General features: G+C 43.2%; 17 protein-coding genes and 2 long non-coding RNA genes across 38 annotated transcripts; 9 read left to right on the top strand and 10 right to left on the bottom strand.

Moving 5' to 3' along the window:
* The first annotated feature begins 3,063 nt into the window (after positions 1-3,063).
* LOC125708837 (peroxiredoxin-1) lies at positions 3,064-6,702 on the top strand. The gene is made up of 6 exons (XM_048976676.1): positions 3,064-3,196; positions 3,846-3,962; positions 4,329-4,482; positions 5,156-5,278; positions 5,482-5,612; positions 6,402-6,702. The coding sequence occupies exons 2-6, from the start codon at positions 3,857-3,859 to the stop codon at positions 6,485-6,487; spliced, it is 600 nt and encodes a 199-aa protein (XP_048832633.1). The 5' UTR covers positions 3,064-3,196; positions 3,846-3,856; the 3' UTR covers positions 6,488-6,702.
* Positions 6,703-9,787: 3,085 nt separating this feature from the next.
* Positions 9,788-13,208, bottom strand: LOC125708843 (uncharacterized). Its single transcript, XR_007382550.1, has 2 exons — positions 13,107-13,208; positions 9,788-10,245 (listed from the first exon to the last, which is right to left on the bottom strand). It is a non-coding gene; the product is annotated as an uncharacterized LOC125708843 (long non-coding RNA).
* A 28,778-nt stretch (positions 13,209-41,986) lies between these two features.
* On the top strand, positions 41,987-43,756 carry LOC125708842 (uncharacterized). The gene is made up of 3 exons (XR_007382549.1): positions 41,987-42,080; positions 42,636-42,734; positions 42,987-43,756. It is a non-coding gene; the product is annotated as an uncharacterized LOC125708842 (long non-coding RNA).
* A 1,552-nt stretch (positions 43,757-45,308) lies between these two features.
* Positions 45,309-56,391, bottom strand: aldh9a1a.1 (aldehyde dehydrogenase 9 family, member A1a, tandem duplicate 1). 4 transcript variants are annotated; one of them, XM_048976668.1, is made up of 12 exons: positions 56,118-56,391; positions 54,624-54,814; positions 53,342-53,487; positions 50,192-50,321; positions 48,707-48,841; positions 48,174-48,370; positions 47,934-48,074; positions 47,362-47,550; positions 47,084-47,171; positions 46,660-46,801; positions 45,900-46,012; positions 45,309-45,737 (listed from the first exon to the last, which is right to left on the bottom strand). In XM_048976668.1, the coding sequence occupies exons 2-12, from the start codon at positions 54,781-54,783 to the stop codon at positions 45,643-45,645; spliced, it is 1,536 nt and encodes a 511-aa protein (XP_048832625.1). In that variant the 5' UTR covers positions 54,784-54,814; positions 56,118-56,391; the 3' UTR covers positions 45,309-45,642. The 4 variants fall into 4 exon arrangements, with proteins under 4 accessions (XP_048832625.1, XP_048832624.1, XP_048832623.1 ...); XM_048976667.1 differs by lacking the exon at positions 56,118-56,391 and adding an exon at positions 55,444-55,578; XM_048976666.1 differs by lacking the exon at positions 56,118-56,391 and adding an exon at positions 55,379-55,494.
* A 2,937-nt stretch (positions 56,392-59,328) lies between these two features.
* tmco1 (transmembrane and coiled-coil domains 1) lies at positions 59,329-212,460 on the bottom strand. Of its 2 annotated transcripts, XM_048976679.1 has the most exons (8): positions 212,450-212,460; positions 64,657-64,809; positions 62,561-62,638; positions 62,416-62,475; positions 62,184-62,230; positions 60,724-60,791; positions 60,276-60,420; positions 59,329-59,889 (listed from the first exon to the last, which is right to left on the bottom strand). In XM_048976679.1, the coding sequence occupies exons 2-8, from the start codon at positions 64,724-64,726 to the stop codon at positions 59,791-59,793; spliced, it is 567 nt and encodes a 188-aa protein (XP_048832636.1). In that variant the 5' UTR covers positions 64,727-64,809; positions 212,450-212,460; the 3' UTR covers positions 59,329-59,790. The 2 variants fall into 2 exon arrangements, with proteins under 2 accessions (XP_048832636.1, XP_048832635.1); XM_048976678.1 differs by lacking the exon at positions 212,450-212,460 and having other exon boundaries at positions 64,657-64,882.
* LOC125708836 (uridine-cytidine kinase 2-A-like) lies at positions 64,937-72,024 on the top strand. 2 transcript variants are annotated; one of them, XR_007382548.1, is made up of 9 exons: positions 64,937-64,983; positions 65,370-65,550; positions 67,317-67,476; positions 67,910-68,006; positions 68,454-68,596; positions 68,737-68,834; positions 69,681-69,729; positions 70,449-70,662; positions 70,753-72,024. XR_007382548.1 is itself a non-coding variant. In XM_048976675.1 (7 exons), exons 1-7 carry the CDS (start codon positions 65,446-65,448, stop codon positions 70,803-70,805), a joined length of 705 nt encoding a protein of 234 aa, XP_048832632.1. In that variant the 5' UTR covers positions 65,370-65,445; the 3' UTR covers positions 70,806-72,024. The 2 variants fall into 2 exon arrangements, 1 of the variants encoding a protein (XP_048832632.1); XM_048976675.1 differs by lacking the exons at positions 64,937-64,983; positions 70,449-70,662.
* On the top strand, positions 72,791-74,186 carry magoh (mago homolog, exon junction complex subunit). The gene is made up of 5 exons (XM_048976680.1): positions 72,791-72,977; positions 73,265-73,323; positions 73,488-73,598; positions 73,801-73,883; positions 73,995-74,186. The coding sequence occupies exons 1-5, from the start codon at positions 72,887-72,889 to the stop codon at positions 74,092-74,094; spliced, it is 444 nt and encodes a 147-aa protein (XP_048832637.1). The 5' UTR covers positions 72,791-72,886; the 3' UTR covers positions 74,095-74,186.
* cpt2 (carnitine palmitoyltransferase 2) lies at positions 74,561-78,371 on the bottom strand. The gene is made up of 6 exons (XM_048976659.1): positions 78,196-78,371; positions 77,490-77,938; positions 77,019-77,099; positions 76,821-76,927; positions 75,383-76,687; positions 74,561-75,298 (listed from the first exon to the last, which is right to left on the bottom strand). The coding sequence occupies exons 2-6, from the start codon at positions 77,669-77,671 to the stop codon at positions 74,967-74,969; spliced, it is 2,007 nt and encodes a 668-aa protein (XP_048832616.1). The 5' UTR covers positions 77,672-77,938; positions 78,196-78,371; the 3' UTR covers positions 74,561-74,966.
* podn (podocan) lies at positions 103,621-112,971 on the top strand. Its single transcript, XM_048976661.1, has 10 exons — positions 103,621-103,776; positions 105,234-105,777; positions 105,866-105,959; positions 107,009-107,073; positions 107,704-107,813; positions 108,477-108,633; positions 109,209-109,324; positions 110,067-110,724; positions 111,065-111,213; positions 112,003-112,971. Exons 2-10 carry the CDS (start codon positions 105,490-105,492, stop codon positions 112,148-112,150), a joined length of 1,785 nt encoding a protein of 594 aa, XP_048832618.1. The 5' UTR covers positions 103,621-103,776; positions 105,234-105,489; the 3' UTR covers positions 112,151-112,971.
* slc1a7b (solute carrier family 1 member 7b) lies at positions 114,485-143,547 on the bottom strand. 3 transcript variants are annotated; one of them, XM_048976662.1, is made up of 11 exons: positions 143,483-143,547; positions 143,204-143,283; positions 134,187-134,402; positions 122,856-122,898; positions 121,955-122,189; positions 121,510-121,609; positions 120,850-121,083; positions 117,540-117,734; positions 116,028-116,162; positions 115,684-115,783; positions 114,485-114,752 (listed from the first exon to the last, which is right to left on the bottom strand). In XM_048976662.1, the coding sequence occupies exons 1-11, from the start codon at positions 143,531-143,533 to the stop codon at positions 114,507-114,509; spliced, it is 1,635 nt and encodes a 544-aa protein (XP_048832619.1). In that variant the 5' UTR covers positions 143,534-143,547; the 3' UTR covers positions 114,485-114,506. The 3 variants fall into 3 exon arrangements, with proteins under 3 accessions (XP_048832619.1, XP_048832621.1, XP_048832620.1); XM_048976664.1 differs by lacking the exons at positions 143,204-143,283; positions 143,483-143,547 and adding an exon at positions 136,010-136,074; XM_048976663.1 differs by lacking the exons at positions 143,204-143,283; positions 143,483-143,547 and adding an exon at positions 134,596-134,933.
* Positions 159,390-167,820, top strand: LOC125709358 (protein shisa-like-2A). Its single transcript, XM_048977682.1, has 3 exons — positions 159,390-159,571; positions 163,487-163,623; positions 167,630-167,820. The coding sequence occupies exons 1-3, from the start codon at positions 159,390-159,392 to the stop codon at positions 167,818-167,820; spliced, it is 510 nt and encodes a 169-aa protein (XP_048833639.1).
* gpx7 (glutathione peroxidase 7) lies at positions 178,607-182,910 on the bottom strand. Its single transcript, XM_048976677.1, has 3 exons — positions 182,513-182,910; positions 180,112-180,373; positions 178,607-179,766 (listed from the first exon to the last, which is right to left on the bottom strand). The coding sequence occupies exons 1-3, from the start codon at positions 182,684-182,686 to the stop codon at positions 179,603-179,605; spliced, it is 600 nt and encodes a 199-aa protein (XP_048832634.1). The 5' UTR covers positions 182,687-182,910; the 3' UTR covers positions 178,607-179,602.
* Positions 184,076-186,735, bottom strand: prpf38a (pre-mRNA processing factor 38A). Its single transcript, XM_048976674.1, has 10 exons — positions 186,537-186,735; positions 186,078-186,237; positions 185,843-185,964; positions 185,655-185,740; positions 185,452-185,562; positions 185,242-185,348; positions 185,119-185,145; positions 184,680-184,771; positions 184,542-184,590; positions 184,076-184,456 (listed from the first exon to the last, which is right to left on the bottom strand). Exons 1-10 carry the CDS (start codon positions 186,664-186,666, stop codon positions 184,414-184,416), a joined length of 927 nt encoding a protein of 308 aa, XP_048832631.1. The 5' UTR covers positions 186,667-186,735; the 3' UTR covers positions 184,076-184,413.
* On the top strand, positions 186,171-195,635 carry orc1 (origin recognition complex, subunit 1). 8 transcript variants are annotated; one of them, XR_007382547.1, is made up of 20 exons: positions 186,818-187,125; positions 187,390-187,497; positions 187,662-187,789; positions 187,897-188,069; positions 188,166-188,544; positions 189,093-189,339; positions 190,187-190,288; positions 190,470-190,538; positions 190,617-190,712; positions 190,850-191,078; positions 191,158-191,264; positions 191,902-192,003; positions 192,460-192,631; positions 193,139-193,246; positions 193,366-193,515; positions 193,652-193,771; positions 194,421-194,590; positions 194,693-194,780; positions 194,998-195,245; positions 195,487-195,635. XR_007382547.1 is itself a non-coding variant. In XM_048976655.1 (19 exons), the coding sequence occupies exons 2-19, from the start codon at positions 187,400-187,402 to the stop codon at positions 195,190-195,192; spliced, it is 2,733 nt and encodes a 910-aa protein (XP_048832612.1). In that variant the 5' UTR covers positions 186,171-186,305; positions 187,390-187,399; the 3' UTR covers positions 195,193-195,635. The 8 variants fall into 8 exon arrangements, 7 of the variants coding, with proteins under 7 accessions (XP_048832612.1, XP_048832615.1, XP_048832610.1 ...); XM_048976655.1 differs by lacking the exon at positions 186,818-187,125 and adding an exon at positions 186,171-186,305 and having other exon boundaries at positions 194,998-195,635; XM_048976658.1 differs by having other exon boundaries at positions 187,662-187,783; positions 190,620-190,712; positions 194,998-195,635.
* Positions 196,020-204,668, bottom strand: mpl (MPL proto-oncogene, thrombopoietin receptor). The gene is made up of 12 exons (XM_048976660.1): positions 204,471-204,668; positions 203,460-203,580; positions 202,374-202,546; positions 202,017-202,168; positions 201,256-201,406; positions 200,104-200,218; positions 199,850-200,001; positions 199,630-199,772; positions 198,959-199,118; positions 198,784-198,865; positions 198,060-198,147; positions 196,020-197,557 (listed from the first exon to the last, which is right to left on the bottom strand). The coding sequence occupies exons 1-12, from the start codon at positions 204,574-204,576 to the stop codon at positions 197,096-197,098; spliced, it is 1,905 nt and encodes a 634-aa protein (XP_048832617.1). The 5' UTR covers positions 204,577-204,668; the 3' UTR covers positions 196,020-197,095.
* Positions 205,906-226,833, bottom strand: tie1 (tyrosine kinase with immunoglobulin-like and EGF-like domains 1). Of its 2 annotated transcripts, none has more exons than XM_048976650.1 (23): positions 226,510-226,833; positions 224,210-224,506; positions 221,562-221,672; positions 220,818-220,973; positions 220,604-220,735; positions 219,220-219,360; positions 218,643-218,771; positions 218,398-218,564; positions 218,138-218,282; positions 217,555-217,713; positions 217,309-217,446; positions 216,831-217,115; positions 216,117-216,407; positions 215,298-215,491; positions 214,605-214,815; positions 214,023-214,133; positions 213,548-213,738; positions 210,927-211,040; positions 209,728-209,798; positions 209,024-209,064; positions 208,003-208,099; positions 206,821-206,920; positions 205,906-206,687 (listed from the first exon to the last, which is right to left on the bottom strand). In XM_048976650.1, the coding sequence occupies exons 1-23, from the start codon at positions 226,550-226,552 to the stop codon at positions 206,616-206,618; spliced, it is 3,396 nt and encodes a 1,131-aa protein (XP_048832607.1). In that variant the 5' UTR covers positions 226,553-226,833; the 3' UTR covers positions 205,906-206,615. The 2 variants fall into 2 exon arrangements, with proteins under 2 accessions (XP_048832607.1, XP_048832608.1); XM_048976651.1 differs by having other exon boundaries at positions 218,398-218,543; positions 226,510-226,832.
* Positions 226,834-236,395: 9,562 nt separating this feature from the next.
* On the top strand, positions 236,396-244,100 carry c15h1orf210 (chromosome 15 C1orf210 homolog). Its single transcript, XM_048976099.1, has 4 exons — positions 236,396-236,532; positions 238,919-239,033; positions 239,822-239,918; positions 240,635-244,100. Exons 2-4 carry the CDS (start codon positions 238,932-238,934, stop codon positions 241,018-241,020), a joined length of 585 nt encoding a protein of 194 aa, XP_048832056.1. The 5' UTR covers positions 236,396-236,532; positions 238,919-238,931; the 3' UTR covers positions 241,021-244,100.
* Positions 244,101-244,521: 421 nt separating this feature from the next.
* Positions 244,522-257,382, top strand: ap1m3 (adaptor related protein complex 1 subunit mu 3). 2 transcript variants are annotated; one of them, XM_048976090.1, is made up of 12 exons: positions 244,522-244,869; positions 248,397-248,553; positions 248,708-248,775; positions 248,877-249,007; positions 250,224-250,371; positions 251,490-251,616; positions 253,300-253,439; positions 253,793-253,864; positions 254,136-254,294; positions 254,871-254,996; positions 255,450-255,525; positions 256,340-257,382. In XM_048976090.1, the coding sequence occupies exons 1-12, from the start codon at positions 244,828-244,830 to the stop codon at positions 256,360-256,362; spliced, it is 1,269 nt and encodes a 422-aa protein (XP_048832047.1). In that variant the 5' UTR covers positions 244,522-244,827; the 3' UTR covers positions 256,363-257,382. The 2 variants fall into 2 exon arrangements, with proteins under 2 accessions (XP_048832047.1, XP_048832046.1); XM_048976089.1 differs by having other exon boundaries at positions 244,530-244,869; positions 253,297-253,439.
* A 1,746-nt stretch (positions 257,383-259,128) lies between these two features.
* On the bottom strand, positions 259,129-267,388 carry LOC125708517 (transmembrane protein 125). 4 transcript variants are annotated; one of them, XM_048976098.1, is made up of 2 exons: positions 266,991-267,388; positions 259,129-260,482 (listed from the first exon to the last, which is right to left on the bottom strand). In XM_048976098.1, the coding sequence occupies exon 2, from the start codon at positions 260,444-260,446 to the stop codon at positions 259,778-259,780; it is 669 nt and encodes a 222-aa protein (XP_048832055.1). In that variant the 5' UTR covers positions 260,447-260,482; positions 266,991-267,388; the 3' UTR covers positions 259,129-259,777. The 4 variants fall into 4 exon arrangements, with proteins under 4 accessions (XP_048832055.1, XP_048832053.1, XP_048832052.1 ...); XM_048976096.1 differs by having other exon boundaries at positions 259,129-260,500; positions 266,991-267,387; XM_048976095.1 differs by lacking the exon at positions 266,991-267,388 and adding an exon at positions 262,004-262,515 and having other exon boundaries at positions 259,129-260,500.
* Positions 267,389-270,534: the final 3,146 nt, after the last annotated feature.

Genomic DNA, 270,534 nt, shown 5'->3' with positions numbered 1-270,534 from the left:
TCAAAGGTATTCAGGCCCAGGTTAATAAGAGTGCTTGATGGTAAATAACATTCTCAAATTAATAAAATACGCCCTTAGGTGGAAGTAAATCAGTCCTTGACTATGACATGGCTGCGCGAATCATGCCCTTTGACTATTTTCAGCTGCGTTTGTGTGAATCATCTGCTCCTCCATGAGTTTATTAATAAGAAAGTGAATATCCATTGGTCACAAACTGAAAGGCTTCAAGCCCTGACTTGAGTTCTATTAACACAGTGACTAACAGTGCTTAAATATACAATTAAAATAATATATTGTGATAACAGATCTTGGCATCACCCCCAACAGGAACAAGAAGAACACCACCAGTTTTATAAGAACGTGCTTTTTAATGACAGCTCTTTAGAGAACCACTCCCAGGCTATAACCACAACAACATAGACTTCAAGCGCAAAGACGCTGTACAGTAAGGCACACACACGGTTTGTACAATAGCTAAGATCACGTGAGGGTCGGACAGGATTCGTATATGACACGGCAAGGGCACACGTGACAATCAGGAACACACAATTACTTACAATAACAAACCATGCTAAGGGCCTCCACTGCTGGATTTCAGCAAATTGGTATTTAGTACGCTCTCAAAGTTCATATAAATATTGATCTCTATATGTTCTGATAGAGAGGAGCAGCAGCCACCTACAGCATAGCTTATTTGATGTGCCATTCAGAAGCAAATTTATTTTACAAGTTTTAAATCCTACAACGACACATCAGAATATTAACCAAGTAGTTTTCTTACGCACATGCGCGCGCGCACACACACACACACACACACACGTGTCACCATGCTCACTTGTCATTTAAAGAACTGAACTGGATGAATGTGGTTACGGAGGTGCCACAACTAATCGCATGCTATTGCAAGTCACTCGAAGGACACATTTTGTTGTGGTGTGTCAACAATGACCACTGATCAGCTAATTCGAAATTCAATCACACATTACATACAGGAGACTTATTTTTATTTGCAAGAAACACATTTTTATTGGTGCTAGAAATCTGGAAAAACACTAATTACGAATAATACACCATACAGAGAGATTATCGGCTATCCTAAACCCACAAATAATTTGACAGATATATACATAAAATCCCAACGATAACACAGTTTCCGTGATGACTTTAACCGTTGAATTTTACCTCAGACTCCATCCATTCACTGAACTTAAAAGCGCGTCTGGCGCGCTGTAGTTTGCGGCGCGTCTGTTCGTTGCTGGTAAGATCGAGTCCCGCTGAACTGCGCTCCTTTACCATTGTAAAAAAAATCCATTAATATTTATCTAAATGAACCTCCTGCAGAATATGACTACCATGTTTAGCTTATAATTTTTCAGAGGAAGAGCGCCCTTCTAATTTTCAAATCCGAAAATTGCTCCTGCACCAGATGATATACCAGGTCGCTGTTTTGGGACATTTAATATTTATATTACAGATAACGATAATTGCTTCGTCTTACCGAATAATATGCTTCCTGCGCACCCTTCCTCACACAGCGAGACTGCTTTCAGTGAGGTGCATTTATGCGCTTCCCGAGTCACGCATCCCCTATCATACCGAATACTGCTGATACTGAATGCTCTCTCTCTCACACACACAGCAGATACTATTAATAGCATATTCGAATCAAATTAATGATCCACTTGGCCCGGAGACATTTTCAACTGCTATTTTTTTTCCAGGTCAATATTTAGATTTTATTTTTACCTTGAATTACCGAGGTTCGGACCTCGAGGTCGTCATACCTGGCTACCGCCCGGCGCATCTGATAAACTGATTGCACTGTGTGACGGTATTTGCTGTGTTTGCACTATCAAGGAGCACTGCGCGCTACATGCTGGTAATTTGTTCTTACATGCAACAAGCATTTGGAACTTCACATGGCTTGTTTGTGATATGAACTGAATATTTATTGCTCCCGAAGCTGGTGAATAACTGTGTGTAAGTGTGCATTCGGGCTGCATTGCCGACCCTCTCCTTTGTGCCACCCTCCAGCCCTCCAGTTACATGTGCGTCCAAAGTCCAAAGCTGGCGATCTTCTTTTGTTTGACTTACGGCCTTTTTCATTCAGCCTAGAAGGGCCAGTGCAGCAGTGGAGGAGGCATTTCATCAGACAGTGTATTTTCTCACCATGGGTTGGTCCCAAGATGAGAAAAATTGCTTTGTCCCAAGCCTTGTGCCAGTGCTAATTAGTCCAATTCCAAGGAGTCAGTTACAGGCGTATATCTTTCTCCTTGTACTGGATTTGAAATCCCAGTACAAGCTTCTCCCCAACCAGGGCTGCAGTCTCATGGCAAAGCACCAAAATTCCTTCCTGGTCCAGTAACAGCCACCCAGGTTCTGGAGACCTTGTTGTCTTCTGCAACAGGGGCGGATTAACTGGGGGCCCTTGGATGACGTCATTGTCTACACTCAGGTGCCACTTATTATTACTACCTGTTCCATGTTTCCCCAAGTTCCCTGATGTGTGCCAGGGTTCACCTTGCAGTTCTGCAGGGAATAAGCTGCATGTCCATGATGGGAAACAGTGAGAGGAATTTAGCACTTTCCCTCAGGGATCCCTGTGGTTTATCTGTATTTTTGGTTGCACTAAATAAAAGCTACTGTTATAATGTCTGCAAGTCTACATATTTTCAAACAAGACCTAAAACGGTATATTTTAGGAAAAATGACCAGTTTAACCATGTCATAATTGTGAAGCGGTGACAAATCCCATAAACATAACTTTGCTAGAATATGTACCTTTACTGTATCTCATGAATATACCTTTTTTAAAAAATAATTCCATTTTATTTAAATTGTAAAGTTGCCTCGACCCAATATGCAACAAAATAGGTCACCTCCGCCCATAAATATAGCTTTTTATTTAAATTAAGTTGTCCCCACCCCTCCCCTCAAATATCAAACTGTCCTACACTGTTGCATTCAGAGTTTAGAAAAATGCAAGTCATCCTGCCAGAGATACTCCCAGTAGATCAGTAACCATGTTCTAGCTGAATTCACGCAGAATGGGGGGGGGGGGGGGCGCGGTTAAATCTGGGCCAGTCCTGGGGGTAAAGTGGGCGGATATAGATTTTATCAGTCCGAATATGAACTTTCTACCCCGGTTTACTGTCGCAGTTCCATCTGCAGTTTATTTTCCCGCAAGGTCTCATAAGTAAGTAGCTTCTGACTATTTTTTCCTTTGGTATTGCTGTCGTTGCACTGTGCAAAGTACAGACGAACTAATTGTTTAAGCTGGGCTGACACATGAAGAGGTTGAGTAATAAATGTAATGATTTTTGTAAAGCACGTTGATCCTCAATGTCTCCTCTGGAATTCATACTGCAGCAGCCTTGTGTTGGGCACGGGATTTGTACGTGTTAGTTCACAGCACGTTCAAAGTGTGACCTTCACTCTGTTACTCAACCGATCGTGGCGATACGTGTGCAAGTAGGAGGAAGAAAAAATCTGATTATAGCTGTGCATTGCAAGTTTATACCAGCTACAATTGTTACAAAAGTTATATGTCGATCACGATCTATCGTGTATTGACACCCGATGATGAATTTTTGCAATAGGGTTTGTAATAACGCCAAATAATCTATTAACAGTATTAGAAATGCAAACTTTCTGTTTATATTCGACAATATAATAGCATTCATCTTAGCGGGACAACGTAAACTCTGACGTTTTGTGAAAACATTTACTTGCACAATTTGATGTGAAAATGTTCGGTTTATTAGCCGAGCAAGTTTACAGCGTATAAAAGTTTACTTTCCGTTTCTGTTTAATTGCTTGGCCTAACTGTTGCTTTTCCTCTGCAGGAAACACAAACATGTCTGCTGGCAAAGCTGAGATTGGCAAGCCTGCCCCAGACTTCACGGCTAAAGCTGTGATTCCTGGGGGCCAATTTAAAGATATCAAGCTGTCTGACTACAGAGGTACCCTTAATATCACAGATTTAGTTTGCATATTTACAACAAGTGAAAGCTTGCTTTTTTGAGCACAGATTCTCCTGAGATGAAGAGATATGAAAATTTCATTGCAAGCAAGCTCTGTTCATCAGAGGCAGAAAAAATAATAATTAAACCACTGGTTACTTTTTAATGAATTTTATTCTATTTATTGTGCACTGCCTTTCTATTCATATTAATGCTTATGAATAAACCATCCATCCTCCCTAACTGCTTATCCAGGATAGTGCAGTGCCGTCTATTGTTAATGTTATGGTTCTGTTAATAATAGTGACACATAGTCTGGAGCACTGCGTGAGACGGTGGTTGATATGGTTGCTTCTGTATCTGCAGGGAAATATGTGGTCTTCTTCTTCTACCCGCTTGACTTCACGTTTGTTTGCCCCACTGAGATCATCGCCTTCAGTGATGCGGCAGATCAGTTTAAGAAGATCAACTGTGAGGTCATTGGGGCGTCCGTGGACTCCCACTTCTGCCATCTTGCCTGGTATGTTGACTTAGTCTGCTGCATTCATGTAGATCAAAGAGCACTGCAAATTCAGGAGAATGTTAGTGCTGCTTGAATAATCATAATCATGATTATTTTGGTTAATATTGCAATTTGCACTTAATGAACTTAAAAAAATAACTTTTTACAAAGTAACTGTTTAACAGTGGATTTCCTTGAACCCGAAATGTAATTCAGCTGAGAAACAAACAAAAAGGGGCTGGAATGGGGGGGCTGCACTGGATTTATAACACAAGACAAAATGGGAGCATCACTGCAAAACAAAATGCGGCACAATGATCGTTTTACCTCAGTTATTTTGTTTTGACTATTGTTGGAAGCTAATTATTGTAACTGAAATGAAAATTTCACTAATTTGCCCAGTCCTAGTTAATACCCACTCGCTATATTACCATTCAGTTACAGATAATGCCTCACACTTCCTTGTGTTAAAACAGGTTCCCTCTCGAAGTCTGAAAACATGCGATTAGGTCAAACGGTGACTAAATTGCCCACAGTGTGTGTCAGTGTCCTGTTTTTGCTTAAATGCTGTAATCACTTTGCTGAATTGCATGTAGTTGTAAGGAGTAACATGAACAGGCACATAAACTGCAAAGTCACCTCCTCCGCAACTGCTGTGTATTTATATATGCTGGCATTTGTTGTACTGCAGGACAAACACACCACGCAAAGAGGGGGGTCTTGGCCAAATGAAAATCCCGCTGGTGGCCGACACCCAGCGCTCCATCTCTCAGGCCTATGGTGTGCTGAAGGAGGATGAAGGCATCGCCTACCGGTGAGGTTTGTGGTGCAGTAGCTGTGACGTAGAACCTGCTATCCCACGCTGGCCCAGATCTTGCCCAGAGCTTCTGCCACTGTGGTCCAAAACTTTTTATTGGAATTCCTTGTCAGGGTATCTAATTGATGGTGAAGATTTCCTGTGTAGTGAAAATGACTTTTTGTCATGAAATGTTTTGGTTTTATCTCATTTATCCTCAGTGGCCTGTTTATCATTGACAACAAGGGCATTCTGAGACAGATCACAATCAATGACCTCCCTGTGGGCCGGTCTGTGGACGAGACGCTTCGCCTGGTGCAGGCCTTCCAGTTCACGGATAAACATGGAGAAGGTACCGGAGACACGGAACACACCTTCGGCTCCAAGCCACGCCTCTTCTTTAAATACATTGGTCAAGAAAGATTTCGCCACAGAACAGCCAATGGGTGTCTTTTACGCACTTTTTAAAACGCTGATCTCAGAAATGCACTGAGAACTTTGCTATCACTTTTAGTTTTTGAGTGACATTATTTCTAGGCCAAATTGATAGTATATAATTCCTTATTAAGAATATATCGATAAATTAAAGTTTAGTTTAGGAAAAATGATTGTATTTCTATTAGCGAAGATTTTTAAGACTTATCTGGGCACAAAGTACTGTAAGGCAGTTCAGACGTTTTGAGATAAGGATCCTGCTCTCTATTTAACATGGAAACACAATATAATGACCAGTGGAGTGACCGTTAATATATATATAATGACCGTTTGCTGAACTCTGCTGGACCATTAAGAGGGATGTTCCGGAGGCCGAATAGAGCAGAAAATCATACATGTCTACCTTTTAGATGAGTCACCTCCACATACACATATACTGTAAATATACATACAGCATACAGTTTTATTGCATGTCAATCAAAATCCTTGTGCAGTAAGGAAACTCCAATTACATATTTGAATTCCGCACAAAAAAATACCCTTTTGATTTGTGTGACAAAAAGAAAGTAGAAATTTGTTGACCAGTGTTATTTTATGTCATGTTCCTTTGAGCCTGTGTCCATGTAATTAGAACAGTTTCTGCATAGCGGAAGGTTGTGAGGGGAACTGTAATGTAATGTAGTGACGCCCATTTATTGCCTGACAGTATGTCCTGCTGGCTGGAAGCCCGGAAGTGACACTATCAAGCCCGACGTCCAGAAAAGCAAGGAATATTTCTCCAAGCAAAAATAAATCTCTGCATCCCCCTACATTTCAGAATGTAGTTCTGCTGTTGGAAGTCCCCTGATTTACCAGCGTAAAAAGTTGAGTTGCCAAAGTGGTTCCTGGATATTGAAGATTGTTGCACTGACTAATTTCATTCTAGGAACTTCTGTGTCATGCTGTTTCATTACAATGTCTCTCACTGATGCTACATTTACCATTAAAATGGTTTTCCTCTGTAAGAATGTTCTCAGTTTGGCACCTTACTTGTGGTGAGGTGACCTTTCACCATGTATGATTTACACACGTGCTCTGTGGACCAGTGGAATTCTCATGCTCCTGTGACAGGGCAGGGGACAGGTGGAGTAGTGCAATAAAAGACAAGAGAGTAATGTAGGAATGAGTATCAAAGAAGTAATACATGTGTGCCACATAGAACACGGACCACAGTATAGAAAAACAAATAAGCCTATAGTGCAGATAAAGTGCAGGTAGAATCATAAGAACACCGACATGATGCTATGGGGGCACAGATGCTGGTCACTGGTTTAGCAGACTAATGGCCTGGTGAAGGAAACCATCTTTAAACCGGGTGGGTAGAACTTTCCAGAAGGCAGGAGTTATTTTAAGCTTAAGAGACAGGACTGATAGATCTTAATATTATTTTGAAATTTGTTGTAATGTTATTTAAAGATTATTTGCAGTTCATTTCTCCAGCATTGTGTATGTGAAGCTGGCTCCTCTGTTAGAGACAGCAGTCTAATTCCTTGAATAATACCGGACAAATTCAGGAGTGAGGCAACAGCAGACAAAGTGTAGGTTGTTTAGGCGAAAGCAACTGGATCTTTGATTGTAAAATAGTGGTTTAAACATCTCGTAGCTTACTGGTGATAGTCCAATCTGCAGCAATATCATTTTGGTGGAAAAATCTGAAACATTTCCAGAAGGCAGTATCACCTCTGGGTTTGGAAATCATTTCTGAGTCTGAGAAGAGGGTGAGGCAGGCAAGTTTCAAGTTGTATTTGTTACTTACAGATACACACTCTACATGCCTGCAGTGAAATTTCCCCACCTTGTCCTCAAAGGTAAAGACATTAGACACGTGTGTGTGTGTGTGTGTGTGTATCTATGTATATACAATAAAAGTGAAAATTACCAAAATATTTGACAGTAAAAACGAGGTAATAATATAAATATCTGTACATACATAAGGGAGCATACGTCAGACAGATGTGAAGTGAGGAATGACCGAAACAGTGTGGTGACACTACACAAGGATTAGCGGCATGATTAGTCGTTAGCCGGACAGCCTGAGGAACAAACTTGATCTTGTCCCTCCGCGTTGGTCTCCCGACCGCAGCACAGGCCGTTGGTGGGCTGGACAGGATGTTCAGCTCACATGCTCCTCATACTATAAATAACTCATTTTTTGTTTACTTTTATACTCAGGAATTTGTCCCGCTCCCAGCCGCTTGCCACTGTATATCATTTCTTTGATTCACGCGGAAATCCCTCCCTTCTCCAATCCCCGTGTGCCCTGATTCTTCTCGCAGTCCTGACGAGAGCGCGTCTAATAAGGTTTATATTAAAATTTATTTGAAAGCACTGTAAGAACTTCAGCAACTTCTAAGGCACGTAATTGCACCCTATACGTCAGAGTTATATCTCATAGTTGTTGTTTTTTTTTGCGCCTCTAGGTGGCGATATATACGCGAGGCGCGTGTATTTTGCGTGTCTTTGGACCTCGGGCTGCGGATCTGTTTCCTCCACTCGCCGTGATTACGCAAGCGCTTGGCTTTGCGAGTAACCGACTGTACGAGTAACGGAGCATGTGTCGTTGTGAAGCCGTTCTACTAATGTACACTGAACAGTATATGAGATGTCAAAGTCAGAGTTCACTTCATTGGTCAATTACACTTAAATGTACTAGGAATTTGTATTCATGATTAAAAATATACAAATAGTTTATTATTTGTTTGTTTATTACGTTTGACAATTTGGCCACATTGTGTGATTGTGCAGGTGAGTGTGTGCTCTGTGATGTATCCCACCCAGAGTGCCCTCTGCCTCTTGCTCTGAATTCTCTTAGATAGGCTCCAGGCTTACTGTGACCCTGTACTACACCAGTGATTATTTACATTTCGTCTTTATTTATTCAGCTTTACAGTATTTAGCTTTACACTTTTATCCAAAGCTACATGCTATTGACAAAGCAGAGTAACTTACTGTAACATTTTTTTTTTACAGTTTGTTTACGCGTTAAAGGAATTTCACTGTTTTCCCTGTTGCTTTCAATGTATGTGCACAGAAGAAACATACAAAAAACAACAACAAAAAACAGGTATATCGTACGTACAGATACAGATGCGTGGGTGTGTGTGTAACAAAAACAAACAATGCAGTGCGGTATTGTCACGCACGGAGCAGGGAATCGGGCGAACACAGAGTTTATTCAGGGAATCAGGAACTCAGAGGACTTGCACACGTATGACATTAATGACGCGGATTTAAATACACAACAGCAGTCAACATTACTCAAAACTGCGGGGAACGCGGGGATTCCACAAGAGGTAGAGAGAGGGGCGTGGCACACGTGAGGATCAAACGAGCGGGACATGACAAGTATGTATAATAAGACTGAAACGAGGGGACCGTAGTGCAAACGTGCGGAGTGCAAATATGCTGGAATAAATATGGATTAAATATGAAATTAATAACTGGTTACTATGTATATGTGAGGTAAGTGGCCTTGACAGTACATTCATATGCAGGACATACAGTATATATATATATGGCACACTTAGATTTCAGTTTGCAGGTATACAGTAGATGTTTAGTGTTAACGTGTTTATTGCTCAAGTATTGTCTGAGACACTGTGTCTGCTTTAAGTGTTCATCGGAGTGACAGTCTGTGGAAAGAGACCGATGATGTGTCTGGTTGTTTTGGCGTACAGTGCTTTGTAGCGCCTGCCGGAGGGGAGGAGTTGGAACAGGTTGTTCAAAGGGTTGTGGGGGTTATGGGACGAATGAATCAGCTAATTGTAATTGCTGCTGAGAAATACAAGTTCTGAATAAGCTGCAGTTTCATAACAATATTTGGGTATTTGTGTTTGTTGCTCATCACCGTTGCTATGCCCTCAGAGGGGAACGGTTTAGAGATCGGGAAAGACGGGCGTTGCTTCTGTCAAGTGTGTATGATCTTAGCGATAACCTTTCGAGGAATTTAGAGCTTTTTTACTCTAAACATGGTTTCCTTATTAATTTTTGTCTTGTTCCGCTATAGTGCAAAAACAAGTTCTAAATAGAATATAAATCTGTTAGACATGTAATTATTTACCAGACACTTTATCCAAAGCCATTTACAGGTAAGGGAAGGGGAGGATATCATGAATATACTCAGATGCAATACAGTACAATCTAAACATTGACAAAACAATGTTACCAGACAACTCGCCAAACCGCCTACAAAGGAGAATGATAGTACTAAAAGTAATTGTTTATTATGCCTTTTTACATTCGAACCTTAAGTTATCATTCACAACCTGTAATTCGTCACAAATGTGACGGCGACTTTTCCATTAAAACGCTACAGTAATGCTTTTCTTCTCGACAACGCTCGTCTGCGCAAATACAGTCGCTTTCAGTAGCAAGAAGGGACTGGTTTAGTTGAATGATATTTTTGATACTTTCTTGAATCCATTCTGCTGAAAATGTTCTTCTGTTCTGTCGTCGTATGATATAATGCGGCGTTTAACTTCATATTCAGCGCCGTCACGCCTGGAAATGATCTGACATCGACCCACAGACAAAACAAAATTTCACCACTCACTCTAAACCCCGCGTGTGCGATACAGCTAACAAGTCGTATTGCAAGTCGTCCAGCCATAAGGAAAAGACTCTGGGGGGGGGGCAATTTATAGCAAACCACCCTGCCACAGAATGCCCCCCCTGTCTAACTCTGGCTGGGAAAATGCTACATGCACCTAACTTGCACCAGATACTCATATTTACCCCTTATTTGGGCTGTATAAATTACTTTGAGCTGGGCCATTAGGAAAAGATTCTAGCTGGGGGGGCATTTTATAGCAGGCCACCTTGCCACAGAATGCCCCCCCCCCCCCTGTGTAACTCTGGCTGGGAAAACCCTACATGCACCAAACTTGCAGCAGATACGCATATTTACCCCTTATTTGTGCTGTATAAATTACTTTGGGCTGGGCCATTAGGAAAAGATTCCAGCTGGGGGGGGGGGGGGGGGGGGGGTGGGGGGGGTGGGGGTGGCTGGGGGTACACAGGTAAAGCTATTCTGCCAGGTGGAAGCACTGCTATTTTTTCTTTTACAAACAATCGTGAAATTATTTCAATAATCTTTTAAGTAATTACTTTTATTTTGAATTTTTTTATGTTGTATACGTTGTTAAAATTATGAACTTGTAGTGAGTGAAATAATATTTTAATTGCAGTATTTTGTTTTAATTAAAAAAATCAATTCATTAATAGGTCCATATTAAAGAACCCCACGTCAGTTTTACTTGGTTATGGCTGAGCTATAGTTGTGACTGTTGTTTAAATTTAGACACATGGACCTTTATTGAGCAGCTATTATTTAGAGCCATTGCTACTTTAATGTTTGATCAGCAGCTGAGGAAAAAGGAAAGACGATTTTGCTTTTTTTTTTCCAGAAAAAGCCTACAAATGAAGAGGCTATGCAAATCCTGTCAAATATTGATGCCACTGGATCGACCCTCTCGGGACCTCGTATTGTAAAGGCAGACTTCAAAGAGAAGGTGGATGCCCTGATTTTACAAGTTGACATCCTTCTGTAGTACTTATATCAATCATGGTGGGCATGGTGGTGCAGTGGTTAGCACCGTTGCCTCACACCTCTGGTTTGAGTCTCCGCCTGGGTTATATGTGTGTCGCGTTTGCATGTTCTCCCCAAAGGGGATTTACGGCCCAAAGACATGCTGAGGCTAATTGGAGTTACTAAATAGCCCGTTGCATGTGTGAGTGAATGGTGTGCGAGTGTGCCCTCTCCAAGAGAGTAAAATAGATGTGAGACTAGTATGGATGGTACCAGTGATCAAAACACTTGATACCAGTGTTTCGTACTGCATGCGCTGACCCCAGTTAAAATGCAGCCCAAAAGCTTCACTGAGAAAAAGGCTTGTTTGAACTCGAGCTCCCTGAGTGGCGAATGTCGGCAGAGGCGGAGCCACTTTCTCTTTTTTTTTTCCAAAGCGGATTCTTTCTAAAAATTCCCGTTCGGCTCCCACCGCAAGTTCTTAAACCTTCAGCGTTCACATTTAAAGAACTGCCTTTGTTCTACTTCTGTTAGCGTTAGGAATAAATGTCTTGAAGCTAATTTTCGTGATCGTTTTTTAACTGATGTTCGTTTTATAAGAAACTTCAAAATTCAAGAAGAACTTTTCGCGTATATTATTGCTCAAATAAACGCGTATTTAGTTTCGATTACTGATTAAAAATATTTTGTTAAATTCTGATGTTTATATATTAGGACTCACTTAATTTCGTTCCCCCTTGTATAAAGATTGAAGAAGAATCTACATTTTCAGTCTTGATGTTCTTTTTTGCCTGCATGTTTTGTCTTTTTTATTTTAGGAAGGGTTTAAACAATTGTGCGTTTTAAACCTGACATATGCAATAACTTTGAGTAGTTGTTTTAGTCATTGGGTATATTATGTATATTATGTGCTTATGTAATTGTAGGCTACGTCTAATCATGAACAAATGGGCAATGATTTTACTGATTTTAATTTCAAAACTGGAGCGTTACCTAACGTCTCGCGCCTCTACTAGATTTCCTATTAATATTGTAACATGTTTTACGTTAAAGTCTTTAAAATTTGCCTGTCTGCGGACCTATTAATAGATTAGTCGCTTGTTGGAGAGTTAGATTCCGTATTTTAATGTATGCATGTGAGAAACGTATACGATTTTAATGTGTTTTTTTTAAATATATAAATTGTAATAGTTCTAACATGGCGAAGAGAAGTATGTGGAAATACCGTGTTTCGTTATGACTCACGGGGGGGATTTTATCTTGAAATCCCCCGACGCTTGGAAACCCCCTCATCACGGAAGCGCTTCCTGCCACGTTCGCATTATCGCATTAGAGTTTTGTAGCCGTAAATGGTTAGTTAATATTAATGTACTTTTCTCACACTCTCAGAAAATGGGTAAAAATGCGTACCTTTGCTTGCTGCTCGGGCTGCACCCTCAAGGACCTGCCAATTATACCCTTAGATGTAGGTAAATGTACCTTGTAAGGTACAGAAATGGACTCTGGGGAACATTTCTGTACCATTAATGGTACACTAATACTGTTTGTACCTTTGGGATGTTCCTCGGAGTCCATTTCTATACCTTAAAACTTACGATTACAAGCTGGGTACAGCCCCGAAGACAAGCAAAGGTATACAATGTTTTACCCCTTTTCTGAGTGTAAGAGCTCAGGAAATACAGGCGTTGTTTCTACATAAGGTATACTTAAATGTTTTAGTAATATAGCCTACATATGAAATAATGCATTGATTTATGATGCGCAGTAACACAATACACCGAAAAATTGAGATAATAATTAGGTGAATCCATTTATATAGTAACTTCGGTTGCAAAAAATACGTACCCAAGCAGGGAGAGGTACACCCTGGAAGGATCTGGATGGGAACGAACATTCAGCGTTAATTTAGCCTACCTTGCCTGCATTAGCGTATCTGTAGGGGTGGATTTGCCATTCTGGCATGCAGAATTTTTCATGGGGGGGGGGGGCCGTGGGGAACCCCAAAGTCCACGGGATAGGGGTGTTCTGTCACTCTAGTATTATGAGTGCGGAGGAAGTGAAGGGAAGTGCCGTGTGCAGAGGACTGGCTGATTTGGTTACGAGGGCACTTGCGAGGGCGGGTTTTTTGGTTGCTTTACACTATATATAAAGGAACCGTCAGGCAATTTTACGTTGGATAAAATCATTGTAACCCAGCGGATTGGTAGGTATTTAGATCTTTTTTTGGCCAGATATGCATAGAATTACCGCAAAACATTCAAAATTACCATTGTCTTTGGTGCGCTTAGTTGTGTTATACTTTACTCTGGTCGTAGCCTAAAAACAACTACTTTTTTCTCGGTGGTTTATTTGTATTATTGTTTGTTGTAATATACATTTGTACTATTAACTAAAGTGTTAACCTATGTGCCAAGTTTAAGGTGAGCTCTCTAGACAGGGAGTTTGACTTGGTGTTTCGTGCTCAGACACACAATAATATGGACAAATGATGTTGAGAATTTAACGTACAAGAAAAAACGTCGCTGCTTTGAAATAGGCACGTTTTACCCATATAAGGTCAATTCTTCTCCTGAGGCAGATTGCTGCAAAGGACGTGAAAACAATGGAAACATAATTAAATCTTTCTTTTTAGAACTTGAATACGAAACTGAGGCTTATTGCTTTTAGGTATAATTGTCCAGGTTAAAATATGATCTAATAAGAATTCCAATGACCACATTTACATGGAACATTTTACCAATTTAATTTCATTTTCTTTTCACACAGAGGAATCTCTGTCAAGACGGCTTCAGAGTTTGGTTTTCATGTGGAGGTGAAATCGGTTTGAACCGGGATCAATAAAGTCACAAAAATTTTGAACAACAGGAATGTTTTATTATTTTACAAATTTGCAGTGTTTTTCTTATCTTTTATTGCACTTTCAGTTCAATTAGTGCTGAGATCAGATTGAGGCTCCTTTCACAGTTGCGATATATTTACCTAAACACACGACACGGTTAATGACACAAAAAATATGTAGAAAATTAAACAGGAAACAACACATTGCTATGCGAAAGCTTTTGGGAAACCCCCGATGTTACTGAGGTACAGCGCGGTCCTGGGAGTTTAGGTACTTCCCAAATCCAGCTTCTTAGCTTTTGCACGAAGGTTAAACATTCAGATGAGACTGTTCACAGTGGAGATAATGCTCATCACAAACTAACAAGATGCCGTCATTCTCTACTAAATCTCAGGTGAGTTATTCGGTTATACGTTAAATATTAAAAATTCATTGGCTGGTATGGTTTTGCTTCAAAACAATATATTTCGCAATTGATATGGTACGGGCTCTTATTTTGAGTTTGTTTTTTTAATTCATAGCGGTCAAAGCTGGGCGATAGAGCGGACAGGATGCCAGTCCTTTACCGGGCACCTGCTATCCACAATCAGACACTATGGGAAAATCAGAGACGTTAATTTACCGAACTACATGTCTTTCGGTAACAGAGGGAACCCGCGCAACAGGGGGAGAACAAATTCCACACACAGAGCTATAATGAGTCAAATGTACAACCCTGGAGGTCATGTCATCACTTACTATTTTTCCTGTCAAAGTAATCATATACTTAAAAATAAGTGATAATATATATACTACTTACATGGCAGCAATAAGAAGAGATTGATCCTGCTGTTATTTATGCATCTGATTCTAGCAAATTATATTTACAAATCTACATCGGGAACATGGGCGTCGTTAGGTCCGATCACTCGGGGCTATAGCTATATAGCCTATAGCTATAGCCCCGATATTTTATCCCCGATGCCTTGATCTTCATTCAAAAACAAAAGTCAAGCCCCAGGTAAACTTGACTTACCCCTGATCTTTTCAATAGCTATAAACCCACCTGCTCGGGAATAATATACTACAAAGTCACCGGTTAGCCAAAAAAGAAAAACTAAATGATTGACAGGGGAGAACGTGCAGGCTCAGAGCTGATGGTCCCTACATTGAAAATCGATAGAAAAAATTCTGTAGAACAACAAGAAAAACACACTACAGCTATATATTGGGAAGCTTCTGGAAAGTAACAAAATTGATGATTATAAGACAATATTCCCAAAACACATAATTAATTATATTATTAGTTTTATTTATTTCGTTTAGGTCCTGGAAGTTTAGGTACTTCCCAAACCCAGCCTCTTAGCCTTTGCACTACAGAGAAATCGTATGAGTCTGTTCACAGTGAAGATAATGATCACCACAAAGACGTAGTGATAGACCATTTTACTAATATGGCTAACATTTTATATAAACCCTGCTTTTTTGCAGTCTAGCCTTTTCTGTTATCGTTGTACGCATGCTGGAACTGAAGAAACCATGCGCTATTGATTCAGTAGATAAAATCCCCTGCACTACATTAAGGAAAATAAATGTCATTCCGTAAAACGTCAGATTCCTTAACGAATTCAAACACACCTGCACCTGGACTGCGAGATGAAAATATATGAGTGATGGGTTTAATAGTGTAACATCAGTATGCAGTTTCCTGTGGTCTAGAACAGATTAAGATACGTAAAGTCAGATACGGAAATACTATCAGGATTCCAGCGTATGTCTATAATCATCTCAACGAGGAGGCTATAAAAGCCTATAGATTCAGAATCCCGTTACTCCATCAGGGTTACATGAAATTCACGCAACTTGTTAGATAAACCACGAAATAGCTTCAAGCCTCCTGTCGGCGTTAGGCGACAATGGTATCCGGATTCGACAATTGATTTCTAATGTGATATATTTTAGAAGTAAAACGACAGATCGCCGATTCGATCGCTCTGAATGTTTTCCATGCTAGTTTTATTCTAACCCAAATAAAAATGCGTTGCCAACCGAAACATGCTTAGCTTTCCCTATTTATTATTGATTCTGTTTTGAGGCCACCAACCAGGAAACATAACACTAGAAGCAAAACTGATTGTATCTGTAACTTTACACTCTCAGAGGTATAGTATATATAAATATTATTCATATTCATCATATGGCTGACATGCCAAATGCTTTGCTGTTACTATACGAGTAAGATCTATTAATGAAATGCACGAATTCATTTATGAAATACGTATTTTTTGTTTAGGAATATGAAGTGACCGTCAACCATGAAATCGACGGTAATTCACAGATTGTTTTGTATTCACATTATTAATTTTATGATATAATTCCGTTTTAGTTCACAAGATTTTAATCGTGTCTGCTCTCGCCACAGCAGATGAGAGCCGAAAAGTCCACCTCTGTGTGCTACTGCTGCTGCTGGCTCTACTGCTTTTGCTGATCTTCAGGCTGCAGTCTAGAGTATCCTCACCTTCGGTGGCGCAAAGGACGGGTAACATCCGGATCAGAGCCAACATTTGCGTTCTTACTCCTCCTGGAAAGTTATAACTCGGCGTAGCTTCTGGCTTTTTAAAATAATAATTTCTGACGTATATGTGACTGACAGAGCAGGACTGGGCACAGGAAAGGGAACACGCTTGCTGGGATGTCAGACCACTTCAGAGCAGATGTTTACATACCACAGGGGCGTTTCTAACGAAATCAGTGGCCGACTCAAATTTACTTGGGCTGGACTTTAGGAACTTTGGCATCATGCCTAAAATACTCGCTGCAATCATGCCAAGCTTTAAGACCTAAGAACGCCCATGCATACTATTACAATTTGTTTTTTTTATTGATAACACGTACTCAGACACAGGAAGAGCACAGAAGCCCAGCAGAGAGAACTGAGGTTGGGAGGAAACCACTCGGCACTGGTGGTGTGAGGCTAGGATACTGCTCACTGAATCACTGTGAAACTGCAAAAATATTGTAACCCTCTGTCCTGGGGGGGGGGGGGGGGGTTCCCATGCCACACATCACAGAACATGTGGCTGAACACATTCTGAATGCGAAGCTAAACCATCACATACACACAGACACACATTCACACACAGTCATACTCCTTGGATAATTCAGAGACTCCACTTAACCTAACTACTTTCCTTTAAACTTCTTCAGATGGAAATAAGAATGATTTACAACTATATATTGCCATATAATATTAAGTAAGTATTATCCATGCAGCTGTAAGGTATTGCCACCGTGGCACAATATTAAAATATGACAAAATTTGTCAGGACCGTCGATCGGCGGTAGCGGCGATCGGGCAGGAAATAGGGTCGGCAAACAAGGTACGGGAAATAAAGGGGATTTATTAGGGTAACGAGGGTTGGGGAACATCTGACACGGACAAACAGAGAATCCACAATGACGGACACCGGGAACGGGTAAGACCAAGGCTTAAATAAGACAAGACTAATCAAAATAAGAGGACAAAAGCTGGAGACGATCAGGGAATCACACGTGGGTCAAGCCGGGCGTGACAATATTAAAAAGCACAAAAAGACAATTGCTATGAAGCATTGGGATTCATGTATTTTGATCTTCACTGCAGACTCCATGTAAGTGAAACAACATGCCAAGCACTTCCTGTTCCCCTCCTCCCCCCAGATGCGGCTGAGCCCCCGCTTGCGGTCCAGGAGACCCAGTGTGAACTTGGTCCTTACGAGCCCACATATGACTGAAGCCAGTCCCACCGACCTTCTCATACCATGAAAAAGCCACTTCAGAAGAAAACCAGGCCAGAGATCGAGAAGGAAGGGGAGACTGGAATGACTATGATTGGCTTAATATTCTCATAGTTTAATATCCTTGTGACCCAGACCAGGGTAAACAGTTTGAAGTGGATGGATGTTTCAGCATTACTTCTGTGAGCCAACAGGAGGCAGAATAATGGAAAAGCAAAGACTGTCCAGCAACATACAGACTGGACTGGGAAAACTCCTCTAAATTCCACTGTTATTGCAGTATTTACAAGTTATGCCTCAGTACTGCAGCATTTGCCAATGACAGAGTATTAAGACTGTGTAGTAATCAGTAATAGCAATAGTAAAACGTACTGTTATTAAGTAGTAATCGGCCATAGAGACCAAAACACAGACAGGGAAACCCTTACCTATTATTTACTGTTGAATATGAGGAATAGCATTAAACATGGAATAATTAGTCTCCCATCATGGATAAAATCAGAAAGGTGTTTGAAGATGGAGGGAAATGATAGTGGTCAGAGGATTAAAAATCGCCTTGGACTTCCGACCGGTGACTGTCCTGGTGACAGTAAACCAGTGTGGGGAGGGGGATGTGTAGTGACCATAAACGTTGTTTGTTTGACTGGGGAGGGGGTTATTTATAATGATATTATCACATTATTGTACACTAAGATGGAGTGTGCTGGCATCCTCAGCCACGTGACAAGCGTATCAGTACACTTCACCTCTGTCTTATTGCCAGTGGCATTAGGCTGAATTCAGGTTCTCTCAGCCACAGAAAACCCTCCAGGCCTTGATGTCTGTACGCAAGCGTAACTGTTTACATGATCTGATGTTCATTTTCATTTCATATTCACTTTTCTCATGTAGTCAATGAAAGTTCTTTAACTTTTTTCTTTTGCATTTATTGCTCAGGAATTATTTTTTTGTCAAAACCACATCCACTCCTGAACCCAGTTAAAACCCTGTTTCCTTCCACCTACCAGTGTGTCTCGTGCTTCTCTCTCTTGTCATGTCTTACACCCACATAGAGAGGAAGCTTATTGCTTACTTTGCAGACAGTACAATGCTAACAAAATAAGCATAAACCACTAAGCTGTCCAAGTAGTACAAGTTTATCCATAAGGTGATGAAGTGTGTTCAAGCAGTGTGCAATATCAGCAATATGAATTTGCTCCAGCCAGACTAAAAAGAAATCGGACTCCATCTGTGCTAGAAGCTTGATAATTGGCGACTGTAACTCTCACAGCAAACGTCTCCAATGTCTGCAAGCTTCATTCTTCCTTTTTGTTACATGAAACCTGCGATTCACACATTACCTGCTGTCACTGCAGTGTTACTGCATGTTCCCCCAAGAGGCGAATAATGTCAAAATGTGACACCACAGATTTACACTGACAGAAAATGAATACCAATTTGTACGGTTGCTCGTCACTGGGGCTGTGCCCTCAAGGGCCTGCGAATTGTACTCAAGCAGTAGGTAAATGTACAAATTGGTACTCTTCCTGACAGTGTAGATACTCTTAATGTTATGTTCAGTGTTACCTTTTAAAAAGGCTATTTCACCTACCCTAGATGCTTGGCTAAAACCTAAGCAGGCCCAGCTTTCTCAAAATATTTTAGTCCTGCCTGCTTATGAAACACGCACGCTTTAACTCACTAGTTATGATGTGCAATATGCTGGTCCACCTTTGCAGAAACGGAACACGGGAAGTTCGACAGACGTACGACGGCGGAGCCCACCGCAAGATTTTGCGGTGTTCCCCTTTTCAAAACAGACGACCACGGAAAAATCGCAACAATGGACCTAAGACATAAGGGTGTGCAGAGAAACCGCTGGAATGTGGCATTTCTGCGCTATTTGCCAGGTTCTGAGAAGTCAGGTGATTTATTCAGAGTGCACGAGGCGTGGTCGACACGGCGCACAGTAATTTCAGATGACACGCCTGTTTGCCGACAATATCTAAACATATCTCTCTTCACTCACTAGTTGCTCAATCCTATTTGCTAGTCTATGCACTTCCATATATGTACACATTCTCTCGTTCAATGACTGCTTCCGTTAGCAACCACCACAAATACAACGTTAATTAAAAAATAATAATTTCAGACCCATACGAGCATTAATGTCCAAATTTCGTATGCATAACAACAATGCATGCAGCTATTAGTGCTTTATCAGAATGAGACAACAGTAAGCAGTGATCTTAGCAGAGCGAAGCACAGACGCGGACACGCCTATAGGTTACCGTGATTTTCACTTAGCGACCATTACCCATAACCAAGGCCGTAACATTGAGTTTAATATTGGAGCGGGGAGGTCGAGGTCTCCACACATTTATGGGGGTCCGGGGGGGGGGTGTATTGGCCAGATTTAATTATTGGGGGAGGGGGTGACCACCCCCTCGTAATTTACGACCATGTCCTTAACTATAGTCACTGGAACGGAACTCGGTGGCTAAGCGAGGACAGGGTTGCCCCTTGTGCAGAAGCTATGCTTTGGTTCATTCCTTTCCCACAGTCTTGTCAAACCGGTTCCCTTTTTCATCCCTGCTTATTACGCTTGGCATTTCTTGTTGGAGGATGTCTTACATGTCTTGCAATATGTTATTATAATCATCACATTTATGTTGTTACAATACTGTTACAATACTGCCAAATTAGTGTATGGCACCTGTAATCATTGTTAAGGTAAGTCACTGAGAATGCATGTCAAGAACGTCAAACCTCCATATCGTAATGATTTTAACTGGCAAAAACATCATACAAAACCGCACAGCACGACCAGCGCTCGAAATGGGAAAAAACACCCCCCCCCCTTTATGTACTGTTTTCGCAAAAAAAGTCCCCAGTATCCTGAAGAGTAAAACAAACACTGTGTGAAACTTTAAATTAACTGAGCCCCAGTATATTGCAATGTCACCCAATATGTTAGGAGACATTCATGGATGTACAACTTTACTCTAACAGACATCAATTCACATTAGCTCTCGTTAGTGACATTAATTTGCATATCTGAGAAATGGGAAAACTATACTGACAATTGTATTCAACATACGCTTGGTATGTTGTATAGAATTTGTGTAATTACATTGCTTGTGATAGACGCTTGTTGAAAGAACTCTGTGATAAGCTTTTATTTTTTATTTATGCATTTTGTATTGCATACCGCTTTGGCCCGTATGACCCAGTAATACTTCACTTATAAGGCAGCTCAGTTCCCATCGTGTTTAGGACCAAACCCATTAATGGCAGAATACAAACAACGCAAAAAAATTACTAAGGCAGCATGTATAGAATTTCTGAATAAAATGTTTTAGGAAGTGACATCAGTATATGACTTAATTATCCTTCGTTAAACCGGTAGGGTAGTGGAACTGAAAAACATAGTAGCTCTGTGTAAACTAATTGGAATGCGTGAATTTTACATTTTGCTTGTTTACAAACGGACGGGAAGGGAGCTCGTCGGAACGTGCGCGTGTGTGAATTCCTACCTTCAGCAGTAGTTGGAGACGGTGGACACCGTCATTTAGATGTCCAGTCATATTTAGGGATGCTACTTGTCAAAGTTTTCCCCTAAAATGAATGGGGGGAGGGGGCAAAATAGCTGGGGGGAACCTGTCCTCCCCTCCTTCCACCCTGCGCTCCTGTGTGGGGAACACCAAGCGAGGCTCCCCCACCACCCGCCCCATTACAGGCAAACTTCACCGCACATTCAATGCTACGGTCGTGAAGCATGGACAGGTGAAGGGGGGGGGGAATAAGTCGGCGCCCCCTAGTACATGGCGCCCTATGCAGTTCGGTTGATCCGGCACTGACATTTAATAAGGCGCAGTGCACCACTACATGCCTAAAATGGGAAGGCGTGGTGTTTTGCCAATCAGACAGGTGTACAGAAAACAGAGAGGAAAAAGGCGGAACAGAGACGAAGTGACGGCATATTTGCGCTCAGAGCTCCGAGGCAGCGTGATCTTCTGTGCGCATCTTGTGGGAGCAGCTCAAGTTAAACTTTTACTGAGGAGGAACCAAATGAATCAACGCAACAGCGGTAAGAAAATATTAATGCCACCGTTTGATCTCATCGGCGCGTTAATTATGATGACATTAATAATAGCTTAAGATTCACTGAAAGTTATAATCTCGATCCACCAGTGTGACGTAGCCGTGCTACCCGGAGTCGTTGCTTTAGTAACCTCCCGACCCTGCACAGATCACCGTAACTCGGATCGGCCAAGTCAGAAAAATTAAACTTTTGTTGCTATGTTATTTCCGTGCCACTAATTTCATCATGGTGCACCCAAACAAAGTTATGCATTTTTTGCGATACTATTCAAGTTGAAATTTAGTTTCGGTTCATTGGTAAAAGTACCGTTTCTAATAAGTATCCTGCACTAAATGCTTTTTTCATGTAGAACGCGACGAACCTCCATCGCATTTTCTATAACTGTTTCATACCCATTCTTATAAAGCGCTTGCGCAGTGCACTCTTCTGGCAAACCTGTAGTCAGTCCCATGTACATGTACAAGCAGCTAGAGTAATCTACGCTTACCAGTTTACATATACTGCATGTGCTTAGATTTTAGAAGGAATATTAAAAACATAAATAACGGGCAATCAATATACACCGTGGAAAATACTTTTCTGCACATCTCCACGCAAATCATGGAAGCGGAGAGTCAATTTGCTGAACAACGGCGCCCCCAGGAGTAGTATATATATACTATAAATTATGTCACGCAAACACTGTCTGAATACATCAAACGCAGTTTTCAGTCGGTTAAAAGTTAACCTGCTCAGTATCCCCGAGTTAAGAGTTTTGTGATTATAATATTATAACGATTTGTTCTGCGTCCTTGTTATGGAACATCAAAAAACATCAGAGAATTTATGGTGTTAATTATGCTTATATATATATATATATATATATATATATATATATATATATATATATATATATATATATATATATATATATTTCCAGATTTCAACGTAAGCCGCGGCATACTTAACTTTGGGAAACCCTGATCTAGATATTCAATTCAATTCAGCTTTATTTGTATTGTGTATTTTCACAACATGACATTGTCTCAAAGTGCGTTACATTATCCCACCCGAAGCCCCCAGTGTGCAAGCCAGAGGCGACAGTGGCCAGGAAAGACTCCCTAGCAGGAAGTCACAGGTCTCCTGTAACTAACAGAGGAAGTCACATGAACAAAAGGACAAAATCCTAATTCATACAGTCTAAATTTTAAGATTTGAGTCCAGATGCGGAGGGCAGGCAGGTGATGAACGGTGGTACAGCAGCAGTGCAGGCAGAGGTGACGTCACAAAGGTTATAAGGGTTCCATTTATAAAATGGCAGCGCGTTAAGAGTCAGTGCCCAGTTCGGTTCTAGAAAACTGTTGGACGTTTGTTCTTTTTTTAAACTTCCTCGGAATTTTGCTTTCTCACAATTTGCCGCCATGCACACCAGACGCACCTGGACACATCCATGCAAGCACAAGACCCTTCTGCTCATCGCCCCGCGAGCATACAACGGCAATGGAGGAGTTGTGTCGCCATGGCCTGCTGGGCACACCAGGCCGAGAGACCCCGGACTCACCTGCCGCAGCTTGCCGCACAAGCAGGCGTCGCGAGTGGTGTGAGAGGGAACTAAGGAGCGGTAAGTGATCCGGTACCTCTGTCGGGCTACTGAACAACCCGACACAGCCGTACTGCTCTCCCGTATTGTGTTTCTGGACAGTAAAGCTGACCTTTGCAGGCCACGGCGCACTATGCAGTGTGACATGACTGTGTTCCGACGATTTGTCTTACCTGGTCCAATTGTCCTACCGTAGCGAACAGGCGGATATATCGATCGGTCCTACGCCATGGAAAAGTGAATGCTACCGTCATGTTTGTGAGTTGAAACTGAAATCAGTCCTAAAATAATAAGTAATTAAAAACGGGCCAATTTCAATACAGTAAAATATTTTATAAGGATGTGCTGTCATAAATTTGTGAGCAATACTAATACATTATGTACTGAACTCATGTCAGGTAATTCGATATACAGCATACAAATCATAGAAAACTAGCGTTATACTTTTATTAAAGTGTGATAAATGCATTTAATAAAATATTAAAAACACACATTACGCCAGACAGCTCTCGCTGGGCGGTTCTTCAATCACGAGAAAAGTGGCGTGATTTCGTTGTGCGCATGCGCAGTACCCGACGGTACAATTAGGGTGACACCTGGTGGTTGCGTTTATATTTTTACGGTAATTACGCTTAACGCTTTCCGACATGCCCATCCACCTAGTCGGCATGACTCGTTGAGGTGGTTTGTGCATTATCAGTAATGGGTTTACGTAATAATGATGCCTACGCACAGCGGTGACAGCCAAAAGTTGGTAATCTGTGTACATAGTGTAAATCTGTGCTTATCGCTTCCACGATTTACCAAAACAGTAGCACGTGGCGTGCTCAGCAAAACCGTCTTTAATAAACATAAGCATACGCCCAAGTTGTACGGATTACGAACAGTATTAATTTTAAGTAATTGCATTGATTTGTTCTTGGATGAAAAATTTAGGATGTGCACAAGTCTTAATGAGAAAAAGGTTGCTAGCCTTCAGGGATGTTTAACATCTGCAAAACAGTACAGAGTGATTCGGCAAACCACACGTTACCTTGGTACTATACTCGTGTTCGTAGTGATTATGTTAGTTAAATTAGGTTAGCGGAGTACACGACATAATACGGTTCTGGTAAATCATGGAAGTGGCGATGAAGAAAGGGACAACTTAACAGGCCCCGTACCCTTTGTCAAGCGAGAAACAAATTGGAGAAGAATATTTAAATATTTAATTCGACTTTTTTGATATTTGGAATACTTGTTTTCGTCCTGATACTTAATAATTTGCTTGCGGTTTTTAAAATTTTGATTAATACTTTTGGCACAAAATTAATTCCATGAATACGTGTTGAAAAACGTCACTGTCGGAAACGCGCCCTCTTGCAGATGTTAATGTCGGAGAGAATTTTGTTGTATGACATTCCCCTGTCGTCATTTCGACATGGCAGCTTGCACAGTCAACAGTAATACTAATTTATAAAACTTTTTAAAACTTATTTTATTAAATGTATCGGTATTTATAAATGTAATTGGATGTGGTCGATTTAGAGAATGTTATGGCATTAGCAGTATTCTAGCATGTGTAACAGACTGGGCCACAGCCTGCGTAGTAGGGGTCTAGGTTGCCCAATCCTCCGGACGGAAAAGGTTACAGCAGGATCTAGGTCCCTGTACCCTCACCAATCCCCTCCCTAGTCTGCTACATGCACTACGTGAGCAGATCGGCTAAGGCTTCAGGACTTCCCTATCAGCGTCACAGTGCCAACCTGGAGTGTAGTACTGTTGGGGATAGCGTGATGTTTAAGTACCCATACCGTACCCCCCCCCCCCCCCCCCCCCCCCCGACCGAAGTACCCAGCAGTAGCAGGTGAGACGCCCCTACTCCGGAGAGAGCCTAAATAATAGAAGCAGGGTAACCACTGTACACCAGGATAGGGTAAATTGAACACACAGGCAGTTTATTCTCTGTAAGATGGTTACCAATTTATTAGATGGAAAGAACCAAGGCTCACATACAACAAAGGACTGCAATTACCAAATTGAGTTTCACCAACCACCTGACTCCCCTCTATTAATGAAACCCCAGCCCCAGTCACCCTACTGAGCGCTCAGTGTCTAACGGTGGAGGCTTCAAGTAAGAACTCCCGTTTACCTCCGACGGGATATTTTTTACCCTTCATATAACACGTTCGTAGTAACCTTACAACAGGACACATTCATATTACACATGCATAACAACAACCTCATAACAGAAATGAACCTTATTCATTTAGCACTTCATACCACTGGCACATTGTAATAATCCGTCCGATAACATCAACACTCCCATGCGAAAGTCTGCTCAGTACATTTACTTCCAAAAATGGCCGCCAGAGAAATCAGGCATCCGGGCATGCAGTTAGAACATAGCGGGCCTGCCCTGCCAGGTGGTAGCGTGCGCAGAAAATGGGGTGTGCAGCAGCGATCCTTTAAAACTCCACTTACTGTCCGTCACGTTAGCAGAAGTCTTCTACTTCTTGGCCAAGTTGCTGATCACCCTGATGTACATTCGCCGAAATAAACTTTATTAAATATCACCTGCATCGTCCTTGGTGCTGGAGCTGATGAGTCGTCTCTGTATAGCAGGGAAGCTACCGCGATTCCTCCAAGCTCCGGTTCCCTCTGCGCGGCACCGGGAGCAGCTCTCGTCTGTCGTTCTGGTAACACACAGCAATTTCCCTTCTCCGGAGCACCAACGTGGCTCGAACCTGCCTTCAGACTAATCTGGTCCTGTGTACCGGTTGACTACATTAAGGAATTCTCCCTACTTACTCTACATCACCCGTTCTCACCCGAGCGAACAAAAAAACAAACTACTTCCCCCCCTCTCTCTCCCGCCAACTCCACTGCCCTGCTATATGCAGCAGCGTTACGTCGTGACGCACCGTCACACATGCAATATCAAATTTTTACCAGACTTGTTAGTGTCGTTTATGATTTGTTTGCTTTTTGAAAAAAGAATGTCGCTATAGATCTACTAAAATATTATAAGGCTTTTACTGTAGTTTGACTAATGTTTGTCTGTCAGGGAAAAAATGAATGTTGCTCTGAATCTGCTAAAATATTATGAAACGGCAACAACATGTTCGTGGAAGCAGCCATGTTTGTTGCGAGATGTGCAGCTCGAACAGGAGTTTGGTCAGATGCGATGTCATGCACCTCAGAATTTTATTTTGAGAGAGCTGCTTGGCTGAGATGATCGAACGTGTCACGGGAAGGGCACGGGCGGACAGGCGATTGTGTGGGCGGTGGGTCAGAGACCAGGCTGACGAGCAGGATCGGGTCAATCAGGGGTTTATTCGGGGAAAGGAAACACGGGAAACAAGCAATAGATAGGGACGACCAACACCACGCACATAGATCATGTAATGACGGACAACGGTCACAGGCAAGACTCGGACTTAGATACACAGGACTGATCAAAGTAATCGGACATAGGTGGAAACAATCAGGGAAACACACGTTGGTAAGCAGGGGGGCGTGGCACACATGAGGAGCCGAGGAGCAGGGCATGACAGAACGCACCATTGTCCCAGTTTCTGTCTGGTAGAAGGTACAGCCTCCTTCAAGGCGAATCTGCCACGTTTGACAAAACCTTCTTCTCTGAGGCTCTCGGGACCCTCGACGCCCTGCCGCCCCTTATCACTTACCTGAGCTTAATACCCCCCCACCCCCCAATTTAAATTTTTTGGTTGTCAGTCACCTGTTACTGTATCTGTTCCTTTTACGCTGTTATAACCATTGTCTACATACAGCACATGCTGGGGGACCCTTCTCACGCCACAGTATACTTGTATATGGATTGTATGTCAATGAAATTCACGACTCGAAAATGACCAGTATTTCAGCATTGAAACTTCTTCGTTGCACTTTTCATATGATTGTCTTCTGTTTCATTGGACACCAGGGAGCTTTTTAAAGCACAAAAAAATGCATTTTTCTAGGGACGTTCGTCAGATTAATGTAATTGGTAAGAGTGCTGCAATAGATCAGCCTTTTGTGGAGGAAGTATGACAGGGTGTCAATATCTGAGGCCTGTAGACACCCTCTGGTTTGCTGCAGCAGCCTATTAACGTGTGTTTTGCTCCTCATTCCACTCAAGGCTTTAGACTGTCTTTTTAAATATGAGTGTTTCTTTTATATCTTTCATTGACAGATGATCCGAAAGAGCTCATCTTGTCTTGCCTGGCAGCATTATGCAAGATCCTCTGTATATGCGGGCAGAATCCCGACAGTGGAGAACGTGACAATGACGGTAAAGAGAGTCTATTAATGTACTTATAAGAGGGGAACGTGTTTTAAATGTGTGCAGTGACCAGAGTGTAGTAACAGTGATGTAAGTCTATTTAGCAATTAAGAATGTGAGTATCTCACTAATAATTTTCTATTAAAGAAAACACCTAAAGGATTGACAGATATGTACACAACATGCCAAGCACTTCCTGTTCCCCTCCTCCCCCCAGATGCGGCTGAGCCCCCGCTTGCGGTCCAGGAGACCCAGTGTGAACTTGGTCCTTACGAGCCCACATATGACTGAAGCCAGTCCCACCGACCTTCTCATACCATGAAAAAGCCACTTCAGAAGAAAACCAGGCCAGAGATCGAGAAGAAAGGGGAGACTGGAATGACTATGATTGGCTTAATATTCTCATAGTTTAATATCCTTGTGACCCAGACCAGGGTAAACAGTTTGAAGTGGATGGATGTTTCAGCATTACTTCTGTGAGCCAACAGGAGGCAGAATAATGGAAAAGCAAAGACTGTCCAGCAACATACAGACTGGACTGGGAAAACTCCTCTAAATTCCACTGTTATTGCAGTATTTACAAGTTATGCCTCAGTACTGCAGCATTTGCCAATGACAGAGTATTAAGACTGTGTAGTAATAAGTAATAGCAATAGCAAAACGTACTGTTAAGTAGTAATAATAGGTAGTAATAAGATGGCCATAGAGACCAAAACACAGACTGGGAAACCCTTACCTATTATTTACTGTTGAATATGAGGAATAGCATTAAACATGGAATAATTAGTCTCCCATCATGGATAAAATCAGAAAGGTGTTTGAAGATGGAGGGAAATGATAGTGGTCAGAGGATTAAAAATCGCCTTGGACTTCCGACTGGTGACTGTCCTGGTGACAGTAAACCAGTGTGGGGAGGGGGATGTGCAGTGACCATAAAAGTTGTTTGTTTGACTGGGGAGGGGGTTATTTATAATGATATTATCACATTATTGTACACTAAGATGGAGTGTGCTGGCATCCTCAGCCATGTGACAAGCGTATTAGTTCACTTCACCTCTGTCTTATTGCCAGTGGCATTAGGCTGAATTCAGGTTCTCAGCCACAGAAAACCCTCCAGGCCTTGATGTCTGTACGCAAGCGTAACTGCATGATCTGATGTTCATTTTCATTTCGTATTCACTTTTCTCATTTCTCATTCTCACAGTTAATGGAAGTTCTTAAATTTTTTCTTTTGCATTTATTGCTCAGGAATTATTTTTTTGTCAAAACCACATCCAGTCCTGAACCAAGTTAAAACCCTGTTTCCTTCCACCTACCAGTGTGTCTCGTGCTTCTCTCTCTTGTCATGTCTTACACCCACATAGAGAGGAAGCTTATTGCTTACTTTTCAGACAGTACAATGCTAACACAATAAGCATAAACCACTAAGCTGTCCAAGTAGTACGAGTTTATCCATAAGTTGATGTAGTGTGTTCAAGCAGTGTACAATATCAGCAATATGAATTTGCTCCAGCCAGACTAAAAAGAAATCGGACTCCATCTGTGCTAGAAGCTTGATAATTAGCGACTGTAACTCTCACAGCAAATGTGAGCCCTCTCCGATGTCTGCAAGCTTCATTCAACCTTTTTTTTTTAAACATGAAACCTGTGATTCATACATTACTTCCTGTCACCCAAGGGGCAAATAATGTGAAAACTACACCATAGAATTGCTTCCTCTTAATGTTACGCGTGGTGTTTTACCAACTTTAGAGATTCTAGGCAAAAACCTAACAGGCCCAGCTTTCTCAAAATACCTTTGATGCTATAAATAGATTTGATGCACAGAAAATAGAACAAGATAAATTAGAATGAAATGAGTAAAAAAAAAGAACGTCAAAAAGCAGAAAATCAACAATAGTTTAAGATGTGCAAAGACAATAATAAAAGTACAGTAAAGGTTTAAAGTGACCTGTGAGTTGGGGAAAGTCCTGCAGAATGTGATGGCTCCGAGGGCAGAAGCTTTTCCTCGGTCTCAGTTTTGGTCTTGAAGCTACAATCAAAACAGATTTCCTTGTTAGTTTTGGATCAGTTTAAAGATGACATGCATTAATCTGCCAGTGTTGGGGAGCATAAATCCACTTGCTAGATATTTATTGCTTAGTGAGCTCCGGAGCACTGGGCTGGGAGCAAGCAGAGCGACAGTGATCACATCTTCCACTTCCTTCTACTGCTCTGCACCCGACTGCCAGCTGAACACTCCTGTCGTTCGGGGTGTGGCTACACGGGCATGCTGACGATGACTCACACTCCTTGAGATGTTTATCTGTTATAGCACAGAGCTTGATTCTTCCTTGCAGGTCAGTCACAGTATGTTAGGATTTAGAACAGTGATTTAGTAGAATCTTCATTTGAACATTGTCTGTTCAAATGAAGATTCTACTAAATCACTGTTTTCACTGCTTAACTCTACTTTCAAGCCACCAGATTCTCTACCTATTCACCTCTATTCATCCTCCTTTTGTGACTCTCTAATGTTATTTTTCATTAACAAAATTCACAAAATCCATCAAGACTTGGTTCCTGATGTTTTTTGTAGTACCTCTCCTGAAATTATGTTGCCATTACATTGTTTTTCTGCTTTTCAGCTTCCCTCTGTTTCTGATATTTCAGATCTTATCTGTAAGTCAAAATCCTCCACCTGTCAGTTAGACCCCATTCCTACACCTCTAGTCAAAGCCTGTCTACCCTCTCTGCTTCCCCTTATTTTTGCAATCATTCATTCTTCACTAACCACTGGAACCGTTCCTGTTTCTTTCAAAACTTCTGCTATCACCCCAGTATTGAAAAAAACAGGTCTTGATCCTAATCATTTTGATAATTTCCGCCCTATCTCAAATTTACCATTCCTTTCAAAAATTCTTGAAAAAATAGTTGCAACCCAGATTCATTCTCACTTAACTAATAACAATTTATATGAACAGTTTCAGTCCGGTTTTCGCCCTCTCCATAGCACTGAAACAGCACTCATAAAAATAACCAATGACCTTCTTATGGCAGCTGACTCTGGGTTTCTTACTATTCTTATTCTCCTTGATCTGAGCGCAGCCTTTGACACTATCTCTCACTCTGTTCTTCTTAGTAGGTTAATCTCCATTGGTCTCTCCCATACACCATTAGATTGGTTTAAATCATATTTGTCTGACCGCACTCAGTTTATCCAGCTTAAATCTTTCACTTCTCAGCCTTCCCCTGTTGCCACTGGTGTCCCCCAGGGATCTGTTCTGGGGCCCCTCCTCTTCATTATTTACCTTCTTCCTCTTGGTCATATCTTCCGTAAATATAATATTCATTTTCACTGCTATGCCGACGACACCCAGCTTTATTTGTCTACTAAACCTGATTCCACTCTTCCTCCACCTTCCCTTAGCCTCTGTTTAGCTGAACTTAAATCATGGTTTTCTTCAAACTTTCTTAAACTTAATAGTACTAAAACAGAGTTTCTTCTAGTAGGCTCCAAATCAACAATATCCAAAACTAATTGTTTTCCCATTGCCATAGATGACTCTTTGGTTTCCCCGTCCCCACATGTGAAAAGCCTTGGTGTCATACTAGATAGCACTTTATCTTTTAATTCACATATCAATAATATCACTCGGTCTGCATATTTTCATCTGCGCAACATTAATCGTCTCCGTTCTTCTCTCACCCCACACGCCACCGCCATTCTTGTCCATAGTCTTGTCACTTCCCGTATCGATTACTGTAATTCACTCTTATTTGGTCTTACTCAAAAATCCATCAATAAGCTCCAACTTGTCCAGAACTCTGCTGCTCGCATTATCACCAGGACCCCTTCTATCCACCGCATCACTCCTGTTCTGCAGCAGCTTCACTGGCTACCAGTTAAATATCGCATCAATTTCAAAATCCTCCTGTATACATTTAAGGCCATACACCACCTCTCCCCTCCATATTTGTCTGATTTGGTTCAGGTCGCCATTCCATCTCGCTGCCTCAGATCCTCTTCCTCTCTTCTTCTCTCTGTCCCTTCCCACCGTCTTGCCACTATGGGGAGCAGGGCTTTCTGCTGCTCTGCTCCCCGGCTCTGGAATTCGCTTCCTCCCGACATTACTAACATTACTTCTCTTCCTCTGTTTAAATCTAGACTCAAAACTCACTTGTTTAAAACTGCTTATTCCATATAACCATTTTTTGAATCTGTCTTCTTATTTTGGATTGTTTTTTAAGGATTATGTTAATTATCTCCTTTTATGTTTGTTTTATCATTTGTTGTGTACAGTGCCCTTGAGTGTCTTGAAAGGCGCTTTTAAATAAAATGTATTATTATTATTATTATTATTATTATGGCTCAGCAGCGAACGTGACCTGAGGCAAAACGGTTAAATGGTGCCTTAAAGAGAGGCAGGGAAATTGTCCATCTTAATTAAGGCGTTGTTCCTCCTGAACAGTGGGAATCTGTGCCAAGACGCAACCTATTACCAATGATATGATATATTACCTTTTTCCTATTGGTGGTGACATCCAGGGGTTGATTATCACACATTAACAAGCATTATTATATTGATTTTAAGAGAAAATTAAACATTCAGTGCACCAGTTATCATAGAATCAGCTAAATAATGTATAGTCAAGTACATTAGCTTAGGCACCTGAATACAATATGTGATACAGCTTACCGCCATTACATTATACTAATTAGCATATAAAAGCAATGTACCTCCATTAGAAATGCCGCATTTTTTTACGCCACACGCTAGTGGCTTGCCCGGGTTACAGTTCCGATTGTGCTAGCCCCATCCTGACATCTAAAGGGGGCGTGGCCAAAACTGAAAACTTAAAGGGTTGTAATAGATATGTGTTTTTATACATGTGTTTATTTATCAGCAAGGATAACAAAGGAAGTAAGCATTTAAACTTTATTGAGGCATCCTTGAGGACACTTGCCCAGCGTTAGTCTAAAGCGTCCATTAAAACGAAAGTGAGAAAAGACACGTCTTGCATATACGAACACCCTAAGGGTGCATTATTTGTTCTAATTTTCTCGCTCGCACAGGAAACTGCACTACCTCAGTGACACCGGCACTGACCTTGAGTAACACCCTATGCACGTTTTTTTTTTTACAGAACTTTACAGAACAATAAAAAAACAACACAAATGTACCGCCAGAGATATTACCCGGCATACGACACCAGCACATACAACAAGATGATAATAATATTCACAAAAGATAATTTTTCACACAATGTCATTATTACAAGGGAATTAATTGAATATCAAAGAAAGAGATAGCTCTTTCTATATAATTCGTGAGGTCTACTTTGAAAACTGAAAATATGAGTTGAGATTCATTATATATACATTTGTGAATATAGATCTTAGCTAAAATGAAAATTAAACACAAAAACTAAATCTGTATTTTCCCTTTTGCAGTCCGCAAGTCTTGCAGTTTAGTTCGGTGATAGCCAGCTGTGTGTCTTTTTAAGGGTTAAAGTGCTTTCTTTGGTGACATGTGGCAACGCTTTCTTCGTCATCCGCCGCTCTTGCGATTTGTCTGCACGGCGCTATATTTCCAACCAAGTACGATTGTACTAGGACATAATGAAGGAGCCCCTCCTACCCAGCGCTGGGCTACATGTTCCATATACGGGATCGAAGGCGGACCAGAGACACAGTGACGGTATTTATACCCTCAGAGCTCCGAGGCAGCGTAACCTTATGTGCGCATCTTGTGGGAGCAGCTCAACCTAAACTTTTACTGAGGAGGAGCCAAATGAATCAACGCAACAGCGGTAAGTGAGAAAATATCCATGCCACCATTTGATCTAATCGGCGCGTTAATTATGATGACATTAATAATAGATTAAGATTCACTGAAAGTTATAATCTCGATTGCTATTAAGTTGCTATTTTATTTACGTGCCTGTAATTTCATCATGGTGCACCCGAAGATATGAAAATGATTTAATCGCTAACTTTTGCGATAGACTTTAAGTACAGTGTTACTGCTCTTTATATTATATATAAAAGTTATAGATTATGGTACGTTAAATGTATATTGGTTACTGTCATTAAGTAATATTCATATAGATGACTTAGATAAAGGTTTACGTACGATTGATGGATTATGGATGCGTTTTTTATAGTAGGATTTATGTTGAACAAGGTCAGGGAGTTTTTACACCCGGCAGCCTGCAGGCTTGGAGTCGCGCAGTGTGTGGAAGATACTATGGAATAAACATTTGTTTTTATCTTTCTTTTACAAAGAGTACTGTGGAGGTTTTTCTTTTTACGAGCGCGTACACACGAGTAAAGAAGCCTCTCAAACTAATATAGAAGACTTAAGTAACAAACACTAAACCCCCACACACTGACGTTTAAATTTAATTTCGTTAACATAATAATAATAAAATAGTAGGTAGGCCTATTATACACTAAACGCTTTCTTCGTGTAGCAAGCGGGGAACTTCTGTCCCATTGTTTTTATAACCGAACATACATCCTCCAGAACCGCTCGTCCAAATAGGACACTGCCCTGGGAAGCCTGTAGTCCGTCCCAGGTAAACTGAGCACATAGCCTACTTATACAGGTTCAACTAGATAGGGCAATCAGCGCTTATGGGTTTACATTAACTGAATTTGCTTAGATTTTAGGAGGGGGTATTAAAACGTAAATAACCTGCAATCTCGATATACAATGCAGACGATGCTTTTGTGCACATCTCCACGCAAACCGTGGAAGCAGAGAATCCATATGCTGACCAACCATATTAAGCCTATAATGAAAACCGCGTTTGATGCGTTCTAGTGATCAGATGCGTCTTTGTTGTATGTAAATGCAACTTTTGTTTATGAGCGCCGCCAAGCGTACAAACCACAAATTACACCACCGAAGACAGGTTTTGGTTATTTTACTGTTTAATTGTTCTAAGTATGCCAACTCAGGGAAAGGCGCAATAATTCAAAAAATTTCTTTCGAGTCTGTACTTTCTCCAATGTTTTACGCTTACATTGTTGCTACCAACCATCAAATCCTTCAGTTTTCACAGTTAACTCGGGAAAAGGCAGAATAGTTCTATGAAGCTGAGTCGAGTCCATACTTCCACATTTGACCTAATATTACACCACCATAATCTGAGACTTGACCTGATAAAAAAAAATAGGCTGACAGTAATTACAGAAAATTGAGTAGGGAATTAATTACATTAAGAAGTGAACTTTTGGGTTGCTTTATTACATTGATGGATTAATGGAGAGCGAGATTTGCTATTAAAGGGGCGCCCTTTGTGGTCGTGTGTTAAACAGCGTTTGTGCACCGATAATCATGAGACAGCCTAACAGAGTAACACATTTTTTGCCAAAAAATGTAAGTTAACACATTATCGATTGTTTAGCGACGATGCGCAAAAGTAATAAATATAGCAAAAGTAAGTCCGAAAAAAACTTAAAAATAAATTCAATATTCAATAACTCGTTGAGCCCTGTGGCCGACAGGGAGCTGGAGAAACACAAAAACTGATAACAGGAGGTACAGGATGACCAGCGACACATGCTGGCCAAAACGAGGAAGGGACATGAAAGACTGGGACAACAGGAGCTGCCCCTGACAGTTTCTTTCATAAATATGTGTGTGTGTGTGTGTGTGTGTGTGTGTGTGTGTGTGTGTGTGTGTGTGTGTGTGTGTGTGTGTGTGTGTTCTTTCATTGACAGACAATCCGAAGGAGTTCATCTTGTCCTTCCTGTCAGCATTATGCAGGATCCTCTGTACATGCGGGCAGAATCCCGACAGTGGAGAATGTGACGGTAATTATACTTTTAATGCACTTCAAAAAAAATCTAATGTGTGCAAAAATCATTTCTAATGAATAAACAATTGACACCCATGTACACAGCAGCAGTTTGATCTGTATGTGGTTCACACTGATTGATTAATCACACCTCTGTTCCTCACCAGGGTTACTGCATCTCCCGGTTCAGGAGACTGATCCTGCGCCAAACCGCAGCTCTGTGAAGCCCTGGTTTGACCCTGGAAATGGATGCTGTTAACAAGGATCTCATAAGGGGGGGGGGGGGTTAAGATGATTCCACTAAGGGGCCCTAAAAATTTGGAAAATAACTGGATTGGTCTGGACTGGGGGGTGCAATATGATATGCTTTCATGGGGTCCAAAATCTCCAGTAGCACCCTTGGGTGTTAATATCACTTTTAAAAACTGCTTGTCATCATCTTGCACTCCGTGGGGTCGATTCCAGTCCACCTGTTGACCTGATCAGGATAGTTCTGAAAATTCTTGAAAATTATATACTATATTGATATAATTTATTAATAGTATGATATATTATGTAAACATAATTTAAATATGTATGGAACTATATATATGAAATCACAGTACTGTAATTTTTCACTGCAATTAGTTTTTTCATATGCATACAATATTAAAGTGTTAACAGTACTGTATATAACTGAGCGATCTTGAGTATTTGAGTGAATGGGCATGAGTGAGAAAGGGAGAGTGAAAGCTGGTTCATACACTGGGCGGTTTAGAGACACCAGTGAGCTTAGTGGCATGTCACTGGACCACGGGAGCAAGCCAGAGTGTCTGTGTGACGTACAGGAACCTGCCACACACGGGTGACGTGCTCCACACATGGGTGACGTACTCCACGCACGGGTGAATAATGATGGCAATAATGCAACAATAATAAAATATAGTGCAGACAAGAGAAGAGAACAGAAAAGCATGAAACATCTTAAACACAAGAATTAAATTACAATATTAAATAGTAAAGAGAGGTAATGCCGTTCAATCTGTCCTGAGACGTGACTGATCAGATAATTTGCCAAGAACCATGCAGACCTTATTCAGCTCCATGTGCACCAACTATTTTCGTGCTTGAGAAGCTCAAGATATGGCAGATGGATTTATTTTCAGGTCCTGCGCCTGAACTCTGATTACTCCACCTGGAAATATCTGATCCATTGTTACCCTGCCCCCTGGAACCTGCCAGCTGGATACATCTCTCTTATAACCCACTTCAGCTGACTCATATCTCTTAAGCTCAAACCTGGATCTGCCCCGCCAACTAGCTGAGAATTGAAAACTCGATCGTCTTCGCCTCGGCATGTTTTGTTTTTCTTAATTCTCGTTGGGTTTTTTTTTTTTCATTTAGACCACAATTTAGGCACAAACGATACATTTTCTGCCCAAATGGATGCTGTTAATCTTTCGCTATAGCAAGCATTATGCAAGATCCTGTTATAACAAGCTATAACAAGCTGCTGTTTCTCCACCTTCAGACGCAAACTTTTGCCGTGGACCATAATGCGAATTTGGCCATTTAAAAATGTTTTCACTATATGAGGCCTCCCTAAATTGCCCTTACTGTGGTGGCCGTACCTGTGAGTGTATGCCAGCCCACGTTGGCATACCGTCCAGGGTGCACCGTCCTATGGTACCGAAGAAACGTTTGAATATGTCACCGTGCTGTTTTGGCATCACCTGAACCGATCAGCTTCTAGTGCCGTATCAGCAATAGACTATGCTGTTTATTTCTGACCGCTACTATTTTATGGACGGATATTTATGACTATGCATCGTTTGAACTATAGTCAAGATTCAGTTTTTCTTAAGCTTTATCAAACTGTTGCTGCTTTGCTTTCTATATATGTTATATACAATAAATGATGTTTTAAGCTTTCGTCCAGTTTTGTCCCCATCTATGAATTTTTTCTTCTACTTTGGACTCACGTCAGTTACCGTCTATATCTCCTCATCACGAACAAGTTTGTCGGAGCTGGAGCGCCGTCTGCCTTATTTCGAACGCCTGTACGGAGATCGACGGAGATTTCTATTAAATAGTAAAAGGTTATTTCATTACTTTTAATAAAACTGAAGTCAACATGGTAGCATAAATTCAAATGGTGGATTATAGTTTAGAAATGTAAGAAAGTGTAATAATCATCATAAGACATTTACAAACGACAGGAGGGCATTCGGACCGTCAAGATCATTTGGGGAGAACTAAACTAATAGCTCAGAGTTGTTAAAATCTTATCTAGCTCTGATTTAAATGAACACAAGGTTTTAGCTTGTACTACATGAACAGGAAGGATATTCCATACTCTAACTACACGCTGTGTATAAATACTCATGCACCAGCGTTCGGTCTACCCCCGGTTCAAGGGACTGATCCCACACCGGATTATTATCATTCACGAAAAAGACATTTTTACAATCTGAAATAAAAAGATAGGCCCGCAAACATTCAATAAATTTAAACCAAACGAAAACCATAAATATTGCTTCGAAAACTATAACCAGCATAAAATAAAATGATAACAAACTTGAAAAACTTCCCGTCACATTTTTTAAGTAGGCCTACCTGACATAGGAAATATGATAAAAAACGTCAAATAATCTACTTTCCGTCACCGTTCTTAATTCAGCAATAGCAGTGATTTCTTTAGCCTAAATAACATATAAATAAATAACATTATTCTACCTGGTACATGTTTTACCCATTTTGAGGACATTCGTATACATGATGTAGGCCTATGGGCTACTGCGTATTCATGTAGGAATATCTAAGGATCAGACACATATAAAATGGCTAAAGGCTACAACATTCAATCTATTCCATAAAATTACCAAAACTTAAAACTGAACCATAATTTATATATTAGAAAACCAAATAGAAATAAACATTTAATATAAAAACTAATAAGACCACTCTGAAATGTAACTGGAACTAAACTGGATTGCTAATGGAAATTGAAAATAACATAAAAATAAATCTAAGAAAAATATGAAAACTAGAATAAGACGTTTCTGGGCTTGATCATATCTTGTCCTCCATTTCAGACGCTTATATAGTCAGAGATCAGTAATTTCTACAATTTATGGTGCTTCTACAATTTCTGAAAGCAATAACGTGCAATAACCCCCCCCAGCTACTTTAGTTAGACGGTGTCTCTGTCATTTCGTTTTGCTACGAACGTGTTGAGTTAAACCATTTATGCAGAAATATCACGCCGGTTCTATCTTTGTTTATTTTTCAAAGATAGTTTTAACGATTTAAATAACCGGAAATAGATGTTTCCGTCCCAAACATTTCTGAACTATTGAGAGAACAAATAATGAATAACAAAAAGTGAAATGTCGATCTCGTGTTCGTTAACGGATCATTACGTTTCCATCTTTAACGAATCATGAGAGATAATTTCAAGCAGTTACTATATTTGTTACTATATGTGTTAATTTTATAAAGTATTGTGAACTACTGAAGGAACAAATAATGAACAACACAATAAAGCGAAATATTGATTTCATGTTTGTGTATCATTAATGAATGACGCTGCTACGCCTAAGACGCGGCAAAGCCTATAAATTCACACATCTTTTTTCTCAAGTAGGTAATATAATTATTCATGACTTGTACTTGAGTAGCTATACATAAATAGCAATCAGCAAGTTGCTGCATAGCTATATGGGCTATGAATTATTTGGTCATGAGTTTAAGACCCACTTCATCTCTTCCCGTGTGCCACCTGCATACTTAACCACATGTGGAATCCCAGTGTCAGGGGCTGTTTCGAGTTGTTTTCATTAGTCCTGTGTATTTAAGCCTGCGTTAGGGTATGTTTGGCTTGATGGTTAGGGAAGCGCACTTGTAATCGAAAGATTGTAGGGTCGAATCCCTGAGGTACCCTGAGCAAGGTACCGCTCCCAAGCACTGCTTCCCCGGGTGCTGAATTAACTGCTATGTTCAATGCTGAGGACACATTTCAATGGTGTCAACAATTACCACCGATCTCTAAATTCTAATTCTAAGGAACCATATGTACTACTAGTAGGTACCCTAGTAGGTTATTTGTCTCTCACAATGACCTTAGCCACTCTTACTCGACATCGCCCCACCCCTCTGCTTTATATGACGCTGCTGAAGTCTATTCGCTTTTCCCACAAGTGGAGTGCAGGAGGCGAACGACTCGGCGCTGACAGCACGGTGAACTGCAACTGCAAATATGAATGAGCCCAATAACAGTAAGTTCGGACGTGTTAAAATGGTAACATTTTGGATTGCTTTTCATATAATTTGTTCGTCTTCAGACATCTTAGCCTGGTCAGAGTCGTGGGTATTTGATAAAATTTGATGGCTTAATCGCTGTCAGTCTTTCACTAGTGAGTCGTCTCCGGGGGACGTTATAAATCAATTAACGTGAAAAAGCTTAATGTGATTTAATGAACCAAAACAGCGACCAATAGTCATCAAATTTCTCGCAGACATATCTGGTTATAAATACTTTCATCTGGCAAAAAATCAAAACCGAAATATTAGGAACATGGACTTAGTCTCACATTAAGCGCGGTTTCTTCTCCATTGATGCCCATTATAAGGAAAAAGCTTAATATGGCTTAATGTAACAAATTTGTGACCTTGTGTCGGCATCGTGTGCCCTTTCGCATGTACGTGCACCGTGTGTGTGTGTGTTTTAACCGGATTTAATGCACAAGAAGGTTTTAAACGAACCGTTTTAACTTAACGGTCACCTAAGTATAACGCGAAACATTGGCAACATGTGTTACAACCATACCCGGTCTGCCCTATATATATAGGCAGTCTCTTGTTATTAGTATCACGGCTTGTTATCGTTTGGCAGGGGCGTAATCCTCTGTTCGCAAGCCCGAGCAGCGTCGGAGGCTCCCGGCTTCCCGCTCGAAGAGCGGGCTGCTAACTACCATCATGAGTGTGTTCAGAAAGTTGGAGCACGATAATACGGTATTCTTTGAGGAAGGTGTTTCATATAGTCTGTCTTCTGACCTGGTCAGAGTTGTCGAAGTTTGATAATTTGGTTCCTTAATCGCTGCCAAACTTTCTAGAGCGTATTCATCATCGTGGGTAACACGATCAGGTAAAATGTTTCTGTCTTTTTGGTCTTTGCATGATATAACAGGTAAATTTCTGAAAGTTTGATTTCGTTGAAATGAAAACCTCGACATTTTGACTGCACCGTTATGTCGGTGTCACCCATTCATATACCTAAGGACCGCCAAAGAGTGTTACACTTTATGGTGGAACGCAGTGTTCTGGCTTGATGTGACAGGATCTGAACCAGCGATTTTCCGATCCATGTCTGTAACGCAGCCGAAACGAGGGGGAAAACTAATTCTGCTTGCTGTCTGATTAAATTACAGCTATGATACTGTCGGTATTAATCTCCGTTGTATACGTTGTCTTTATTGCGGAGCATAGGCAAAAAGAACAGCGCTTCATACAAACAAATTTAAAGCTCTTACAAAACTACAGTATAACAAAACTTGGAAGTAAAAGTTTTTTCCCCCCTCCTGCTCCTTCCTCGAGCATGTTGTGTTTTCTTGTTGATACTGGACATTTGTAGCATTTTCTTGTAGTTACTTATGTTGTACCTGTATTGTTACTCATGTATATATTTCAATAAAAAATACAAAAAAGAAAGTCACTCCCAGCAAACAATCGCAGCTTCCTCAGCTCTGCCACGATAGCTCGGCTTCCGCTCTGCCTGTCACTTCCGCCACCTCCAAACCATACGTCACAGTTGGTTTCACTATCCCTTGCAGACACCCTTCTGTCACACATCACGGCCTGCCAGATTTCTTCCGCAGTCCATCTCACCTTTACGCTCTTTTTCGCTGCTCTGCCACACTCTCCATTACAGGGCAGTTAGAAGGGACATATAGAGGGTACATTATTTAATTTGGCTTTCATAATGGCACCCTTTCCATTTGGAAGGGTACCATTACGGACCAATTAGATTATTATAGTGCCCTGCATCACATTTTGTCCACTAGAAGGACAATCATTAAGACACACATTTTCTGTATTGTTGTTCTTGCTTTTATTATTATAAATGGTAAATAAAATCTGTGGGTTCATATGCACGTTTGCTATTCAGATTTTTAAAAATACAAAAATAAATAAATAATCAAAAAAATACATAAAAAAACAATTATTATTTTTTATTTTTGAACTACTTGTCAATAACCAGTTTATACCTTGTCCTTCCGAACAAACGATGCGAATCTGAACTAGGAATCTGGTCTTTCTTTCAACTTCCCGCCCCTACTGCTGACCAATCAGCAGTCAGTCTGTAGGAGGTGCCAATGCACGAGGCGCACACTATTGGCAAGACAAAACGTGGGAGGGACCTATAGCACCATTTGTCACTCGGCTTCCCGGCTGATGTTTTTATTCACGAGACCAGCCATTGACTTGGACGGAGTAGCCCGATAATCGCAGGCATGAGCGTATCTTACAGCAGTAAGTCCGGGCGTGTTAATGTGTTATCATTTGCGATCCTCCATCTATGTAGATTTTCAGTTTAAGAAAATCTTGTAAGAGTTTCATTACCTTGTAAGTAGTCTGTAGGGTTTGCAGACTACCGCATCGCTCTCGATGTAGTTACATTTAGGTTTGTAATGGAATAATATGGAATTGCCGTAAGATTTCTTGCATGAGCGTGACATACTGAAAACGCGATTGTCACGCCAGATGCGTGCGAGTTGGAAACCGTGGTTTGTCAATCAAATGTTTAGCCTGGTCAGAGTCGCCGGTATTTGAGATAACCTGGTCGCTTAATGACCGCTAAACTTTCGTGAGCGAATCTTCCTGGGCTGGATCCACGAAGAAAAACAGGTGAACCGTTTAATCACGGTGCCTGTTCGGGATCTTTTGATGTCACGTCGTAAGCCATAACGGGCAGCGCCATTTGGATTATAATACCGGATGTCCCACTCGATGACATTATATGTGATTTCTTATCGATAAATAAGTGTTTCTCGTGTATCTAATTTCTACGTGTTCTTTCATTGACAGACAATCCGAAAGAGCTCATCTTGTCATTCCTGGCAGCGTTACGCCGGATCCTCTGTACATGCGGGCAGAATCCCGACAGTGGAGAAGGTGACAATGACGGTAAACTTATACTTTTACAGCACTTTTAAAACACCTTGCTCTTCTGCGCGTGTCAGGCGAATAAAATGCAGTAACAGAAATAAGGTGTATTTATCCGAAGGGGATGAAGAATGAACCAGATAATATAGCTGAAAATTATTTTCTTTTAAGGGAAATACGTGAACAGTTGACAGGTGTGTACACTACACAGCAGTAGCTTGATCTGTATGTGGTTCACACTGATTGATTAATCACACCTCTGTTCCTCACCAGGGTTACTGCATCTCCCGATTCAGGAGACTGATCCTGCGCCAAACCGCAGCTCTGTGAAGCCCTGGTTTGACCCTGGAAATAGATGCCGTTAACTTCTTTTTAAAAGGCTGCTGCCTTAATGGGGGCTCAGTGGGTCAGACCTCTGTGTCCGTGATTGGAAGGTCGCTGGTCTGAATCCTGTGCTCAGCAGGAGTCACATCACTGTAGGACCCTTGAGCAAAGGCCCTTAGTAGCCTGGATAATGACCCCATGCTCTGCTCTTGCTGTATATATGTGTATTCATGTCATTCTGCGCAAAATTTTGATAAGCTTTTGCTACACATCCTAATGCATTTTTTTGTAAATCTTTTTAATGACTTCCCTATGAGGGCCATTATGTCTTGCTTCCTGTCCAAGCTACACTGTCCGTCGTGCCTTAAGCTACCTGGGTCACACTACTGGCTCTCAGTGACCCTGTACTGGGGAGGGGGCAGGGGTACGTATTTATTCAAGTTAAATATGACCATAATGTAATCAAAGGATGTAGATATAATTTATTGATTGCAAAGGGACACTTAGTTTCAAACAGTATCAAAGGGTAAAGTAAATTAAGTAAAGTGTACTTATGATGGGTATGGGGGTGGGGGGAGGAATTGTTTATTTTACTCCATCAATGCTTTATTGTACTTTTGTGTAAGATTTTCCTTTGTTTATATATGAAGTACTGTGTGATGCACTTTGTCAACTGCTGTTTAACTAAGATTTTTATAAAATTTGTAATTTTCCAACTACATCTCATCTACCAACTACAATTTTTTTTGAGGTGGGGTTATTATATTTGCTAGGTGACAACTGGAAACAAAATAGGCATGTCATACTTTCTGCTTTGAGGAGAGCTGGCTTGTTCACATCACAGTGGGACGTATGCTGCAATATGCAACTAAAGGTAGAGGATTTTTGGGTTGCTAGTTTGAAAAAAAAAAGTAAAGGGGTATACACTCACCGGCCACTTTATTAGGCACACCTGTTGTTGACGTAAATTACTGATCAGCCAATCACATGGTGGCATTTAGGCGTGTTGACTTGGTCAAGACGAACCGCTGCAGTTCAAACCGAGCTTCAGAACGAGGAAGAAAGGTGATTTAAGTGACTTTGAACATGGCGTGGTTGTTGGTGTCAGACGGGCTGGTCTGAGTATTGCAGAAACTGCTGATCTTCTGGGATTGTCACGCACAACCGTCCCGAAAAAGGGAAAACATCCAGTGAGCGGCAGTTCTGTGGGCGAAAATGCCTTGTTGATGCCAGAGGTCAGAGGAGAATGGCCAGAGTGGTTCGAGCTGATAGAAAGGCAACAGTAACTCAAATAACCACTCGTTACAACCAAGGTATGCAGAAGGGCATCTCCGAACGCACAACACGTCGAACCTTGAGGCAGATGGGCTACAGCAGCAGAAGACCACACCGGGTGCCACTCCTGTCAGCAAAGAACAGGAAACTGAGGCTACAATTCGCACAGGCTCACCGAAATTGGACAATAGAAGATTGGAAAAATGTTGCCTGGTCTGATGAGTCTCCATTTCTGCTGCGACATTCGGATGGTAGGGTCAGAATTTGGCATCAACAACATGAAAGCATGGATCCATCCTGCCTTGTATCAACGGATCAGACTGGTGGTGTAATGGTGTGGGGGACATTTTCTTGGCACACTTTGGGCCCCTTAGTACTAACTGATCATCGTTGCAACACCACAGCCTACCTGAATATTGTTGCTGACCATGTCCATCCCTTTATGACCAGTGTACCCATCTTCTGATGGCTACTTCCAGCAGGACAATACACCATGTCATAAAGCTTGAATCATCTCAGACTGGTTTCTTGAACATGACAATGAGTTCACTGTACTCAAATGGCCTCCACAGTCACCAGATCTCAATCCAATAGAGCACCTTTGGGATGTGGTGGTACGGGAGATTCGCATCATGGATGTGCAGCCGACAAATCTGCAGCAACTGCGTGATGTTATGTCAATATGGACCAATATCTCTGAGGAATGTTTCCAGTACCTTCTTGAATCTATGCCACAAAGGATTAAGGCAGTTCTGAAGGCAAAAGGGGGTCCAACCTGGTACTAGCAAGGTGTAGTGGTCAGTGAGTGTAGATTTTCTCTATGCGTTGTGTCATATTTATAAATGCAGGTATAAGCATTTCGCAACAATAGATGCAAGGAAACCTCACATCTTTTTCATTTGAAATGCAGCTGGTTAAAAAACTGTCCCGTTACGCTCATTTTCATTCAAAGGAGAGTTTCTCTAAATTGTTATTAAAAGTAACACCTAAAAAAAATACAATGAGTAGTAGAAATATTTATTATGTAATGGCATGCAAGAAAATTCACAGTGTAGATCTATGAGCTGTTAGCAATAGTGTTGAAAGATATACTTTCGTGATGCCGAGGTGAAATTCAGCAGATGACATTGTGCAGAGAAAAATTAGAGTTTCACATTGGAATAAGTTCCCTTCATATTAAACAGGACAAGCATCTGTATCGTTTATATATCTCCCAACCATTTGGTAAATACCGGTGGTACAGAAGCATACTCTTCTATTTTATGATTCTGCTGCTGCAACAGAGCCACCAAGGTAGAGAGACCTAGAAGAGGCTATCCACATCTCCCACCTAGAAGAGGCTATCCACATCTCCCATCTCGACCACCACAGTCTTCAATTGAGAGTAGTATTCAATGGTCACCTGGCCATTTTCACGGCCAAAACCTGCCAGGTGAGAAGCGAACAGAAGTGTCAGAATATCACCATGTTGTTTATCGTCTTCACTTCTCTTAAAGAAACTGGAAGAACTACACAGCTCCTCAAACCGTTTCCCCTCTTAGCGGACTGGCAGTGAAATAAAAGATTAACAAACGTGTCTGGCCGTACCTGACATCTTATAGCCACCGAAAGGAACCTCCACTGGACTTATGTTATAATTGTTAATGAAACAGGTTCCAGCCTGCAGGTTCTCCACGACACGATGGGCTCGTGCGACGTCCCTGTAAGCAAAAGGCACGCGAGTGCAAGTTACTGTTTAAAGACTCAGTGCATGATTTACTATATGATTTTTGTTTCTTTAACTGTGTGCTAATTTCCACTAGCACATCTGTGGGAATCTCCGTGTTATGCAAGTATCAAACTCTAGCAGGATTAGCATTCCCGTGCATAATTTAACATTACGATCCATTTCATTCAGCTGTGCTATAGTATGTTTTTAAGCAGGAGGATGGAATTTTTCAAGTTTTGAGTTTAAGTGAATGCATCGTTAATATGCAATACTACAAATAATTAATAATACACTTTTCCAGTTCAGATAATCCATGTGCAGAACATGGGGATCTCTGCATATTTTGATCAATCAGATGATGATGCAACCAGCTCGGTTTGGTCATGCATCAGCAGGGCTGTGTCAGAGCGGGTAGAGCTCGGGTACGGGTTGGTTCTTGGTGGCAGTGGAAAAGCGCCAACAGTGATTCCTATACCTGTAGTAGAACCTATAGTTCCTGGACATGTTTCTAAGCATTTTTGATTGGTTGAAATAATTCAAAGGCCCTACTAGGAAACCAAGAACTTAAAAAAACCCTTCTATTGCTTGAGGGAAACACAAGGGTTAACAGAACACTCGGGGGCACGGAGATGGAGGTACCGGGTGAAGACTCCAGCGGCCAGGCCGAAGGTGGTGTTGTTGGCTCGCTGCAGCACCTCCTCCTCCGTGTCAAAGGGCAGCACGGACATCACCGGCCCAAAGATCTCCTCCTTCACGCATGTCATGTCATCCCTGCAGTTATCTGGGATTCAGGACCAAAGGCAGAACACTGATCAAGTACAGAAAACCTATTCTTAGGGTGTGTGGATACCAGCACAAAAATCTTCAAAGCATCGACTGAAAGTGGGCGTTTTACAGAGTGTTATGATGATATCAAGTGTTGGTGCACTGATGTTTAAAACATACATAATATTGCCAAAAGTATTGGGACATCTGCCTTTACATACACATGAATTTTGACAAACAAGCATACAGGAAGTCCGTTAACTTTTCTGCCCTGTAGCCAGTTTAAGGGACGACTTACCCAACACGCATGGAGACATAAAGAAGCCTCCCTTGAGTTTGGGATCGGCAGGTACGTAGGGCCCCCCCCCACACAACACTCTGGCCCCCTGGAAGCAGAAGGATGAACAGTTTTTTCCTCCACACACACACACACACACACACACACACACACACACACACACACACACACACACACACTAGATGGTGGCTATCCAAACACACTGCTACAGGAAGGACGCATCTGCTTCTGAAGGTCATGGGGTCATCATGGTCTGGGAGCGAGAGCCTCTGCTGTACCTCTTTCTTGGCCTGGTTGATGAAGCCCAGCACCCTGTCCAGGTGAGGCCGGCTGATCAGGGCTCCCATACGCGTTCCGTCCAAAAGGGGATCTCCTAAGGGGATGGCTTTGGTCCTCTTCACCACCTCCTCCAGGAACTTCGGCAAAATGTCCTTATGGACAAAGACCCTGGTCCCATTACAGCAGACCTGGAGAAGGACAATTTTTCAGATCTTTCTTTCTAGTAAGTAAGCCTGCAGTGGGGCCAGAGGGCAGGCCTGCAGCGGGCATTGTTCCATTTTGTTCCCTATGACAGCATGAAAATGTTTTAGCGTAGTTTATTATTGTCTTAATAGCTGACTATCACGGTCCTCATGGAAAAAGAGAAGCACGTGCGATTTCTTTCTGCATCAAAGAGCAAAAAAAGTGACCCGTCTGATTTACCCTACTTGACATCGCACCTCCTGCAATGTGATTACTGTGCATCTGCACATCATAACGACGATGCTGCAATGATGTGTCGTGCTGGCCTAGCCCAGTGGAAGGCGTTGGACCTGTAAGACACCACGGAAGCACTGGGAAAATGACATACCTCTCCCTGGGTCAGGAAGTTAGCCATAAGGGCCCCTTTCACCGCGTTCTCCAGCTCGCTATCCTGGAAGATGATCAGTGGGGATTTCCCTCCCAGCTCGAGGGTTACCGGCTTCACTCCCTTTGCCGACATCTCCATGATCTGAAGAAATGAGGATTCTGCCGTTACAGCATGCTACCTACCATGGGCCTCTTCGGAACTTTGGCAGCTCAAGGTCACCAGACGCTTCGGTTTTCGTACCTTCTTGCCTGTGGGGACGCTACCAGTGAAGGAGACCTTGGCCACCATGGGGTGGTGGCAAAGCAGGGTGCCAGTCTCTGCCCCTCCCTGAACCACGTTAAAGAGCCCCTCCGGCACCCCCGCCTCAGCATAGATCTCCGCCAACATGACGGCCGTCACCGGGGTCATGGGCGAGGGCTTGAACACCATCGCATTACCTGATGGGGGGTACCAGGAAGATCACTGTTCACGGTTAACCGAGAACCCAAAACCAGAGGCGTTTACTGCTGATACCCGTAATAAATATGTGATTACAGACATAGAAATCCACCAGGGTGTCACTTCTGACACATCCGCCCATCAAGTGGGCCTCAAGACAGACATGCAGGTTAGGGTCCAGCAACGCTGCTCCCAAAAAGCCCCCATAACAGGCTGTTCTCTGCGTTGCCTGAATTAAAATGATTTTATCACTGATTCTTTCTTCGCTTTCGGTCTCAACGCTCAGAATAGCAACACACGCACACGCGTAACACGGGAACACAAACGGCCAGTACCGCAGGCGAGGGCAGGGGCAGACTTCCAGGCCGCGATCTGGAAGGGGTAGTTCCAGGCGCCGATACCGACGCAGACTCCCAGAGGCTCACGTCGGGTGTAAGCAAAGCAGCTCCCAGGAAGCTGGACATGCTGACCTGAGAAGATGATAATGAATAAAATTAATGAAAACTATCAGTCAATGAGATAATGATACCACCCCCCTTAGCTGCCATAATGACCTCCACTATTCTCTGAAGGTTCTCCACTAGAGTTTATAGCATGGTTGTAGGACTGAGCCCATTCAGCCAGAAGAACATTAGTGAGGTCAGGCACCGATGTCGGGTAAGAAGGCCTGGCTCACATCTCATCCCAACCGCATTCAATGACATTCAGTTCAGGCAGATGCAAACTAGGGAGGATGATCATGTGTGTGCCCAGCAGAGACACTGGAATTGTCATGGTGGGGGGGGGGGGGGGGGGATTACAATGCTGGTTCACCACCGTAACATCTTCCAGCCATCAGCGGAATGAGAGGCTTAGATCAAATTATGAATATCACAGGTGGCACCATATACCCAGAGGAGCAGGATTTTCCTGCCACACTCAACACCTGACAGATGATGACTCATCACTCCAGATGATGCATTTCCACTGGCAACATTCTCAACAGGAGTTGAGCAGACATTTGGTGCTGCGCATAGCAGTGCTGGGCGTGTACGCAGCTGCTCTGCCGAGAAAACCCAGCATTTCACCAGGCAGTTTGGAGCCCTGCAGTTAGTGACTCAACATACTTCTGCACTCTGCGGTCCGGCTCCGCTAGCTTAGCCCTACATGGCGGGGCTGCGCATGCCTTCACTTTTAAAAGAGCTCTTCTGAGTTTATTGTCAAGCAGGCTCATTGGATGTTTTTAATTTCTAACACCTTTGCAAGAACATAAAACGCCAATCATTTGTGTTTACGGTCCCTTCGGGAACTAATGGCTACAACAGGAATTAATAGCTAAGCGACAAGAATAGAACTGAATGTCTGTCAGAAGATACCTGCAGATATAAACTTTGCTTGTCAATGGACTTTTTATAACGAAACCAATACATCAGCAACATTTTTACAGAATTAACCAAGTGCCCCAAGCCTTTCTGTGAGCACCGTGCGCCTATGCGGCTTCCGCTGCTGAGTCCTTGACTTCATGTACCAGTTAGTAATGGGTGTGGCTATACTCAAGGAAGAGAGTTTCCTTTTGCACATTAGGCCAGGAAGTAACTTCTGTGGGCCTTTTGAGAACTTTCACACTGCAAGTAAACATCATGACAGCAGCGCCTGTCTGTTCAGTCTGTTCAGATTAAATCATCCATATCACAATTGTGCAAGAAAACACACACAAAGGTTATTTGGAGACACCGGTTCACCGCATCACATGTTTTTCCTTCAACACACACACCCTACAAAGGTAGTGTAGATATCAAGCCCAGATTGTTTCTCAAAAGCAGCCAGTTGTTTACACCCACCTGCCAGGGTCCCGGCTATGCCTGCATAGTACTCGATGCACGTCCAGGCAACATCGATGTCCACCTTTGCCTCTGTGATGGACTTGCCATTGTTGATCACCTCCACCTTGGCGATGTCATCCCTCCGTTCCTGTGAACATCGACGCCACAATGTCAGCGTGACAGAACTCCGTGTAGAGCAGGGGAGGGGAACGTGCGGCCTCACGTTTGATCCAGCCCGCAAGGCACTCCATGAAGATAAAAATAGTGAACTCTAGACGGCAATTAGTTTTTTCCCAAGCGATTAAAGAAAACAACATAAAATAGCACAGCAGTGTTTTGGGATGAATCTGTTGATAGAATATGTACATGATACAGGGGTCACGCTTAAAGCGGCAAAATATATTCAATCAAGGTGATATACAGATATTCCTCTACTTACGAACTTTCCGACATACGGACGAAGAGGACCGCAAGTCTATATTGTGTTCCCTGGGCTCCCGTTTCCTGTCCGCAACATCAAGTCTTTTTTCTGTGCGCCGATTCCGCCCAATACGACTTCTAGCCGCTACTCTCGCCGCACAGCAGCGTAGCGTGCGCACTCCCAGCATCCTAGTTATTTGTACTTGCGTATACCCGTAAAATGATGGTGAATAACGGCTTAAGAACATTTCAAGTTACGAACGCCCGTTCAGAACGTATCTAGTTTGCAAGTAGAGGACTTAGATCTAAGTATAGGAAGACTGTCACAGTATAAAGCACACAGCTCCACATGCATGGAATCCGAGGCTCACGGCCGCATGCTAACATGTCGTTGGCGTGGAAGTTCTTCACTGCGTGTGAAGGCGACACAAAGACTGCAATTTGTAATACATGTAAAGCCAAAGTATCACCACGAAAACGTGCTGAAACATCGGAGGTCGACTGGTTTAAACTGCTTATTAAACATACATTAGATAATCCTGAAAAGGAATAATCTTTAAAATCGCAAAGCTAACTACGTTTTTTTTCCCTATGACGGTAAAAATGTTTTAGTGAAACTTTAATCCCCTGCAATATGTCTGTACAGCATGAAAGTATGAAAACGTCTGCTCTTAATCTAGCTCACTAGCGATGTAAGTGTTTGTATGTGCATGACATGCGATGTTGCCATCAAAAATATTCCCACGCACTAGGGCTGTTCCATTCATACTTTGCTTGGAATTGAGAGATTTTTTTTCTCTAATTCAAACATTAAACTGCAAAAGGAAACCAAACGAAAAACATATGATACCATACGAAAAAGTCCAGCAACAAATGTGCCAGTGGGCCACGTTTTTGGTATTTCTGTATTTTGGGGGGGGGGGGGGGGGGGGCTTGAAACGCTATCTTGGTCGACTGGTTATGCAAATAGCCTGCCTGTGAAATGCAATTCAACAGCCGTTGTAGTTCCCAACTCAGATAACTGTAAATGAAGTAAATAACATTATTAATAATAATAATAATAATAATAATAATATAATAACGGATGCATGGACAAATGAAGTGAGCCAAGCTTTAACTGCGATCTGGTCAGAAGAACCAGAGAGCAGGACAGCATGGAAATAAATAAAGTATGTAGTATAATACACTAGGACAACATAATATCGGGAATTTTCTAAATATTGCAATGTGATTTAATTTTAATAAATATTGGGGTATTTATCAAACAAATTTTTTTTTAAATTTCTTACAAACCCGTCCAGGAGTAAACAGCAAAGATGAAAATGATTATAATGAAAGAAAAATTGTCTCGGGGATCACATGGAGCGCTCATGCAAAAGCAGAAGAGGTAAAAAATAACAAATATTTTTAAACATATACTAGATAATCGTGAAAAGGAATGATAAGTAAAATTGCAAAACTTGAGTTTTCTTCTTCTATGACAGAGTAATGTTTTTGCAAACCTGAACTCCCTGTGCTATATTGTCCACATGGAACTGAAGGTAAGAAAAAGCCTGATTGCAGTCTAGCTGACTAGCTATGCGAAAAATGCCTGTACATTACATATGATGTTAGTAATAACATCATGCATCGGCCAGCCCTATAATATACTACAGTCATTTTTCGAATTCAAAACAATTCAGAGTGATGTCATTCAGTGCCGGTGCCAGTTTGTATGCCAGTGGACAACCAACAAATTGAAGTACTGAACTTTTGATACTTCTTTGAAGTACCAAAAATAAGAACTTATGAAAAAGGTTCCCCAACCCCGATTTGGAGGATTTTTATGAACATCCATCAATAAAAACACACCAGCACCTTATCAAGTTAACAAGCTATAATCTTTATGGACTCACGTGTTGCAGAGGCAGGAAGAAGGGGAGTGGCTTTTAAACGGTGTCACCCAATAGGGTTAGTCTGAAACATTCTGCCAGTAGGTGGCAGTAAGATTGCTTTTAATATAAAATCCTGACTTTCGGACAAGTGATTCTGGTTCTCTAACAGCTGCCCATCCACACTATTGAACTTGACATTCAATAAACTACTGAACTTGACATTTTCAGAAAAACTGCTTTTAGCCACGTCAAGCTTTAAAACTGTCTAACAGGGATTACCTTATCTGTAAGAAATCTGTAAAACATTATGGGTGCCTTTCCACCACACCAGCTGCACTTCAAGTAGGTACCAAAAGTACAGTAGTTCATGGTGTTGGTTTCCACTGGTATAAAAACCTGGCACCTGCGCTGAATGACATCACAACGTGAGGCGGAGTAATTTGTAGTGAATTTAAAAAAATGACTGTAGTATATTACAGACCGTAGGTTCAACCAGTCCCTGGAGCAATTGGGGTTCAGGGCCCAATGGTGGGATCACTCAGCCAACCAAGGGATTTGAACTGGCAACCTTCCGAGTCCCAACTCACCGAGCTGCAACCCCAAACAAATGTATTTTTTTGCTTTAATACTTTTTTGGTCAGTGCATTCTTCCATACAGGACTTTTTTAAAATACTTTAGATGTCTTTGTATTTATTCTAAAATGTAAAGAATAGTACAAATCAACCTTTATTTCCATGGATAGGTGCATCCAAACATTTGATTGGGGCTGTATATCTCGCACATACCTGCACTGTTACATGGCAGGAAAGATAACTGCAACATGACTCGTTCCAGCTTGTACAAAGGTGCCCCTCTGCGGTCCAGGCCTCTTACCCTGATAATTCGAGCAGCCTCCAGCATCACGCGTGCCCTTTCCATACCAGCCATCTTACTCCACTTCAAGTAAGCTGAATGGGCACTTTTGATGGCCTGGTCAACTTCCTCATCATTACAAGGCACCATCTGGCACAGCACACGTCCTGTGGACAGAGACGAGTTACCTGTGTGCCTCTCCAATAAGTTAATTTAAAAAATAAAAAAAGGAATGTCTCAAATACGTCGGAGGTGAGGAGGGAAAACTCCTCCTGTTAGTCTTTAACTAAACAGATAAAAAGAATCTGTCATGCAGGGTGATAAAAGTGATAAGAGGTAAAATCACACGTCACTTTTCAGTGTGTGCTTTCAGTCGTGCACAGGGTGAGTTCACGTAAATTTTGGCATCGCCAGTCTCAAGCCTCACCACTTTTAGGACCCGGTTTGGCCAAGAGAGAATAAAACAATCAAATAATTATCATGATGAAATATGATATGATAAAATATGATAAATAACGATGATGAAAAATGTGAATTTCAGATCTGTATGGTGTAACCGTAGAGATCCCTAATACAGATTTTACAATTTTTTTTTTATCTTATAGTATTTTTATTAGACCACTCTTTTACTTTGTAGCACTTTGAGATTGCTAGAATATAAAGTGCAATACAAATGCAATTTTTTATTATTATTAAAAACTCAATTATGGAAATGTGGACCTACAATTCTTGCTAGTCAAAATGTAATTCCATATATATATATTAGGAGTTCTTACTCGTAAAAACTTAATTATATTTGCCTACAATATGACTTTTTAACTAGCAAAAACCAAACGTAGAATATGTACGCGAGGTAAAAATACAATCTAAGTCAAAGGAAACAGAGCTGTATAATATTTTTACTAGTAAAGATACAGTTCTTACTAGTGAAAATGATTATTCGTATTAGTCCCAATAGAACTATATGTATCTGAAATGAGCATTCTAGCTAGAAAAAAAAAATAATTAGCGAATCATCCAGGCGCGCGGATAATTCGCAATTTTAACTGAAAGATAACGCCACGGAAATGGCTTCGCCTCGCCGGTCTCAGGTGTCTGTGCCAATTTTACGTTTAGAGTAACGTCTTGAAAATTTGGTTGTCAAACTTGTATCGAAAACTTGACAATAATTCGACAGTGAGATCTGTTGCATGTAACTAGTTTGATGCAATGTTATTTATTAAGGAATCTCAACAAGACTCTCGGGACACAGACACTAATAAACCAGGGAATCGCGTTTTACTGGTGCAGGGGAAACACGCACCGGTCGCAGGCTCGTACACAGGCTCCGCGTTGCTGGAACTCAGCGGCTTCACACGGCTGCCTCTCCAGAAGTTCAGCGGCTCCTTCACCTCCAGCGTCCCAGTGGAGGCGCTGCGGATCGCGGCGGCGGAGAACAGAGGAGAGCGAGGCTGCTGGGCCATTTTCACAAGCGTCGGCTTCCGGATAAGGCACCTGGTCAGACCAATGCAACAACAGATGTCTAAAACACAATATTATATTCGCCACTGTTCTCCATAAAGTGAACCAGATACTTGCATAAATGTGTCAGCATGGAATAAGTCGGGTAAAGAATGCATTACCGTGCTCGACACAAAATATATTTTTTGTGTGATTTAAATTAAATTTCGCATATTCCAAATTTCCTAATGTCAAGCAAAAAGTGCTAAACAACCTGCTCCATTACTGCGTTAAAACACGACACTGCAGACGTGTAAATGTACGGTCTTTCATAAGGTCTAAGTCAATATTTTTTGCAGAAGTTACTATATGGTTCAAACGTTTTTTCTAAACTCAAAATGTCAAGCTTAACAACAGTTCGGACGACGCTGCGACTCACAATACACAAGCAGTTAACATTCTAGCTATTTAAAACAACTCAAATAAGATTTTAATTAGCTTTCAGTGCAAAAATAAGCAGCCCAGAAGCCATTTTTCTCTTATGCAACCAAGCAAACACGTTTCTTGAAACAATGCCAAGGAATCGGGAATCTAAGCACTACAGTCCGAAGTACTTACAGTTGTCCTCTGGAATAATAACGCGATCGCGTCCCAAGTTTGAATTTAACTACTTGGTAACTCACCCTTTGAGCCTAGTAAAACGCTGTCGGTAGGGCTCGTGTGAAAAACCATTTCCTCAAGTGAAGCGTCTCACGTATTGGCAATTTGTTGTTATTTTTATAACGGGTTTTTATTCCAAGCTGCATTGAAGGAGATACGTGTCTTGAGAATCAGTCCACATTTTTAAAGAGGTTTCGCTACTTTGCACAGTAACGTTAATGTACGAGGCGTTTACGTTTACCAAGAAACGCAATATTTTGTGCTAGTGCCTATTTCGCAAAGTTTTTGTCTAATGTTGCACAATTGACAGTGCAATTCACTGTTTTCGCTTATTCATCGTTTTACGTGCAGGTCTTGAATAATACAGTATCAGCGTGTGCTTTTTAAGTGTCACAAAATATTAAGATTTTTCTTAACAGACATGCTTGAGTCAGTTCGAAATTCCTGTCCCATCTCGTGTCCATATTTGGTATCACATTTTCCTTTAAATAACTCCATCAATGATTGAAGCACTTCATTTATTTATCCATCGATTGCCCGACGAATTAAATTACGAATTCAGATTAACAACAGGGTTACAAAGGTGCTTGGTATATTGCATGGTATATTGTATGGTATATTTCGCGAAGGATATGCAGAGACTTCTTGATAGGCGGATGCTCGGCTGGACAGGGTGTCCTTGATAGATTTTGCCTACCCGGGGCGGGGGGTCCCCGTTTCCCACTCGGCGAATCTTGTGTGATCATCGGGGATCGAAATATAGGCACTTGTGATGAGGATCAGGCTTCATGCGGCTTCATTCATTCTCCCAAGAAACAGACTTTTGAATTAAAATTATGTCGTGTCCACTGTTGGAGTCCGTTGATGAGGAAAGAGATGCACACGTGAAGCGAAGGATGGTTGTAAGTCAGCTCTCTTCCTTGCACAGATCGCGATCCGGGAGCCACTCAGATGCACAAACAGTACATACCTGAGGAAGCTCAAACTCTGTTGTCTGTGTCTGACTTATATAGCCCGTCTGGGGCGTCAGCAACCCCTTCCCTTGTTAGGCCCAGTAGGTCAGTGAGCTTAATGTCACAACAACCCTGCAACACAGACCTTCTACTTTTTCTGCTACACCACAGTCGAGGATGAGGCCCCCTCCCCTGCCTGCCTGCAAGTTGGTTCCCATTTTTTAGTGTGACAAAGTTTAGCACAAAGCTTGGCCCCCTTCACCACCCAATATAAAACTCTCCCGTACGCCGTTAACTCGGGACCACAGATGAGGGGCACTTTCAATCATTCGGGCAGAATGTCAGGAGCTCAGGCACACCCAGCCATACCCGTGCTGTCACTACATTGTAGAGCCCTTGCCTCTGACCGCAGGAGCAGTGGGGCGTGTCGTACATGCGGGCACCTCGGTGAGCATTTTATGTTAACTAATCGCTTGTGTTGTTCTAAACTGCAGACATTGGCGGGCACAGTGTGCAATCGTGCAGATACAGTCCTGAAAATGCTCGGCGAAAAGAAAACGAGAGATTACTTCAGAGTACGATAAGCGCAGTTCCCAAGCAGCGGAGATGCGTCGCCCCTGAAACCTGACACCACCGCTGCCCCCATTTCGAAAGCATGCATGAGGCCCATTACGAGGTAATATGCAAAAAGTGTAAAAAAAAAAAAAAATCTAATGTTAATATTTTATAGGTTGGCCGTTTCCATGTAATACTTAAAAAAATCTCTAGTTGGTTCGTTTACATGCCACTGTGTCCGCAAAATAAATCGTTTCATATATGAAGAATTACAAGAAGGTCTGCATTCTGTGTTGTACAATTTGATCAGTTCAGTTACACAAGCAGGGCTCTGAATCTTTACAACTTTGAAAGCAAGCAGACGACTTTTTCACATCCATCATATACTTAACTGGAAGTCAGTGGAGATGCATTAGGTAAATGGTTTGTGCTAGAGGGCATATCGGGCATATACCTGCCATATCGCTCCTTCTTGTTATACAGTGACTTTTCATTCCCTAAGATTTACTTACTTATATTTTCCCTAAAACGTGTCACATATAACAAATGTCGTAAATTATATATTTAGGTCTTCTTTATCACGTAAGCAGAGATAATAGAAATAAAAAAATACTATTTTGTATTTTACTCACCTTTTAATTGATATATGCATTGTTTTGTCACATCATTAGTGCAAAGTAATCAACTTCTACAACAGCTATCGACCTGCGTATGATAAAAAAAATCACGAATTATTCTTTGTTATAGACCAAGTAAAATTTCCTCTAATCGTACATACAAATCAGGTGAAACTGTATAGTAACTTTATTACCATTTTCATCGTTAACTGTGTGTCCCTGAAGTCATCTTACACCTTGTTAGTTTGTACCATCCGCCATCCAAAAAATGGCTGCAATACTTTAAGACCATTTTTCAACTTTTTCAACTGTACAAACTGAGATAAACTATCACTCCTGACTTTCTTTCTTTTAGTTTTTGAAATGTTATCCTGCTTGTCACATTCATACGGTTCCACCCTGTTAGGCGATGACGTAGCGTTAAGGCGGCTTTGGGAAACGCAGCCCTGAAGATCCACAAATTTAATGGGTTTTATAAACAATAGAATTATAGCAGGTCCATCTTTACAATCAACACTCCAGGTTCATATCTCACTACCTTTGCCAGACACTCTGATAAATGTATTATAAATGTAAACTTATTTTTGTTCTAAAATGTTGCATTTCTTAAAAAAGTTATAGTCATGCGATGAATAACAGGATCCTTATTTTTGATCAAATATAAAAAAACATAATTTCTTCTGTCTGTCCTCTCTAATTTGTAGTTCTTCGTCTAGCCATCTGAACAGAGAATGAACGTGCCACTTATCATCTTTGCGATAAGGAACCACACACACAAAAAGGAAATCTGGAAAAAAAACTGTTTTGAAACATTGTTGTATAGATCCAGGTCGCATATTAAAGATGGCAAAGCATGCAGGAGAATGAGGTAAACCTCATTCAGTGTTAGAACTGGTTAATATTGGTGTTCCATCCTGTCATGTTCCATTCCAACCTGCACATTTTTGTGATATTTTGGGAGATGGAGCATTAAGAACATATATGTATTTTTGTGCAAAACTTTGGTATTATCATCCTGTCAGTGAAGATGGGTGTGACAAAGTATCCGTTCTCAATGATTAAGGCATATTTTATTCATCAATACTTTTGTTTCAAGAATAAAAAATACTATCCAATGAAAAGCTCATCACATTAATAACTATGTGTATCTCCCTAAGAGGCTGTAATACTTTCACAGCCGGTGTCTGAATAATGTGCCCGTGAGCTTGACCAGTAAGTGTTCCAAATAGCTAAGCATGTGAGTATTCTGACAGAAGACTTAAAACATGTGATTTTCTCCCCCCAAAGATTGTTAAGTTTGTTAAATTACAGTCTGGGCCACACAGCCCCCTGTCAGTGTAAAGAGGCCCCCCTGACCTGCTCTACTAGTATCTGGTTGAATAATGCAAGATGAATATGACATTTGGGGAAAAACTGTCGACACTAAGTAAATATTCAGTTCATCGCCTATATTTCCAAGGATGTGATTTATTCCGATAGTCGTGCCCATGTTTCAAGCTACGTATCTTTAGCAAATGTGTTTCCCCTCCCGTGGTTGTATGGTCTCGTTTGCTGCAGTTGTCTTATCAGCATTTTACACTGAGAAACTTAAATAATGCTCCTTTTGTCTGACTAGAACTAAGCACAACAGAGCAGGAAATGCAGAAAGGATAAACGCTGAGGCTCTCCAGACTGCTCAATCACCAGCTGAAAAGCAGACGTCTCACCTGGGAGGAGTTGATAACCAGGTACGCGAACTCATGGTACCCATGTTACTTTCCGCTTTACAGTGACACCGAGAAAATGATCTGATTGTTTTTATTATTGCTCTCATTTCTTTCTGCGCTACCATGTGACTGAAGAATTCCAGAAGATTAAAAAACACACAACAAATACTTAGGCTTTTCTCCAGACAACGCAGATGAGACTCAGCCTGCAAAAATCTACCAGCAAATGACGTGCTTTTAACCTAATTACAGCACTGGTTTGTATAAGTAGATGTTGGCTCCAGAGAGCTGTCTATCCCAATCTCCATCCTCTGAGAAAGTATGTCCAATGATTACACAAAAATGAGTCCACCTTGATACGAGAGGCAAGAGCACTTGTAAATAAGTTACACAAATGAAAACTAGAAACGCCCACAGCTGGTGTGGCTTGTGATCGTAAATGCTGCACCTCCAGTAAGGACATTCCGGAAGGGTGAACGGGCATTCTGAGCTTCATCAGACGTCGTCATGCCGACGAGACCAAAAGCTGCCAAAGGCCTTTAGGAAAACTTAGCAGCTTGGGGCGGTGGGCCGAGGAAGCCGCCCGCCTGTTTGGTGGCTGCGCGAGATGGGGCCAGACCCAGCATCTTCTGGATATTCTGGAATGGGGAGGGGGAAGGAAAAACTATTTGTAGAGATGAATGATATATTAACATGATATAAGCACAGTGTTTCTCAAACCTGTCCTCAGAGACCCACAGACAATCCACATTTTTGCATCCTCCCAGGATCAGGTAGAGAGCAAAATTGTGGACTTGCACCCTTCCCACAGGCAAAGAGGCTTAGCCCACTGAGTCACACACCACCCCCCAAATATACATCAAAAGAACCAAAATAATGACCCTGACCCTGGTTTTGGCTTTCGGCTGAAAAAAAAAATTGGTTTCAGTTTTGAGGTAAAAAAAAAAAAAAAAGATTTCTGTGCATCACTAATCATTTCCAACTACCAAGAGACGAACTGGGGGGCTGTGTTTGCCGGCTGTACCTGTCTGATGGACATGGTGCACAGGATATACAGGAATATGAAAGAACAGTCTGTATAGTCCTCGCCTAGCAGGTTGCGGTGAGACAGGCCCTGGATGTATGACAAGGGGACGAATGGAAGCTTGGCCACAACCCTCCCATCAAAGCTGAAAGAAAATGGAAACAAACATACATTCACCCATCAGCGTCCCCTCAGGGAAACAGCAATATCCTCAGCGCTCCGGCACAGAGGCTCGGCAATTAATGTACAAAGAAGCCTCCAGTGTTTCTCATAGACTCACATAGATCTTACATAGTGTAGCTCTGTTTATAACACTTTATAACCCACTATGCAATGAAAACCTTATTCTACATGTCCTTCCGTCAAACACAAAATTAACACAGATCAGCAATACAGACTGAGGCACAAATGCAAATTACCAGACATGAGTGAGTAAAATGAGACTCACATGGAGTTGAACATCCCCATCAGGGCTGTAAAGCAGAAGCCGATGGCGAACATGGACTTCATACGTACCTTTGGTTCAAAGTGGATCAAGGTTAGTACCATGTATCTACAGGCCATGACAGATACAGGTCACACCATGCATCTAACAGTTGGGTATAAGTGATGTACTTATATATTAAAAATCAAGTGGTGAATTAGATAACACCTATATATATTATACACTGCTCAAAAAAATAATTATACATTTTTTATTATAACATCAAATCAAACTTCTGGAATATTAATAGCCGAGGGGGTTGTTAATCAGTTTCAGCTGCTTTGGTGTTAATGAAAGTAACAACAGGTGAACTAGAGGGGCAACAATGAGACGACCCCCAAAACAGGAATGGTTTAACAGGTGGAGGCCACTGGCATTTTCCCCCTCCTCACCTTCTCTAACCGTTTTTCACTAGTTTTGCATTTGGCGACGGTCAGTGTCACTACTGGTAGCATGAGGCGATACCTGGACCCTACAGAGGTTGCACAGGTAGTCCAACTCCTCCAGGGTGGCACATCAATACGTGCCAGAAGGTTTACTGTGTCTCCCAGCACAGTCTGAAGGGCATGGAGGAGATTCCAGGAGACAGACAGTTACTCTAAGGGAAGATGGACCGTAGAAGGTCCTTAACCAATCAGCAGGACCGGTGTCTTTGTGCAAGGAGGAATAGGATGAGCACTGCCAGAGCCTACAGAATGACCTCCAGCAGGCCACTGGTGTGAATGTTTCTGATTGTTTGGTCAGAGACAGACTTCATGATGGTACAGTGGGTCCTGGGTTCCTCCTGGTGCATGACAATGTCCAGCCTCATGTGGGGAGAACATGCAGGCAGCTTCTGGAGGATGAAGGAACTGACCCCATTCACTGGCCCCCACACTCGCCTAAATCCAGTAGAACATCTCTGGGAAATTATGGTTTGGTCCATCCAACGCTGCCAGGTTGCATCTCAGACTGTCCTGGAGCTCAGTGACGCCCTGGTCCAGATCTGGAAGGAGATCCTCCAGGAAACCATCCGTCGTCTCATTAGGAGCAGCCCCGCCGTCGTCAGGCACGCATAGGAGCACGTGGGGGCCATACAAACTACCGAGTACGATTTTGAGTTGCTGCGATTAAATTTTGGCAAAATGGACCAGCCTGCCTCATCATTATTCCACTTTGATTTTCGGGGTGTCTTTCAATTCAGTCCTTTGTAGGTCGATAAGTTTCATTTCCATCAAACGATGTGGCCTCCTCTCCTTCCTCACACATTACCCAGTTCATATCAGTATAGATATCCAGCATGATGTTTCGTCCCATTGAGATCTGATGCGTTTTCAAAAAGTGTTCCTTAAATTTTTTGGAGCAGTGTACATGTATTCCTTTATGTATATACACACAAACACACACATTATATACATATATATATAGGGGAAAACTGTCCTTACCATGGATAAATCCCTGTTGTTGTTCTTTAGCTTTTCCTCCTGTCTCTCTGTGAAAGAAAACAATGCAGAAAAGGACATCGACGTCTATTATACTCTGCGAACAGCACAGTCCGTCAGCCTCATCACTGTGGCCAGCTGCTGATTTACATGCAGTCTGTCTTACTGCAGGTCTGCCAATTTCAGCCACCTTTCACTCATCCCAGCAACCCTGGATAGGCAGAGGGAAACCTACCGATTTTCTTCTTCTGCTGACGTCCAGCAGACTCTGTGATCGTCTCCTTTTTTTTCTCCACTGAAAAGGTATTTGCAAGCCATCCGTTAACAGGACATACCATTCCTTCGAGTAGCACAGTGTAAAAATAAAAAGGTACACGCACACTTTTTACTCTGCTTCTCCACCTCTGCCTTTAGTCTTTTGTACTTATCCGTTCTGTAGACAAGCACCCATGTGATACCTAACGGAGAAAGAGGGGAAGGTAAAAGGCCAGTTAATAATAATAAAAAAAGCCGATTACAAGACTGTACTGCATTCAGGAGAGCCGCCATTATTTAATTTTTTGTTGGCCAGCTCATATGCGGCATATTCAATTTTCACGAGTAACATTATGCTATTTATAAAACAAAAAAAAATAGGTGAAATTACCCAAAATACACTAGAACGTTCACTATTGCTTATATCAATGATCGGTTAATATACCAATTAATTATTTTGGTAATACAACACAATACAATAAGCGTGAATCAAACAACCAATGCAGGGTGCACATTCAGTCACACATTTGGTTAATTTAGGCACGCCGATTCACCTAAGTTGCATGGTTTTGTACAATGGAATAAAACCGGAGGATCCGCAGGAAAACCACGTACGCCAGGGTGAACATTCAAACTAGACACACAGAAAGCAGCGGGTAGCGGTTTGCGCTATTACAGCATGTTACCACAAAACAAAAAGGTGGTTTTACGCTGAGCGAAGTGCAACGGTATATCATAGCAGCATTATCGCGCCTGAAAGCCCAGCCGCTGCTCTGGCCGATGGCCAGAGTAGGTAAAATGTTAAACATTTTTGGAGGGACAGCGCCAACTGTGGGCTGTATCTGCAGCTACATACCATCATCTTAACCTGGAACACCATTTTTAAGCGTGAAAAATTATATATACACACACAGACACACCCAGCATGTATGAATGAATGCTATATTTATATTTCACTTTTAAAGACACCCAAAGCGCTTTATAAAACTAATAGGTAGCCAATTCTAGGGATGGGTTACTGTTAAGATTACATCGGTATTAAAACTCTTACCGATACTGCTTATCGGTCTGGTACTTCAAACAGTTCTTTTTGTCAGAGAAAAAAAGGACAGAATTAAATTTTCTTTATTTTACTCATACATATTGTATCGAAATTTACATGCTTGAGTTGCAAACTGCAGCAACATTGTTTTCAAAATTACTATTATAGATTATAATTAGAGGTGCACTGATCTAGTCTGTGTTTAAACAATTATTCAAACGTATTCAGCAGTAAATAATTTGTATTTTTTTTTTTTGAAAGTTGCACTAATTGTGCTTATATTACCATGACGCGAAAGCACCAGTCGGTCATGGTTGCGCGTGCTGATCTACAGCTTACCACTGCCCTCTATTGGGCAAATGGAAATACGCGCAAGTGATTGGTTTAAAAAAAAAAAAAAAAGCATGTCTTTTGAAATATGTTTTTTAATTATTTTCATATCGGAGCAGATGTATCCCATAAGTATCTTTTTTTAAGTAACCATTCTAAATACTACCTTGTAAAACGTAAATGTGGACTGAATACAGATGCAGTGGAAGCTGCAAATAGTGATTATATCTATGTGGGTGACAGATGTTCTTTGTCTCAGGCAGATTTCCATTTAATTGACATTTGTATATCTATTACATAAATACAAGATAATAAAACGGACAGCATCGCTATTTACAGAATTTAATCGACAATTTCAAAACAGCACAGCTGTTTCAAACGCTTTTAAAGGTGCAGTACTGTACAAATTAAATTACTTAGTGTATAATTCAAAAATGCTAATACAGTAATGTACAGAAATATTCAATCAATTCACAGAACGCATTTTCACATCGTTACATTATTGCGTCAAAGCGCTAATTGTAGTTTCACTGTTGCATCTCGGTGGCTCGTTTTGGGGGTTTATCATAAGCTTTGATGAGTCTATTTGTCATTGAGAGAAAATTACTTATCTATAAGACACTTGCATGGAGGCGGATACCTACATACGTTACCCAATTGTTACGTTACCCAATACCCAGGTGTCCTAAACAGCAGCGATGGCTTAACACGGATTAAATGTTACATTTGACAGGATACGTTTAAAGGATAAGACACTACACAAATCTTGTATTCCATATTCAACCCCGCCGTGCCCCGCTGACCGACGCCGGTGCGGCTCTCTGCCAGATAACACACCCGTTAGCCTACCTTCGGCTAGCAGAGCCGTGCACACGGATATGAAGACGATCAGGATGGTGTCTGCGAACATAGTGCTCATTTTCTGGATCTTTATAGCTCCTGGGAGGGAGACAATAATATTAAAAATGAAATCAAACTAAATAAATAAAATAAAAAAACTACCGACCAGCACCTATCCTCACTGTCACCACAAACGGTTCAAAGGACACGAGTAAGTCTTGGTCACATGATCGAGCCGATGAGCCCGGTGGATTGTGGGATGCAAAGTCCTCCGACCGCAACCTAGGCCTCTGCCCCGGCTTGTCAGAAGGGGCAGTTTACAAGTTGAAAAAAAATGTAATCAAAGTTTATTTAACCATGGAATAGCCCGTCGGTACCCAAACATTACAGTTTAAGCATCCTAAATCGTTATGATTTGTCATTAATCACTCACTAATTCAGAACATGTTTTATGTTACGGATAATTGTAGTCGGATAATTATTGATGATAATTATTATTTTATGGACTTCATAAAAGTCGTATATAAAATAGGAGAAATATCGCGTTTCCTCATCACGTTTGTATGCACAATTGGGTAACGTTTCATTTGTAAGTATAGACATTGAGCACAAAAAGGGCTCAAATGAAGTGAGTCTTTCTGATTTTTGATTTGATTAGATGGTGAAGTTGCAGCTTCGTTTCAGTTATACCATATTTTTAAAATGGAACGTGCTGTACTTAGGTGACGACAGGAAGTTCATCCGCATGTCGAAAACGGCAGCAGTGAAGAGAGGTGGGGTAAAATCACAGCGATCGGCATGGCAGGCGATACGGAGGCGCGCCTGGAGGATCCGCCGTGCGGTCAGTGTGTGAACCGGCAGCCTTTTCTCATCGGGGTGGCCGGAGGCACAGCCAGCGGCAAGGTCGGCATCCTCTTTCGGACCTTGTTAGCGATTTATTGAATATAGACGGTGTTTGTTTGGGATTTTTCTTGGGAGAAAATCACCCCATTGAAGATGACTCTCCCTGACCGCGTGGCTCGTTTGCTGCTTCATTCTTCATGACCGGTGCTTTTAAGATATACCCATATCACAAGAAATATAAACGTAACATTATTTTCGAGTAGCGTTTTTAATAATTCTCTGAACGAGCTGAGAGCTATGTTTCCAACTACTATTTTAAGACTATAATGTCTTGCATCACCTCCATAAATTGAAATGTAAACAGGAACCAAATCAATGAAGTGTCTTAATTGTGTCTAATACTGCTGTACTATTGTTTTATGCTCGATTTAATTTTCATAGGGAGGCACGTCACAAAAAAAATCTGGCGTCGGCACTTTGCATCTGGGGATTGAACTGCATTAAAATTATGCTTTTGCCACGTCGTCTTTTGTAAAGATTAATTTCGGGAAACTGAACCGTGAATAAGTATTCGAGAACTTTCTGTGTCAAAGTGTGACGCCGGACATCTAATCCGAGCTTTCCGTTTAAGCTATTCATTAGTGGATATTTGTTTGATTCGACACTGGTTCAAAATCAGCAGGCTGGTGGGGAAAGCATATCGGTAAAAATAGCGGGCTGATAGAGATGTAAGAAGTGGCCGTACTGGCTTTGATGAGTGGTCAGATTTCCCTGGTCAGGGGCTGTTCTGGGCTTTTAGCGCATGGGAAAGAAACGCCAGACAGCCGGGCGCAGGATGCGGCGCACAGCCTCCGGAGTGGAGGCGGTACGATGTCTTTCATCCAGCAGAGGTGTGCTACTTAGTCATCCACGCCTGCTTAGAATGCGTTTAGTCATCTTTTTAAAAGAGTTTTAAAATATTTAATACCATAGTTCCGGTGTTCTGACGAGTTCAGCTACCTGTCTAGATGTGCTATCGAGCCTTTCTGCGCATGTGCAGTTCCACCGTTTTGAGATTGGGTTTAGGGTTAAGTTTTAGGGGTTTGGTTTAGGGTAAGGGTTTTAGGTTGCTATTGATTTGCACTACCTAACTAAAGTAGCTCAGCTCGACAGAATACTGGATTTTCCTTCAATATTTGCAGATAAGTCGTTTTGAGTATTTTTGAACGTCCTGGAATGTTTTCTGACGTTTTTAGACATGTAGCTGGATCTGTAAAAGCTCTAACAAGATTTTAATTTCGGAACACTATATAGGGTTCCGGATTTGGTGCTTGAGTGAAAACGGCTGACTTATTTCCTTCAACTCGGATGCGCAAAGCTGCCTTTGTATGTCTGGTCATGTTATTTATCCTGCCACTTACCTGGCATCAATGTCTAAATAATGTTGACTTCACTCTGGTACAGTGCACATGTTTTTGGAAGTAAGCTGGTCTGTGTGTTCCTGCTGTAAGAGTTTTGGACACAGCTATAGTGAGTTAGTGTGCAAGGCAGAACACACCATACCTGCTTATGTAGCCTCCAGCATAGGCTTCAGATCCCCGTGATCCTGGACTGGATAATCGGTTTCAGAAAATGGATGTTATTTCAGTATAGGCTCTATGCTCTGTTTCCCTGCTCAAACACACCTTTCAGCTAATTTCCAGGTTTAGTATGTGTGTTTGAGCAGGAAAATCTGCAAACTATGTCAGATTTTGGCCCTCCGGGATTGGAGTTGGGGAGCCCTGTTTTATCTCATGATTAGCTACTGAACCCCCCCCCTCTCCTCACACCCACAATCTTCTGGGCAGTCATCAGTCTGCGGCAAGATTATGGAGCTGCTGGGCCAGAACAAGATTGACCACGATCAGAGACAGGTGGCCATCCTCAGTCAGGACAGCTTCTACAGGGTGCTGACCCCAGAGCAGAAGGCCAGGGCACTGAAGGGTCAGTTCAACTTTGACCATCCAGGTAAGCCGGAAGTCCTGGGTTCAGCACCATCCATCCTTCGTTGGGTTCCCAGGAAGTGTATGATGCAAGGCTGGGGACATTCTGAAGAGACGTTGCTTCATCTCAAGATACACAAGAGATCCAAAATAGACCTCGACCACATGTCATTGGTCTGTGGGATGGTGTCTCGCACAAATAGAACATACAAAACATCTCGAAATACATTCAGCTCATGGGCAGATGTCAGCCACACAAACCTGGAGGTGTGAGTTCACAGGCCTGTTATGTATTTCTGACATTTTAAATAAGCAATGTAATTGAATGCAGGTTAATTAAGGGAACACATTCAAGACTGGAATGACCAATATTGGCTGATTGTCGATGGATCACATCATGTGTGCAGGTCGTTGGAGAAAAGCATTCATTGAACAGGTCTCGTGTTCTCCTCGTTTAGACGCATTTGACAATGAGCTTATCAAGGAGACCCTACAGGAAATCCTGCAAGGGAATGAAGTGCAGATCCCAGTGTATGACTTTGTCACCCATTCCAGGTCAGAACGATCGATGGGGTGTCCTTCAGTCACGCTTGTGTCCTTGCTGTTTGTGCAGAGTCAGGACTCTTGTGCCTCGTGTTTGTCTGTGTGTGTGAATCACATGGTTAAACAAACTTCCTTTAATTTCCCCACAAGGGTTTGTAACATCCATCTAGATGTAGTACTTTGCTTTCTGCAGCTGTTCTGTATACCTCCACTCCTGTAAATTGTTAGCCCAAACTGGTGTATAGGATAAATTGAAGTGCTTAAAATTTCCTCAATGTAGTCTTTATGATTTTAGTGAATGTCTGTGCATGCTTACATTGTCAAAAGTGAATTTAGAATTAATTTTAATAAAATGGATTTTAAGTAGGGCAATATAGATCAGTGTGTTAATTTGGAACAGTATGTGGTCTTAAGTTGTTTAGCTGATGCTTGAAAAGTGCCTGTGTGACTTGTCTTCAGGAAGGACGAGTGTGTGACGATTTACCCGGCGGATGTGGTGCTCTTCGAGGGGATCCTGACCTTCTACTCCAAGGACATTCGGGACTTATTTCAGATGAAGCTCTTTGTGGACACGGATGCTGACACTCGTCTCTCCCGTAGAGGTTCGTTGGCTCGGTTCCGGATGGGAGCCTGTGAGTCCAGCTTCCGTTGGAATCTGGCATCATCTTTTACTTTAAGCCTCTGTTAATGTGGATACCCGGTCACTGGGAGTTTAATGGTTGTGTCCTCCTGCGTCCCTCAGTGTTGCGGGACATCAGTGAGAGGGGTCGGGACCTGGAGCAGGTGTTAACGCAGTACATCACCTTCGTCAAGCCCGCCTTTGAAGAGTTTTGCCTCCCGGTAAGCGGGGCTGATTCTTTCCCCAGAGCAGGAATCCATGTATGGGGGTCACCTAGATTAAAAGATGGTGTACCCTGTGAGGCGAGAGATCTTTGTGCTGATAGTACTATTTTGTGTTCACCTCTGCCCAGCTGCATGTTAATATTTAGCCTGGAAACCTGAGATTTTTTACAGCTTTAATAGCTGAATTAGCTCTGCTGAAACTTTAGCCCGTGCAAAAGGAAGAAGTTAAGGATGGTAAAATTATCCCAAGAAGACAACATCAACAACCATTTGGCTGTTAGTGTCATACTAAGTAGGTATGGAGTCACATTGAAGGATGTGGATTTTAATGGAGTTTGAGTCACTTTTATGTGAATCCATCTTCCTCGTTCTAATATTTTGGTTTATTCTCATATGGGCATAGGTCATAGGGCACTTACCCTCACACAGACACCTTCACTCGGCAACTTCTGGGGTGCTGGTTTGCCAAAAACAGAAACCCGTAAGAACATGCCAATGTTTTAAATCTCGCAGCACTGGGGGATGTGGGACCACAGTGCCAGCCATCTTTTATTCATCTTAAATTGATCCCAAAAATACTCACTCCTTTAACTGGTCTGTTTTTTCATTTTAAGGAATCTCTTCTGCCTCCTTAGTTTCAGTGACCCAAATCTAGGCTTAGGGATAGCAGGTTATGACTGCAACTGCGATTAATCGCATCTCTTGAGACTTTATCTGAGAATAATATTAGCCAACTGGGAGGGAGCCCACTCTTTGGGCAGTGAGTCTAAGGCATGGTGGTTCTGGGATTGTAACTGAATCAGTGTCAAATTAAGAAGTTTAAATGGTTTTCCTTCCCTCCAGACAAAGAAGTTTGCAGATATTATCATCCCACGTGGAGCACATAACCTTGGTGAAGTGAATTTTTTTTTTCTCTAACATTTCTGTGTTATATAAGTTTGACCTTTACAAAACTGTCTGTAACTGGTATCCATTAACGCTGCTGGAGAAACCTTCTGAAGATTACTGTTGAAGTATAATTACCTGCATTTATATCGTGATATCGTGTGTCTGCTAGAATGATTCCTGCAAAAGGTATCTTTCCCGGTTATCATTCCAGCAAAGGAACAGAAATGTGAATTTCTCTGTCCTAGATCCATATCGGATCATCCTGAGAAGAACAGATGCTCCTGCTTTTGCGAGGGTTCGGCTTGTGATATTTTGGGGGTGGAAGCGATGCACATTCAGTAATCATCAAACTTTGAATTTTGCTCTCTTCCTGGGTTTAACGATACGCCGCACGATACTTTTTACTGATGCTGGGCAACGGCAGCATCCACGCTTCCAGTCTCTGGACTGGACCATTTTTTTTTGTACAGTACTGTACATTTAACAATAGGATTAACTTGTATTCATTTACACACTTTTCAGTTACTGGTAATTGGTAATTGTTTATTTAATTATTCAGTGACAGTGGTTTACTTGTCATATCAAGTCAAATAAGATATTTTCATGTTATGAGGGACCATCAGAATGTGATCCCATCGTAAGTGGAGGAGCATCTGTAGTCTGTACTACTATGGCCTCTCGTTTCTGAAATGTGGAAAATCCACTCTCGACTTTGTGGTTCAGGCAGGGTTTGGCTGGTGTTTTACGTGACCGTGCTCAGGTCCCCCGACATGGCTGCGGTGTGTGAGGGGAAAAGCTCTGACTGACCTTATTTAGTCAGAGGGCCATGGCAGTTGGGGAGGCATTGTGAGGCTGGGCGATGGCGACTGGTGATTGTGAAATGGAGGAGCTCATGTATGCTGAAGCAGTAACGTCACCTCAGTCCAGAAATACCTCGGTAATATTTTCTAGGATATGTCTAGATGCGGAGCCGTACTTGAACATGTCTGCGGGAGTCGCTAACCCTTTCGTCCACATCTCCTTGCAGTGGCCATCAACCTAATTGTGCAGCACATCCAGGACATCTTAAACGCTGACTGAGGAAGAAGCGCAGTGGCTACAGCTCATCCAAGAAGCCCGAGATCTCAGAGTCCGACAGTCGGCTGCATTGAACCCGGCGCTTGCCTCTTTCCGTCTGCTTTGTGTTATAAGACGATATCGATCAGGAGACGTGCAATCTCTGCCTGGCTTTTCTTGCTGTTTTTTTTTTAATTTTATTTTGTATATTTGCTTGCCTATATGATTCGTGCACTGGAGCAGTCAGAATTCAAGGCCGGACATTTAGTGTTTCACCTGCTGGTGTTTGCTGACGTGAGAAAAGTCAGGAGAATGTCCTGGATGGGTTTGGTGACCTTTCATGTGGACCCAGTTTCTTATTCCCTTTAGCCAATAATTGGTCATTTTTACTGTGGCATGAAGCAGGAATAAACATGATTGGAATGCAATAAATCTGATATCACAATTGCCAGTTTGCTGGAAAGAAATTGGAAGGATGTTTTCGTTGTTGCTGGTGGTAATGATGTTGTCCATGATCCAGTCCGACTGGTGCCAATACGGCTTCAATCTCCTAGATTTACCAAATACTTTACTTTTACTCTTCCATGTCGTTCTTGAAATTCAGCAGCGTCTGAGAAACACGGATTGCGTGCAACAGTATGAAGCAAATCCCTCCCTTTTATTCCACATGCTTGTTCATGTGGTGCTAGAAAAGGGAATTAGGGCCATGGAATGAAGAAAGACACCTTTTCATGAGTGGTTGTGTTACTCTAAATGGTATTCGGAAATGTGATGTCACCAAACCTTTGCCGCTTAAACTCACTTCTGGAACGATGTGACATTTTAGGAGTGGCAGCAGATAAAAATGACTCCTTTCACTGAGTGCCTAGGAAGCCTTATATCATGTGTGCCTGCGCTCATGTACACATCTGCAAGTGGCTTGGTTTTCTTATTTTTGTATCAGCTTGTACTATTTGGTATTGGGACATGATATCCATGATATTTGGAGAAATTTGCCAAAGTTGTATATATTAGTGAAAATTCAAAGACAATCTGTGGTCAGCATTTTTCATCATTTAATTGTATTTTATATTTTTTGTTTTTCAGCTTAAAAATCTGTATTGTATGTACTTATTGAGCAATAATTTATAATTATTTTTACATTTTACTTTAAGCATGATGTTGCTTGTTTCAAGAAATGGCATACTTCGTTTCTGAACCAGGAGTGGACTTGTGATATAATAAACCTTACTTGTCCAACCCATGGATTGTTTATGATATTTGGCAATTATCTGAAATCATGAATGTGCACATATTGTATGAGACACTATATAGACAAAAGTTTTGGGACACCTGGCCATTACACCTGCAGGAATTTGCCCATTCATCCAGAAGAGCATCTGTGAGATCAGGCTCACATATTCTGTTCTAGTTCATCTCAAAGGTGTTCGAAGGGGTTTATGTCAGGGCCAGTCAAGTTCATCCACACAGTCTCACACAACCATGTTTTTATAGACCTTGCTTTGTGCACTGGGGCACAGTCATGTTGGAACAGGAAAGGACCTTCCTTCCACAAACTGTTCCCACAGAGTTGGAAGCATGTAATTGACCAAAATGTCTTGGTGCGCTGAAGCAATAATAGTTCCCTTCACTCGAACTAAGGGGCCCAACCCCTGAAAAACAACCCCATACCGTCATCCCTCCTCCACCAAACTTTACAGTCGGTAGCTAAGCTTAGGTTTATAATGGAATAATATAGATTTACTGTAACATTTCTTGTGTGAGCGTGAGAGTGAAAGCATGTCACACCCGATGTGTGGGAGTTGGCAACCCTGGTGAACTTGCTGAATGTTCTGATACTAGATTTTTGTTTAGTTTTATAAGAATGTGTATGGCTCTGTCATGCCAAATATAGCGATACGTCACAAGGGGAAAGAATCTGGACGAGAGAAGAGATTTAGCATGACAGTCCCAAATGAACGCATTGAGATACAACTCGCTACCCACTGGATGACGCAATTGTTTTGCGACCATGTGTTACGTCAGCGCTGTGCGCCACAGGCTGGTCTCTTCGAGTCTGTCTGAACCGCGTCCTCCAAGCGCTTACCAAATCAGGGTTGGGGAAAATGTCCACAAGTGATTTTTACTTGCGGTATTATGTTGGCCACAAAGGCAAATTTGGACACGAGTTCCTGGAGTTTGAATTTCGTCCAGACGGTGAGTGATGTTATTAAGCCCTCATTAGTCAAGGATCGGCAACGCGGAAAGAAGATCTGCGACGCTCCGGGCCTAGTTTACGAGAGCAGGTCGTTTTTATACAGTCTAGCTAAATGTTTTTAGCATTATTGGTTTAGGATATTGATAGAAAAATAAATTTAGTTAGATAAATGTATATCAATTTCATCATTTATCGTACTATAAACTTCACCGTTTGGTGATTCACGTTCCATGTGTAGCTTTTTTTTATTCATCTGGGAAATATGTACTGTTTTTCGTATTCGTAGGAAAGCTGAGATATGCAAACAACAGCAACTACAAAAATGATGTTATGATCCGAAAAGAGGTAGGTTATGTACGAACATTTGGTGTCCCCACGACGGCTAAGCTTACTAAAAGTGTAAGGTTACGGTACGCAGTGTGGTTTACTATATAGTATATGGCGAAGGATCGACTTGTGTGCGGTCCGTTTGTAATGTACATTAAGGTTACATACTGCGCATGTCACAGGCCTACGTGCACAAGAGTGTAATGGAAGAACTGAAGCGAATCATCGACGACAGCGAGATCACCAAGGAGGATGATGCCCTCTGGCCGCCCCCTGACAGAGTGGGGAGACAGGTTTGTATTCCCATTGTTGGGTGAGGATGCCAGGCTTGTTATGCGTGGGCTAGATGTACCCACAAAGTAAGTTGACCGTGTTAAGAATAAGGTGCCGCCAAACGGCAGTATTTACGTTTGGCTATTGCTCACTCGTAATGTGTATCTTAGATGCCTATTTTTCAGATTCTATTAAAAAAAATCGATTTATCATATTTTGCAGGAACTGGAGATTGTCATAGGAGATGAACATATTTCATTCACCACCTCCAAGATCGGGTCTTTGATTGATGTTAACCAGTCCAAGTGAGTACATCCCTCCTGGGAGATGTTATACCGTTTGTCTTGTTCAGAGTAATTGAATGGTATGTAATTTATTAAGCTGAATGCTTTTGACACCCCCCCCTCATTTTTAAGGGACCCAGAAGGCCTCCGTGTTTTCTACTACCTGGTTCAAGATCTCAAATGTCTGGTCTTCAGCCTCATTGGATTACACTTCAAAATCAAGCCAATCTGAGCTTGTTTGTGGTGGATATTTTTGTATTAATGTGTTCTGCTTTTGTACATTGCTTTTAATTTTTTTGCCTTTTAATAAACTCTTGAAGATGTGCTGATTTTCCCCTTATTTTGACCCCTCAACTTCTTCATTCCCAGAATTCAGTGTATTGACATTATGTTCTAATGTGAATTTTAATTTGTAAAAGAATCTATGGGAGGGACAGCTGACCAGTTTCAGACGTCTTAGAGATTATGTAAGCATTACATGTAAAACAAATGTTGGATTTTGTTAATTCTTCATCTAACAATGATGACTAATGTTAAAATACCTTAATTGGAGAGGTATTTGATTTTAAAAAGGCACTATGTGAAATATCCTGGAATTAAAACTGTACTCTAAAATTAAGGATAAATATTATGGTTTTAGCCATGTTAAACTGGAGGTTTTGTATATATGAGCCAAAAAAGATTTCAGTATATCTGTATTTCAACCAGACATATTTGGTATATTTGGTAAATGTTTACATACAACATAAATGTGACGGCATGTCAATATTACTGGATCATCCAAAAGAGATTCATTTTTAATAAAACAAACTTAATTTGTTAATTGTTTAAATTAATATTTTACATCCATATCACCATCAGGAAGTTTACAGGAACTTATTCAAGTAGAGTGGATAATTATACAAAAGCTCTTAAAAACCCCAACAAAAACTGTAGTTCACACTGGGTAAGGAGGTGTTCAAAAAGTCTCCAGAGGATTCACCCTCCTTTGTCCTGAGATGTCAACACTTATCTACACAATAGCAGAATAATAGAATATCTTTAATTGAATATTTTGATTTCACATTAATTTTGCTTCCCAGAAACAGTGGGGATGCAGGTGACCTAGCTTTGGGGAAGCTTGCCATCTAACACTCCAAAGATGTCTTCCAAGGACTTATGGACACACTGCAGGAATTCTCCGACGTTCCGGGCTGGGTAGCTGGAGACGTTGGAGCCGATCCAGTCGTCGTGGACGCCGTAACCCACGCCAAAGCCGTCGGGCACCACAGGTGCGAAACCGCCCAGTGTGACAGCAGGGCTGGTGAGGGTGCTGGTGGAGAGGACGTTATGGTTGATGGCAGCGTAAGCTGGGTCCTGGAACAGGCTAGGCTGGGGTAGGCCCTTGGAGGTCACCAGATATCGCATGGCGAATAGGTGTCGGTCAAATCCCTGCCCTGGGGAGAGGAAAAGAATACGATCCTGTTGGTGAGATGTGTTCTTATGAGACTGTCACCAGCTACTTGCCTGCTCATACTTACCCATGGCTGCCTCCTTGGTCAGCTGTCCGTGGTACTTGGAGCACTCATCCAGCAAGCCACGTAGCTCGTCCAGAGAGTGTCGGCTGCCCTCCCGGACGAAGGCATGGGCACAGCGCTTTGTATGGACGGTGGCCGAACGGATGGTCTCGGTGCGGCCGTGCCGGAACGCGGCCGTGCTGCATGACTCGTAGGTGGCCACCGTCTGGCCATACTGCCGCAGGAAGCCCATCTGGAAGGCCAGCTGTGCTATGGCATCTGGGCTCAGTTTCTGCTTCTTCAGCGCCTCCTTGCCACCCTTCCGGAACTCCATGGTCTCGATCGTCACCTTGGAAACAGCCTCTTGGTATTTTTTCCAGGCTTTGCCGACAGCCCTCTCCAGCTCGCTGTCCAGCTTGAACTGGAGATGGGTCACTGCGGAGGCAGAGTCCACGGCGGCCGGCGGAGACCCTGGGCTCACCTGGGGCTTCTCGGTCGTGTCCTTGAAGACCTCGTTGAGGAAGCGGAGAACAGCTACGCCATCACCCCACGAGTGCTCGAAATTCACGGCAGCGTGTCCGTCTTTGGACAATATGATGCTGAATGACTTGTCGAACCAGCGGTTGCCCCCATCGCCGTACAGCATGTTGTGGGAGATGTGGACCGGGTCGCGCATGCTCTCCTCGTCCAGACAGACGCAGAAGACAGCGCTGTCTACCAGCCCGAGCACCTCCGCATTCCCAGCAGCCAACAGCTTCTCCCGCAGGTCTGCCCAGACATCCCTGTTCTCACTGGTCAGGAAGCCTAGCGGAAACACCGGTGGTGGCGTGGGGTCAGACAGGATGAAGCTGAGGTGGGCATGAATCTCCGCTGGCCTCACAAAGTTCCCATCTCTGTCGACGACGTCGAACACATACATGTTGCCTTTTCGAATCACCAGCAGGTGTCGCCCCTTCTGGTCAGTAAAGAGCTCGTCACGCCCGGGTCTGGGAATGCGTGTGGAGTTGAACAGACGGAAGTACTGGGACATGTCCAGGGGGTAAGCATTCACCATGTAGGCCCCATACCAGGAGAGCGTGGGGGGAACCCAGCGAATGAACTTCCTGAAGGTCTCTGTGTCACTCTTAGCAGGGTTCAGGTGGAACACCTCAGGCTCCAAGCACCCAGCGCGCAGGGTCTTCATGAAACGCAAGGACGAACACACCATGTTGGTCGCTCGTACCAGCTGGTCATTGTACTCTGGCTTTGGGTCCGCAGTGAAAGATATGAAAGGGTTGAAGTTCAACACTATGGAGTCCCGTGCTGAGAGGTACATATCGAACCAGGGAGCTACGGAATAGAAAACCAGCTTCAGTTTAGTGGGAGCATCACCAGAGGTGGAGATATCACATCCAGAGAATACAAATCCAGACCAAGACTTTGTTTCAACTGATGCATTTGATATTATGTGTAAATTCCTCACCCGAGATATAACTGGTGAGCTTGTTCTTCTTGTCCAGAGCCACTAACTCCTCATGGAGCTCCTTCCCCACGCTCTTCTGGAAGTCCAGAGCCACCTTCTCAGTGTTACTAAGAAACCAATAATTATTAACATTATGTACACAATACATAATAGGCAAGTCATGACAAATGGAACGCATCTGAACTTATACATTCTTACCGGTATTGTTCTTCGTTTAAAAGCGGCCTTTGGGCAGCCAAATAGCGCCTAATAGAGTCTTCGAGCTTTGGAATAGGCAACCTGTAAAAACATATAGTCATTTAAACGAAATTAAATCAAATTAGAATTCACCATGTACGCCATGTAATTTATTTTATCAGGATCGTTTCACACACGAAAACGACCAATTTCCTGCACCACCAGTAACATGTAAACGCCCCTGTGAACTTTGTCGTTATCTCTATTTGCCCCTTCCCCTACATTAACCACGGTCATGATGAACAGTGAATATATAGTGTATATATAGTTATTTGAACATGGCAACACTTAGTATTAGAAAACAGGAATACATTATATGTAAAAAGAATTTGGTCTTTACGAAAATAATTCATTTTAGCCGTCGCTATATGGTCAGAAACTGCAGTTTACCAGCAGGCCAGCATAAACGACCCATGCACAGCAGTGACTCACCGTGGCAAACTCTTCTGATAGTGCATCGTCGGCACTATGCTTTTGTGCAGGTACTCCGATTCATTTTTCGAGTAGTTCCGTCTGCTGCACAGCAAAGGGGACGCAAAAGTAGTGGTCAAAGGAGTAAAACATCCCGATCGTATAACAGCTCTAGGCAATTGCACGGAAAGGAGAGAGGCCATGGTGAATTTCAGCAATGACCAGCTGCCCCGTCAGCTAGAAGTGCATCAAAAGACCGGTGAGGCGAATGTATAACTGGAGCAACCTACTCCTTTACTGGCCTATTTAACTATTAAATGTATTAAACTGCGACGAGTACACTCGCTCCAATGTACAGCTTCCTTGACACCAGTTCATTCCTCTTCGCCAGAAATCACTCTCTACTTCCGGTAACCACATTTACATTTCAAAATAAAAGTCGTCGACGATAAAATAGTCTGTCGGAAGCACTGCAAATAATAAAAAAATATAACAATGATCACTTTCTGGAATCAGACTTAAGAAAACGCAAAATGTATAAAACGCATAATTATATATAGTTTTAAAAATATTATATTAACATTATATTTGTGATGAATTCGTTTCGCTGGAAGCACAACTGCCAATGAATGTATTAATACAGCTAGTTTTAAACCAGTTTCCCCACGTTTTTAAAAGAACTGAGTCCGGTCTGACTAGAACTACTTTTAAGACGTGGCATGCCTACCTGTCAGAAACTGTGAGAGTCGGACATCCAGTTGTAGTTATGTTCAGTAGCCTCTGGGTGCCAGTCACGGCATACGACTTTTGATTTGGCTGTGCTGCAAAACCAGTGGTATCTCATATGGCGTTAAATTAGTGCCAAAAGTCGTGCGCATAAAAACCATGCGCGCGTATGCGCTCGCGAGCAGAAAATCCATGCTCTCTACGCCCTCGCATCTGCACAGCACTTGCTCGCTCGACAGGAAGAATTTTGACACTTTGGAGGCGGGAACAGTGGCTAATGGCTCCGCTTCTTTGATTGATTTTTTTTTTAAATATTGACTACGATTGGCTTTTGTAGAAGATGAAGATAATTGACCAATGGATGTGGGATTCACACTGTCATGATGTCGGACACTGAGTTCATGAAGTCTTACACTGAGTTCACATCTTTTAGAGATTCTGTTTTCATATTCCACGTTAAGGATTAGAATCGTGTGTGTCTTAATTAATGCAGAGCTTGAAATTCAATGCGGTCTAGCTGGTATCTCGTGCAATATTATTTGTTCACAGTCTGCTATCATAATTTGGGAATTTCTCGCTTCGTATTACCGTATATAAAAGAATGGGCCAATGTACGGTAAATTGCATTGTGAATAACATTTCTTAATACAACATCTCAAAGCTAATTTAATAAGTTCAAATCCTGGGAAGAGCGCTCCTCAGATATTAGTTCTCGGGTTAGTGTTAGCAGACTATAGGCGAAACCACCTTAAGTGCTATCTGTTAATGTTTATTAAATTAGCATTAGAATGGAGAGGTTTTTAATATCTTTTGTCCTTGTAGCTGCTAAATACATAAAGTTGTCTGCCTGCTACATTGGAATCTCCACTGAGTAAGTGTTTTTGATGGATTTTATTTAATTTTATTTGACTCTGGTCCTTAGATCTAATGTCATACTTCTTCACTTGTATTGTTTGTGAAAAGGTTTACCACGATCAAACAGAGCAGCCACTACACTATCATACATGAACAAGCACCTCACAGAACAAAAACATTTCATTTTCATAATGAAAACTTTTGAATGGTAGGCCTAGTGTATGGATCAGAGACAAGATCTTGACACCTCATTAACTATAATTTGTTCTGTGAACAGCTCAGATACCACCTTCTCGAAAGTCTTCTGCATAAAATAGAAATGGGATTCAACGCGACTCCACTAAATTTGGATTACCTGGAGTTCCTTTGTCATCAGGAGCTGTATCTTCTGCAGGCCCTGTCTAATCACATTGAAGTACCTCCTGCTATCACCCTGGCTTTGCAAGAGCTCTTCGACCTTGTGAGGGCACATCTGGAATGTCCAGCCCCATGTGTCACAAAGGAAGTCACTGCCACCAATGGACGACCCAAGATTTTGATTGAAGAACAACGTTTGAAAGAAATGCTCCATACTCAACTTCCTGTGCCTTGCATAGCCACACTGATGGGTGTTTCAAGAAGAACAATCTTAAGAAGAAGGAAAGAGTATGAGCTCTGTGTTGGGGACACATATAATTCCATCAGTGATGAGGAACTTGACAATTTGGTTTCTTCTGTCAAGAATGATCTACCAAATGCAGGCTACAGGATGGTCAGAGGGAGGCTGCAGTCAATGGGCTACAGGGTTCGGTGGAGAAGTTGCAGCCTCCATGCATAGGGTTGATTCCATGGGCATCATATGCTCATTCACCAATTTTCTAATCTGGGGTCTAAAGTGGTCAGGCTTGCAAGTGTATTTGGTTGTTTGTCTAGCCTAGCCTGTTGCAGTGTATATTTCCTGTATATTTTGCATGTAAAAATGTTGTTTGTTATGTCAGTGCTTAATATTATCATGTAGTCTTCATGAACTTTGTTTTAACCCAACTTAATGGCTTTCTTCATTTTGGCCAGGGACTGCATTTGGAAAGTAGCCACTTGACTAAAATTGGCACATTCTCAGAAATGCCAGCAACAATACTGATAATGAACACCCCTCTAACTGACTCTCAGTTGGTTTAGAAAAAAGACTTTTAAGAGAAAAGAAAGCCTTCCTTTGGTTTTGCATTTTTCTCTTTTTTGTTAGCTGTGCACAACATATCAGAAGAATACATTACAATTAAATTAGTTAAGAAATAACAGATTGCGTATATACAATATTAAGGTGATAACAACAACCCTCACTGTCTCTAGGTGCTGGTTCGGACAGGGCATTCTGCAGCAGGGACACCACCCGTCGTGCAGCATCCTGCAAATCTCCCTATCACAACAGCCCACACAACAGAATAACATTAGTGTATGATTCAGTCGGGCTAGTCCAGGTCTGGAAAGTAGTTGGGCCAGATTTTCAAACCAAGAAATTTAGCTGGGCCAGACATTTTCAGCGGCCCAGTAAGCAGCAGGTAATGGCATTTTAAACAAACACAAATCAAGGTACATTATTTTAAAAAGCTACAACTGAACAGAATCTGAGAGCAATATTTTTTTTCCACTTCTGAAATAAGAAAAATATTTTGGTCGTATCTGACCTAGACACACCTCAAAGTGCATAAAAAGAAAAAAAATGTCTATTAGATGGTAAACTGCCAGACATAAAGAAAAAGGGAAAAATCGGCTATAATCATCATCCGCTTATCATCATCCGGGCTCACCTGGAGCTGCTCCCGGAGGTGCCGCTATGACTCATGGGTAACATGCCGGAATGGGACGGCACCTGTAGGCTGGACCAGTTGTCATGGCACGGCAACATGGACAGACAGGTAGACGAGCTGTCTGAATAAGCAGCTGCAAGTATAAAACAATAAATGAAGCAGGTATGTGGTGGGCAGTGTTACAGCGTCCTTAATATGGTCAATACAGAAAAGGCATGTCATTATCTTATGTATATACTACCTCCAGTTACTTAATGCCTAACTTTAATACATTGATTGATTTATTCACTGCTGTAGCCTGTGTCAACTTTCCTTTCAGACAGATGTAAAGTCCTTTCTGTTTTTGTTCTGTGGAGTTTTTTTTGAACAGCATATGGCTGAATTCTGTTAAACCTCAGATTGAAGAAAATTGTGTTAATTGAAAAGCAAATATCAAAAACTCAGTCCGCAGGAATGTTTTTCAGAAGATTTCTGTGGACTTTTGGAAATTTCACGAAATTCCATCGCTCGATTACATAAACACTGAGTGAGATTTCATTCTCATTACTGCAACGTATGAAGAGGATTATGACTTATTACTTTAGGTTATCGGAATGAGTGAGTTTTGGAAATTTGCTCTTCAATCGATAACTGAAACAGTGCTGTGAATGCAGAGGTTATATACGTCGCATATCAACAGAACTGTATGTTTATGTCTTGTCTTAATTATTTTGATTAAATGTCTGACTATTCCCAATATGTGTGAACATACTTGGCCAAATAAAGATGATTCTGATTCAGTCAGAGGGTAATCGTCGGTGTGCTGTACTATCGCGGTGACCCGCACAGAGAGCTTAGGACCATGATTTCAGTGTGCGCTTGTGTGAGGGGACAGGCAGGGCGGCTGCTCACTGGGTGATGCACTCCTGTGGGTATAGGGGCTGGGATAGGGTGCGGAGCGGTTACTCCTCAAGGAGGAGTAACGGTCACAGCCGTGGGGGGAGGAGAAGGAGAGGGTACTCCCAAACTGGGGGTGTGGGTTTGATGAAGAGCAGAGAGACCCTGAGCCTGGGATGAACCAGCTGCCTACTGAAATGAAAGCAGATAAAGACAGAAACTAGAACTTCAAACTAAACAACACAAACAACAATATCAAGTTATATTCAATCATTAAACAGTTATATATTTAATCTAAACAATAGTAATAAATATCGTTTCGATTCAAAATATCATTTACATTGGGAAACAGGAAACGGGCCAAGCTGCAGGGCCAGTTCAAAGGCATAGTGCGAGGCGCCCAGAAGGGGGCTCGGTCTGGGCGGAGTCAACTAAAGAAGAAAAAGGCCTGACCTTTTTCTGGATGCTGTGGACTGTGTTTGTGTGTGAGCTGCAGCTGCATGTTCCTTACATTTTTTTTATCAAAACCAGCACCGTGAGGTTTGGCCTGGACTGGGTCCTGTCCTGTACGGTTGCTGGCATGTTGACTGATGGCCAGCCCGTGTTCTGTTGAATCCCACAGAAAGGAAATGGGAATCTCATTTGGATCAGATGCTGACAGTTGAATAAAAAAACTCATGTCTGTGTGTTATGAAAGAATATCAATAAATGTTTCCGAAAGGGGATGATTCATTTGGTAATTATTTACGGCTTATGTTATGGCTGCCAATTTACAGTCTTTACTGAAGTCTGACTTCTTTCGAGTCACCTTTAATATAGATTGGACACTCTCTATGCAATGTGCAATACTTATCCATCCATCCATCCATACATCGTCCAAACCGCTTATCCTACTGGGTCGCAGGGGGTCCGGAGCCTATCCCGGAATCAATGGGTACGAGGCAGGGAACAACCCTGGATGGGGGGCCAGCTCATCGCAGCTCACACTCACACACCATTCACTCACATATGCACACCTACTGGAAACTTAGCGACTCCAATCAGCCTCAGCATGTTTTTGGACTGTAGGGGGAAACCGGAGTACCAGGAGGAAACCCCACGACGACATGGGAAGAACATGCAAACTCCACACACATGTGACCCAGGCGGAGATTCGAACCTGGGTCCCAGAGGTGTGAGGCAACAGTGCTAACCACCGCACCACCATGCCGCCCCTTGTATGCTATTTCATTCTATAAAAAGAAACTTACTGTACTGTACAATAAAGTATTTCACCACTGCTTCTTCCTCAGCTCCCACTGTTTGCTATCACATGCATCTTTGGATTTCTTAGTGCAATCTGTGCTTTATTTTTTTCGTGAAATGTAAGTGCAGTATCTATAATTAAGTGCCGTGGTTTAATATGTACATTATTATTTCAGTACTGTGTATACTGTCCTTAATGTCTTGCCTCTCGTATAACTTGAGATACGCCAAAATTGACATGCAACAAGTGGTCCTGGTTCCAAAGGCGGAAGTCGATGGATACCTGTATTTTATATGCTGTAGTGTGCTGGGTGTCAGACATTGCAATGCACCTTCCTTTGATTTTGACCCGTTAGATCAGAGGGAGGTAATCTTATCCAGAAAGAGCCGCTGTGTATCATGGTTTTCACTGCAACTCTCTGAACGGCGAACCTAACGGTTATCCCAATACCTTGATCTTGCTAGCATATTTAAATGTGTACCTATTCAGGAATAGAGTGGTGAAGGCATTCAGAGGAGGACTGATGATTATCAAAGGGAACAAAGGGCTGGGTACTTGTCAGTATCCAGTAGAACCACCAGACTCCTACACTGAATGGTTCTGGATGTGGCACAGACGTTAATCCCTCTGTATTAGGGGATCCGTCTCCAGTTTGTACTCTTCCAGTTAATAGATAGATTTTCAGACAGATTTTCGCCCTAGTCCAGTACTCATTGACAGCCTAATGCACCGTGTTTCAGTTTCTCTTGATAGCCAATACATGTCACAGGATGTACATTACTCTGATGGGCAGGCCCTCTTACATATGATGGAAACACTACAACAACTTAAGAATAAGGGTCAGAAGAGTGACATACATATAATGAGTGTGTAGCTCAGCAGACTAAGACTCTGTGGCTGTGATCAGAAGGTCGACGGTTCGTGCTCGGAATTGGCAGAATAGCCACATGTCCACAGGCTTTTGAACAAGACCTGAAAACCCTGGGGGCCTCAAGGTAGCAGTCTCTTCACTGTGACCCCCAAGCTTGTTCTTGCCTTTATGGAGAGTAAGATGGGGCAAATTATTAATCCCATGGGGTCTCAGCAGAATTACAAACCAGTACAAGGAAAATAGTTGTTAATTTTACATACTACCTTCTGCTGGCCTTATGAGAATATTCAGATTATTATTTTTCCCCATAATTGCAATTTTAACATTAAATTGATGATTTTCCCACGGTCCTGTGGCCGTTTTATATGGTAATTATTGATGAAAACTTTTTTGGAAAGTGAAACAATATTAAAATTGCTTTATTGCGTTAAAAAAACTGTTTTTGTTTAGTAAAATAATGTTTTTTCACTTTTTATACTGCCGTCTTGTGGCAAATTTAAGTACTGCAGTTTGAAAATAATTAAATGATTTCTTGCTGAAATTGCAATACCTACTTTTGGCCACGAGATGGCAGCAAGAAAATAGAAAAATAATTTTCCCACGGTCTACTAGCAGCTTTGTGTGGTAATTGTTTGTATTAAAAATACATTGGACCAAGCCAAATTATTTTAATGAAGAATTAACATCTAAAAGCTGCTAGTAGACCGTGGGAAAATTATTTTTAACTTTTCTTGCTGCCATCTCGTGGCCAAAAATAGGTACTGCAGTTTGAAAACAAATGATTTCTTGCCGAAATTGCAATACCTACTTTTGGCCACGAGATGGCAGCAAGAAAAGTAAAAAATAATTTTCCCACGGTCTACTAGCAGCTTTGTGTGGTAATTGTTTGTATTAAAAATACATTGGACCAAGCCTAATTATTTTAATGAAGAATTAACATTAAAAAGCTGCTAGTAGACCGTGGGAAAATAATTTTTTACTTTTCTTGCTGCCATCTCGTGGCCAAAAATAGGTACTGCAGTTTGAAAACAAATGATTTCTTACCGAAATTGCAATACCTACTTTAGGCCACGAGATGGCAGCAAGAAAATAGAAAAATAATTTTCCCACGGTTTACTAGCAGCTTTGTGTGGTAATTGTTTGTATTAAAAATACATTGGACCAAGCCTAATTATTTTAATGAAGAATTAACATTAAAAAGCTGCTAGTAGACCGTGGGAAAATAATTTTTTACTTTTCTTGCTGCCATCTCGTGGCCAAAAATAGGTACTGCAGTTTGAAAACAAATGATTTCTTACCGAAATTGCAATACCTACTTTTGGCCACGAGATGGCAGCAAGAAAATAGAAAAATAATTTTCCCACGGTCTACTAGCAGCTTTGTGTGGTAATTGTTTGTATTAAAAATACATTGGACCAAGCCTAATTATTTTAATGAAGAATTAACATCTAAAAGCTGCTAGTAGACCGTGGGAAAATAATTTTTTACTTTTCTTGCTGCCATCTCGTGGCGAAAAGTAGGTATTGCAATTTCGGCAAGAAATCATTTGTTTTCAAACTGCAGTACCTATTTTTGGCCACGAGATGGCAGCAAGAAAAGTAAAAAATTATTTTCCCACGGTCTACTAGCAGCTTTTTAATGTTAATTCTTCATTAAAATAATTAGGCTTGGTCCAATGTATTTTTAATACAAACAATTACCACACAAAGCTGCTAGTAGACCGTGGGAAAATTATTTTTCTATTTTCTTGCTGCCATCTCGTGGCGAAAAGTAGGTATTGCAATTTCGGCAAGAAATCATTTGTTTTCAAACTGCAGTACCTATTTTTGGCCACGAGATGGCAGCAAGAAAAGTTAAAAATAATTTTCCCACGGTCTACTAGCAGCTTTTAGATGTTAATTCTTCATTAAAATAATTTGGCTTGGTCCAATGTATTTTAAATACAAACAATTACCACACAAAGCTGCTAGTAGACCGTGGGAAAATTATTTTTCTATTTTCTTGCTGCCATCTCGTGGCCAAAAGTAGGTATTGCAATTTCGGCAAGAAATCATTTGTTTTCAAACTGCAGTACCTATTTTTGGCCACGAGATGGCAGCAAGAAAATAGAAAAATTATTTTCCCACGGTCTACTAGCAGCTTTTAGATATTAATTCTTCATTAAAATAATTTGGCTTGGTCCAATGTATTTTTAATACAAACAATTACCACACAAAGCTGCTAGTAGACCGTGGGAAAATTATTTTTCTATTTTCTTGCTGCCATCTCGTGGCCAAAAGTAGGTATTGCAATTTCGGCAAAAAATCATTTAATTATTTTCAAACTGCAGTACTTAAATTTGCCACAAGACGGCAGTATAAAAAGTGAAAAACATTATTTTGCTAAACAAAAACAGTTTTTTTAACACAATAAAGCTATTTTAATATTGTTTCACTTTCCAAAAAAGTTTTCATCAATAATTACCATATAAAACGGCCACAGGACCGTGGGAAAATCATCAATTTAATGTTAAAATTGCAATTATGGGGAAAAATGATAATCTGAATATTCTCATAAGGCCAGCAGAAGGTAGTATGTAAAATTAACAACTATTTTCCTTGTACTGCTTTGTAATTCTGCTGAGACCCCATGGGATTAATAATTTGCCCCATCTTACTCTCCATAAAGGCAAGAACAAGCTTGGGGGTCACAGTGAAGAGACTGCTACCTTGAGGCCCCCAGGGTGTTCAGGTCTTGTTCAAAAGCCTGTGGACATGTGGCTATTCTGCCAATTCCGAGCACGAACCGTCAACCTTCTGATCACAGCCACAGAGTCTTAGTCTGCTGAGCTACACACTCATTATATGTATGTCACTCTTCTGACCCTTATTCTTAAGTTGTTGTAGTGTTTCCATCATATGTAAGAGGGCCTGCCCATCAGAGTAATGTACATCCTGTGACATGTATTGGCTATCAAGAGAAACTGAAACACGGTGCATTAGGCTGTCAATGAGTACTGGACTAGGGCGAAAATCTGTCTGAAAATCTATCTATTAACTGGAAGAGTACAAACTGGAGACGGATCCCCTAATACAGAGGGATTAACGTCTGTGCCACATCCAGAACCATTCAGTGTAGGAGTCTGGTGGTTCTACTGGATACTGACAAGTACCCAGCCCCTTTGTTCCCTTTGATAATCATCAGTCCTCCTCTGAATGCCTTCACCACTCTATTCCTGAATAGGTACACATTTAAATATGCTAGCAAGATCAAGGTATTGGGATAACCGTTAGGTTCGCTGTTCAGAAAGTTGCAGTGAAAACCATGATACACAGCGGCCCTTTCTGGATAAGATTACCTCCCTCTGATCTAACGGGTCAAAATCAAAGGAAGGTGCATTGCAATGTCTGACACCCAGCACACTACAGCATATAAAATACAGGTATCCATCGACTTCCGCATTTGGAACCAGGACCACTTGTTGCATATCAATTTTGGCGTATCTCAAGTTATACGAGAGGCAAGACATTAAGGACAGTATACACAGTACTGAAATAATAATGTACATATTAAACCACGGCACTTAATTAACAGATACTGCACTTACATTTCACGAAAAAAATAAAGCACAGATTGCACTAAGAAATCAAAAGATGCATGTGATAGCAAACAGTGGGAGCTGAGGAAGAAGCAGTGGTGAAATACTTTATTGTACAGTACAGTAAGTTTCTTTTTATAGAATGAAATAGCATACAGGGGCCGGCATGGTGGAGCAGTGGTTAGCACTGTTGCCTCACACCTCTGGGACCCGGGTTCGAGTCTGCGGCTGGGTTACATGTGTGCGGAGTTTGCATGTTCTCCCCATGTCGTCGTGGGGTTTCCTCCGGGTACTCCGGTTTCCCCCCACAGTCCAAAAACATGCTGAGGCGGATTGGACTTGCTAAATTGCCCATAGGTGTGCATGTGTGAGTGAATGGTGTGTGAGTGTGAGCTGCGATGGGCTGGCCCCCCCATCCAGGGTTGTTCCCTGCCTCGTGCCCATTGATTCCGGGATAGGCTCCGGACCCCCCGCGACCCAGTAGGATAAGCGGTTTGGACGATGGATGGATGGAAATAGCATACAGATTAAGCACCTGTGCTGTGCTATCTGCTTATAGTAGCTGTCCATTGTAGATACATCACTGTATGCGTATTATATTAAGAGCTAGATGAGGACAGTGGGTCATTATATGGCTTGCAGTCCTGCTCATTTTCCTGCACCCGTTACACTAAGTGATACCCCCACTAATGTCCTCTTTCATCCACTTTCGGGCATCTCTTGATCAGTGTATATTTTTTACTATGGACCTTGGACATACATGCGATTGGACACACACACAACCACACACACATACTTACACTAATTACCTAATCAACCATCTGTGCAAGCAGGTAAACATTTACCATCTATATAAGTATTGCACATTGCATAGAGAGTGTCCAATCTATATTAAAGGTGACTCGAAAGAAGTCAGACTTCAGTAAAGACTGTAAATTGGCAGCCATAACATAAGCCGTAAATAATTACCAAATGAATCATCCCCTTTCGGAAACATTTATTGATATTCTTTCATAACACACAGACATGAGTTTTTTATTCAACTGTCAGCATCCGATCCAAATGAGATTCCCATTTCCTTTCTGTGGGATTCAACAGAACACGGGCTGACCATCATTCAACATGCCAGCAACCGTACAGGACAGGACCCAGTCCAGGCCAAACCTCACGGTGCTGGTTTTGATAAAAAAAATGTAAGGAACATGCAGCTGCAGCTCACACACAAACACAGTCCACAGCATCCAGAAAAAGGTCAGGCCTTTTTCTTCTTTAGCTGACTCCGCCCAGACCGCGCCCCCTTCTGGGCGCCTCGCACTATGCCTTTGAACTGGCCCTGCAGGCCCTGCCTGTCCCCTCACACAAGCGCACACTGAAATCATGGTCCTAAGCTCTCTGTGTGGGTCACCGCGATAGTACAGCACACCGACGATTACCCTCTGACTGAATCAGAATCAGCTTTATTTGGCCAAGTATGTTCACACATATTGGGAATAGTCAGACATTTAATCAAAATAATTAAGACAAGACATAAACATACAGTTCTGTTGATATGCGACGTATATAACCTCTGCATTCACAGCACTGCTTCAGTTATCGATTGAAGAGCAAATTTCCAAAACTCACTCATTCCGATAACCTAAAGTAATAAGTCATAATCCTCTTCATACGTTGCAGTAATGAGAATGAAATCTCACTCAGTGTTTATGTAATCGAGCGATGGAATTTCGTGAAATTTCCAAAAGTCCACAGAAATCTTCTGAAAAACATTCCTGCGGACTGAGTTTTTGATATTTGCTTTTCAATTAACACAATTTTCTTTAGTCTGAGGTTTAACAGAATTCAGCCATATGCTGTTCAAAAAAAACTCCACAGAACAAAAACAGAAAGGACTTTACATCTGTCTGAAAGGAAAGTTGACACAGGCTACAGCAGTGAATAAATCAATCAATGTATTAAAGTTAGGCATTAAGTAACTGGAGGTAGTATATACATAAGATAATGACATGCCTTTTCTGTACTGACCATATTAAGGACGCTGTAACACTGCCCACCACATACCTGCTTCATTTATTGTTTTATACTTGCAGCTGCTTATTCAGACAGCTCGTCTACCTGTCTGTCCATGTTGCCGATTTTTCCCTTTTTCTTTATGTCTGGCAGTTTACCATCTAATAGACATTTTTTTTCTTTTTATGCACTTTGAGGTGTGTCTAGGTCAGATACGACCAAAATATTTTTCTTATTTCAGAAGTGGAAAAAAAATATTGCTCTCAGATTCTGTTCAATTGTAGCTTTTTAAAATAATGTACCTTGATTTGTGTTTGTTTAAAATGCCATTACCTGCTGCTTACTGGGCCGCTGAAAATGTCTGGCCCAGCTAAATTTCTTGGTTTGAAAATCTGGCCCAACTACTTTCCAGACCTGGACTAGCCCTACTGAATCATACACTAATGTTATTCTGTTGTGTGAGCTGTTGTGATAGGGAGATTTGCAGGATGCTGCACGACGGGTGGTGTCCCTGCTGCAGAATGCCCTGTCTGAACCAGCACCTAGAGACAGTGAGGGTTGTTGTTATCACCTTAATATTGTATATACGCAATCTGTTATTTCTTAACTAATTTAATTGTAATGTATTCTTCTGATATGTTGTGCACAGCTAACAAAAAAATTGAAAAATGCAAAACCAGTGCGCGACTTTTGGCACTAATTTAACGCCATAATCTCAGCCATGGGTTTCCAAGGGGGCATGTAATTTTAGAATCACCTCTGCAATTGCATTTTGTGGTGTCCCCATCCATGCAATTCACTAATTGGGGAGAGGTGGTGGCTATGTCCCCCTCGGTAGGTTTGATACAGCGTTAGTAATCTTCTTTTAATTATTAATAGAGACAATATTGAGGTGCTTAATTATAAAAGCCTTTTCATGTTGGAAGTAGCAAGAGACTGTACCTGGAAATGTGAAATCAGCTTAATCATATTCATATTCAAGATCGCTCACACAGAACTATCAACACAGAACACAGAAAGATCACTCACATATAAGGATCGCTCACATATAAGGATCGCTCACATATAGCTCAGAAAACGGCCAATCGAAGTGAAGACATGGGTGGTTGCTCAGACATAAGCAAAGTGAAAAGTGAGAAATGACAGTCAGCAGACTTTAATTGGCTTTAATTAGCTTGTATTCTCTTTCTGTTGAACTCCATAAGAAATAGGCGGAGAGGAACAAAAACTGCTCATGTGTACTTTCATATGACCAATAGAGGGCAGCAGCAACTAGGTTGATATGGGGGAAGCAGGTCTTAATGTGTCTCACCTTTCAATTTAGACAGGGTGTTGCAGCACTGTGATATGGGCAAGCTTCCCAGGGTTCAACAGCCTTCGGGGGAATTAAATTGGCAGGCGGGTGGAATAATCCAGCCAGCCCAAGTGTGACGTTTTACCCATACCAAAATCCCCCACCCTCCCCGTGACCCAGCCACCGCTCAGCCATGAAAATACAGCACAAGCCTGGGGATAAGCAGGTGACAGCTCACGCCATCCATTAGGCGAATGAGGCTCTCAAAGGCATTAGAGCATTGTCCCAATGCAGATTTCAGAATAAAAGCACCTTCCGCCACTCTTTCCACCCCTGCTCCTCGCCCTCGGTATCCATTGCACAGCTTTTTACTTGCCCAGCACACGCCCGACAGAGCTGAAAGAATTGAAATGCTCCGAAATTAATCTCCTTCAGTCAGATTTACTACCTGCAGATCTCTTTTAATCATCCCTAATTCATAAAAGTACCCGACATAAATTCACAAAATTAATTCATAAGAATAAATTCATAAAACGTCCCACATACAATAATAAGGTTTATCACTTGTTAATTTGCATAGCTACCGCAAATTATGGGTGCATATAGAAAGCTTAGACCTAAGGTGAGAACTTACTCAAAATAACTTTATTCTCATTATGATTGTTATTTAAATATTTTTTTTTTTTACATATTCAGATATAAAGTTGCTGCTTCTGCTCCGGAGTAACATCAGATGAATTTAAACACCCCTTTTCTCTCCTATTCTGACTTTCCTACAATGGCTCCCGGTAAGGATAGATTTTAAGATTCTTTAATTTACTTAAGAATCTTGACAATCAGGCACCCCTTATATCTGGGATCTTTTGACCCCAAATGGGTCACTCCTGTCTTCTGATCAGAGTCTTCTTGATTTTGCTGTGGAACAGCCTGCCCAGGGACCACAGACCAGCCAGCAGCATCTGAACGGCATCTGAAAACCTTCATGTACAGACAGGCTTTTTACTGATGTTTGAATATCTTAGTTTTATTTCCTCTGAAGCATTTTATGATACTTGCTCATGAAAGGTGCTATATGAATAAACTACTTACTTACTAAACTACTTGCATAAGCTGCTAGTTTATCATACTTTATCCGCATTCGTTAATTCGTTGACACCACACTGCAGGCTAAAGTGTGTTAAGCAGCAGCACCAAGGGCCAGGAATCCAGGTCTTTTTTGAATAAATCACAGAAGGAGGTGAAGGGACAGAGGAAAGGTGTTGATCTTTAATAATCAGATGAAAATTTGTAAAACGACCTCCTCACAGGTTAACTACGGTGTCTGGCCTAATAGAAAAAGCAAAGGACTAATTTCACAGAAGCACTAGGGCCAAAACCTGCACATCATAAACATCTCAACGGGACGGGCAGCTGCTCCTCAGATGGTCGCACTGCCTTTGAGAATTACACTCCGCACATAAAATGCTCTGCTGTCTCGCATATATCCTCTCCGACCAAAACAATAAGTGCACTCAGTGGCCTCATGCTTGCTATTGTAAACGGTCTGACCCTCAAAACAGTCAATCACTTGGCTGCAGGTGAGTATATACAACCTACAAGATCAGTTCAAGTGGTGCACTTACTGAGTGGCAGGGGGAGATTCTAGGATTTGACCCATGGGGTGCTCAGCCCTCAGTAAGGTTGCCGCCACTTTCAATCTGAAGAATATAGGATGCCATTTTTTTCAGGGGGGGCTGAAACATAAAATTGGATGGCTGAAGCCCCCTAAAGAGGGTGCAGAATCTCCTATGCTGTGCATCTAAGAATGACAATGGCCAAGACAATGGATCTACACTATATGAACAAAAATATTGGGACACACTCCAGTCGTAGAATTCAGGTGTTTCTTTCATACCCATTGTCACAGGTGTATAAAATCAAGCACCTAGCCATGCAGTCAGGTTTGTTCTGAAGAGCTCAGTGAATTCAAGCGAGGTGCTCTCATAGGATGCCACCTTCGCAATAAGCCAGTTGGGTGAAATTTCTCCCCTGCTAGATATTCCATGGTCAACTGTAAGTGATATTTTTACAAAGTGGAAGTGTTTAGGAACAACAGAAACTCAGCCATGCCAGGAGAACGTTACCTGCCTGACTGGATTGTGCCAACTGTAAAGTTTGGTGGAGGAGGGATAATGGTATGGGGTTATTTTTTAGGGACTGGGTCTCTGAGTTCTGGTGAGGGGATCTCTTATTGCTTCAGCATATCAAGACATTTTGGACAATCCTCTGCTTCTACCTTTGTAGGGACAGTTTGGGGAAGGATCTTTTCTGTTCCTGCATGACTGTGCCCCAGTGCACAAAGCAAGGTCCATAAAGATATGGCTGGATTAATCTGTTGTGGATGAACTTGACTGGCCCACACAGAACCCTCACCTCAACTCCACCGAACACTTCTAGGATGAACTAGAACAGAGATTGCGAGCATCAGAGCTTAACCTCACAAATACACTTCTGGACGAATGGGGAAAAATTCCCACAGATAGTCTCCAAAATCTTGTGGAAAGCCTTCCCAGAAGAGTGGCAGCTGTTATAGCTGGAATTGGCGGACAAACTCCATATAGCTGCCTATGGATTTAGAATGGGATGTCATAAAGGTTCCTGTAGGTATAATGGCCAGGTGTCCCAATATTTTCGTCCATATAGCGTAAATGAATTTGAACATGGTATGAATGTTGGAGCCATATGTGTTGATTCATCTCCCAAACAGATATCATGCTGCGATTTGCATGCTGAGCTGTGTCTAGAATTTACAGAGAATGGGAAGATAAATAAAAAGCGCGCAGTCAGTGGTATTTCTGTAGCCAAAACAGCTTGTTAACGAGTGAAATCAGAGGAGATTCATTAGAGGTCGCAAGTGCAATAATAACAGCTGAGCAGATCAGAGGTGAACAGAATAATGTCGCCAAACGCAGAAGTTGTGTCCCCATAAAGCAATTCTGGGTGCAACGGTGGGTCCTTTCTGGTATAACCCAGGTGTATCTAATAAAGTTCCCAGTGAGAGTTTAACTATCCTTGGTTCAAGTATGAAAAAAAAATGGAAAAAATACTAAAATTCCAGAACAATGTGTTTGGCTGGTGTGTGCAGATACACGGACTAAACCTGCAATGTCTATCAGGGCCGTCCAGCAAACATTGCAGGAGTACAGAGCTGCGCACAGAGAGCATCAGGGACAGTCCCACGAAGATCTCGCAGGTCTTCAGAGACACAAATAGGCCACTGCGGTGTCAGAACATTCTTCAGTAACACTGCGCTCCACTGCCTCAGTGACAGTTGCTGATCTTGGAGTGACACAGGATTCTTGTGTGTGGCGAGGAAATGATGAAGAAGTCAGGTTTCATCTCGCATAGATCTTTCCAGGTTTTGTATTCAGATTCTGAGGCGTTTTTTAACAGCCTTCACATGATCCGGGTCCTAGAGGTTTGTCACATTTTCTAACGCTATTTGGTACAGACCTCTCTTCATGCAGTGCCTACTGTATGTCATTTATCCGTAAACGTGGCTGTGAATCGGCTTCTCTCTTCCTTATTCATCACTTTCTTTGAGTTGGTCCCATAGCCAGCTATGGCCATGTGGCCTCTTGCTTTGTTTTGACAAAGCGATGCAATTATTCTGACTCCTGTTTTTACAGTGAAGTATGGAGATCATTATATTTTTCCTTGAGTTTCATTCCAGCATTGTTTGAATTTACAATATGCATAGAACTCCAGTGATTATTTAATAATCTGTGCCGTGCCCGTTCTCCTTTTCTATTCTTGTGCTCTGGTACTGGAAGGGGGACAAATTGTATGTGACTATGGGCTGCTGTATTTATCTTTGAGGCACAAATTGGACTAGTGGTTCTGGGTGTAAACAATGGCTGGGTTCCCTGGATCATAATGAAAGGCTGCGTTGAGTAAATTTTGCAGACGACTGAGGATTTAACATTGGGAATTAAACATGGGAAGGCATCTCTCAATCCAGCGTGATGGAGCTTGAGAGGTGCTGCAGAGAGGAAAGAAGACAAAACTGCCCGATGATAGGTGTCCGAGCTCGTGGCATTATATTCAAAAAGACTTGAGGCTGTAACTGCGGCCAAAGGTGCATCAACAAAGTATTGAGCAAAGGCTGTGAATGTACATGCGATTTTGCAGTTTTTTATTTGTAATAAATTTGCGTAAATCTCAAGTACACTGTTTTTTCACGTTGTCATTATAGGGTGTTGTGTGTAGAATTTGGAGGAGAAAAATTAATTGAATCCATTTTGGAATAATGCTGTAACATAAAATGTGGAAAAAACTGATGTGCTGTAAATACCTTCTGCATGCGGCGTAGGTTCTGTACTGTTGTGAATTAAGTGTATGAAAAAAAGTCCATGATTATATTAGTTGATAATCATACTAGCTGTCATTTACGTTGTTATGCTTTCTCACTTTCCTGAGAAAAATCTCCTATTCTGAGATTGTATCTTCCTTTTGGCGAGTTTAAGTATGCAAATTTCTCGATGTGTTAAATTTGCATGTTGGCGTGTTTGCTAATTCATTCTGCGTCTCGTCTTTTTCGCTGACCGGTTTGCTCGGTCAGAATTTTACAGATTAATGTTAAACTCAAAACGTTTCAGTCTGGCAAATGATAATAGCTGTTTTATTCTGCCTGTGTTTAACAGATGTCACATCTAACGTGACGCCCTCTGCAGCACCGACAGATGGTGCCCTTATCTTAAGACCAGGATGAAAATCCCCAAATTAGATGTTCCACTGCCCTCGTGCTGTAGGTTTGTTTGGCCCGAGGGCTATAGGCTCATTCGCATTTTTCTTATGAACATTCCACCACTTTTAAAAACTATTCCTGGACCAAGATCTAAAGCATACTGGTAACACTGGAAGATCAAAACAATCTGGGAGATGGTGTGGGGCTCTCGCCGTAAGTCTCATTCCAGTGAAAGTTTTCATGACCCCAGACCTGGGCGCTTGTCAGTTCAATGACACGTACCTCCAAAAATTCAGTCCAAATTTTATGCAATCTTAAATATTGAACGATGGTTCCATCAGAATGAAATAAAATCCATGCCCATACTCATCTCCTGCGTTTTTTTGTTGTTGTTGTTGCATGTTTTGCATATTTTTCAAAGTATGTTTAGAAGTCTAGCAATGCTTCGCATGCACGGCCAATGTGCTTGACGCTAACTACCAGGTCGCCATCTGCTGGTAAAAATGACGAGGCCCGTATTTCACCAGACACGAGTCGTCACAGAATGAGTGACTTCCAAAAACAATTGGCATTCAGGAACGCATGCTAACAGAAGTGGAATCTGCCAAGTTACTCTTTTATTTAATGCTCTTGCTTTTTTTGTTGTGCCCTAAAGCAAAAACAGCTGACTGTGCAATTATAGTCGCAGACTTCTAAGATGGGTAATACAAAGCTCCCCACTGTCAGCTAAAGGCTTTGAGAGTCATCGCACAGTCTTTGATGTAAACTGTGCGACGAGTGAAGAGACTTTATTCAGTGTAATGTCTCCATGCTTAACTTCTGTCACGTTTAAGTTCTCCGGTACAGCCTGGTTCTTAATACCTGTGATATATTGTCATGCAGATCATTTTTCATCTTAATTATTCCCATCACCGTGCCTTGCTGGAAAGTCAGAATCTCCGCCAAAAAAAAAAAAAAAAAAATCAGTGAGTCACCAATGTGTTGACGTTCGTTGACTCAAAGGACCTGGGACCGTTTGCCATGGCGAGAGAGATAAGAGCGACATCGGTCACAACCCCATTAAGACAGGTTTTTGGCTCTGGGGTCTTTGTCCTTCATCCAAAAGTGCCTTTGCGCACCGTTTGTGCATTAAGCAGGAGTCCTGAGCAGGCAGATAGTGGGATCTTTTAAAACGTGACACTGGCAATGCTACGGTTTTTCCATTTAAAGCTTACTGCCGTTTCATAGTGTTTCCCTTTAATTTCCCCTATCGAAGCTTGTTAAATTGCATTTGCTTTATGTTCATCTCCTGAATAAGCCAGAGAGCCCGTTATGTATAGAGCTGGCCGTCTGGCACGTTTTGGAACACCGAAACGTTAAATAAATCCCGTGATGTTTCACGGATCATTTCCCTTTTGCTGTAAGCTGTAACACAAAGTTTACACAGCTCCAGCTTCTCCATACGCACAACAAGAAAAAAAGAAACAGCTTTCATACACTTATTTCGTGCTGATTAAAGAGTAGAGAAATTAACTTCTTTACGTTCTGTCCGACAATGAAGGCTGCAAAGTAACCACGCATTTGTGGATTTAAGAGATGCCCTCTTAGTGCCATTTGGCGTTTTCATCACTTTCGCTTGCCTCCTGACATTCTCGCAGTGCTGCTGCAGCTGCATGGTGTTGCTGAGCCGTAGCAGTGTCCTAGTTTCCAGTGGACAGCTTAATCTGTCAGCCGGGTAACGTTAACCCTTTCGACCAACTGGAGTCTGTGAAATAATGTTTCCCTTTTCAATTTTTCCACCTCGATTATTTTCTTTCCATTTCATTCTCTTTTGATCACAAAAAAGAAATAAGATTTTCCCTAGTAAAAAAAAAACTCAACAATGTATCAATTTATCAGAAAGTCATGACGTAATCGTTCGAGTCTAATTTGTTATGAACACAAGGTAAGTACTCAGGTTTGTGATTTGCTGTGATACTGCTGCAATTATTATTATTATTATACATTAGGCTTTAGAGGTAAGAGAACCGCTCAAGGAAAACAGAAAAAGATGTCATTCGGGGGTTATACAGTGTCCTGTCTCCCACAAAATATCATACCCTTTGGGGAGCATCTGTACACAGGTTGCGTTTTGATGTTTGGAACACGAAGGATCGTTTTCCCCTTTGTGGTTGTGTCATGTGGAGTTCTGAAGGTCTGAATCACCGCAGCCTGTTTGTCTGGCTGAAAGTTTTATGTTTTTGCGACATCGTCTTACTTTCCAGATAAAACCGTTACCCGCGGGAAGCCCTGTTCCATTCTCCAAATAAAACATGCGCCAATGTCAACGCTGACCTTCTGTGCCAAGCTGAAGACTTGCTTCTAGGTGAAGGCAAAGACCTTCTTCTACATCAAGCCAAGGACAGCCTTCAAAGTCGCCGTGAAGTTATGGCAAGGTGACTGCTCTCTTGCAGGTCAAAGTGAAGACATTTTTATACTTTAAGGTGAATATACTCTGAAGATGAAGGCAATTGGAAACATAAACATTGCCATAAAGACATCTAGATGAATATAAATATATTATATATGAATACTAGTTTTCATACATCATACAGCCCACTTTTCCAACCTGACTGTTTAATGGGGGAGGGATTTCTGCTTGCTACTGAAATACTGCAACCAGCAGAGAGATCATCTTCACCGCAAACGCTCCCCCAAATATTCTAGCATTCATTCGTTTGTTTAGATGTGTGCGATTTCAGCTTCCAACTTGGCAATTTGTGGTCTTGAAAAATTTTGCCGGTCTGTGGAAACTGTTGATGCTCGTCAGAATTCAGATTTCTTGTGTTTAATCCATGAGAGGTCCAACCTTTTACGTCCTGTGTATTTAAAATGAACGATTGTGGGAACGCTCTCGTCAAATTTTACATTTTTCCTAATTCGATTTATTTTGTATTAATTGCATTTTGCTGCTAGGTTGCATGGAATGCAGTTATTTTGCAACTAGGCTGTATGGAAAGCATTATGATTTCCAGTGTTAGAATTTACTAAATAAATCTTTCAGTGCCCCAGTAAATATGCAAACTGTCTGCGTTTTCCATTGCCTTGATGCTGAAGAGAGGTGGAAACTAGTATAGTTAAAAAAAAAATTAAGACATTGCATGTATCCCATTTGCAGATGGTTCTCCAACAAAAGGGGACATGGGATGAGTTTCACCACGTTCCCTTGGATTTCTAGTATGTATCAGATCACCTGGATGTCTTATTGCCTCTTCATGAGGTCCTACGACTCCTCAAGGCCCCGGGATTATTTTGAATCTGTGTTTGCGGCTGCAGGTGTCAGCCTGGAGACTCGGGGACACCAGATGGTATCACAGAGGACGTCCTGTGGGAGCCTTTTTCTTACAAGAAGGAAGAAACACGTGTTTTTCATAAACCCTCAGCTGTTTTGGGTTTTGTATTAGCGTCTGATTTAAAATAGACTCCGAAGCCTCTGATGTGCCGTAACAGTGCAATGCGCAGGAACTCTCTTTTTGAGTCCCTCAAGCAGGAACCGGAAGTTCCCCCTCCATCAGCATGCAGTCACAGTCTTGGCCCACGCTTTGCCACGTTGGAGCACTCGAGTCCTTTTAGTGGAGCCCTGTGAGCTGTTTCTTAGCTGCTATGAATGTCTTTTGAAAAATACGCCCAAACCAGGTCTGCCAATGAAAGACGGCCTGGATTATATTATAAGGTCAGTTGGACTGACAGTGTCTGTTGCTGTGCTGCTACCATGCAGGCTTATAATGGTGCTAAAATACTAGAACTATCTGAAAGCTTGAATGATGTCTCATCCAGACAGCAGGTAGGGTAGTGCAGGGATACTGGGCTTTTATGTTCCTGAAGATACCCAGCAAATTGGCCCTGTGGAGAGGTCTTTAAATTTGATGGCTTCAGGTAGATACAAAGCTAATGGCTAGAAATATGGCATTTTAAGGAGTGAAAGGCAGTACTAAGCAAGTGGATGATATAATAAAATGCCACAGTATCACCCTCGTAGGGCAGTTTCTGGGTGAGTTTTACTTTGCAGTGGTAAGTTCCATCCATCTGTAACCGCGGGGATCCAGAGCCGATCCCAGAGGCTACGGGAGCAGGGCAGGGAGCAACTCAGGATGGGGCGCCAACCCATCGCAGGGCACAGCCACACAGGCAGTTTGGTAACTCCAATTAACCTCAGCATGTCTTTTGACTGCGGGGGGAAAAACCCGAGGACTCAGAGGAAACCGCACAACAACACGCAAACTCCGCTTACATGGAACCACATCAAAGACTCAAATCCTGGTCCCAGAGGCAGGCGGCGACAGTGCTAACCACTGCATCACTGCTGCAGTGGTAAGTTGACTTTCAACATTGTAACTGTTAATAGGGACATTTTTATTACATGGAGGCTTTTCCTCCCTACAATAAACGTCTTGATATCTGAGTAACATGTTAAATTCCTTAATAAATGGATATAATATTAGCTTTTCTTTTGCTATGAAATCCCAAACAAAGGGACCTCAATTTCACGGCCAGTTGGGTTGCCGGGTTGCCATGTCCTCTGGGTGATAGCTGCTGATTTCCGCAACACAAAACTGGCAATTGATCATAAATTACCATAAAATAAACAAATTATAAGCTCAAGCCAAACCATAAACCATAAATGATAAAGGCAGCACCAGGTGCTATCTGAGAATGCTAGAAGCAACAGTTTCCAGTTTCCAGTTCTATTGCCACATGTGTACTGAGGAAGACAGTGGAATTCCTGTGCCACAGGTGCACTGGAGGACTTGACAAGAGAGTGCATCACAAAAGACACAGTAGTATAGGAACTGGAACAATAAATATGCAATAAACAGGGATGGGAACAAGTCACACCTTGGCGAGTCAAAGTCAAGTCTCGAGTCAAAACATTGCAAGTCCGAGTCAAGTCCCCAGTCACGTGCCATTGAGTCCAAGTCTTTCCATCATTTTTGCTGTTGAGTCATCAAATTTGGGACTCAAGTCCAAGTCAAGTTGTGAGTTATGTAACTTCGGTCCTTACCTATGTCCGTTTTTTTTTCAACCTTTAGTGATTAAAACCTGCTGCAGAGTAAGTTGTAGATGAACATCCTTGATAGGCACAAGTACGTTGAAAAAAGAGTCTCCACTCTGTCCTCACACAGTTTTTGCGTCCTACAGTTTTTACGTCTGTATATATGCAGGAAGTTGTCCATATTTCCAACAAACTGTCTCGGGGAGACCTTGCATTCAGCCAAATGAAAGCGCAAACAACGGAGATTATAGAATGAAATTATAAAATTTGCATTATGGTATCCAGAGGGGGGACTATAACCTCAAGTCTTATTGAGTCATAAGGTCCAAGTCATTTGCCAGGTCATTTGCCCTCAAATCCATTTGAGTCCAAGTCTTTCCATCAGTTTTGCAGAGTCGAGTCACTCGAGTTGCGAGTCAGTGACTCGAGTCTCCACCTCTGGCAATAAATAAGTGCCTCATCGGGGAAGGATGTACAGATACGCACTGAGGTAGACAGTTCAAATGAAGTGCAGAAAAGTGGAATATCCACAATAGCGCGTGATACAATGCGGCTGGGACCGACGCAGATCATTAGGTATTAAGCAGCCCGAATGGCTCGGGGAAAGAAGCTGCTAGTACTGCATGCTGATGGGGGCCATTTAATAACATCCCTTTGATATTTTATACTGCAATATTAATTTTCCTTTTTAGAAGTTCAAAGCAGTGGCACTAATTAAATGTTCTAACATCTTAGCGATTGAATGAAAATAAGCTAGAAACTACTGTGCAAAGGAACATTGGGTTTTATTTGTGTTTTGTTATTCATTTTGACTCATTTATCTGACACTTTCGTAGTCATAGGGATTTGAATCCACAACTTTTATGTCATTAGCACTCTGTTCTATTGACTGAGGGACCACATATAAATCTCAGTGAATCACATCGGTGGCACTACTGCAGTCATGTGACTCACTATCCTATTAAAGCTGTTTGCTGGTGCGTAGCTCTGTGAAGCTCCTGACGAAAATTCCCTATGAAAACTTTCTTGAAACAAAAAAAAAAAAAGTTAAATAATCTAGATATTCGCTTGGCAGACATTCTAGGGTGGGGCCAGGTCAGGTGGCAAGCTGACTCATTCACTTTGCCTGTGCTTGATTACGAATTGCACAGTCAACACCCCGGCCTTGCCCTTTCCAAGACACAAAGCCTCTCTTTCCTGCATGTTTTCCTTGCTCTAAAGCCGAAACAGCATCCCCTCCTTTACATATTTAGCAGATGTGCACTGTACATTTTTGAGAAGGAAGGGTCAGACAATCGCTAAAGCAATTGGGTGTTCAGGGTCTTGCTCAAGGGCCAAATAGCGCTATCAATCTGTCAACTCTTGGACTTGAACCAATAACCTTCCAATCACAGGCACAGCAACCTAGCTCACTGAGCCAGACACCAATCCTCAACTGCTTTGTGAAACCAATTTTGAGTCCGTACCTGAATAACAATCTCCATTCTATTCTCCCATGCCTGTGTCGCATGATTCTGGGCTGGTCTGCGGTCTGGGCTGATGAAGATCTTAAAACTGCACCCAGAAGGTCAGCTGACCTCTGGGTTTTGTGTTGTGTGAGTCTGTGCTGCGTGGAGCAAGTTGCCCATGAGGGAAGCCATGTTGTTTTATAAGGGCTGGAACATGTTTCATCGGTTGTTGAAAAATTTCTGGAAAGTAACATTTGGCAGTAAATCGAGCTGTGAAGTTTACAGACTTTTTTTTCCGCGGCACGTTAAAAGACAAAACTAAACTGATAAAGAAGTTTCCCAGTTGGGAAGCCGGGATTTCATTCAATCCATTAGCCTAAAAAAATGTATTTTCGGTCGAAGACAGCTCCTGGAATCACAAACTGACCTGGACTGATGTGAAGTTGATGTGTCTGATGGACTACTGCTGTTTGGGCTGGTAAGCATTCCCTAAACATGACACTTCAGGATATATTGACCCAGTTACCTTTATAGAAGCAGATGTCATGTCCTGGTCTGGCCTACATGGGACGTGTCTCTGCTCTCCTTACCGTGAAAAGCCTTATGGTCCCAAGCTGAAACCTGTGGAATCCTCCCTGTCCATTGGAGACTTTTACGGCTTGGAGGAATGACCTCAGGGTGATCTGGAACAGATGTAGGGGTTACGTCCGGCAGCACGCAGCGGCCTTCTGGACAGTAACCCAACGACCTCGGATGCAGTTTAACTGAGCTGCAGCGTCAGCTGTGCTCACTCTATGTCAGATTTTAAGCTGATGTTCGATGCTTGTGCCTTAACTACTGTGGGGTAGGTAGTAACATGGGCTTCAATGAGATGTGTCACATGATCTGAAAATCCATCCATCTTCTAACTACTTGCAGCGGTACACCCTGGGTGGGGTACCAGTCTTCACACGGCACACACACGATGAACATGTGCTTTCCTGTTGCGGTCCAAAGGCATGCAGCTAAGCTGTTAGGTGTATCTAAATTCGGTTGCAATAGCCAGGCATGCATGTGTCACTAATGTTAATGTGAAGCAGCTGGATGAATCTCTCAATCAAGGAAACAAACCAAGGAAACAGAGACAACATGGATGAGGTGGTCACCCTAGTCTGGGGGGGGGGTCCTGCACTTTGTAGGGGCCCTAACTTCTACTTTTTTAGGGACCCAAGATGACAGGAAGAATTTCTAGCTCGGATTCTGTGCTTCCTGGTTAGACCCCAAGCCTTCATGTTTGGTGCTGGGAAGACCACAGATATTATAAAATGTACCTAAAAGTAATCTTCTCTGACGTAGCACAGATATCAGCATTTTCATATTTGAGTTGCCTGTTATATTACTGTTTTCTGTTCTTTAAGAAATGACCCCAGATATACACGAACAATAGGGGAAAAGTTTGCTACTTGTCCAGATTATTTCCTGCTGCGGAACGATGCGATGGAAATGGGAGCGTATCCAGAATTAATGGTACCTTTTGCACATGCATTAATCTTTACTTTATGAATGCATTTCCATATGGAGATTTGAAAAGACCTGTTGCAGAGAGAGTGAGAGAGAGAGAGAGAGAGAGAGAGAAAAGGGAAAAGTGAAGCAGCTAGAGATTTGGCTGGGAAGACGGGCCTCTCTCTCTCTCTCTCTCTCCGTCTCTCCCTCCTCCCTCCTTCCGCCGCTCTCTGCCCTGCTCCAGTCCCTCTCCTCTGCTGTCCCAGGCGCTCACTCCCACTCACATCTGGAAGGCATCGGGGCAGACGGTGAAGCTTCAGCTCTCCTTCCATTTCTGTTAGGGGACCTTTTCTGGTGGGACCGCGAGTCGTCTCCCTCGGTCGCTGACCTCGCCTAGAGACGGTAAAGAAAAGTCGACGCGTGCCACCACATTTTAGGGTCGAATCCCACGGGCCACTCTGACGTCATGTGACGGTTCTTGAGCTCTGTTTGGAGGCAACAGCCTGAGAGAGACAGAGCTGTGGAGATGCCCCTGTCTGATTGCGCTCGCTGAGGCTTTTGGACGCCTGTATGGAGCTGGAATTTGAGAGCTTTATTTTGTAGAGTGCCGTGTGTAAACGACTAGTCACAGTTTTGTCATAAGAAATTACTGGCCATTGGGATGGTTGTTGGACACACAGCCTGAGGCTTTCGGATCCCTGAGAGAATGTTTTGGAGGCGTTAATAGCCATAAAAACTGTTGCCTCTTTGGAAACCGTCCATCACCGTCTGGAGGAGATGACAGGGTAGACATTTCATGGCTCTCCGGGAAAATGCTGCAATCTGCTGGTAACAAAATAAGAAGGACTGTTTTGGACGAAATTCAGAGGTGTATGTAGAATATTAGGCTCTGCGTGTAACTAAACATTGAGGACGATGTGCAAGAAGGTAGAAACCTAGTATGCAACAGGTTGTTGAGCTTAGCTTGGAAAAACGCAGAGCTCTGCATCTAACACTGAGCTCTTGAAACAAAAAACTTCCTACAGAATTTTCATGTTTTCACAAATAACACAAAAAATGATGTCTTCTTATTGCATCATACAAAAGGTTTTCAATAAACAAAGTAAACTTTTCTTTTCAATATAAGACTGAGAGTCAATCGACCTGCAAATATGAATATTGAATTGTTTGCATGTAATACCACTAATACATAAATGAAACACACATTGTAGAAGTGTGAACTGATATGTACTATTTTTGCAGCAGGGTATTGGTTAACTAGCAGTATTTAAAGTGACTTAATCATCATCCACCTGTTTTTCAGCCATCAGAAAGACATTATACTATTGCATAAAGAAATATTTCATTTCACTAAAATGCCAATTATTAAAGTGCATGTATGAATGTATAATGTATTAATTAAAATGACAGTAGCTAGACAGTTGTGATATATCTGTTAGTAGGCAACAGACTAGGTTCCATGTAGGCCAGGAGAAGAACTATTGAGACCACACTGTGTTCTAAGGGTGATACTACATGTTTTATATGGTAAAGTTTAGTTTAAAACACTGATGTGGACTGATTGGATGGTTTCATAGGAATATCTGATGTGGAAAAGAACTTTATAGTAGCATGATGTCTTTATGTATTTAGTCCAACCAGGCCAAACAGAAACTGAGATTTTAAAAAAACAAAATGTTCCTTGGTGAATGACCCAGTTGGTAAGTAATGAAAAGTAATGGAAAAAGAAATTATGCTACTCTTTTGCTGAAGAGAACGTCCAAGGTTTTCCTGAGCCCACAACAAATGATGTAGCTGTAAAACCTTTCTTGAGTCTTTACTGGATCCATTACCAGTGCCTTGCTCTCCTTCTCCTTCAGAGCTCTGTGTGGTGCAGTAAGCATCCCGCTCATCACTCCGGCCCATCAGACCTCTGTGGTGCAGTAAGCATCCCGCTCAGCACTCCGGCCCATCAGACCTCTGTGGTGCAGTAATAATCCCGCTCAGCGCTTTGGCCCTTCAGAGCTCTGTGTGGTGCAGTAATAATCCCGTTCAGCGCTGTCGGCCTGGATAGGGAGGTTAAAGGCACTGGGGATAGAGCCTCCTGTCATTTGGGCACCTGGACGGCCAGTGAGCATGGCGGGACACCAGGGGCTCCTGAGGGCTCTCTGCATTCTCATGCTGGGCCTGGCGTTAGTGTCCAGTGAAGTGGAGATGGAGGAGGAGGAGGAGGAGGAGGAGGAGGAGGATGAAGAGGAAGATGAAGTGGAAGTTACACAGCCCATTCGCGTCGCAAAGCCCCGGAGGGTTTACTGTCCGCAGGACTGCAGCTGCATGGTGGATGGCGTGGTGGACTGTGCAGGAGTGGACCTGAAGGAGTTCCCCACTCAGCTGTCTGAGGACACGCGTCAGCTCTCCCTACAGGTCAGCCGGCCACAAGAGGGCGCTCATGAGACCTCCCACTGGACACGCTTAGTGTGGCGCTTCTCATGGCTGTCCCCTTGCGTTCCAGAACAACCAAATCGAAGTGGTGACTGTGGAGGATCTTTCGGGGCTGCACCAGCTGGAGACGCTAAACCTGCAGAACAACCGGCTGACGTCACATGGTAAATATCAGACAGAGGTGTGCTGGGAGGAGCTGGTAAGGGGCACTGCCAAAGGAAACTGAAATACAGTCACATGACCTGGAAAGTAGCGTGAAACTCACTCAGACAGTAACATAAACAGATTATATCAGAAAATTTGTTTATAAGTGCTAACTGCTTAGACACTTAACAAGACTAAACATTTACTCCATCTTGTTATTTTACAGTTAAAAATCTAGTGCCATCATTTAATGAAATAACTGATTGCCCAATGTCTGGGGATTCTGTAGGTATGATATTTTGAATTCCCACACTGTAAGTAGACCACAGTTATCTCAGTTTCGAGTTTCTCTGGTTCATTTGGTTCACCATGAAAAAAACAATCATTCTGATCCCTTTTTTGTGCATTATAATAACAACTGAAAGTAATGATATTCTATCACACAGTAAGAACAATATTTATTACATTGCTGACAAGCAGTATCTTCTGTTTAATCAGATAGTCTTTTTTTCTAACAGTTTAAATAAATTCCTATATCTGATCTGTGAAGGTCTCTTACATCCAAACACCGTGAGCTGGTTCAGTAGTGCGAGTTTGTGGGGTTTGTGGGGAACAGAGAGCCTCATAGTTGATTTAGAACTGGGACCAGGTGCAGTGTCTGGTTCACATTTGTAAACTGGGATTTGGAGTCGAATTGGGACAGTAGTGGTTTTGTTGTGTGTGTATGTGTGTGTGTGCGTGCAAGTCGTAAATACTGTAGCACTGAGTTGTTAAATTTTTTTGTGAATTTTGCAAGTTATATTTTGAAAATATTTTCACCTTGTTGGCTGCCAAACCACTTTTGACCCAGTTTCACAAATCATTAGGCTGCAATGACTGGACCACAGGCAGAGTCTCTCGTGTTCATGTAAATATGTGAAGGCACTGACCTGTGTTGTGTATCTTGGATGATCCTTGAATTACTACATAACAGACTTCCTGTCTAGCTCCTATTTAGATGTCATTCCATGTGTGTTCTACATGAAAACCATTCAAGTGAAACAGACTTTTTATTTTGTGTCGGATACAGGTCTTGAAGATGAGGGATTTGAGGTGATGGAACATTTAAGTTACCTGTACCTGGCCAATAATAAGGTGAGCAATATCAGCCCCCAGTGACCATTGGGACCCTGAGCAGTGACTCTGAACAGTGACCAGCACACTCTGAGACACTCTGAACAGTGACCAGCACACTCTGACACACTCTGAGACACTCTGAACAGTGACCAGCAGACTATGACACACTGTGGCATTTGACCAGGACACTCTGAACTCTTATAAAAGAGTATACTTTTGTTCCATATAAAAGCCTAACTTTATCTTTAATTCTTGCAATTAAAAAAAATATTTATTTAAAAATACTGTAATCAGTAATTCTGCTGTTTTACACTTGAAAGCGATTTGTCGATTTCTTCTAGATACTGCATGTCCTACTAAAGATATAGCTTCATATACTCAGAGACACTGTTGTGTAAAGCCACAGATCCAATATGGAGTACACAGCAGCCAGTTCCTCAGACATTAATGCCTGTTATGTGTCAATGAACGCGTATAGCATAATGGGGGGGGGGGGGGGGGGGGTACCTCAGAGTCAGCTGGCTCTGTTGTTAGATTCATTCCTCCTGTTAACTTTGCCTTAACAGCAGCATGTCATGGCTTCCATTTGCACTGCAATGAATGACTGTACAGACTTCTACACCGTTTTGCCACACTTTGCGTCCACAGCTCACTACAGCGCCAAGGCACCTACCGCCCTCATTGGTCAGCGCAGACTTTGCTGCCAATCAGCTCACCACCATCTATCCCTACACGTTTGGCCACAAGATGGGATTGAAGTAAGGGCCCCCTGGCAAAAATGGGAGTTTTACTTACACAAAAATGTTTTGAGGGCAGAAGGAAAAATGAGCGGTTCAGAGCGATGACCAATCACTTTGTAGAGGAGGTGGGTTCAAGCAACTAGAGGAGGCGGGACCAACCAATAAGATGACTTGGTGCCACCTCTTTCTAGTTGCTTGGCCCCACCTCCTCTACAGTTTGATTGGTTATCACCAGGGATTGACATAACTCGTACGCAAGTACGCATTCACCTTTAAAAGGAACACGTGTGGCAATTGCTTAATGTATCAGCGGAAATACGTGTGTATTTTATGTGCATATGCGCCAATATGACAAGAAGTTACCGTGGATTTTAACCTCTCTACCACAAATGAAGTACGAATTAGCAGATAAAATGCACAATAATTTCTTGTCATATCGGCGCAAATGCACATAAAATACGTACGAATTCACGCTGTTACATTCACACTGCTACGCTGTTACTTGCCTGCCAATCCCTGGTTGTCACTCTGAACCAATCATTTTTCCTTCTGTTGTCAGAACATTTTTATGTAAGTAAAACTCCCAAAAGCTTAAAAGTCACCACCTTTCTGCCCCAGGGCCTGATCATGTTTAATACCCTGGCTCTTTAATGTCCTCACCCTTCGTCCTCACCTCCTCAGGTCAGTTTACCTTCACAACAACAAGCTGACAGATGCTGGCCTCCCGGAGTACATGTTCAATGGCTCTGACAACCTGGAGATCCTCATCATGTCCAGCAACTTCCTGCGATATGTGCCCAGGAACCTCCCAAAGGCTCTCTACCGCCTCCACTTGAAGGTATGGACATGTTCTCCAAGAACATCTGCATTCTGCTTGTGTAAAAGGCTACTGAAAGACTTATATGCAAAAGAAACAGAGCTAAACTATATTCATTGAGGGGAAATTCTTGGGAAGAAAAATGGAGTAATTTATTCATGCCCACCAGTGCAAATTCTTTTTACCAAGAGAACCTAAAGAATGCCCCAGTGTATGATGGGAGAACACAGGGATGTCCCATAGACAGGCTATTTTACCCAGGCCTAGGGTGACCTCTTAATCCATGTCAGGAGGGACACTATCAGCTACTTCAGGTTCTACAAACTACTTTAAACCTGAAAGGCTGCTATGTTTGGCTAAATTGTTTGGTTCATCTTGTACTTTCACTGGTTTGTTTCCTTGATTGAAAGGCTCATCAAGCAGTTTGAAATGGTAGTTTATAAACCCTGTCTTAGCTCATCGTTTTCCTTCTGACGTGGATTAGTTGGTCACCCTACCCATGGTCCTGCCGGAGTTCTGAGGCGTCTTATGAAAAACATGAATCCAGCAGCCCTAGGTTCCACTTTCCAATGATGTCTTCATCCTCTCTTGGGCAGAACAATAAACTGGAGAAAATCCCACCTGGTGCTTTTGACAGCCTGTTCCACTTGCGGGAACTGTACCTACAAAACAACCTCCTGAGCAACGATGGTATCGACGATGAGACCTTCAGGTGAGAAGGCTTCACCGGGATCAGACCTGAAGGTGATGAGAAGGTCATACCTGCTAGGTCGTCTAGCATTTTGCCATCTACAGCTGTCAAACAATTACCTAAATGTAGGTGTTCCGACGTGAACCAACCAATAACTAAGGACAAAAGAAAATGGATAATGTAAATTGGAACTTCAAAAGAAGTGGTAGGGGCACAGATGTACTGGAGAAAAGATCTTTGGATAATTGGCCTTATCAGAATCTTTTTATTTGTCAAGTAAGAGAAAAAATACAAGAAATTTGTTTTGGTTCAAGTGGCGGCCTGGAGTATATAATTAAATATATAAAGACAAAAATATAGAAAATATGAGTAAAATAAAAGTAAAATGGAGGTAGGTATAGGAATAAAGATGTATAAATAAAAAAATAAGCATGTCAACATATAAATAAAGGGGAGACAACCAGAGGGAGGGTACCAATAGGGTTAGCGTTAGGGTTAGGGTGTATGCAAATCAGCTTATGAAGTCAATAAGAGTGGAACTTGTACAGTGAGTGATTAAATATGAAACTGTGTGCAAGGATTTATTTAAATGAAAACGAATGGTGATTGTCGAGTCAGTGGATCTTGAAGATGTGTATTTTATTAATATTTTTATATATATACATTGTATAGGACATGTATTTGACATTTGAGAACATCATCCTTAGTCAGTGTCTTAGAATGGGTGTAGCCCTGAGGTGTAGCCTTCTCTGTCTCCTCTTAGCCATCTGAACAGGCTTGAGTACCTGGATCTGTCCAACAACAACCTCAGCATGGTCCCAAAGGGCCTCCCCCGCAACCTGGTGCTACTTCACCTGGAGAAGAACTCCCTCAGCAGCATCCCCGCTGATGCCCTGACTCCCATACGCAACCTCGAGTACCTGCTGCTGCATAACAACCAGCTGCGGGCACGCTCCATCCACCCTATGGCCTTCCATGGCCTGAAGAAGCTGCACACGCTCCACATGTACAACAACCAGCTAGAGCGTGTCCCTCGCGGGCTTCCCCGACGTGCCAAAACACTCATGTTGCTCCACAACTTCATCTCCGAGATCGAGCGCAACGACCTGGCCCTGCTCTACACCCTGATCGAGCTCAACCTGAGCTACAACAAGATCACTAGTCCCCGTCTGCACAGGGAGGCCTTCCGGAAACTTCGCTTGCTCGAGTCTCTGGACCTCTCCGGAAACAAGCTGCACGCCTTGCCCGTTGGACTCCCCAAGAGCCTGCAGGTTCTGAAGGTCAAGGACAACCAGATGATTACCATCCCTGAAGGAGCGCTCGCCGGCATGAGCAAGCTGCGTGAGCTGAACCTCGGCAACAACCAACTGAAACTCAGCTCCATCTACCAGGGTGCCTGGCAGGAGCTGATCTCTCTGACGGTGAGCGGGACGCCTCTGATCTGCCTCCTTGTTCTGAAAGGAAAACCATTCAGCTTGAAAATAAAGAACCATTAATCTTCATCCCTGCTTAGCTTCAGTCGACATCACATCACCATCACAGCAAGGCAGTAGAATCCTCAGCATATAGTCGTTTTTTCAACATAAATAGACTTGCTATTTTTGTTTTCATCCAAACTCAACCTAGAACACCTTGCCCTGTTTTCAGCTTTAAAGAGAGTCGAACTGATTAGTAATTGTTTAAATTGCTGTAGAATTTACCACTTGGAATTTCCACCTGGACGGGTGCGCTTGAGTCTACTGAGAACTGTTTGTATCACAGACCCTGGACCTGGCAGAAAACCAGCTGTCCCATGTTCCTCCTGACCTCCCGGAGTCCCTGGAGTACCTTTACCTGCAGAACAACCGCATCAGCAGCATCCACGCCAGTTCCTTTGAGAGCGTGCCCAACATCAAAAGCATCTTCCTCAGGTATGCTCACACACATGCTCTCTCTCTCTCTCTCTCTCCAGATGTTGACCATGCAGCTGTTTACATCTAAACCACACACAGCAGGGCGCTCAGAGCAGATGGTGCTGGATATTTTTTATTGCCTCGATGCAGTTAGTAGCGTCACCAAAAATGCTCTTCATTATGAGGTTTGTTTATAAGATGCTTTTATTCTGCAGGCCACAATGGATTTAGTTTGTTTTTATCCTGCAACCCATCTGTACCTGCTACCTTAGGGGGCATGTCTCGGTAGGGTGACTGTCCTCCTGGCAGCAGAACACAACCATCTAAAGTCTGTCTGTCTGTCTGTCTACTGGTCCGACCTGATCCAGCTTGCGGGGGAATTCATTCTTTCTCAGCTGCTGCATCAGACTTCGGCTTTTGCCTGTGACTAACTTGCAAGGACAACAGGTTTAAACTGTTACCTTTTTATTTATTTAGCAAGAGTTTTTATTTGAAGAGACATACATTTTCTTTTCGGGAAAGAAGGGCCAGACAGTCCACGGAGCAGTTGGGGGTTGAGGGCTTTGCTCAGGGTCCCAATGGTCACTCTTCCAGCTACAGGATTTGAACCGAAGACCTTCCGATCACATTTACAGCATCCCAACTTGCTGAGCCACACGGTCACTTATATGACTTGTAATACACTTTCTATGGAAATTGCCTTGGCGATGTGTTACTCCGATGTAAATGTGCCGTGTAATGTGGTGTAAAGAGTCTTCACAGCTGGCGTCTTCTGCGGTAAACTGACCTTTCGATTTCATGCCTCAGGTTCAACCGGCTGCCCGCTAATGTGGTGAAGGAGAGTGCCTTCTCCTACCTGAAGAATCTGCAGGTGCTGGACATCGGCCCAGGATCCAGTGGACCAGAAGATGATGGCGAGGAAGAGGAGATGGAGGAGGAAGAAGAAGATCAGTAAAAAAAAAGTGCAGTGGATTCTGGGAAAATGGACATGATGCAGATTCAAGGTGGAAAAAAGTGCATTATTTCTTCTAGTGAGATTGTATGAATGCAGAGCAGAATTATGGGATGAAACACAACCCCACAGAGATAGTGGGAGAAGAACATGTCAGATTTCTATTTGGTGCAGGTTACCAGATGTCTCTGGCTTTGTGTCTGCGCTTCAGCCTGTGCATTTCTCTTCTGCTTGCCTCGCTGTTCTTCCATGTTGCACGCCTAACATGGCATGAACCTATCTCAGGGGTCCTTGAACCTACAAGAGCGAGCTGAGGAGCATGGGTGGAAAGGATGTCCGGGATGTAGCTTATGGGGGAGGGTATGGATGATCACGAAGGGGAGCGTCTTCTCAGACTCTTGGACCGCCCGCTGAGTGCTTTTCCTATGGCAGATGTCAAAAGCTTTGTCTACGGTGGATTCAGAGCCTCGGGTGAGTCCAGACTGAACCCCTCAGTCCAGGAGTTCAGTTGCGGAGCTCTTTCTAATGTCACTTTTGGAATGATCCGCAAGAAAAGGACACACTCTCATTGATCTGTTTGCTTTGTCACTTTGCAGACCAGCAGCCTCTCGCTTTAGCGGGAAATGCCACAGATGCTACCAATGAACTTGCACACTTTATGTCCGGCCTGTTTTCTTTCCAGAGTAAAAGAGCCCATATGTATTTTTTGATACTCACACTACAACAGTAATGCAATGCTATGAAATAATGTATTTTGTGTATTGCACCTTTGCATTTATAAATCGAATGTAATACACAGCAATAAATTATTTGGAAAAACAAAACCTTTCTCTCTAGGTTTTGTTTGCTTATGAATTTCTGGAAGTCATTAGCTAAAGAAAATCAGATATTCCGACTACACTTGATGGGAATTTCGTTGAGGAAAACTGATCAAGACACTATGAATATAAAAGATGGATTTTATTTATAAACTGAAGATTTGAGAATTTATGAATATTACCCAAAACATTATCAAGAGACCAGATAATTCCAGCATAGAATCTGCGAAAGCATGTCGTCTGTTATTCATAAATGAATGAATCCTCTGTCAATGTACATTATGACATAATACATTCAGATTAATTAATGGTGGTCAGTTTTGCTCATCAGGTGTCGTAACGAATACTAAAACAAGCACTGTAAAAACGACCAAAGTCAACGCAGACCAAAAAGTATAAATACTGTAGGGTAAAAGCTCAAATATCACATTAACAAGCACATTTTAAGGACTTTTCTCATATACATTTAAACAAGGTTGACGCTGCACATTTTTGGAATTTCACAATTTTTTTTTCAGAAATTAACGGGGGAAAAAGTTTAAACACTGTGTAAGTTAAATTAAAAGATATTTTTTTTACAGTAGGCGTAGGCGGTGCTATGAGCAGCTGTGTGTAAATATATGTAGTCCAACCTGCCTGCCTTTGCTACTGGTTGGCGTTCCTGCCTCACTTCGGGGCCGCAGAGGTCATGTGATCCCCAACACATGAGGAAATGGCCAACTGCTCGACACAATAGCATGAACATGTGGTGTGGCACAATGGCTGCGATGCTCCCGTCTTCGCCCTTTCTAACATGCTTTATCCTCCAGGAGCCATAGAGGTTAGAGTGGAACCATGGCAACAGTGATCTTCCATGGAGCCTCATAACCACACCAGGTTTAGTCCATCTCCCATTGCAGGACCTGCTGATAGTCCATCAAGCATGACAGTCGGGTCCTTCAAGGGTGACACTTGCTTCTTCGACTCCCTAAATATTCGGCCCTTAAACTTCTGGGGGGCCCCAATTTTCCACATTGATACAGGACAACTGCCTCTATGCTGAATATCTACATCATGGTACAGCCTGCTTCCCAGCAACTCTATGCTGAATATCTACATCATCGTACAGCCTGCTTCCCAGCAACTCTATGCTGAATATCTACATCATGGTACAGCCCGCTTTCCAGCATCTCTATGCTGAATATCTACATCATCATACAGCCTGCTTCCCAGCAACTCTATGCTGAATATCTACATCATGGTACAGCCTGCTTCCCAGCATCTCTATGCTGAATATCTACATCATGGTACAGCCTGCATCCCAGCAACTCTGTGCTGAATATCTACATCATGGTATACAGTACACATACATACAGAAACAGAAACACCTGATATGGTTTTCATTTCAGAAAATTGTATAAAAAATGCAACAATAAAAAAATACAAGATTGAGGAACATTCATCCTCACCAATAATTATCCAAGGGACTGTGACCATTGTTAGGGGTGTGGCCACTGGTAGGTGTGGTCATTATGGGGGTGTGGCCAGAATGACAATCCACTCTATACGTTAGTCTCAAGGCCATTCATGTCGATGGTACAATGGTCCTTGTCCACATGCCTGGGCAGAGCTGGGAGCTTTTTCCTCTCTGTGGGACTCAATCCCTCTTCCAGCTGTATCAGCCGGCCGACGTCGGGTGGGATGCGCTCTGGCTTGATGCCCGGGGGGGGCTGGTAGCCACCATTCTTCTGATATGGCGTGGCCGGGAGGACATTGGCTGTAGGCTTGGTCTCACAGATGAGTGGCACCTGTGGTTAGGGGAGTAGTCGCTAGTCTGAGCTGTACAATGATTTTTACCTTTAATACACCACAGCTTTCAGTTCAGACATTTTGAAATACAAACATTTTTGTGGCTTTAAAATAAGGCTTTGATTAAAGAAACCTGGAGATATTTTTTAAACAGAAAACCCATTAGTAATTCACTATCAAGGATAAGGATTCGGATAGTTGTCCTTCAGATCTATTTCTCTATGACACTATAACTCCTTTGTGCCGGTTGCTCATGGCTTTTTCTCATGGCCGGGAATTAATGCCTGCAGCTGTGCGATACTAAAATGTCTAAATCATACATTAGAGGTAGTAAAAGCCTAGGATGTTTTCTATTGCCACTATTTATGCCTAGAATTCCCTTCAAGGTTTAATAAAGTATGAGGCGGCATGGTGTTGCAGTGGTTAGCACTGCTGCCTCACACCTCTGGGACCTGGGTTCGAGTCTCCGCCTGGGTCACATGTGTGTGGAGTTTGCATGTTCTCCCCATGTCGTCGTGGGATTTCCTCTGGGTACTCCGGTTTCCCCCCACAGTCCAAAAACATGCTGAGACTAATTGGAGTTGCTAAATTGCCCGTAGTAGTGAATGGTGTGTGTGAGTGAATGGTGTGTGAGTGTTCCCTGCGTCTGTCATACTTTCTGTCTATTTGCCTGCCTATCTATTGCTGTGCCTGCTTATCTGTCTCTCTGTTTGTCTCTCAGTCTGCCTGCCTGTTTGTCTGTCTAGGTCAGCCTGTCTGTCTGCCCGTCTCTCTACCTGCCGGCCTCTGTACCTGCCTGTATTTCTGTTGGTCTGTCTGTCTGTCTCTCTATCTGCCTGTCTGTCACCCTGTCTTTCTGTCTGTCTCTCTACCTGCCTGATTGTCTGTCTTTATGTCTGTCCTTTCAGACCAGTGCAGTGGGCTGGTTACCCCTTCCCCTTCCTTGATGAAGTCCTTCCTGCAGATGTGAGCCATGATTCCGGTAGCCAGTGCATCTCCCATCACATTGACCATGGTCCTGAAACGATCCCTGAAAGACACAAGCTTGTGTGGGTCCCAAGGACAGGTCAGACGTCGGATCAGTTCCGATACGGTCCCTACTATAATATTTAACATGCCTCAATGTAAACAATGCATTCATAATGTTCATCTGATCACCCAGCTAGTTGTTTGTAAGTTTTAAAAAACAAAAAATTCAAAAGATATTCAAAACTCGAATAATGAAAATGCTCACATCTTATGAGATTCATACAGTTTCTACAGGACTTACTTACAGCGCCCAATCAACTGCTATTATGAGGGTGATGTCATCAGTAGGCAATCCGACAGATGTTAGCACGATCACCATGGTAACTAGGCCTGCCTGGGGGATCCCTGCAGCACCAATGCTGGCTGCTGTGGCTGTTATACTGGGAGTAATGGAGAAACAAGCATGGGGTCTTGTCAACTCTCACCTGTGGCGACTGTCCCTGCTGTTAACCACAGTCAACAGATATTCTGGGCTTCATTCAAACACCCACGCGGCTCAAAGGGTCGGATCACACATTACAGCTCAGGATGGGGGAGCAGGACCCACATGTGGCAGTACGGCACTGATGTCTTGGACAAGAATAAAAACCGTAATTCAGCATGACTCTGAGGGATAATGCATCAAGGGCAAGGAGGCCAGTCAGCAGTGATTGTTAAACCCCTTCTTCTGGTTGGGTGGTGAGCTTTGTTGTGCAGTTTCGTAGAAAATACATTAGATATTCCGGAGTTTGGACAGCCATTATACCGTAAAGGTGGATGGATTTTCTTTTAGTTAGTAATAGTAATTTGAACTATCTGGGTCCTAGTATTGTGACATTCTGTACCGCAGAATGTAAAACAAAGCTTAATTCCTTAAAATGACTTGATTAGTGTCATCTTCAGGACCAGTTTTCATCCTGCCTGTGTGTGTGTGGTGTGTCGTGCCGAGTGGCCATAATATGGAGAAGTCAATCCTGGACCTCTTAAAGGTTTATGGACTCGCAGTGCATTGTGGGCTGGCAGAACATTCTGCTCTTTTTCTGCTCTCCTCTTAGTGGAAATCACCACGGTTTGGCCACAAATCTGACAAAAAAAAAAAAAAAAACCTATGTGAAATATCGCAGGTTTAACCATGCAGGCACAGAGAGTGAGGGCCAGGTATTCCACGGGGGCTGGGGGGAGCCTGTTTGAGGTCTGTTTGGTGCAGAGATACGATGAAAGACTGTCATTTCATCTACAGATAAGTCTAACATGACAGTAATAGAGTTCAACCAAGCAGTGGATGCCCTTTGCGAATGATTACTCACACGCTTTCAGCCATGAGTTATGCATGATGCAAACCATAAACCCTCTACATTCTGTTCAGAAGAATTTTCCAACCTTGTTTCTGCCAAGGCACACTTTTCATAAGGCAGCATTTTTCAACCAGCGTGCCGTAGCTGCAGTGTACAATAAAGTGTTTAATTACCTATACCTAATATGACTATATAGCCAGTCAACAGTGGCATATATTAGCATTATTCATATAAACAAAAACCCTCCAGAGCACATTTCTCTGGCCAATCAGAATTACTAGCCATTCCTTTCAAAAGTGATTACATCAATTTGTCAGCATAATCGTGCTTTTTGATTGGTCAAGTGGTTTAATTGTTCTTAATTTTTGTTTGCCCTAATTGGTCTTAAGTTTTGTCACTCAGTTTGAATCGTGAGCACTGACAAGCCAGCTCAGTCGAATTCGGGTGCCCCCTCATGGCCCCCCCACCCGGGCCTCCGTCTACCTGATGGTGATGATCTGCCCGAAGTCCAGCTCGTAGTTGTTGACCTGGGCGATGAAGATGGCCGCCACGGCCTCGTACAGCGCCGTACCGTCCATGTTGATGGTGGCGCCTACGGGCAGCACGAAGCGGATGATCCGCCGGTCGATGTGGTTGTTCTCCAGGAGGCACTTGAAGGTGATGGGCAGTGTGGCAGAGCTGCAGAGAGGAGATGGTGGGAGGACCAGTCAGAGCTCCCCCTAGGGTTGGAGGTGGGGAATGTGGTCACCCCGTGGAGGTACAGACTATGAACGTAACAACTGCAAACTCCCAGAAATTTTGCTGACATGTGTTTCTCAACCTGGACCCCCAGACAGTCCACGATTAGTTCACAGTAGGGAGTTCGGAGGGATCAAAAACTGTCTGGGGGGTCCCGAGGGCTGGTTTGCAATCGCAAACAACACTGCTCCCAGTCTCCAGACCTTCCTGCAGCCTCTGTGATCCACTAAATATTGAAATACTTCTGCACATGACAATAAGCTTTTGAATCAAGAATCGCCTATTTCTGGTCGCTGGAATTAAAACCAGGTTAAATATTTTGTTCTTCCCGGAATCTAAGTGTTTTGGAAAGTTAGCATAAGCAAACTTATTTTGTTTCAATTATATGGTTTGGTTCTAACATAACAATAACAAAATATTTATTGGATAGTATTGTTGTGTATGGAGAGACTGAAACTGGCTCTGCCTCGGACTCGGTACCGGAGGCTCACTGGATCGTTCAGACGAAAGGTCAGGTCCTGGGACATATGGATGGAGCATGGGCCAAGCCTGCCTGGATTTTCCCTCACCCTCATTTTTTCTCCAACTAAAACCAGATGCTGCCTGATCATCTCACCCCGTTTTGTGCGTTTAAGGGAGAGCCGCAGTGGAGGAAAGGCTTCCGAAATTTCACACGACTCAACGCGACGATTTGCAGCTGAAGCGCAAATAAAAGCGAAAGGAACAGAAGGCGGACGACGACGCCTCCTGGAGCTCGCTGTGACGGACCAGTCTAAGGTTCAGATGCAAAATAAATTATGGCCGACATGCCTCTCCCCCCACCCAGCGAGTCAAAGCAACCCTGCGAACGCCCCCACACACACGTGCATTGAGCCAGTGTGAACAAAACAGCCACATGACAGTGATGGTTATCACACTGTTTGGTCTATCGCTATTTCTCTGTTTAATGAATAACTCTGCATCAACAATGCTTATTTATAATAGTCTGGCTTTGTTTATATAGGCTTGAATCCCTGAATGTACAAACGGAGAATTCCCCGTTGGCCATTATTGCAGACCTCTCCTCGTTGGAAGACCTCTAGAACTTCTTGTTTTGTATACAGCGTATCCACCATCTCATTCCTGACCGTCCAGATGCACGTTTCCTAAGACTCCCTCTGGACCCACGTCCCGCATTAGAATGTCTTTTTAAATTTTTTTTTTTCAAAGAACTTTCCCTAAGGAGATCTGCATATTCATGCTGCGCGGATGTGAACGAGCACGTTCACCATCTGCCGTGTGTCTACAAGTCAAAAAACGTGGCAGAGGAGCCTGTTGGTGCCTTCCTTATCTGGCTATCTGTACAGTAGCTCTCAGATCTGAGATTTCCTTTAATGGATCTCAGATAACACCAAGCCGAGGACTGCGTCTGTGCTCTGTGATGGACTGGCACACCCTCCAGCGTGTTTTCTTACATTGCTCTCCTTTGAAACACATATAGAGACGCACATATAGAGGTGAGAGCAAAGCTTGGGGTCTGAGCGCAGGGTCAGCCAACAATCCAGTGGCACTGGTGCATTTTTCAAGGGGTTAAAGTCTTTGCTCTTAAAAGGGGGCCAGTAGAGATGTACAGTCATGTGAAAAAATTAGGGCCCCCATTAAATATTTTGCATTTTACTAAGAAATATCAACATATCAATATTAAATCTTATTTCAAATTATATTTGTAGGTATGTATGATGATAATTGCATCACCTATGCAAAAACAAGAAACAAATTCACTTATTTAACAAAAGATATGAACTAAGAAAATTAGGAGACTGTTTCGCTGGCAGAGAGTTTTCCCCACTCTCCGATGCAGAAGTCCTTAAGCTGTGTGATGTTTCAATGTGATGTTGGTGTGTTTCGTGTGCACAGTCCGTTTCAAATCACCCCGCAGCATCGCAGTAAGATTCAGATCCGGGCTTTGATTTGGCTATTCCAGAACTCTCCATTTCTTTTGTCTAAGCCTTTTCTTGGTGGATTTACTGGAATGTTTTGGGTTTCATTGTCACGCTGGACGGATGATCTCACATTGTCCTCACGCACCCTCTGATACAATGAAGAATTCATAGTGGATTCTGTGATGGTGAGCTGGCCAGGTTCTGCTGCAGCAAAGCAGCCCCAAACCATGACATTTCCTCCCCCAAGTTTCACAACTGGTATGAGGTTCTTTTGCTCAAAATCTGTCTCTGGTTTACACCAAACATGTCCTCCGTTACTGTGCCCAAATAATTCAATTCAACTATGGCAAGAGCTGTATGCCCCGTGATGAGGTTTTTGGAGTTTTGGAGACGTCTTTCAGCATCTTGCAGTCTGCTCTTGGGCTGAACTTGCTAGGACGACCTGACCTGGCAATTGTTTAAAATGTTTTCCGCTTGTAAATTATTCTCCAGACAGTGGAATGGCTGATTGCAAACTCTCTTGAGATTTTTTTTATATCCCTTCCCAGACTCATATGCATCTACGAGCTTCTTTCTGAAGACCTCAGAGAGCTCTTTGGATCTCACCATGGTGATACCGCTCACTTCAACAATCAAGAGCAAAGCGAGCTAAATGTCTGTGGTTAAATAAGACCGGCTACACCTAAAAGCCCTGTAACAATGTTCTAGTCATTTTCACCTGATGTGGTACCACCAGAGTCTAATTCTAGGCATGTTGAATAGTAATGGATGTGAGGGAGTCCTAACCTTTTCCTCAGTGGAAACTGACATCATATTTAATTTCTTCTGTTAAACAAATGAATTTGTTTCTTGTTTTTTCGTAGGTGATACAATTACATCACCTTTATCTACAGCTATGGTTTGAAAGAAGAATATTGATATGTTGCTATTTCTTAATAAAGAACTAAATATTACATTTTTTCACATGACTGTAGCTACTCTGCTGAATGCATGATTCGAAATGGGGGCCTTCTGATCACAGGTATGGAGGCGTAACGCACTGAACCTCACACCCAGGGAAAAGGGCCAGGCTCCGTGTCACCCTGAACTGTTGCCGGAAGCTGGATGGATGAAGGAATACGTGATTGGTGTACCTGGAGGATGTAGCCAGCGAGATGAGCAGGGCCTGCAGGATTCCTCGGATGTAAACAATGGGGCTCTTCTTGGTGATGAAGAAGTACATGCTGGGCAGGATGAAGAGGCCGTGCAGGATGAGACCCATCACCACAGTGACGGCGTAGAATCCCAACTTTTTGCCCATATCGGATGGGTCGCTCATCTCCAGGATCTTCCCGGCCACCAGGAACACAATGCCGAAGGGGAAATACCTGCAGAGAAAATGGGACCCGTAAGCTTGTGCCTTTCACATCCATCTCCCTTAAGCGCTGATCCAGCACAGGGTTGCAGTAAACCTGGGATGTGTCCAAGGAAACAGAAGGAACCGAAGGCAGGAGACATTCAGCACAAAATGTCAGTTAATAGCAGAGCACACTGTCCCAGCTCGGCAAATGATGGCCAATTCACTTAACCGCATGATTTTAGACTGTCATTGGAAACCAGAGACTCCTCACACACAGAGCTGTGGACAGCAAGACGTGTGATAAGGTAAGACACTTCACTGATACCAGGGAGAAAATTCTCCACAGTTTACCGACCCAGCGTGGTGTCCTTGCATTCAGAGCGATAATACTCTCACAGTAGAGCGACTGTCCGAATAACGTGATGAAATCTACAGGAAGGAGGCCCGTACTTACCAGATGACGATGGCGACTATCTTCAGGACTGCTTCGTTCAGACTCTGGCAGAAGTTGACCAGAGCACTGCCGTTAGGTCCCATTCTGCCAAGCATGATTCCTGAGGATGGAGATAGAGAGTGAGGCAGGCAGTAGCCTAGACAGGGGAAGTTCTAGGATTTTTCAAGGCAGGGGGGAAAGGAAGGGCCACAATTTGTACAGAGATATAAACCTTATCATTAGCCAAAGATACGACTTGATTTGGTGAGTGACAAAGAACGGGGCCAATCATCCTTCAGTTCCCCTGTGGCTCCGCCCCTGATATATATCCCTGAGCCCACAGGAACTGAGCACTGTTCAGATACAGCTGGGGCTTCAATTCAAGGCTGAACCACTGAATGTGTGAGGCGACAATGGTGCTCAGTGAGACACAGGGCCACCAGCACGGAATGAGAAGCCATTTTACCCATGGTGGCCGAGAAGATGACGATGCCAAGCACATTCATGCCCTCGCTGGTGCCGGGGAGGCTGCGGAGGATGATGTCGGGAGAGGGTGTCAGGTCCAGGGAAAAGTTCTGGACGTCTGTGCCGTTGTCGTCCTGGATGCCGTAGATGAGGGCCCGGCGGGTCGTGGACTCGGCCGGGCTCTGGCCAGCGGTGGGTTTCGGTGTCTTCATGATTGGGATGCTCCTCGTCCGATACTTTGACATACAGGAAGGAACAGAAGCTATGAAATGTAATAGTCAATATGGAAAAAAGCAGGTTTCACCTGACACATAGTTTCAGGGCTCAGTCTCAGTAAGAGAACTGACATTTCTTCCCTCTCACAGATGTGCTTTAAATTCATGCGACTCTGAGTGCAGATTGAGCACAGTTGCTTGAAATAGCCTCCTGTTCGCAATCCGATGGGAGGGATCATGTGCTCACATCTCTTTCTCCTGCCAGCTCTGCTGGTTTTTCACTCTCTGATTCACCTGAGGTCGGGAGACTAAGGAATCCATATAGGAGGTTAAGACCCGACATCAACCACCGCCCACCTGGGGCCCCCTCACTCTCAGCCAGGCCTGGCAGCATCACCATCCTAACAGCGGGCAATTAGGACCTCACAGGGGCTTGAGAGATGTGACAAAGCCCCGTGCTTTGAAGAAGAATCCTAGGAGATCTCCCGCCTCCCCTTTGGGCAACTGGCTCGGTTTAGTGTAACAATTTCAGCTTCTACAGCTTATAGCATGGTCCGGTATATTGGGAAAAAGTACTACTCCCAAAAAACTGAGATCACAGTATAAAATGTCACATAAAATCATGACTTTAATGTAGAAGCTGCAATGAAGTGCAGAATTTGACATTTTGATTTACAGTTTCCTTACCTGCTGAAAGGTGGCTTGAACCAGGTTTGCTGGAAACATGTTTCTGGAAGGAAGAGGAAGGGGAAGTGATTTGATGGGACACTGTAACCTCCAGAGGTCGTCTGAGTAGAAGGCACATTGGGATGACCCGTAAATTCTAAAGAGAAGGTTCCAATACAGTCAGCGATCACTGTGCGTTTATAGAAGGGCATTTTAATTTGACAGGTTTGAGGACAAATAAATTTGTTTCAAAGGCTAATGCTGCCATAGAAAAACTTTACAAGAAGCCAAAGCTAAGGAAAAGTTAGCATGACGCAAATGCTGGCACACGTACACATGGCAGAATTAATTCGTTTTACATGTGTCAGTGAAATTAGCTAATGGTGTCATGAGACATGGTGGTGTGGTGCACCGGTGTGCAGTACTGTGGTTTCACACCACTGGGATCGTGGGATGGAGTCGTGCCTTGGCTCAGTTTGTCAGCTGAGTCTCCAGTATCAAGGCTGGCATCCCACCCCAGCATGTGAGCTGCTTCCTCAAATGAAGTGCAAATTTCCAAAACTCACTGTCTCGATCCATGGGATACATTTTCCAGAAAAATTTCTGTTTATTTGTCAGTGAGTTTTGGAAATTTAATGAAAATGGATGAGAATTGAGTGCGTTTCGGGTCCCAATGAGGAAGCCTGACTTGCTCTTCAAACAGGCTTGGGGCTTTTCACATGGTGGATCTATGGAAAGTGATGGATGTGTTTGTGCATATAACACCTGTCAAGATCAAGAGTAAAAGAAGACGAGGTTCCACTGCAATATCTTGGACTAATTCCCATGACTTTTTTAAATGGAGCCTTCTCATAAATTAATCTTCCTACCATAGTTGGAGTGAAGATAATAGCATAGACTTATATGCTTGGCATCTCCTAGAGTAACGCCATTATCTCAGAGCACCTATATCAGTGCCCTGGGGAGGAGAGCTCTGCCTGAGGGTCGAAGAGGAGTAGGGGGGGTTCCTGCCTGGCCATAGAACAATGGAGAAACTATTTGTCTTTGCACGGTTGCATGATGGTGTGTGGGAAGACGCTAACATAGTCTACATCTGTTCTGTGGACTAGAGAAAGATATACGACCAAAATTCCTGGAATATACGGTGGGAGGTGGTTCAGGAGAATGGGCTACTGCTTGCTGCTTAGTCCTTGTATCAGGGCCGGCTTGCCCACTGTTTCTGGGGCCAAGTACTTGGGAGCTTCCACCAAGAAAGCTGAGGATCATTTCACTGCTTCCTCAACGCAAGTAATACGGGAGGCAATTCCCTAGGCAAATGTCTGCTCTGCCTATAGCTACACGTGACTCTGCCTGTATGAATATAAACTTGCGGTGCCAACACATCCTCCAAGTGTCTCCAAGTGGGTGTCAAGGGGGCGTCTCCCCAGCGCTCCGGACAGGACGTGAAGGAGCAGCCGTGGCTGGAAGGCCATTCAGGTCGCGGTCTACAGGTGACATCCATGCTATTTTGCAGATGTCATTCTTTTAGCAGAATCCACCCAGGGCCCCTGACTTCTGCTTGAGCAGTTAGATAATGGGAAGTCAGTGTGCGAAGAGGGTAGGTGCCGATATTGTCCTTCCTATTCGGTACTGGTAGATAATGAGAGGTGCCGGTACGCTGAAGAAAATCAAAGGGCACTTTTCTACTGCACCAGATACCATACATCTGGTACTTCAAGAAAGAATCAGAAGTATGGTACTTCAAGAAAGTATCAGAAGTATGGTACTTCAAGAAAGTATCAGAAGTATGGTACTTCAAGAAAGAATCAGAAGTATGGTACTTCAAGAAAGTATCAGAAGTATGGTACTTCAAGAAAGTATCAGAAGTATGGTACTTCAAGGTGTTGGTTTTCCACTAATGTAAAAACTGGTACCAGTAATGAATGACATCACAACGCAAGCCGGGGTATTTTGTACTGAATTCGAAAAATGCCTGCAATGTATTGTAGGGCTGGATAATGTGTGATATTAATACCAACATCGCATGTTATGCACATGCAATTCTTACATCACTAGTCAGCTAGATTAAGATCAAGCTTTTTCTTACTTTCAATTCTGTACAGATATTATAGCGCGGGCAGTTTAAAACATTTTTATGCTGTTTAAGGAAAAAAGCAACTTTTAGCACGTTTTACAATTAAAATGATTATTCCTTTTCAAGATTATCTAGTATATGTTTAAAATTCAGTTTATAGTTTACCTCTGCTTCTTGTGCATGAGCGTTGCAATATTTATTACAACAAAATAACACCATGCTGTCCTAGTATATTATACAAAATACTTCATTTCTTGTCATGACATCTTGATCTTGTTGAATCTGTTCTTCAGACCAGACATGTTTAGCTTGTATCTCTACATCTGTCCATTCATCCATTATTATAACATTTTTTTTTTTTACTTCATTAATGTTTTCTCAGCTGTTTCCACGGCGATGGTTGTATTGTGTTTCAGAGGTAGGCTATTTGCATAACCAATCAACAAACAAAGCGTTAGCACTTTAGGTACTGGAACTTTTAGTACTGGTACTAAATGGGAAGTCAATGGAAAAGGGAAAGCACCAAAGATACGGCACCTGGTGCAGTGGAAAAACACCCAATGTCATTGTTACTGGGGTGTTAAGGAACCCGAAAAGTAAGTGGTGTCACAGACTGATCATTTATAAAACCACAAAACTGGAAACTAGGAACGGGTTGATGTGTTGTCCTATGTCCTGTTCCTAAGTGTTTGTGTCGAATTACCCAGTCTAAAGGAAATATACAAGTAAGCATCTCACTGTACTCAGTACTTATGCTAGTACAAATGAAAATAAAACCCTTATCCCAAGTCCAGGTCCACATTCACCACCAAAGTCTCATCAAGCTCTTACAGAAGTCAGTGAAAAACTCAGACAAACTTGAACCAGGTTTGCTGGAACAAAACCAGCAGAAATGAATTCATTTTACAGTGAAATGGCAGTCAGATATTATGGAAAAAAGTATGTCATTAAAACACAAGTGGCCTCTTTTCACACAGCCATTAGAAATTTTCTCAGTGGCAGCCTTAACTGAATCGTTTGATAATGATCTATTTCACTGACACGCTATCTACTGAGCTAATTCTCACTCTCCTCGGAAATGGCTCACATTCAGACCTCATTCTGTGCCAGAAGAGCTTCCAGATGCACTGGCTGCAGAATAAAATGGCATTTGCACACGATATTTACAAATTGCTGCTGCAGTCCAGTGCCTCATTCAACCGACGTAAAACCTCGGAAATCACGTGGAAACATGAGCTCCGTTTGTGCCAAATCTCACTTCCCTCTGCGTTTGTAGCTGTGGATTCCGTAATCCTTCAAATATCATTGTTGTTTTTCAGCCTTTTGCTGTATATATTTTGTCACGATTAATGTATTTACATGATGATTATTTATGATTTTGCATGCCGGTATAACTGGATACCTCTAAAAGTGCCAAATGAGATACACATCACCACAAAAAATGACAGCTCCCTGTCCTAAAACCCAGATGTGACCATTCTTCCTTTGTCGTGATTACGTAGTAATAATTCAGTCACAGTGATCGCTAAGGAGGCAAGCGTCCTGTTTATGAACCGAAACCAGTCAGCGATCTTGGACGTTGTCCTGAACGGGCCTATTGTGAAGCGAAAAAGATCAAAAATTTCCAAGTATTATCATTTTTTGTTTACTGCTTTAATCCGCAAGAGTGGCAGACAAGGTGAAAAAAAGACAAACACGAAAAAGAACTTAAATAGGCTATAGTTTAAAGTGAGGAAAGGCAAGCTTTCAAAAGGAAGCCTCAGCAAATCAATTTCCGCAGATTGTCTTGTTAAACCGAAGTAAAGGGAAGTTAAATGTTAAGGTTCCTCGCTGGAAAGAATGCAGGCATGTTTGCATGTGCTGAGAAATTCACTAGCCTATCAAAACGTCTTTGAGCTATTCAAGGTGCGCTGCACTGCGGCGATCAGCTGTGATGAAAATCTCCTCCGGCTTTCTTTTAATCGCAGATCGAACCTTGATGACTTTTGTCTGTTTTGTGCCATTTTAAATTCCCTTCTACTTGCCTCCAAAAAGCTATTTGGACAAATCAGGGAACCAATAGTTATGTAACAGCTTTTATTTTATTGTGCATTGTAGCTGCCCTATTAAACTACTTGAAGGACTTCAAGTTGCGTAACTTACATTATTTCGTTTGCTTTGCCCTTTCTGTTTAATTATTGTATTTGTTTCATTGTGAAGGCTAATGGGGAAGGTAGAACACAGTAAAAATCTTGGCAACAACTCCAGAAGAATGGAGTTGGCAAATTTAGCGTTTTACCCAGTGCGCAGTTCCAGCCGTTCACACATCTGGATTTATATGACTCTCAAAGGGGTACAGTTCAGCAGATTATGGACCTCTGGCCATGGCAGGGGTTTAATCCCGGGGCTGGCAGAGTAATTATATCACGGTTGGGCCCTTGAGTTTGGCCCTTAACCCCAACTGCTCTGGGGACCCTGCTACCTGACCCTGGACTTTCCTCAGTCATATATTGCTTTGGACCAAAGCATCTGCTAAACAGATACATGGAAATGTTCTGCAGGGGTTTCACTGGGGAATTCCACTACCCTGCCATGCTACACTGTAGATGTAAAAGTGTTCTCAAAAAATTAACATTGGACTTTAATTTACCATTGTCACTGTCACTCTGTCACTGTTTTCCTTCAGTCCTCCCAGCCCTTCCTAGTATTGCTGATTTACTTTTTTTTTTTTTTTTTTGGGGGGGCTTCTGGATGATGCTGAAACTATAGCAAAGCATTGTCAGAGCAGATCAATGCAGCGCCAATTACAGAAGCAGGTGGTCCAGACTGTGGGGCTCCTTTAGCGGATGAGGGATCATCTGTAAGGTGTCAGTGATGCGACAGCTTCTCCCCTCGGTCAAACATGCCAAGTCAGAAATAGAGGAGCTCATCCTCACATCAACGGATATCTATGCAGGACCAAACAATACTTGGAAAAAAACAATCACATTACAGCATTTTTGGGTTTTGCAATTGCTGTTCACAACGGCGCCTTTTGCCATTTAACACATTTCTGTCATGATACAGAAAAGATTAACAGAGCGTTTCTTATCTTTCATTATAAACCTATGAGACCGGCTACTGAGACCAATTTGCCGCACATGCAGTACGCGGGCATGAAACATACCTAACAAACACAGTAGTCCTACATGAGACAAACTCATTTTACCATATGTATTAGTTATTTTTTAAGTGTGTTAGTAATATTTTACATGATGAAAATTTTTTAAAATCTGTCATATCTCATGCATTCAGGATGCGACTATTACATGGGTGCCCATTGTGATTTACATTGCATCCCCCCCCCCCCCCCCCTTGTTGCTGGAGCAAAATTTGGTCTCCCCCCCACCAAACTCCTTTCCATGCCACCGAACACACCACATGCTGATGTGATGATTCCAGGGATAGCAGTCGAACAATAATGGTCTTGAACTTCCTACCTCCTTAGTGACACACCTCCCTCCAGCCTGAAAATTGCTCTTAGTGTTCAGGTCTGGTGGAAGTGAAGGGAGTGATGACTTCATCAATACATCGCCACAAACTTAGTGGGGCACTTGGTCTAGCCGGCCATCTCATTCAGGAAGGCTCCTGCAGGATTCAGCTTCATCTTCTGACACATGGTCTCCATCGACAGGTGGCATGGAGCTTCAGAGGTCTGCAGTGTGACCTCACAGTTAGAGAGCTTTGGGTCTGATTCCTGCCCTGGTTCTGTGTGTGTTGGTTTTGCTGGATCCCCATCAGCCTGCATTGGTTTCCTACTGCTGTTCCGGCTTCGTCTAATGGTTAGAAGAGTTCAAGTTGAGCTGGTCTAGCTTTAAGAGTTTGAAAAAAGTTTAATACCTCACTGTTTTCGTAATTAGTTTCATAATTTCTATAACTGTAGTTTTGATAGAGGATGAGCAGCTAACTGCAGGTATTCTCCACAACTTCTCATTCAAAGGAAAACATTTTGTTTTCCAGATTGTTTAAACATAGGAGTTAAATGTTTGAAAACTGAAAATGGAATTGAATTTTCAAAAGCGTCAGCCTCTAACCAATGCTTTATGGCACTTGAAAAAGTTCAAATTCAAGTAGGTGCAGAAGGCTGTTCAACCACTAAATTTAATGGAAAACACTCACCATCGTGTTTAAAAAAAAAGGAGCAGAATTAAAATTACATGGTCAGTCCGGAGTGCTGTTCTCTCTCATTTATGGAATAATTAATATCGCTGATGATGCAGAGTAAACTCTACTGCTGTAAAGTTTATTCCATTAGTGCAAGAAAACAGCACTTACATAATGCCAAAATACAAAATAAAAACCCATTTACGCCCTCGGTCCTCTTCAAATTGCCTCTGATTTTTCACAAACATCATATTTAAACCTTCTTATATGCTACGGCTACCCTGTAAGCTGTCAGCCTTGATGTCCGCAGTATCGCCAGTGAACAGACACATCTGAATCTGGAGTTTAGCTATAAAAGAGCACGCCTTTATTGTCAGTGCAAGCAACACACGCAAAGAAATTAAATTTTCAGGAATCCCACGTTGCTCTCCGAAGAGACACACAGGTGAGAAGAGAGCTTGGGGGGTCATCTGGCTGAGCCATCTGTTCAGCAGTTTTTGGAGTTAAGGGCCTCGTTCAAAGTATGATCTCTCTGCCAGCCACTGGATTCAAGCATGTGACATTCAGGACACAAGCAGAGCCCTTGTCATCCAAGCGAAGAAGGGAATATAGGGGAGGGTATCCAGGTGGCCACATTTACATTTAATTTTTTTAGCAGACACTTACAAAGAGACATACGTTTCTGAGAAAGCAGGCTCATACTGTCCCTGGAGCAGTTAAGGGTTCAAGGCCTTGCTCAACAGCCCAACGCCGATATCACTCTGCCGACCGTGGGATTTGAACCGGCAACCTTCTGATGACAGGCACGGCAGCCTAACCATCTCCAACAATCAAAGCTGAAAGAAAAGCATTCATTTCATAATGCAGATGTTGGGGATCGAACCCAAGACTTTATACACAAAAAGCTTGCCCTCTACCACTACCCTCCATACCAAGAAAACAAGAAACTGGTAACTGTTGTTGAAAGTGCATGGCAGCATCAGCAGAAGGTTTAATACAGATCAGATGAACAGAGGAAATATGACCAGGGTTATAGGATCCAGTAGTAAAATGTGGGCATGGAAACAACGTTACTATGCAATACTAATGCTTCCCTTTTCACAAAGTCACAGTCAAAAGTCTGGACACAACTATTTTTAATTTCTCTCTATTTTGCTGTGTTATTCACCAGTTAAGCAGGTCCTACTCCCTACTGCTATACGATAATATCGCAAACAGATAAAGGCCTCAAGGTAATGAAGTGATATATATCAAATATTGCCACAACCAAGAGAAGTTTCAACATCTCAAAAACTTCCAAAATTTGACTGCTCAAAACAGCCCCCTTCTGCTTCGATGACAGCAGTGCAGACTCTTGCCGTTCCTTCAACCAGCTTCCAGATGTAGCCACCTGGAACGCTTCTCCAACAGTCCTGAAGGAGTTTCTACACGTTCTGGGCCCAAGGTAGCTACCTTCCTCTTACTCTTTGCTCCAAAACCCGCTCTATAGGGTTTAGGAGGTGGTGGGGGGTGGGGGACCAGGTCATCTGTCACAGCACTCCATCTCTTACCTTGTTCACAAAATACCATATAACATCGAAGTATGCTCAGGGTCATTAATCTGCTGAAAAACATGATTTTCAGTAGACGTGGCCTGACTTTGGACTGGCACTGTATGTATCAGGTCAGTGTTGACCTTCCACTGTGGAGTAACAGTAGTGATGTCATCAGTAAATTAATCCACGATTATCCCCAGCTGGTGGGGTGGCTTATTTAAGTCCCATGTCTCCATTTCCCAGTTTCTGAGTCTCTTCAGCTCAAACTACAGCTCAATGCTCTATATTCTTGTTTTTTTGGTTTCCTAGCTAATAAACCTTTGAAATGACCTTAGTCCTCATCCTGAATGCTTCATCCCCTTCTCTCTTGGGTCGGGACCTAGCGCCCACATGACCATAGCTAAGCTTGTATTCAGATCCACCAAAGCATGACTCATGTAATGAATTTTGGAGCCAATCGCTGTGTCCAACACGCCAGTTTAACAGTGAACATTTAGATTCAGCTATTTTCTCCGCTTCATATTAAGTTTTCCGTAATTGCCTGCTGGGCACGTCTGCTGAAGCAGCGGACTTTGAAAAACTACAAATTAAACTTTCTTAATGTTATCATAATCTATTTCATTGACGGCAGCTGACATCAGATGAGTATTAAATATCGCAATGATGAAAGGTATTAACTGGCATAAGACAAAACATGCTGGGTGTTGATCCTACTCCCTACTGCTATAAAACTTAACGATTCTGCGGTGACTGTTTCTTACAGGAGAGGGTACTGAAAAAATAACCTGCTTTTACAGAGACCAAATGTATCTGAACATCAGTGAATGGAAATGTTTTGACCTTTAAGCAAGATCTTTGCTCAACTGTGGATTGTTGCGTAGCAACAGCATACGGGAACGTGAACGAGGATTACGTAGACAATGTAATCTGTTATACAATCTTGTAATAAAAAAGGAAATAGCTGGATCTGAACCGGGGCGACTGCATCAGTCCCAAGGCCCTCATATTCTCTGTTTCTAGTGTTTTGCTGAAAGCAGTAAAATCGCTGTAGATAGCAGCGTTTAAAATTGTGCTTCATCAGAGCTGATGGCTGAGGCGCCGCTGCAATGTGCATTTTGCTCACCCTTGTCCCCGGGAGACCCCACAGTAACCACCAGCTGCCATTGCAGTCTGCATCTGCACTCCGCTGGAACCAACTACATCCCATACAAGTGAAAGTTTAAGTAGACCTACACTGGCAGTGTGAATGGCGCCCTCTGTAGGATCATACCGTCATTTATTATAGCTCAAACCTCAGGAGTAACCCGTGATGCTTTTGGAAATTAATTAGGTGTACCAATTAAAAACCGGGGCCAACTTAGAAACTACAAAATATTTGTGTCTTCCTGTGTACAGAGAAACAGCATATAGGACGATTGAACAACCGAGCATATTCAAAATGTGCTGGCTGAGTAGTTTTTGCTCATACAAATTAATCATTCATTGTGAATAATTCAACTATATCAGTAGAAACCACTTGTTATTTCGATTTTAAGTATTTACAACAAATATGCTATAGTCGCTCGAGTAATGCGTAAGTAGGTTTTCTTACACGGAACACTTATGTGTTACAGCGTTATGCGTTGCTATATATATGTGTAACCTACAAAATACCGCTAAACCCAATGAAAGTATAAACTTTACCTGTACTTACAACCTCTTAAAATGAATAATTTCCGGCAGTCATACGCCTGGCTACAGTACTCTGCCTAGAGCGTGCTGCGCTCCGAGCAATAGCAGCCGCAGGACAGTCCTGTACTGTACAGCAGCGCCCCCATCCCAGCCTCACTCACATCTCCAGGCTCATTCTCACACCCAAAATGCAATTATCCTATTCTGACTTCCGTCCATTTCCACTTACAACCGCTCTGTTGGAACGGAACCCAATCGTAAATCGGGGACAGTCTGTGTTAGTTCATATCACTGCTGTTAAACTATGACAAATACTTTGCACATTTTAGTAGTTTAGATGGTTTTTGGGATTAATTATTCCACTGATATCGGATCTTAAGTACGTCGCTGCTGTATGTACTGGCTTCGATAAAGTTCATCTTATGCTTTCCTGCCAATCGTCACACATAAGGTGTGGTTTGTATCAACACTGAAATCATTTGACACTGGACTCTGTCTGCAGTTAATATCCCATAATATCCTTTTTATATAAGCATCCAGTCATTAGCCTTGGTGACTAATGAAAACATTGCTTGCGTCTCATAGCAACTTCAAAAGCAATGATATACGGCAAAGAGTATCACACCCGTAAGAATGTGAGGACATTCCTCTGTAATAAGGACAATTCGCATGTAATTTCGACACTGCTCAGAGCCCCGTAACCACTGCAGCAGTGGTGTCGGCAGAGGAGTGCGTACTCTAGCCTTTACCCACGGTACATCTCTCCTCCAAGCAACTCAGTCATCATTCATCGATAAAATGGGAAAGAGCAGTGAAAACATTCCGGAATGTTTGGCGGGGAAAGGAAGCTGGTATGTCTGACCATGTGACAGGAAAGTAGATATGAACGTATCACTTATTTGAAACGGAAATGCATTACATGGGACATTTTACATAACATCCACCCATCTGTCTTCTAACTGCTTATTCTGGTCTGGGGGCCTGAAGCTCATCCAAAGTAAAAACATAAGAGATCTACAGACGAGAGGAGGCCATTCGACCCATCAAGCTCGTTTGGGGAGAACTTAACTAACAGCTCAGAGTTGTTAAAATCTTATCTAGCTCTGATTTAAAGGAACCCAGGGTTTTAGCTTGCGCTACACTAGCAGGAAGACTATTCCATACTCTAACTGCATACTGTGTAAAGAAGTGTTTTCTCAAATCCAGTTTAAAATGTTCTCCCGCTAATTTCCACTTATGATCACGAGTTCTAGTATTTAAACTAATACTGAAACAGCCATTTGGCTGAACAGCATCCAGACCCGTTAGAATCTTATATACCTGGATCATGTCCCCCCTTAATCTCCTTTGCTTGAGGCTAAACAGATTCAGCTCAGCTAACCTCATAAGACATTCCTCTAAGACCAGGAATCATTCTCGTAGCCCTACGATGCAACCTTTCTACGTAGCACAGAGCACAAGGCTGTGCTGCACACTGGATAGCACCACAGAGGCTGCATTGCTCCATCATATATTATCTGACTGCAGGAGGAAACTTGCATGAGATGGAAGACATGCAAGTTCTATAACCAAACAGGATGGAGGCGGGATTCAACTCACAACTAACTCATGCAGTTCTATAAGTAGATTGCTGTGTAACAATGCAAAGGTTGGGGGTTAAAATCCTAGGGAATGCACAAAACATTGTAACCCTTCTCTCTGGTGCAAATTACTCTGCATCAGACAAATGATGATCCCGGCGCTGAGCACGTTGTATAATAGTGTTTGTATATTTTGTCAGTGAACTAGATTTTCTAGGTATCTTTCAGTTTTACAAATCTGATTTTTATGACAAGCTTGGCTCGGTTTCCTGACCCCACCGCTGTGATACCGCATCATACGAAACAAGTTGCGCTAAGCTTGTTTTCGGACCTGTTGAGCTCCGGAGACGGGTTCTGCGGAGCGGCGTACCGGATGAGGTCGAGCAGCGCGTCCGCAGAGCTCATGATGGGCTTGCCGCTGTCCTCCGAGTCTTCCTTCTGCGCCGCACCGCCCGGGTGGATGACGGACACCATGACGATCCCCACCACCACCGCCACAAAGGTGGTCCACAGGTAGTACGAGATGGTGATGAGGCCCAAGCGACTGGAGCACTTAGCGTCCAGGGCCGCCAGTCCTGACATCAAGCTGGGGAGATAAAAACACCTTCAGTCAGTGAAACATCTTCTCCCAGCAAAACCTCACGCTTGAAATTGAAGAGCAGGTTCAGAATGAACGACTAGACAATTGCAAGATGCACCATTACGGTATGGCACCTCAACAGTAGGGCTTCTTTAATTAACACCAGATTTTGTTATGGACGGTATGGATGTGTCCGTACCAATATTGTGGGAGCACCATGTGTCTTCAAGGGGCAGGGGATTCAGGACGGGGCGGCATGGTGGTGCAGTGGTTAGCACTGTTGCCTCACACCTCTGGGACCTGGGTTCGAGTCTCCGCCTGGGTCACATGTGTGCGGAGTTTGCATGTTCTCCCCGTGTCGTCGTGGGATTTCCTCCGGGTACTCTGGTTTCCCCCCACAGTCCAAAAACATGCTGAGGCTAATTGGAGTTGCTAAATTGCCCATAGGTACGCATGTGAGAGTGAATGGTGTGTGAGTGTGCCCTGCGATGGGCTGGCCCCCCATCCTGGGTTGTTCCCTGCCTCATGCCCATTGCTTCTGGGATAGGCTTCGGACCCTCCGCGACCCAGTAGGATAAGCGGTTTGGATGGATGGACGGGATTCAGGGCTGATTTGGTAATCCCCTTCTCTGAGGTGATGTGATACACATCTCGATGGATTGTCAACAATCCCATACATTGAAGATACATATAAAGCAATTACTATTGCGATAAGACACGATTCACCCCTATCGCGATGCAGCACAGTTCGACAGGATACCATGCATCGCCGAACACACCTCGGGCAAGACTTGGGCTTTAAATCTTTTTAAAAAATAACTTTCGACTGTATTAAAGACTTCTCCCCTTTCCCAAAAACATAAGAACGATTCTTCTCCCTTCACAAACACAAAAGAAGAGCTTGTTCTCGCGCGCAAGTTACGATAATCCCAAGCTTTCTGTCAAAAACTTTCCAGTGCTGGTTTCATAAAATATGGACAAATAAAACCAGTTACTTAGTTATGCTTATTTGCGCTCGCTGCTAATCGATTTAACCATAACAGGCACTTGAGATATGTGCATAATTTTGAAAATCACTAAACACATTACATTTAATCGAAATCTTTTCAACGAACCAAATTAACTCCCCCCCGGCTCATTACCAAACATGGCTCAGCATATGAACATAGAGATCACTCAGTTTTATTATGCGTAAAAGTCGTTTGTTTGATCCCCCAAACAAAGACACAAAAGAAACCGTTATTTCGGCGCGACAATTTACAAACAGAAGCAAGTACGTGATAAATGCCAAAGCCCTCCTGCGGTCTGTAAGCATAATGACCCCCCAAAACATAAATAACACCAGCTGTGAGATAAATAAATAATATGAAATTAATAAAAATAAATGACTCTTCCGCATTAATAAATTGAATTTAACTGATGCAAAGGTTTTAAAAACGATGCATCCTGAGTTCATCCCAAATTGCATCCGGTGCGGCCTTTTTTAACTGGGGCAGTTGAATCGTTAACTTTTATGCCAGGGCACCGATGCGAATTGGTGAATATTACAATCCCTAGTCCGTACCGATGTTGAAACCAAACCTACGCCCTTGCATTATCAATATAACATTTACCTTCAGTAAGCATGCTAATCTTAAAAAACCGCCGCACAGTCTGATGCAACAAGAGAGTTCTCTCTATGTTCAGCCTGCTATAATTACTAATAAGCGGGGAATGGACGTAATACACAGACTAATGTAAGTGGCTGTCAGAAACAGTGTCTTCTCGCTTTTGCAGGGACAATTTATAGACTATATTTCAATCTCAGTCACTAAATATTAAACTTACTGAAATTCTGACTGTCTTAACTCTTAAAGCAACAGATTAGAATAATAATCCATCCATCCATCCATCCATTTTCCAAACTGCTTATCCTACTAGGTCGCGGGGGGTCCGGAGCCTATCCGGGAAGCAATGGGCACAAGGCAGGGAACAACCCAGGATGGGGGGCCAGCCCATAGCAGGACACATTCACACACCATTCACTATCACATGCATACCTACGGGCAATTTAGCAAGTCCAATTAGCTTCAGCATGTTTTTGGACTGTGGGGGGAAACTGGAGTACCCGGAGGAAACCCCACGACGACATGGGGAGAACATGCAAACTCCACATACATGTGACCCAGACGGAGACTCGAACCCAGGTCCCAGAGGTGTGAGGCAACAGTGCTAACTACTGCACCACCATGCCGGCCCCTAGAATAATAATAATAAAAAAAAAAAACTCAGAACACAATGCCCACTACATGTACTGTACTGGTAGCCCAACAAATTATTTAATAGGACCCATCCTTAAAAAGTAGCTTTAGGTAACTGGTCCTGGATCAGTGTAACGGGGCGTTAATCAGTCCAATGCTTAAGAAGTCAAACGTAGATGACTTGTCAGACAAGGACTCACAGTAAATACATTTGTTATATTTCACAATCAGAGTCCAGGCCAGACCAGAGCAGCCCAAACTGGGTCATCCATCCATAGCATCGGGTTTTGTGTCCTCTGGGTCCTGAGACCATCGGGTGGCACCTGCTGTAAGCAGGTACTGAACAGGCCTTGGGCTGGCTGACCTGGCTGTGTGGCTTCGGGACGAGGTGCACAAAGAGCAGAAGCGTGAAGGAGCACCGTGGAAATGGCGAGCAAGGCTGAAGCACAGCGGATCTGAAACAAGGCGCCTTCTGCTGGAGGCTGTTCACGTCCGTCTCATCGAGACCGGGGAGATGCTGCCGGCTAACCAGGACCAGAGGCTCCAGACAGGGCGCCGATCACCCAGAACCATGGACCCGGAACCAAGACACTGGCACCCAGAGGCATACCTGGAAATTGCGGACCCCCTGATAAAATGTCACCTCGCCCCCCTCCCCACCCCTGCCAAATTTAATAATAATAATAATAATAATTGATACTTTATTGATCCCTGTAGGGAAATTGTCTTTACACCTTCCTCAACTTGCTCTTTTTTCATAGAGGAAGTTGTCTGCCACTTGTAGTGGTGCCCAGGGAGCTGGGGGTTAAGGGCCTTGCTCAAGGACCCACAGGCTGAGGCTGGGTTTGAACCTGCAACCTTCTGATTACAAGCACACAGTCTTGGCCCACAGAGCCACACGCTGCCCCCATTTCATATATAATTTAATGTATTCAAGGACTCGTGTCAAGTACTGGGTCCCCTGAATTTTTTAGAGTATCCATGTCCCTCCGAGACCTCCCACCCAAAACTGGCACCCAAAACTGCGACGCTGGTTATGATGTCATCAAAACTCTGACCCAAACATTGGAGCAAGTCACACACAAACTAAACTCTAAGCAAACAATGCCGTAAACCCTACCTACCTACTGTAAAAGGGTAATGATGATGACTGTGTACTGAGCAAAAGTCATCGCTCTCTGTAAATAACATTCAGAGTCAACTAGGACTGACTAAAAGCAAGATCACACAGGCCAGTCTCAGTCACCCGATTAGCAATGCAGGGCTGGCTGTGCTGCTTAAAAAAGTGGCAAATGACCCTGCGCTTCAGGCAAACTTCTATAATCTACAATAATTAGAAATCAAACCCAGACTAAAGCTACTGGTGTGTGAATGAGTTAGTTTTTTAAATGCAATCAGCAAAAAGTGTGAAAAAATGTGAGTTTGGTGGTATTTTGCTGGTGTCACAGTGACTAAAAGTCCCCAAGAAATTTTTGAAAATGACTCAAGCATGAGATAAAATATAAAATAGGCTTCAGCCCTTTGATTACAACCCTACATGACCTGGGTACTTTAATCTTAAACTGTCTACCTTACAGCAGCAGCAGGAATTGGAACTTGATTGGGTAAATATGACCCTCTAGCACCTCTTTTAATGCCTCTGCAATGTCTTCAGGTTTAAGCTCCTGCCTATTTGAGTGCAGATGTTAGGAAAATTCCTCACATAACCAAAAATCCACAGGTTTCCTAGTGTGCAACAGCCTGTCAGCATATGTGAGGGACAGCACTCAGGTCTCAGGATTTTCGGCTAGTTTCAATGTTTTATCATCCTCATAAATATTCTGTAACGTTTCAAATCCCATGCGGTAAATGCTCAGCAATTCTGCCAATGGAGGGCAATAGCAGGGGGACACCTGTAAACCAGGGGGTGTAGGACAGCGAATCACATTGTATCAAAGGACAATGAAGAGTGACATCCTACAAAAACACGATTTGGGAGACCCCCCCCAGCAGTCCGGGCTGCCAGTTATCAAAATATCTAAGAAAGTTTCTGTTAGAATGTGCCAGATACTTCCTTCGCATTCAGGTTTGAAAATAACGAATCAAAAACCAAACCGCCGAATAATAAAAAGATTACAAAGCATCAGCACCTTGGACCTTAAAGTATCACGTCCAAGTCAAAGAATCTGAATTACCAGCTTCAGATACAGGATCCATAAGTTATACACCGAGATAAAATTTCCATCTTGGTCGTAATGCAAGAATCAGTAATAAACAGAATATAAATATGTAAATATAAATACGTCACTCAGCCCTGTTCCCAGATCAGAACCTCAGAAGCACCCAGATAATCCCTCTCTGCTCAGCATGATGCCAGAGCTCAGCTTCGTCACATATGGCTGGATTCATTTAGAAATTGCCGAACCCCAGCTTAATCTGGCTTTAACTCAATTGAAATGTTTCCAGGGCAACGCAGAGGAAAGGACATCATGTGAACTCTGATTGGAGTGTCCATCTGTCTCAGCCAATCACGACCCATGCTTACGTAGGTATGTGAAGGCCACGCCTCGCGCCTGGATTCTGCGGGCTGACCCTAAAAACTGTGTGGATGAAACTGTGCATGCTAGAAAAATAACCGGAGCGTTCCAATAGGCATCTTAAATATTTAATGCAAATTGATTTATGAGTATTAATTACCTGCAATGAAACTAAGTGTCTCTGGTTAAAAACAAACCATTTACCTTGTAAAGAATCAATGGCAGATTTAAACAAAATAGTTCTTCAGTAAAACAGTTTAAGTAAGAATCCAGTTATATAACTGCATCCGATTGTTTATTTGCTTAGGGAAATGTGACAGATTAGAAAATGTTAGGTGTCCTTTTTTAAGCTTCTGCCTGTCTTTGTTCTGCTCAGCGCAGCAAATGAAACTTTTATAAATGCAAACAGGTCATCTTCATACTTGGCAATAACTATACAGTACTGTGCAAAAGGGTTAGGCATAGAAAATGATGTTTAACTGTATTCTGTGTTGCTGTAAAACGATGATATTATGTCTGTCAAAGTGTGTCAGCTCAGGCAGCTTCTCGGAAAGTCACTACCAAACAACACACCAATATATCTTTTGACCCGATCTCTAGCACACCTTGTATAGCTGGTCAATATTCTTTTTAACTAATTAAGTTAATTAATTAAGGGAGCTGGAGGTGAAATGTAATAAATACACAGGATGGCGGGGGTGCCGCTGAGGAGAGGTTTGGGACCTGAAGCAGTGATCATCTCGCCGTCCAACAGGCTATCGGTGACTTTTGGGCGAACAGGACAGATTTTTATTCGTTTTTATTGTGTTACTTTTAATTTGCATATGCTCTAATGTTAAAAAGTGTTTTTGTTCTGAACCAATATATACTTACAGCCCAGATAAATAGCTCTAAACATTTCCTTCGACTACCAAAGACTTTTGCACAGTGTTGTATATCATGGCAATAGTCATGCCTGGGCATTGATAAGGACCCAGTTCTGAAATATCTGTCCTGCATTCATGGTGTCTTATTAACGAAGGAGAATGTAAGCCATGAGTGTATCCTTCACCACGCATTCAGTAACAATGAAATACACATAAAATGAAACTGAAAGACCCCAGAAATGATCCACTGTTGGCTAAATCATCCATCCCACTGTCGGTTAATAGATCCCTCTGTTGGCTAATAGATCCTCCTGCTGGCTAATAGATCCCATTGTTGGCTAATAGATCCCATTGTTGGCTGATTGATCCTTCTGTTGGATAATAGATCCATCTGTTAGCTAAAGGATCCCATGGTTGGCTTCCTTCCATGCCATGTTCTCTTCCTTGTCCACAAACATCCCTCAGGTTATGGTGAAAAGCCAGGCCTATATACAGTAGGTCCATATGCAGATTGCCATTTAATTCTACTGATGCCATTAGGTAGATTAAACGAGGCCTGGGTATCCCAGGCAGTGCAGGGCCCAAGACCCAGGTATCCCAGGGAGGATGGAAGACTAAATATTGTAACTAAATTTCTTATGTGGCTCTTGAGATTAGACTCTGTTGACACATCACCACTTGTACAGGCAATGCAGCTGTAAATCACGTACAATCAGTGCTTAAAAACATATCAGTGATTAGTGAGTAGACCTTTTAATATGTTTGTTTACATATGTTAATAAAATTCACGGCACTAACAGCTCACGACTTCAGCAATGTGAAGCAGGCTCAGATTCCAGGCAGACTTGTCTTGCACTGGATTCCGCTACTTCCTGTCAAGCTTCCTGAACTTGCGCTGCAGGATCTGGGTCAGACGCTTGGCGGCCGGCCCATGGTTTGGCTTAAAGGCCTCTGCAGTGGGTCATAGGTCCATACGCAGCTATTTAAGCAACAGCTGCTGTTCCTCTGCAGTTCTGACTGCTGTGGCCTAACTATCGCAGTGAACTCCCCGTCAGGACATCGGGCTGATCCTACAGGGCAGTTTACTGTAACCTTTGTGACTAGATTCTTTGGTGACTTTTGTCACTACATTGCAGGCTGGTTGAAACGTTTCGCCTTTACTTGCCTTTCACATTCTACATACAGTTGTCCTGACTAAATAGGACTTATTGTATTCATTCTTTTGAAGAAAAATAAAAATATTAGCCCTACAAACGTATCACAAAAACAAAAATAGTAAATCTGTAAAAGATCTTTGGTTAAAGATTCATATTGATTGACCCTGGTTTAGTAAGGAACACTGCAAATATTTTCTAATTTTAACTCTGGTTTGAACAGAGCTAACCAGTGACCTGTATACCGCTAACAAATATGCGCTGAGGTACATTTACATACAGTACTGTGCAAAAGTCTTAAGCAGTCACAGAAAATCATGTAAATGATCTTCAGGTTGGTGTAATGCTGTGTAATTTGCTCTGTCCACGTGAATCTGATGCTCCTAAAATCACCACGGTATTTGCAGCAGCCCTCCAATGCACCAATGCACTCATGTGTTTTATGACTGGACCACTAGCAGACCTTGTTTGGCTAATCAATATTCCACTGAATGTTTCACCAAATGAAGTTAATTAATTAAGAGAACTGCTGGAGAAATTTAATGAATACCTAGAATGGCTGAGGTGCCCCTGAGGAGAGTTTTAGGAACCGAAGCGGAGTTTGTCTAACTATCCAACAAGATGACAACTCTTTGGAGAGCAGACAAAATTCTTGTTAATTTTTAATCGTGTTACTGTTAATTTGTATTGGTTGTAATGTTCAATTGTTTTTTTTCCCTTTTTTTATACACACTTATACACATACTACCAAGATAAACAGCCAAAAGTATTTCTTTGGCTGCCTAAGACTCTTACACAGTACTGCACATGCATCTGCTGTTTTTAAATTGTAGGCATCACTATGTTTTACTGATTTAAAAAATCAGTAAAACACATGTGCAGATAAGAATAACATACATAAGTTATGTGTAATTCTGTATACTACAGATAATCCAAAGAAACCCATTACAGAAAGAGCTTTGGACACATCGTCATGGTTTAATTGGTTTGAGCAAAAGGTTCAGTGTGAGGGATCGATTATTTACTAGTTATTTCTTTGAGCTTTTTAAATGCATTGCCTCTCTTTTGGAAATTATTTAGCCTCTTAATTCACAGAAGACGAAGAATAGATAGCAGTAATTTTCATCTGGCTGCCCAGACATCACACTGGGTTTTGTATTACAACCAGAAAACGAGCTGATGTTTAAGGAACACCCTGCCGTAGCCCACAAATGAGATTGACGAGCCTCTTTTTCACACAGACATTCATTAGCTTCAGATACATTTGGAAGCTCTGTAGTGAAGGACATTAATGGCAACCCTAAGTGCAATTCCTGTTGTACTTTTTGTTGTTATTTCAAATAAAACGCACATGAATTAGCCGTTATCTTCTGCGCAAGCTATTATCTCCTTTGTGACAGTCCAGCGGTTTTTCAAAAGGTCCGGAATTCTGGAGGTGCTGGATATTTTGTACATTTCAGCCAGATAAGGCCGGACAAGCACATGTTGTTTACTTTGGGTGCTACAAGCTTGCACTGAGAAAGAGACTCTAGATCCAAATACGGGAATTATGTTATGATTAAGAATATTACTGGGGGAGGTCGACAAGAAAAGGGTCTAGGTGAGAGGGGCTCTGTTCAACAAAATATCTGTTTACTTGACCTAAGTGCTAGTGGTGGGGGGGGGGGGTGGAATGAATAATATAATGGAATAGATAAAGCAAACAAGAAACAAGAAAAGCTTTGCTTTAATCTGCTACAATTTCAGCCACAACAAGAAGTGAAATGTGTTAAATATCTGCTCTTCCATCCATCCATCCATCCATCCATCCATCCATCCATCCATCCATCCATCCATCCATCCATCCATCCATCCATCCATCCATCCATCCATTTATCCATAGTCTATCCCGGAACCTATGGGTGCAGGTGTAGGGAATAATGCCATCATAGGTTTCTGCTCTTATTAACCCTAATTTTACTGTAGTGGAGACACAAAGGACATTTTCCCCTGGTTGTGCGGACCGGAGCATATAATAAACAGTGAGCTCACCTAGAAACGACGAGTGGGAGAATGAGCATCTTCAACATCCTCATCAGCAATTCCCCAGGGAACTGGAAATACTTCACCTCCTGCAGAAAGCCGGAAATGAGAACCATTAGCCGAAACCTTCAAATGCTTCAAAATTACGATACTTGTGTACTATTGTCATCGATCCACTTTCTATATGCATCTTGTCCTTACAAGCACAAGACAGCGAATAACCCAGGATGGGGTGCCAACCTATCAGAGTGCACACACACACAGGACAATTTGGCAACTCCGATTCACCTTAACATGTTTTTGGACCGTGGGGTGAACTGGAGAATCTGGAGGAAACATCGATACACCACAGAGAGAAGATGCAAACTCCAAACAATGAGAAACGGGGGTAGAGACTCAAACCCTAACGCTTGTGTAAGACACTGAAGATGACCTAGAAATGAATGACACTGAGACACATTAGCATGGTTGTCTGAGGCCCCTGGACGTTAGCATGGGTAAACCTGTGCATCAAAGTGCTCCTGGAAATATACCAAATGTGCCCCACCCACCCAGACTCATAGTGAAAATTAAGTATATTTTTCTATATTCTACTTTAATTGCTTTCGTCCTGTTTGAGCAATAATGCGATACAAACAATTTCTCTCTATTTCCATCTCAGCCTGGCTTATCGCAAAAAATACCATCATGTGGATTTCGATTCCATAAATACTCTCATAATTCTTAAAGAAAAACTTCATTCTTAAATAAAATAAATGAGCGCATTATACAAAGTGAAATTTAAATATTGCTGTAATTAAACATATTAAGACAAAGTCCCTCATTATGCTGTCTTATCAAAGTGGCATATTATTAAAGTAATTACTCTTAGCAGCAGAGACTGAAATGAGCTGCCTGCACCTGTAATGAGCCTGTGCCTCCTGTCCTATCAGAACCCAGCAGGGGCGGGTTCTGTGTCCACATTCACAGAGGGAGAACTTGAAGGTGGTGTGACGGACATCGGCGCCCCAATCACTGGACACTATCATAGCTTGTGTGATGTCCATCGAGCCCGTGACTTCAGCTCATTGCTCACGGAAAGCTCCTTATAAAGCTAGATCGAGGCCTCAGATGACTATTGAACCTCTCAACCTTTTAAAACACAGGAAATAAAGAAACTACTGCACTGACATTTGGCTAATTATAATAGGCAAATATTCCATAAATTTTTAATCAGAGTTATGGGGGGGGGGGGGGGGGGGGTCTGGAGCGCAGTGTTTAGAGATTATTTAGAATGTAAGTTATCTTCGGAGCCCCATGTGACATAGATCATGCTATCTCCACACTTATAGAGCAGCAACACACTTATAACCAGTGAGCCACCATTAGGCAAATAATTCCTTTTTTTAATAATTCTGTGTCAGGATTTTTAAAGTATATATAGTGTCTGTAATGTTTTAAAAGTGATGGACCATCTTTATGTAGGTTTCCCTGCTAAGTCCCTGCCTGTGGTCCTCTGACCATGGCTGACTGAGCCGAATGTTAAACCCTGAAACACACTCCCCCCTCTCCCATTACGGGGGCCGTAATCCTGCAGTCTGCGCTCTTCGGTGCAGTAAACTCCAGTGACACATGCACGGACACACACGCTGACACACGCACACACACAACGCTCCCCCCCCCCCACTTTACTGCGGGCACTCTGCTCTCTCGCTAACTCCGCCTGCCCCGAGCCCCTGCAGTTACGAGTTAATAGCGACCCCCATGCTCCATTCACAGGAAGCTTCCTGTGACCCTCTTGAACAACTTGTCACCCCCCCACCCACCCACATACCCCGGTTGTCTTAGCAACCTCCATCTTCCGATGACAGGGCCAAACGTCAAAAAAATATTTCACCTCTTTGACTGTGGATTAACCATTTCCAGCCATTTGATGCCTGGCCTGGGGAAAAGCACAAAGACTTGCTGCTCTCATTAGTGTCCGTCGTCAGTTAACGAGACGCTACCTTGGTTTAAGACCAGGCCTGGTTTCAGACCTGCTGACCAACTGGTTCACAACTGGTTACTGGTCCTTGACATTTAACGCAGCACAAAAGATTTATTCTGTGCATTTGAACCCCAATGCTATCATTCAGTAGAAACATTTAAAAGCATTAACATATATTTAAAAATATATATATTATTATATTTATACAATTACATAAACATAAAAATGGATATCTAGTACTGTACAAACATCTTAGGCAGGCAAAGAAAATACTTAAATAATATTCATGTTGGTGTGAAACTGATTTTATATCTTCTTCTGAGCAAAAATATATTTATAAACTGCCTAAGACTTTTGCACATTACTGTATGCTCTCACTGTGTTCTGTGACTTTCCTATAAATAATCCAGTTCCCTCCCACAGGGCACTGACATGCAGTCATGTTAATTGGCGCCTTCGTATGGCCCATAGAGTATGGTTGTATGTGAAAGAGTGCATGTATGTACCCTGTGAGAGACTGGCATCCTGTCTAAGGTGTGCCCCAAGCTGGTACCCTGTGAGTAGGATGAGATGGGTGGATGGACGGACTGATGGATGAATAGATGGATGGATGAAATTGCTTATTCAAGTTTTTCCATCAACTTTTTTGGATTAATATTTACCAGTTTTTGAATGAATTTTCTTAAAAAGCCACTGACTCTTTTCAAAACTAAAGCCAAAAATAGCTCACATGTATTATGGGTTATTGGTACGTCACACGGTGTTTTGCATGAACCCTGCCATCTAGTGGAGTAAGCATACTAATCGCTGATTAAAAAAAACTGTAAAGTTTTTGCTATAATCATTTGAGACTAGATTACAGCAAACATTTTACTCTCAAACTGCTAAGATTAAATAAGTACCCAGTTGCTGATGTTCTGCACAGTATTTAAAGGTGCACAGTTAGTTCTTGGTTAAAAGAAACCCAAAGCTGTGTTATTGGTCAAAGCATTTACCCTGTAAAGCTTCTACAAAGTGTTTAAGTCTTAATAGTTCAATGTCATTAGCAAAATAATAAATCACGTGAAGGAAGGAAATTACTAGTAAATAATTTTTTCTATTTTCTGTTTCCCCCGGCATGTTATTCCTGAGCTTATCATGTTTGATTAGCCTTAGCTATTATGTCTTCTTGGGGGGGGGGGCATGGTGCTGCAGTGGTTAGCACTCTTGCCTCACACCTCTGGGACCCGGGTTCGAGTCTCCGCCTGGGTCACATGTGTGTGGAGTTTGCATGTTCTCCCCATGTCGTCGTGGGGTTTTCTCCGGATACTCCGGTTTCCCCCCACAGTCCAAAAACATGCTGAGGCTAATTGGAGTTGCTAAATTGCCCGTAGGTGTGCGTGTGTGAGTGACTGGTGTGTGAGTGTGTCCTGCGATGGGCTTGCCCCCCATCCTGGGTTGTGCCCTGCCTCGTGCCCATTGCTTCCAGGATAGGCTCCGGACCCCCGCGACCCAGTATGATAAGCGGTTTGGAAAATGGATGGATGAATGGATTACATCTTCCATTACAAATAATTCCATAATATCAGACATATCACACTGAAGGGACACTTTCTGAACAATGTCATTCAGTTTAATGTCACACTAGGGTGGTTCTAGGAAATTAATTTTTTCAAATATAAAATTACTTTTTTTGTGTATTCTGTGCATAGAAAAAGAAGTGAGAGCAGCCAAATGTCATCAACTTAAATGAATGTAAGGATAGAGCGCTAGTTTGAGGAGGGGTAAAAAGGCTTGGTGATCAAGAGAACCATCTACGCTGAAATGTCACTGAGGATGGAGGTGAGGTGCATACACTATGGAGAAGGCCGGCCTCTAACATTGTGGTCAAAGATAAAAAATTCAAGCCACTTATGCTCTCAGTAATAGGGTTTAGACATAAACTGGCACAGCACTTATTAAATTCTTAATAGTTTGAATACCAAATAAAGTGGAAAAGGGGAGGATAGTACAGTAGTACCACTCAGAGAGTCACAGTTGAGAGCTGAAGGTGAATGTTGCAACTATGATCAGAAGGTTGTTCGTCTGAATCTCAGGGTCCTTGTGCAAGATCCATAGCACCCAATTGTTACAGGGACTGGCTGAGCCTGCTTCTGCATAAAATTGTCTGCTAAATGAATGCAAAGTGAGTTTATTTATCTGTAGTCACAGATATTATTATTTAGCCGATCTGGAATATTTATAATGCACAGTCATTAATGCTTTCAACAGACAGCACAAAACATAATTTAATTGCAGGCTAACATTATGTTTCGTTCATTTAATTCCTTTACCAACTTATATGACAGCCACACTTATAACTCTCTACAGTGCTGGAAAAAAACAGATTAACAAATTAACAGATTTAATTTATTTGCTCTTAGTTTAATATTAGATAATATGCAAATTAACTGTATCTGGAAAAACTAACAAGAATGTCTTCTGTTCTCCAAAACGTTGATGTCTAGTTGGATGACTTGATGATCACTGTGTCAGGTCCCAAACCTCTCCACAGGGGTGCCTCAGACATTCTATGTATTTAATAAATTTCACCACCAGTTCAATTGATTGATTGATTGATTGATTGATTGATTGATTTAGTTTATTAGGTATTGATTAGCCAAACATGGTATGTTAACAAATGCACTGCTGTAACAGGTGGTTGCTGTAATTACTTTTCGCAAAGGCTTTCAGGGAGGTGTTGAAATGGCTGAGCTGACACACTTTGACAGATATAATATCATAGTTTTACACCAGCATGAAGATCATTTTAACATCGTTTCTTGAATTGCCTAAGACCTTTGCTCAGTGCTGTGCCTAAAAGGAACGCGGAAAGGTGACTTCACTTGTATACCGCATTTTGGTAAATGGTGATGATCACAGACGATACGACTCCTTTCAGTAGATACCTACATATGATGCAGGTCTATTTTTGACCTTTTATGCAAAGCAGCACCAATTATTTTAATGTTTGACTTTCACAGCCATGTCTGTTTTCAAATATGACCAAAACATGCTTGAATTAAGGGCATCTTCTAAGTTTTAAGGGTTTAACGTTTTAAAAGGGCATTTTGTTATGACCGTCTCTTTTGAGTAAGCATCTGCATAATCCCTGAGAGGTAAAGTAGGACACCTCTATTCTGAAAGCACCCTCTGCTATTACAGAATGAGTTTCACAGACCTTCCCATTAGAACAGACCATACTCAAGTCACATTCCTGATGAGTGAGATGTGTCGGCAGACCCTATCATCATTTATAATCATCATTTATAGACACTTCCCAGGGATGTAGGCCTGTCAACTGCTACTAACACTAAGAGTAAAACTGAGACATATTTATGTGTCACGGAAACAAAGCATTTCTCTGTAATTTCTCTTCGTGCATGTCCACCGCAAAGACAATCTGAGAACTACAACACCGTTGAGAGTGCACCATGTGATCAGAAAGCTAGGAGGGTCATAGATCTTTGCTAACCAAATGAGGCACTTCAGACCTTCAGCAGTGATGCCTAAGGTCGCATGCTATAAGGAAGACCAAGTTTACGGCGTACAGACCTGCTCAGAAAGGTGGCGAGAGCGGAGAAAAAAGCCGAGTAGGCATCCAATGACGACGGCCAAGACGGACAAGATCAGGAGGCCATTCTGCTTGCACACGTTCTTCACCCGGACCCACACGGCATCCAGCGCCACAGCCATGGTGACAGGCCAGCTCGAGTGAAATCAACACCCCATATGCACGTAGGCCAATCCAAATGGAGAGATCAGCAAGAAAGGCAAAAAAAGGACAATTCACGAGAGAGAGAGCGGCAAGAATCAGACCAAGCCAGGGGATTTGAGATCCACGCAGTCTAGAGTGTGTTAGGCTTCCATCTGCCAATTCGTGGCTTAGGAGATCTTCGCACTTTCCAGGCATATTCCCTCGCTCCACCCACCATAGACAACCAACCCCCCCCACCCCCCCCCACCACCACCCACATTCGTAAATCCAGCCGACTCGAGGACCTGTGACAGTTGACAGCATTGTCCTTGGGGTTAATACTGCCAATCCTATTCCGCAGATGGATTAGAGACCTCGGAACAACTGGATAGGAGGATCCCCTCAATGGCAGGGAAAATGGGAAGGGACAGAATGATGAAGAGCAAAACTGATGCAGGCTTGGATGCGAGCATCTCGAGGGAGATGTTGTACATAAACGCCTTCCAATATTGGTCATTATGAAGACTTAGCTGCAAATAATTGTTAAATGCCGACTGTTAACATAATGGTTAATCTTTCAGCCAGATACAGTAGAAAATGTTTTCTTGGTCCCAAAAGTGCCATACCCTTAAAAACGTACTTCCTCAGAGCTGAAGTATATACTACGGTATATTACACTGCTAAAATAGATGTTTCCTTTAATAGAGACGATGTACGGCTTTTATACAGATACTTGTTTCACCATCCATGTCTTTGAAGAGGAGATGTGGACTTTCACATATCCCTCACATAGCTATCTGAACGGAAGGATAAAACTGATAAAAAAATAATGAGGTTTTTAGACTGTTAAGTCTAGAGGTCACTCAGACGAGGAGTTCTAAGCTCTGACCATAATTCTGCCCATGACGTTGTGATTCAAGCGGAGAGACGAATTATGACGACCTGCCTTTTATGTAAATCCATCCATCCCTCTATCTTCTAAATGCTTAACCTGGTTGAGGTAACAAGGAGGCTGCAGCCTTCTTTTCAATACATGATTCCCCATATTAACACGATAAATTCTAGCTGAATGAATCTGAACCGAATGTCGAATCTGTGTCTCAGGCTGGATTGTTGGTCTTCGGTTTTTGTTGAAACCTGGAGAGGGAGGAGCTCTGGGTGGGAAACAGGCTCACCAGTGTTAGTGCAGATTTTTGTATTTATCAGCATAAAATGGCAAACATAAATAAAGATATTTTTGGGACTCCATCTAAGTTTCTCCCTAATCTGGTGATTAAAAAATACAATATTATTACAGGATGACTCCTGTGTAAGTCAGTTGTGACTTAATCATTTGGTTAATTATGACCACTGGTGTAAAATGCCCCAGAGTTGTTTCAAGTGTTAAATTAGGCAAAAGCAGTAAACTAAAAACTGGATAATCAATTGGATGATGATGACTGGATGCATACAATCACTATATAAAAAGCTGTAATAGCAATTAAATGACAGTTGCAAGACCAACTGGTTGTGAGAATGGCTGTCGTGTGGCAGATTTCATAAACCCTGACCTTCCTGTCACGTTAATCTATATTTAGATGCTGTCCATTTAATATTTCAGACTTAATGTCCTGCAGAGAGCTTAATGTAATGTGTTTACCACTCTGCAGACCACAGAAATGCTGCTAAAATGCTACGCTTGTGCATTTAATAATCTTTGGCACTACGATGTACTTATTCTCTCCGCGAAAACGAGACTTAATCTTGTACTGACCCAAACTTTAAAATATGCTCTGGTCCACCAAATCGAAAATAAACACATTTTCTGCATTAGTTTAACAGCCTTAATGCTAAGATGTGGGATTTTGAGTTCTTTATTCTTAAACTGAATGAATATTCAAGCATTACGACACTGTGACAGGGTCTAACTGGATGGTGCTGTTACCTTATGACTCCAGGTTTGGGGATTTCATTCTCAAAAATGTGTGCAAAAAAGTACGTGTGCAGTTTGCTCGCTCTCCCTGTGTCACATGGGCTTCCTCCCGCCGACCAAACACCTGCAGTTAGGCTAATTTTCATCTCTAAAATTGCCAGAAGTGTGCATACACTGCTATGGAGCAGCATCCCGTGCAGGATGGAGCCCCGCTGTGACGGAGGGAAACGGAAGATCAGTACTGAGGAGATTCCAAAATCATGAAACAGGGAATCAAGCCAAAGGGTCATACGCTGGACAATCAACAATCAAATCATAACCTCAGACCATATCTCAAGAGAGGGACGATTCTCACGGCTTTGAGTGCATGATGGTTAATTGTTCAGACGTGCATGCAGTCGAATGGAATAGTCCATTTAGTATTCTGGGGTGGGGCGGGTGGGCAGATTGTCGGATAGTCTGAAGAATGGAGCGGTTTCACACCTGCCTTGTACCCAGTGCCTAGCTTCAAACAACAAGGTTAAAATTCAAAGGATAGCAGGGGGTCTCATTAAAAGCTGCAGTGTACAAGCTCTGTGCATTTTTAAGAGGATGCATAAATGACTATGCAGAGAGGGCCACCCAGTGGGTAACCCTGACTCTGCCGCGTTCAAAGGGAGCATGTACTGTCAAAATGCAGGGCATTTAGATGCGAAACCAGAGCCGGAGCACATAAAAGAGCAGACACTGTCCAGTCTAATAGTCTTGTTTCGAAGAAAGCCGGAGCCTGGCTAGAACTGGATGATAGCGTCAAAGGCTTCTGTTATAGATAAACCTGCAGGTTTCATTCAAAATGTGTACGGCGGTCACTCAGAATATCCAGCCTTGTCTGAAGCCCCTGGTTTGTCAGGCTTTGGTAACCCTTCCTTTTACAGTCCCCTAATTACTAACTACCTGGTAAATATAAGGTAAATTCCAATATATAATTGGTTAATTACCACAGGTAATTAGTAGGGAAATACAGAGAAACTACAGCTGAAATACAGAGGTCACTAAGAGGAAGACTGGAGGAAAAATCTCCACTATTACCTTTTAACCCTGTTAACACCATAGAAACAACCAAGACTTCCTTTCACAGCACAGTATCAGCTCACTTCCTGACTTCCATACACTGTCATTTAACAAGCAGCACATACATTTTACATGGCTGTATCTTTCAGTCCAGGCCATGGGAAATGCATGTCAGTTCTTATACTTACAAACTACAGTAGTACACGTAACGCCTGGCTGTGGCAGATGGATGGCCCCCTCTGGAGGGTGGCACCGGACTGTGTATCTGCCTGGGGGGTCGCCGGCCGGGATCCCGCGGAGTTTCACTGTGTGGTGGGTGGGGTAACAGACTGCATCAGCACATGCTCCCCAACCTCACCTGACCTGTAGTGCAACCTTCTTTGTTGACAATAACCTGAACCAAACTCTCTCTCTATCTGCTGATCAGCGGTATTGTCAATCATTATTTATTTTGAACAGTAAAGTTCTGTATGCAATATAAAAGAGACCACAGGAAAAACAATATGCTTTTGTTTTCACTATCACTGAGAGGCAATTTTTCTTCAATTTCAGGCTGAATAGGAATGGATATAAAATTTTGAATATTTCATTCTAAATTATTCGGACTACTTTTTCCCCTGAATGTGTCCATCCATCTCCAAACTGCTTACTCTAGTCAGGGTTGTGGGGGAGGGGGGGGCATTGCATGGAATACAAAATACAGGAATAAGCACAATCTACCGCAGATGAGCGAACACTAGCGTGTATGTGAGACAAGAGATAGAGGAAAACCCTGGGGATTATATTCAGACAGTGCTGTTATAATATACTGTTTGCAGATAAAAACTATGCCAGTATCTTTGTGCCTATTCATCTTTATTCTCTGTCGGAAGCAAACAGGTGGCTCTGCTGTGGAGCTGGAGTCTTTGAGGATGTGGTCTGTCTTCGTGGTTTGCGGTGTGAATGTTCTGCTCCACTGTAGGCTGTGGGACCGGTTTGCTCTGAATGGTCTGCACCACCCTCTGTTATGGTCTGTGTTCTGGCCTGGACTAACCATATGCGTAATTATGGTATGTGTCCTGAGCCCACTCACCTCTGTCTCGTTCATATATATATATACGTTTCCCTTTAAGTGCTGTGGCCAATTGAGATTGTCTGTGATGGTGACTCTTAAAAGAATAGATGATTCTGGCCAGGATTTAATATAGACAGAGCCTGGTGGAGCCCAGATCTGCCTCCTTATGTCCTTATGTTCTGCCTCCAACATTAACCTTAATGTCCCAAAGTATTTCAAAGTGAACGATTTAATAAAAGGTTTGTCTTGTGCTGCTAAAGATCATGCTTTTCATGAACTTTAATGCTAGTTTTCCTTAGTACCTTTGACCAGGCGACTTTGCATTTTTACTTGTTTTGATTGCTGTATTGCTGCGAAAATATCGAATACTAGCTAGACTGCTGAAAGTAAGATGTTCGTAATAAGCGATCTGTGAATAACCTGATATTTTAGTGCATTTTCACGGGGCATTACAAATAAATAACTAAGTGTATCACTCGTAGGGATAAGCGATTTTGATGCATTTTTATATTTCATTTACATGTCATGTTGAGAAAAGTCGTGTAGCCTAGTGTTTAACCTCATGACATGTACAATATATCCAATAATAATACCTTTTATTTTGTATTGCTTTAATGTGATAATATGACATGAAGCATAATAGAAGGCTCCGCCCACTGCTCTGTGCCGGGACCCATATCTCTTTGTCATCAAAAACTGGCCTCCACATGCAACTCAAATGTGTCATAATTGCACAGAACGGACTATATGACAACGAAGGTTTTTCCTCGCGATGTGAAAATTTGATGAAAGCTCTTCGCTCCTAGCTTCATGTCAGGTCTGCGATATCAGTAAAAGAAATCTGATATGGAGCCTGTGATATATTAAATAGTAATGCTTTTGCACATGATATAAAGTATTCAAAATCTGACATCGAGAAAAGTAATTTGATATGAGCCCTATGGCACATAATGGAATCCAAGTTGGAAATAGAATCCAGGCACTTTGCAATGGACTAATAAAATAGATTACATATATAACTTTGCCTATGCTCAGTTATTAATAGGCAATGTAGAAGTACATAATGAACTATGTACTGACATCTGTTGATCGCTGATATAATACTTCAGAAAAAAGGATAAAGTAACAATAAGATGTTGCCGATATTCAATTTTTAACCTTAAATATGAGCATGGAAAGCTGTACCTATCAGGTTTGTATCTGGCTGGTGCTGGTTAGTTTGTACTAGTGATGTGGTACGCAGTGATGTGTTACGCAGTGATGTGGTATTTTGTTATTGAAAAAAGAGCAATTTATTGTTGAAGGAGAACTTGGAAAAAAAACTGACATGAACTTGGGATATGAGATTCCACATATCGCTAAGTTTGAACCCACAATTCTGAGGTATGCCATAATCTCAAACTCATTTCCTTTCTGTTGCCTTGTATTGGTCATTTATAATAAATTATTATCCTGTTTTTTTTCCACTGAAATGCAAAGTGTTTGGAGACAATTCACAGGAAAATGGACTTTCCAAAGCAATGTTCCCCAATGCTTCCTTTTGCAGACAAACACACAGTTAAACACAGTTAAAAATAGACACTTGTTTGATGGTTTCTGTCCACTAAAAGGGCTTGAGAGGATTTCTGGGAAAGGAAGCAATTTAAACATCTGCAGTCAGAGAAACGTTGGCCTCTATACTTCTGCATTGAAGCAGGGCATGCTTTTCATATCAAATGATATAGGAAAAGGAGTGTGTTCTTCAAGCTCTCCAACTTGAAAAAAAAAATAACAAGCTGTCACAGAGGCAATTAGACCTAATTGCGCTAATTACTCCGATACAGCTGACTTCACAGTGAGAACGAACAAGACCCCTCTGCCCCTGAGGTCTGGTGGGGATCAGAAAGATTTTTGTTTCTCGTTCTCTGTACTATCTTAAACCGCACCTTATAGCCAGCCTGCTCGGCTTGACTGGGGTAGCTTCGCCTCATTAGGCATCAATGGCCAGCATGTGTCAGTGCACCATGGGATCCCAGAGAGGATGGTTCCTGTGGCTGCTGAGAGGCAGAAGGCTGCTACGCAGGAACCTTTTGAGGGACAAATTCAAGGAGCACCTTGTTTGTGCTTGGAATCAGTCATCCTCCTTATCCTAGTTTATTTATAGCTTGGCAGCCCTTATTCCGGATAAGATTTGGACTGAGTGCAGCCCCTGGTTCTGAGAAGGAGGCCTGAGGCCCGTTTGTAAACATCTTGGCGGACATCTGATGCTCACTTGGGTTTTCTCTTTTCTGAGTGTTTGAAGCATCATATCTCTAATTGGCCGAGTGTTTCATATCACACCGCGGACATGATGTATTAAGACTTCAAGAGAGGAGGAACCCACAGAGGGAGGGGGGCCACCAGGATTGTCTGGCAGGACTCTTAGTATCTTCCATTAACCTTGTTATGGTCAGAGTTTGATCCAAGACTTTTTTTGCACTTGTAGCTTCACTGTTGGCTTTAGGTCTAATGAATCCATTTCATTATATTGCTCTTGTTAAAGGGTATTTTTTCCCTTAGAACTGAATGAAGCTTCTTTTTTTATTAACACCACCCTGCAGTGTGCGAAAATCCACAGGATGGTGGCTGGAATCAGCACGTCTGCCATCAACAATCAGACGCATGTTACAAATAGTGCAGACCGTATTTATTACCCAGTCTAAAGTTTTGCTTTAGAATGGACGATAAGTACCAAAGTAAGTACCAAGTGTCCACCAAGATGTTTACAAGGCTCTTCACTCTGTCTGTATGCTTTATGTGTTCATTCGCACCCATGATGTCACTGGCTTTCGTCGCCCATCGGTGTTAATGAGATGGTGTCTGCGATGTCATGGAGTCACAATAAGTTAGTATCACTTTATCCAATTTACAAAGAAACTGGTTCATGCTTTAATGGGAATATCACATATTACCGCCGAAGGCAGAGCACACTGGTATTGAAATCAAGGAACTGAAGTCACTTTATAGATTCGCAAAATGTACAAAACTTTTTTTGCTATAATAAAATCTCTGGGAAATCCTGCTCGGATGAATAAGAAGCTGAATGCCTTCTGAGGAGCTTCTGAGGAGCGTAAATAGCACGCTATCCAATCTTTGCAGAGGAGCCTCCAGCTTCTAAAGCCTGTCATGATTGCGCTGACTCCTCACATCTCTTCTGTCAGCCTTAGTGGCTTCCATATACCACATTCCATCTCTCCTTTTACTTTTCATGAACTTCTTCGTGTTTTGCATAAATTGCAGTTAGCACTGAGTAATGCATTGTTATGCTTGGTTGCATAGAAATATTCCTTCTTCCATCCCAGGCATCAAACATCTTCACTGTCCAACTCTCCCCTTCCATGTAAATCTGGTGATTCATCTTTGTGTCACCCGTCCCACCTCAGACCTTCTCCTGTTCTCATTCCCCTTTAGCCCTGCTGTATATTCCAGGTAAACACCTCATCACAATGTTTCCACTGACAAGGCCTCCATCCATCTTCTAACAGTTCATCCTGCTCAGGGACACGGGACTGATGGCACAGCGAATGCCGTTTGTAAACAGTATTCCGATAATGTCATAAATTACCATGACTTCCAAGTCATCGATTTTCAAATTAAAAAAATCTGCCAAAGGCAAACAGGGGCAAATCATCAGAGAGTGTCCAGTGGACCAGCTTAACACAGAATTAATTAAGAGGCTTCGTTAAAGCCATTCTGCACTCCTGTCTTGAAGCTGGGCACAGTCCCTGTCTTTATCTCCACCATGAATAATGCATCACTTCTTTCTGCCCTGCTCCCCCAGGAAGAACCCCTCCCACACACCATTACCCACATCACTAAGAATAATGCCTGTGATAGTTGTTTAAAAAAAAGTTGCTATGTAAGTCTAGTGCTCTGCCCCTATAACTGCCCAGTAATGCATTACTCTGGCTGAAAGTAATGGCTCTCGTTCTTTCACGCAGCTCGGTGCATTATTTTTAATTGCACTTCCTTTTCCCACAGTACAGATGAAACACCAAAAACAGACCCTATCTGGTGAGTGGAAACACTGCTACCTTGGACAGCTCGCAGCCAGGGCTGGACTGCGGTTACAGATAGGCTCTGGGCTTTGGGTTCCCCAACAGCCCAACTGTAAATTTGGAGGAGGTCCGGCCAGGACCACTTCCTTAAGCCGTTTGGGTGGAATGCCAGTTTTAAAGACCTGTGTTTGTATAGTTTGTCCTTAACTTATTTTGCCATGAATGCAGAGCACTGCATACAGAATGTTGTTACATGGCCAATTAACCAACTTGATAAATTAATACTTGTTTTAACTAATGTCACATATACAAATAGTACACAACCGCTCCATATTTGTAAGACTTTGTTGCGTCACAATTCGTAAAAAATTACAAAACTATGTGACCAAGTTGCTCATGACGTTGTCATTTATCGGGACGGGGTGGGGCGGGGGGGGGTGGGGGGGGGATAATGGATGATCCATAGTGTGACTTTTTTTTAGCAAAACAGGGAACTAAACTCAGAAACACAAACAAAACGTACCGCAGGGTGTCTAACCAGAGGTACAGCACTTGTACTGAACAGCACAAAGACATCAAACACTAGGAAACGGAATAAAATAAAATACAAGATCCAACGATGCACATCAAATAACACAGAAAACAAATGCAATAGCCAACAAGAGCAAAGGCTCACATCTACACGTGTAACAAAGGGTAAACAAGGGACAGGTGTGAACCATTACAATTAACCAAACACTAGTACCGGGATGGCCAGTGAACCCTACTGGCCAAACAGGGAAACTACAGTAACTGAACCCGACCGCTTTGACCACCACTGTTTCTTTAGAAAACTCTTGAGTGTGTCTTGCAGAATTTCTCACACAGTCCAATTTCCTGGACCATCTTGAGTTTGATTTCAGGCTGGGGCTGCTGCCCTTCCTGTCCTGGATGCTGTCAGAGCTGTAGGGGCTCAATTGGCACGTTTTCTAGATTCATGCTTCTCCTCTTTCCTGCCCAGGAAAAGCAATTATAAGATGGATGGATGATTGCATGAAAGTATTTTTACGTAAAATTCTTCAAGTTTTTATGTTTAATATTTATATTAATAATATATTTACATTTAATATTTATATTAGCCCTCAATTCACTGCCAATACAGCTCAATTCCAGTACAGGGTGCTATTTATATTATATTAATATTTGCATTTACTAGTCAAGTTAGTAGTTAATTTTCGTAACACTTTATTCCAGTAAAACCAATGAAATATCAGTTTTATTTGCTAGGTTGCCGCTTGGAAATGTTTCATTAATTTGCTGTAATAACACTCCTTCCTCCTTTCACAGATATTATTAGAAGATGCAGAGAGTAGAAAAAGAGAAGATGCAGAACATAATTAAGTTGAGTATAATGACGTTTATTACTGTGTTATGAGAAAACTCAGCTGCCCGAGTACTTTATTGTATTTAGACTGAAAGGGGGGAAATGTGAACGCATCACTTAGAAACATAAACGCAAGCAAACGAGTTTACAAAAAGATTAAAAGCAAATTATTACAGTCCATAATGCCAAATAATAAAGGCAGACAAAACACATATCGACTATTATATTTAAATTTAGAAACTGCAAATCATTTTACCGTAAATAAAATGAAGGCGTATTTATACTGTGTGATGGTCTTTTCCTGTTGCGTTAATTGGTGCTTTAACTGAAATACTAGTAGTAATCTATTCGTTACTTTTCTGCTTATCATTGTACTATCGTAAAACACGCAGAAATAGAATAATAAATTCTTTACACGTAATATGCATATAAAGCAGCTTTTATCGCGGCACGGACGATAACCACATATCTAATGCATTGCGACGTATTTCCACCTTGTGTTATGCAAATCACTCAAATAACAGCCTCCGGAAAACGTCCTGCTGCTGAATAGAAAGTAACTGCCAACTACACCAGATTCTGACAGTGAATACTGATGTGCAGAATCAGTGTCTGTCGCACCAACACTAATTTTATAGCATCCGTAAGTTTTATTTATGATTCAGTTGTATTGTAATATTCAGACGGCAACAAGTATTAAACGGTTTAGCTTCTTGATTTTTGAAAGAAAAGGACCAGCCCTAATACAACACGAGACTTGTGGTAGAGAGAGAGGGAGGGAGGGAAGGAGAAAGAGAGAGAGAGAGAGAGGGAAGGAGAGAGAGAGAGAGAGAGAGGCAGCGCACGCTGAAACGGGGGAGGGGGGGTCTAACATTTCTAATTGCTTTTTCACTTTATTAAAAAAATACCCACCGAGCCTGACTATGCTTCTTGTGCCACCGACCGGTACAGCACTTTCAAAGCCCAGACAGACATCTGCGGGCTAGGAAGCTGATATTTAAAGCATAATTGAGCTCTTATTTCACCTGGATAAACGAGAAAACACTTGGAACTGCAAAAGGACAAACATTAAAACACTTTCCGGCAATTAAAACCTCTGCTGAGCCCTTTGCAGTCAGTATGAGTGCGGACTGCACCGGCTATTACAGTGCAGAGAAGGTGTTTGTGGATGCTTTCACCTGTCCCAAACCCGAGAGTGATGCCAGGGCAGTCTTCTGCTGTGGGTTTAATGACATTAAGTACTGCTGCGACGACCCGAATAGCTTCTTTCCCTATGAATATGGATACATGTGGTGGCTGAGGTAAGTAACTCAATGATACACTTCAAAAACGGATTTACTATATCGCATCGGGCACGTAGATTTAGCGCTATTTTTATTTGTGTATTTCAAACATATTTTCAAGGGGACATTTCGATACTGAGCTGCAGTTTTCACTAACCAGCTCAACGCGCGTCCGATGTTTACACGTCGGCAAACGTGCGTTTCCACGTAGAAAGTTTACTGCTTTTTACCGGTAAATACAAGAACACATGTTGCATGCATGTAAATGAACTCAAGGTATAAACACTCATCTCTTGATAGACATTTATTAAGTTTGCGGATTCCTGTACTAGCCCAATGTTTTTTATGTTCCCTGAATGTTCTTATGTTGCACATCTGATCTTGAATAGTCTTATTAGGTTCTTGCTTGTTGTGTAGTTCCTGGTACAACGCTACTTACACCTGGTCAGTCACTGGAAGCCGCATTTATGCCGAGTCAACTCCTTGACAGTATGTTTGTAATGTGCTATTAGCCTCCCTCAGACAAAAGAGTCTGCTATAAAATGTACAATCGTGTGTCGTTTAATTATAGGAATATATTCTAAGAAATGCGTCAGTGTGTGAACATCATAGAGTGTACTTACACAGTCCTAAATGTTAGGCCTATTCCCTGCTACACATATAGGCTACAATACACTTTTTCGTAACAGAAATAATAAACTGTAAAATAATGATAAAGGCATACCGTATGGTAAACACATAAAACAGTAACATAGTTATCGCCATCAGGTATTATGTACTGTACATAATTGTGTGTGCTATACTTTTATATGACTGGCGGTGTAGTAGGTTTGTTTACACCAGCATCACCACAAACATGCAAATAATAAGTGATAAAATGCTAAAGTGCTAATGTAAGGATGCAATAGTAATTGTTCCGCTCTATTACAGTGTAATCTTATGCACTGTCCGAAAAAAGGGTATAACCCTGGTACAGTTTTGTTTGCTAATTTACGAACAAGATTAATGTACCCCCAATTTTACAAAAGTGTTCTTCAGAGTCCATTTCTGTACTGTAAAAGGTGCATTTACCGGAAGATGGGGTACAATTGGTTGGCCCTTGAGTGTACTGCCCCGTGGCAAGTAATTGTGCCCTCAAAGGTTTGGGACCACTGTTCTAGATGGGGTCCGTCGTTGCCTGAAATGTCGTTATGTAGTCGTTATGTAGTCGTTATGTAGGGTATAAACTAGTTTCTCCAGAAAGAAAATGTCAAGGGTGGATGGAAATCTTGGGCAGTGCTGAAGGGCTGCGTGGTCCAGTGGGTTTAGTCGTTCCCATCATGGTGCGACTTTATTAATGTTCGGCAGGCTGCCTCGGAGGGAGCCTCTGTTTGGTCTGCTTCCCAAATGTGAGCCAGCCGGAGCCCTGAGTGGGAGTCAGGCGTGGAGGGTTAGGAGAGAAGTGACCTTTGCCAGCTGGTCCAAAATGGAGATGTAGAAACTTTGACAGGAGGCTGCTGTCCGTGGTACTGAACAAGGATCAGAACCTCCATCTTCTGGCTAAAGCGGTAGGAGTTTCTGCGCTCTGGAGGTAACGCCATGATGATATTCAGCATAGGGGCAGGGTTAAGAGATTCAGAAACGTGCTGTGATTGTTGGTGCTACGTAGATGTGATGGTTACAGCATCTCAGAGAAAGAGGTGAGAGGTGAACGCCCCGATTCGTTGAAGTTAACAGGAAGGCCACAAGTACCATATCCCCGAGTAAGGAACCCTCTGAGTGTTGACCCTTCAAAGTGGTCATGGAGGTGAAAGCTGTTGCTACCTATTAAAGTGGCCAATGAGCTTGTAATCATCACTGTAACCTTCTATTTGATGTCCAAGAAAAGAAGAAGATGCTGAATGTGGAATATCTTGGACAATCTGAGCCGAAAACATGTAACTGAGCGAAACATGGTTTTCAGTAACGCTGAAAAAAACATCCGTGATTCTGATTGCCTAATGGATCCTATGAAATACGAAGCTCTTTCCCTTCTGGTAACATCCTGCGTTCCCCGAACCATATACTGCGATTTAGCAGAGATGGGAAACTTCTGTATGTCAAAGAAAAGGCAATTAAAAATATTGCAGCGAAATGTACTTACTAATCTATGTCAAGCTATGGTCAAGTATCCCAGACAGTCCTGCGTCTCCCAGGCTGAACTGTTGTCTTGGAAACACAGAGTATGATGGTTGAAATGCCATTTTCCATCAAAGCGAATCGATCGATGCTGGGAAAATGATGGTAGCAGAATTGAAGGTTCTTGGAAGTATGGCAGGATGCAGAGACATATTTTAAATACATTTAATTGTTATACTGCCCCGCTCTGTGTGTACCTCAAGCCCGTGCTGCCTTGGGTAGGCTCCAGACCGCCGTGTGATCCACACCAGCTGTAGTGGTTAGATGATGGCTGAGTGTAACTTTGATTCAAGGTTGGTGTAAAAACTGGACAGGATGATTGACCTTTTGCTGACTGACTTTAAGGTGGCAAATCCATATTCTCTAGCTTTGGCGTCTATCTTTCCGTTGTTCTAGACCTACAGAATCCTGTTTTTGTTCGTTGGTTGTGTAGCTATTTTTCGGTCTACAATGTCACTGTAGCTTATTCAAAGTTAAGGCACAATCCACTTCCGCTGTACAGCCAGAGCACTAAACATCCTATTTATTGCTAGAAAAGACTTTTTATTTTACACGTTTCCTTCGCATATTTTCTCTTCCACCAGTTATGCTCCTACAACCATGTCTCTTTGGAATAATTTGTTTTCTTGCATGGATACGTTGCTTTTCCTTTTTTCTGCCTTGATATGTTGGGGCAGAGATACATTCAACCGTGATGTTCACTGAGACATCATCAGATGTTCAGCTCGGGATTGGCAGTGAATATTAATCCTCTGACTAAACATACCTGCTTCTTTGGTCCCAGCATGTTCTAAGGTGCATAGTGGGATTTGTTTTGTGACATTAAAGAGATTTTGAACCATCCGTAGAGGACAGATGTTGCAGAAGGTCTGTAGGAAAATAAATCTGAATCTTTCATCCCAGCAGAACGGAAGGAGCCAAAGGTAACAATTGAAGTGTTTCACAAGTGGTCTGATTAGAGCTAAGCCTGATATAGGCCCCTAAGCTGCTGTACTGTTTACAGTAATTCCTCACAATCAAGCCTTGGTAAGGGTGTGACGAAATAGTTCCAGTTTACCTTAATTGACGGTTATGCTGGAAACCAGGCATTAAAATTAGCCCCATTTTGGTGACAACAGGTTAATAAATATGAAAAAAAGAATTTGACAAATTTTCTTTAGCTGCACAGTGAAACAGGAAGTTCAGAGTGGACAGAATGTATGTAAATTTAGCCTAATTTACTGCACAGAGAAACAGGAAGTTCAGAGTGGGCAGGACGTGTGCGCAGTTCAGCCTCAGGGTCAGGGTCCATACAGAGCTGGTGTAAACAAACCACAATTATTCAATGTATGAAACTGGCAGAGTAACTCCAAGCATTGGAAACAGGTCATATAATATAAGGATACATACATTACTGCGTTGTACATCAAGGGCCTTTTCAGACCTTTTCCAAGGCCTGATTCCATGAATAAACAATTCATTATACCCTAAAGTACCACACTGGACACAGACACAGACACACACACACACACACAGACACACACACACAGAGTGGAGGTGACATTCAGACCAGCCCCTGCTGGTAAGAGGCAACAATGTTTGAGACACGATGTTATCCTAACAGGGATCTCATTAAAGCATATTTCATTGTTCCTAACGGTTTAATTGAAGTCCTACATAATCTGTGTGCCAGAATGTTTATTTGGAACAGGGACAAAGGCCCAGGCATCTGTGTTTCTGGCAGACTGCAGGAGTGAGTCTGCTTCTGGTTTAATTTAATTTGCGTATCTCTGACAGCGTGGGAGCACTGGTGGGCCTGTCCATCGCCGCTGTTATTCTGCTGGCCTTCATCGTCACCCTCTGCGTCCTCTGCTACCTTTTTATCGCCACGAAGCCCAGCCAGCTGGACAACGGCTTGCAGCTGCAGGCTACAGGTGAGGCAGTGAGGGTGATGGTTGCTGTGATGCTGTACTACAGGTGAGGCAGTGAGGGTGATGGTTGCTGTGGTGCTGTACTACAGGTGAGGCAGTGAGGGTGATGGTTGCTGTGATGCTGTACTACAGGTGAGGCAGTGAGGGTGATGGTCGCTGTGATTCTGTACTACAGGTGAGGCAGTGAGGGTGATGGTCGCTGCGATTCTGTGCTACAGGTGAGGCAGTGAGGGTGATGGTCGCTGTGATTCTGTACTACAGGTGAGACAGAGAGGGTGATGGTCGCTGTGATTCTGTGCTACAGGTGAGACAGAGAGGGTGATGGTCGCTGTGATTCTGTGCTACAGGTGAGACAGAGAGGGTGATGGTCGCTGTGATTCTGTACTACAGGTGAGACAGAGAGGGTGATGGTCGCTATGATTCTGTACTACAGGTGAGGCAGTGAGGGTGATGGTCGCTGTGATTCTGTGCTACAGGTGAGACAGAGAGGGTGATGGTCGCTGTGATTCTGTACTACAGGTGAGGCAGTGAGGGTGATGGTTGCTGTGATTCTGTGCTACAGGTGAGACAGAGAGGGTGATGGTCGCTGTGATTCTGTACTACAGGTGAGACAGAGAGGGTGATGGTCGCTGTGATTCTGTGCTACAGGTGAGACAGAGAGGGTGATGGTCGCTGTGATTCTGTACTACAGGTGAGGCAGTGAGGGTGATGGTCGCTGTGATTCTGTGCTACAGGTGAGACAGAGAGGGTGATGGTCGCTGTGATTCTGTACTACAGGTGAGACAGAGAGGGTGATGGTCGCTGTGATTCTGTGCTACAGGTGAGGTAGTGAGGGTGATGGTCGCTGTGATTCTGTACTACAGGTGAGGCAGTGAAGGTGATGGTTGCTGTGATTCTGTGCTACAGGTGAGGCAGTGAGGGTGATGGTCGCTGTGATGCTGTACTACAGGTGAGGCAGTGAGGGTGATGGTTGCTGTGATGCTGTACTACAGGTGAGGCAGTGAGGGTGATGGTTGTCCTGACCCTGCATTGTCCTCTGGGGGATTTTCCACCTGTATTGGAAGAGATATGCGGAACTGATTCTTCAGTGTATCAAAAAGCAGGAACTTGCTTTTTGCGCATTAATTATTTAATTATATTTTATTTCTCATATGACCTCTGCGATGGGTTGGCGCCCCATCCTGAGTTATTCCTAACCTTGTGTCCATAGCTTCTGGGACAGGCTCCGAACCCCCGTGACCTTGTGTAGGATAAGTTGATATGGACAGTGAATGGATGGAACAATCCTTTGATCAAATAATGCATTTTACAAAAAACATTGATCAACTCAACCTCATGAAATCCTGTGATGGGTCATTATTGTAAATTATAAAGCTTGTGAACTGATGATGCTGTATTAGTATTTTGAATACAATATTAATGACTCTTCTGAAATATCTATCCATCTTGCATAGCTGCTAATCTGTGCAGGGTGATGAAAGTGATGTCATATATCTGGTAATGAGTAAGTGCTGGAAGTTTCCAAGGTCAATGGAATTAGGGGGCAGTAGAGAGCCTCACTTTTTACTGCCCCAAACTGCTTAGTCTCTTGTGGTTTGAATACAGGACAAAAGGCTAAAAATATTTCCAAAAAAAGACTACAGCTGCCTTGCCTGAAACCTGTCTGAATGTTCTTTGTGTTGTAGCCTATTGGCACGTCTGTAATTGAGATATTTAGGGAGCTAATATCTGTAATGATTCTGATTGATTTGTAGTTTTGTTGCCGTTTTATTATTATTAATGGTTGCTTTATGCGTTTTTATTTGTTTGGCCTGCTGTAGCTGTGGCCTTGTCACTAGTCAAAAGATTCCTCAAGATTTCCTCAAGCGTATGGTTATTACAGTGTCCCTACTCTGGCCTTCTGTCCATTTAACAGACTTACCGTTATGGATAATTTAATTTTTTTCTGTGAAAACTAGCCTTGGTCAGTAGACCAGCATTTTCACGTGGTTTCTCTGGGGAAGTGAGTGGCATTATTTTCTACCACAGCAGAAATGTGTCTCAGTGTAAAGGCCAGTTCAAGGGCTGCCTCTTACCTGCCTAGATTGAAACGGGTGTTGGCATTAAGCAATTTGCCATTAAATTTAATTTACCATTTATAGAAATGTTCTGAGTAAGAATAAGCCTTTGGGTCTGTTTTTTTTTTTGCCAAGAGAAAACTCCAGACTTATATCTGGCAAATGCCTTAAGGCCTCCCGGGTGGGTGAAATCTGTCATAATCTCCAAACTGCATTGCCTCACAGTGGAGCTTATCGATCTCTGCCAAAGGACATGTGATCAATTATGTTGGGTACCGCTCTGTGCTGGCAGAGTGAAGTGTTTGGAGAAGGTAAAAGTCTCTAGAGAATGCCACCTGTTTCCCTGCTGATAAGTCTGTAGGTGGAGTGGGTGGGTGAGCGTCCTCCACTTTGGGTACATGACATGCAAGGTAAGGTAAGGTAAAGTTTATTGATCCCAAAAGGAAATTCTTTTGCATATAGTAGCAAGGACTGTAAAGCACAGGCAAACATACGGTGCAAAGACACAAAGTACACATAGTGCACACAGATTTAAAAAGTACACAGTATACAAACAGAATATAAATAAAAATAAGTAAAGAAGAAGATGCTATATGTGCAATTAAAAACTCCAGGCTTATTTTATGCCACCGATGGGATGCTTTTTGATGCATTATGTCTGGAGGTTGGGAGTGGCACCTCGTTCACATTCAAATTCAGATTCAGATTCGGATTCAGATTCAGATGCTTTATTGTCATTGTTGTTTCCACAGCAACGAAATTTTTAACGTGCTTCCTCTCCAGTGTCACATCCAAATAGTACCCAGATAGTAACAATAAAACATCAAATAAATACACTAACAATAAACAAACAAACAGACCAGCATGATAAAGGAGTCGTACCCCATGGTTTCGAGATATTGCACCTTGTGCTTATTGCACTTGAAAATAACAGCATTAAAATTAAGCAATGAGACCAACTTAGTTGAAACCATGAGACGGAACTGTAAACATGAAGGTGCACTAGATCAGATTGTCAGCTTGGCAGCATTCGGTATGATGATGGCTGAAGGATAGCGACATGGGGGGGTGAGTGCGCGATATGCACGGATACGTCTGCTGTGTCACAACAAGAATCTTGTCATTGTGTTTTTTCGTTTTAAATGCGTAATAAATGCATCTACGTATGACATCTTCAGTGAAGAAAGAGCGGAAAAATGTTCTCGCAGCAGACAAATTATTTACTTCAAAGTTTGATTAACAAAGATGGTATGGATCGGATGCTAGATATTCTCAGCTGTGATCTCTGTCTGGGAAGTGGAGTAGATAATCAACACAGAGGTAAATGCACGGGAAGTAAAGGGGGAGAAAGATTCAACACAGCAGCATCCATGATGCAGAAAACAGCTTATCCTACCCGGCCTTGGCTAATTAAGGTGTCTGTACTTTCAGTTTGCTGACCTACTGAGGCCAAGAAGTCTGACCTCACACAAACATACAGGGAGCAGCAGCTTAATATTTATATGAATGATCGTTGTTTCCTGAATTTTATAAATAGCAACTATCATTTTCAGAGAATCTGTGCTATGGAAAAATTAAACATATCAATCTCTTTATGTACATTGGATGGTTCTGTAGATTACACAAAAAAGGTGTTTTTCTGTCATTCTAACTTGTCCGTCTGCTTTAACCACTTGTCCTATTCAGAATTGGGGGGGGGGGGACGGGACACTACAGGCACAAGGCAGGGGGCAACTCAGGATGGGCAATTTGGTAACTCTAGTTAACGTTAGCGTGTTTTTGAACTGTTGGGGGAGAGCAGAGTCCCTGGAGGAAACCCCAGGAGACTACGGCGGGGACTCGAACCTTAGTCCCAGAGGTCTGAGGCAACAGTGCTAAAAGTAAAAACGAACCAACAGCCACTATGGCCCCGCCCTTTTACTCGCTGTCCATTTTGGCCACGCCTCCTCCAGGTCCCAACGTCAGTACCTTGGAGCAGTCCGGCCACATCAGCACCCCCACAGCACCGCAGCGATTCTGCAAGCACTTCCTCCCCTGCAAACTGGACTGCGACAACCAGCCGCCTGACCCCGACCGACTCTTCCAGAAGTGCTTCATGGCCACCGTTACCACCGTCAACGTGGAGGGGCCGTCCCAAACCTGACCGCACTGGCAGACCGCGGAACACGGGGCTCAGCAGGAGGTGGCTTTTTATTTGCTATTTTGCTGCGTGGCTGACCAGACCGACCTGGACAAGCCTCTGATTCGCTGCTCGTTTCCTTTGACAGGACACAGTGGTTGGTTTCGGTATGGAACTGTTCACACTGGCTTAATAAATAGACTGTGAAGCCTTCATACAGCGTTGATTGTAGGTTGGGTTTGGGGCCGTTGTGTTTGGAATCGACGTGACGATGTGTTTTGCACGGTCTGGATTGTTTAGTGCAATTTGCGAAATAGCTGGAATTTATTGCTTTTTCTTTGATATGTGCCAGCATGCATACAAAGGGGTTATTATTTTGTATCTTAAATGTCCATCTCCAAGTGCGCAGGCGATGGATCTTTCCTGTATTCCTTGTCTTACTTTTTCTTTGCCATTCTATAAAGTGCCCTTGAATTTGCAGATCACCCATGTCTAAGGTGTACATCTTTCTGCAGCAGTGATTCATTCAGTTTGCAGTATTAACATAATTATGGGACGAGTTAAGTTTTGATTTCACCCGAAGAACTCAGGAGGTTTCCCTTACAATATTAGTCGCATGCAAAAAATAAAATGTTGAATAGTTATGTGGAGTATTTTCCCCTACTATATTCAAAGAGTTAAGGACAGTGTATTTAACGTTAAAGACCTTTAAACGAAATTTTAAACCGCATTCAAGCAACACACCCCTTTTGTATCACAACATTAACGAAAGCAGCTACAGAACACAGAAGGTCCTTTCATTGACTGAAGTACCAGAAAATTGCTGTCTGCAAGTAAACCACTCACATACAGATGAGTAATTGACTGTAAGGAAGAAGGTAGAAATGTATGTTCACTCAATGTGGCTTTTGGAATGTAAAGGGGATTTTTATAGCTGTAAACCCACACAGGCCCTCTTGGGAAACAGGCCTTTTAAACACAAATCTCTATGGTCCCAGTCGCCAAAGTCAATGAGAAGTCTACTGACTGACCCAAGCACCAGCAATTCTTCATGTGAATCCAGTGTAATCTTATATATATTAATAAAAATCCACGAGGTCGAGGTCCACTAAAAATAGTTATCTGTCATAGTTAATCCCTTATTTAGCGCATAAGCATCATGTAGTTGAACTTGGAATAAGAATGAAGCACAGAAGAGACCTAGGTTTTTGCAGAGACTGGAAGGAGTTAAAGTGTGTTTTTTCTAACTCTCTATAACACTGTTATGGATGGTCCAATGGGTCACTGTGACCTCTCATTAAAATATTAGCATAGTAAAGTGCCTGGAGTCTAACACAGCAACCTGGGGTTTTCTCTCCTGATGGCTCACTGGGGGCGTTGACAGATCTCATCTGTCGTCTTAATATAATAAGTAAAGGTTCATACTCAGAGGTGCCATTTGCCACCACCCAAAGGACATTTGCATGGGACGCCTGTTGGCCAGAAGCAGTCACTACACTGAATATTAAATAATGTTCCTTATGTATCCATATTCTGCTAACCCACTAGTTAGCTACCATCTTCAGCCTCTCCAGCCCGGTCTTTGGAACATCCACAGTGATGCGCATCCATGGAGCCGTGCAATGAAACAAAAGTGATCTAAAGCAAAAAAATGTTTATTGTGTGGTGTTTTTCTGAAATATGCTGGGTTATCTGTTGCTTAGCTACGTCTTGACTATGCCTCACTAATTTGTTCTTGAAGAATGTGCAAAGCGAAGGTGACTCCACAAGTAGACCGCATCCCTACAGCCTAATAATCGCGGCAAAGGTGTTAGGAGAAACTGACAGTGTGTAGATGTCACACATAGTACCATCGGGTTCATTATCATATTCTCCGGGAAGCAAGCAGAGCCAACGTGGACAGCAGAAGTGAAGAGTTCAGGTCCAGAGAGTACAGATCCAGACCAAGGTTTTGTTTCAGCCAACCAGTTGAGTATAAAGAGTCGCAGTCACAGAGGACTCGACTGGTTGGCTGAAACAAAATCTTGGTCTGGATTTGTACTCTCTGGACCTGAAATCTCCACCTCTGGTAGATAAAGAATCACCTTGGATGACATTTGAGTTGCATTTTAGGACAGAGGACTCTCTGTTTTCCTGTCCCCCACAGACTACAATCAGCTTTTCATTGCGGTATGTAGGTTTTGCAGTACCCAGCTCATCGATCAGCCATTCAGTCACATTGTGTTGAATGGGGTATTTTTAACAATTTTGAAATAGTGTTTTGTGTGAGTGTTCCAGATTTGGACATATTACGCCACAATTCCCGAAGGAGGAATTTAATGACATAATGAAAGTTATGTGTTTTTATTGTAAACTCATATGCTATGACAATGCTAACTCAGTTCCACACTAGGCTTGTTTGCTGATTTTTCCTGATTTTCTCTTAATCAGAATAAAATCTCTGTCTAGTAACCCTTGAGACCACCAAGTAGGAAGATCCTAGGACTGAAATGTACTCCTCTAATTACAGTCCCTAACGCAGGCCAATTAAAGATCCCCAGAAAGAGCAACGCGGCTCTGAATGCCAGCAAACACCGGGCCGTTCTTCCAGAGAGCAATGAATATGGATATTACCCTCTACCTCCAACTTTGTTACACTGCTAGTGGTTTCCAGTGAGATATGACTTGGACCTGAACCAGGGCACATCATCCTTGAGCTCTTTAGTCAAATTAGTTATTTACATTTATTTATGTATCAGACAATGTCGTCCAAACCATGAACGAGGCAGATATTCCATCCCAAGCATGCGGCTGCCAGCTACTTGGTTTAATTTTTATAATTAATTAACATTAATGTTAAATAATTAACATTAATGAGCAATACTCTTATGATTTCATAAAGCAGCAGGTTCTCAGTCTTTCAGACCTTCGTAGCCTAAATGTTCTACTTCCAGGCTACGTCTCTCTGACTCTCGAGAATTTGTGGAAGTACATGCAGTCACATGCATGAAAACGTGTGTCACTTGTATTTTTACACTTTATGGAAAAAGACTGTGGGACAGCCTGTTAGTTATGATTGTCATTATTCTAGACAAGCCAGGACTCAGAAGTCACTTAAATGGAATTATGTGTTGCATTTTTGTGCTGGTGTTTCTGTCCAAGACCCTATAACCAGTCCCCCACAGTCCAAAAACAGACTAAGGCAAATTGGAGTTGCCAGATTGCATGTGTGACTGTGTGAGCGAATGCAGTGTGATTGGTGTGCGTCCCCTGCGATGGGTTGTTGCCCCAACCAACGATTCCCTGCCTTATGCCCATAACTTGCAGGATTGGCTCTGGACTCTGCATTGATGCATCTGGACTATATATTTATATATATATATATAAAACTTTGTCGCCAGTAATTCGTAGCTGAAATCAAATAAGACGTGAGATTTCCTGAGACGATTGCCTTTATGAAATAATGTTAGGTAATGTGTTCATGCCATCAGCATAAACAATGATCTGCTCAATGCTTGAATATGTAAGATTTAAGGTTACTTCATGCATCAATGTTCAAACCTTTAATACTTATCTTCTTCTATAAAATATGACAGGGCCAGAATCAATAGTACTGACAATAATTTGCCACATTGTATCACCTCTTAATGATATTTTACAGTAAGTACATATGGACCAGAAATATTCAGCATTCATAATTCACCTGCGCTTTCATAGAGAGACCATTTTGAGCTGTACAATACCCAAATTAACATTTCACTCAATTATATAACTTGATATTTTCAGCAGTAACGTTGCTTAAAAGGCTCCCTTATCTGGTACAACAGCAGAGCACAGCATCCATATAAGATAATATGTCCTATTTCAATGGTCTGTGTCTGTATTTCAATGGTCTGTGTTTTGTGGGACTGAAAAGGACAACAACCAACCAGCTGCCAAGCTGACCTCCTTACATATTTTTATTTTACATTTTCATACAGCCAGACACCTGCAAGTGGCCAAATTGTGGAGAAAATCATGAATCGAATAATAAAAATTCTGCTGCAGTTTATGCTCCTCAATAACAACAGTATTATGCAAATCCAATAACAGCGGTGTCATGAAAATCAGTGTCAAACTTCAGCATTCAGGTTTTCGCTTTAAATCCATGCGAAGATCGTATCACTTATCTTCAAAATCAAATGAAGGGGCGGCGAGGAAAAGCTGTGTGCAACTGACACGGGATCAGTAAGGTATGCGGCCTTTTACACAAAATTTAACACAATTTCCCCCAACACTTTCAATTCAATTCAATTCAATTCAATTCTATTTTATGTCTATAGTGCACAACATGACATTGTCTCAAAGTGCGTTACATTATCTCTGCCCGAAGCCCCCAGTGTGCAAGCCAGAGGCGACAGTGGCATGGAAAACGCCCTAGTAAGGACAAACCTTGGGACGAACCAGACCAAAAAGGGGAGCCCGTCCTCCAGGGGGCAGCAGAGGAAGCCAAATGACTAATGGTTCATATGAAATAAAAAGAGAAATGGAAGCATGAACCTGAAAGTGTGGAGGAGAATGATCAACGAAACTCCTGGGTGACTTTAGTGGACGATGCGATAAACCACAGCTTAACTGTATCCCCCAATTTAGAAGAATGAATAAAGTCCCAGACCTCTTTGCGTCATGAATTCAACCATTTCCTGTTTTCTTCTCCTTGTCAGGGTTTTCTGTTTTTCACCGCTGCTGAAAGCGCATGTTTTAATGGAGAGAGACGCTGCATTGTCACACACAAACATGGCAATGATGTTGCTGAATGATTTAGGTAAAAGCAGGAGCAGACTGAGAATCAGGAAGTTCCGTAAATTTTCTGGTGGGTCAGTCTAATGAGCGCCGGTTTCCGCAACATAATATTCCAAGGGGGAGTCCTCCCACTACCCCCATCGGCGGAAAATATCAACCTGGACAGGGACGGATTATGGGTTGTGTGGGCCCCTGGGCAAAACGTTCGCGAGCCCCCCCCCCCCCCCCCCCACCACCAGCACCACCACCACAACCACCACAATTCAAGGGCCCTTGCAGCCAAACGCCCTCCCTATAGGGTCAGGGGCCCTTGTAGGCAGAGGATCAAAGAATGTAGGCCCTCTAAAATAGACAAATGAAAATACATTGTTGATAAGCGTTGCAAATTGTTTTGAGCTAGGGGCCCCACGGGCCCCCTGCACCCCAAGGGCTCCTGGGCAGCGGCCCCGCTGGCCCGGTCCGTAATCCGTCCCTGAACCTGGAGCCTCCTGACTGCAAACTCTCGACCTGCTTTTTGTTGCCATTCCACCCCTGGGCAAAAGGTCCACTGTTTGCCCAAGAGCTTCAAACATAATTTTTTGAGATAATTTCCCAGATAATATTATAATCTTGATAACCTGGTTTACATGAGCTGAGTCGGTTGTGAACCATTTTAGAAATAGTGCAAGAGTGTGAATTTTGGACAGGTAAGCGTCTCTTTTTCCTCAGCTTGGCGGCCATGACATTGATCGCTTTGATGCCCTGTTGTCTTTTAATAAAGCCCCTGAACTGGGCCCCTCTAGAACGGTGGAGGAACCCACATTACTCTGTAATTCACTTCGTTAATCTCTCCATGATTGTTCTTCATTCATTACTTTTAAATCTGAATTAAAAACCTACAGGTTTCATGAACATTTCTCTCCCTGAACTACTTACATTTTTTTCCTTCTCCTTGTAAAGCGACCTTGGGTCTGTGAAAGGTGCCATATAAGAGCAATTATAATAACAAAATATAATAAAATATAATAATTATTTTTACTATTTCATTAACGGCAAGCAAAAATTCCAGTTACTGTAGCTGTTTCTGCTCAATAATGTATGATTCAGAGCACATTCAAAACGATGTATGATACAAGACCATTATTCCAAAGCGTGATTAAATGAGCTTCCCTGCAGTGGAAAAGAATTTACTTTTAATATTAAGTAATGCACTTATTTAAAGGTAATGCACTTACCAAGAATATCATAATGCAACATTACACTGCTGACAGATACACTGACAAATTGAGCTTTAGATCGTTCTTTAAATGTATTTTCCATACCCAGGAGGGACTACAAGCTGTGTAGCTGGAAATGATTTGATTAAATTTAAATCGCCTGCAGTAAATAATTTTCAAAAGAATATTTTCATCCGTATCCCACTTAAATCACGATACATTGTCAGATAGATGAAACCTGGTAGAATCTAAAATAGTATATGAACCAGTTCGCTAGTTATAGTGTTTCATTTTCAAATTAATGTGTATCAGAATCTGAATTGTTTACAGTATGGACAAGTACTTTTACACGCAAGAATTAATACCTTTACATGTGCCCATGTTTACAGTTTGATTCTGTGTTGGATTAATTGTCGTAGCTGTGAACAAATTGATTAATTTTCAGTTTGTCAGGATTGTTTGAACACCATGAAAAAACTCACATACGGTTCAAATGTACCTATAATGTTCAATGAAGTTTCTCTGGCTGACAATGTAATTAATGCTGCAATCAGAAATTTTCGGATGACAAGGTCATTATAAGAATGTTATGTTTATTGTGGTGAAAGGTGTGTTTAAGAGAGATTAATCTCAGATGTTTTATTTAGGTATTTATGACGATTTTGATACAGTATCTTCTGTGTGCTCCTGAGTGAGATATCTTTGGCAGTGTACAATTTCTATTATAGAGTCTTAGTTTATATTTAATGTTTAGTGACGAATTTACATGCCAGTCAAAATCTGATGATTTTGCAGCATCATGCTGTTACATTTAATTACAGATTCAGCAGTTTTTCTATAAAGTGAAGGGATTATTAAGCCCTTTCTTGGTGAGCAGTGTTGGGTGAATGGATTATTAGGCCCTTTCTCAGTGAGCAGTGCTAGGTGAATGGATTATTAGGCACTTTCTTGGTGAGCAGTGTTGGGTGAATGGATTATTAGGGGCTTTCTCGGTGAGCAGTGCTGGGTGAATGGATTATTAAGCCCTTTCTTGGTGAGCAGTGCTGGTTGAATGGCTCGATAGTGTCCTGTTGCTAATGCGGTCCAAAGTCATTTCCTGCTTACCAAGCCAGAACCAGGGTCTTGAACTTGACTCTGGTTGTGACTTGAGTCTTCTGAGAGTGACTACAACAGGTCACAACACTGAATGAAATAGACAGATATAACACATAATAAAATTTAAATAAATACATCTACAACAAACATTGTAGAATTCGAACAAAATTTTTGACGGTAGTTTGTTGAATAAGTATAGGATGATTGTTCACCATCCACCCCCCATCCTGACCAAGATAAATGGTTGGAAGTTGGTGCCTTTTGTCTCATTTAAAAAAATTAATGAAGTCTTGTTTATTCGGCTTAAAGACACAGCGCACATTTCTTTTCGATGTCATTCCTTTCTGTTTTATCTATCCACCTTCCAGTCGCTTATGCAGTTCTGTGCCAGGGATATGATGCTGCAAGTTATATTATATCAATACATAAATATTCCATAAATGACTCTTCAGTGACACAGCTTCATTGGTGATGTCAGTGTCCCTACATGCATGAACTTTCTCCAGCGTGATGTCCGGTGCAGTCTGATAACGCAGCAAACGTCTGCGAGTGCATCACCTGCGGCTCCGTTTGTCATCCTGAAGGACTTTCTGGCTGCTTTTAATGCAGCAATCCTTTCCTGTTTTGTCACTCAGGAACTTGGATTGCACTTAGTCTTGAGGGTTATTTTCAAGCATCCTGTGAGTCTTTTTAAATCTTAGGATGTTTTTTTTCTGAATATTATATATAAAATGAACATGTGAAAATCCTTTCGTTTTCAAATTTATTAAACCAGCTTGCGCTATGAAGAAAATATCCTATGAATTTTCAGCTCTACAGACCTGCATAAATCCTCAGCCAACAAATTACAGTATGACCCAAATTAACCGAAAGTTTTTCTGCTTATTAAAATTCTTCTGTCTGAAATTGCTGGCATTACTGAAAGAAGAGCTACGTTCTCAGATCATGCAGTCCCTACCACAGTGTTCTATGCCAGACTCCAGCTAAGCCAGTGGTCTTGTTATGATTTTCTCCACCATTTCATTAATAGCAGACGAAGGTGATAAGAACATTCTAGATCAGTGTGTGACTGACCTATTGAGATGAATCACTTGAGAGCCGTAGTACCTTAATCCAGTTTCCACAGGACATCTGTGAAGGAAGGAGACACCTGTGGGTGGTAAATCAGATTTAAACCAAAAAGGGAGGGGCAAGGATTTTGAGGAACAGAAAATGACATTGTGCTGAAATAAAAACCTGGGTGAAGATATTCAATTTAATAATGCCAAGTGCAATTTTAATAGCATCTAATGCCAGAGCAGCCCATAATATAAAAGATTCGGTATTTATTCAACTGATTCAAGTGTGTGGATATTTGTGTATATGTAGAGTACATGTGTATTTAGAAATGTATGAATATTAAATACATAATATTCCTCATCTGAAACGTTTCTAATTTCCAAACAAAACAATCACTCTTAGTGTAGCTTTTCACAAATTATAATGCTGAAGTTCCCTGGTTTTAAGGTGTACATGCATTGAATATTGAACTTTTGATACATATTAGACTTTTGCCATCTCTGTGGTTGACTTTCCTTTTAAAACCTATCATTGTTCAGATTATCAATGTTTTATTCATCATTAAGTCACTATTATTTGGGAAACTTACACGTCAGATAGAATTCCAGAACATTCCGGTTCATTTTCTGCAGCCACACCCCCCTAGACCAGGTAACCCATCTGAAGCTCGCCAGTTTGGGCCTGGCCAGTACTTGGATGGGAGACCAACTAGGCTGCTGCTGGAAGAGGTGTTGGTGTGGCCAACTGGTTAGTCTATCCTGTGGTCTGTGTGGATCCCAATGCTCCAGTGCAGTGACAGGGAAGCTCATCCTGTGGTCTGTGTGCATCCCAATGCCCCAGTGCAGTGACAGGGAAGCTCATCCTGTGGTCTGTGTGCATCCCAATGCCCCAGTGCAGTGACAGGGAAGCCCATCCTGTGGTCTGTGTGCATCCCAATGCCCCAGTGCAGTGACAGGGAAGTTCACCCTGTGGTCTGTGTGGATCCCAATGCTCCAGTGCAGTGACAGGGAAGCTCATCCTGTGGTCTGTGTGCATCCCAATGCTCCAGTGCAGTGACAGGGAAGCTCATCCTGTGGTCTGTGTGCATCCCAATCCTCCAGTGCAGTGATGGGGACACTGTGCTGTAAAAATGGCACTGTCCTTCGGATGAGATGTAAAAGATCCCTGGGCATCTTTTGAAAGAGTAGGGGTGGTACCCTGATGTCCAGGCTAAAATTACCCACTGCAGCCGTATCAAATATGGGCTCCAACCATCCCCTATATTTAACTGGTGAATTTTCTCCTCCCCCCTCAGCACCTTAGCTACTTTGTGGTGAGCGTACCGGTGCAGAATGGCTCTGTTGCATGGTCCAGGGGGGTGTTACACAGTGATGGTTGAAATGCTCTCCCATCAGTTCTGTAAAGCCGGTTGGGTGTTTTGAAAAGCACTATATAAATGTGTTGTGTTAACCCAAATATAAGACGTTTCTTTTTCCCTCAAAATACGTCTGAAAAATTGGTGTCGTCTTATATTCCCATTAATTAATCCTTCGGATAGCTGGGTGACTCTGGGTTGCGAACACCGGTCGCCTTTCCTAAATGCTATGTTATACCACATCTAAACAGTGAACTGCTCACTCTTTTAGATACGCTTTTTCAGAGATTTCCGCCACACTGCTTTTTATGATTTTCGCCTGGAAGTATGTAAATATATTCAGCAAACTGACGTCTGTTTACTTTAGAGAGCTATTAAATATTGATATTTATGTTTGTTTACAGCAATAATAAAATACACAGGGGATTTTTTTTCACACTTGGCCCTAAATAAATGAATACAAAACAAATCTTAAGCCCCCGCATCATCCATTCATTTTCTGTAACCGTTTGTTCTATTCAGGGTCACGGGAGTCCTATTCCAGAGGCTATGTGCGCAAGGCAGGGAACAACCCAGGGCGGGGGGCACCAACCCATGACACGGCACACTCACATATACAGACAGTTTGGTAACTTCAATTAGCCTCCGCATGTTTTTGGACTGTGGGGGGAAACCAGAGCATCCGGAGGAAACCCCACGACGACATGGGGAGACGATTCTAACTCCTTACACACAGACCCAGCGTCAGACCCTGGTCCCAGAGGTGTGAGGCGACAATGCTAACCACCATGCCCCCCCCCCACACCATAAATAAGTAAATTATATTGGACAGAGTTAAACAAACTACTGGTTTGCTTAAGAGCTGTGAATCAGTCACCTGCTCTCCATCTTCTCCCTTTGGCGATGTCCCTGGGTGTTTATCTATTACAAAGCGACGGCTAAACTACCTTGTTAATCAAATGGCATAAAAACATGCTTTGAGCTGGGCTTATCTCCGACAAACACCTCAGCATCACGGCAAGGAAAAAAAAACCAGATGGGTAAGTTCACCATAAGGTTTGCTCAGTTTTTAACAGGAAGAAGAAAGTGTTTCGACACTGGAAGGTTTTTGTTGGCAGCAAATGTTTCTTATGACATGCACATGATTAGCACAGTTCACAGTTCAACGTAAGGTGATGTGAAATTCATATGATTTTATGTTGTGTAATATATGTACATGAAACTGACACTGATATGTTTATATGTGTCCTTTCAGCTGTAGAAATAACTTTGAGTGAGTAAGTATCTGTTCTTTAAGATAAAACTTTAGGCAGGTTATATAAAACATTGAGGCACTGAGCTTAGAAAAGTTTATTTTTTTATTTCTAAACACACAAAATTACAAAAGAAGACTGATGCCACTTAAAATGAACAACCCAAAGGTGCCAGTGCCCTGCTGAGTGAACTAAGGATGAAAGAATTTCTAAAATTAAAAAGGCAATGAATGACAATGACAGGCAGAGCAATTGGATGGTGGCCCAGTAACACTTACGCGTTTATGTAAATGACTGCTATACGGCAGGAAACACAACCGCGGAAGATCAGATGTTTTTCGGTTTTTCCTGCCAAGGTGTGTTGATGTGCAAATTCACTGGGATGGAACGTGACCCTCACTGGGCCCCACCTCCTAGCTAACAAGCACAATGGCGTGTGTCTCTGTGTAATATAATGATTAAGGCACTATTTACCACCAAAAGACCATAATTTAGCATGAAGCGTGTTTCGCTGATTACACCCGTCGATAAAGGCGATTATCAACGAGACAGTATTTGCATGGTTCTACGACATCTGCAGAAGCAAAGGGTCACCACAGGCTGTTATGTCATAACGATGACGGTGGAAAGAAACACACAGCGTATTTTGCTTTTAAAATTCTGTTCAGATCACCTTATCTGATCCCTTTCAGAATTATCCCTTTTGTTAAAATGCTCTTTTACGAGGCATTAATAGTATGAAATGAATTCCATATAGTTTAAGGGAAGGCTCCAGCCCCCAGACCCTGAACAGGATGAGCACACTTTGGATGGATGGATGAATGGATACTCAAAACAAATTAACGTGTTTTCATGTTGAATGCAAAGGCAGACATGCTGTCTTTCATCGTTGTTTTCTTGTTGTTAAAGTTACTCTTCATTATGACTGGCCTTAATTGCCCCATTTATGTAGACTCTTGTGTGATTCATAGACATTCCTGAAAACACTCTATGGATGTGGCACCAGGCCTGTAGTTGTGATTTTCAGTCACTCCTCCTCCTCCTCTTCCTCCTCCATCGGACCTCGTCAAGCTTTCCGCTTCAACACCCTAAAGCTCCACTTTCTTCTTCAGGATGATGTGTCGCACCATGTCTGCGATCAGTGGCCGGATCTCCTTCACAGGGGTGGTAGGCCCCCACGCGTTGACCACCTTCCCATTCACGTCGATCAGGTACTTCCAGAAATTCCAATTCGGCTCCTTTTCAGAAGATTCTGTCAAAGTAGCAAGAGAGGATTTTAGTTCTGGCGTCGCATCAAGTCAGAATCACAAGAAGGCATCTTCTGCCATTCGTTCTCGAAGATGTCAGTCTAACGTTCAGTTCAAATCCATCTCACATTACTGTAACTAACACATGAAAAAACCAAACACTTACAAAGCCTCTAGCTGACATTAAAAATCACATTAATTTACTACCACTAAGCCGAACAAAGGGATAGTTTTTAGCTTCAGAAACACCTGCTTGCGTCAGTGTATCAAGAGCACGGTTATTAAAGGGCATGCGTACGAAACAGCCTATATTTCTACACTTTTTTCTACTGTGCGAGAGATTCACTTACCAGTCAGATATTTGTAAGCGTTGTTCGCCCCACTTCCCACCACAGCGATCTTGCTGAAGAGGGGAAAACTGACACCGTAAACTCGACGCACGAAGCTGTCAATCTCCTTGTCGCTGCCAGGCTCCTGTTGGCCAAACTGGTTGCAGGGGAAGGCGAGCACGTTGAAGTGGTAGGGGCCAAAGTCTCGCTGGAGCTGCTGGAGGTCAGTGTAATGATCCTCTGTGTAGCCGCATTCGCTGGCTACGTTCACTACCAGCGATACCTGCACATGGAGAGTAAAGGGTTATTACCAGGGCTGCTGTGTGGCTCAGAGGGTTAGCTGGCTGTGCCTGGTATTTGAAGGAGGCCCTGAAATTAACCCCATATCTTCAGGACCGTTTCACTTTGCATTGCCAATTTTATGTTGCTCTGGAAAAGTACCTGCTAAATGAATTTAATTCGAATTACTGTCACTCACACAAGATTAATAAACACAAACGTTTCCAACTGTCACAATTTTGGGAGAAAGTAAAATTTATACAAACTAGATGTCTTCAGACTTGTATTCTTTCTAAGGTTTCGTTAATTACTACTTAAAAGTCGAATCTGTGCTCCTTTGTATGTTTCATTCTGGAGACTTATGTACTTTTTCGGCAGAAATGGTTATTTCGGGTTTACAGTGATATTTTTATGATTCTTTTATTATATTCAATTTGGGAACTGATTGCACAACTTGCATTTCAAGACAATGTTTCTGTTCGTTTTTGCAAACGTTGCCATGAATAAAACAAAGAAGCGGACTCGTGTAAGTCGTGCTGGCAGTGGATGTCTTCCTGTAGCGCAGCCACACAGCTTTTCATTCAGCAACATGACCACCATATCTTCCTGCATGTCACTGCAGCGGTACATGCAGAATGTTTACCACGCTCATTGAAATGTACTGATACAAATATCTCCATTAGTTGATAAAGTGGGAAAAATATCACATTGGTATCGGTACTGACAGATAATTATAATATCCGTATCGGGATCGGACCAGAAAAAATGATAAAAACTACATCTTAGCAGAACACAGACACAAAGGCTGCCATGGTCAGCAGATGTTCCCTTTGGTGTGCACAAGAAAATCATATATTTTACTGTCCATTACAAATCGCTTTCATCAACGACTTCTTTGTTAGCCTAAAGAAATCATAAACTGGGCCGTTTGAATAAGACAGTTAAATACAGCTGTGGGAAAAACTGAGAGACCACACTATATTTTTCAAAAACACCTGCATTGTTAAATCCTGGTTTAATCCTGGATCTGCTGGCATAAGGCTACACTGTGAGGCAGGATGCTTCCAGGCTCCAAGCCAAACGTCAGAGATGACCGTCAAGTTATCCAGCAGTGTCTCATAAATCGGAAGACGACCTCAAGTGACCATCAAATGGAGTGGGAAACATTAAGTGGTGTGAAGTGCACTGCTAAGACAGTTCATAACAGGCTCCTAGAAGCAGGAATGAAGCCCTATAAAGTAAGGAAGAAGCTCTTCATCAGTGAGAAGCAGGGAAGAACCAGGCTGGAGTTTGCAAAAAACAATGTTCATTTTACATAGGCGCATACCCATAAACTGAAAAATGAGCAAAACTGAAAAATTTGCTGTTGTCTCCTAATTTCTTTCTCTTTAGAGGAAACCAGACTGCACGGTAAAAACGTATTTCAAACATTTGGCCAAGTATTTCAAGGCCCAGCAAAACGAAAAACTGAAATTTTGAATAACTAGGCCTACTGTTATTCACTCACGACCTCAAGTGTTAAGTCAAAGACATTACAGTCTGGCTTCGACAGGCAGTTGCGAGAACATTGGATCGATCCCCTCGTTTTAGTGCTCATCTTATGATCTGAATCATATCAAAACATTTCCCACCCAGCCTTTTTCTATGTTTTTACGCTGACAACTCGGACGTGCGGCATTGGTTTGAACGAACGCGGTATTCGTGTGTTCATTCATTCATATTTAACTCCAATCACACAGTAAACATTTAAACTCTGTTGCGGACGGAGCTTTCAAATAAGTTCACAAGTTTCAGAATGTGTTTCTGTACGTGTATATATAACGCGTCATTGCACTGTAACGTTTTATTACATTTGTTATCTAGCAGTTAATAGGACAATAAAGTACCCTTCCCCAGTAATAGTATGTAGTTAAGCGTTTGCTGCCCCTGCCACGTATACAGATGCCGGACACAAAGAACAGAGAAACGTAAACGTTTGTAATGTTATTTTGTTTTGACGGTACTGAAAATAAATATATATGTACATACTTTAATAATTTTGATTGTCATGCACAGATATTCCTTTGGAACATGCAATGGCTTGAACATCGGTACAAAGAAATTTAACAGAATGACGGTCCGGTACCGAAGTGCAGAAACTTACCGACCCCCGGTATTTCTCCAAAGACACCAGCTTCCCTCTGCTATTCACCACCTTAAAAGTGTAAAAATCCTTCTGTTTGCCCTCAGCAAAACTGGCGAGGAGAAGCATCACCATTATCAATGCGAACCGCATTTTTAAAGTCGGGATCACTGGTCTATAGAGTCGCTCCGTCATGTATTAAAATAACCACGAAGGATATTGCAGTTTTTATTTCTTTTTTTCGTGTCTTCCTGCGCTCCCACTAGGACACGGATGTTGAAATAGGATTATGCAGATGAGATACAACTAGACTTGTTAAAAAGGAGCAGATCACTTCAGCATGCCCATAATAAACTGTAAACACTGTCTAACACGTTAAGACTGCAATCGGAGCAGAAACAGGGGAGACGGGATACACCCATGGGGCGGGGGGGCACAGCGCCAGAAGGGTGGATGAACCAATACTTCATGGTATTCTTTAAACTCCCAGAAAGTTATGCTTCACGTTTAGGAAAACACAAACTTGTGACCGACCAAAGTCCTGCAACTCTTCATAGCGCTACTGATTTCTTAAAGTAACGTTTATATTAACTTTGTCGTTATAGTAATGGAAAATCCCGCGACCCTGACCAAAATACGCGGTTAGAAGATAGGAGGATGAACTTCAAAAAAATTAGAATCATCCGTCAGGGTGATCAGTGCTGCGATAAATTTTACCTGAGCTTGCTTGCTTCCCCACTTCCCATGGATACCATTTGTGGCGTCTCAGTATTAAAGGCAGCTATATTGATGCTGGTGAAGGGCCCGATTATCAGGCGTGCTAAATTTGACCAGTCCACAGATGTTCCCTCCCTCCCTCAGCTGGTCACTTGAAGGAAACCTATGGGAGAAAATGATCATACACACACAGAAAAAAACTGGACTCAGCTATTCCAAAGCCTAAGAACGCCCTACAAACCAAGCTTATTTGCCAGCGAGATGCAGCCTTCATCAGATACTGAGAAAACCCCCCCCAAATCTTTAGCCTGGGTCTCTCCAAAACTGGACCTCGATTCCAAGTACAGGCCTTGTTTCCAGTTCTCCCAGGGAGTTATTTTAATAATTACTGATTCTCATTGGCCAGGCGATTCATACCTGGCTCACAGGTAAAGGAAGGCTGCAAAAATAGGCAGTGCTTGCATATTGAGGACCATAATTTGAATACCCCTGCTTTAGGTCCTGCAATGGTTGCCATCTTGGCCAGACGTAGACCATCTCACGGCTTGGGCATTCTCACATAAGGCCCAGGGACACCATAGGTCTGCACCAGGGAAGCAATTATGGAAAACACACTGATAGGCCCATTTTTGTTATGTGTGTAGAATGGCGCTTTGACATGAACTGGGATATACTGTGACAGTGAGGCCTTTTAGAGAGAGGCGGCAAGCAAGCCTGTCTGCTTCAGCATCCTGAATCCCTTCATTACATGGGACGGCAATATAAAGTGAGCATGTTGTCATTTCCCTTCTTAACAGGTGTCAAAAGAATGTATTGAAAGATGGAAGAGTGTTTTCATTGTTTATCCACAATGCATGGTCAATAACCTTCATGAGGAATATATGTCATTTATTAATTTTCCGAAGCATCTGTTTGATCTAAGATGGCAACATCCAGCACTAAACATCCAGTATTTCTTTGTAATAACATCTTCACACCCCCAAGGAATTACACACTCCTATTCATGTCATAAAAACTAACCACTCACACAAAGGATTTAAATTAGTAATCCCAAACTGTGTTTAAAAAGTCAATTTCGAATTGCAAAATAACCAAAACATTGTATAAAGAAAACGAAAGGCAGATTGTTACTCCGGTAAATTATACGTAAAAAAAAAATACAGCTGGCATAATTTGTACAAAGTCTACAGAATCTGGTGAATAAATCAGTCATTTCCTCTTCGGCTTTTCTTGTGACTCTTCTTTGACCTGTTGAGAGAGACAAAGTTACCCAGCATCCCCCACTGCACATGTCCGAAGCGTGGATGTGGCCCCCAGGGGCCGCCTCACTCACCTGTCGGGGGACTTGGAGTGGCTGCGGTGTCTGTGGCTCCTGTGGTGACCTGAAGCGATGAACAGGAAGTGGTGAGCGACTGTCCGCCATTCCCACGTCAGCGGGAGCGGGGAGCCTAACGCCGGCCCGTCCACTTACCCGGAGACTTGGAGCGATGGCGCCTCTCTCGGGAGCGGCTGCGATGTCGGCGTGGACTCTTGCTGCGATGGCGCTCCCTTCTTGGAGAGGGGCTACAGGAAAAGTGAAGAGAAAGTCTGGATGAAATATTCTGGCTTAGGTGTTACACGCAGAAAAGGGCTTCCGAAAACACAGATGGGAATTCCCAATATTCATACCTCACCCAGTGTTCTCCACTGCCCAGTTTGGTAGACGGAAAATTTTGGCTTATACATTTACTTTGTTACAGCAATACTTTAATACAGCCTCAAATTACAAAAAAAAATACTCTCATCAGTGCCAACGAACTAATTAACATGTTATCTTATTGCTATTATCCCATTACTAAATCAATGGGAATGTATAATTAACTGAATACACTGAAACGTAACCTGAAAAAAAAAAAAATTCCACGATATACCTTCGTCTCTTCGGCGATCTACTTCTCCTACAAAAAAAAAAAAAGAAGAAAAAAATGTTTTAGTTTTTATTACTGATGTGAATCACTTGCTAAAAAAGCTCGTGTGATTAAGTCTATTCTCACCTCCTGGGTGAGCGGCTGCGTCTGTAGCGTGGAGACGGCGAGCGGCGGGGTCGATCGTTGTCACGGTAACTCCGTCTGTGCGGTTCTGGAGACTGTCCTCTTTCAGGCTAATGGACCCGACACGGGAGGTTAGATAACATCTTTCGGGTAAGACCGGTTTTTTTTTTTTGCAAATTTTGCTCATGGAACACTGAAGCAACCACATCTCACCCGCTCCTCTTCTTCATCTTCCTCCTCGCTGCTCTCAACTTCATCCAGATCTTCTTCCAGGGCACTGATGCGCGTGTCCAGTAGCTCAGCCTCCTCCAGTACCTGCCTCTTCTATAGTAAACAGTACAGTTAATTGCAGGAGTTGACTACGCCACGTGGAGCCACAAGGAAATGGAATGGACTGGAAGCTGAAGCAGACATACCTGAAGCCTGGGTAGGATAACGTCACACACTCTCTCGCTATTCAGCAGATCGTCTATGAACTCATCAACATGCATCAGCTCAAACTCTGCAAATGAAAAGGCACGTGCTTTTAACGCCAAGTCCCCCGAACATCAGCCATCCACGAACTGTAACTCTCAAAGTCAGGAGACAAACACTCACAGCTCACCTCCATTTCTGTTCTGTTGTTTGATTTTCCTATAGTCATTGTACAGTGGTTCCAGGTATTTGTAACAGTCCACCGACGAGCCAGTTAATCTCATGTACATGGCTCCAAGCAGACGGACATACCTGTAACGCAGGCAATCATAAAGTTCCCTTAAACACCACAAAAAAAATTAAATGCTATGTTTATTAAAAAGCATGAAAGGCTGTAACGCGTTATGTAATCAGGTGACACCTACTTAAAATCCTCATTCTTGATGAACTCCACAATGATATCTTTCTCCGGTTGTATCTGAAGCATCTTCAAAGTAAGACAGAGGAATGGAGTAGGTTTGATGTTGCCTCCATACACTCCACCGACGTACTTCAGTTCCATGGCTTTGTCCACAACCAGCTCAGCTTATAGGACAAAGATCCATAGCAGCAGAGACGAATTAATACTGACAAACATGGAACGATTCACACAAGTACGTAAAGAGAGACACACTACCGTACTTTTGCAAGATTAGAGAGAGTTCGTCATTTTTTAAATAGAATAATTAATACATCATCGTTTAATGAAAGAGCAGCATCACACCAGGACAAACACACGTTAATCACGTTAGTACAGCCACTTACAGATCTACGTGCAACCACCTAACTAGCTTCATCATCTCGCCATAAGGTAGCTCTGGTAATTATTAAAGTAGAAAAATTACCCGTTAGTCCGAAACATTCCTCCTTCCAGTATTTCGATTCATAAATTCGGGTTCTTATAATTTTCTCCACCAAATACTGTGGATTTGTCCCGTGGATACTATTGGCATCTTTAACCGTCCTATTCGCCATTTTGACTCGCGGGAGGGAAAAAAAACCAAAAAACAACCCGACGTTTCCGAAATTAACACAAGCATTTCCGGTTCAAAGGTTAAAAGTTCCGGGTGTTATGGGCGGGTTCTACGGCCACTCACCGTATCACGTGTCAGAAGAAGAGCTCTCCCATTGCGTAATATCGGCAGCTTAGAGGGCAGCGCGGGAAAAAGCAGCGTGTACGAGACTGTCAGAGTAAGATATGCATAGGCAGCGATAAGGAAGCCAACTGAATGGGCGAAATACAATACGAAAAAGTTTTATTCATTTATTTTTAATGCATATCCTGTATCCTTCCGGTGTTGCGTGTTATTTTAATTGTTTTATCGGGAACGTATTACTTGTATAAAGGCAATTCTGCCAATTTTCGACTTTTTACTGCACATTAGTTTTCTGTCTGGTTTTACGTTTATACTTTATTCAGTTTCCATTTGCAATGTAAGTATATTTTCGCTTAACGTCTTAAAATTATCAGATGTCAGTTGATAATGATATGTGTGTTTATCATTTTTGCAGTTGTGTTAATGTCACACTTTCAGCTTTCATGTTTCGGCTTTTACGTTATAAAAAAATCATACTGTAAGACCGCCGTTTGGTAAACGTGATTCATTGTCTGTACGGTAAACTTACATTTAGGCTGTTAATTAAAAAAAAAGATCTGTAATTATATGCAGAAGAGTATAGCTGCTTCATTTTTTGCAGGTCGGAAAAGATGAGCCAGTACTTCACCCGACTCAGGATTAGACGGTTTTACTCTTGGGGAGGAAGACCGTACATCGTCAACAGGCAGCTGAAAATTTTTTATTACAAGTATGTTGTTTTATATCACTAGTAGTAAACCCAGCAAAACGCCTAAAAAGCACGTTGGGTCATGAACTTTAACTCTTGGATTGGTGAAATTACAGATGTTAAGGCTTCAGCTGTGACACTGGATGGGGAAATACTGTGGCATGCTTATTTATCTGTTTATTTAGTTCTCTGTGCTTGAAAACGGACGGACACCCAGAACCGTGCGTCATAAAACCTGGACAGTACATCTTGATTGAAGGCGACGATGACGATTACCCCTACGTGGCGAAACTGCTGAAGCTTTATGGTAGCGCTAAGGAAATGCTGTCAGAATCATTGTATTTCAGTGAAATATGTGTGACCCGTCAAAATGTGCCAGGGAGAGTCTGAGCCCCGATCGGCATTTGTTTACATCCCCAGAGACTGACAAGAGGAAGCTGGCGGAGGTGCAGTGGTTCATACGGTTCCACGAAATCCCTCAGAAAAAAAGGTGTTTGCTGGGCAGAGAGGCCCATTCCCAGGAAGTCTTCTCCTACCTGGACAAGACGTGCGACACTGAGATAGATGCTGAAACCATCATAGACACCGTGCAGGTTATTTGGGGAGGGGGGACCTGCTGGGTGACGTTAACCTGTGGCTTCCCGCCCCAACGTCTGGGGCAGCCATTTACCTCTGGCTGTCTGTCCCAGGTGGTGTTCCTGGCAACAGATGCCTCCTTCCCCGAGAACGGGAGCAAGAGGACGCTGTACGTCAAGCAGTGCTGGGACACGAAGGCCTTCAGGCCAGTGGAGGCAGAGAGGGTCCAGCCAGGGCCCAAGCCTGCGCCCCCTGTGGCCCCCCCGCCGGCCCCCGTGCCCCGTAGCCTGCCCACGCCCGACGTAGTAGTGATGAAGCGGGCGCGCTCCGTCTCCCTCAGGCAGCTCTCCAGGAGTGTCGGCAAGATGGGCGCCAGCGAGGCCGAGTCCAGCCACTCGGCTTCCAAGCTGTCGGCCTCCAAAGCGCTGAGCCGCAAACGCAGGGGCAGCTGCGAGGCGACGCCAGGGGTCCGCAAGAAGCTGGACCTCAGCAGTGAGTGCGGGGTCCGCCCTTCTTCGACATCCTGGCCACTGTCTTTAGTGTTTTGTGTGCTGATTATTCCCTCTTCATATTCATTTTAACATGATCAGGAATGCTCAAAACACAAACTTTATTTTTTATTGATGGCTGAGTGCTGCAGCTGAAATGTTGAACAATGTCTTACCGACTTAGAGTGAATCGATCAGTTTAGCAGTTTCATGTTTTTATCCCCTTGTGCTTTTATTTTGAAATACTTGAGCTTTTATTTTTAAGTATTTCATTTAGCTGAATGTCTTTGTAGATGTATATTTGTAATACGTTTTAATTGCATGAGCTGAAGCTGGTGGAATTATCAGTGTTCAGGAATTAAAACTTATAAATATTTAAAATGCCTTTTCAGGTGTAAATAGATGCCTTGTCACATGTCACAGCTGTCTGTAGAATGCTGTTATGTTTGTTCCTGCAGTGGCTGTCTTAAGCTTTATGTGGTGATGTTATCTTTGCTGGGATGGTGTCGCCCACTATAAGTGACCCATCCCCGCCGGTGGTGTCCCCCCCAGGTCCTGGGAAGAGGCTGACGACGGATGACATTCTGGACGAGCTGCTGCTGGAGGAGGTCCAGTCCCAGGTGGAGCTGGCCGGGAGGATGTCGGCTTCTCCGCCTCGGAGCTCGGCCCGCGTCTTCTCCCTTTCTCCCATTAAGGTCCCGAATAAGTCCGCCGCTGTCTTCAGCCCGTCCCGATCCACAGACAGGGGCCCCCCCTGTCGGACTCACATCTCCCCGCTTCCCAAGCAGGACTCCGCCAGGTGGGCTGCTGCGAATTGCTGAAGTGTCCTTGAGTTTGAATTCATTGCCATGGTGGTTCTGCTAATATAATGGCGTCAAGTCAAGTCAAGTAGGTTTTATTGTCAGTTCAGCCATACACACAGTATACAGTGAAATGAGGTAACGTTCCTCCAGGACCATGGGGCAGCACAGAGCAGGACAAAGACAGAGCGACATCACAAGTGCAGGCAGGACACAAGCGCAACAATACAATTTGACAAGACAGACAACATACAGTGCAAATTAACAGTGGTAACAGTCTGGATACAGTATTTGAGTTGCTGTTTGGTAGCAGCGAGGGTTTTATGTGCAAAAATGCTGTGGCAGAAATGAGTAGAAGGCAACAAATAACAGTAAATAATATATGCAGATATGGCAGCAACCGGACAGAAAAATGTGCAGTGACATTTAACGTCTAAGTAGTTGTGTATGTGGGTAGGGGGGGGGAACCATAGTTATTGTGGTACAATATGGTCTCTTTCATGGGGATGTATGTGTGATAGAACGCATCTCTGTAATGGCAATGTTAATATCAGTAAGCTATATAAATAAATAGCGATCGTTGTAAATTTCTAAATGTTTATGCTTCACTTGTAGTCTGTGGCTGTCAGTGCCAGTTAGCCGATTATGGGATACCGTTGGACCCCCTAGGGGCACCAGCTTCTGGCTTAGCCATTAGACGTCAGTCCGGTGTGTCTCGCGCGTGTAGTGTGCCGCCTGACTTCATCCTGCGAATCCCTGGAGCGAAAGCTCCATGTCCTGTGTGTGGGTGTATTCCCAGCCCGTTTGAGGCCGCTGTGAGAGCAGGGTCGTCTGGCCCGTTTTCAGGGACTTTGGCTCCACCCCTCTGGGAGAGGAGGCGGGGCTGGGGGATGTCACTGGGTCCTCCAGCGCCGTGACGCCCCGGAGGAGCAGTCGCAGGGCAGCGAAGTGAGTCTGATTACTTTCTGTGCTGATCACTTTGGGTTTTTCGATGTCTGGGAGGTAAATGTCTGGATCTGGCTTTTCTTTGAACCCGCCGTGCTGTTTTGACGTCAGGTAAGTGTTCAGTGCCGTTGCAGGGGTGCTGAGGATCTTGTCTGAGCTGTGGCGTCTCGCTCTCGTCCTCCAGGGCCCGGACTCCGTCCCTCCGGAAGGAGTCGTCCTCCTCTGCCTTGAGAGAGCGAGCTCTTGGGTCTGTGTAAGTGAACATCCTTATTTATGACTGGTATGTCCTATGTGGTGAAAATGGATCTGATTTCCGTGATCTATTACCCAGCAGGGCTGAGGAGCCTCCCGTGGACCAGGCGGCCATGACGCCACGCTCAAAGAGGAAGTCTGCTCTCTTGGTTTCCTCTCGTATCAAGAAGCAGCTGTAAGTCAAGTGTGTTTATCTGGCTTGTTAGCATGATGGCAAGCTAAAGGCCATTTGCTCAGTACCAAGATGGGGTGGTGAGAGCTGAGGGGTCCTGATCAACGTGCCCTTTTAAAACCATGGGCGTGTCTCCCCAGCAATCTGCTGAACTCCAGCGCAAACCCCATCTCTGATGACAGCGAGGACGACTGCTTCCTTCCAGCCCAGGAGCCGAAGAGCGGCTGTGAGGATGAGGAGGGTGAGGAGGAGGGGAGCGAAAACGACAGCGGTACAGTGAAGAAGGGGAGGCAGACCTCCCACACGCCAAGATCCACCCGTAAGGGGTTGGTCTCGGCCAGGACTCCCCGCAGGACTCCCAGTAAGAAGGTGGGATGCTTGCTTAAGATACGCAGGCTGGAAAATTACACGGACACGTGGGCTGATGACTTCCTGTTTCTCCCTGCAGGCTCCGCCCACTACTCCCCGCACCCCCCGGCATGCCACTCCCAGCATCCCTGCCAGGTGCCTCCCAGCTCGGAAACCCAGGAACGTGCTGGAGGAAGCCAGAGAGAGGTAATCCGACGCACAACCTTCCATGGTTCTCCTGAACCTTTTCAGGGCGTCACGATTCTGTTGCTGCCTCAGTGTAGCTCTTTGCTCAGGAAATTCTGGATGGCTTGAAGTTTAATGTCTGGCTGTCCTACCGCTGGTTGCCATGATATCGATTCATATTTCATACACTAAACTGCTGGCTTCGTTCTGTTAGATTTACTTTGATGCCGTGTACAATGGATAATTGACTTGTTAATCATTTAACGTTTGAGCATCACTAACGGACTTTCTGTGTCTGACGTGTCACATTGTGTGTTAAGTTCTGTATTATGATTTGTGGACTCTATGAATCCTTCTTTGGATGTGCTTCTTGAAGCAGTGAAAGTGAGACGTATGTATTGTAGGCGTATTTTCTCCTTTACTGCACCATTTTGTTCCCTTTGAAACAAATCTGTATGAAGCTATCAGTGCGTTTTGCCCAATTCTTTTCTGATGATTTATGATGATTTATTTTGTTTGGCTATGAAAGAAAATTCTGTGTCTTGATGGCAGGTCGGGTTTCAGGAGCGTGGGAAGTCTGCAGCAGTGTGATCGGTACATCGGGTCGTCCATCTTTTTCCTGAAGGTCACTGGGTTGTGCGTGTTCTCTTCTCTCCAGGCTGCACGTGTCCTCGGTGCCCGAGTCGCTTCCATGTCGGGAACAGGAGTTCCAGGACATCTACAGCTTTGTGGAGAGCAAGATCGTGGACGGGATCGGAGGGTAGGCAGACCCTCGTGGGCACAGCTGTGGCCTAGAAGCGATTCCATGGGAATTAACTGGAAATTTGCTAAATAATTTGCCCATAACGTGGAACTTAAATGTAGTTGGGGGAGGGGGGGGGGGGGTAAGCATCTTCATGTGTTATCATTGTGTAACCAAGTGCTTGTGAGTAATTTTGTGTAAAAACACCCTAAAATAAGCATCTGTGTAAAACACACTGCTGATAAGTCGTATTCTATTTTGTATTATTTACACAGTTTGCTTTCTTTGTTAATTGTGACAGTTCGGACAGTTCAATATCTCCAAAATTCTCCAGCTTAACTTCCCATGGGAAGTTCCTGGAAATTTCCCCCCCCCTTTGCAATGCTAATGGTCGCAGGCCAGAGCCTCGTAATGCCGAGCTGGCATGCGTCTATCCGGCACGGCTGTGTTTGGCTGACTCTGACCCTCCGGCAGGTGCATGTACATCTCGGGCGTGCCGGGCACGGGGAAGACGGCCACCGTGCATGAGGTCATCCGCAGCCTGCAGCAGGCCGCCGAGCTGGACGAGATACCTGCCTTCCGCTTCATTGAAATCAATGGCATGAAGATGACTGACCCGCACCAAGCCTACGTTCAGATACTGCAGGTGGGGCGGCGTGGGTGCAGTGAGGCGCACTGCGTTGTGGTGAATCTCAACATGTGTACTTGACCGTATTTGTGCCGTTGCGTACCTGTTATACGACATCATCCATTGCTGAAGACCATTTTCAATACTAAGAACAGAAGTACAGAAGGCTGTAAACATCCCCGGATGTTGGTCTTGCTCCACCCCGCATATGAAGGATACATGGGTTGCATTCTCACAGAACTAGACCAATTTCATGATCCGTTGAGCCCCAAGTTCATTCTTAGGAGACCTGTTAGCAAGACTGGTCTTCACAAGTCCACAAGCTCAATCTTGGCTTTATTCGCATGGTCATCTTCAGCCCTTTCGGTTCCACTTTTGATTTTCTTGTGTCCCTCTTCTTGTGTTTTTGGTGCACGTTAGGAATAATGACGTCTGGTGGTCCTCTTGTAGCCTTGTCCTTCCCATTATGCGAATAAGACGGATGAAAAACTTCCCTTAATTTTAAACTCCTGCCCCGCCCACCAGAAACTCACAGACCAGAAGGCCACAGCTGACCACGCTGCCACCCTGCTGGCAAAACGCTTCAGTAACCCTGCCCCCAAAAAGGAGACCACGGTCCTCCTGGTGGATGAGGTAGGGTCATTTGTCTAAGGTCAATAGTTTGGAAAAAGCTTGTACATTAATTTGGAAACCAGCTGACTGAAGAGCGTGTCCGTTTTGGAAGTGCCAAACATTTTCTTTTCCCTTCCTAGCTGGACCTGTTGTGGACCAGGAAGCAGAACGTGATGTACAACCTGTTTGACTGGCCTACACGGAGACATGCACGCCTGGTGGTGCTGGCCATTGCCAACACGATGGACCTTCCAGAAAGGATCATGATGAACAGAGTGGCCAGTCGCCTTGTAGGTCCTTTATATGGGTGCTGGGGTCTTTCGGAGACGCTGTATACTCTAGTAATAATAACGCAGATCTTCTGAAGGCCTAGTTGTTGTTGCAGTTTGATTGAACGTCGTGTAGACCCTGTCTGTGTTTCCGTAGGGCCTCACCCGCATGTCCTTCCAGCCGTACACCTTCAAGCAGCTCCAGCAGATCATCACGTCCCGCCTGAACCACGTCAAGGCCTTCGAGGAGGACGCCCTCCAGCTGGTGTCCAGGAAGGTAGAGATCTTCTCACCTCATGCTCAGTGCCGTAGTGCCCTGGGCTTGTGGGTCTGAATGAATCGATCAGTCTTTTCTAGTGTCATCCGTAGGTGGGTTTGTTTTTCTTTGTCATGGCTTGGAGGATCGATCCTGCATCACCTACTTGTAGTGCGTTTAAACACGGGAAATGAACACAGACAGATGAGTAGGTTAAATAGGGCACCGCACTGGCTCAGCATGCACCCCCACACCTCCAGGTTGGTGGTTCAGATCCCACCTCCTCTGTGTGTGAGGTTTGTGTGTTCTCCAGCTCTCGCACATCTTTCCTGCTGTAGACCTGAAGACATGACTGGTCTGCTTCTCTATAATGTCCCCGTGTGTCTGTATATGTGTGCTCTGATATGCAATGTCAAGACGGCACCTCTGTCTCCTGGGCTTGGCTCCAGGTCTGACCAGGATAAGTGGCTAGTAGATGGGTGGATGGTGGGGAGGTTAAATGCTTCCATTTGTTACTCTTGGGTTTCACAGAGTGAGGTCAACTCTAAACCGAAGCAGTTGTAGTCCAGTTCTTAGCATATGAACTTGCTTCAGTAGTGTACCAGGTCATGTGACCGTTTGGATTTTGGACGTTTTTGAAGTTGTCCCCATGCTTGTTGTCCCCGTCCAGGTGGCAGCCCTGTCCGGAGACGCCCGCAGGTGCCTGGACATCTGCAGACGTGCCACGGAGATCTGCGAGTACTCCGCTGCTCAGCAGTCAGGCTCGGGATTGGTGGGCATGAGTCACGTGATGGAGGCCCTGGACGAGATGTTCTCCTCCTCCTACATCACGGCTATAAGGTCAGGCCACGCAGCGGGTGGAGTCTGCTCGTTCTTTAGCTTGTCGGTGTTTCAACCGCTGGTAAACTAACGCCCCCTACTGGCTGCTCCTGGCCCTGGCAGGTGCGCCTCTGTCCAGGAGCAGCTCTTTTTACGCGCGGTCCTCGCAGAGTTTCGCCGACTGGGTTTGGAGGAGGCCACTTTCCAGCAGGTAGGATGGACCTTGGCAAGGTCACGAGGTTGAAGAATATCGATGGATTTGTGTGTCGTAATAAAAAAAAAAAGACGGTCCTCACTGACACTTTATTTTAGACTTAGTATTGTCTGTTTTTGTCTGTGTAGTTACACACTGTGCAGTCTGTAATTATAAGCAGTGTCCTCTGGGATTATAAAAGTGTTCCGTTTCGCCTCTCTGGCGCCCCCTGTAGGTGTTTGTGCAGCACCAGGCCCTGTGCCGGGTGGAGGGTCTGCAGCCCATCAGCATCTCCGAAGGCCTGGCCGTGTGCCAGCGGCTGGGCGCCTGTCGCCTCCTGCTGCTCGAGCCGAGCCGCCTGGACGTGCTTCTCCGCGTGCGTCTCAACGTGAGCCAAGACGACGTGCTCTACGCCCTCAAGGAGGAGTGACACCCTCCGGGGCCCAGAGTGGGCCTGCAAGAATGTTCTCTGACCCGGAGCTGGTAAAGCTTACATCACATCATGCTGGGCTCCGTGGGGAAAAAGTTCTGTCATAGAAGCAGATTCGTGGTTCCTGCACATTTGACTGCACGTGCCGCCGTACAACTTGCCAAAGTCAGTTTTTATCAATGAAATCACTAATTTTTAAACACCCTGTTGAAATCAGCTTTCGAGGCGAATGCATTGTTGGATTAGGGTAACCAGATGTTAATTGATTTTAGTTTTACCTCCTTCACCTTCCAGACCTCGATGGATTTTTGTCTTGGAAGCACTTGAGTGAGTTTTCGGAACATTCCTGAGGCCAGATGCGAATTATGCACCTCTGATTTTAGTGTGGCTTATTTTTAAGTTGTTTCAATTGTAATGTCTTGATGTTTAATAAAAAAAAATGACACTCCTATTGTGAAGCCTGCCAGCATTTCTGGTCACAGATGTTCCAAAACCAATAATAGATACTTTCTGTCAGGCGGGGCAGAAAGCAGCCGTCCAGCAGCTCGGAAGCAGATGGTTGGATTTGACTTTTGCCGCCGTTCTGACTGATTCTGCCCTTGGCTCTTCTGAAGGGGTTGCTGGGCCTGGTGTACTTTCCCCAGCAGGACAGATTAAAGTGATTCTCCCAGTCCCCCTCCGTCGTAGCCATGCCGAAACACATTTGCTGTCTCTACCTGTGTCCCGATTACGGTGAGGCAAGACTAAGTGCTCATGCTGAATTCCCACCGCCTGTGTTCCCAGAAGTGATACGGCACCTGGTGTTTAATAAGTTACACAACAGCAAGTAATGGTTTAATTACTTTAATCAGTATGAATAAAAGAACAAACTTACAGTAATACCAATCCTATATGTCTCAGATATTACCGGGTAAGCTGAGATGATGCCCTGTAAGGTGCTCTTAAGCTTGCCTGTCCCACCCCCCCTAATATTGTGTCTTTGTGGAACCCCCCCTGCAAATGCCGACTTATTAAATGCTGCTCAATATCGATGTGTTTTTAGTAGATACAGGTGACATGTTTCCTTGTGAGTTTAATGTATGGTAACCCATGGTAACCAGGAGACGTGCACTTACTGTATACCCAGATAAGCCTCCTACCGCCGCCCTGCTGGCATGATAATGTCACAGCAGCCTGCCTCTCTCTGTCACGTGACCACTTCAGTGACATACGGCGGGCGGTGCATTGCTGGTCATCATTATATATGTATTCAAAGCAGAAATTTACAAGCCCTCATTTTACAATGTATTGAGCAAAACAATTGCAGTTTTGAAATATGTGAATATACAGTATGTGGAGCATACATAACACTAAAGGATATGTAATATATAAAACCAGGGTCTATAAAAGGATCATAAAGTATTGGTGAGTAAGCAGTAATTTACAGTTTATAATTGTACTGGATGAGCAGGTATGGAAAATTGATCAATGAACATTTCTTGACATAGATTTGATATTCTGAAAAGAATTCGGTTACATACGTAGTAGTTGGTTTATGAACTAGTTCTTACTGGAAGCTTAGATATCTATCCATCTTCTACAAACACTCATCCAGTACAGGGTCATGGTGCGCGTGTATCTCCCAGGAAGTCTGGGGAAAGATGCCAGCCCATCTCAGGGCACAAACCAATCTGAGGCACCATTTCACTGAACTGCGTGGCTTTGGACTGTAGGAGGAAACCTCAAGCCTTGTTCTAGCGCATAAGACCTACAGAACTATGACGATGCGGTGAAATGTTGCTTCGTTTCACGCAGTCTGGTTTCCGTGTATCTAGAGAAGGAATGAAGACCTTGCAGTCACGCAAACTACAGCCAGTGTTTATGTGCAGCGAACACTAGAAAGCGTAGTGGTCGTGATGGATGGTCAGTCCGAGGTAGCTGGGTAGGTCGCCAGTTCCAGGTTGGTGTATCTGCTGGCCAGCTCACTGACCTCCGTGAAGCCCAGGCCTTTGCCCATCTCGTCTGGTAGGAGGTAAGAGTGGTTCAATAGGTCCATGGACTGAGTGAAGCCACTGCTGGGGTAGGGGCAGGAGCAGGGATGGCCGACCTGCCAGACCTCCAGGCCGACTCCCACCAGACGCCCACCCCCAGACACATATTCATTGCTCCTCAGGCTTGAGATGACATTCTCCGGGTTCAGGGTTATGTAGTCTGGACAGGTCTCCAGTGGGGTAATGCACTCGCCCACTGTCTTCCCCTCCAGCAGGAGCTGAAGGACACCCTCCTTGGGGCCTTTTCCTCCTCCAAAGGGCTCTTTCTCATGCACGATCTCCACCACTGATGCTGGGGTCTCCTCATAGCACTGCTTCACGCTGAAGGTTTCACTCTGCAAAAGTGCAGGATTTTCATGCACTGATGAAGCAGCAAAAGGAACTTTTTTTGTTAAAGGGCATTGGATATAATAGCTTAGCGGGATACAAAGCGATGACAAGGGCTCAGTTTGTCTGATCATATGTGTCTCAAAGCAGTTGTTGATAAGGCTTAGCTAATGCAACCTAGCTGACCAAGATTAGGCTGTTGTTGGGATTTAAATATGGCCAGCTGAGATGATAAACGGCTATGCGCTTGGTAAGGTGCCCTTTAGGTCTGTTCACACTGCAGGAACTTTTTTCAGGAATCAGAACCTTTTTCCGAACCAGAGACTTTTGTCCTGTTCACACCACAGGAACTAAGCCCGATTGTAGTTCCTCGGAGGCAGTTCCAGAACCCTTTTATAGTACCTACTCCAGACTTGGTACTTTTAGCTTTTTTATAAAACTCCCTGTTGTAGGAAAGCTTCTAACTTAATTTGGATAACAGAGAACACGATAATGATATGGGTGACTTACCTGGCACTCTCTGTTGATATCTGCAAGAAAACCCTCAAGCACCTTTTCCAGGTTTGGGACTGAAGGCCACAGCAGCTGCTTGATCTTCCTGGTGGACACAGGTAATGAAGCTGAGTAAATCGGGCTTCTGCCATTCTGACTTACGGGGGATGCAGTGTAATTGGCTCATAAGGCTAGAAACAGTGAACCTTCAAAAACTTTATTTTTATGCCATGCAGGGATTCTTCAGATGAAGTGTGAGGCCGTGCTTTCAGATATGCACTGCCTTCCTGAACTTTTCTCGACATCACCAGGAGGAGCTGTATGTATGACCCCCCCCCCCCCAATCAGAAGAATTCACACAAGTGAGTGAGCGTGTTCATGACGTATAAGGTATGCGACTGGCATAGTAACAGAAGAAAATAAATATCCAAGGGCAAAAAAAAGGGCCATTTACACAAAGACGACCCCCAGTGAACATGGCCAACTGGAGAGATGACGAGATTTGGGAACGTCTGTTGGTAGTGCTGTAAACAAAACACTTTCCGCAATATACTTTTTGCATCACGCCCTACCTCCTGCAAACTCTACCCAAGCGACACCTCTCATCTGAACTAACTATCTAGTTGGTGTGAATGTGTCTGACATGTGTGAAGGGGAAACTTCAGAAAATGTCCAGACCTGATTCACTGGATAATGTCATATGTTCATTTGTCAAAATGCCTTTTGAATCACAAGGGGATACCTGATATTTCTGGAGAAGGATGTAATCAACAAGGCCACCACAATGAACGATATGAGAAAGATGCCTGCAACGAACACCGTTCCTGTGAAGATGGCAGGGTGGGGCAGGGGGTTCTGGTCAGTGCTGGAAAACAGCATCACCGCACTGTCTGGGTCTGGTCAAACTTATGTAGTACCTGTGTCCAAGGGCACATCCACGCAGATAGTGTTGGACCAGTCACTCCAGTACCCCTTGTAGATGGACCCATTTGGCTTAGTCTGGACCTGGATGTGGTACTGGGTCCCTGCTTGAACGTCCAAAGTCGTGCTGTTATTTGGACTTTGCAGGATGACTAACTAGATGGAAAAAGGGAACTGGACCAGTTGACATGCCACATCTCATGTTTTCTCACACAGTGCTGCTTAGATTGGAAGTGTGGGCATCCTGGCGCAACATAATACTGAATTCACCTGTTTTTGGCCCCCAGTCAAGATACAGGCTAGGGTTTCTTTTCTCTCCCCCAGGAAATGCAGCCAGACCCCCCCCCCCCCCCCCCCCCCCGCAGCTGCACATTTTGTTAGTTTGGTGCCTTCGTTACATTCAGCTCCACCCCTGTCACCCACTTTCTTCACCCTATCTCTGTGTGTCGTTAAACAGTTCAATTCCCTGCCCAGAGCAGGATTTACGATTACATTTAATATGTACATTTTTTAAGTGAACACAAAATTTTTGGGGGGGGAAAACAACTTTTTTGCAATATTAATAAATATTCTTTGAAGGTTTGTTTCATTTTCAAGCATCAATGAGGCAAAGAGTCACACATTACAGCCTAATTTGGTTCTGCCTGGGCTCTTCCTGTGTGCTCACCTTCCACACGGACTCCCCGGTGCACCTGTAGCGGATCTGATACTCCAAGTGAGCAGACAGGTTCCAGAGAGGCGGCTCCCACTGAATACGCAGCCTGGTCCCCTCTTTGCCCCAGCTGAGCACTTTTGGTGGATCTGGTTTGACTTGAGTGTCACAGAGAAAGATGGTGTGACGGGCTGAGCGCTGCACCCCAACTCCGCCAAATGTCGTCCTGACTTACTGCTCTCGTTCATGCAAAAGGACTCTGTGTAGAAGTTCCAGTCATGTGGCCCCTCTTTGATCCTGAGGTTCGCCCGCATGATGCTGGAATCCAGCCCTGAGAAGATACACTGGCCAGGGCTCTCGTTCAACATGCACTGCTGCCAGCTGCCGCTGCAAGAAATCAACAACGATGTCATTACTCCCGAGAGAAACGCTTCCGTTTGAAGAGGTGAAATCAGTTTGTGCTATATGGGTTCAGGTCCCCTTCTTTACCCAGGACTAAGCCGGTAAAAGAGTATGCAGTGGGCTCCTTCCTTGAATGACTGTTCCTTCCACTGGCACTGGATGTTGCGTAGATCTGAAGTGTGGCACAGAAGATCGATGTCCTCTAAAAAGCAGAATTTTGTTAACTGCATTCCTGAAGACCAGTGTTTTATTTTTTTTTGTTGATCCCATTCATACAATTGCTACTGATCAAACTTATTTGAATTTATGAAAAAGAAAAACTATCAGCAGGGCACACACACACCATACACGCCTACGAACAATTTGGCAGCTCCAATTCGCATGTTTTTGGACTATGGGGGGAAACCAGAGCACCTGGAGGAAACTCCACAATGACACAGGGAGAAATTGCCAATTTCATACACACTGAGCCAGGGCCCTACCATGTCACCCCAAAATGAAAAGCTAACAATGTATAAATCTTGAGGTGAAAACTCAACCAGTTCTGGGGTAACTGATATACATGTGTATATGATATTCATATTAATATAATTCATCTTTTCAACTTACTCCACTGTCCAAGCAAGACGTTCGAGGCAGTGAATCTAGTCTAATAAGCCATTAGCATCTTGGCACCAAAACTGCCACGCCCAGCCCCCTCCACCTTCTGTTTCCTTTCCAGTGTGGCACCAAACAAGCCAACCCTGTTGTTTGTTCCCTCTACCTCTTGTTCCAGTCTTTGTGGGATTCACTTCAGCTGCCTCGTTCGATCCCCTTCAGTCCAGCCTATAAGTGTTTCCCTGCCTCGTGCTGGTTTAGCTCTGTCAGTGACGTTGCGAGTCCCTGTCTTGTGTGCCTTAGCCTCTCCCATATTGATCCACTGTGATCCTGTTTGTTTTCAGTTCTGTTAGTAAACCCAGTTTGCTTGCCCGGAATCCTGCGCCTGCATTTTCTGTTCTGCCCCGTGCCATGATAGAGGAAGTATCAAATCTCTGAAAAGGCCAATGCGTTTAGCAGCTTTAAAGCATTAAGTGGTCCTTGTTACACGTGGACACCGTTTTAGAAGCTGTTCACTGTCTCCTTTCGTTTAAGTAAACATCGTTGAAGGCGTTCCCTCAAACGCATCGTTTGCAGCAGAGTGTGTAATACGTCTAGCCAAGTTTATAGTGTAGCTAAGAGAATAGAATTAAGAATTACTACCTGCTCTCTGGGGTACGATAGCCGCTGCTGGTTGAGACCAGTCACTCCAGTATCCTTTTGTGAAGTAACCATTGGGCTTGACTCTAAGCTGCACACAGCAAAGCTCTCCAGTTATCAGAGAATCCAGTGTGTACTGCAATGAGGGCTTCGTCTTGGAAAGAGAGCACAGAAGTTTGTTACACAGTGTATAGGCCTACAATCGTCATGACATACATACACTATATTTTATGCTGCATTTTTAAACCACATCTTTAATTAACTAATCCTTAATAATTTATTTTTCTGTCTATGTCTTACTGTATGTCCATATCTCAATACGTCTTTCATATTTATACTGTATTAGTTACTGCACCATGACCAAAGAGAACTTAATTTCATGGTATGTCCCACTGACTGCAGTGACAACAGCAAAACAAATCTGGGGGGGCGACAAATGTAAGGCTGTGTGATATGGACCAAAAAACATCATGAGATTTTACACATACTTACATATGGTGTGTGTGAGTGTGTATATACTGTATTTTCTATCAAGTGGACCACATGCTTCATTTTAAATGAAATTTAAATTTCATTTTAATTTATGGTATTTTTAACCTGTGAGCTGTGTGTCAATGTTTTGAAACGAACCAAGTAAGGATGGCTCATTTGGGGTTGGAGTGACCCGCTGTGCCCACTCATGACCCCCAGCCGGATGGATAATATAACTGAAGATAACTTAACAAATAACCTTCAGTAATCTAGTGCATTGGTGTGACCCTCACCAGAATTCTGCGGCCCGCCAGGTTGTTGGAGGAATGCCGTATCTCGTACTGCACTTTGCTCCGCCAAGCGGCTTCTATGTGCCAGGTCACTCGGAGCTGTGCCGCCTCCCCCGTGAAGCCCAGTGAGACGTTTGTCGGGGGCTCTAACAACACTTAAAAAAAAAAAAATGCAAAGAAGAAAAATGAACAGAAAGCGGGTTTGTGACGTGTCTTGGTTTTCTGCAGATGTTTCTAGCCTAAGATTAGCGAGTCGTCAGAGGGCTAAAGGGCGACGTGGTGCTTAGACTGAAGGAGAAGCAGAAGTGAAGTGACTCGAATCCTCATCTGCCAGTCGGCAGATGGGGCAGCCCTGCACACCTTGGTCCTCCACGCTGACGCTGCGGTTCAGAGCCGTCCGGTTGGTGCTCCTCTCCACGACTCTGATGCCTGTGACAGCGTAGAGAAAGACATCGGAGGCAGGGAGGGAGCAGACTTGGAGAGAGCGATCCCGGCCGGCTTTCCGGCGTGTCAGGTTGCACGTGGTCTCTTGTCTGAAGAAAGAGCAATCGCACCATAACGGGAGGTCCATCGAAAGCATTACTTTTCATCAGTTCATTTACCATTTTCATTAATTATCATTAATTGATGAATAAAAGTCATCCAGGCCTTGAGGGGGGGGGGGGGGGAGGTGGAGTTCGTGTGTTTTGTGTGCCTTTGCATAGCGTGCTGCGTGCTACCTGGGCTAATCTCCAGGCCCCTCAGAGAACCTGTACTGGATAAGCGGTTAGAATACAAGGGTGATGGATGAAATATATTAAGGTTCTATCTCACTACAATAACAGTTACCGCTGCTCCCTTTTATATTTCACAAGTTGTAGATAACAACAAACATAAATCACAGGGCTACCTGAAAAGCCAGCACCATCGTAACACCTTACTTAAGGTCATGTTTTTAGAAATTTATAAACACATTTATAATAAATAATAATGCATTCATAAAGCATTATAAACATGGCTATAAATATTTATTAAAAGGAATAACACATTATGCATTATGAATGCTTTATGAATCTCTCATCTATGATGCGCTATAGATACCGTCATAATGCATTATAATGGCCTTTACAAAGCATTCATAATCATAATGATATTCATGGGTATAATGTGTTATGCCTTTTTGTAAATATTTATAACCATGTTTATAATGTTTCATGAATGCATTATAGTGCATTATGAATGTGTCTATAAATTACTAAAAATATGCCCTAAAGTGTTACCGAAATTACCCGTTTTGTCTTTATTTGCAGTTATGAGTCATTATACAGATAGAATCCATACATATGAAATGGTACCTGATTATATTTTTGCTTGCATGTGGAGGTCCCCAGTATGTAACATGTTTGTGGCATTGCATTAAGTCTGAACATTTTATTCCGGTTATTTGTCACATAATCTGCAACTCACTCATCGGTTTTGTAGAAGAAGTCATACGACGTGTCGTCTGAAACCTCCCAAAAGCAAGTGAGATCTTCCAGGGTTCGAGTGAAACACTTTGGATTTTCATCTGCTTCCAGTAGGGAAACGTCTGTTAACAAAGCAAAATTGAATTTGCTACAAAAGGCAGTAATAACAATGCGATGTCTTATGATGGCACTGATCTCCTTAAACAATTTTTAGGATTCCCCGCTTAAATGTACTTTTTTGCTAAGCTATAATTATTATTATGCTGTTAATGTATTTCTCAGAATGCAGAGAGAGGTACTGATTCAAGTTTATTTTTAACCATTTACAAATGATATGATTCATTATTGCTTGTATGTTTAAAACATATCTGTCACCATATCGTTCACAGGATAACTTGCACATTGAAATTAGATACATCTTTCCTAAAACTCGAACCTGTCTTTAAATTACTCTTGTAACGCACTGAGCATCTGCATAGTGTAATGCAATGTTAACAAAGACTCCCAAAGATTACCTACGGTACGTTCCGAACCCTGAGCTTTTATTAGTTATTTTTTTATAAAAACTGTGGAGATTTGTTTCTCAGTAACGCCGAACTTCTACTGCTGATTTACATTACAACCTTTTTATAATTCATTCATAATGAATTCATAATGAATAAAAGTTGCAGTATCAGAATGATATGATTTATTGATGATTCTTATGCTTGTATCTTGCATTTCGGACAGGTGCTAACCATACGATGCATAATTTAAGGTTTCGTGGTATTTTAAAAGCATTTCAATCTCTTTTGGATGTGTGTTTTGTAAACATTTCCTGTATATTCATTTCCTAACCTTTGCTTGGGTAGCACTCAGAGGCTTGTTTGGACTTCTCTAAAACAGACAGAACAAAGGCTCATTTGTTCTGTTTAGACTGGCGTTCATTCTTTCAACCCACAACTAAGCTCAGATCTAATTTTTGTTCTTGTTTTCATCCATTAACATGGGGTGCTTTGTTGGTTCTCCCTACCTTTCTCAGACACGTAATCGACTGGTCCGGACTGATACCCCTGCACATCCCAGACCTGGGCCTGGATCCAGACGTATGTCATCCAGCTGACGAGGCGGACGTCCATGGCACACACAGGTGTGTTCTTATCCCATCACCGCTCTCGGGGGACTGGCGTCTTCTGTGTGCATGTGTGTGTGCGTGTTGGTGTGTAACGTAGTGAGGGTGGGTAGGTCCCTGGGGGGGGGTGGCTTTGTGCAGAGTTAACAGGCGCTATCTGACAGGACCCAGTGAAACAGGAAGCGTGTGTGAGTCGATTGAAGAAGCCTTCACACTGCGGAGGAAGCCTTACACTAGGGCCCCACTGCTGGCCGCGGACACTGCCACAATGTGTGACACACACACACACACGCACACACACACACACATATGTAGCGATGCCATCTTTCCTCGCAAACTGAAGAACATGTATGCTCTCAACCTGCAATCGGTACCTCATTGTGGGGTGAGGTGTGTTTGGGGGTCGTTTGTGACATGCTGCCATAAGCCAGGTTCCTGTAGGACTCAATGTCCTTCGGGGTCATTGAGCTTTACTCCAGAATTGTCCTCAGTGACTAATCTTCTGTCTCGGTCATTTTCAACTGATGGGTCGCAATCCAGAAGCGGGTCATGAGACCGTTAAAACATAGATATACGAAGCCTTTGAAGGAACTTTAGCTGAACGAAAAGGAAAAGCAAGAAAAGGGGCATTATTTACTAATGTGGCAACCTGTAACACAAATGTATCACAAAGTGAGCGGTCTAGTAGCCCCCAAGAGAAACCTATGGCATCCAAAGAGGCAGGGGAGACGCCCAAAGACCAAACTCCACCCACAGCCCTGTAAACACAAGAGGCCCAGCAGTCACGGGAAGCACGTGAGCTGCGGACAGCAGCTACGAGACACCGGATCTTGGCACCGTACCCCATGCGTGACAGCTCCCGGCCTGCGGCTGGCTGCAGGAGGAAATCTGTGACAGATCAGTGAGCTGCAGCAGTGAAAACGCCGGGCCTTCACAGACCACAAGGTTCTGAGAAGCTGACACATGGGCTGCCCCCCCCTACCCCTACCCCCCGGCACTGGGTGAGAAACACAAAGTTGAAATTGAAAATTGGCTTCTAGTGCAACAGGAATATGATCCATTCTGGTGAGCTGTTCAGAGTAGTGCAAGGAACACGTCTAGTATGCAGGGTTAATATTGTATCCCTGGTCAATTCTTAAGACCTCAAAGGTCTTTAGAAGTGAACTGGTGAAAGAAGCACCTTTAGAGATATTCTACTTTGACGAAGGGCCACATTAAGAAGAGAGGTATCATCTGAGAACGCATGACCTCTTCGTCTACCTTCAAATGTTCTTCACAGTCAACACCTTGGTGGTGTAACATCTATAGATCATGTGTTCTCCACAAGTCCATGCCATTTTTGGGTAAATGTAGTCATCACAGAGACACTTTATTTAAAAAAAATTGAGGAATACACAATTTGTACATTCTCACTTGATAACAACAAATACATATTTGCTGATAGTGACCATGTAAAGAAGAAATAACCAGGTCAAATTCAACACTGAGAAATAAATCACGGTTATTTGCACAGAAAATATTCCATTTTAAAGATTCATAGTGAAGTACTTTACAGATTTGATAACTTGCTGATATGAAAACCAGTTTTATGTTGATTAATTATAAATGCAAGGAAACATATTTACATTTCATTTCAGTTGTATGACTTTGGTTCGCATCTCTCTTTTTGGTGCGTCTTTTTTACAACAGCACACACTAAGTGCAAAACAAAGGCATCTTACGAGATACACACCACGGACCCAGGTTGACAAAGTAGCATTTACCACTCTTCCATCCATCCTCACGTCTGCCGAGGAGAGTCAACGCTCATTTATGGAGGCGTAGAAGCTCGGCAGTAACCAGCAGAGCACCTTTTGTTGGCTCTGAGAACTCGCAGCTTTTCTGTCCGGACGTTCCTGTCGGTGTCCTTTCCCAGTGTTTCAGCTACAGTCTTTCTGGCCCGTGCGACGTCCTTAGTCCGTCGGTGCAGTGATCTTCAGGTGGGAGACAGTAGCGGTCTGAGGTGGTGCAGCTACCAAGGCTTCCAGGGTCCGGGTGGGCTGGTAGTCAGGCTTCCTCCGCAGTGGCATCTATTCCAGCGTAGGTGAAGTTCTCGAAGAGCGCCATGTTGACGTACGCCTGTATGGAGACAGCCAGGGATCTTGGGTAATTTCTAAGCCGTTCCAGGTCAGCAGCCAGCAGATGGGTTAGGTTTAGGGTTGGGTTAGGTTTAGGTTTGGGTTAGGTTTAGGGTTAGGCTCTGTGGCTTTACCTTTCTGGCCTCCTGCATTCTGTTGAGCTGCACGGAAATCTGGGTGAAAGGGGGTCTCTCATAGGGCCGATCCCTCCAGCACTGTCTCATAAGCTCATACCTGCAGATGAAACAAGATTTCACATGTAATTGGGACGGGGGGGGGGGGGGGGGGGTTGTGGTTCAGTGGAGTAGGCCTCTGTGCCTATGATCAGAAGGCTGCTGGTGTGAATCTCATGCTTGGCAGAATAGTCACATGATCAGTCAGCCCCTGAAAGAGGCCTCTAACCAGCCCCCCCCCCCCCCCCCCCGCCAAAAAAAAAAAAATGGCTAACCTCACAACCAGACCCCAAACTTCTCTCTCATTCTCACATGTATGTGTGTGTTTCTCAAAGGAGTGCATGGACAAATTAAGTGGTCTAAGCTATAACTGCGATCTGGTCGAAAGAACAGATACATCAAGATCTGAATGGCATGACAAGAAATAAATTATTACATAAAAAACAATAAATTATTTTGTATAATATACTAAGGCAGCACAGCATTGGAAAGTGGTTTTGTTTTAATAAATGCCGGGATTTTTATGAAGCAAAAAAGGTTCTCAGAAACCCATCTAGGAGTGATTTAAACAGCAAGGATGAAAATGAGCGGGGCGGCATGGTGGTGCAGTGGTTAGCACTGTTGCCTCACACCTCTGGGACCCGGGTTCGAGTCTCCGCCTGGGTCACATGTGTGCGGAGTTTGCATGTTCTCCCCATGTCGTTGTGGGGTTTACTCCGGGTACTCCGGTTTCCCCCCATGGTCCAAAAACATGCTGAGGCTAATTGGAGTTGCTAGATTGCCCATAGGTGTGCATGTGTGAGTGAATGGTGTGTGAGTGTGCCCTGCGATGGGCTGGCCCCCCATCCTGGGTTGTTCCCTGCCTCGTGCCCATTGCTTCCGGGATAGGCTCCGGACCCCCCGCGACCCAATAGGATAAGCGGTTTGGAAAATGGATGGATGGATGGATGGATGAAAATGATTATGATTGTCTCGGGGAACGCATGCAGCGCTCATACACAAGAAGCAGAGGTAAACCTTAAACTGCTTTTTAAACATGCACTCAATAACCCTGAAAAGGAATAATCTTTTAAATAGTATGGTACCTTGTGCAGTGGAGAACTCCGTGTGAGTACTTATACTTGGCTTGCTGTGAGTACTTACACTTCATCATCGCAGTTCTTGGGCTGCTCCATCCTGTAGCCCTGAGGCAACTTTTCATAAAGTTCAGCGCAGGTCATCCCACAATATGGGGTTCCACCTGAGGGATACAGCTCAGCATTACGACCTTTATCTCTGCATGTTGTGTATACAGTTTCAGTGGGTTTACGACGCAAGCCAGAAATAGATAATGAACAAGGCAGTGGGGCTTTATGGTGGCTGAATTTGTGGGTTAGATAAATAGATAAACCTTGAATTAAATTAAGGTTGAGGGTTAGTCTTTCAGGCATCAGGGTTGACCCTGCTATGTACCTTTGATAAAGTTCTATCCATCCATCCATCCATTTTCTATACTCGTTTGTCCAATGCCAGGTTGCTAGAGTCTGAAGGCTATACCATAAGTTACGAACCCACGGCAGGGAGTAACCCAGCATGGGGTAACAAACCATCGCAGGGGACACACCATTCACATACCATTCACGCACATTCACACACCATTCACACACATTCACACACCATTCACACACATTCACACACCATTCACACACATTCACACCTATGGACAATTTGGTAGCTCCAATTCACCTTAGCGTGTTCCTAAAGAGGGTTGGAAATGAGAATACTCAAGAGTAAATCCCACAATGACACGGGGAAAGCGTGCAGATTCCACGCGCAACTGAATGTCTTCATAGCTACAGGGCAAAAAAATAACTGACCTAGTCTAGATGATGGTATCTGTTTGGCAATAAGAGCACTAAAAATACATACTTCAGTATTAATTTTCATGAAATCTAACCTTAATTACCAGACAGATAACCATTATCCCTGACTGCAGGCACAGTTATGAAATTTCTTCATCAGAGATGTTTCTAACATCTTCCCTCAGGACCTACGTGGTTGCCTGTAGTACTAGATCTGTGGTAGTAACTGAGAGCAGAGCTCCTCTAACATGATTAAGATCTGCTACCTCAGGAGATGGAAAAGCCAATAAACTTCAACAAGCACTAATTATCCGTTCATTTACCTAAACTTACAATCTCCCAAAGGAGCACGCCAAAGGACCACCTGAAAAAAAAATAAGGGGAAACATTTAGCAACAATGTGCTCCAGCATGATGCTTTAAGGGTTTTCCTGTTAGGGGATTTTAAATTTCATGCGTGTTATTTTTTCGTATTAAATAAACACTGGAAGAAGGCATGAACACCACTTTGCCCAAAACCCATAAGATACTTCTTGGTTGCTGGCAAATTCATCTACAAAGCACATTTCACTTCTCTGTTTACTTAACAGTAACGGTCAGTCACTTGTGGCTTTTGGTTATCTCTGCCCCAGTTCTCTGTGGTGTGCAAGATGTACCACTCTCTGGTTCTGTAAGACAAGCCCAACTGCAGCCCAATAATTCACAGGAGCACAAACTTCATGGTGACTGGGCCTCCGGTTTCCTTTTCTTTTCAATTTAGGCACAGAATGTTCTTTGGCGCATAAAAATAGTGGTGCCAGTCAGTATGTTTTGCTTTTCCGCCCAGCTAATGTTATCTGTGCCCTACATGCAATTATCAGCAGGGCAGCACTACCCGTGCCACAACCGGCTTGTTGAACTGTGTGAAACTGGCACTGCGAAAACATGCTGATTTGCCTTTGATTGTAGGATATCAACCAAGACGCGTGTAATTTAAAGTGCACGCCGATCTCTAGTTAAAAGCGACATGTCGAAGGGGCATGGCTTACACATCACTCTTGGAGGTGTAGACGCTGTAATTTAGTGATTCGATCGCCATCCATCGTACAGGTAATCTTCCCTGAAAGGAAAAAAAGGAGGATTGTAAAAAGAAATAGTTTAGCTAATCTTTGTAGTACGACCATAGCAATAAAAAATCAGAAATAGCAAATATATCGATATTCTTCTAACCTGAATATGAGGTCTGATCATAGCGCAGGATAAAAAGACAGAAGAGGGACAGATATGATGGAAAAACATCATAAACCCAAAGGCCTGGTCCTGGTGTGACTCTGATCCTTAATATTAATGTGCAGGAACTGGAGCCAGAGGTACTAACCCCAGACTGCTGACTAAAACCAACCAAGCCACCCACACGCACCAAGCAGTACACTTCATGTACATTTGTATTAAGGGAAATCAACAGTAAGATATATACTTGTAAGTCATTCTGCCAGACCATCAAAGGTGGAGATTTCAGGTCCAGAGAGTACAAATCAGGACCAAGATTTTGTTTCAACCAATCAGTTGAGTATGAAGAGTCACATTCACAGAGTACTCAACTGGTTGGTTGAAACAAATGGATTGGTACTCTCTGGACCTGAAATCTCCACCTCTGCAGACCACCATACCTAGAAGCCACAAACTAATAACTGGTGGCAAAGGTCTTTATAAAATCTGCATTCATTTCCCATCAATTGGTGAAGTTTATATTGTGAAATAACAACAGACAAACAGACAGACAGATAGATAGATAGATAGATAGATAGATATAAACATAAACAGTAGGAGAAACAGATATAAAAGAGTATAAGGACATACACTAAAATTAAAATGGAGCCACTGCCTATTCTAAAAGTGCCCTATAAATGGGTAAAAGTAAAAATATATAAATAAGTAAATTTAAAAAGAGCCTTAGCCTGAGCCTTATCGCTAAGTGAGATTACTGACCCACCATGCATGATATTATAAATTAGTTATACTATTATAATCATGCATTGAGATGACAAGTAATATACAGTATATGGGTAGTGAAGAGGTGCAGAAAGTTTTCAAACATTGTCTCAGGTGAGCATCCATTAATAAATCCATCCCTAGCATCAGTGCCTGGGCTTTCTGAACAATGTCACCCTCCAGACTCATGGCATCACATTTGCAACAAAATCCATTCTAGCTCAGCGTGGCATCCAGCAGGCCTGGCGACACCCACCATCGTCTTCTTCACGTACACCTCCTCCCCCCTGGACAGCCCAAAGTCGGCGATCTTCGCCATCAGGTTCTCTCCCACGAGCACGTTCCTGGCCGCCAAATCTCTGTGGATAAACTGGACAGATGGGCACATGGAACATCACTGCCCGTGATCCAGGTCCCCTTCTAATGTAGTTTTACCATTCTCTTGTATTTTTAATACATCTGACCAATTCACTGATGGCTGTGAATCACGTTTTGTGGAAGGAGGATAAAAGGGCAATTATTTAATAATAATTAATGATTTTCTTCCTTTAGTTACAGTATAAATAGAAAAATTACAACAGCATAGTCAGCACAGACACAGAAACAAACCTTATAAGGTAAAACTCAGTCACATCTCGACCTGGCCACCAGAGGGAGCTGAGGGAAAACTTCAGATTTTGTCACTCAAGCTCACCTGCTTACAAGCTAATTAGATAAGTAGTAGTTAAAGATGCACCAGGCTCTGCATGTGTTGCTCATTATTCAGCCCAATGGGCTTGGAGCTCCAGGACGTTGCACGAATGTTATGGTTTTTAGTGGTTTTCGGTTTTGGTCTCTTTTGAGGATCTTGTTTCTTGGGTGAAGTTTTGCTGTGTGACCCGCTAAAACGATCTTAGTGCAATTTCAGTAAACAGAAGTTTTACTTTTACTGTGTCTCTTTGCATCCAGTTTCTATCATGCAGCTGGGTTCTCAAAGAAGAGATTATCCAGGAAACCTTGTGACAATTTACGTGCATTAAATTTACTGTTTCGAGTGGGGTATACCTTTTGGGAGATAAAGCAAAGAAATACTTTTGCATCCCATGAATTAAATCGTTTAACTTAATCAAATGTTGCGAAATGATTCAATAAGTACTATTTCCCCCTCTGAAATTGTTTTTAACTTAGCTTCTTTAATTATGATTTGCTTGCTTGTCAGTAGAACTACGTACACAGCAGGCTTGGCTATCAACAGTACCAGTGCGGCAACACAGCACTGCTTAAAGGTACGGCGCACTCAAGACTCCTGCCAAGTCAGACAAGCTAAGACTAGAAGACTAGTTGATGCTTTGGACCCCATACAGCAGCTGGGAGCAGTCGTGGCTGTTTATCGCTAATCCGCTTGTTAAGTCATGATGTCTGAATCATTTGACAGTACTGTCTCTGGGCTCAAGTTGGACACAAGGCAATATGCCGCAGTGTTGAGTTCCTCAGCGTTCTATCCATCCATCCATTTTCCAAACCGCTTATCCTACTGGGGTCCGGAGCCTATCCCAGAAGCAATGGGCACGAGGCAGGGAACAACCCAGGATGGGGGGCCAGCCCATCGCAGGACACATTCACACACCATTCACTCACACATGCACACCTACGGGCAATTTAGCAAGTCCAATTAACCTCAGCATGTTTTTGGACTGTGGGGGGAAACCGGAGTACCCGGAGGAAACCCCACGACGACATGGGGAGAACATGCAAACTCCGCACACATGTGACTCAGGCGGAGACTCGAACCCGCGTGTAAGGCAGAGGTGTGAGGCAACAGTGCTAACCACTGCACCACCATGCCGCCCCTCCTCAGTGTTCTAATCGATCTAAAACAAAAAAATCAATAAAATTGACCTTATACCTCTTTCCATGCGACCAGAAAGCATAGAGGAAGTGGCTATGCGAACTAAACAGTAATTTTTCACAATTTTTCAAGTTTAGTGCCAGGGGCGCTAACACATTCTGTGTTTATGGTAAACAAAATTCAAGGTTCGGTAGAAACCTTGGTTTCGAGTTCATGGTTTGTGCGATTTCGGTACAGCAAGGAAAACACAATTTATTCTGAGAATTCATTATTAATGCCACAAACACAATTCGTAAAAGTTGTAAAGCAAAGGCAATGTGTCGATTGACATGTGTGAATAACAAGAGGCGCATATTTGAATATTGTAAATATATATATAATAATTAAAAAATATAATGTTACAGCAATTAAGATGAAGTAAATCCAGATTACGTGTCAAACGAGTCAGGATGCTGGATGTGTCTGCATCAGCAGCATATCCCAGTTTGGTATCCCAGTTTGGTATCCCAGTTTGGTATAACAGAGCCGACAGACAGTCTCGGTTTTATCAGCTACTCTTTCTCCAGTCTTGGTGTAATTTATTGAAAAACCACAATGTTCTCAAACCACCAGTTACGACTGACTATAACCAGTTTGACCCCACAAACACAATTAGCATAATATTTCACATATTGAACACCTACTTGTGAATTTAGGTTCTGCCAGTGTTAAGCAATGTTTTCATTCCCTTCAATGTGCATACCGAGCATGAGCTGATGCACAAATAATTCCTTCCTGGAGATCAGCTACACTCCTTTCTCTGTTTGAATTAATGGAACTTAGCCCTTATTTCATCTGTTTTGTTTGTCCTTTTTCTTTAAACTTCAATTAAAGGAATTTAGTCCTTTCACCCTTAACACTGCTTGCTGAATAAAAAAGTTATGGTGAATAATTTTAGCAGTTCCACCATTATGGTACAATTTTACATCATGCATTATGTCAGACTTAACAAGCCAATGGGGGGCCGCGGACTAACAGACGATTGGCTCCAATGTTCTTCAAGGACGTACCTGTTTGTCACTGAGGTAATGCATGCCGGTTGCCACGTCGACGGCAAACTGCAGCAACTGCTGCGAGGTCAATGTGGATGCCGTGCAGTGCTCCTTGGCGAAGGCGGGGTCTGTCTCTAGGACTCTGCTCTTTCTCAAAAAGTCCAGCAGGTTCCCATAAGGTGCATACTCAATGGCGATGTAGAGATACCCTAAAAGCATCAAGCTCACGTCAGATTTTATGCAAGTATTAATTACATTATTAAAATGCTTCTTCCCTACAAAAGAGATTTAAAACTACAACGGTCAACATCACTTCTTGTGTTATATTTGGCTGTGCAGGACAAACGATTCTTGACAAACTCCTAAACGTGGTACCCTTAACATATTTTGAGAGCTTTGTAGCCATTCTCATTTAACTTAACTTCTTGGGATTAAGGTTAAGGCTGTTTCCGAGGTTCCCTCCCAGGGCAGGGGCAAAGGTCAGGCCACTCACCGCGGTTCTCGCAGGCCCCGATCAGGTTTATGATGTTGGGGTGCTGACCCAGCTTGCAGAGAACCTCCAGTTCACCCGCAAAATCTCTATGGTCATTCTCTGACGCAAACTCTACAAGGTAAGAGATATCGTACGGCAATCACAAAGAGCAGCCTATCAATGATTTCTTAAACCAATAAAAAATTACTTCTTTCCCACTTGTATTCAATGATGAACTTTCTACCTTGACACTATAACTATTCATGTGCTCTTTTGTTCACTTAATGGACTCATTAGGTGAAACTCAATACCAATGCAGAGATCGTACTTGAGGTCTTGGTAAACCGGTCTTGCTAACTTGCCTTTGAAGATTGAACTTGGGGCTCAATGAATCAAATGATCTCATTTGGGGTGAATGCAACTAATGAATCCTTGATTTTTGGGGTGGAACGTGACCAATATCCGGGGATTTTTACCACACTTGTGCACTCGAGTTCTAGGTATTGGAACTGGTCTTCGGCAATGGAAGATGACATAAGATGGGAACACGAGAACACGAGTACTACTGAGTACGAATACTGAGATTCACCCGTTGCGTCTTACCCTTCAGCATTTTAATGGCTGCGCTCATCTTGTTGCCATCCTTCTTGATCATGGCTTTTATGACCTGTCCGAAGTTGCCCTCCCCGATGACATCCTCGAACTTGATGTCCTCCCACTCTAGGATGGGGTAGGTCAGCGGTTCTGGTTGCGGCTTGGGCCGGCGGGTCAACGTCAGTGTGCCAGAGTTGAACTGCAGAATGGTCTCCTCTCCCTACATGACCAACCATTGGGAACACTTACTTACTCACACTTGACCTCCCACCATTATGCGTCTGTGCGCCAGAATGCTGAAAGATACATGCACCGTTAAGAATCGTATTAAAACAAAATAAACTAAAACTAAAATTCTTTGGACTGGATTCCTGGTACGTAAAGAACAGCAGTATTTCAACAGCCCCAGCTTGACCTTGACGGCAGTGGTGGCGATTACCACCTCGCCACCCATGCATTTGCAGGGGGCCCTTGAGATTTTGACACAGTGGCTACACTGAATATCAAATAAACATGTTTCTTATTTATGAGATGCTGAAGCAGTGTGTCCTGCTAACCAGCTAGTTAGCTGCGATCCTCTGACTCTACTCACTAGCTATTTATTTAGTTTTTGGATCATCTGAGGAGGGCAGAGGGCACTATAGTGAGTTTTTGAATTGGGCCCTTGAAGAAACAGCAGCGTAAGACAGGATTGCTGCTTACGGATCCAGACTGGTAGGTGAAGGTTCTGCGCCGACTAAACACGAGCTTCCGTATGCAGAAGAGTCCCAGTAGGGCCACCAGGATGGTCACGCAGGTGACGGTCACGGAGCCCACGACGGCCACCAGGAGCTGGTAGTCGTCCTTCCCTGGCCTTCCTCCCACGCCCTGCATAGTCGGGGGGAAGCTGGGTGAGCCTGCGGCACAAGAACAACAGTGTCATGAATGGACGGCCCGAAAAACAGAACGGAACTATGCACTTGATACACCCTTCTGCAAACTAATTGAAACAAGTTGTCACACAGACATGCATGCGGCGGCCTGGGGACTGTTGGTTTGCACGGCCAACAGAGCAGAGAGTGCGCGGAGTGGATGGACAGAGGCGGCACTGTGCCCACAGACCGGCAGATCTGCTCGGGTGGGGTTAGAGCTGGGTGGTATGGCTGGGTTTCATCCATCCATGTATGTCTCAAGTGAATGCTATGGGCTTAGGGAGCCTGCCTATGTCATCATGGGGTTACCTCTGGTCCTCTGGTTTCCCCCCACAGTCCAAAATCATGCCGAGGTTAACTGGAGTTGCCAAATTCGCCATAGGTGTGAATGGTGTGTGTGCCCTGTGATGAACCGGCGCCCCATCCTGCATTAATGTCTTATATTTCTTTATCAATCCACCAGATCCTAATTACAAGTTGAAAAATATGAATTAATGTGACTGTGATGTCCGTCTTAACTGTGGTCAGTCTGTCTGCATATAGACGTGACAACTTGTTTTAATTAACTTGTAGTTCTGGATATGGTTCTTCAAGCGAAGGTGATGCTCACCATCTCCGTATGTTGATGCCAGGACAAATTTGCTCCACTCGCCCAGCACCTTGGAGACGGCTCGCACCCGGAACTGGTAGAGCGTGCTGCTGTTGAGCTCCATCACATGCTTGCTGGTCTTGTTGCCGTCGTCCGTATCCACCCATGGGATCAGGCTCTCCTGGCCCACAGGGAGGTATTCAATAATGTACTTCACGATGCCGCCGTTGGGGTCCTCCGGTGGCTGCCATTTTAGCAGAACAGTGTTGCTGGAGATGGGGCTGGCTTGCACATTTCTGGGGGGTGATGGTCCTGGGGAGGGACAAACCATCTATGTCAGTGTTTCCCAACCCAGTACTTGTAGACCCACATATGTACCATATGGATTTTTGCTCCTTCCAAGCTCCTGATCAAAATCGTGGACTGTCTGCGGGGCCCCAAAGATTGAGAAACACTTTGATTAGATTGATCTATGTTGTTTTTGCAAAACACATGCTTAACAACTTTTTGACTGGTTTTCCTCATATAACATTCACTTTTTTTGAATCCAAATATAGTTTGATTTTCAAAAGCAACAGTTATGTGAGGCAGCTTGGAACTTAGCATGTTGATATAATCTGTCACCTTCCAGGAAGTGACGAGAATGAAAATGAATAAGAATGTTGAATGCTGGAGGCCCGCTGGAGGGACTGAAGGAAATGAGTGCCCTCTGCTGGCTGAAGAGGTGAAAATTACCCAGGCTGTTGAGTCGGACGGAGAGGGGTTTCGAGGGAGGCCCCAAGCTGCCGCAGTTGATCAGTCTGACGATAACTTGGTAGTCCCGGTAGTACTCCAGGTTGTAGAACTTGGTGGAGTGCACATTAAGCAGGGTCTGCTCATTGGCCAGCTTCACATCCTTGGGCCCGTAGAGCTCGACCAAAAAGCCAGTGGCCACATCAGAGCTTCTGGGAGATGACCAGCGGACTGTGACGTTATGGCCCTCCTGTGAGCTGGAATCAATCTCCGGCCTCACCGTGGGTTCTATCGGTGCGTGATGCTCAGTCAGAAAGGCATTGCTACACAAACCTGTCCTGTTCTCCATGTTTCATTCACGAGACTTCATTTTAGCTTCATAAATATTTCTGGATTTCAAAGCATGGTGACCGACTTTGACCAGGAAAACTGGTTAGAAGATGAATACATGAGAACAGGATGAAGCATTGTGTGTACTCACCCGGGCAGTCCGTTTCCATGACCGCTTCGGGCCCCGGGGGGCCCTCTCCCCCCTCCCCAGGACGCGTGAGCTGGAGCTTAACAAAGTACCTTGTGGACGGCTTCAGGTTCATTAAAGTGATGGGCTCCACGCCGTAAACTGAAAGGTGATGGGGTAGGAGGTCACCACCCAGGGAGATGACGTGTATGTCCATATGTCAAGGATTCAAGACGAGACAATAATGGACAAGAAAAAAGAACAAACTACCTATGATGGAAGACCAAGAAACTTCGGTTTCCATTGGCTTGTAGAGGAGCTTTCTGGAGATAATTGGCCCGTCGCCTTTGTAATTGACCTCGGGATTGACGATCAGCTGTTTGCTCCTCTTTTCCAGCAGTGTTGGGGAGGTCATGGGACAAGGGGGCTCTGATGGGAGAAAAATCAAATGCTTAAATGGCTATAGTAAACAAGCAACCCTGTCAAGTAAGGTAAACAAACAACCCCAAGTCAAGATGGGCATTAAAGCACACTCATCAAATCACTGTTGTTAATTAATGCAGCGGTTTAAATAGCTTTCGATTTGCTTTTATTCAGCATTAGTACAGTACAGGTATATAGAATTTTTTTGGTTTCTGAAGATCCAATGTCACTATTCTAAGAGACACACATGTACATGTCAGAGCAAAGCCTGGGGACAGAGGGCTGGGTTTCCCAAGTTATGGGGTTATATTAATATACAGCCTTTAGCTTATTTCGAAGCTTCTTAGTGAAGGAAAGGGTCTTCAAGGCCGAAAAAGAGCTGTGATTGGTGATAAAGGCACGTTTGAAAAAACGATTTAGGTGACCTTACCTTTGACGGTCAGGTTGAATTTGCGTGTGTCCTGCCCCCCATTGGTGGCAACACGACATTCCCAAACCCCCCCATGTTCCAAGGATAGATGTGGGATCTCAAACTGGGCTGTGCTCTTGTTGGAATCCATTGTCGTATGGGAGGCCTGAGTGTTTGTCAGACAGGGGCGTTTACATCAAAAATGCCGCGGCATGGAATATCAATCCCCCCTGCCATTGGTACTATCCCAACCAATAATGCCACATGAGATCCCCTCTGACCTTCAGAATGGTGCTGTCCGTTTTGCGGAGCTCGATGCTGGTGTGGCTCGGCAAGGGGGTGCCCTTGGCAGAGCACAGGATCTTCGGGCTGGAGTTGCGGTTCCACTCGAGACTGCTCGCCATGTCCAGGATCTGAGGTGCATGGTCTGCCGCAAGAACGTGAGGAACTGAGGGGTCAGGAGGTTGCCATTGGCTGACTGTAGGTGGATATTTAATGATCCCATACCTCCAAGATTCACATTTACCTGATTTCTCGCAGTTGCGCCCACGCCAGCCAGTAGGACACTGGCACCCACTGAATCGATTACAGACCCCGTTGTTCTTGCACTTGCAGTGTAGCTTGCAACCAGCGCCATACGTGTCTTTGCCACAAGCTGCCGGATTGGGGAGGCACATTTAGAGTGGGGGAGTGCTCTCTCTACTAGCGGCATTTCCACTGACCTAGTCTATGCATACTTTGAATATGCAAACTGAAAAATAATGAAATACTTAGATATCACAAAAAAAACTTTGCAAATCTCACAGCGTTTGCTTGGTTTTGTGGTGGGTTGAAAAGGAGATGGAAAGCACTAGAAACGAAAGTTGCAAATTGGTCGATACGCAGGACATGATAATTAGTTCTTCTAGAGCTACTAACTCATAACAAAGTAGGAGACATAAATCTTAATCTTGCAGGATTATAAATCACACAAATTATTTGCATGACACGCATTAATGGAGACATAACATATTCATGATTCAGCTTTGTCATCTTATAGAAAATTTGCTTATGCTTTGTGCAAAACTTTAACAAAATGCAAGAAACGGAACAAAAAATCTTACGTCCGGTGCAGTGAGCTCCATGCCACCCGCTGGCACAGGTGCAGCCAAAAGGATCAGAGAGGCAGAAGGTCAGTCCTCTGCAGTTCTGCTCTGACCGGCAGGATTCCTGGCAGTTCTGGCCGAACATTCCCTCTCTGCAAGCTTAAAGAAAATGAGAAAACCAGAATCGCCAACAGGAGTTTTTTTACAGCAGAGAAAGAAAGAACAGCCACGTGTATTTCAGCAGTCTATAAATCTCTATGGGTTCACGGGAGAATAAATCGAGAAAATGTTCCCAAGTTGAATTTTTGGTGATTCTTAATGTCCAGCAGAAGCATTTCATATATAGAGTCTTGAAGCATTAATCATTAATTTTGTTACTTCACTTTGCATTTATTTTTTCTTAAAAATGCAAACGGCATTTGAAACCGTCAAACCTTAAAAACAAACAAAATCATTTACAAGCTCAACAAAAACTGCTCATAAATTACACATTGGCTCGAATAACTTTTATCTTTGTGCGGCAATTGTGATTTCAATGATTTTGAAATAGAGAAAATCTCTGTCTTAACTCTAGGTCAACCTGTGAATTTACAGAAGATAATCAGCCACAAATGCAAAACAGCTGTGTAAATACTCCAACTTAGTTGCATAAGAGTAAAACCCAAATGAATTTACCTAAAACCAAAAACTAACCACAAGGAACCCAGTTATCAGCAAATAAAACTTCTACTAGCGAGTTACACACAGTCAGTTTAAATACAGCGATATGGCCGAAGGCATCAGGAAAACCGGGTTCCCACCAAACATGTGAGCAGTAGAAAGTATCACTCCAGAAATCCCGACAGTATGTCATCTCTTTGGGAAGCTTGTTATGATCAAAAGGTTGCAAACTAAATGCTTGACTGCTGAGGGAACCATCTATAGTCTGAAGGTCAATTAAAACCTGGAAGGCAGAGATAGCCACAGAGGGCCAACAAGAAGAGTAAGGAAGTTCCTGCCATGAATCCTAAGGAGATTCAGTCCGGGAAAAAGGAGGCGTGAGAGTCTCAGCAGAAACAGCTGCACATATAGCCATTACTGTGGGAAAATAATAAGGGCTCTATCACTGCAACAGTCACTGACATTTCAATTTATTTTTCGGTGATAATGTCACGGTAGAATATGAGCCTGGAGCAGATGCCAGTTTAACACCAGGCACACAGACAAATTATGGGCAGTTTAGAGTCTTTTGGAAGGCCGCATAACATGACTTGAACCCCCAACCCTGAAAGCCTAAGCAAACAGAGCTACCCGCTGATCCACTGTCACAGTCAAACAGTCCTCAAATTTAAGAAAATAAATGCATTCTTTTTATACGTTGCAGCTTTGTTCTGACCAGCCTGCCCTGAAGGTGTTGCCTCACCGGTTTCACAGTGCGTTCCCATGAAGCCCGGTGGACAGATGCAGTCACCCTCGTTGTCATGACAAACGCCTCCGTTCAGGCAGTTGGGACAGTCCTGGTCACAATTAGGACCCCACTTCTTATCTCTGCATGCTGGTGAATGCAAACATGCATGTTGTCGGTTGTATGGAAATGCAGCAGGTTTCAGCTTGGACACGCAGAACGGCGGCCATACCTCTAACGATAAGCCTCATGTAAGTGCCATACAGGGGGCTGTCTCCCATGTAGTTGGCACTGTAGACACCTTCAAGGCTTTTTGTCAGATTCTCTATTTGCAAGGTGGCCGTGTTGTTCATAAACTCAGTCCAGTGTGTGGTATAGTGAAAGTTTCCTGCGGGACCCAGGAACACGTGAAAAGCCAATGAGACAGACTGTCTTTATATGAACAAGATATATCTTTAAACTAGGGCTGTCAATCAATAAAAAAAAATTACAAATTAATCGCACATTTCGCAACCAATTAATCACGATTAATCGCAACTAAAACACTTCTTAAGGCTAAAGCTTGTTATAATGCATATTGAAATGTGAAAATCAATCACAAATCTAATGCAGAATAATCACAAAGGATGCATATTTCAGATATAATGACGTAGTAGCTCATGAATGACAACAGTGCAAAAAAAAATGTCTCATGCGATGATTCATATGGTTTATACGGTAGCCACACAATATATGGCGCGATGACATTGTTTATTGCGTTAATTAATTGCTTTAATTGCCTCAATTTATTTGAGTAAGTATTTTAGATTAATTGTAATGATTAACGTGTTTAACTTTGCAGCCGTACTTAAAACACAGAATGTGATCTTTACATTTATTCGAAAAGCGGAGAGAGACAGTCAGTGAAGCAGTTTAGCGCCTTGCTCAGTGATTCTGGAAAATCGATGATTCATGATGATTTCAGATGGTGACTCACCATTAAATTTCCATGTCACGTCTCTCTTTTGGGGGGCTAGGACATGCATGACCAGATCGACTGTATCTCCAGGGCTGGCTGTTACTGTAAGCTGACGTGGACGAAATTGTTCTTGCACCAAGGAAATGAAAAAGCCAAATTGTTAGAAGAAACATAGTATAATACAGTCAGCAAAATTACTTACAATACATACGCTATATTGCTAAATGTATCGGGACACCTGCCTTAATACACACATGGACTTTAATGACATCCCGTTCTTAATGCATAGGCTTTAATATGGAGTTGGCCCACCCTTTGTAGATATAACAGCTTCAACTCTTCTGGGAAGGCTGTTCACAAGGTTTGGGAGCGTGTTTATGGGAATTTTTGATAGGGATGCACGATATGAAAAATTTTAACTGATGACCCAATAATTAAGTGCTTGTCATTTCTGGTTCCAGTACCGATAACCAATGCGTCCATGTTATTATATTTACTATAATTTTCATATAATCTGCAGTTTGTGCACCCAGTCGACTAGAAAATCTAAGATTCACTGATGAAACTGACATTTTAGTAGCGCTGGCCTACTAAACAGTAAACAGTAAAATCATACCGGTTAAGAAAATGTCACTATCAAGTTAAATGTAAACAATTTTTCTTAATTAATATATTTCAAAAACGTTCGTGAACATATTTTATGTAAGTAATAACCAATAAAACATGTCGCTATCCAGCTAAAAATATGGTTGCAATAAAACATGTTGGTCTTTCAAAAAGACATTTATAAACGCATTTTGTTGATGTGAACTTGTTGCAGCGGTAAGGTGAACTTAAAACTTTTGGGGTACTTTGAAACTGCATCATCGCGATTGCGTCATTGGCTTAATGGCTGAGCTGTATGTCACAACCGGAAGAAATTTTGCATGACAGTGTGCTGGCGTCCACATCATCAGTTAGACACAGGCTGTTTTAAAACCTACCTGCCTATTAGCCTACTTTATCGGATCTATTTATCGGATGTAATTTATTTATTGGAAGAATAATTTCATCACAATAATCACAATCACAATAATATCAGCCCATATTTAATTTCACCACATATCAGCCGATATTTTATCTGTCCGATTAGTATCGTGCATCCCTATTTTTTGACCAATCTTCAGGAGAGCTGGCTCGCTCTAATTCATCCCAAATGTGTTCTATCAGGTTAAGGTCAGGACAAGTTCCTCCATGTTGTTATGGACCTTGCTTTGTGAACTGGTGCGCAGTCATGTTGGGACAGGAAGGGGTCATCCCCAAACTGTTCCCACAAAATTGCCCAAAATGGCTTAGTTCCCTTTCACTGGAACTAAGGGGCCAAGGCCAGCCCCTGAAAAACACCCCCACATCATAACCCCCCCTCCACCGAACTTTACACTTGTCACTATGCAGTCAGGCAAGTACCGTTCTCCTGGCAAACCCAGATTCATCCATCGGATTGCCAGACAGAGAAGCATGATTCATCATTCCAGAGAACACGGCTCCACTGCGCTAGAGTCCAGTGGCGAATAGACTTATTGCACAGGTGGCATCCTATCACGGTACCATGCTTGAATTCTCTGAGCTCCTGAGAGTGACCCATTCTTTCACAAATGTTTGTAGAAGCAGTCTGCATGCATAGGCGCTTAATTTTATACACCTGTCACCATGGAAGTGATTGTAACACCTGAATACAATGATTTGGAGGGGTGCCCCAACACTTCTGGCAATATAGTGTATGTACTTTATTTAAATTAAGCAACTACATTAGAACACCATTATAAACCGAGTTGGATAGTTCAGTTCCAGAAAGTACATCTAGTTGGTTGAAACAAAACTATAGTCTCTGTTCTTAATTTTTGGGCATTCTACGTACTTCTGGTTATAAATATAACATTTACCAAGTCAGTGGCACAAAGAGCAGTATATTATTCAGTATAACAAAAAAACCAGACTTAACTGGTAAAACACACTCAGTTACAAAATAGTGTGAATCCACTAGCACGTTCACCGACGGTGTGTTTAAACTTTACCCCTGTGAATTATCTATTAATATATACCGCATTACTACAAGACAAGAGAAATGAAATAAAGCAAGAAAATAAGTGTATGAATGCAAATAATTGTGCTAAATTAACTCTTCTATTCCCAGAATGCTTCTCTCTAACCAGGAAGTTATGGTCATATAGGGAGGGGATTGGTGCAATAAATGAATAAATGTCTACATATCCATCTTCCATATCATTTAACGTGTATGGCAGTGATTCTGAATTTTTTTTGATACTGGCCAATCGGAGGGGCAGGGTCAACCGAAAACTCAACTGTTGAATGACTCTACTGATCATTTGAAGACCCTGAAAACCCCCCAGGGTGTCGTCAACCCCCATGGTTCAAGAACTTCTGCTGTATAGGACGGGGCCTGGCATCTATCCTAGCAAGCACTGGGCACGCAGCCGAGGAACACCCCACGCTGGACTCCAACACGCAGTTGTGCAAGTTTGGGGCAGCAGCGCAAAAGTGGAGAAAACTGCACACACACAAGGCTGGGGACTCCATCACGAATGAAAAAGCACTGCTGAATCACTTTGCTTTTACCAAATCTTGTGTCAGACGTCGTCGCAACATTCAGGGTGCAGGTATGGTACCTTTCTCAAAGTTGCTGATAAGTGTGACGGTCGTGAGCCGCTTCTGGCTCTTCTGAGCGATGCAGTAGAAGATGCCTTGCTTGTTCAACTTGTGGAACTCGTTCACTCTGATCTCCTGTGGACGGGACTGCTCCGTTTTATAGATGGTCGGCAACGCCAGCTGGACGATGCTGTTGTCCCTTTTAATTTGAAGCTTGATCTCCTCAGGGTCACGCTCTCCTGATATGCAGGTCAGGAAGAACTTCGAGACTGAAGAAGCTCCTGTATTGGATATTAATGTCAAGTCCATAACTGCTCCTGTAGAAAGTACATAACACATGATGGTGAGGCTGTTATGTTCACATTAATTTTACTGTATTAGATCATGTTTATTACATTTTTGAAACAGAAACCAAGCAAAAATCTAAAGAAAAAAAATGATCTCATGTGATCCTCCCGCAACCACAGTCCTTCAAAGAATTAAATCCTGAAATTTCTGGAGCTTAAATGCTGAATCAGACATCCTACCTTAGGCTGAGTTTCTCGAAGCCTTCTTAATGCTACGTTGTTCTATGTTATAAAATATTACTCAGCAGAACCTCGCCCAGAGTGCCTGAACACCCAGGGTCCGCCCTGCCACTAAGGGTGTTCAGGTCGATACTGACATATTAATTCTTTCCTCTCTTTATCTGAATGTTTCATTTTGAGAATCGATTTTAGCGCTAAAACATTTTTTTTTAAACCTAGTAATCCATCCATCCATCCATTTTCCAAACCGCTTATCCTATTGGGTCGCGGGGGGTCCGGAGCCTATCCCGGAAGCAATGGGCACGAGGCAGGGAACAACCCAGGATGGGGGGCCAGCCCATCGCAGGGCACACTCACACACCATTCACTCACACATGCATACCTATGGGCAATTTAGCGACTCCAATTAGCCTCAGCATGTTTTCGGACTGTGGGGGGAAACCGGAGTACCCGGAGGAAACCCCACGACGACATGGGGAGAACATGCAAACTCCACACACATGTGACCCAGGTGGGGACTCGAACCCGGGTCCCAGAGGTGTGAGGCAACAGTGCTAACCACTGCACCACCATGCCGCCCCTAAACCTAGTAATATAATATAAAATTCTTGTATTATAGCTCTCAAGCACGTAACCTACTACCAGCCAGGGTTGCCCATAAGGTGGAGAAAGAGGAAGATCTTCAGAGGCACAGACACTAGCGACTAGGAAAACGGAACAATCCATCTGATGGAACTTGCCCTCCTCAGTCAGCAAATTTTATCATCAGGGCCAGGCTGGTGCCGAATATGGGCGTTGGCGATAAAGACCTTAGTATTGAATCGAATCAGATCGAAAACAAAATCAGTGGCATTGACTACCCCCGTTGACCACATGCATACAAAATGGGCAAATTAGTCTAAATGTAGGTGGAATCCCAGACTGCACTGGGAGGAAGTGCCGGTTCCACACTGGTGAAGCAGAGGCAGGATTCAAACCCCCCCAAAGCTGTAGGTGTGAAGCAACAGCAAAACCCACCGGGCCACTTGGAATGGAATTTGATTATTTCGAACATGTATTTCCACAGTAAGTTTTATTTAACCCCCCCCCCCCCCATCTCACCATGACCCCTGCAAAAAAATGTAGAAAAACAAAGGACCTGAAGAAGGCACCACGTTATATGTCCGGTATACAGGCTACAGTTTATGAATAGATATAATAGTATTTAGTCTTGCGCGATATTAACCATTTTTACGGTTTTTACCTGTTCTAAAACGCATAGTTCATTTTTTAGTGGAAATTCCATAAGCATATTTTTCAGGGGGTTAGTTAAACGGCATTGCTGAAAAGTTGGTGGCAGTATTACCAAATTGCATTTACGAAGTGTTCCGCTTGCGACACATATTCAATTGGCACTCAATTGTTACAATAGTTTTTGTACATTTTAAGACCCACCTTGACAGAAAGATAAAGAGTGGGGGCCAAATACCAAAATGAGACACCACAAAATAAGACAAAATAAGTAAATAAGACAAAATAACGTTACACTGGAATTTCCACAACAGTTATTGATTTTACATTAATGAATCAAATATGCAAACACATTTATTAACATGTTGTATGAAAAATGTTAATTTTTAGTACTTCAGATCTCCTTTACGTTATTGCAATATAACAAATTACTTTAACTGTACAGTATAAATGTTTTATCGAGTTAAAGTCAACTTTTTACGTTTCAAATCGCTGGTTCATCAGCGAACCTTAAATACAGACAAAACCTACGATAAAAAGAATTAATATATATTTTCTCATACCCGATCCTGAGATGCAGAATAAGAAATAAATCAGGCCGGTCATAATTTAAACGTATGAAGCGTGTCCGTCGAATTAGTGGCAATGACCCCCGCTGTTTCCCTGTCAGAAATATTCACTTTCCAGCTTACGGTCCTCGCATGCGCAGTAGTTTAGCCCGTTAATGCGCATTTCTCTTTATTCCTCTTAATTCGGCGGCTTCGCTTCTTCTGGACTTTCTTCTTCGGGACGCAAAAAAAGGTTGCGGAGGGGAAAGCTACTATTCCACTAGCTTGCATTGAGTGAGCTGATTATTGTGGGTGGGAAAGGAAAGGAAAGGAAAGGAAGGAAAAGCATCATCGACGGAAAAGGCGCCGATGAAGCTCCAATGGCGCTAGTTGTGCCACTTGGATTTAAAAAAAAAAACAAGTTAAACTAATAGTACCGCAGAAAAGAGCTCCACCCAGTATAGAGACCTTAATGTGTTTCGCATATTGAATTTAAGTGACACTCTTAAATAACTATTTTAAATGACTGAAGCATGAGTATCAAACATCTGTGTATGTATGATGTGTTCACAGCACATTCCTAGGTCTACATTTTGCATACGAAAATAATGGCAGTACAAAATCACCTTATTGGATTGATGTGGAAGCATCTGCAACCACCTGAACTACGGTCCTCCATCTGAAGTCACAGCCCTGTCATGAAGTGAACGTTATAGCCTGTAGTATATACTCCATGCGGTTCCCTTAACCCACCAAGCCAATACCTGCTGGCTACTGACAGGCACAAAGAGAATGAACCTGCATAGATAAGCTCCAAAAACCGAACCAAACCTCTGGCAGGGTTACAATCAACCCACTGCTCCCAATGCTGATGACTGAGCAGCGAGTTTGCGTGTGGGCTTTGAGTGAACCCAACCCAGAGCAGGCTCAATTTCCCGATTAATTAGCGGCAGGTGTGACAGTGAAATGTTATTAGTAGCTAATACCTGGTTAGCCAGACAAATTATGATCCAGTCTACATACTGTGTGTGGTTCTTAAGACCAGAAAGTGGGATGCAGCAAATTGGCTGAGGTGGGTGAAAGGAGGAGTTCCAATGTGCTCTTGCAAATAGCACATAAAGGATTTACCATTATTGGTTCATTCCCTCCTTTCTGTTCCTCCTCTCGCATTCTCCCCTTCTTTTCCCGACTCCTTCTCACTTGTGCTGCGCTGAGACATCCTCCCCTATGATCTACGGCGCCCGCATTTCCTGCATTAATGCATTAATAAACATCGTAGTCTTACATCCCAGAAAGCCATGCGCAAAGATTAAATAGCGTAGCTTGTAATATTCTAGTCACAGTGTCTTTTCCAGTTCTGTTTGCTAATATTCAGTCCACTCCGTGACAACTGGAATAAGAGATTATGCAGTGTAAACTGACTGCAATTGCAGATAAATTCTCCATTGTAGGCTGAGAGTCTTTCTCTGCTGTAGTCCACATAATTCAGTCTGAAAAAGTGCTTCCTTAGTGTGTTTTGTCTTTCTCGCTTTTCCTTAATTACATGGCAAAGCACCAGTGTGTCACTTATAACAGTGATTCATGAACAATTAGTGCCTAATGTGCGTGTATTTGGGCGAGCTTTTGATGGAGATGCGTATATGTTTTCTTTACATTTCCTGACATCCCCCTACACTGGAAGACTGCATTTGTCATTGTTTGGACTTTCCTGTTTTTCAAATCATGCCTTGAATAAATGGATTTCCCCCCCCCCCACCAGTAGCGTGATGTCGGACCTAATAATACCATCAGCGTGTTGGCTGAGATAGTGTGTTTGATGCCATTCCAGAGTTTTGGGGTCACCATATTGCTCTCGATCTCCCTATCAGCATTACCGAAGCAATGTGGTCCATTTTATTCTGAGCCTTACTGTATGTCCGCAGCCCTGCAGGGAAGTACTGCTTGGCTGAGGAGTGTTTGTGTCTGTGTATAACGCCACAAATAGCAAGTCACCTTGAGAGGTACTTCCTGTTTCCTGTGTTCAAGGTCGTGGGCCGCCTCACCAAGCCTATTCCCGTTTACGGCAGACACGTGCATGGGTTTATGCTCCTCTGGCACCGCCGTCCATGCCGAGACCCTAACCAGAGGTGAAGCAGTGGGTGGAGGTCCTGGCCATGTAGTAGAGGGAGCAAGGGAAGGAAATGGAGGGTGGAAGTATGCATTTGGGTTTGAGAAAAGCAAGGCTCTCCTATCAACTCACACCTTTTGTTCAGCATGCTGTATCGAATCTTGGTCTACATTGGGTTAAATGATGCACAGCACCATGAAAAAGTCTTAGGCAGCCAGAGAAAATGATGTTTAAATGGTCTCTATGTTGTTGTAAAACTATGATGTTATACCTGTCAAAGTGTGTCAGCTCAGCCACTTCAAACCCTCTGCTAAAATCACCCCGTTATTTCCAGCAACCACACAACACACCCATGTACATATTTTTTGACTCGACCACTAGCACGCCTCGTATAGCTGAGCCGTATCTCACTGACTTATGTAACTAACTTATGTAACTTAATTAACGAAGTGAGCTGGTGGTGACATTTTATAATTCCATGGAGTGGCTGAGGTGCCCCTGAGGAGAGGCTTGGGGCCTGAAGTGGTGATCATCTAGATATCAGTAACTTTTTGGTGAACAGAAGCAATTTCTGGGCCTGAGTCCACTAAAACATTCTTTAGTCCCCCCCCCCCCCCCCAAAAATAAAATAAATGTAGCCTAATTAGTTCAAATAACATGCATTCATTTTTATTATAATTAGACCCCCTAATAAAAGCTATGCCCCCCTTTTCATAAATCACTAGTGACATTCTGGTATGTAACAACTAACTCACGTGCTGTTTCTGTTTCCAGAACTGTGACATGTGAGGTTGAGCTCAATGAAAAAGAAACACGTTTGTTCCTATATGTGTTTTGTTGGGGAGAAACGATGCTTTGAGGCTTTGTGAGAAAGTTTGTGTTAAGGTCCGATTTCCACCCATTGTGAGGGGAGCTGGCAGCGTTCCACACGCACCGGCGGGGGCTGTGGGGGCGTCGCTGACACGTCGTGGCCCCACCCACCTGCTCGCCCCATCTCTCTGTCACTCCTGGAGTGATAGAATCTCGTTCTGGTGGCGTTCTGCAGGAAGTCCCCCGTGATAAAGGGGAAAACAGCCGTGGAATAAAGCTGCAAAATTCCCTGTTCGCCATGGGTTTGCAGTCATCCACTGCAGGGACTTCCCTCTTACTGCAGGGGCTCCAAATTCAACTTGCTGAGTGAAACCATTCGTGTTTACCCAACCTTCCTATTCAGCGAGTGGAATAATCCAGCCCTCTTTTGTATCTGGAGTGGGGGGGAGACCCCGCTGCGTACTCTGAAACAATAAACACAATCTCACCATCTTGGAATTTCGACTTAGTCAGCTGAACGAGTGGAGATGGGATTCTGACCCCTGGATGTTTTAGGGCCACAGAAGGGGGACTTGTTTGCCGGGGCCAAAAGTTGAGGGAAAAACAGATCGAGTGGCTTGCAGAAGGGTCCCTCTAAGCTGTTAGTGAATTTAGGCACCAAATAAACTCCACGTAAGAGCTTCAAGTAGATGTGTCCCAGCAGAATCAGAGATTCACATAACAACAAGCAACAACAAAGAGCAAAAACTAAAATGATTGAAAAATAGCATTTTTAAAAAATATATGCTTGCTTCCTGCAAGGATTCGATAGTGCTGCAGTGGTTAGCATTGTTGCCTCACGCCTCTGGGATCAGGGGCCAAGTCTTTGCCCTGGCTCCATGTGTGTGTAATTTGCATGCTCTCCCCTAGTTGTCATGTGCTTTCCTCTGGCTTGATTGGAGTTACTACATGATAGGCACTGGACACCCTGCAACCTTGTGTAGAAGAAGCAGTTACACAATCTGGATTGCAGTGTTGTGTGATCGAAAGCTATGTGAGGGTTTCTCTGTTGATACAGAAACGATAATATAATCTCATTTACAAATAAAATGATGCTTCTTCAACTTTATTGACCCAGCAGAAGATTCATGCTTTTTGTGCTAAAGTTGTGGTTGGACCTCCCTAGCAATCTTCAGTTTGATATCTGACTAGTTACTGTGACTGTGGTGCAATCGAAGGTCAAGGAGTTTCTGATAATATGTGATAAATGGCAAAATCTTTGATGGGTTATTGGTGATTCCATGTCGGTTTTTGGTGCCAAAATGATTTTCTGCCACATGAGGAGAAACTGCAGGTGAAAAATGCAAAAACACAACGCAGAGAGCATGACTGTGCGCATTATTTAATTTGACGCGTGTTTTGCCAATTTCAGACAGGAAGTCAGAGATTCTGTGAGGTCCAGCAAGGTCCCGAAACACTGACACTACATACCACTGACACTACATACCACTGACATCAGGAAGCGGCAGCCATCAGCGAACTGCACTGGGCTCATTTTGTAGCCAAAATACCCATTAGGTGAAGCATACAGTATTTTTTTCCTTTGCATACATAGTTTAGGCAGCCAAGAAATCGCTGTGGTTTATACGTCCTTTTGAAGTCGCTTTCAAGTGAGCTGTGGCAGTTCACCAGTGACCCACACTAGCTTGCAAAATCTCACATCATCCCTGGAAGCCACGGTGGTCACAAATATATAAATATGGTAAAATACGGGATTAAAAAACTAATTTCCTGTGTTTGCAAATGCAGGGGGAGGATTGTGTCGTGAATTAGTTTTACGTAATAATCGAGCATATTTATTAATTCAGGGAAAGAAAGCTCTGAATGAAAGACATACATATGGTCTCAGATGAGAACGGTTTCTATAGAGGAAACTGAATCTGAAATAAGCTGAATGAGATGTATCTCCTGGAGACCCCCCCCCCCCCCCCCCCCCCCCTTCACCATACTATACTCTCTATTCTGGCTTGTCTGTTGGGTTTCCAGAGCTGGTCCAAACCCCCATTAGGCCTGGACACCACTCAGCAGGACCCTGGCAGAGCGGGTGGGGCTGGGTGGGATGGCTTTGCCAGTGCAGGTGACACCTTAGGCTCTGCGTTTCACTTTTGGTGACGGTCCCTCTCCCTGAGGACAGCAGGGGTATCTGCTCATATACCCCACTACACTGTTCAGTATTTCTCTGGTTATAGACTCATGAACGCAGACATCATCAAGTTATCAAGATGCCTGCAGGTATATGCAGATTCTGCAGTTGGCATGTAGCCCAGCAGGTTAGGACTCGGTGCCTGTGATCAGAAGGTTGTTGGTTCAAATCCCAGGGTTAGTAAAGCAGTTTCACCACTGAGCCCTTGAGCAAGGCCATTCACTCCCAAATCCTCCAAGGTCTGGCTGACCCTGTTTTCTCAGTAGTACATTGCTTTGGATAAAAACATCAGCAAAATGAATGTACCTGTCACCTGGATCAGGAATCTCCGGTGTGCCCTTGTGCTGATACTTGTAGGATGTCCACTGCAAAGGAGAGTATCAACCCTGCTGAATTTCATTAGGCCCTGTTTCAGTTAGATGATAATCAGATCACATTTTAGGAGTCACTGCGGTCTTGGAAACCAGAATCTCTCTCCGCCGTGTTTTCTCAAACACATCATTATCATATTTGTAATATTCAACGATTAACCAGGCTTGGTTTTCAGATTACAGCTTTAGAGTTCAGAGAACATATTGAATTCTTATTAGCGGGGAGAATCTCTCGTGACTGTCAATGCGGAGAAGGTTTATTGTTTACGGTGTGAGGGTCCAGGCCGCGCATAGTGGAAAAAAGAAGAGAGGGGGAGATTCGGAGGGAGAATGGGTCAGCTGGCAGCCCCCACACAGGAAGCCCTGCTGCTGGTCTGTTATCTGACCAGGAAACACCCAGCGAAGGAATCAAACGGGGAGCCAGGAAGAAACAGCCAAGTCTCTGAGTCTCCTGTCTGCTCCGTGTTTGCTTAGCCGGGGCCCCCAGTTTGCCACGAAAAATAAAAAGGAGGGGGGGGGGATCGGAGAGCAGTCCCTAGCTCGGCCGCGACCAGCTTTGACATGGGGGAGGGGGCCACCGCTCTGTGAGTGTTCTCCTGCCATGGGACTGATGACGGACACAAGCGGCAGCCATTAACATGCTCTTCTTCTGAGTCAGAAATGGGCTCCCTGGGTCGGGATCCAAAGTGCTTCACACGCATTCAGTCTTTTCCGTTTTCATCTGTTTCGAGTTTGCTGCCGGCAAGCAAGGATTATGCAGAAATGCTGATATTTCCGATATCATACGCCATTAGCACATCCTTTGCGCCCTTGTGAGATTCCTATGATGCTTTTTGATTCAACACTTTATTTTTAATTCCAGTTTATACATTTTTTCATATTTTTTTAGCTTGGGTAAAATATTCAGTTTTTGATTCCTTTTCTGAAAGGTGGGTGGGGGGCGTAGTGTAATTTACTGCTGTGTGTACAGAACAGCCCCTGAGGTACAGATGTTATCCTCTGTAAATCCATCTGCTTCACACCAGGCTTCACCTCTTCAGAAGCATTGTTTGAGCCTGCGTGCTTGTGCGTGCGGAGTAAAGCCAAAGTAAATATTAGCGAAAAACGATCACCAATCTGCCTTTCACTTGGAGCAATTGCTGCAAGGATTCTTGTGCTTAATTCTTGTGGTTGTGTAATCAAAACAAAACAAAAGTAAAATTTAATTGCCCAGAAACTGTTTTGCAAAATATATATGAATATAAACTATAATAGCCATTTCTCTCCCACTATGGGGTTTCCTAAAGCCTGTCTGAGACAAGGGGACGCCCCATGCAGGATCCCCATCCATCACAGCGCACCCACAGTTACACACTATGTGCAATTCAGGGATGCCAACTCACCTGGAAGATCTGAAGTACCCAGAGGAAATCCACAACTCGACGAGCCATACAACCTCCACACACACAGGCAGCCGGTGTGTGACCCAGTCTGCATGCTTGTGGTCAGAAGGTCACCAGTTTGAACCCTGTGCTACGGAGAGAAGCTACATCTCCAGTGGGCCCTTGATTGAAGCCCGTTTCTGCCCCCAGGACAGTGGAAATGGGGAGTTGAATAAATGGCTGACGTAGTGCTCAAAACCCAGCCTTCACTCTGAACTGTGTGTCTCAATGGAGAGTAAAATGGGATATGAGGGGAAAAGCCGATGTACCTGATCAAATATGATGTCAATATGTGTCATTACAGGATGGGGGATTAGATTTAGGATTAGGGTTAAGTTAAGCCTAACTCTAACCCTACAGAGCCACAGCGCTACCTAGCATGCTAATGCAGCTAACAGAGTACAACTGGTCACAAATGGGCTTGATTATCTGCTCCCTCTTCAGTTGTTTTGCTGGGAGCCATTCTTCCTCTTCTAAATCGAGCCAGGTCTCGACACCTGTCCACCGCTGACCTTAGGCCCCCTCCGGGAAAAACAGCGGCGGCCCCTGCTGCCGTGGGTGGCGGGCCCCTTGATCCCGGCCCCGCTGACTGCAGGGATTTCCTCTAGCTGCAGGGAGAGTTTACACCACAGTCTGCAGTCCCAGCTGAAACAGGGAGGAAATTACCCCATTGTTTCCCTGCCTTACTCCTCACTTCCCTTCAGCTCAGGGCAGGCCTGTTTACTCACACTAGGTCGCCGTTTTAGGCAAAACAAGGACACTCTCTTTCAGAGCATTTAACAATGCATATGCAGACTAAACGGTTGTGTAAACTGTGCCTATACCTAAAGATAAGGAAGAAAACTCTTTTACTGTACAAATGATTATATACTATTTATACCACTCAGTCCTGTAGTGGATGTCTCTGCCTGGCTCTGTCTAACATACTCATCATAGTATTGTATTATACTATAGTATTGTATTATACTATAGCATTATAGCATAGTCTGTTAAAATTGAAGTTTCAAAGTTTTGTGCCAGGGCAGTACAGGACAATATGAAAAATAATATATAACGATAAACTGTTGACCACACTCCACATATACACAGGAAAAACACAGAGGTCAAATCTGGGGAAGAAAGTGACAGACTGTAGGAGAGGAAACTATTTTAGTGCATAATTAGCATTTATTTGGGGACCTAATTACACGTGAAAAGCTGTATCCTTCCATCTTGAGGTCACAGTTCAGTGTGTCTTCTTCCGTTTGCCGGAGTGGAGTTCGGCAAAGGGTGACAGTGTGGGGTGACCAGTGCCCTCTGTGACACTGTCTGCCTTCTTAAGGGGGGGGGGGGGTGACATGTATATCTTTGACTAACCTTGAGCTAAGGGACTTCACCACCCACTTTGGCCAAATACCTCAGCATTAAGTTATCTGGGTGCCCTAGGCTAACATCAGCATGGACCCTCAGATGTTGCCAGTCAACAAACCCTGTGGTCTTAGACTCGAATCACCTGTGAGTCCCGACCTAGGAGGTGCTCTCCCAATGGGCCCCTTGAGCTTTGCTTTGAGCTAAAAGAGAGACAAGACAGAATGAAAAAACGACGTAACATCGATAATCTGCTTAGGGTGCTGCTGGAAGAGCTGGCCAAACTTGGCCCCCCATGTAAATTAATCTGCAGTCCCCATTTTATATGTTTAATAATTCTATAAGATAGCCAATGCATAAATCTGTCCCAGTCTCGTATCAAGCAGCTGCTATATCAGGATGTGACGCCATTGGTGAGGAGTGACTCCTCAGTACATCCTCAGGAGTGACTCCTCAGTACATCCTCAGGAGTGACTCCTCAGTACATCCTCAGGAGTGACTCCTCAGTACATCCTCAGGAGTGACTCCTCAGTACATCTGTAAAAGTTCCTCAGAATTGGTGGTGACATTCAGACATTCCTCAGACAATTCTGGAAGTTCCAGGCACTGAAGGACCTTCTTCAAGACTCTGCAGATGTGATATGACCAGAAGCAGGTTTGCTGTTTTTTTTGGGACCCCACTCAAAAAAGCCACTTTTGGGGCCCCCACCTCCCAATCAGATACTTCAAAAGCTAAATAAATAGCTAGCGAGTAGAGTCAGAAGGGAGATACTTAGCTAATGAGAAGAACATGGTGCTTCAGCAGCTCCTAAATAAGGACCTTACTTAAGTAATATCTAGTGTAATGACTATTTTTGTCCAATAGGGGGGCCCTAAACCTCAGGGGTCCTGTGCAACCGTCTGCTGCAGCCAGATGTGAGTAAGTAAGGGTGACTCTCTAAAGCTTAAAGGTCACGCCCTTCTCAGTAGCATCCCTGCCAATGTATGCGGGAAAACGTGGGAGTTTTACTCACACAAAAATGTTCTGAGTGCAGAAGGAAAAATGACTGGTTCAGAGAGATAGCCAATCTGATTGTAGAGGAGGTGGGTCCAAGCGAGTAGAAGAGACGGGACCAACCAATCGGATGTTTCGGTCCAACCTCCTCTAATTTTTTACAATCAATTTACAGTCAGATTGGTTATCTCTCTGAACCAATCATTTTTCCTTCTACTCTCAGATCATTTTTATGTAAGTAGAACTCCCATGAGTACTAACATTCTGCAGTTGTTTTTCTTGACATCACTCCTTCAGGTTACTTTTACACTTTGTAGGAAAACTGAAAAACATTTAGATTTTGCCGGCAAGCAAACAGGTATTAAAACAGGTGTCGAAAGGTTTCTGGAAGTCGGCAGTGAATTTCTGGTAGCAGTGAGCAGGTTGAACGGTTTGTAATCCATAAATATTCGAATGACCCCCCCCCCACATTAACTTTCCAGGTGCTGTTATACCTTGTTTCAGGTTTATCATGGTTTAAAATAGTCATATATGTAAGAGTTTTCTCCCGATCAGACTTGCATGTCTTATAGCTTGCCATATCATCAGACTGGAATGCGTGTGCGATGGGTTAAAAATCAAACAACAAGGGCTGCTTTATTTGGTTATATAGTAACTCATTAACTTCCTGCAACAGAGATAGTTTAGCCTTAAACAACTTCCAACCTTTGAACCCGAAACCTTAATTTTAAAACACAATAATATATCCCTTAATAGTCGCCACAAAAAGATCAAGGGGTTGCAAGGACAGGCGGACCTAGTGTCAGGTATGAATGACTATTCTGTCACCTTTCTCTGTTTATATCTGTTTGGTAATAGTTCATATAGTAAACATAGAGAGTAAGAGCGTATGGCGACCAGCTTTTTCCGCTGGTTTTTCTCATGATTTGGTGCTTCTGGAATGACAGGAACATTCAAGATCGAAACAATGTGTTGCCGCTAAATTTACTGTTTGCTGTTCTTAATGTTCAACGTGAAAAAGTAAACCACGTTTTTTTGAGTTATTGCTGTAGTATCCTTTCAGCTTAGCCCTGTGAGCCATATTCTAAAATGTTCCATTTAATATTAACCACTTTAACACATTTGTTACGGAACACAGAAGAGTAAAGATTTAACCCTAACGTGATCAAGGTTCTGAGTAAATTAATGAGATTATAAGAATATGGACGTGACCCTTGAAAGAGTCAGTATATTGTAGTTTTGGAGCTATGATTGTGAGTTTGAGTCGAAGCTGGACCACTTCTGTGATGGGATGTGATTCCCCACAAGGCACTTTTTGGATTTTTCTTGCCAGGACTTTGTCGGAGACAGACTCCTTTTATGCCACTTTGATGCACGATGTTTCTATCATCTCTAGATTAACTAAGCTGTAAGCTTGGCAGTCGTGATGAAATATCCAGACAGTAATTTGAGGCCCCATGATTTTCTACAAAAAATATTGCGTTTCTTAGCAAAAAAACAAAAATCTTATATGTCTTCTCAGTATTTATGGGTGTCTCTAGTGTTTAGATTAAAACCTTTTTTCTTATTGTCAGGAAAACAAGGTACTTCGGGAAAGCAGGTCATCCCAGTCTACGCGAAAAACTGGGAAATGGCAAGTAGGGCACTGCAGAGAGTGAGCGTGGTTCAGCTCTATGCAGTGGGTCACCGGCGGTGTCACGCGGGTGGTATTTTCCGTGGGACTTCCGCAGAGTTAAGAGAACCCGGGGAACGTATCTCTGTCACTGGTGCTAACGGTGTTAATGGCGTCTCGCCGAGGGCCCTGGGAGAGTCAGGGAACCGGCCGCTCCTCGCACATCTCGGCGTGTTGTTGTACGAGAACAGGAAGAGATAAAAACAGGGTGTTTATAGGTAACAATGCACAATTCAGTGGGAGGCAGAGCTGAGGGGAAGAGGCCCGCGGTGGCACGCTCCCAAGAAAGTGGGAATTGGGAAGCCGTCAAGCATGAAATATGCACTCCCCGTGTCCTAGTGCAAAAACAGAGCCAGCTTGATGTGATGTTCCCTCAAAATGCACACACTACAATGATAATAACATAATATAAGGACCTTTGCATTTCTGGATATATTAACTATTGCTGTTAGGCTCTTTGTAAACAAATGCTTTCTGGATTTAGTGTGGAATTTACCTGCAAAATTGCAGAGTAGTACTTGTTTTATAGCTGTGCTGCATGTGGCCGTGAAAGACAGCACTGCTACTGCGACCATGAAAAACGACTCTTTGACTAACCTTCCGTGAATGATTCATGAACCTCGTGTTTGTTTATGCGTTACAGAGAAGGGCTGCCGTTTGACATTGTGTCAAGGTTGAAGGCTTCCTAGGTGAATAGGGTTTTTGTTGAGATTTTCATGGAATTATAGATATCGACCCAATTGTGAGAGGAAGGACGACTCCCCGAACCTGGAAAGATAACTGGTGTGATTCATCCCAAGATAATTCAACGCTTATCAGCCTATCATCCATCCAGTCATCGTCCATGACAGCCATTTCTGGAGCCTGGCCCCAGGAAGCACAGGGCGTAAGGCAGGGGAAGCCATAGTTGGGATGCCTGTCTGCCACAGGGTACACTCCCAGACGCAGTCAGAGTCAACGTTTCTCCTAACTGCACATCCAGAGCCAGGGTCAGGAATCAAACCTGCATTCATGGAGGTCTGAGGTGGGAGTATCACCCAATGACTATGACAATGTCCCTGACATGAGTTCCCTTGGGAAATGTTGATCCAAGGTTTAATTATGGGGCTGGGAGGCGATGTCTTGCAACCCCAGTTGTCACTCCTTATGTCAGACAAAGGAGCAGCACTGCGAGAAACAACATGGGATTTCCCACTTCCGCCCGGGATGGGATCCAGGCTCCAACCCAGCCTTGCTGATATCTGGTTAGAAGATGGATGGATGGATGGATGGATGGATGGAGCAATTTGCACTGGTTTACCTGTTTCCAACTTTAGCAGACCTATATCATATGTGGGTTCTGTTGAAGGTGCTTTGAAGAATTGAGATGATTCTCCACACTCAAAAATAGATGACACAATTAAAAGCAATCCCAACCCATTGTCATATTGTGTAGTTGCAAGCTGAGAGCATTTCCAGGTTTAATGCATCTTGCTTCAGCATCTGTTAGTGACGTTCTGCTGTATTGGTTCATTTTATAGCTATCAGGAGGGAATGGGGATTCCAGGTGTTACCCCCAGTATTGTTCTGTGCTTCTTGATGATCTGCGACATGCATCACATCTCTGTTGCCATCTGCACTGTCAGCACCAGTGAGGTAGGATAGATACTTACTTTTAAAAAAAATTTTTTTTTGTGAATTTCAATGCAGAAATAATAGTTACAGCAGGCATATCCTGTTTGGAAGCATTTCCTGTTTTCATGACACAAATCCAGTTTATTCTGAGTGAACTAAGTTTATTCCCAATTTAAAGTGACACTTGTACAGTTTTTCAGCTGAAAGTGTTTGCAGTTGTTTCGTTTCCATTTTAATTCCTTTGATATCCCACTACTCACTATTCAAGGAGATGTAAATGCACTATTTTGCAGGTTGTTAAGGAACTGCAGTAATTACAGTGATGTAAATTAGATTTTATATTGCAGATGCATTGCTGGAAATACTAATCGTGCCTTTAGTCAAAGGTACTTGAAATGACTTTTTCTGCGAGCTGCTGTATTTGGACTCATTTTAAAGATGGACTTTCATTTTAAAGGATGTCCTTCAACTGCAGCAATAATAGCTTCTCAATTCTCCCAAACTAGATGTGGGACAACGTAAATATGCTAGACTCCTCTCAGAACAACCCGGAGTTTGCTGAAGGGTCCACAAAAGTTTTTCTGATTAGTAATGCTGAATTTATCGAGGAACTACCTCCCCCTGCTGGAGAAAGGCGGCCTAGACACCCAGTAACTCCCACAAGTACTACACCTTATCAGAAGCCAGATGAACGAAACAGATTCTGGAGCGTTATAGGTTTAACCAAAATTCTAAACAATGCTTCAAAGAAACAATTGCAAGACTCCCTACTCAACTCTCTAAAATATCTGACAACGTTATCCCTGTAGGAGCTCTCAGGAAACAACGAACTCAAAAGCAATCTACTGGAAAACATAATAAACGGGTCACGGCCTACAGACACAGCGCCAACAAATCGATCGCAAGGTATGTGTCAGCTTTTCATACGACTTTGAATCACATGGCGGACTTAAACAGCAATCAGACGACTCCGTTTTCAGCTTTATAGAATTAAATAAAATCACGTAAACACCTTCAATCTCATTCGCAATAAATTTCAGGACAAAACTGAAATTCCCAGAAGAAAGAGAAGAAATAGCTATTGTAAGATATTTTATAGCTTTTTCATTAACTGCAACGCTAATCACTAGTAACACTTTACTTAACGGGGCACAAATACTTAGTAATAAGTGTTAATACCGAAGTACAAATTATGAACAAATCATGAACAAATATATTTGGTACTAGAGATAAAAAATGCGTCACAATTCCTTAGTGATGAACAAACATGAGATCGGTATTTCACTTGTGTTATTCGTTACTTGTTCCTTCAGTGGTTCAACAAAGGTTTAGAGAATTAACAGACATAGTAACAAACCTAGTATAAATAAATAGATAAAACACGTATCACAATTAATTAATGATGAATTAACACGAGGTCAGTATGTAACTAAGACTTAGTTAATTGTTAATTAATGCATAAGTAAAAGTATCTATTATAAAATTAAAAGCAGAAACACGGTATACCTAGACATATTTTACGGTTTTATCATTTTTTTTTATTACAGAATGATAAGTGAGTTAAGGATAATAAAAAGTGATGCATTATAAAGTGTGTTTGGACTTTACTCTTTTTCTTACAGACATAGACATCAATAGATCACGACTTTCCAAGAGCTGGAAGTTCCCAGTGGCTGTGGTGGCATCAGCGATCTTCATCTCCGTCTTCATCGGCCTGGCAGCGAAAGGCAGACTCATCCACCGCTACCTGGCCAGCTACCGGCACACCCTGCTACCCGAGGTGGATGCGGTAAGTCAGGGAGTCCCCGTGGGCCAGGAGATGAGCCTCTCCGGGTATGACGCGGCGGATCTGGGACGACACGGCGGCGCCTGCGAGGAGATGGACGATGACGGCTTCATCGAGGACAACTACATCCAGGACTGTGAGCGGGAGCGGGCTCAGAGGGCCGCTGAGGAGGAGGAGGAGGAGGAAGACGGGAGCGCTGATGTTCATTTTTCCATCGGTTAACGACTTTCAAAGAGGAGGAAAGAGAAGATACAGTCCCAGCCCTGGGTGCCTCCGGAAATCTGACCCTTCACTCAGGCGATATTTATTCGAAATATGGCCGATTCACACTGTTTTTACGTGCTGTAGGAAACTGTGAGGCCGGGAGCCGTGAGCTGTTTCCGAACGTGGATGGATTTATGTAGGCGTGACCTATGCTGCTTAATATTCTATGATATGCACAATTTTAAATAATATGCGTCTGTAGTTCTAATGACAGGAATTTTGTCCACACACTCCACTGGTAACGTACAAAGTCAGAACTACCAGGCCATACTGATTTATAAAAATTGCTTTTTTCAGTCTTCCTAAATTTCATTTTTAATCATTTAAGGCAAAGTCACGGGCAGGTAGAATTTAAGTAAGAAAATTAATTCAGGAGACTAAATATAGATTTTATCTGTGCTGTTTATCTACTTGATCCTTCTTACCGTAATCTCTGGACTTACAGAGGCTGGACAGAATGTAGTATATCACTATCAAGGAACCCAGGAAGAGTATAGCCAGTCTTTGCATTCAAAAAATCTTCACTCCTACTTGGAATGGTGTCATACTAGTCCTGCAGTTCTTTGAGGGATTAAGTTACTATCCACGACTCCCCATAAAGGTGGTTTGATATTCTGATATGGTGATTGACAGTGTTGGCCGTTTCAGATCCAGAAGCCACAAATCCAGACCAAGATTTTGTTTCTACCAGCCAGTTCAGTATAAACAGTCACAGTCACAGAGGACTCACCTGGTTGGTAGAAACAAAATCCTGGTCTGGATTTGTGGCTTCTGGACCTGAAATGCCCAACACTCGTGACTGGGGAGGTAATGGAAGGTGTTTGACTCCCTGGTGTTCATGAATCCACTTTAGTATTTGTTTAGCTTTCTGACTGGGGGCATTATCATCTTAGAACAAGGAAACATTATGACAGAAGACTGTTTACAGCACATGGTGCAGATGGTCCTTTAAAGCTGCCTCATAATCCTTAGCTGTTATATGACCATACAGAACAATCGTAAGACCTAAGGCCTCGAGTGAGACAGCTGCCCACACCAGCCGACGCTGTGGGTCGAAAGCATCCTTTTATGAGAGAATCGACGGTAGTAGTCAATAGTGATAGGATTGCCCAGCAGCGATAAGGGAATTTCTGGCCGATACCAATAGTCGCTTATTTCAAAAACTGATACCGATGCTGATTGTATGGGAAGTTCTGCTTAAACAAAATTAAATGGACACTCCACCCAAATAAATTTAAAAAAATAAGTTAATTACATTATAAAAAAAAATTTACAACAGTCCCAGAGCACTATATTTTATAACCGTATACATCTTCTACATTTATAACAGTACAACAGATCATTAGTGCGATAAACTCCGTAATTTTCCGAGCGATACCTTTTGATTGTGCACTGCCTGCATTGGATTTTCTTTCACTATCAGTCGCTTGCATTTCTGATAGACTAGTGTGAGTCACCAGCACTGCAGCCCTTATTCATCGGAACGGATTCGCTTTTCAGAAGCTCTTCACTGACTCATTTTAAGGTGAGTAATCAAATTTGTTGTGTTGAAATCATGGGCGTCGCCACCATTAAATCTGAGGGGGGACGTGTCCCCCTCTTATAATTATTCGTTTGGACGCCCCCCACATTTAACATAAAATATTAGTTTTATGCCAGTGTCCCCCACCCCCCACATTGAAAATGCTTCTGATACCCCTGGTTGAAATGCTTATTAATAGATCTTCTTTGTGAAATGTTTCCTGAGGAATGTTTGCAAAATGCATTTCCAGTCACAGGATTTTGCCAGGTCTCACACATCCGGCATGAGACTCAGGCTCTCACGGTCAAGCAAGAAATCTTACAGCAAATCTATATTATTCCATTATAAACTTAAAATTACCTACATCAAAGGCCTTGAGGTAGTTTACAAACCCTACAGACTATTTACAAGGTAATAAAAGCCGTACATAGATGTAAATGATTGAGTGGACTTGTCTAGAATTGAAAGTCTCACACCGGTTGGGTGACCAAAATTGGTGATCTTGTATCGGTCAATAGTCTATGGATAGTTTATTGAGAAGCTCAAGAGACAAAGTAGCGAAGTAAGAGAGAAAGCAAAGAGATGAGACTCAGGATCCCGCCAGGTAAACTCTTTTATCCCCCTGGGGGGGGGGGGGGGGGGGGGGTGACCCTGTTCTTAAATATTCTTGATACACGATGCTTTAATGAAAAGAAGGTTCTGAAATCTCCAGGAGTCCATCTGATCAGAGCCTGCGCATGCGAATCCGTTTACAGATACAAGCGACCTTGTAGGTTGGTACTGAGCCGGCTGTCAGGTGTCTGTCTCAGTCCTAGAGACCCCAGTTAGTCTAAACCACAGTCAGACTGAAGGCTGTCAAACTATAAACTAGGATAAAGAGAACAACAGAGAAACCGGAAGGTTGCGGTGACCCTGCACACACACACAATTAAGATGAATAATAGTTAATCACAGAGTCTGATAATTAATATAACCCCAAATGATGAGCGAGCGATTTCACACTTTAGTCTCTGCCAAACACAAAGCTGTCCAGATGTGCGTATGAGGGTGACTCATCTGTTTCACATGAGCTTACGTATGTTCGTGCATCAGCATTAGGTAAACGCTGTTTCAAAGCACAAGTCCTGCCATCAAGCTTCGCGAAGGTCGTAAAGTGCAGTTTTTGCTGAGACTAGGTCATAAAGGAGCTGATTCAGTTTTCAGTTTCTCCGACTGTACTGTTCTGCGTGGTGTTTAGCAAATATTCAGTGAAATGCATTGCCGTCCGCTTCCCTTTCTCCCGTGACCAAAGGCCCTCCAGTTCAATGCTCATTTTCAGACCTCTTTTATAGCTGTTGTATCCCTTTGCAGATGCTTTTGTAATTATAATTCTGTCACATCAACGTTAAAATTGATTTTTTTCATGAGCCGTTTTTTTCTCATCACCTGTACGTCTGTATAGTGAAAAGAAAGCGAAGTGACAAGTCTGCCTGACTGCTGTACTTCTTTATACATTAAAATGCAAATCTAGATATAATTTAGTTTGGTTTCTTCAGCAAGCCAATTTCTTGCCTCCCCAGGGCATTTTTTACACATTCCAGTTGAACTGACGCATCTAGTGTCAATATAATTAAATTTAACCATATAAACTGCGTATTATTATTATTATTATTATTTATTATTTCCATTTGAATCAACGATATACCATTTTCTAGTGTTGCTGATTTATTTAATGTTAAAAAATGTATTGCTTCGATGCAAAAGCTGTGCATTAAATATATTTCAAAATTGGAAACGTCTAAATATCGCGTGAACATTTCGTTTTGATTTAATATGGAACTGACGCGCTGCAGCCCGGTGCAGAACGACTTTGCGCGGCTCACCTCATCCCAGCGGCATTGCTTATAGTGCGGGGTGCCCGAAGGTCGTACGCGTTCTCCTGCATAGGCTCGGGGTGACATTTTACACGCCCATGCGTTATAGTAAGCCGGGATCTGTCGGCCAGGCTTGGGGATAAACGGCGTGTCTCGCCTCAGCGCAGGCTGAGGTCCGACTCCACATGGAGGCTCATGAAAGCCGCTCGGCAGGTCTGCTTCGCCTCAGGACCCGGAAGAAGGAACGGATCATCCTGGCCAGGCTGCGCCCATGTAATCGGGAGGTTACAGATCAATAAAACATAATAATAACAATACATAATAAATAAATAGCACGACGATATCGGCCGGAGTCGGTGCCCACTTGTCTCCCTTGTATGGTGGGCAGGGATGTCGGCGTCCGCGATATTTATCCTGGACTTGAAGGGGAAGGTAAGAGGAATAAAAAGTTTGCATTTTACGGGTGTCGCCTGGTGGGTTTCTCACATCAACAGGTAGCGGTCCGGATAAATTAGCAGCACCGGCTTTGGATCCTAACCCCGTGCAGAATCCTGGTGGGTTTGCAACCCATTTATTGTCAGATATATGAACAATACGGAGCGATTTCTGGCGTTTTACACGCGTTTCCTTATTTACTCGATGGTGCCTGTAATGGCAGCGAGCCATTAATCTTTAAACCGGAATGTAATGACTTATCTACCGTTACTGCCCTGCCGCAGTGAATGAAGTGTTTGTATATCGAACTCACTGACATAAGGGAAACCCTAACACTATATGGTCGGGGCTTGTGACAAAAAGGGACCGATGAGCAGTTGTAATTGGTGACATCTGTGCATGTGTCCAGAATTGAAATTTTGGCGTGATCGCATCGCTGCTCGGACAAAGGGTTTTTTTTTACATGCACGAAAACCGAAGACGTGCAGCCCACCTGCTCCGAGTCTGAAACTCGTCCTGCAAGTTTACTGGAGCTACTTACGCAAACGGTGGCGGCCACGTCGCCATCATGCTTTTCTTATACATACTGTATAAAAAGAAGAACTGCTGAATCCCATAAATACGGCATGGACGTGCATCCGTTCGGATGCAGGAATCTTTCGATCATCTGAACTATCGCATATGTGATTCCCAGCCAGTCGTAGCTGTTTTAATGAATATGTGCTATATATTTCAAAATACTCCTGGACCAGAAAACCTTCCGCAGTTCTGCCCTCTTGAATGGAACGCATGCACGACTGTAGTAAATACTGGACTCAGGGATAGGTGCACCTCCCCCGGGGGTTAAGCGGTCAGCTGTGGGCCACGGGATCGAGTTCCTGCTTTGTAGGGCCGCATCAATCCCCGTTAAATGCAATGGGCGTGATGGAAAATTGCATCACGATCTTGTCACGGCATGTATTTCAGGAACAAGACAGTTGACCCACTATTTCAGATAGAACCCTTAAGTTTAATATATATATATATATATATATATATATATATATATATATATATATATATATATATATATATATATATATATATATATATATATACACACACACACACACCAGTAAAAAAGGAAGAGTTGAAGGACAGATCAAAGCTGGAATTAGGAGTCAAGTTCTTATTTGAGCGATCCGAACGAATAGACATGAAAGACCAAGCAGCTTAAGGTTGTCAATCTAATGGATTAAACACACTCAAACACGGGGTCAGATAAGGGCGGCGAAAGTCTCTGCAACAATCCGGTATCTGAACCTTAGGATAACGCGTCTCCATTAAAGTGATGGTGCATCGCGTGCACTGAATCAACCTTCTGTGGGTTGCTTTAAAAACTAAATGGAGTGAAAAAGTCCGTTCACATTGAACTAGGGTTTACTTATATATAAAATTTTAGCATTGATTATCGTGGCTGAAAAGTGTATGATTTATTTAAGTTAGGGATAACTGTGGGACATTCGTATGCCTCTGTCTTTCTGGTGTATGGTTCTGCAGGGTCGGAAGGTTACTGGTTCAAAACCCCCGTTCTGATTTAAATGTTGGCTTCCCTCAGCAGGGTCCTTAACGGCCAATTGCTCCAGACTGACCCTGCTGTCTGACTAACGTCAATTTCTGTAAAAGCATCTGCTAAATAGATAAATTGTGGATGACATTCTGAGCAAAATTATACTGTATCAAGAGGAAAATAATTTGATATTACAAAATAGCTGCATTATAAATAACTTATTATGCTAATATTTGAGGCTTGTGTGTTATGTATCGTATCATTTGTAAATATAAAAGTGCAAACCATGTTTTTGCTTCATTATATAATTTAAAGCATCTGAATATGCCTATTATATAAAGATTTCATAATTAGCTTATTGTGTTCTGAGTTGTTTATGACTGGAAACTCGAGATAATTACCTGTGTTATCAGGCTTTCCCATGTGGGATGCTGGTGGAGTGGTTTACGGTGTGAATCTGAGTTTGGCGTCATGTTCCCTGGTGTATTTTTGAACTTCACAACCTTTGGCTGGTGTATCTGTGACAGTAAGTTTTGTTCGAATATGTAATTTTTTCCCCTCGTTAAACAGTTGTCGTGCGTGGAATGCGCGCAGTGAACAGCTGAATTTGAGCGGCGTAAATGACCTTCAAACGAAATGTGCTGTTTGTTTCGTGCTATTAGACATTACATTCTGATAATGAGGTTGCATGTTGCGTTTCGCTGATGGACTTTTCCATGAGACTTTATCTATGGGGGGGGGGGGGGGGGGCATACAGGACATGGCAGCAGAGCACTGGTCTTCTCAGCAGATGAACCATAATTACACTGGACCAGTTTTTCCAGCATTCTGCCGAGCAACATTAAATCCAGCAAGCCGTTAAAGTCAACATTGTGCATTTTTTAGGCAAAAATCTGTGTCTTTTGCTGCCTGGTGATGGTAACATGTGGCTCAGGTATTAATAATATTTCATTTGATTTCTGTAGCACTTCTCATTACCAAAAAACATGAAGGGTTGTTTTGTTTTTAATTATTCTTATAATTAATTCTTATTTTAATTATTTAGTTATCTTTTTAGAAAGACATTTCGTTAAGTATTTTACAATATAGTCTAGTATTTTTTTATTTTATAGTATTTTTATTACACCACTCTTTTACTTTGTAGCACTTTGAGATTGCTAGAATATAAAGTGCAATACAAGTAAAATTTATTATTATTATTAATCCGGGGATGCAGTTTGCCTGCAAAGAGGAAGACTGTTCCATAACTGAGGAGGTAATAGCAGTAGAGCTACAGTCATCCGTAGTGCATCATTTGGTTCCAGAAACATTGTCCGGATCTTGAAGGACGTGTGGAGGTTGGAAAGGAAAGGAGGTCAGCGAGATAAGTGGGGCCTTTGCCATCCCATAAGCAGCAGGAGCACTTTGCAGTCCCTTCGCCGACAGATGAGGCGGCAGAGAGATCGAGCTAAAACGAGAACGATGTGGGCTGTCTTTCATCCCGTTGTGAATAACCCCGGCAACGCTATTCCGAGGAAGTCGTCATTTTTTAAAAGTGTACAGGTCAGCTCGTCCAGACATGACCTGTCCATAAGGCAAGAAATGCTACCACCTCTGTAACAGTCATACATGGCGACCTTTTACACATTTACTGTATCAAAAGCCTCAACGTGCCACCCATCTTGGAGAGGTTCCAGATCTCCCTGTGACCCTGACTAGGACAAGTGGTTAGATGTTTGTAGATGTTTTACGGTTATTTATCTTGTTTTAGCAGTGTACACCTTAGTTATCGGCACGTCTGCTGACCTTGCCTGTAGAAGGAAGTTCGGGATTTTCTCGCTGTGGCTGATAATTAAGTTTCTCGGCGGCGACCGGGCGGCTTAGACCCGTCCTGCGAGTGTTTGCGGAAATTCCCCGTCGTCAAGAGGAACCAAAAGACGGCTGGGTCTGGTTCACAAAGGCAACAAATAACCCATTTATGGTATCATGCTTCTAGGTGTTGATATGCCGGAACTACATGGGCATGCTGGACATGGGTGAGATCGACCACTTCATGCCCATCCTGATGAAGAGGGAGGAGGAGGCGGACGCCTCTCCAGTGGCGGCCCATGGAGCAGCTCATTTTCTGTGGATTAAGCATAGCAACCTTTACTGTATCCTTTCCCTGGCTCCCTTCCTTCCTCGCAGGCTCCAGTAGAACCTTTCAGGAAGACGTCCAGATTTCTGGCACAAGTATTTACTGTAACCGTAGCGACGTGCAAAATGCCACAAAGAGGTTTCTGCTGATCTTTAACCATCAGCCGTCAGTGGTGGCCATGACCAAGAAGAATTCCAACGCTGCCCTTGTGTATTCCTTCCTCTACAAGATAGTGGAGGTAGCTGAAAGCCTAACATGCACGACAGACATTCCCATTTCTATGGTGAAAGTGCCTGTCGGTTAAGTGGTTCTCTTCTTGTTGCTCCGTCAACGGTAAAGGTATTCCGGGAATACTTCAAGGAGCTGGAAGAGGAGAGCATCCGGGACAATTTCGTGACCGTGTACGAGCTGTTGGATGAGGTCATGGACTTTGGCTTCCCGCAGACCACAGATAGCAAGATCCTCCAGGAGTAAGTGTCCTAAGTTCTGGTATGCCCGGTCCGTACAAGTGAGTGGACCACTTAATATGGAAATTCTACACTCTGTTCTCCTGCCGGTAGCACTGCTTTGCCGTATTTGTTCAAAATCGATTTTGCTTTTTCTTCTTAGGATAAGAACACTCCGTCTCTGACATGATATATGTAATATTCATATGGGTATATAAATAATATGTAAAATCAGGCAAGTGTGTGAGCTTGTTTCTTGTTTACAGGTAGGTTCTTATGTACAGGACAGCTTGTTCTATCCATGAGCTGACAGCCTTGGGGATTCAGGTCCAGCAATCAGTGTCTTCCTCCTAACCATTGACTTTCCTCTCAGTTCTCCTGCTAACATTAGATTTTCAGATGGGATTCGTCATAAATGCCGCACTGAACTGTAGAGTCACTGGTTCCCTCCACCCCCACCCCCCTTGGTGCATGTTTGTTTATGATGTAATAAAAAGGGCCATAGGAGCTGAAACCAGCTAACTCTCTTGTGGCAATTTTTTTTTTTTGTTTTTGGACATATTGTTTTCTCATTTGCTTAGTAAGGTACTCTGATGTCACGTCCTACATGGATTATGGCGGAGCTGATTTCCTGCGCAGTTATTCTGCTGCATGGTGGGGCCTTGCTCTCATGGGACGATACGGCAAAAGGCCTGTTATGAAGAAGGTCGCTGAGGTGTGCTGGCTGGAGTCTTTCGCAAACGAGGCCTTTGATTGTCCTCGAGACGCCCATCAGGGGATTGATTAACTCTCAAGCCCTGCCACCAGTGATCTCGCCTCAAAAGCAGGGAGCCGCCAGGAGGGAGGCTGACGAGGAGGGACGTGTGACCATCGAGGACCCCGACAGGATTCGCGGCCGGCCGTGATTCTGCCTGGAATCTGATAAACAAAGTGGTTTTGTTGCATGGCCACCAGTGTGGTTAGTAGGAGGAACAGAGATCATGTGTGTGTGAAGCTTCCCTGCACACCCAACAGGGCTGTGAAAGAGGACCCATGGGAGATGGGCTGTGTGAACGCCATAGCAACGGAGCATCAGCAACGCAGCAAACACATTCTATGGAAGTGTTTACAGAGACTGCATAAGCGTGATTGCATAATCTCACAATGACAAAAATGGGGATAAAATTGCCAGGCAAGGAAGAAGGTCAATTTTACTCTACGTTTTTAATTTTTCAACAATTCGTCATCCATGTCTTTGCAGATATATCACACAGAAAGGACACAAACTGGAGGTCGGTGCCCCCCGGCCCCCAGCAACCGTCACCAACGCGGTCTCTTGGAGGTCAGAGGGCATCAAGTACCGGAAGAATGAGGTCTTTATGGATGTCATTGAGTCGGTCAACCTTCTGGTAAGAGGATTTATCCAAACGAAACCTATGAAAAGTGATTCTTTGCTCTGGTGAAGCAAGATTACATTCAGATCAGATTACATTCTCATGTTAATTAAGCTTGTGTTAAATACGGAAATACTTGTGTGTTCTTGCATTTAACGTTGTATTAAATGTCCTCAGATTTTACAGTTAGATTTAGTATTATAATCACCTCGTAGTCTTGATGTGAATTTAATTGTTTTCCTTTTTTCGGTAGCTGTGGTAGGCTGTAAGTTCTGCTGTTTTCTTTCAAGTCTGAAGAGCCTTCAGAAGCTGCTCCCATACTTCCATGAATTCATCATTAGGAAATGGCTGCAGAATTTCCTTCCATAGAACAATGGTCTGGGGCTTCCCATTAACACCCAACTCATAACCAATCAGCCCCATTCGATTATCATGGCATCGCTGTGGAGACAGAGCAGTTCCTGTCATGCAGTGAGAGAAATTTGTACATATTTAAGCCACATTTGCGAATGCCGTGGCATTTTAAGAAAATTGTTTATTTTCTTATTGGCAATCCGAGCATTATGGATGTGACATTAAGACTCATATCAGGCTTTTTCCTGTGTCCTCTTGCACCGTGGATAGGTAGATAGATCGAGAGATAGATACATACATGCATACATTCTTACTTTATTGACCCCGAAGGAAATGTAGGCATCCAGTAGTGCAAATACGCAAAAGTACGCACTACAATAAAATAACACACAGGGATTGTGGAGGTAGACGGCGCGTCTGTGGATGCTGTGCAAATGGTCAATAGCTTGAAAAATCTTCAGGGCAAATCCTCAGAGTTCACGTATGGGATGTACGTTAAGAATGCCTTGCATTTTATGGGCATCGCGCATGTCACGGCAAACGGACCGCAGCAGGCATCGCCCTGCCCGCTACTCATTGTCTTGCTGGCTGTGGGCTTTAACATCCCGTTTTAAGGTGTATTTAAAGCAGCCCCCTGATAAACAGCGACCCCCCCCTTTTTCCTCTTCAGTTTCCGTGTTGGGGCGTCGCCTTCTCCTGCACTGCCCCCCCCATCCCTTCGTATTTATTAATTTATTTTGATCCTCTCTCGGTCGGTCTCCCCCCCCCGTGTGTCCTAGGTGAGTGCAAACGGCAGCGTCCTGCGCAGCGAGATCGTCGGCACCATCAAACTAAAGGTGGTTCTTTCTGGTATGCCGGAGCTGCGGCTGGGCCTCAACGACAAAGTGCTCTTTGAGATCACCGGCAGTAAGTGGGGGTGCCCGCGACACCGCAGCCACCCCCCTCCCCACTCCCCCTCCCCACATTTAGGCATCCGTTCTGCCCCTCCTGCTGGATTAGAGGGGCCTCTGACTGGGGTTTGTGCTTAATCTTTTCCGCAGGCGGTGGCTGTCAGGTTAAGGTAAACCCCTAGATCTCAGCAGGCAGGTTAAAGGACGCCCCTCCCATGCTAACCACAAAGGCAGCATTCAGAATGAACATCGTGTATTAAAAACCCGCGCATATCTGCCTTATCGCAATTAGAGTGTCCAGTTATCTCTAACTTTATCAATATCTAATTGACCGCAGCATCTTGCGTTCTAGCAGCCTCGATCATTTTCACCTTCCTGGCAAAAGTTTGCCCAAAAAATGAAATGTTTTCAAATCAAAGTGTTACTTGCCTATACATGCTTTAAAAACGTGCTCTGTTGGTCCCCTGGCCTTCAGATAAGCCAATCGTTGGCCTTAGAAGAGCTAGAGTGTATTTGCATTCCAGTATTCTGCTGTTGTCTGTCATAGCTTTGCGTTGCATGCAGAAAACCAGAATTTATGTATTCAATGATCGGATATATAAATATAGCACAGAATTGTTTGAATGGGCTTCTTGCCAGACAAACAGACATGCATAGCAAAAAAGCTTACCTCAGATCCCTCGTTTTTCATTTCATGCGATTTTCTCTGTCGCTGGAATCAGAAAATGGCCGATGACAATCCCACAGGCCTTGATATATAGACTAATAGAGGTCCTAAGGCTATTCTTATAGCCCCCTTTACAGTCTGTTGGCAGCATTTTGGGGCCGAACTCAGGCAGACTCAGAGATCAGCATTGTGAAATTTTGTGGTTGTGGTCTTCATTGTGTTCCTCCTTTAGCTTTAGGGCGGTGAGCTTTCAGGGACGCCCCAGGATTAATAAATTCTGAGCTGGGGGGGGGGGGGGGGGGGGGAGGCACACTAACCTTTCCATCCAGTATCTGATGTCACTGACTGGCCTTTTTATTCTGGAAATGAAAGCTGGTGCGATGAGTGTCCCTGCCGACATTATAGCTGTCTGCTGGGTGTCTGATCTCTAAAGCTCCGTCCCATGACCCCCTCCCCCGGCTGGCTTCAAGAGTCGCCGGGCCCCTTTAATACCCATTGAAATGCCACTGATGCCCGCTCAATGACAGAGGTGGCGGACGGTCAACGTGAACGTGAGCGTGATCGATCGGTGTGGCAAATCCAGAACTCGCTTGGTTGGACCCAAAACCCATTTAGCCGGGCTTAGCAGCTGCAGCTGGGTTTTATTTATTAAACTGATGTTTTTTTACTCTCTGCGAACATACCCCCCCCCCCCCCCCCCTTCACCATATGATCCCAGGTGCCTCGTGTTTGCGCTGAACAATCTGTTCATTACATTGCTGTTTAACTTGCAGTTTCACATCCTCTTGTTTTTAAATTGACCTCATGTTCTTATAACGGGCTTTGAATTACCATGGAAGGTGTTTTATAAATAAACCTGCGTAGCTGTGTCTTTTTGTTTAATTGTTGTATGTTTCTGTTGTAACATTAATTAACTAACTGATCGAGTAATTACTGAGGGGATATTGTCGGTCAGTGTTCTGGTGTGGCTACAGTCTGCGGTCAGTGCTACGCTAAACGCTAATAGTGTGAATTTTTGTGCTCCATGAGGAGAGAAGAGCAAGACAGTGGAACTGGAGGATGTGAAGTTTCACCAGTGCGTGCGCCTGTCTCGCTTTGAGAACGACCGTACCATCTCCTTCATCCCCCCTGACGGCGAGTGCGAACTCATGTCCTACCGGCTCAACACCACGGTAAGTGCCTGCCCCCCTGCCCTGCCCTCCAGCTAATAACATCCTGTTTCTCTGTTCCACTTCCTGTTCCAGCAAGTCTGTCTGCTGCATCGTCGCTAAAAAGACTTATTATTGATGCGGCCTGTAACTCCTAAAATGTGGAAACATGCTGATATTTTTTCTCTTATGAGTCACTGCATTCTCCAGCATTCATAGACACCTTTAGCTGAAGACTGTCTTTTTGAATTCAGAGCACATCCCAGGTAGTCTGACAAAGTTATCTACCAATCAGATGTCCATGGGATGAGGTCACAGGGTCACCTGCCTGTTGCTCATTGGCTGATCCTTTGAATTCTCTTCCCTTTTGCTGCCAGGTGAAACCTCTCATCTGGATTGAGTCTAAAATAGAAAAGTACTCCCACAGTCGTGTAAATATCAAGGTCACGGTGAGTTCATGGGTCTCCAAGCCCCCCACTCTTCCTTTGTGATTGGTGTTGAGGGGCTCCTAGAGAGGAGGCAATGGAGGATGGTGTGTTTGGTTCTCTGCACACGCCTCCATGCACACACGTGCCACTGCACTTCGCTCCATCAGCAGGATGTATGTGACGTGTACCCATGTAGATCTTCGCCCTTTGAAGTGCAGGACCGTCCCACCTCCCCAGCAAGTTCCCGCTTGCTCCCAAAGCCGTGACCCCCCCTTCCCTCCATGCTATCCAGGCCCGGAGCCAGTTCAAAACCCGGTCCACCGCTAACAACGTAGCCATCTTGGTTCCAGTTCCCAGCGACGCAGACTCGCCGAAGTTCAAGACCAGCATAGGCACTGCGAAGTGGCTCCCCGAGAAGAACGTGGTGCAGTGGAACATAAAGTCCTTCCCAGTAGGGATATAAGCCACCTATTGCGAATGCATGAATATACAGGCAGTTCACGACTGACGTAGCTAGTCAGTGTCGCAAACCCTTAAGTAGGTCAGATTTTTCGTAAGTTGGATCTAACTTCCCATACCAAAAAAATATAGTAATAATAGATACTTAACAACACATATTTAATAAACGAAAAGGTAAAGTGCAAATTTACCTACAGCTGAATGTCACCTTTTTGCTGAACTGTATGTATCGCGGATATATTTTGCGTAAGTCCTGACTTAGTGAAGTTGGTGTTACGAAAGTCCAGAGCTGCTTGTATAGGATGCTTAGGAAATGTTGTTTGAGGAGTCGACATTACGTTTCCAAACGGCAAACTCTGCTAACACTGCAGTATTATTGTTCGGGACAAAGCAAATAGCTAGTTAAGTATGTAACCTCTACACCATTAAAGTTCTGAAACATTCCGCGGAATCCGTCGCACATATATCAGGGGGTGGCCATGAAGAGCCCCAGCCCCTGGTCATGCCGAAATGGGGCTTCCTGATTGGCCGCGGCCGCTCGCTGAGAGTGCTCTCCATGTGCTCCTAGGGGGGGAAGGAGCACGACATGCGCGCTCACTTCGGCCTGCCCAGTGTGGAAGCCGACCAAATGGAGGGGAAGCCGCCCATCACGGTCAGCTTCGAGATCCCGTACTTTACCGTGTCCGGCATCCAGGTGAGGCTCCTGGCCGAGCTGTGGGGTCATGATGTTGTACAGAGCCATCGCCACTGAAGGACCATGCAGACCTTCTCGTTCATCCTAAGAATGATCACTAAAAGCACTTCAGTTGGATATCTTCAGTGGACAGATGTTTAGTTGGATCACTAGATATTTGGAATCAACGATTGTGTTTTTGATCCACATTTTAATTTATTTGGCAGATGCTTTTATCCAAAGCGTCGTACGTTTTTTGACGATAGCGAAGTTAGACAACAATCGGCGATAACTGGCCTCTCTCAGGGACCAGCGGTGGAAAGACTTTACACACGCTGTCCTCATGTTTAACACCTCCACCGATGGTTAAAGCTAGTTTAGCTCATACTAACTCTGAAACCCGGCACTGGTTAGCTTCACCCTGACGGACACTGCGAGTCCAGCCCCTCACCTGTGACATCATCGTGTCGACAGGTTCGCTACCTGAAAATCATCGAGAAGAGTGGTTACCAGGCGTTACCATGGGTACGCTACATCACACAGAGCGGCGGTGAGCTTCTTCTGCCTGATTTAGCTCCACTCAAAGCTGTTGATTAGATTATTCTCATTTTCACAGTCCGGATGCAAATGTGTCTTCTTTTGTGATATTTACCCAGTGTGATTGACAGGCATTAATATATATGTGATGTAGCAATTTCCTTCAATATCTAATTTAGACAGGAATGTATTTATGTTTGTTGTCAGAAAGCCAGGAAATCTAGTACATAGCAACTGACAGCTATTATAATAATAACAATAACAGGGAATGAGGAACCAGAGAGGATTGGGGGGGACATGCCCCCCCAAAATTATGTTTTGAATCATTCTCCTCAGCCCACCCCCTGCAATCTATGTACCTTTGATTATAAATTACGTTGTGTCCTCCTCTACAATATCACAGTCTCTCATATACCGTTGGACAGAACAGTAGTAAGGTGTGGACAGTATGATGTATGCAACATTAGATAACCCAACCCTACTGCCTGAACAAATACCTATTTCTTTACATATTTTGCATTTTAGAATCTTGTCGCATTAGAGATATAGTTTGACACAGTTATGGAAAGTTAATAACCTTTTACCATCTATTAATACTGCATGTATGACAACTCAATGACTATATGCTATATTTTGTGGGACAGTACTGTCCACTTATCAGCAGAATTTCCATACGGTACTAAAGCTCACACAGATGCACAGTTTTACCCATTATCAACCTTGAATTGTAGCTTTAATTGTACTGTGATTATCTTCTTTCTTATGACAAATTGCATTTAGGATGCTATTGATAAGATAAACAATCAGTTCATTGTTATATTTGGCAGATTACCAGCTTCGGACAAACTAGGGGCACATGAATCTACATGCACCGGGACATTCCCGCTTTGAGCAAAGACGATGGATGACAGGAGGCCATCAGAGAGGAATGGAGAAGATCAGTGTCCCACAGGACCCCGGGCTCCTCTGGAGTCGTCTTCATTACTGCCTGCGGCTAGTTGGTTTTGTTTCCCCTTTGTGGTTCGGTACACATCTAGTCACACCTGGCCCTTTCGTCTGCCCCCTCCTCGTGCTATTGAGAAAAAAAATAGTTTGCAGCTTGATTCGGAGGACATCGTCCCCGTTCAGCAGAGAACAGGGATTCATCTTGGAAAGAGTATTGGTTTCCAGCAGGTCAACGAGCAGAACACGAGTGGCGTAACAGAAGGATTTCAGAGCGACGACCGAAAGCCATTACTGCAGAGGGCCGTCCTTTGGGTTTGTTTTAGTGCCGAAATAAACTGAACAATATTCCCATTTGCAACAAAAACATGTACAGGAAGTCTGTTTCTTAACTGAACTCAGCACAATGGATAAAATGAAATGAGTAGCTTATTGTCTGGTATGATTTCTTTGTTTTTTTCTCTGTTACTCTGTAATTGTAACATAAATTTCTTTTCTTTTTTTTGTTTTAAATATATACTACATTTCATTTGCATATTTATCAGGTACCTGCAGTGAAATACATTTCCGAACAGCTAGCAAGTGAAACGCACTGAAGTGTAAACACCGTCTTGATGAACAAACATGTCACTTTTGATTATGTATAAATTAATAAGATTGAGGATAATGTCTTACTTACTTTCAGGGTCTTATCCAAGTTACTTTTCGAAGTCAGTTACTGCATGTGTTTAGTCCTACTAATGAAAGACTACGTTTTCCTGTATTGGAAAACATGTCCTTTTTAAACAATACGTTTTAATACTTTGTCTTTTTTTTAATGTTAGAATGTTGGGGAGAGAAGCTAACATTTAGCATTAGCATTGTTGTCTCATAGTGCGGTGCCACTTTACAATAAAACTGCCCTTATAAGGGGTTTATAATCAGAGTATTAGGTTGTATCACTTTGTAAATCATTAATTGACAGTTATAAGCAAGTCATAACAGTGTTATGTTTGTTTGTTAATTTTTGTTATTAATGTGTTAAGTGGCGAAAGGGAGCCTTATGGTACAGTGGTACCCAGGGACGGATTATGGGTTGTGTGGGCCCCTGGGCAAAACGTTCGCGAGGGCCCCCCCCCCACCACCAGCACCACCACAATTCAAGGGCCCTTGGCAGCCAAACGCCCTCCCTATAGTGTCAGGGGCCCTTGTAGGCAGAGGATCAAAGAATGTAGGCCCTCTAAAATAGACAAACGAAAATACATTGTTGATAAGCGTTGCAAATTGTTTTGGGCTAGGGGCCCCACGGGCCCCCTGCACCCCAAGGGCCCCTGGGCAGCGGCCCCGCTGGCCCGATCTGTAATCCGTCCCTGGTGGTACCCATAATTATTGTTTTATGAAATACACACATTTATTCCTCAAGTTCACATAGTCCACTGCCAAAGTCTGATTTGTCCGGATCCTTCCTGCTCAATCCTTATTGCTCAAATGGACCTCCAACTTTTACCTTGTGGGTGGCACTATGTAGCCACTTTGGGCTGAACCCGGCCGGGTTACCTGGGTGGTGCAGGCACCTGGTACTCGCTGGTGCACAACGCCCCCCAGGGGTGGGTTCCCCTGACCCTGTTCAGGCAGGTGTATACTAATCCCTCATGGTACCTTCAATTGGGGATCATAGTTTGCCTGGTATCTCCTCAGAGAGCTATTCTCCCAGACAGACTCTACCACAAGGTTCAGCTCCAGAAGACAGAGCCCTGGAGTGATTGTAGGAGGGAACGTGTGGATTGGCTCAGCAGCTGCAAGGGAAGCCCAGCCAGCTTGGAAACATTCAAGAATCCCATGGGTTGGAGACTGAGACCATCAACAGAAATGTCTGATCTGACCTCCCCAACATGGCCGCCGCGACCCCAACCAGGAAGTTGGTGGGAAGATGAGATATTCAGTGTTTCTCTGAAGCCTCTGCTCAACACCTTCCCAACCTCAACATAGCTAGACGGTACAGTAGTGCCCTTCTAGCTGCCACCTACCATCTGACGCTCCAGATATTACTTTTAAGGAGAAGGGTGTCGGGTCGACAAGGGGGTTTGTGTGGAAGCTCCCGGCTGGATCTCGAGGGCGCACAAAGCTGGCCATTGTCAGCGGGTGAGTGACGGGCGCGGGCACACAAAGGGCAGGCTGTGGGAGCTGGCATCCGCCGGCACAGCTGGCCCGGTCCGTACGCCAAAGGTTCAGGGCCGTGAAGCGGCTTGAATGCGACTGTGCCTGGCTGCGCGGCTCCAGAAAGTCAATCGCTGAGGAAAGTTTCTCAGCCAGATGGGCTGCATCTCCTCAGACGTCATTGTTCCTGCCCTCTGGTATTTCGATCAATATCCTTCATCCTATTATTTCCACGTCTTATGTGTATAAATCACAATCTATCTGTGATTACAGGTATATACAATTTTGTCCTCGTAAGTGTGTAGGATGAAATTTGAATTTGGGAAATTATATCCTTCCAGTGTCAAAGCTGACATTCATCTACAATCTCCTTCTCTTAAATATTTTAAAACAAAGTTTTCACAAGATGTCCTCCTACCCATTTCCGGGCATCGACTTTTGTTTTCCTGAAGAGATAGGGAAGATCAGAAGCAGCAAAATTCGCGCTGGCCACCTCATAAAATAACCACAAATCAGCAGAATTCCACACAACAGGAGGTTACGCAGGAAAATATTCATTTTATTACTTGCAGAAATAGAACAAATTAGTTAATTGATTTCTAGTATAGAAAAATAAATATGATTATTGAATTTCAATGGAAGTTCTGTGCAACACAATAAACTTAAGTTTGCAGAATTTGGTTTGTAAGTGAAGCCATTATTCCACATTGGTATTTGCAATAGCATTGTTCAATTCCCCTTTCTGTGACCCTGAGATCAGAGTCATCCTCCACCAAGCAGTGGATTGATAAGTGCACCCAGTATAACATCACGCAAGGTTAGGGAGTTCTCAGCTAAAAAGCAATTTGTCTCATTTAATCACTGATTACTGCATGGATTTATAGCATCAATGGACACCAATGACACATTGCCTCATAACTATGCACATCGGTGGAAATTGAACTCTTGCTAGAAAAATTTGTACCAACATAACATCGATCGATTCTCTTATGACGTTTCGTTGGATTTCTCTCTGCGGAAATTTGCTCTTTTGAAGGTGTGGCCTTTCAGATCTCCAGCTGCAGCTTCTTAAGGCATTTCTCAGCGCAAACGTGGCCTCATGATCGTTCGGATGAATATGCATTACGGTCGGACATTTCTCCTAAACCGATTTGGATCTGAAGCTCATCCACGCACCAGATCTTTCCTCAGATGAGGTTAGCCAAGCTGGAGGTGGTTTCTCGGCGACCCTGGTTCATGTGGCCCGACACGGTGAACACCTCCACCGCCCGATCTCGCAGCCTTTGGGGATTGCCGATTCTGTCCTGGAGAAAGACCACGATGGAGTAGATGGTGACGGCCAGCACGGTGACCCCGCCGACGGACAGCAGCACCACGCTGGAGATGAACATGTCATTGAGGGCCAGTCCTGGCCGGGGCAGGCCGTTGGCGATGGCCAGTCTGAGCAGCACAGCCCCGCACATCAGCAACGCCAGGCCTGCGAGCACTAGGACCATGAGGTCAAGGAGGCCGCCGCTCTTCAGCACGTCGATGCGGCGACGGCTGCGTACGCAGTTCATGTCCTGCACGGCGGAGCTGAGCAGCTGCTTGAGCAGCACGGCGAGCGCCAGGAGGCAGAGCGCTGTCCCCGCGCCCAGCCGCCACTCGCTGGACATGCTGGTGGTAGAGGAGAGCAGCACGATGCCACCCAACCCGCAGACCATGATCAGCACCACCGCCGCGAAGAAGCACAGCAGCGACCGCCGCGGCTGCCGGAACCACCACAGCTCCACCTGCTCCTCCAGAACATTCCTCTGGATCAGCGCTGGGTCAGCCGGGCTGCGGGCCGGAGGCGAGAAGTCCTCCATTTCCGGCATGTTCCACGTCTGGCCCCGCCCACCAGGTTGGCCCCCCTGCGTACAGTCAGACACCTGAGGATGTTGAAACATGCCGATCACTATCCCATGTGCGAAATCACGGGGGGGGGGGGTCACCCTGCACTACAAATCAATAAACCTGCCCAATCAATCCCTTGGCACCACCCCCTTATTAAATCAGAGGCCCCTGGGCTGAGATCCCAGTCAATAGGATAAAAAAAATCATTGGGGGGGCCAATCCATCCAACAAATGGGGCAACTGCATTTTATTTTTCAATATGGCACAATCCCGTAAAATACCGGGCAGGTGGTGATTCAGGTTTAAAATCTTATTAACCAAGGTTAACAGCAGGCCCTGGGCTTGTGCCCGGGTAACCCCACGCAGTAAAGCGCCCCGCCTGTTCGCTAAGCTTTTTTATGGGCACCACCCTGCCCCCCGGTCAGAAGTTTTTACCCCGCATGCTGATTAGCAGGTTATTGACTTTACGTCTCTCTCATTTCTCTATCGGCTCTGGGACCTAGAAACAGCGAACCAAACCCCCCATAATTATAACTGGCCCCTGATGGCCACCCCAATCAAAATTTTCTACAGCTGCCACGGTCCCTAACCACCTCCAATCCTGCTGAAGCGAAAATAGCAAAATGCAATTAAAAATCTCACACACAGCCGCTGACAGCGGGGCTAATCCCCCCCTGACATGACGTGACACCTGACCTACACAAATCACCGTTCGCTAATATTTTGCGGCCATGTCTTTGAAAGGGGCTGCTGAGATTCTTAATGCCGGAAACACCCCCCTCCACCGCCATGGGCTCCAGCATCAATCCTTTCATTGACGGTCCGTCCCCGCAGCCCCCCCTCAAGGTTCCCGAGTGGACAGCTTGTCTTTAGCGTCCCATCAGAAGCTTCCGTCCTCATCAAACTCACCGCGATGCTCAACGGCAGGAATTACAGGCTCCTTCCCAAGAGTCTCCGCGTGAACTAAAGACGCATTCGCATAGCGCGACACAGCCTCTTCCGCAAGTCTGTAGATGAAGCAGTTTGGTACCACCTCCAGTCAAATGCTTACTAAAGCAAGTCATTCACACAACATTAAATGCATCCATCATCTACCAATCCATCCATTTTCTGTGCCCGCTTATGCAGGTTTGCGGGGGGCCTGGAGCCTGTTCCGGAAGCTAAGGGCGCAAGGCAGGGAACAACCCAGGATGGGGCGCGAACCCATCACAGACCGTTACATACCTGCTGTACATGACATACACAGTGCCGGTCAAAGCCCATCCGCCTCCATAGGTGGGCAGGGGGGGATGCTGTTAGCGATGTGCTAAGTTTGCTCCCTCTAGATAATGTTGCGCATAGGATTGACCAGCCCTGAATACTTAGTATAAATATCACCTCTGCCTTCTTGTTGCTGTACGTATTATTTGTTTGCTTTTTTTGTTTAATTCAGACAGACAAGTTTGGGCTCCATGTTAATATTCAGAAAGTCAACATACTTGAATTTTGCCGCAATACTTGTAACTATACATAGAAAATGGAAATTCCCCTGTAAATACCTGGAAAATCCCGGCCTCAGCTTTCGCCACCGGGAGCCCGCTGCAGAGTTCAAAGGGCCGCACTCTTACTCCCCCACGTGCGTGTGGCTCCGCGAGCAGCCGGCTTCGGAAGGGGGTCCCGCGTCAGCAGCTGCACGTCCAGCCGCCGCACACTCACATGGTCGCCGTGCGGGGGGTCCGCTTTCCCCTTAATTAGTGCCTGGAGGTGTTTTCCCACACAAATGCCAAGTACATAAACGTGTAGCAGCCTGTCGTCATTAAATCGGCCTTTTGGCGATTGGCAGGTTGACTTCCTCATGCCGTTTTCGAACACATTTGCGGACTCTTCACAGCGTGTTTATAAAATTGAAAATCCTGCCTCTGCAGGTAGGGAAAAAAAAGCACTGTGTAGTATCTGCTGTGAAAAAAAATCCTTTCTTTTTGTCAAACTCCGCACATCAGGAGGGACCCAGGATGTTCTCTGGCACTTTGCGAAGGCTGATCAATTGGAGCATGCCCTGCTGCCACCTCCCCTGTCCAGCCTGACCCCCCCCCCCCCCCCCCCCCCAGTGACGGATCGTCTCTCGCCAATCAAAGGGAACAATGAGGGCGCTGGAGTCGCTGAGCACGCCTGCTGAACGTCCCCTCAATTATTCACGGAGCCCCGAGATGCCGAAAAGGAGGACGGCTTGCAGTGCGGTTTCCGAGGGTGTCGTCGGGGCTGATGGTTTCCCCATTCAGAGCCTCGATCTCTGACAGGGTTGTGGGGGTGACGGGGGGGTCCCTGTGAGCATCCCACTGCATTAAGGAGATGCCCTGGGCTGGCCTGGCGATGCTGGACCTCCTGCAACCGGCAACAGTATCCTCCTGTCCTGCCACTCGTCAGCTCTGCCCGCTCCAGCTGACCGGGGGACGGGAAAGATGGGGGTCAGAGTCCTGCAGCCTCGGCTGAGGTGCGAATCTGTGCCAAGGGATGGTGGGGAGGGGGGGTACTGGGGCCTGTCGCTGCTCTTCCTGTGGATGGGGGGGGGGGGCTGTCTTGATGCTGAATGGGGTGATTCAGCTGTCGTTCCTGTCACAAATGGGACAAACCCCGTGGCCCTGGACGGGGACAATGAGCGAAGTCGGAGCCTCTTTCCACCCCGTGGGTCGCCCAGCCTTTGCCAATCCTGTCCGGATCAAAGGAACATACTGAATCTGTGCAGGAGGAGCGGAGCAACTTTAAGCTCTCCATTAGAGGAGATCACAGCACAGTACGTCTTCATGCGCGCCTCGGCTAAGAGATTCCTCATCAGATTCTCGGAATTAAGTAGCTCTTAATATTTGACGTTCGTTTTTACTTCATGTTGTTTTCTTGGGTTGTGCTAAAATGTCTTAACTTCATTAAAAAAATAAGACAGCAGAATGAGATGAAAGGATGAAGAATGAAATAAACTGATACAATATTCATTAGGAAGGTATCATGCTGAAGAGTTTAATACTTTCAATTCAATGTAACTGAGCCCCTGAAAATTTAAAGTTCAAAAATAGAGGACAGTGTTTCCCAATCCTCGGGGACCCACAGCCGGCCCATGTTTTTGCTCCCTCCGAGTTCCCTACCAGACAGTCCACATTTTTGCTCCCTCCCCTCTGTGGGACCCTGAGGATGGAGTTGGGAAACACTGGTCTAGAGGATTGTAATAAGGTCACAGGAATGTCTAATTATCATCCATCCATCTTCCATACTGCTTATCCAGAACCTGGAGCCTCTGCCAGGAAGCACAGGGCACAAGGCAGAGGACAACCTGGACAGGGGGGCGGTCTGTCTTAGGGCATACAGACGCATACGCACGCATACACATACACGCACACACACACACACACACACACACACACACACAGATAAATTTAGATGCCATTTGTGCATTTGGACTGTGGGAGAAAATATGCACAAACGAGGAGAGAAAATGCATGTTTCACAAGCACACAGTTGGTGGGGAGGGGGGCAGGCAAACCAACACACAAGATCAGGGTGGGATTCAAACCCATAACCTTGAAGGTGTGAGGTCACAGTGCTTCTCAGTGAGGCAAGCTTGTCACTGTCCTGGGATATTATACTGTGTGTGTGTGTGTGTGTGTGTGTGTGTGTTAGCAACATAATCTGTAGGGTAAAATCTCTACATGGAGTCTACAGACAATGTAAAAATTACAGGTGTTTTGTTAACGTTAAACATTTCATGTTTCACATATTCAACATAATCAATAAAGCTGAAAACCAAAACTGCATGCCTTGTGTTTCCAACCGCAAACAAAAGGGGTACCCCAACCAACCAATCCCTGTCACTTCTGACTGTAAAACATATACTGACTACAACAATCAAAATAATCTCCATAACAAACAATAAAATTGAGTGGGATAGGATCATCGGGGTCGTTAAAGCATAAACCCATTGTGGAAACAGGCAACCACGTTAACAATGTAAAATGTATCTTAGTGTTTGCAAAAATCTGGTACTGTGTTGTTACAAAGTACTTACTTTTTCCTTACATTGTTTGTTGAAGTTTTTATTTGCGTTTTCTGAATAGGTGGTTTCTTTTGCTATACTGTGTAATAACAGAGTGCAGATTCCTGCTTTTATTCATCTCAGCTGATAAACACATGACCACTCCCTGTCTGCCTATTCAATGCAATATATAACATGACTTCAGGATTACTTTGTGTTGAGACAATGCCATTAAGTCACAAATAGAATAGAAATACATATTAAACAGCTGTCATTATCAGGACAACATAATATTTGGCGCATGAACCATGGAATCATGTTAATTTATATGACAATCGGTTTTATGTAAAATAAAACCAATATTCCATAGGAATGACAATCCATCCAGCCATCCGCCTAAATCAGAGTCGCGAGTGAAAGTGCAGTTACCCTTGATACATAACTACAGACTGCCTAACTTAAGAATTTGTTCATCCAGAATAAGATTCACGGCTATAAGAAGCGAACATTCTCGAAGTTTCCCAATATGCAGTCCGCATAAACGCTGCCAACCTTTTAACGAGACTAACGCTGTTTCTTATGCTCCCTGTTCATATGAATAGACGTGCACGTAACTACAATAAAATGGAGTCTCTAGGACGTTATGTAACTAACGTATAAAAACATACACCGATATAATACCTCGGGTTCAAAGGACACGTTTATCTTATCAGCACAATACAATGTCCTACATCAACGCTTTAACCACATTGCGGTATCTGGACGCTTCTCTTCCCCTCACTCCTGCAGACGTGGTCTCCAGTTACCGTCAGACTACCATGAGATCTGGCCCTAGCCGTCTTACCTTTCACCTCCAGTCTTGATCCCTTCTCCCAGGTTGCATTAGACCGTTAGCAGCCAAGATAAATGACAATGCACTAACCCCTCCCCACCTGTCACGCAACCACTGCTTTTATGTACTTCTTCAGATATTTTATTTCACCTCGATCTAATGCTCTTGAGGAAAACAGAAACATATCTACAGACAGGTAGTTTATAAAAAAAAAAAAAACATATATAACGCAGGTGTTGTATAGCATGAATGCTCTCAGATTTCAACCACTGCCCTTTTTCCCCTTCCTGATCATTGTTAATGCTAAGTGGCCTACATGCTCCGAGCAGATGGTTTGCAGTAAAGTTTCACGTTTTCCGACACCCTCTTGCCCTTATTCAGCACAGATGCAATATCAAAACGCTAATTAAATCGCCAATTAACTTGTGCGTCCCTTGGTGCTATACTGCTGACAAAACTTTCTCCTCTTTCATGTGAGCTCTAGCTTGGCCTCCAAAATATTCAAATGCGCCTGCTGAGTGACACCGGAGCCTGGGCAGAACCTGATAGCAGCAGGGCACACATCCAGCGTGTCTTTCCGCATAGCAGGGGACGCACCCTGTCGCGATCGCCATCCGCATTAGATCCGCGCTACACCTGGGCTTCTCCTCGCCACACCTAGTCAGTCCGATCCGGCAGCAGCGCCTGGAGACCCACACTTCCCCCGCGGGATCTCCCCGAAGAGCAACCAGCAAAAAAAAAACATCTCTACTGCTACTGTTGCGTTTATTTCCCATAGCATTAAAATAAAACGGCCTACTTAGGAATGACTAAAATTTACAATTTGAAGTTTTCACGCTCCACACTGTAATATAACTATGGTATTACATTTATGCATAACAGCACTTGCCCCAAACTGTTAAAAAGCCCCATTTCGTTCCATTCACCCTTTGCTCCCTCCGCTATTTTAAAACAGTATCAATAACTCTGTGAAGTTACTCGAAATAGTCTCCACACAGAACAATGGGCAAAAACGGAGCAGGAAGTTAGCTTTGCGCAAGTTTCATTTTACAGTAAGCGGTGCGACTGGGTACCGTTTTAGTCCCGTATAATTGCAGCACTAATCATTATACATGAACGACTGTGTCATAGGCGGTTCCTCTTCATTTTAAATGTTTAAAATGCCTTAATCTGTACTGTAATGTATTAATCGGCATCGCCATTCCTGAATTTATAAGGGCAGCCAGCATAAAAAGTAAAACTGCATACATTTGCCAAACTCCTGAATTACATAAATGCAATATTTATTTCAAAACTTAATGAACGTGCCGGTTTCTATTTCCGTACAACATTTATCATTGATTTTTTTTTCCGTTGGTCTTTTCACTATTGCTCTAATTCATGTTTCATCGCACAATCCGAAAGAAAAAAAAGGCACCGATGAAATGCAAATATGCAAGACGTAATTGTTACAGAGTAAATTAATCCGACTGGTGTTATTGCGATATTTAATATTTAGCGTTTTACTGTGAAACTTCCACGCAGGAGATCGACTCCTTTCAGTCGCATATGTGGGAAAACCGAAACGAAGATAACTAACACAAACATGTTATATGTGTGCAAACATAGGACGGATCCGGCTTCTCTCAACAAGTGAATATACATCTGCGTGCACCGAGCGCAAAGTGTATAAATAAAATCCATCGGTACTTACACGCCAATCGAGGGTATATACTCGCCATTCCAGGGTATATACTCGCTATTCCTGTTATTCCTAAATGGGCAAGAACTGCTCGCCAGGTGCGAGCAAAGTCCTCTCCTCTTCAGATAGCAGCATAATTGTTTTTCCGTTTCGCCGGCGATTTTGTCCTCTTATGTGAAGCGTATTGTGTAAATAGAAGGAATGATTATATTTTTTAATACCCTTGCAGGCTATATATTTTTTATTTCCAAAAATAAAAATGCAACCTATTTAAATTGTGTGCCGGCAGGTGTGCAGCCTATCTTGACTTTTGGTTGCAGGTGTGGCCACGACGGTGAGCTCTACGGCGGATCTCCGTTGGGGGGGGTGAGAGGAGGCGGATTCGTTCAGTTTGATTTGACCTTCCCCTCTGCGTCCCTCGGAGTGTCCTGTGCTAAAATCAATGGCCGAGGCGACTATCACGATTATGCATCCATGCATCCATCCATCGTCCAATCGCTTATGCTGGAGAGAATCGCAATACACTTCCGACTAATGTTACGTAGAGCAGATAAGCGTCTTACTGCATAGGATCGTTTGACTTGTATCTGTAAAACATACAATGGAATTTGAATGCAGAACTTTTAATTATTTAATATAAAAAGAAACTATAGTTTTAATTTATATGTCATGTAGTATTTTAACATGAAATTTGCACTAGTTATAATACACCAGTGTTGTATTAGACCTTACCATTTCATTATAATTCATACCATGCAACAGCATCAGTTGGTGCCCCATCCTGTGTTAGTCCGTGCCTTAGCCTGTAGCCTCCAGGATAGCCCCCCCCCCCCCCCCCAACCCTGAATAGGATGAGTGGTTAAAGGAAATGGCTGGATGATGTTACAATATCCATCCATCCTTTTTCTAAAACTTTTTATCCAGTGGTAAGACTGAAGTAAGGCACAGGGGGACAAGGTGGGGGGGGGGGCAGTTTGTGTATGACAATGTCCCCAAATAAAACAGGTCATGTCCTAGTCTTGTCTGGAGTAGCGGTCCCCCTATTTCCCGAGCATCTTCTGAACATCCCTCCTGGGGGGGGGGGGGGGGGTCAGGTACTGCATGAGGCAGTAGCTTGTTTTTGAACAGGTTGGGTCTGACATTCATCCTGTAGTCTCTGGACCTGGGTGATCCTGTCTGCCTCCTTGTCAGAAACTGACCTGGGTTTCACTGCTGGGGTCAAGGGGCTAGAGACACTGGACCAGAAAATATCTTAAACGACCATCAGGCTTGTACACAGCTTTCAGCGTCCGGCCGGAAGGTGACCGTCACTGAGGCAGTCGTGGGTGGAGGTTTAAGGCAGAACACAAGCACGTTCCCTTCCCCCCAAAATTCTGAGTGTTCCACTTTAAAATTCATCCACACACTTAACTGTTATTTAGTTACAAAGGCGGCTACACTCACCGAACCGATAGACAACATTCTACAGTGAATGCTCAGGTGGCTCAGGCTGTGGAGTGGCAGGTAAAAAGCTCGGCGACACATTCGCAGCTCGGGATCTTTAATTGCCAGCCCCTAAAAGCACTCTTATCCATCTAAGCTCACCGTACACAAAAAACACCACTAATATCAATACTGCACATAACAGGGAAATGTGGTGAGGTCTCACACGAGACGGTAAGTTACGTAAATGGTAATTATTTACAAGAGACACGGAAACATGGCAGGGCAGAGATCGGAAAACAGGGAAGTACAATGACAAACTGGGGACACAGTACAGCTGTTTACAACAAGGAAACTTAGATGTGGTCATATACAAGGTTCACGGAGCACAATGGAAAATGCAAATAAAGCTCTGGTATGTTTAAGCCGCCCCACCAACATTACACAGCCCCCCCCAGGGGTTGACTATCTCGGCCACCATCACCAGTCCCCCACCTCAGCTCCGGATAAAGTGCTCCCTCTCTTATCGCTACAGAAGGTGTCTGCTACTGTGTGCCGAACGTCTCGGGACTGTTAGCAAAGCCAGCCTGCTAGTGGGCAACTGATGGATGCTGAGCTGCTAGCGGGTGCTGGTGGTGTGGGTCCCCCCCCCCTTTGTGGGGATCTGCTTCCCTGCTGGGGCTCTTGTTCCATGAACTGGGTGGACTCATGCAGCTGCTCCAAGTCCTGCCAGCGCTGCTCCTGCTGCTCGTCCAGCTCCTGACACCTCTCAGCCTTTTGGCTAAGATTAAACGCGGTGATTCTTGCTGGATTTTTTGAGGTGACACACTTATTGGCACACAGGGATAGCGGTGAACCTAATGTGTGCGTATCAAGTTTCTTGACCGCTGCTGCCAACATGGATGACTGCTATCCCTTAGCAGGGTTTTGATCTCGTAGCCCACCGACCATGATTTTGGGTGGCTTGTCTGCCGTCCCCACAGGACAATGCAAATTGTCGTTTTCTAACTCTTCTGTTTGATTAACTCAGCTTGTTTCTGGGAGCTGCCCCAAAAGGATGAAGACCACTTGATGACCCTCAGAACATGCTTTGCTTTAGCTGGAGAGCCCAGGGAGAGGGCAGCATCTCGCAGTTCCAGCTAGAGTTCATCTGGATTGTCATTCTCAAGCTTCTGGGTCTCTCGACTGAAGATGCGGTCTGCATCCAGCCGAATTGGATGCAGTTGACTGGCAGAGGTACACCATGGAGAAGAAGAAAGACTGTTAGATAACTACCACCCAAATCTTCAACACCTTTGTATCAACTGGGGGTCTGTGGATATGCTGCTAGGCTAAGTTGATGGAACTGAGGAAGTCGGCTTTTGAAGCAGACAGTTTTCCATACATAAGATGTGGGAAGGTTTCACGCAGTACGGTAAGCCACGCTCACAGAAAGTATTTACAAGGGGCACGGAAATACGCGAGGAACGGGTACATATCGGAACAGACAACGGTACATTAATATAAATTAGGGCACAGCTACTTACAACAAGAAAACATACATGGGTCTATGCACAAGCCTCGCGGAGCACGACGGGAAATGCAAATAATCTCCTCTATGCGAAAGCCGTCCAGCCGACGTTACGATATGTTTGCAAATGTATTGCTTTTAAGGAATAATCGATATTTAATTTTTTTCCGTAAAACACATAAATATCGAATTATTGATTGTTTTCTGGGCGTATTAATTCATATATTATACAGCATCAGTGTTTCATTCTAGCTTCAGTGGTTTAAGTGAATTGGTAGCTACATTATAGGAAATTATTCGTATGAGTCAATAAATGTCCCATTGAAGATATGTTTACGCGCCTGCGTTGTGCCCTGGAAGACATTCGATGCCTGCTGAGCGGATTAGATATTAAAAATGGTAAAATTCTGCCATCTAGCGGTCAAAACATGAATAGCCCCTAATCGGCACGCATCAGTCTGCGGCACAGACCATGTGTACAGTACATGAGTTACTCTTACATGCATATTTCCCTCGGAGAAAAATAACAGCTACCCAGTCTTATTTCCAATCCCTCCACCAATATTGCCGTCCATCTGCAGCCAATCGAATTCCAGGGAATTCTGGATTCCTCTTTGCATTGTC

The sequence above is a fragment of the Brienomyrus brachyistius genome, chromosome 15, assembly GCF_023856365.1.
Source record: "Brienomyrus brachyistius isolate T26 chromosome 15, BBRACH_0.4, whole genome shotgun sequence".
In the NCBI taxonomy this organism is placed as follows: Eukaryota; Metazoa; Chordata; class Actinopteri; order Osteoglossiformes; family Mormyridae; genus Brienomyrus; species Brienomyrus brachyistius.
The sequence above is the reverse complement of the archived record's forward strand: the minus strand, read 5'-3'. Positions and strand labels throughout refer to the sequence as shown.

Coding starts and splice junctions, on each gene's coding strand:
- prpf38a (XM_048976674.1), bottom strand. CDS start 186,666: ATGGCGAATAGGACGGTTAAAGATGCCAATAGTATCCACGGGACAAAT. Junction 186,238..186,536: donor GGAATGTTTCGGACTAACGG/GTAATTTTTCTA, acceptor TTGTCCTATAAG/CTGAGCTGGTTGTGGACAAA. Junction 185,965..186,077: donor ATCAAGAATGAGGATTTTAA/GTAGGTGTCACC, acceptor CCTGCGTTACAG/GTATGTCCGTCTGCTTGGAG.
- tmco1 (XM_048976679.1), bottom strand. CDS start 64,726: ATGAGCACTATGTTCGCAGACACCATCCTGATCGTCTTCATATCCGTG. Junction 62,231..62,415: donor TCAGCAGAAGAAGAAAATCG/GTAGGTTTCCCT, acceptor TTTCTTTCACAG/AGAGACAGGAGGAAAAGCTA. Junction 60,792..62,183: donor ACAACAGGGATTTATCCATG/GTAAGGACAGTT, acceptor TTTGAACCAAAG/GTACGTATGAAGTCCATGTT.
- podn (XM_048976661.1), top strand. CDS start 105,490: ATGGCGGGACACCAGGGGCTCCTGAGGGCTCTCTGCATTCTCATGCTG. Junction 105,778..105,865: donor CGCGTCAGCTCTCCCTACAG/GTCAGCCGGCCA, acceptor CTTGCGTTCCAG/AACAACCAAATCGAAGTGGT. Junction 109,325..110,066: donor ATCGACGATGAGACCTTCAG/GTGAGAAGGCTT, acceptor GTCTCCTCTTAG/CCATCTGAACAGGCTTGAGT.
- LOC125708836 (XM_048976675.1), top strand. CDS start 65,446: ATGGCAGGCGATACGGAGGCGCGCCTGGAGGATCCGCCGTGCGGTCAG. Junction 68,007..68,453: donor GACTTTGTCACCCATTCCAG/GTCAGAACGATC, acceptor ACTTGTCTTCAG/GAAGGACGAGTGTGTGACGA. Junction 68,597..68,736: donor CACTCGTCTCTCCCGTAGAG/GTTCGTTGGCTC, acceptor TGCGTCCCTCAG/TGTTGCGGGACATCAGTGAG.
- mpl (XM_048976660.1), bottom strand. CDS start 204,576: ATGGACGTCCGCCTCGTCAGCTGGATGACATACGTCTGGATCCAGGCC. Junction 200,002..200,103: donor TTTTACCGGCTTAGTCCTGG/GTAAAGAAGGGG, acceptor GATTTCTTGCAG/CGGCAGCTGGCAGCAGTGCA. Junction 197,558..198,059: donor ATATCAACAGAGAGTGCCAG/GTAAGTCACCCA, acceptor GCACTTTTGCAG/AGTGAAACCTTCAGCGTGAA.
- LOC125709358 (XM_048977682.1), top strand. CDS start 159,390: ATGAGTGCGGACTGCACCGGCTATTACAGTGCAGAGAAGGTGTTTGTG. Junction 159,572..163,486: donor GGATACATGTGGTGGCTGAG/GTAAGTAACTCA, acceptor TATCTCTGACAG/CGTGGGAGCACTGGTGGGCC. Junction 163,624..167,629: donor CTTGCAGCTGCAGGCTACAG/GTGAGGCAGTGA, acceptor CGCCTCCTCCAG/GTCCCAACGTCAGTACCTTG.
- LOC125708837 (XM_048976676.1), top strand. CDS start 3,857: ATGTCTGCTGGCAAAGCTGAGATTGGCAAGCCTGCCCCAGACTTCACG. Junction 3,963..4,328: donor CAAGCTGTCTGACTACAGAG/GTACCCTTAATA, acceptor CTGTATCTGCAG/GGAAATATGTGGTCTTCTTC. Junction 5,279..5,481: donor GATGAAGGCATCGCCTACCG/GTGAGGTTTGTG, acceptor ATTTATCCTCAG/TGGCCTGTTTATCATTGACA.
- slc1a7b (XM_048976662.1), bottom strand. CDS start 143,533: ATGTTTCCTCCAGATTCTCCAGTTCACCCCACGGTCCAAAAACATGTT. Junction 134,403..143,203: donor CTCCCACTCGTCGTTTCTAG/GTGAGCTCACTG, acceptor TTATCTCCCCAG/CTTGATGTCAGGACTGGCGG. Junction 121,084..121,509: donor ATAGTCGCCATCGTCATCTG/GTAAGTACGGGC, acceptor TTTTCTCTGCAG/GTATTTCCCCTTCGGCATTG.
- tie1 (XM_048976650.1), bottom strand. CDS start 226,552: ATGACCGGCCTGATTTATTTCTTATTCTGCATCTCAGGATCGG. Junction 218,283..218,397: donor CGGACAGCACCATTCTGAAG/GTCAGAGGGGAT, acceptor ACAAACACTCAG/GCCTCCCATACGACAATGGA. Junction 206,921..208,002: donor AAGAACTGCGATGATGAAGT/GTAAGTACTCAC, acceptor TTTCATCTGCAG/GTATGAGCTTATGAGACAGT.
- cpt2 (XM_048976659.1), bottom strand. CDS start 77,671: ATGGCCTCTCTCCTTTCCGTGCAATTGCCTAGAGCTGTTATACGATCG. Junction 76,688..76,820: donor GCTCACCAGTTATATCTCGG/GTGAGGAATTTA, acceptor TCTATTCCGTAG/CTCCCTGGTTCGATATGTAC. Junction 75,299..75,382: donor GACCAAGGAGGCAGCCATGG/GTAAGTATGAGC, acceptor TCCTCTCCCCAG/GGCAGGGATTTGACCGACAC.
- orc1 (XM_048976652.1), top strand. Junction 188,545..189,092: donor CAAGAAGCTGGACCTCAGCA/GTGAGTGCGGGG, acceptor TGTCCCCCCCAG/GTCCTGGGAAGAGGCTGACG. Junction 194,781..194,997: donor AGGAGGCCACTTTCCAGCAG/GTAGGATGGACC, acceptor CGCCCCCTGTAG/GTGTTTGTGCAGCACCAGGC.
- c15h1orf210 (XM_048976099.1), top strand. CDS start 238,932: ATGGGGATTCCAGGTGTTACCCCCAGTATTGTTCTGTGCTTCTTGATG. Junction 239,034..239,821: donor GCACTGTCAGCACCAGTGAG/GTAGGATAGATA, acceptor TTATCCCTGTAG/GAGCTCTCAGGAAACAACGA. Junction 239,919..240,634: donor GCCAACAAATCGATCGCAAG/GTATGTGTCAGC, acceptor TTTTTCTTACAG/ACATAGACATCAATAGATCA.
- gpx7 (XM_048976677.1), bottom strand. CDS start 182,686: ATGACGGAGCGACTCTATAGACCAGTGATCCCGACTTTAAAAATGCGG. Junction 180,374..182,512: donor TGGAGAAATACCGGGGGTCG/GTAAGTTTCTGC, acceptor CTCCATGTGCAG/GTATCGCTGGTAGTGAACGT. Junction 179,767..180,111: donor CGCTTACAAATATCTGACTG/GTAAGTGAATCT, acceptor CTACTTTGACAG/AATCTTCTGAAAAGGAGCCG.
- ap1m3 (XM_048976089.1), top strand. CDS start 244,828: ATGTCGGCGTCCGCGATATTTATCCTGGACTTGAAGGGGAAG. Junction 251,617..253,296: donor GCTCTTTGAGATCACCGGCA/GTAAGTGGGGGT, acceptor GTGCTCCATGAG/GAGAGAAGAGCAAGACAGTG. Junction 254,295..254,870: donor GGAACATAAAGTCCTTCCCA/GTAGGGATATAA, acceptor ATGTGCTCCTAG/GGGGGGAAGGAGCACGACAT.
- magoh (XM_048976680.1), top strand. CDS start 72,887: ATGTCCACAAGTGATTTTTACTTGCGGTATTATGTTGGCCACAAAGGC. Junction 73,324..73,487: donor ATGTTATGATCCGAAAAGAG/GTAGGTTATGTA, acceptor CGCATGTCACAG/GCCTACGTGCACAAGAGTGT. Junction 73,884..73,994: donor ATTGATGTTAACCAGTCCAA/GTGAGTACATCC, acceptor CTCATTTTTAAG/GGACCCAGAAGGCCTCCGTG.
- LOC125708517 (XM_048976098.1), bottom strand. CDS start 260,446: ATGCCGGAAATGGAGGACTTCTCGCCTCCGGCCCGCAGCCCGGCTGAC.
- aldh9a1a.1 (XM_048976665.1), bottom strand. CDS start 55,219: ATGTTAACTGCTTGTGTATT. Junction 47,551..47,933: donor ACTTCCTGACCCAGGGAGAG/GTATGTCATTTT, acceptor GTCCTTCTCCAG/GTCTGCTGTAATGGGACCAG. Junction 45,738..45,899: donor CGGTGGCTATAAGATGTCAG/GTACGGCCAGAC, acceptor CTCACCTGGCAG/GTTTTGGCCGTGAAAATGGC.